The sequence below is a fragment of the Megascapheus bottae genome, chromosome 20 (genome assembly GCF_031878675.1).
Source record: "Megascapheus bottae isolate mThoBot1 chromosome 20, mThoBot2.hap1, whole genome shotgun sequence".
NCBI lineage: Eukaryota > Metazoa > Chordata > Mammalia > Rodentia > Geomyidae > Megascapheus > Megascapheus bottae.
In genome coordinates this window covers 14,725,440-15,013,797 of record NC_143528.1, presented here as the reverse complement: position 1 = coordinate 15,013,797, position 288,358 = coordinate 14,725,440, and the positions used below count along the sequence as shown (strand labels likewise).

Genomic DNA, 288,358 nt, shown 5'->3' with positions numbered 1-288,358 from the left:
CTGAAGGGATAATTAAATTCGGTCCAACATAGTCATATCCATATGCATCCATATATATTCATATATGTAGTCATGCAAACCTATATATATGTATATCTAGAAACATATACGCATAGGAGTGTACATACCATAGATTGTAATGATAATCAAATAATACAAACATGAATGGCTCATCTTTTTTGCATTTGTTTGTTCATTCTCCCCAGTTCTTACCCTTGTGTACATTCCTCTAATTTGCACTTACCAGTTCTGACATTTTTGTACTAAAGAAACAGAAATTGCAACCCAACAGGCATGATGGATAGGAGGGTTTTGAGGTGAATTGTCAGTTCTTGGTCCTGCAACATGGAGACTTACACCTGAGCTTTAGTGGTAAAGAGGAGGATCTGAAGATGCTGCAAAGCCCAAGGGAACTGACGAGGCAGCAAGTTCAAAGGAGCCATGCTTTAAGATGGCAGGGATTAAATTATTGTGACACTTTATCAATATAGAAATTACTGGAAATACGTAGCTATGTTAGCTCCCTCTTTGTCCCCTACTAAGCTCTCAACTAAATGCAAGGCTGCCAAAGAAGAGTTTCCACCCATGTTCTCCACTACTAGATATAGCACTTGCCATGTTCACATTCAAATCAAGATTCATCAAGGAAACTTTCTTTGCCAACACTGAGAATCACAAATTTACCTGAGGTAAGGGTTGCTTTTTCTATTCTATAGAGTGAGAAATTTTTTGGGGGGGGGCTTCAAGCCCCATAACCCACATATACCAAAAAAAGAAAAGAATAAAAGCATCATAATAGTAATATACAATATTGCCTTTAAAGTACTATCATTGACATTTTGAAATTGCTAAGCTTTTGGTACTTGCCAATGTCATCCTTGACCTCCAGAAGCTCACATGGGAAAATTGAGAATTCTATGCCAACATGAGCTACATAGAAAACTTGTCCAAAAAAAAAAAATCAGCTTGAAACATAATCTGAGAATCTGATTTTAAAAAAATCATTGGTGTCTAAAAATAACTGTTATTTTACAGAAACGTAAGAGGACAGGGAAAACTCTTACATGACACCATATATGTTAATGATCAATGTCCATTCATGTAGAAATATATACCCAATTTCTTCAGCTTATATATTTCAAGGAGCAAAATAGTTAAGGTAAAATTACTAAGAAGATTCTTTAAAATCCATCCCCAAAATATTCATGTGTAAAATATTTTAATAACCTATGGAACAATCTGAAGATGTCTACCGTATTTGAATATTAACTGGATAACTGAATTAGTAAGAATTGCTTTTAGCACTGTGGCCTGTGTTTCTGGCCTTCTTTCTCTTTCCCTGGCATTGTAATTTTTTTTCCATTGGGGCCACCCATGGTGCTTTCTTGATGCTGAGTCTCAATTCATTGTCTGTTCAAGGCTTCCTCGAAATGTTTTGTATCCTATTCTAATCAGTACTTAAAAAGTACCAGTGAAAATGAAAGTAAGACCCACAGAAAGAAGCATCAGCTGAGATCAAACAACCCAGGGCTTTGTTGTTACCTCGTGTAAAGGTAGCAAATGATTGGAGTCAGGTGTTTTATGATTTGCATGGGAGGCTTCCCTTCAACAGGATTTGCATATTCAATTTAGCTGCTCAGCCTTTGAGTCTTGACTTCAGTCTTCACTGGCAAGGGGGAAAGTCATTGGTCTCTAGTTTTCCTGGGAGTCAGAGTTCAGTAAGGCCCGAATGGCAATGTCATCTCCTGTTCTGCTCTCCACAGGCTTGGGGTGGCTCAAAGGACCCCCCTTCATCACCTCCTGAAGGCGTTAGCTGACTCAGACTTTGGAAGCCTACTTCTAACCTTCAGCAAGAGCACTGGAAGGTGAGTCTGACTCTACTGTTTATTTTCTAGAGTATAATAGGTTTTCTCAAACTTAAAAAAAATGAGAGTGATTTCATTCCATGTGTGCATATTTGATGAGGTTTTTGTCTGCTTGCTTGTTTTTTGTACCACTCATCCCACCCTGTTCTCTCCCTGTTGGCCCAAAAGAGAGCCAGTCTTGGATTTCATCTCTTCTAAAAGGTAATCGCCGTTTTCTGAGTTTCTGTCAAGAGTTATTTTGCCGTCTTAGATTTATATTTTTACAGAACTTTATAAGCTTAAATTACTTCTTTCAGAGAAGCACACTGGCTTAGAACTTAGTACATTCCTAGAGCAATGTCATGGAATTTTTGTCCTTTAGAACTACATGAACAAATGTAGATGAAATGATAATGGTGTCTAGAAATCTCATAACTCTGTGGCATGGATGGGACTTAGGGTGCATGTAGATAAAAAACGTGTGGTTGATGTTCACCTGGTCCAAATGCAAATAATAATGAAATCATTCTCTCTGCTTGGATACATCGTTAGATAGTTTTTGAGGTATCTAAAAATTGTTACCTGAAATAAAAATAATGTACCGTGCTATACACTTACATTAGACAAAAATCAGATTAATTGTGATGATTGAGCTTTCATTGGCTACAAGGCCATATAGCCAATCTATTACCACCTGGTAGGAAGCAAATCTAGCAAATTAAGTTTGCTAAACCTCACCTGCATGGAATCCTCAGCACTTGCCCTGACTCTGGAAGCAGTCCTATCTATGAATCATGTTTTCTTCCTCTTGGCTCAACATGTGCTCATCCCTACTGGCATAGGTGGTTCCCTTTACCTCTGGGTGCTAATCAAATATTGGGGATGGTGGGAGATGTAATAGTAAAAAGAACTTGGTCAGAGCATATCTTTTTAACGGAAACAATGATGAATTTCTTAAAAGTTTTATCATATCACCTTTAAATAGTAGATTACACTGCACGCAATTTTAAGTCAACACCTGACATAGGGGGCTCAAGCCTATAATCATAGTTAATCAGGAAGCGGAGATTTGAGGATCACAGTTCAAAGCCAGCCTGGGCAAGAAAGTACCTGAGATGCTTCACACAATCTATCAAAAATGCCAGAAGTAGAGCTATGGCTCAAGTAGTAAAGTTTTATCCTTGAGCAAAAAAAGCTCTGGGACAGCATGCAGATCAAGTTCAATCCCCAGAAACAACACACACACACACACGTAAATTGCAAAAATAATTTAATTGAGACCTTAAAATTTTGCTCAACTTATCCAGACTATCTGGAAAAAAATGCTACCTTTTGGTTTTTTAGAATGTTCTGTACATTTTCTTTTCTGTTTTGAGGACTTAATGAGAAATCTTAAGTTAGAATTTTAGTCTTCTCCATTATCTTCATCTTGGTTATCTTAAGACAACACAAGGATACAGAGTGAAAGTTTCTGTCACAGGGAAAAGGGAAGGGGGCTTCTGAGCCTTAACATGGCCTGTAGCTTCTATAATAATGTTACTTGTGTCTTCCACTTCCAGTTAGGATCACTTTTTTCTTGGAGAGTTAGGATGAGAGCTTTCAGGTCAGTCCTTTTATCTCCTCCTGGTTCTGTGACCCTGAAACTGAATACACTCTCCATGCTTCTTGGATTGATTGATTACTTTCATTCTGTTAGAGGTCTAGCTCCATGCTGAGAAAAGTATTGATTTAATTCTTAAGCATCTTTATGCCCTTCAAGGTACCCAGCACCTTTTGTGGAACTTTTTCCACCTGATTATGCTGAGCATCTATTGAAGATGAGTCTTTCTCAGGGTCTTTGCTTGGGGCTTTCTTTTTTGCAACTATTCTTGATAGTTTGAAGTGGTCCATGCATTTCAAGAACTATGTCAATTTTGCAAGAGGGTGGGAAGTCTTTTATTCTTTAATGTACACAGCCCTCACTATCTTTTCCTCCTCCTAGCCTCACTCTTCAAATTTAACTGGATAAATAAAAACTGGAATAAATCCTTTCAGATTCATTCTCTTACAAGTAATAATTTCTTGCAGGAAGGGTTTTCACTTTAATAACCTTTGCCTTAACTCATTTTCTGAATCATCTGTACTTTACAATTAACTGTTAAAATCAAGCATTCCAGTTAAAAATAAAGCATTCCAGTCTGCCAGGTGAGACAAGTCATTTGACACTTGGTTTAAATTTCCTAAATCTAAGAAATTGATATCCATACTCCATATTCGTATGTAATGGTAGACTTCTAAAATTACTTTTGGATTAGGAAACGATTACTTTTGCATTGGTCATTGTATTTTTTTTTCTCCTAGCATTATACTGTTGGTCCTTATACTTCGGTCTTTATTAAGCTAAAGAAAGGAAAGATAACAAATGCAAAGTTTAGAAAGGAATGATACTAACTTTCTAGACAGCACTACTAAACTTTTATATATGGCATTGCTATGCATGGAGAGAATGGCAAATGAAGTATTATCAATTTTGATACACGGTTGATATAAAAATAACCTGGATTTTTAAGAAATGAAAAAACCTTAAAAACATAAGATAATATTTAAAATATTCAATGTTTCAAATAATAAAACTAAAGGGTTGAGGTACATCTCCTCACAATATGAAATATTCAGAAAAATTGAAGAAAACCCTCTAGATGAATAGCCTATGTTCATGAATTAATCATATTTACTGAGGCCTTTAGTTTGTCAAATATTAGCATTACAAGAAAATTGAAAATATTCATGAAATTTGACAGTCTAATTGTAAAAATATAAATGGAAAATAATCATTTGGAAAAGAAAAAGAAATTCTTTTTCTATAAGCTATCATAAAATAGTTATAAGAATCACTGATAGATTACAGGCCAGTTTTATTGAGTATAAATACTCAACATGTGTGCATTTTTTTATAATGAAAGTAGCAAGATGGTAAGAGTGAATTTTTACTATTTTTTTGTGTTGGGCTAATACTAGGGTTTGAATTTGAAACCTATTATTTTCCACTCGTGATTATACTGTACACTTGAATTGCACCTTTAGTTACAGCTTTTGGATGGAAGAGTCTTTATCTTCCTATTCTAACTTTGAACCTTGATCTTCAGCTCTCAGGCCACCTGAAAGACAAGGATTATAGATATGAGTCAATGAGGCCTAGCTAAGTGTGAATTCTTAAATGATCCTAGATCAATCAATATTCATAAGGAGGAAACTTTGGAAAGAAAATTCTATCATACAACACAATCAAAATCAATTCCAGGTAGGTAACTGATCTAAATTAAAAAGCATAATTTTTCATAAGTGAGTGTTCCTTCCTCAAAAGAACATAAAAATCATAAGTAGGATTGTAGACATAAATACATCAAATTTCTGATTCATCAAAGTGAGAGATTACAGGTCACATTTCATAAAACTGACATATTAAGAATAAACTTCTGTAAAATATAAATGATGGAAAAGACAGACAACTGAAGTAATAAAAAAAGAGCCCAGACTGGTAAAATACCAAAAGTGGATTTCCAAAGAGTCGGTAAACACAAATAAGTCAATTTCTTTAGTCATTGTACAAGTGCATATTAAAGGTTCATGAGATTGTATTGAAGTCACATCCAGCACTTGGCATAAGTGAAATTAGAAGAATGGCGAACAAAATACTAACAAAAAAAACTTGAAGAAAGGGAATGCCTACAGTTTTATTTATTATAATGTTCTATATAAAATTGTTACTTTCTAAAAAGTATTTAGTATCTATAAAAGCTAAACATACATACAACTGATAGTCTAGCAATTCTGTTCGTACTCACTCTAGCAATTGCTTATACCTGAAAGGAAATGGAAACATTTTCATAAGATTATTAGCAGAAAGCATTGTCCTGGACCAATGACTAATGAGTTTGATTCTAGCTTCTTAGGAGGCTGAGATTGGAAGATTGTGATTCAAAGGCAGCCTGGTTAGAAAAGTCTGTGAAAATAATCTCTAGTCAATCACCAAAAAGCTGGAAATGGACCTGTGGCTCAAGTGGTAGAATGTGTCCCTTGAGTAAAAGAGTTCAGGGACAGCAACCAGGCCCTCAGCTCACATTGCAGTATTGACACCAAAAAAAGCCCCTAAACAATGGAATGGATCCATATTACTTTTTCAGCAGGACAGTTGGACAGGAATTAAATCCTGCTGCCACTATACTTAGTGTCATGAATAGATTCCATAATCACTGATTGAGAAAAGAAATTTACTATGAAAGATCATATGTTGTAGGATTCCACTTAAACTAAACACAATGCATGTTTGGGAAAAAAACTATTAAAAAAAGAAAAGTAATGTTAGAGGTATCTGTTTTGGGGGAAAGGTGAGTAGTGATTGTGAATGCACAGGAAGAAAACTTTTTAAAAATACATTTTCATTTAGTGGCATACTATATGGCTTATGCATCTAGGATTTGTTCTAGTGTAAATCTCTGCTAGGAGAGCACAAGGTTTCCACTGATTATGAAAAATGAGGGACACCATTGAGCCTATGTTCCTTTAAGTCTGGCTTACTTTACTTTACATGATTTTTTTCTAAGACTTTCCATTTCCTTACAAATGGGGCAATGTCATTCTTTATGACAGGAGCATAGAATTCCATTGTGTATAAATACCACATCTTGTTGATCTACTCCTCAACTGAGGGGCATCTGGGTTGGTTCCATATCTTTGCTGTGGTAAATAGTGCTGCAAGGAACATCGTTGTGCTAGTGGATTTAGTATGCCCTTGTTTTTGGATGAGGAACTGCCATACTGCTTTCCATAGTGGTTGAATGAGTTTGCACTCCCACAACAGTGTAGTAGTGATCCCTCCTGGCCACATCCCCTCCAGCATCTGTTGTTATTAGATTTCTTGACTCTAAAGGAAAGGACCTCCAGGATATAGAAACAAAAGCCATATGATGATTGATTGTTGTCCTTAATGTACTATGTTATCTCTCATCTCTTTTGCTGTCCTTTGGTTATCTCATATTATTTCAGTATTTCACTTTGCTATCTGATACATTGTATATATGCTTATTTGGTTATCTGAAATAGGATAGGGAATGGGGGAAAACAAGATGAGGGGTGGGGGTGGAGGAAAAGAAATGGGGACCAAGACATGAGAAAGGGTATCAATGTATGTGAAGTAATGCACCTTCTATCTGGTGAATATAATGTAATCCTTCTATTAATTACAATAAAAATATATGGAAGAAAATAATACATTTTTATATATAGTCTGTGTGTGTGTGTGTGTGTGTGTGTGTGTGTGTGTGTGTGTAAAATGTACCTATAGCTACAACACAGATACTTTTTCTTTGGTATACTAGTGAAATCTGCATTTTTATTTGTGAACCTTTATATTTGTGAGATTTAACACACACATGTGAATGTATATACATAACAGAAAAAAGTATGGCTGGATGCCTGTAGTATAATTCAGGATTTAGAAGTGGGAATAATGAGTTGAAAATAAGGCAACTAAATATAGGAAAGTATGTAGTCAATTAAGGGAAATATTAATGAAAATTTTACCATAGTAGGAATAATGAGTCTGGTTCAAGTATGAGCAAAGCAAATGTAGCATTTTGATCCTGATGAAGTACTATATACTAATGTAATTGATGTTATAAAAAAGCATACATTAAAAGGAAGGATGACTAGCATTTGAACTTGGTGAAGGAATTCCAGCATGCTTCTTACACTGAGGGCAGACATTTTAAGTAAGTGCCAACTGAGTCAAAGCATTATGCCTGAAAGCCAATGGAAATGTGAAGCATAAGTTGATTTCATTTATGGAAAAGCAAGGGCATAAAATAGTTATTGAAGGCAGTCAAATGAAACAGAAATGTTAAATTTGTTACATCTTACCTATAGGCTCACTTTGTTCAGTTTGAGGTTGACTCATAAAATATGGGAAACATGAAAGCAAGAAAAAAACATATATCAAGAACAGGTTTTTTTCAGGATTGTGGCTGGACAGTGAGAAAATCCCTACTTAGCATGCCTAAAGATGGTACAGTAGATCCCCAAGTGATATATATTACATATGCATATTTTATATAATATGGATATATATATGTATATGCTGTGGAGATACATGGTTTACCCAGCAAAGCATATTAAAAATATATTGCAATCTAGAAATTAAATATTAACAAGCTATTTGTGCTCTTTACAAAGCCTTGTGCTGTGTAATGACTAGAAGGAATGCTATTTGGATATACATGTACAATCCTTACGGAATCTAAAATTTACATTAACTGAAAGAAACAGTAAATTTGTTTGAAGTAGGGGAATTTTGGTTGAATCTTTGGGACAATAGAAAAAGTGGGAAAAAACAAACAAAACTGAATAGACATCTATGCCAGAATATATATTTGGGAGTTGGACACACAGCTCAGTTTATAGAGTGCTAGCCAATGAGCAAAAGTGTCAGGTGCAGAGTCCAAGTCCGGTCTCACACCTAAAACAAACCAACAAAAACAATATATATTTAGAAAGTCAAGAGTATTTGAGTGGCAATCGAGGAACTGCATGTCAAGTAAACAGTATTAACATTTCTTATGGGAGAACATTTTATTGTTTGATTACTCACAGGCCATTCATTGAATGTTAAAATGTTTAAAATTCTTTATCTCTTGTGAATAAATTTGCGTATAAAAAACTCTTTGCTATCCCACTTACAAGCTCTCAAAGAAATACTAAGACTAAATATTTTATTTGCTATAGAACCTAGCTCAAAGTCTGTCCATTTATGGCCTAGCATGGTATACTTGTGATTGACTTCAAATGGTTAAAAATCTAAACAAAGGGAAGCTATGAAGAAATTTGCTAAATTTCAGATGGAGATGATATTAGAATAAAAATGAATAAAAGCCGTCGTAAATATATTTAGTCAGTACCTGAATATATGTACCCTGAGATGAATCTTAAAAGGAAAAATATACAAGAATTGTTGTGCAGTTACCCTGGTTTTTCTCTTCTAGGAAAGAAAGACATATTGTATTAATAGCAGCTCCAAAAAATACTATAAATTAAAAGAATGTATCTATAGTGCCCCCAAATTCCTCTAGGGTGGTATTCAACAAATTGGTAATAAATAGAAGCTCCAGAAATTGACAATTATTAGATAACAAAATTGCTAAACTAGATATATGACATGACTTATATTACTCTAGACCAAAATTCAAATACCTATATTTCTTTCATCTTAGGAGTACTTTTCCTTAAAGACCTATATTTCTTTCATCTTAGGAGTATTTATTTTTCCTTAGGGAATTAAAGTCCATTTTTTCAGCCTACATTGAATGGTATTTTATGTAGCTGCTACTTAAAATATAATGGATATTTATAGTTAAACATAAGCCTTTAAATTTTATAAATAAGGAAAAACAAATGATGCAAAGTAATCTCTACTTATCCCAGAGTTTTGATAAAGTTAGCTCCCCATGGTCAAACATGATCTGAAATAAACAATCCATCACCTTAATTCATGAGTTTGTTTTTTGGCTTTTTGTTTTGTTTTCCTTTTTTCTTTTCTTTTTTTTGGGGGGGGGGGGAGTCAGTCCTGGGGCTTTGAATTTGGTACCTGGTCACTGTCCTTGAGCCCCTGAGCTCTTTTGCTCAAGTGCTCAAATCACTTTGAGCCACAGCTTCACTTTTAGTTTTTTGGTGGTTAATTGGAGACAAGAGTCTACCTGGGGATTTCTCTGCTTGGACTGTCTTCAAATGGTGATCCTTAGCTTTCAGCCTCCTGAGTAACAAGGATTACAGATATGAGCCATCAGTGAGTTTTAAATTGCTTCTTTTGAAGAGCACAATGAATTTCCATGAAGTGAGTCAGTTCTGGGTCAATTGGGTCCACATTGTGGACTACTTAGTGTTGATGTCTTAGTAGCCGTCTTGCTTATCAGATTAGTTGCTCTGCTATGTACTCAATCATCTTTTTTTGGTAATAGTAACAAAGTACTAGTATAGTGACACTGAAAACTTAACGAAAGCATCTGTATTACAATTGGTTCATTTTTTTCACTGTTGCTAATTTATAAATTTTATCATATATGTGTGTATATATATATATGTATATATATATATACATTGGAAGAACACAATGTGTCTTTGAATAACGCTGTACACATGTATTCCAGTCAAACTCCCATCCTGTTTCTTAACTTCCCTCCCCCTTGTATAATTCAAGGATGCACTGGACATAGAACCCTCAATTGAGTATTTTCCAGGACTTCGAATACATCAGACTACATCTTTTGCTCTCCATAGCTTCTATAAGCCATCAGAAAATGCTCTGTTTGGCCGTATTGGAGATATCTTTCTGTCCCTTTTATTCTCTGAGGCACTATTACGTAAAATGTTGGTATACTTGATGGTAACCTACAACTCTTAAGATTCGATTTATTTTTCTTCTGTTGATTGTGCATTTCAATTTCACAAACTGAATAATCTCAATTTAAGTTTGAATGAGCTGAATCTTGGTTCTATCTGCTTATATCAGCTGTTGAGTTTGTATTACCTTGCTAGATCTGCCGTTCCAAAGCTCCATAAGCTTAGGAGCTGAAGCAATGGAAATTGGTTATCTCACCATTCTAAAAGCTAGACATCTGCTACAATGGAAGATTCTTTCTGAAGGCTGTTCAAGTCAAATAGTTTGTGCTTTCCCAGAAATTTGAGAAAATAGTGGCAGATTGGCTTCTGGGGATGGAAAGGAAGTACGTGTAACTGTATTTTGTGATGCTTCAGGTTTTCAGGCACCATACTTTTACTACTGTTGACTTCTAAAGTCTCTTAGAGAATGTGGGATATAGAAATATGGACTAAGCAAGTTAAAATACTATTTTACTGCCTTTCAATTGCCTTTCCTGAATAAATTGTCCATGATTTTCAGACTTAGATTTTCAGAGTTCCTAGAATATGTTCATAATATTTACATCTGTTCTGTTTCCACGGACAGCTTTAAAAATTGTCTTCATTTGAAAAGTGCATAAGTTTTCTGTATCACAGTTCTAAATAATCATTGTTGTGCCATGTTGTGTGTTCATACATCTACATATGTATAATATGCTTTTGCTTTCTCTGTTCTCTAACGCCATCAGAAAAGTTCATAGGAATCATTTCCTATAAATGAGACATACTTGGATGGAAACACTTGCCTAAACTTGGAAAGTTTTTCTTTCAACTTCGGTTCTCTAAGCTTCCATTCACAATATAGAAACAGGATATGAACTCTGGGATTAATTGGGGTAAAATTGCATCCCAAGTCTCCTGTTTCCTAGTTTAAAAAGGTTCATATCTCAATTCTGTACACACCATTAACAAAATATCAGCTGGATTCCATTGTCTCTGGCCTTTAATCCTAGATGTTCAGGAGGCTGACATTTGAGGATTACAGTTCAACTCCAGCCTGGTAAGCAAACACTCTTTGTCTCTTACCTCCAATTAACCAACAAAAAGCTAAAGATATGGCTAGCTTAGTTGTGCTATTTTGAGGGGGGATAAAAAAGCCCAAGGACACTACTTAGTCCTGACTTCAAGCTCTAGGACCAGCACAAAAGCATTTTGCCTGCTACACATAATGGATGCCATTTTCTTTGGATGATATTTTTTTCCAGTGCAGACTTGAGCTCAGAGCTGAGCAGCGTCCTTGGGCTTTTTCGAGGCTAGCGCTTTACCAATTCTAGCTTTTCCTATGTATGTGGTGGCAAGGAATCAAACTTGGGTCTTCAAGAATGCTAGGCAAGCACTCTACCACTATGTGAAACTCCTGGCCCCAATTTTCTAAATGGCAATCATTTCATGCCTTTATTTCCCATTTTGTCACAAAACAACTTTATTTTTTCTGTTAGCATAAAGATAAACTTAAAAAATGCATTATGGCTGTTGTGACAAGCTACAACTCAGCTGTGGTTGTCAGATGGTTTACTCAAGTGTACAGCTATAAAACTTCAAGTCTCAGTTCACTAATCTAAAAAATGGAAGGCTTACTCAAGAGGATTTCAGACTGTTTATTCACTGAGAGTCTTTGTCATGGGTCTCTTGGTTGCATATCACAGAAAACCACATCAATCTAGCTTAAACAAAATTGTATCATATTGAAACCACACGTATGGTGCCATATGATGAAATAAAACAGAATGTTAAAAGAAATGGGAACCACTGAGTTCCAGAAACTTAGGGATATAAAATTACATTTTACTCTGTTATTAGTGTGACTGATTGTTCTCATTCTCTCTACCTCTCAATTCAGACTCCTGAATTTGATTCTTGATTTACTCATTGTGTCTCCAACCATTGTAATGAATATTATTGGAGAAATTATTGTTAAGATGGCATGGATATAATTAATATATGTTTCTGCTGGAGGCTAATTCTTCCAGAGAATAATTAAAAATTGAATAAACCCTAGAAAATTACCTACTGGAGATCACATATTATATATACAAAACAAATTTTTCTACATGTCATTCTTAACCAAGGATTTTAGAATTCCCTGTGAAAAATTTACTGGTGGTATAAAAGCACAGTCTTCCCTCCCCTGAAAAGTCATTTGTCTCGTACATCTATTACAGATGAAAATGGAAATTTTTTGGAGTGTATAATTTGCAGGTGTATGTGTTTTGTCCCACTGCTTTGTTGCCAGATGCTTCATTATTTTGTAATATATGCACTAAAGAACTTAGTAGCAACAGAGAAACTTGTTTGTGAAAAAATTTCCTTTTCTTCTATGGTAATAAACTTGTTAAAACTTGCAATATTAATCACACTCAGCTTCCAGAGGAATTTTTACAAGCAAGATATTCTTATGTTTAAGCTTATTTACCAACTTATCACAGAGTACTAAACACTATTATTAAGTATATTGGGAAATAAACTTGTTGCCTTAAAATGTTCCTTGACACAAAGGACTCATACCTAAAATATATAAACAGCTCAAAAAATTGAATCAATCCAAAACTAATCTCCAAAGTAACAACCATCCCATTAAAAGATGGGCCAAAGACTTAAAGAGAGTCTTCTCTGAAGAAGAAACAATAATGGTCTATAGACACATGAAGAAATAATCAACATCTCTGGTCATAAAAGAAATGCAAATCAAAACAACTCTGAGATTCCACCTCACTCCAGTTAGAATGGCCAGGATCAGGAAAACTAATAACAACAGATGCTGGAGAGATGTGGCCAGGAGGGATAACTACTACACTGTTGGTGGAAGTGCAAACTCGTTCAACGACTATGGAAAGCAGTATGGCAGTGCCTCAAAAGACTAAACATAGAGCTTCCCTATGACCCAGCAATTCCACTACTTGGCATTTACCCAACCACCCAGAAACAAGGACATACTAAATCCACTAGCACAACAATGTTCATTGCAGCACTATTCACCATAGCAAAGATGTGGAACCAACCTAGATGTCCCTCAGTTGATGAGTGGATCAACAAGTTGTGGTATTTGTACACAATGGAATTCTATGCTGCTGTCAGAAAGAACGACATCGCCCCATTTGTTAGGAAATGGAAAGACTTAGAAAAAAATCATGTTAAGTGAAGTAAGCCAGACTCAAAGGAACTTAGGCTCAATGGTTTCCCTTCATTTGTCATAATCAGTAGAAACCTTGGGCTCTACTAGCAAAGATCTGCAATAAAGCAAAATCTTGATACATAAGGCCATATAGTATGAAGCTAATTGAAAGGACCTCCAGGATATTGAAACAAAAGCCATATAACGAATGATTGTTATCCTTTATGTACTATGTTGTCTCTCATCTCCTTTGCTGTCCCTTGGGTATCTCATATTGTTACACTATCTCACTTTGTTATCTGATATATTGAATTTATTTGTATTTGGTTATTTGAAATTTGATAGGGAAGGGAGGAAAACCAAGACGGGTGTGGGGGGTTGGGGGGATGGTAATGGGTACCAAGATATGTGAAAGGGTATCAATGTATGTGAATTAATGCACTTTCTATCTGGCAAATATCATGTAACCCTCTTGTTATTTACAATAAAAAATAAAAAAAGAAATATATGCCAGAGTGCTAAGTTTCAGAGGAAAGAGACCTTATTCTCCATATGGGCATAGCATGTCAATATATTAAAACTAAAAGCTAACTTGTCATAGAAAGTAACAATGAAGATAAGCAAGGTTGATAGTTCTTGAGTATTAGATTTCTGTAGTCAGCAATATGTGTGTATTTTTTCCTTAAAACTTCCCACAGAAGGCCAATAACAGGAAAGCAAAATTCTTCAGGCTGAAAGTAAATGTTCCCAGATGAAACACTATATCTTCAGGAAAGAATAAAAAACATGAAAGCAGCAATATGCCAAGAAATGTGTTTTTTTTAATTCGGTTTCTTACAGAGGACTGTTAACTAAATAAACTAAAAATAAGATGCAATATTTACAATAGATGTTGAAGTTAAAATGTACCAACAATACAAATAAGTGGACATATATAGTTGTGAAGTTTTACAATAAAGTTTGAAAAACCGAAAAGACAGATTAACCTCCAAAGAAACCACCAAAATAGAAAGCTACAATGAGACAAAGCCATGAAACAAATCACATACTTAATTTCTTTTTTTTATAAAAAACCAAAAGAAGGAATCTGTAAACTTACAAAAGAAGGTAAGACAGGAGAATCAGAGTTCAAGAGCAACCTGAGCTATGAGTAACACTGTCTCCAAAAATTTAAAAAGGGAGAGGGGAGAAAGGGAAAAATGCAACAAGAAATAGTTCAGATAAGAAAAAAATGGAAAAAAGTAGCATAATAGATTTAAGTTGAACCATGATACTCTTTTGTTTTTCATTTTATTTTTCATTATTGAGGTAATATATAGAGGGATTACAGTTGCATTTGTCAGATTGTAGGTGAATTATTTCTCATTCATTATTACCCCTTCTTATATTTTGTCCCCATTTCCCTCCCTCTATCCCTTCCCAATCTTCTTATTTCCCCTCTTCCCTTTGCTATTTCAAATAAATAAATGTATATACAATATACCATACCAGGTAACAAAATCAGATACAGTTACAATATGAGATTAACCAATAGACAACAAAGGAGAAGAGAAATAACACAGTACATTAAGAACAACAATCACTCAAGATAAAGATCTTATTTCCATATCCTAAAGATTGTTTCATAAGGTCATCCTGTATGACCTTATGTATCTAGGATTTGAGCTATTGTAATTCTCTGCTAGGAGAGTCCCAGATGTATACTAATTATTACAAATGAGGGAAACAATTGAGCCTACGCTTCGTTAGGTCTGGCTTACTTCACTTAATATGATTATTTCCAAGTCTTTAATGGGGCAATGTTATTCTATCTGATGGCAGCATAGAATTAAATTTTGTATAAATACCACATCTTTTTGATCCAGTCAATTGACCATACAGTTCAAATTTGTATCAACTGAGATTTCTGCTGTGTGATAAATAATAAGTACACAGGCAGGGACCGGGTTCCAACTCAAAAGTCTGAAAGTCTAAAAATCTTGGATTCCAAGAAGTAGTTGAACAAGACATTGAGATTCCCCAGCCAGCCCATCAGCATTCAAGGACACTTGGTAGGAATGATTTCCCATGTTTACTGATGAACTAGTCTGTCAAGTAGAAGAATGTGATCTTCCTAGCACCTGGCTTTGCTCTGGCTTTCAGCCGCTTGGAACTTCTCGTCAAGTGGGAGCAAAGAAATAAATCTTGCACATAAATCAGTCTGGGGGCTTTTCTAAATGATTTTCCCCCTTTGAATTCTCACATCACATTAAGAAAATGGAAACAGTTCCGTAGATTCATTCCTTTCAAAATAATTCATATTGTAGCTGGATTCACAGAGGGTGTTTTTTTTTTGCACCATTTCAATTCACTGGGGTCTAAGAACCAGAGAATCCCAAATTGTCCTCTGCCTTAGACTACAACTGATGGAGGCAATGAAGAAATGAATCAAATTCACCCTGCTAGTAAATAACATTCTGTAGAAGCAACCTAAACTTGAAGTAGATCTAGAATACTTCTTATCTGTTTACTTCTGGATTCCTTCTTACCTGATTACTTACTAAGTGCTGCACATTTGTATTGTGTAAAACGAAGATGTACATAAGCTGCCCATGTATTAATCCTTAATGCTATCTACTTTCTTCTAAAGTGAGGCTTTTACAGTCCTCACATTATTATAATGGGGTGATTGCTTTAAATGAAGATCATGTACAGCAATACAAGGAAAAAAATGATTACATACACTAAATTTTTCCCTTTCTGTTCATTTGGAAATTGTGTGCTAAAGTTGTGCATGTCCATTTCTCTTTATAAAGATAACATAAATATGATCTATTACACTATTAATGAGGGACATTGTGTTCAGTAGACCTTCATTTCTTTTGCTTATGTAAATTCTGCTGTAATTTGATGTTTTCTAATTTTCATGGCTATATTTATGAAAATGCAATAATTCGTCTATGAATATGCATGAACAAAATTATTTCTTTGTAAAATAGGACTAGCTGCGTTTATTTCTTCTTACAAGGTCTTTTGTTTTATCTTTGTATTTTCTTACGGAAACATCTATTAGTTGGCAGTTAAATTGCTTGTTAACTGCTCGAGGAAAAGGCCATGAAAATATTTTAAATGAATTTATGTTTTAGTATCCAAAAATGGATATATAATTGTAATTGTTCTAGGAAGTGCATTTTATTTGCTGTTTTTCTGCTTCTCCTGTGCACTAAGTACAGTATTGGGGAAGGTAGGTATTCAACACAAGGTTAACATGGCTTCATGTAAATGGAGGCACAACCATAGCAGCATTTCCTGTGCAGCAAGTTTAGGGAAAATTGAGAATTTCAGTTTCCAGACATATACCTAGTAATGCTTCTCCTTATGAAAGAAGTTAGCCCCTCTCACAGTCCTTTGGTAAATGGTTTTATCTGTTTGAGAAATGGTGGCCAAGATTAAGGGAGAGTAAAGTAAATTATCTTGCAGAGGTATTTCTCTATGAAATAAGCACATCAAACAAACAAAGGTTATCTATATTTAGAGTCATGGAATGAAAGAAATGGAGGCATGTGGTCTTCACCTTCAATGGAAGGAGCCACCTTTCATTGATTTCTAAAACAAAAAGAACTTAGTTAATAAATTACCTGGAATAGATGGTAAACACAAAAATTAGCAGACATTCAACCTGTTAGGAGTCGTTGTTGTTGCTGTTGTTAGATCATAGAAATGAGATTCTCCATCTTGCCCTCTGGATCTCACAATGAATTTCATGGCTTAAAATGAAGACTCCAGCAGGGGAAGAAGAAAGAATGGTTCCCTTAAACAGGAAACGGGGAATGTTGGCGTGTGTTAGAAAACTACCTGGACAGCATTTCTTTCCTCTAAGTCTTCAGGGATCTATTTCACGTCCTTTCTACAGGCAATTGTAGGAAAGAGTCATAAAATAGAATAAGAGGACTGCCCTTGGAAGTAGATTTTGAGATTTTTATCCTGTTGCTCAATATTTATGATGTTGTGGGGTTAACATCTCAATTTCTCTGTTTTATCTGCTCAATCTTTATGCTAGGAGCAACAATATTGCCTTCTTCATTAGACTCCAGTGAATATAAAGTCAGCAATTGAGGAAACACCTGAAGCAATTTGACTTACTTTCATCTAGTATGGATCACCATCTTCCAACTTAGCCCTTTTGTCAGTGGCAAATGCCTTTATTCATCTGTTTAAGGCAACAGGAGCTACACGCAAGGCTATAAGGATTATTAATGATGAATTTACATCATACTTAGAAAACATTACAAAGAGGTTGTACAGAGGGGTTACAGTAGGATAATGAGTATATTTCTTTCTGAGCAGTTTCATCCTCTCCTTTTTCTCCTGCTCTTCTTTATCTGCTTGATAGAAAGGAAGAGGAATCACAGAAACTGTGAGACAAAGGGTGACCGAATACATTTTACTTCTGAAGATCAAAATAATGAGTTTTAGGTGAAAATACTGGCAAATTAGCTGTGGTTAAATCAGGACTGTGTTAACGCTACACTGAAAAGACAGAGTAGATAGTATCCAACTGAGGCTTGTTACTAGAAAGGGAAACACAATGGCATGTGCAGAAAAGGAAATTACTTGAGAAAGACATATGACTTGCCCTCTTATTTTTTTTTATCACATGTAATACAAAAGCACATCTTCCTTCAGTTAGTCCTTGGGTGAGATGAGAAAAAATGACAGCAGGTAGTGGGATTCAGTGCCAAGTAAGATCCCTTAAGTAGTCATAAAGTATTAAATGAAAGAGAGTTAAGTTTCAAAGAAACTAGTGAAAGGGCACTGTGCATAGAAATGATTTGGGTAAAGGACAGGGAAGCCTTATGGTCTTTATCCAGGTTGGCCTCATGTTCATGATAGTTGTACCTAAATCTGGCTTATCAAATCTCAGTATTTACAGCATAAGTGATAGATTACAAAATAAATCACATGTAAAACAAATTACCATGATAAACTTTGACTGTAACTGTCAGGATGAACCAGAATAGCCAGATTTCTTATAGGGATGGCATTTCAACTAGATTTCGAAGTTAAAAATTATACATATATGTATGAAAACAGACCAAAGAGGTAAGGTTTTCTTTGTTACTGTTGTTTGGTTATAGTGTCTAGAACAGAACTGAGAAGATGAATCATATGTGGTAACCTGAATATGGTATTGGGTTCAAGGTTTGGTTGATGTCAGAGAGATCTCTACCTTGAGTGAGATAAGATGAAGGCTCCAAAACATGATCAATAGAAAGCTGGTGACATTTGAAGGATATTTTGGGGGAGGCAATAAGGAGGTCTGAAGGTGTGACTCAAGTGGTAAAGCACCAGGTGAGCAAACAAGCAAAACAAATTCATGGATATGTGATTAAAGTGGAAGCAGGGAAAATATTCTTTCATGAAGAGAGAGAAGTCAAAATTGGAAACTATTCTGGAGGTCATGTTAAACAATTTTAGATCATGGCTGGGAGTTTGGCCTAGTGGTTAAAGTGCTTGCCTAGCATGCATGAAGACCCGGGTTCGATTCCTCGGTACCACATACATAGATAAAAGCCAGAAGTGGTGCTGAGGCTCAAGTGGTAGAGCTCTAGCCTTGACAAAGTCCAAGGACAGTGCTCAGGCCCTGAGCTCATGCCCAGGACTGGCAAAAAAAAAAAATGGGATCATGGCCACTGAGCCATCGTTAAGCATTACCTCCCAGCAAGTAGTCCACATCAACTTATATACATGCTACACATACTCACAAGAACAAACCTCCACTTAAAATAGGTTACAGATAACTATGTTTTTTCCCCTTCGTACTCAGGAAGGAAATGGCAGTATTGGATAGTAACAGGAACAGATCAGTAACTTCAAGGGATTATGAGTTGTAAAAGACAGATAGGGATGCATTATCTTCAGGAATAAATATAGAGCCTTTTTTGTTGCTTACAATGTAAAAAAATATCATTTTTTAATCTCCATACCATATCAAGTCTTAAAAACCCTTTGCATGCTTTGAAAATTAATTACTCCATTTCTTCCCAAATGGTTTCATTTTACTAAAGTGTAATGTTGGCTGACAGTTTATGCCAAGTAGAATTTCTAAAAGCCAACTATAATTCTCAACAATTGAATTGAAATAGTTCAACAGAGGTGATTAAAAAGCTTTTTATGCAGTGAGATAGGGCTGAGAAAATATACAAACAAGTCAGAGTATTATTATAATGTCCTCACTACAAAGCCTACACTATCTTAAATGTGGAAATGACCACCAATACAATTAAATAAGCAGGAAATAATTGTATACCATAAATGTCAGAAGGTAAAAATTTCTTACCAAATGAATAACATAATTAAATTGCAATTGCAAGAGGCATGAATCAACTTTGAGACTACAAACCTAAAATAGAAAGATTTACTGAGAAAGAATACTTTAAAGACAGTATTCCAATGCACAATATCAGATTTAATATCTAATAGTTTCAAGACTAAGCCTTACTAAGAGAAGTTGGTTAAAATGGAAAAATCAGATCATTTTTGTAAAACCAGATCATTTTTGTAAAACCAGGAATAGCCCATTCACCCCTCCCCCCAAAAGATGAACAAGACGCAATATTTTTGATAAATCACTGTCATGGCTGCAGTGGAGAAAGAACAAATGCAGAAATAGAGGCTCCGAGGAGACAGTTGAAGATGAATGGTATAAAATGTTACCTTTAATGGAAGACAACTTGGATAAAATGCTCTAAGCATTCAGTTTTCTTTATTATAGCTTCTATGAAATTCTTGCTTTGTTTTCTTCCATCACGTTGAAAAGTCTGTGCTCAGGGTCTCTGGACCTCAGCCCTGGGGTGAGCCACACAAAGTCTGTTACACTTGTTTATTTGAAATAGGGAAGTGAAGGGGGAAAACAAGATGACTGAGAAAGGAAGGGGGAGGGAAGGGGGACAAAAACATGAAAAGTGTATCAAGGTTTGAGAAGGAATGTACCCCCTACTGATGAATGTAGCTGTAACCCGTCATACATTATCCCAACAAAAAAAATACAATAAAAATGAAGTCTGTTTTCAGGATGCTTTGTTTTCCTTTTGTAGGCTCCAACCCATTTGGGAGAGGGCAGAAAGCCATAGCTTTGCTGCCAGATAACATACTGTGCTCTGCAAAGCTCTAATTCACTCCGTCACAACCTTCCACACCTAGAGGCTCTGTCAGAGCTTGCAGGTTGTAGGGAAGTCTGTACTTTCTGGGTGGATTTCTTTCATTTAAGCTTTATACTTCTTGTGTTTTGTTTTACTTCACCTTCCATGGAGTTGACCCGTTACCTCCCTAGAGCCAGTGTAGAAACTTTGGCAGCTGGTGGACTTTTATATCTCTTTTTTTTTACACCAGTCCTGAGTACCGTCCTTGGACTTTGTCAAGGCTAGAGCTCTACCACTTCTGGCTTTTTTCTGTGTATGTGGTACCAAAGAATCTAATCTGGGTCTTTGCGCATGCTAGGCAGACACTCTACCACTAGGCCAAACTCCCAGGCCCCCTTTATATATCTTTTCACAAAAGAATCCTATTAAGAAATAGGTATTTAATATATGATTGTAGGTATAAAATGATATAGTAAAATTAGCCACAAATAGTTTGATAGAGTAGAATATTGTCTATATTTAAATACTCAGACTGAATGTTTAACTTTGGACAAATGGAATGTCTTTTTTCTTCCTTTTGGTGGTTGTGGGTTCTGAGATTTGAACTTGGGATCTCCTGTTTTTGACCTTCCATGCTCAGCTAGTATTTAACCATTTGAGCCACACTTCCAGCCCAGCCTTCTTGCTGATTTACATTGGAGATAGTCTCATGGAGTTTTCTCTCTAAACTGGCTTTGAAAGGCAACACTCCAGATTTTAGCCTTCTGAGTAGATTGGAGTACAGGCATGAGCCATCATAACCCAGCTTCTTTCATGATTTTCCTTTAAAGACCTAGAATCTGTTCCACCAAGAAGAAATTGTCTATTTCTCTTCCTAATTAATGGACTTCAGCTCTTCATTAAGTGTTGTGAACATGTAAAATATGTAGGAAAATTTGGCATAATCTTTGAAAGCTTTCAATGTGTTATGTATATACATAGTTAAGAGTCCTGTGAGTCTGTGGGAGGGAACATGCTAAATTAATTCTTATGTGAAATAGGATGCATCCTAGAAATCAACTTGCCAACCATCTGTGTGTGTGTGTTTTGCCAGTCCTGTCACTTGAACTCAGGGCCTGAACACTATCCTTGGGCCAGCACTCTAACCCTTGAGCCACAGCACCACTTCTGGCTTATTTTTTTCAGTGTATGTGGTACCAAGGAATTGAACCCAGAGCTTTGTGTATGCTAGGTAAGCACTCGACCACTAGGTCATGCTCCCGGAACCCTACTTTTGTTTTTGATGGAAGCTAAAAGTCACAAAGTTTGTATAATATATATATATATATATATATATATATATATATATATATATATACACATATAGACCAGAGACCTGTTCAGTATACTGGAGGTCCAGTCTAGGATTACTTTAACTCTGCTCTTGCCACTATTGTAACTGCACAGATGACTGAAAGCCTCAGCCCAGACAACCCTGTGGAGACCAAGTCACATATAGGAGATTAATTGTCAGCAAGAGGACAAGCTAATCCTCTCAGAAAGGAACAGCACTGGTCATATGGCAAGGGGGCTGGAGGTAGAGAATTTCCCTTAGTGGCAGGGAGTACTTTCACTCCAGTTTGTGTTGACATGGAGTTTGTGAGGTATGTGACAGGAGATTTTTTTTATTGTAATTAGTAAAAGGGTTACATGATATTTGCCAGATAGAAGGTGCATTAATTCACATACATTGATACCCTTTCACATGTCTTGGTACCCATTACCCTCCCACCCCACACCCCACACCCATGACAGGAGATTTTATTGTTGCAGGGATAAGGTTTGTGGTTGGAGTTCCCTTTGTCACTGGATAAAGGCTGAGTCAGCTAATTTCAGAGAAAGGCCTATATCACCAGATTTGGGGAAGGGCCACGTTTGATATCAGGGCTTCAGGTAGCAGAGTGGCTCCTAAGGTGGAGGTTAGGGTAACAGTTGCCACTTCTCCCTGTGACAGTAGAAAAAAAAATCTTGTATACAAATAAATTTGTTACTGGCAGAAATGTACAGAGAGGTAATAGAAGCCCAGAATTCATTACTTCTCAGTCTTCAAGGCTTAAAAATGGAGCTTAGGGTGATGGAATCTCCCCTGTGCATGCTCTACATGCACAGTAGCTGAGAGACCCTAAAAATGACTTCCTGGATTGTGTAGACTAGGTTGATAATGACATCCTGAGTTTAATCATGTAAGAACATCCTATTTGTAGAGGCCCAAGGAAACACAGACTGAGATTTTCCAGCCAGCTCTCCTTTGAACTCAGAATCTTGTGTTCCCAGCATACTCTATCTTTGTTCATGGGAACTAAATAATTAGAAAAGGAGGAGTCCAAGGCTATCTTGCAATTAGTTCTGCATAGGCAAGGTGGAAACCTCCATCCATGACATGTATAGTAAGTTGGCCTTGCACATCACTTGGAATACTTGAAAAGGCAAATAGGTGATGGTACACTAGGTCAGAATTCATACTAGGAAAGGATAATGATGCCAGTACTTCTTTAAGTCAAGCAAACAAGAAAGGAAATTTTAAATTAATACCTTTTGTGTCTGCTAAGTCTTGACTACTGAGTTGCCATTTTTTAGGCAGCAGTAAATATTTGATTAAAACAATGGAACAGATTAATTTTCACAGTTGATCTTACAAAATAGTCTTCATAGAAAATTGAGGCCCATCTTCTCCATCAGCCAGTATTTACTTATAGTTTAGAAGGGTACCAAGGACTGTGTGAGACTCAGAGATACAAAGATGGATGCAGTAATTATTACTCTGAGAAAGTAGATACACAGTGGACTACACTCTACTATAATTTGTGTGCTCTGCCTATGGGCTGTGTTCTTACAAACTCTGAGAGATAATATAACATTTTCAAGGCACACAAAGCAAAAAAAATGGAAAAGATCATTTCCCAAATCACAGCATTTTAGAAATACTTGAACATCCCTTTTCATTATAACTGCTACCCTGACAGCTGAGAGGGCATCAAAGAAAATGATACCATCTAATAGAACTGATTTTCCCCCCTTTGGAAAACATACTCAAGAATAGAAGTTGGTATGGGTAGGAATACAGAGGAAAGAAAGTCTGGACTTTGAATGTGTCCATGACAAGGACACAGTAGAGACTGCTCAAGTGAGTTCAGATGACCTGAGATTTGCACCCAGAGATATGATTAGGAAGCTACTGAATTTAATAATGGAATTATTTACTGGTTGGCCAAAAGAAACTGAAGAGAAATCGACCTGATGCAAGCCAAGTTCTTTCTCTCTTTACTGAAGGATTTATATGATAACGCAGTCAGCTTGTGGGTCACCCCTCTTTTTCCTCACATTTCCACATACATGCCACAATCCAGTAATTCAAACTTTTCCTCTTTGCTTCTCATGTTGAGTCTATACCACTCCTATAGACTTCCCACAAGTGTCTCTGAACCCAGATGGGATGGAGGCAATGGAAATACATCTGTTTTCAAAACTCATGAGCTTTCTTCTTTGCATGGCTGTGGAACCAGGGCTTGTACTTGAAGTAACCCTGAGATTCCTCTTCTAGAACAGTTTCATTTGGGAGTGGGATTGGGCATGATATGTTTCCCTTTGGCTGGAATGTGTTTGTGAGCTTTCTACTGGTGATTACCATTCCTGAATGGGCCCTTGAAAGAACAGTCAGAAACTGGGTGCCAGTGGGTCCTAGCTCATCGGGAAGCTGAAACTTGAGGACTGTGATTTGAAGCCAGACTGTGCATGAAAATCCATGAGAATCTTTTTTTCATATATTATTATTGTAATTAATAGAAGGGTTACAATATATTCACCAGACAGAAGGTACATTAATTCACATACATTGATACCCTTTCTCATGTCTTGGTCTGATTTCCCTCCCCCCCCACCCCTCATCTTGTTTTCCCCCCTTCCCTATCCAATTTCAAATAACCAAATACAAATATATCCAATATATCAGATAACAAAGTGAGATACTGTAAAATATGAGATAACCAAGGGACAGCAAAAGAGATGAGAGATAATATAGTACATTAAGGACAACAATCACTCATTATATGGCTTTTGTTTCTATATCCTAGAGGTCCTTTCATTTAGCATCATACTATATGGCCTTATGTATCTAGGTTTTGCTCTATTGCAAATCTCTGCTATGAGAGCCCAAGGTTTCTACTTACTATGAATTAAAAGATGGGCCAAAGGCTTAAAGAGAGTTTTCTTGAAGGAGAAATAAAAATGGCCTATAGACACAGGAAGAAATGCTCAACATCTCTGGTCATAAAAGAAATGCAAATCAAAACAACTCTAAGATTCCACCTCACTCCAGTTAGAATGGCCAGGATCAAGAAAACTAATAACAACAGATGCTGGAGGGGATGTAGCCAGGAGGGATCACTACTACACTGCTGGTGGGAGTGCAAACTCATTCAACCACTATGGAAAGCAGTATGGCATTGCCTCAAAAGACTAAACATAGAACTCCCCTATAACCCAGCAATTCCACTACTTGGCATTTACCCAATTGTCCAGAAACAAGGACATACTAAATCCACTAGCACAATGATGTTCATTGCAGCACTATTTACCATAGCAAAGATATGGAACCACCCCAGATGTCCCTCAGTTGAAGAGTGGATCAACAAGATGTGGTATTTGTACACAATGGAATTCTATGCTGCTGTCAAAAAGAATGAGATTGCCCCATTACTTAGGAAATGGTTTCCATGGGAATCTTACTTCCACTTAAAAGTAGAAATGTGGCTCCAATGGTAGAGCTGGAGCCTGGAGCAAAGAAACCCTCAGGGACAGTACTGAGTTCAAACCTCAGAACCAACTCTCTGTCTGTCTCTCTCTCCCCCTCTCTCCCCCTCTTCTTTTCCCAGTCCTCCTCCCTCCCTCCTTCATCCCACCCTCTCCCTCTCTCCCTCTCTCCCTCTCTCCCTCTCTCTCTCTCTTTCTATCTTTCTATCTTTCTGTCTCTGTCTCTCTCCCTCTCTCCCCCTCCTCCCCCTCCCCCTCCTCTCCCCCTCTCCCCCCTCTCCCCTCTCCCCCCTCTCCCTCTCTCCCCCTCTCCCCCTCTCCCCTTCTTCCTCTTCCCCCCTTCTTCTTCCTCCTCTCCCCTTCTTCTTTTCCCAATCCTCCTTCTCCCTCCCTCCCTCCCTCTCCCTCTCCCTCTCTCTCTATTTCTATCTTTCTGTCTCCGTCTCTCTCTCTCTCCCTCTCTGTCTCTCTCTGTCTCGCTCTCTCCCCCATTCTCTCCCTCTCTCCCCCTCCTCCCCTCTCTTCCCTTCCTCCCCTCTTTCCCCCTCTTCCCCTTCTCCCTCCTCTCCCCCTCTCCCCTTCTCTCCCCCCTCTCCCCTTCTCTCCCCCTCTCCCCCTCTCCCCTTCTTCTTGTCCCTCCCCCCTCTCTCTCGCCCCCTCCCCCTCCCTCTCCGTCTCTCTCCCTGCCCCCACATCTCCATCTCTGTCTCTGACTCCATACATCCATTTTGGAAATTCAAGTTTTCTATTCTCAAGACTGTAATGATCCAGTCAAATTTTGAGATTCTCTAACAGATGAGCATGAGCAGTCCTAGTCACGAATGTGTTGATGCGCACATCAGTGTAGTGGAATGAGCTGAAAGGGAGTCCAGAGCTCCTGGCTACTATGTTCACTTTTCTGCATGCCCAGATCAAAATAAAATACTTCTCGTGGGGCTGGGAGTTTGGCCTAGTGGGAGAGTGCCTGCCTAGCATGCACCAATACCTGGGTTTGGTACCTTGGTAACACATACATGGAAAAAGTCCGAAGTGTTGCTGTGGCTCAAGTGGTAGAGCATGCTAGCCATGAGAAAACCCAATTCTAAGTCCCAAGACAGGAAATGAAAGACAAACTGCTCCCTTGCTAAATGACAATTGAGGACATCAAATATATCAGTTGTTTCAAGATACCTAATTTACTCCAAGTATTCCCTACATGGAGAAAATGTTACTAAAATATTACATTGTAAAATTTATAGGACCTTAAAATATGTTAATACTAAAAGGCAATGTTAAAGATCATTTAGTGAAGAGGTTGTTAACCTCTGGGAATGGAAAGTATCTAATATAATTTAAGGGTACTCTCACTGAAAAAAAATGCACAACACATGCATGTGAATACAATTTTGCTAATAATTTTAGGAGGCTCATGAATTTGCTCTTTCTCACAGGACTAAGAACTCCAGTAATTAAATCCCAAATTCAGAATGCTTCATTTCTCAGCATGCTCAAGTACCTCAACAGAGTCACATGGCTATTGTTGGAGCAAAGCAGGGACCAGGTATCCAATATTTAGCCCACATCTGATGATAGTTACCACGAAATCATAGAGATCATTTACACAAACTACTTAAATCACATACACAAGTCAACTAAGAGGGGTTTTAAGTTTTGGGGAGGATTTTTGTTGTTGTTGGTTGTGGCTTGCTGGTGCCAGTCTTAGGGCTTGAAGTCTGGGCCTGGATGCTGGACCGGAGCATTTTGTTCAAGGTGATTGCTTTACCAGTTGACCCAGAGCTCCACTTTCAGCTCTATGATGTTTTATGGGAGATAAGAGTCTCACTGCCCTGCCTGGGCTTGTGTCAAACCACAATCCTCAGATCTCAGGCTCCTGAGTAGTTAGGGTTAAAGGTGCAAACCACCATTGGTTGGCAAGTTGTTTTTTTCAAGTTGTAATTTGCAATTGTTCTATTCCCCACCACTAATAACTTTTCATGATTGGTTTAAAGATGTTCATAATTAGGATATACTAGTATTTAATTACATTTTCTGATCCATTTCCCTCCCATCTTTTAAAAGTATTTCCTATTTTGAAATTTCAGGGAAATATATCTCTTTAAGGATTTGTAGAAAAAAAAATCTTAAGACCTTCACAATCATCTTAAGGATAATTCTCACAGTATCAGATGCTCATGCTGTTCCATTAAATTGCTTTCAAGTAAAAGGAGATTCTAGCATAAATAGGCTTTAACCTATCTGAAGCATTATCATGTCTATTGAAATTCATAGGATGGTAATCTAAAGTAGGTGTTGTCAGGTTTTTCCAGGTAGACATGCTTATCTTAATACACAGATTTAAAGAATGATTTCCCTAGGACCAGTAGACAGCTGGAGGTTATACTATTGCTTATACTTCTGTGTATCTTTGCAGTAATGGAGATTATCTAGGTATTAATGTGTGCCTACAATCTTTTGTTAGCATCATGAATGGGCAGGAAGAGGTGACACAGTGCTAAGTTACCGACATGTGGATTTTTTCTAAACCCATTCCTCTAAGTCAGCAGAAGGGTTGCTGCTTCCTCTGTAATCCCATTTTACCTTGAAAATGTCCCCATCATTGGGTGACTAGACCACATTTCGTTTTATTCCTGTCTTCTCAAATGGGCTTTTAGCTAGTTAATGTCTGAGGCAATCTCATTTTATACTATGAAAACACAGTAACTAGCACTGCACCTAATATTAACTGTTCAGCAGATCTAGGGCTTAAATAAATAAACACATAAAAGCTTTAGTAAGAACTGAAATTCTAGATAATTTTTGACATGACTTCTTTAAAACAATTTGTCAAGGTGATTTCTGCTATAGCAGCAAAAATAAGAGGACTAGAATTATTTCTCTTCCACTCTTGGGAAGGTAATACATACATTTACTGGAATTGATTTTTTTTAAAGGAAAAGACACTTTAAAAAGGATAGCTACCAGCTACTCAAGAGGCTGAGATCTGAGGGTCACAGCTCAAAGCCAGCCCAAGCAGAAAAGTCCCCATGAAACTCTTATCTCCAATTAACCACTCAAAAACCACAAATGGCACTGTGGCTGAAGTGGTGGTGTACTCACTGTGAGCACAAAGCAGCTCAGGGACAGGGCCTAGGCCCTGAGTTCAATCCCCAAAATACATTGTTAAAACTCTAATGTATTGGATAGAAATTAGATTATTCTTCTGTCCTGAAATAAATTAAAGAAATTGATTTTTTTAAATAAATGGTATAAATAGAACTGAGAAAGTATTTTCCTGAGACTTAGCATTTATAGATTGATCCACTGGAATTTTCTAAGGCAAGGCAATCTTAAGATTCTTGTTTAATTCATGCTAAGTGTAATACCCGGCAAATAATAGGTCCTTACTAATAATAAGTCATATAATTATATGATCTATTTGATATATATTACATATCATAGATATTTGTTAATGTTGTTCTGCCTACCCCATACTTACATATTTATCTGAATTTTTAATTGGTCTTTATCAATGATAGGTGAGGTGAGCTATACAAGCCCTACTGACAAAAGTTCTGTTTTAACTGCCTCTTTTTTATTATAATGTATAAAGGGGTTGCAGTTATATTTGCCAGATAGTAGGTGCATTACTTCTCACACTTGATACCCCTTCTCATGTTTTTGTCCCCATTTCCCTCCACCCTCAACAATTTCTTACACTTGATTTTTTTTTTTTGCCAGTTCTGGGCCTTGAACTCAGGGCCTAAGCACTGCCCTTGGGCTTTCCCCTAGGAGTGCTGTACCAGTAGAGCCTCAGCACTAACTTCCAGCTTTTTCTCTGTGTGTGGTACCAAGGAATTGAACGCATGTCTTTGGGCATGCTAACCAAGCACTCTCCACTAAGCCAAACTCCTGGTCCTACACTTGGAATTTTTTTAAAGAAAGTTAAATAACATTCTTCAGAATTACTAAAAATGCAAACTGGTTTTGTATCTTGTGAGAATCTAAATGACTTGTCACAGCCTTGTCCAAGGTTTTTTTCACTCAGAAATATTTGCAATAGTTGCATTTATCAACTAGTGCTGCATAAAGTATACATGGTTAATGGATATCCATGACTAATTGATAGGAGTTAGTTTTCAATACTGTGTTACAGCTGACTCATCTTAGACAAGATTTAGGATTAGAGCCCAAGGCTCCTAATGTGTGAAGAAATCCCTGAGCAAGTATTTAATAATTCTGAATGAATTATTAAATGAACTGAATTATTATTGAAATGAATGCCATGTTTTGAAATGGATGCATCATTTACTTGAAGCCCTCACTCCCTTTCATTAAGAGATAAGAAAATGGCTATAAAAGAAATGCAAATCAAAACAACTCTGAGATTCCACCTCACTCTAGTTAGAATGGCCATTATCAAGAAATCTAAAAAAAGCAGATGCTGGCAGGGATGTGGCCAGGAGGAATCACTTCTTCACTGTTGGTGGGAGTGTAATTCATTCAACCACTATGAAAAGCAATATGGCTGTTCCTCAAAAGATTAAACATAGAGTTCCCCTTTGACCCAGCAATTCTACTAGTCATTAAACCAATGGTCCAGAAAAAGGACATACTAAACCCACTAGCACAACCATGCTCACTGCAGCACTATTTACCACAGCAAAGATATGGAACCAACCCAGATGTCCCTCAGTTGATGAGTGGATCAACAAGATGTGGTATTTATACACAGTGGAATTCTATGCTGCTGTCAGAAAGAATGGCATCGCCCCATTTGTAAGGAAATGGAAAGACTCAGAAATAATCATATTAAGTGAAGTAAGCCAGACCCAAAGGAACATAGGCTCAATGGTTTCCTTCATTTGTAATAATTAATACAAACCTTAGACTCTCCTAGTAGAGAATTAAGTAGCTCAAACCTTGGATACATAAGACCATATAGGATGAGGCCAAATTAATAGACTTCAAGGACATGGAAACAAGTGTTTATTTATGAGTGACCATTGTTATTAATGTACTAGGTTTTTATTTTTCTTCTTGTGTTGCCTTTTGGTTAATCTCATATTGTTACACTATCTGTCTTTGTTACCTGGTGTGTGTGTGTATGTAATTTTTTGTTTATAGGAGGGGAAAAAGATTAGGGGAGGAGGTGAAGGAAGGGAAGTAGGGATAAAACCATGAAACGGGTTATCAATGTGTGAAAAGTAATTCACCTTCTGTGTGGTGAATATAACTGTAACCCCTCTATATATTAAAATAAAATTTAAAAAAGAGATAAGAACATGGAAAGTATAACTGTTTACATGGTGCTGCACTTGCTGCTAATAACAGACATTAGTAGTAACTGAGCATTGCTTAAGAAGATGATTATTTTCATATTTCTGCATGCTCAATGTTTTCTGAACCCAAATGACTGCCTAATCTAGGAGAATAGTTGAAAGGTAAGAGACAGTAAAATATTGTCAAGAAATAAAAAGGAATTTGTTCCCCTTGATCTATTTGTTCACAGGGCTGTAAGCACCTAAGCACCTACCTTGTCTTCCTAGAGAAGACAGTTTGTCTTATCACAGTTTTCTTCTTTTCCTAGGAGGAAGGCAGGGCAGAAGTCTAGTTCTTATATGAGCTCTGAGATGCACAGTTGGAGGGCTTCTCTTCAGTGTACAAATCCCACTTGTAAGCACAGGCAGTAGCTGCTGTCATGATGCATTGTTGGTGATTGAAGACTGATAAACCATTGCTAAAATGGCTATAAATAGTACGTTTCTGATCCAGAAAGTTCTGTTAACAGTGAAAATACAAGTATTAAAAACATTTTGATGCCTGGTGCCTGTATCTCCTACCTATAATCCTAGCTTCTCAGGGGGCTGAAATTTGAGAATTGGGGTTCAATGCCAGTCAAGGAAGGAAAGTCCATTAGACTCTCATCTCTAATTAACCACTAAAAAGCAGAGATGAGGCACATGAACCAGCCTTGAGAACAAAATGCCTGAGATAGCACCTAGGCTCTGAATGCAAGCCCTAGGACCAGCTTAAATCTAACTTGGAATGATTTGTTAACATTTTAGTAGGATGTATTGTCGTTTTAGTAAAATATGTTGACTTATGAGCAAGTAGTTTTGTTCACATTTCCCGACTAAGGCTTTGCCCTTATATACTTAAAAAACAGTTATTGCATGTTACTATAATACTGTCTGGGTTTTAGATATGTGGGGAATATTTTTGTAGGCAAAATTCAGTAAGTCACTGACAAGGCCATCTTAAATTTATTTCGTTTTATAGTGCATTTTTATAGTTTTCAAAGAACATACAAGGGATCTATTTAGAAACTGAGACACAAGCAATAAATTTAGTATGTATGGCTTGTGTTTAAATGGAACTGATTCTAAATGGAATCAATGAGAAGCATTTGTAGCATTGTTGTCCCATAAGAGTGAAAATTAATTCTTTGAATCACAGTCACTTTAACAGTTTCTTAATAAGGTAATAAATGTAAAATAAACTTAAGTATACTAAGATTTTGTATTGAAAAATAGACTTGTCCTGATTTGCTGCATATTTCCATAAAATTCTATTAACTTCCTCAACAAATTGTGTTAAAATATATAATCCAATCCATAATGTATAGGGTATAAAGTTTGGAACTATATTCCTGGATATACCTAAAATAAAACATGGTATTCAGGTTATACCTCTGTTTCAGTAGTAAGCTATAACTTTGTGCAACCTTAAAATTTATAGCAACTACAAAGCAGATGTATGATAAATTTGGATAGTGGCTACATGACTGTGATAATTAATACAAAACTAGGGAACAACTTCAGCTAATGGAAAATATAAACAGAAGTTTTAATTGAACCAGAGGGAATCCTAGAGTTAATAATAGATTTTGAAGCATACAAAATAAATATCCTCTATCAGCTTCTTTTCAATAAAAAGGTAGACTAAAAAGATTTTTTTTGGCTTCATAGTTAATCCCTTGTGAGAAGTTGATTTGCCATAAAATTAGTGTCTTTGCTTCTTGCTTATTACATAATTAACTTAAGCTCAGAGACCTACATAAAGTTTTAATTTTTATTTTGGCATTGGCATCCAAGTGGGTAGTAATTCATTTGGAGAGGCAGAGTCATTAGTATTTCTTGTGAATAGTACAGTCTCAGACGTGATAGGGTTTTTGCTGAATGTTAAAACTATTTCTTCTGATTCTCTTGGAGCAGGAACTAGCTTTTCATACTGGATGTTTTAAAAGATTAATATTAAACCAGATTAGCTTTTATAAAGGTTTCAGAAATTAAGAGTCTATTCATCTCTTTTTCTTTATTATCTTTTTTTGTTTTCACTATACTTATTTACATTTTAAAATAATATCTATGGAATCCAAACTCTATTCTGAAGCCTAGACATTTCCTCTTACTATACCTCACTATGATTTTTCATTATTTGCTTCTGTTCTCAGTGTTCCTTAATGGTTTCCACTGAGAGAACAGCAACATCCAGAAACTGAAAATAGTTAAAATTTGGATCTGAAAATGGAGACTTTGTCAGTTAACAGCCTGGAAATAAGAAATACTGGAAGAAAGCTGGTCATATCTAGGATGGATGTCTAAGCTTATAATCTATATTGGTATAATAGTATAACATGATTAAAATCAAAACTATCTAATTCTCAGAACCTTGCAGTATTTGGAGTGAACCTCAAACATGACATTAGGTGTGAAATGACTTAGAGAAAGGATATACTGATTATGTTTCCATAAGCATGCAGATGTCTCAAATGTTGATGGCCCTTAAGGGTTTAAGCCAAAACTGCTCATTTACATTAACAAGAGCTATGGAAAGGCTAGTAAGACACTTTCAGGGAACACATACTTATGATTGAGGACAAGCCTCATTAGCAGAAGGTTTTTATTTTTCATTTTTTAAAAATTTATTGCGTTTTTTGTCAGGATAATGTGTAGAGGGATTACAGTTACATTCGTCAGGTAATAGGTACGTTACTTCTTGATCTTGTTACCTCTTCTAATGTTTTTGTCCCCCTTCCCCTCCCCCAAGCCCTTCCCAATCATCGTGTTTCCCCCCTTCCGTTCCCTATTTCAAATAAACAAAGCGTCCTTTACAAATGAGAATGAGTGAATAGATGAGTAAGACTGTCACTGTCCTCTATTCTTCCTTGGCCCTGGTTGTAATTTCTGGGAACTGGAACAAAAGCACCATTGAGGACACAGAGAATATCCATAGCATGTCCCTAGTTTTAGTTTTCTACTCCAATGAATATTAGTCTTCAATATTTAAAAGACTCAATTATGAAGTAGCTAATTATTTCTCAGATTCCTTGTTCGTACAGGGTTAAAGCAGGGTGGCTATGGCATTGTCATTAGATGTCACCAACAGATTGTGACACCTTTGTTTCACTTTGCAAGGCAGGAAAACTACAAAAACTGACAGATCAACTTGATTTTGTGATGAGAATGCTGTGATAATCACATGGAAAAAATAGGACAGTGACTACCACCAAAGATATTAAGCAATAGAATTACTGAAAGCAAAAAACGCTTTCAATGAATACTATTTGTTTGACCCTCATAGCTTGTTGATGGACTTATTTGCTTTAAGAAAACAATATTGCCCATGTGTCTTGTGTGAGCGTGTGTGTGTGTGTGTGTGTGTGTGTGTGTGTGTGTAAAGTACTGAGATAGCATCTCACTAGTTCAGGGTGGCCTGAAACTCTGATCTTCCTCTGCTTGTCAGAATTTGGAATTAGAGCTGTATATCACCCTACCTAGCTCTTGCTGGACCTTAAATAAGTCCAGTAGCCCTCCATATATAAACAGCTGTTCAAAAATATGATGGAGACAATAGAACAAGTGACACATTAGAAGACTACAGAAAAAGATACCTTCTACATGTGTGATTATGCTGTTATAGGAGCTCATAAAATGATTCTCAATTCAGCCCTGCCATGAATTAGGGCTGTCATGGAATGATAGGATCCTCTCCTCTTTCTAAATGGTGGGGAGGGTTGTTGAATGAATTTTGAAAAGATAAGCTGGGTGCTAGTGTCTCACATCTGTAAATCTGGCTACTCAGGAGTCTGGGATCTGAGGACTATGCTTCCAAGTCAGCCCAGGCAGAGAAGTCCATGAGATTCTTATCTCCAATAAATTCAGAAAAAGAGCAGAAAGTGGCCATGTGGCACAAGTGGTAGAGCACTAGCCTTGAACACTGAGAGGCGTAAGGCCAGCACCCAGGCCCAGAGTTCAAGCCCCAGGACTGACTAAAAATATCTTTTCTGTGATATGGAACATAAACTAATTTTTCCTTAATGCTTTAGTCAGTTCAGAAAACTTCAAGTCATCTTTTTCCTTAATGGAAATAGTAATAACAATGCTTTAAGGAGAAAATTACAGCACAAAGGACCTTATTTATTGCTTGTGTACCTGTAAAACACAGAGTAGTGATAGTTTAGCTGATATTTCCAGTTTCAATATGATTTGACTGCAAGATTAGGAACTCAATTTCTACTATTATTTTGGATCTACTTTTTACTTCTCACTAATAGAGGTATTATCCCAGGTCTGCAGTTACTTTACATTACTTTAGCAAAGAATGTGAAAGTGTATGTCTTTGTCCAAAAATTGTGTGAGTTTTTAGTTTTATAATACCAATATTTATGTATACTGTTGGGTATTTGGAAGAAACTAGGAGAAATCCATTTGTTTTATCTGAACATTGACTGCAGTCTGAAAAATATGGAAACTTGGGAATGTAAACTGTCTTAAAAAAATTAGGGAATTTTACTATAAAATTTAAGAAAATTTGCCAGGCACCAATGATTCATTCCTATAATCCTAGATATTCTATAATCCTAGTTACTCCTATAACTCTAGTTACTCTGTGAACTGCAGTTTCAAATCAGGCCAGAAAAGTTTGAGATGTTTAAATCTCGAATGGATCAGCAAAATCCAGAATTGAGATGTAGCTCAAATAGCACAGCACCAGCCTTAGATGAAAAAGCTATAGCTCTAGGCTCTGAAGTCAAATCCCAATACTGTCTGACACAGAGGAAAAAATAGCATAAAATCATAAAACTTAAATGAGGATGACATTTTAAAATGAACCCCAAATTCTTAGTTTCTAAGATGAAAGTCATCTTACAGCTACTTGAAGAGAGAAAAAGCTGGTACTGGTGGATCATAATCCTAGGTATGTGGGAAGCCAAGAATGGAACGGACGCAGTTGAAGGCCAACCAAGCAGAAAAATTCACAAGGTCAATCTCAAGAAGGAATCTACATGCATTAGCAAACACCTGTCATCCAAGCTATGGCTATGGTGGAATTATGGGTCAGATGTATGACAGCACTAGAAGTGAGCATTTATCTTGAAAATAGTCAGAACTTTACAAAACTAATACAGAGCCGTGACCAAGCGGTAGAAGTACCTAGCAAGTACAAGTTCAACCCTCCTCTCCTCTTCCATCCCCCCCCCCCCAAATAGATCTGGAGGTATAGTACCATGGTAAAGCTTCTGCCTAGGAAGTATGAGATCTTGAGTTCAAACCACAATACCAGCAAAATAAAACATTAAGATAAAATTAGCCTATATAGGAAAAAGAGGTCCTTGATAGAATCCATTCTTCAGTCTAAGGTTTAGAAGAGCTCCAGAAAACCCTTTTGAGTGTCAAAGTTAGAATGGACCAGGATGAGAGGAAAGGACATCAGTCAAACTAAAGGTTTGAGAGGTAAGACATCATAGGCAAAAAGCCAAGGTATTAATTTGAATTGAAGGTTCTTCACTGCAAATTAAACAAGAAAATCACATTTGCCAATCAGCTTACCTCTCTTCTGGAAATTTGCTGTGAATTATTGTTGAACATAACATACAAGCAAAGGACTTGGCAGTGTGTGATATCATTAAATTCAAGAGTGATAAATTGGTCCATGTCAATGGAATATGCCCTCAATTTTCTTAGTTTGAGGCATTTGAACTCAAATTCAAACAAAATTGTTACCAATTATCTCCATATTGGTTCAGTTCTTCGTCCTGATTTTCTTTGAACTGTTAACAAATAAACTGATAATCTCTTCTTTTCTTTGAAGCTACTCTCATTGGCACTGTTTTCCTAGTTTTCCTGTCCCTCAAGCTGATGTTGCCTGCTTTGCTGGTTCCTTAATCTTTTCTCTGATCTTGTAACATGTTTTCTTTAGTTCAGAGTCCTTGAACATCTCAGCTTCTGCATTCGCACCCTAGGGCAGCGATTCTCCCAGTTTAGTGCTTAGACCTGCCAGCATCAGCACAACCTGGAAACTTGTAAGAAATGCAAAATTGCAATCTCCAAAGACCTCATTAATCAAACTTTGGGAGTGGGGCCCAGCAATCTGAGTTTTAACAAGCCCTGCAGGTGATTGTCTTTATGAGTTTGGAAATTATTTCCCTAGGGACTTCAGTATGCCGAACTCATGGTGCCAATGGAAAGTGTGGACATTACTTCATCTTCACTTCAACTGTAGTGTTAAAGTCCACTCCCACCAAAATCTAGATTCATGTGTTCACTGCTAACTTGATTTTCTTTTTTATATGTGTTAAGGTTTTCAACTATGACTTCCTCAGGTTAGATCAACAACAGTTCAGTTCTTTTCTGCTTATAATATCCACGTTTGGTTAATGGCTAACTGTTCCTTCAGTTGAAGAATTTTTTTCTTGAGAGTCGATGGTATCTTCTCTCATATTATTTACAAGATAAAAAAGTATTCCAAAAATGACTAACTCTACTGCTAAGAGCTTTGTCAAGTCACTGTCCTTTAGCTACATATTTATAATATCTTGCCATGATCTTATCTGAACACAGCAGATAAAATGACCTTAGAAAATTTTGTAATTCATTTTCAATCTTATAATCCCAGTAAATCCAGTCCTTCAGCTAATTACAACAATGATTCCTGAGAAAAATAACAAGGCAAATACAAAAGACAAAAATGAAACTATCAGTACACCCTAAAAAACAAATAAAAGGCAAGATTGTGAAGTTCAAAGCCAAGAAAAAAATGCTGGCTTTAAGGTGTTTAATTTTCTTGTGTGATTTATTTTTAAATTATTAGAGTAGTTTGCATCACCGAAAAGACCATCACAGTAAAGAACAAGTAAATAACCATCTTTCCAGAGAATAAGTGGGAAATCTTGTAGGATGTAAAGAGAGGAAAGTCTGGGTTTGCATTATTCAGATTAAACGAATACTTGAAGGAAATATCTCCAATGATAGAAAAGATACAAATGAATAACTAAATCACAAATAGTACTAAATGAAATACTAGATAGAGATGCTAACTATGTAGACACTAAATATAAAAGGGAAATAACCTCAAATGCATCTAACAAAGACATTGCAAACAAGAGAATAAAGATTTAAATAACTAAATTTTCATAAAAATTATGGAGTAAACAACAAAACATTTTTTCAAATAAGGATTTATCTACCTATTTTGATATGTGTATTATAAATATCCTTTAGAGATGAAGGGAAAATAAAAGCATTTCTGAAATAAGAAAAACCCGAATTTATAATCTAGCAGATAAGGTCTACCAAAATGCTGAAGAGATTTGTTAGCATAAAAAGGAATACCATTTGTATTTGGTTATTTGAAATTGGATAGGGAAGGGGGGAAAACCAGGATGGGGGGTTGGAGGGGAGGGTTATGGGGACCAAGGCATGTGAAAGGGTATCAATGTATGTGAATTGATGCACCTTCTATCTGGCAAATATCATGTAACCCTTTTATTAATTACAATAAAAATGTTAAAAAATAAATAAATAAAATATTTTAAAAAAGGAATACCAAAGGATAAATCTTATTTTCCTAAGAAGAACAGAAGGTAAATGTCCAAATAGGTCTAAATGTCAGTATATCATCATTTATATGTGCTTTCTCGCTCTCTCTTGCTCTCTTCCTCTCTACCGCTCCCTCTCTGTGTATATATACATGTATATGTGTGTGTGTGTGTGCGCGCATGTATATATACATATATATGTAAACTAACTCCTATCAATTAGTCATGGAAATCCATTAACAATGTATACTTTATGCAACACTAGTTGATAAATGCAACTATTTTAAACTTGGCCATATGTTCATGATTTAAATAACTTGAAAAGACTGAAGTTTGTTAAATTAAAACTGTTTAGATGAAAATTCCAGATAAGAGTGTTCATATATTAAGTAAAACAGAGAAGAAATGGGACTAGTCTCAGACAAAATTTTGAGAATATAAAAGGACAAATCAGTGCTTATTTCTTACTGTAAAGTCAATATAACTCTTAACACTAAAAGCTACAGCGGATGCAATAAAACATTATTAGCCAAAATCTTTCATGTAATGGATGAAGCTCTTCTTAACCAAATTCAATTCAACTATTTAAGAAACATAATAAATCACAATTAAGTAAAACTCAAGGAATGTCTTTTATTCAAATATTCAACAATGTGATTTAGCCTGTTTTTAAGAGAGACATTATGTCACTATTTTAAAAAATGTATAAGACATAATATTTTAAAGCAATTCTCAGCAAACTGAAAAAGCAGAGAACTTTCTTAACCTGGTACTTAAAAAGTCCAAGAAAAACACGATCAAGGTACTACTTGGTAAAAGATTAAGTAGTTTTACCCTGAGATTTATAAACAAAGCAATCAATTCAGCTTCTATTTAAAATGACACCAGAGATCAAGTATTGATATATGAGGGGAAAAAAGCAAGTATGAGAAAAGATAAATGCTAAAAATTATACATTAGTTCATAGTTTTGGAGAAAATGAAATTCTAAAAATTATGCATTAATTAATTGTTTTAGAGAAAGTGAAAGATAATTGAAAAAGACAGTGAGATATAATTGAGCTGGTTATAGGACTCAAGATTATTTCTAAAAAAATTATAATCATTTATACTCACATAGGATGTAATATTATTTTTAAACAAGTATAAATATACTAGAATTATCACAGTAAAGAACAAGTCTTATTAAAAATTGTCCTTAAGTTGTCCTTAATTGTCCTTAAATTAATTTACATTCTAGAATATTCTAAAATTACCCTAATTATGAAATAGAGAAATGTACAAAACATAGCAGAGAGAAGGAAAATTTTTCAATAGTTGGGATGTAATATAACATAGAGCAATTTGAAAGTTTGATAAGACTTAAAGGTTAATCATGTATAGATCACAGACTGGAGCACCCAGAGAGAGCCATAATTTTTGGCCAATTGATTTTCAACAAACCTAGAAATGAAATTAAGTTTTTTCCATAAGTAAAGAGATGGGTACTGGTGACTCACCCCTGTCTTCTACTCAGGAGGCTGAAACATGAGGATGGAAGTTCAAAGCCAGCTTGAAAAGGAAAGTATGTGAAAGTCTCAGCTATTAACATGATTAATCATATAATTAGTTATTATTAATTACCAAAATGTCAGAAGTAAAGCTGTGGCTCAAATGTTTGAGCACTAGCCTTAATCACAAAAGGTCAGAGATAGTCTCTAGGCCAAGTTAAGGCCCTAGGACCAGCACACACACCAAAGAAGGAGTACCTATTGGACTAATAAGTCCATATGCTATGTATGCAAATTGATCCTTCTCTCACACCACACACACAAATTGATTGGAGTAGATGATGGCTGCAAATGTAGATTATAAAACACAAAGCCTGTAAGAACAAAACAGATACTTTCCACATCTGAGGTAATCAAAGATTTCTCAGGAAGCCACCATTACACACATGACCAAATAAAAATGAAAATTAGTTCTCATTCAATTAAGAACATTTGAGTGATAATAGATAATCTTTAAGAAAGTGATAAGGGCCAGGAGTTTGGCCTAGTGGTAGAGTGCTTGCCTAGCATGCACGAAGACCTGGGTTCGATTTCTCGGTACCACATACATAGAAAAAAAAAGCTGGAAATGGTGCTGATGCTTAAGGGGTAGGGCTCTAACTTTGACAAAGTCCAAGGACATTTCTTAGGCACTGAGCTCTAAGCCCAGGACTGGCAAAAAAAAAAAAGTGATAAGAAGGAGGGTGCCAGAGGCAAGAGAAGCCAGAAACCAGCCTCTGTAAAAGAATGAGAGCCTGAGGTGCAGGGGGACGAGTTTTGTTTTCCTGTGGCTTGCTTTGGTTTTTGTTTGTTGAAATGGCATCTCACTGTGTAGCACAGTCTGTTCTGGTGATTATCTTCCCACTACATTCTGAGTACTGAAGATACAGGTTGCTACATCACTCCAGGACTAATAGATGGAGTTTCTAACCAGTTTAACTTTCCAAAAATTTCATTTATAAAATGATAAAGGAGATTTCACTGAAGGATACCAGTGTATCCTAGAATGCTAAAGACAAAGTCCCTAAATTCACAGCCAGCTGATAACGAAGGTATGTCTTTGGGAATCAAGTTTCCCATAAAAATACCTCATTTGACAGAAGCCATAATTCATCCAGGACAGTCACAAATTGGTGACTATCAGCCACTACTTACACTTGTGGTTTAAAAGAACTTTACATATACATATTTTAAAATGTTTTAATATATATTAATAAATTACTATATAAATATAAACACAAATATATACAGATATATTACATATGTTTATATATTTAAATACATATTATATATGTTATTCATCATGCATATACTATTATATATATAATCCATACTCAGCAATCCATTTATTTTTTATTGTAGAGATGTATAGAGGGGTTACAGTTATATTCATAAGATAGTGGGTATATTACTTCTTACTACTTTCCATGTTTTTCTCCCACTTTCTGTCCTCCCACCACTCTCCAAGTTGTAGAGTTCATTTCCAACATACTGTCATGCCAAGATTACTTTTAGACTAGTTCATCCTTTGTCCTTTGACTGATCCTCTTGTATTCCCTCTTTCCTTCCCTGATTCAAATAAGCAAATAAATGTATATACAATGCACCAGGTACCCAAGTCAGATACAACAACTACAGATGATGAAACACAAGGGAAAGAAAAAAATAGCTATATAACAACCAGGACCGTAGAGAAAGTATAATATTGCCCATGTTAATCTTTCCTGGAACTATGGTAGGCTTGTGATAAACAAAATGAGTTCTGACTCGTGCTTTCAATAGTAGGACTATGCTGACAAGAATATTTTGAGAAGATTATCAGTGAAAACAATAGGGAGGAAGGCTGTCTTTTATGATCCCAAATATTAGTGAATTTCAACCTTTTTATATTGCCCACATGTAACTCCTTAATTGAGAAAAGTTCAAAAAGCTGCTTAGCAATTCCATATCATCTTTGGTTTTGTACTGCAGGGGATTGAATCCAGGGCTTTGCACATACAAGGCAAATTCTGTACTACATACTCAGTCTTTGACATATTTTTTAATTTTTAATTTTAATTTACTCATTATTGTAGAGGTGACAAATACAGAGGGATTAAATTACTCAAGTTAAGTATTGAGTTCAATTCCCTTTGAGCAATTGCTTCTCTTCCCTCATTCTCTCCCAGTTTTTCATTCCTGTCCCCACCAAAAATCTGTACAGTTCTTTTTCCATGTAGCATCTAGTGAGTATTTGTGTTGGATTAGTTCAGGCTTTGTTCCACCTTATCTGTGCCACCCTTACTCTCCCCAATACAAACAAGACAAAAAAATACAGAAACATATCAACTTTTTTTATTTTCTTGTAGTTCATATCATAAAGATATTATTTTATATATCATAAGTGAAAATATGCCTATAAATCTAAAGACACTGATACACACATAAACATAGTTGGACATAAATTATATAGGTCTCTAGATATTCACACATTCGCATATCCATTGAGGTCAAATGTGGATATACATAGGAACAGATGTCAAAGCTCAATACCTTGATATAATTATTAATAAATAAATGTTTATTACATTAGACTGTGGCTAGAGACACAGTGTGAACTTAGTTGACTTCAGTGAATCAAAGTTTTACTAATTTTTAATTCTGTGCACTGATACACACAAATGAAAAACTTCACTACTATCTTCAAAGTAAAGGAGTTGTTGAGATCATTAAACTATAATCAAAGAGACAATCAAAGGTCAGTGTAAAAAATGCAAACATTGACATGCAACCTTTATTATTAAGTAAATTCAAATATGTGATGGCTCCAAATTGGGACAACTTAACACTAGCATTTAACTCCTCAAAGAATAGTTTGGAATATATGCATCAGTATGTGTATATATCTATGCATATGTATCCATGTACATGCCCCATATATGCTTATGTGGCATACATATGCATAAATATGTTTGCGCATGCATGGCATATGTTTGAGTAGTTTCAATAGCATTTATTTCTTAAATTAGTGCTGACCTACAGAAGGGATAAAATGAGTATGTGTGACTTTCTTACTTGGCCATCTTAATGCTTTAAATGCTGTCAACATTTGTGTGGGGACATCTCACATGACTATCTCCAGTAGAAGTTACTGTAAGATCCATCTATATGTGGCAGCATTACTTAACCCTACTTTATCTATAACTTTTATGCCCATACTGTTTATGCCACATAACAGCACAGTTTTGGCATGTGTTAAAACAATTTCTTAGTGCAAAGTGAGGGAGGAGAATACAGTTGATGATGAAATACAGTATAGATCTGCTTGTGTTTTTTTAAGTAGGAGAAAATCTAATGTTTAGTAAATTTATATCACACCAATGAAACCACTTATGAAGACTTTACCAGAGGAAGGCTTAAAATTTTCCCAATTGTCTCTTAATTGTCCAACTTCACTGTCAGTTCTTTTATATTTAAGTATATGTTTTCATTTTCCTTCTGAAACTAAGTCTCAGTTCTAAGAACCTATCTCTGAAACTGTTACTTACACAGTCTTTAAATATTGATAATTTAGAATAATTTTATTATGCAAATTAATGATGACAGAGGGGGTAGTGAAATGCCAGTATAAAGCAGGCAGTCTTTAAAACTGTATGAAAATGATGTATAACTAATCAGGACAATAAAAAGATAAAGTCAAGTGTAACTTCAGGTAATTTTATACTTTTATTTAAAGTAAAGCTTTAGAAAATCTTTATACATTAACCTTTTACTTCTCCAGTCTCTTGATCTTTGAAGATAGCTTGAATCAGGTCATTAATTGTCATGTACCATTACTTAAAAGATCAAAAATTTCTCTGGGCTGCAGATTGAGGCTCAGGGGTGCATATCTAGATACACCACTGCAACCAGACCAGCTCTAAATAGTCTGATCTTTGGGCACAAATAATCACATGCATTTTTAGTTCACTTTGCCAACCTTCCTGAGACAGGTTATAAGCGGAAGAATTTGGGCTAAAAGTATTAAATGTTTGAGGCTCAGGGATGCATATTCACAAGGTGCTAGGCTTAGAAAAATCTCACGTCAGGAAGCAAAGATAGCACAGGAGATGGATTTAGAAGACAAGATACATCCTCCATGCCACACCTCTGTAATCAGTTGTCCTGAGATATTCTCTAGATGATAGATCCTATTGGGCTTAGAACTCCAAGTCCCAAATTACTTAAGAGTAACCTCAACATATTATCCTTCCACTTTAGATTTTATTCTTTAAAAGAAACAGAATCTTGGGGCGAGGAGTTCGGCCTAGTGGTAGAGTGCTTGTCTAGTTCAATTCCTTTGTACCACATACATAGAAAAAATCCAGAAGTGACACTGTGGCTCAAGTGGTAGAGCCTTGAGAAAACCCAAAGGTAGTGCTCAGGCCCTGAGCCCAAGCCCAGAACTAGCATTAAAAAGAAACAGGATATTTTGGAGTTACAGAAATTGAGATGAAGAATTCCCTTATGTGTAGTGATATCAGAGAGTTCTGCTATGGCTGGACACTACTTCTCCATTCTACTAAAAATAAAAACTCAGTCTGAATTAATAGTGTAAGTTTCTTACATTACATAGTTTGACTGATACTGAATTACATACTGAGTGTCAAAAACTCTAAATTCAGAAGCTCTAAATCCAAATCCTCGGAATCAAGTGAACTGTGAGTGTGTTGAGTTCCAGGTGCCAGGTTAAAAAAAAAAGTGTAAAAGTCTTGCTCTAGGAACTAATGAATGAACTTGTTAGATGGGAAGATGTCACATGTGGAATGTCACAATAGCATAGGTGGATTTGGTAAAGTGCCCAAATCTCCAGGATAGAAGATGCAGCCATTTGGTCATCATTGCTGGCCACCTATATAGATGCTTAGAAGATCTTTCTTGTCTTGTAGTAATGCCTATTCTAAGCTATTGCCTGATGTTTTATGGTTACATTTCTTAAAATTTTAAGTCTTTGGCCCATTGTTTAATGAGATAATTGTTTCTTTGGAGATTAGTTTTGGAGTGATTCAATTTTTTGAGCTGTTGATATAATTTAGATATGAGGCCTTTGTTGTATGGTTAGTGAAGATCTTCTTCCACTCTGTAAACTTATAGTCTTTTCTGAAGAAATAAGAATGACCTATAGATATATGAAGAAATGCTCGACATCTCTGGCCATAAAAGAAACACAAATCAAAATAACTCTAAGATTTCCTCAGTCCAGTTAGAATGGCCAGGATCAAAAAATCTAATAACAACAGATGCTGGAGGGGATGTGGCCAGGAGGGATCATTACTACACTGTTGGTGGGAGTGCAAACTCTTTCAACCACTATGGAAAGCAGTATGACAGTTCCTCAAAAGACTAAACATAGAGCTCCCCTATGACCCAGCAATTCCACTATTTGGCATTTGCCCAATTGTTCAGAAACAATGGCATACTAAATTTACTAGCATAATGATGCACTATTTACCATAGCAAAGATATGGAACCAACCCTGATGTCCCTCAGTTGATGAGTGGATCAACAAGATGTGGTATTTATCCACAATGGAATTCTATGCTGCCATCAGAAAGAACGACATCGCCCTATTTGTAAGGAAATGGAAAGATTCAGAAAAAAAATCATATTAAGTGAAGTAAGGCAGACTCAAAGGAACATAAGCTCAGTGGTTTCCCTCACTTGTCATAATCAGTAGAAACCTTGGGCTCTCCTAGCAGAGATTTACAACCCTAGAGTAAAACCTAGATACATAAGGCCCTCTAGTATGATGTTTAATGATAGGAACTCCAGGATATAGAAACAAAAGCCATATAATAAGTGATTGTTGTCATTCATGTACTATGTTATCTCTTATCTCTTTTGCTGTCCCTTGATTATCTCATATTTTTACAGTATTTACCTTGTTATCTTATATAGTGTATATATGTTTATTTGGTTATTTGAAATAGAATAAGGAAGGGGGAAAAGAAGATGAGAGGCAGGGCTCGGGGGAGGGAAATGGGGACCCAGACATGAGAAAGGGTATCAGTGTATGTGAAGTAATGCACCTTCTGATGAATGTAATGTAACCCTTCTATTAATTACAATAAAATATATGAAAAAATTTTTATAAGATGGCCTAACTTGGACATTTGGTCTCAGGAGAAAAATTAAAATATACAGACTGGCTTTCTTCCCTTATTTTTGTAACATTGGTATATTGTCAGTATAGGCCAACACAATAGATGTTTCCCTTCAAGAAAGTATAGACTCTAGTAAAAGGTGAAAGATTTATATGCTCTGAAGAGAAACCAGACAAAAACATGAGAAGGGGTATCAATGTGTGAGAAGTAATGCACCCACTATCTGGTGAATATAACTGTAATCTCTCCATACATTACAATAAAAATTTTAAAGAAATTATAGACTTTTGAATTTTCCTTCCTGAAACTCATTGTCAGTAGTTTAAATCTATTGATCTATTGGATATCAGACTCCAAATGCATACTAAATCCAAGATAGAGCCTTTGTAGACAATCGTAGATGTTCAAGTTACAGCTGCTAACTGGAGCAATGTAGTCATTCATCTTATCTGCCATTCATGTAGAAAATTCACCAGCTACGCTGCAAAATTGTCTCACTGAGATTTGTGCTCCACATCTATAGCTCCTCATCTTCCTTGTTTTGACAATCCTGCCAGGAAAAGGCAGTAAGGGTTGTCCCATGTTCTAGTATTTATTAGCCCATGTTGGCGCTTAAGGAGTACTTCTTTCATATTAACTACTCTGTAAGATAATCCATTCTAGAATTTTTCCTGGAAAGAATGTCTACTTTGCTCTTTCATAATTTGTAGCATTCACCTTTAGAAAAACATTTTATGGGAATGTCTGCAAGTACTTTTTATTAAGGAAATAAGGTATAATTTATCTGAATCAAGAGATTTGAACTTAGTGTTCAGAGAACAAGAAAAGTAGAGGCAGAATGTCATAAGCATTGAAATTTTTCATTTTTGTGGTTTCTGTTTGTCTTTGGAGTATAAGGGGAGGCACAGAGATGGAGGAACAAAGGATAATCCGGTATGGCTATGATAACTCACTGGATACCGTGTTGGAAATGAAGTATACATCTTGTGGGTAGGATGAGAGGGAAAACTTGAGCAAAAGTGAAGGAAGAGGTGATATTCTCCAAAGGGAAATGTACTCTTCTCCTGACTTATGTAACTGTAACCTTTCTGTTTAGTAAAGATTTCTTAATAAAATAATTGGTATTTGCTGAACACTAGAAACATACAATGCCTCATATTTGTCCTGGGACTGTGTAAAGATTAGCCTGCCTTACTGGCAGACACTTTTCTTCTCAATTCTAATCTAGGTATCTTCTTCCATTACCTGAATTTCTTCTACATATTTTTGCTGGTTTGAGCTTTAATGTATCTCTGGCACATTTCCAGAATTTACAATGACTTCCAATCCTTTTCAGTAAATACATCTATGTTAAGGGACTTTACATTTTAGTACTTTGATCTTTAATACTATGTTTTCTTTAATTCCATCTGATTTATGATCCTGCTATTCTTTCACCCTGTATCCTATCCCCAAAGCTCTTATATGATTTTGTCCATAGATTTACCCCTGCAGATTTTCTTAGGATTCCCATTCTGTCACCTCTCTGAGTATTTTCTACCTTCTTCATATACCACCACTTAAGTCTTTGTGAGCAATCTGTATATAACCTTCACACACCTGTCTCCTATTAAATTTCTACCGGGAAAGCTCACAGTCCCTCACCAGAGGTATTTTAGGCAGATAGTATTTATTAACAGTTTATATCCAACTAAAACATTATATTATCCCACATTGTCTCATTGCCTCTGCCATTTAGCCCTTTAGAGAGCCATGCCATTTGTATGTATCTCTGTGTAACTTGTTTTATGACATAATTTCCTAATCACTAAATGGTAGGCAATTTAGAATCCGGTCTTATACTTATCTAATAATTAGCAATTTCTAGGTAGAACAAAATTTATTCAGCAAAAGTAAAGAACGGAATCTTTATGTACTATAAGAGCCAGTCAAAATTATATGTGTGTGCGTGTGTGGGGGGGTGTGTATGTGTGTGTGTGTGTGTGTGTGTGTGTGTGTGTAGGTCCTAGGGCTTGACATCAGGGCCTGAGCTTTCGTGCTCAAGGCAAGAGCTCTTGGCATTTGAGCCATAGGTACAATTCTGGCTTTTTTTTTGCCAGTCCTGGGCTTGAGCTCAGGGCCTGAGCACTGTCCTTGGGCTTTCTCAAGGCTAGAGCTCTACCACTTGAGCCTCGGCACCACTTCCGGCTTTTTTTCTATATATGTGGTACCAAGGAATTGAACCCGAGTCTTCATGCATGCTAAGCAAGCACTTTAACCACTAGGCCAAACTCCCGGCCCCACAATTCTGGCTTTTGTTAATCAATTGAAGAGTCTCACGGACTTTTCTGCTCAGACCACTTTGAATTGTGGTCCTCAGTTCTCAGCCTCCTGAGTAACTAGGATTAGAGGAGTGAGCCACTAGTACTCAGACTAGTCCTCATATTTTTATACAATGACATGATAAAACTACTTTTTAAAAATATTTGAGGGACTAGCTGGAATCTTTGGATAAGTGAAAAATATACAAGGAATACAGCAACTCTTTAGATGATTTAAATAAATGCAAAGACACAGGGATTTGTGTTCGACATGGTTTTGTTTTGTTTAGGGGCAAATGAATATTTGTCAGTTTAAACAAATTGAATCATTTGCAATCTATCAGCACCAAAACTTACAGAAATTCATTAGCTTCTAAAATACATGTATCTTTATTAGCAAGGTACTGTATGAGAGCAGATAGATTGTGTACTTCATTTACATCTTATTAAAACCATTATCTTCATTTCTTCTTGTTGCCACTCATAATCAAATGCAGATTGTTTTTTCTTAAAAGTTACGCAGTCGCAGCATTTTATTGCAATAGGCTGTATTCGTCACCTTTCTAGAAAAACAAATCTCATTTTTATTATGGGACTTAATAGGAATACCTCACACAGTCTGTCAGAAAAAGCTAAATATAACTAATAAAAACTAAATTGAGTTTTTATCTCTTAATTTATAAGAAGTCTTATTCTACATTATATTAAATAATAATATATAATTATTTCAGGTGAATTAGGAAAGGTACAGATAAAATGTGCATCAAGTCTAATACAGGCCAACTAGGAAATGAAGACTTTATACATTCAGGCATGGTTGTAAGTACTGTAGGGGTGTGAGTTCACTTCGTTCTCAAAATTCCCCAATTCTTACTATAAAGCAACTGAGGCTCAGGAAGGTTAAGTAATTTTTTCAACATCCCAAATCTAGTAGTAGAGAAAATAAATATTAAACCTCAGCAAAATGGCTCATTCTCTCTCCTCTTCATTCCTTCATGGAGCATTCTATATTAAATTAGTTGATGGCACTAATATCAAATGATTTGTATGGCAGAAGAAAAACTGTCATCTCATGTGTAATAAGCTACCATGAGCTATTCCTAGAGCTTGTAATTAGTACGAGCTCAACTCAAATATATTAAGTTAAAGTTATTTCCCCTACCCTAGATTCCATTGATTAAGATACGACAATGATATGTAGACTCATTAACATTCTATATCCTGCTTTGAAATCATTCTTCAGAGTTATTGCATCTTCTTACTGCTGCCAGCAGGAGAGCAGTTATCGTAAGTTGTAAGGCAGCTCTCAGCACCTGCCACTTCTAGCAAGCTCCACAGAGAACTAGAGTCGGAACTTGCAGATGATCTCAGAAGCCCAGAAAAAAATCCCAGAGACAGAGGCGGCTTTTGCTTAGTAAAAATGCATCACTATCAGTGCTTTTAATGGAACAGAGAACTAGGTATGGTGAGTGGAAAGGCGATTTGGAATATTTCAACTCCTCTAATTCTAGTTACTTTTTTTTTGGTTTATTACATAGTATTGCAACCTAAAGAAACCATTCTAGCAAGCATGAGAAGTAAACTTCCTAAAAGGACAATGTCATTATGACCTAATTAAGTGAAGTACTTAAAATCATGGTCCATCCCACATGAGAGAATGGAGTAAGTGGAATAAGACTCAGTGCGCCTAAGGCATCGCCACTCAAATGCTGTCCCCAAGAGGTGAGAGTATTTCTTTAACAGGAAACTATATGCATCAGAAATTAACAATTTGTTAAAATTACATCACCATTATACCAAGGTGTACATTCTAATTTTCTTTGCATACCGACCCTAAAGATATAGAGCATAAAACATTCTCTTATTTTTTGCATATTGCCTAAAGGCTGCAGCTTGAGATTCTTCTGTAACTTTGTATTCAATCCTTTAGCTGAAAAAAAATACCAATAGTTTTACATTGAGTACATAATAGTGTATAAGGTTTATATTCATGTCAGTGCATACATCTCAGCTTAAGATGCCCTTTATTTCCTGCTGACAATAAAATTAAAACTTCTCATCTAAGTTGGATATCTTCAAAACTTTGACAAGAAAACCAATCAGAGAAGTTTCTCATCTTTCTCCTAGTTCTTTAGAAAATAAAAGGAATGCAAATTAAGTCAATGAGAAACCATGGGCAAAATATTTAATGGATCATCAGAGAGAAGACAAAACCCTCTGTTCTTCAAATACCTACTGCTATTTTTGTCCTATTAATCTGGCAGAAGTCAGTATCTAGAAAACTGGCTGGGCTGTTAGGCAGGTGTTTATTACTCACACAAGTTAAGAGCTCAATGAAAAGCAGAATGTACCCCAATGGTTTTCACCTTTTTTACTACATTATTATGTTCCTCTATCCTGGTCCTCACTTGGCTTCTTTTGCAGATGGAATTCAAAGGTCACTCATGATAGCAACCTGGGTACATGCACCTGAGCTCCCTTACCTTGTTCTTGTTCTTTTCATTCTACAAATCCCTCCATCCTGACAGTGCCCACATGGCATGAGGACATCACATCCTCTCCTCATCAGCTAGTTGAAGCTTCTGTCAGCGCAAGACAAATAGAAGTGGTGTACACCGTTTTGAGGTCTGACTACTGAATATTCGGGTGTGGTCTGTGTGCTTTCATTCTGTCATGAGTTCATGAAACAATGTCAGTGGAGGGTGTCAAAACGGGGAAGAAGGGAGCAGAGGACTATGCAACCACTGCAAAGAAGAGCCCTATTGTCCATATACCTCTGTGAAATGACATAAGGGAAATGAAAGCTACCTTTCAGTAGGGGATAGATTGTTTGCTGTTTAGCTTAGTATTATTACTATAGATGCATCTGATCATACAAAATAATGTTTGTTGAAACAAGAAGTATTTAATTGTTTTTTTTTTGTTCTGTTGGTTTGTTTATATGCCTTTGGGAATGGAGGGACAGAGAGTGAACAAATGCAGGAGTGGTACTCACTAGACATTGTGCTGAAAATGAACTACATCTTGTGGGTGAGGTCAGGAGGGAAAACAGGGAGAGCTAGGGAAGGGCTTACATTGTCCAAAAAGAAATGTCCTTTTTACCTGACTTATGTAACTCTAAATAATGCCAATTGGAAAAATACAACTATAAAGGCACTGGGTCCTTAAATACAACCAATGATGCTGTTTCCCAATTCTATTCCTGTTTCTCTCCAAACTTCCAATAATATCTTACTTCCAATCGGTCAAGTCCCTGCAGACATTCAAAGGAGAAAGTCTATACATTCACATGACCATATTGACCAGTCTACCAGCCTCTCTTCTTCTCTCTTTCATATGTGCTTTGGTCTAAGCATCCTCTCCAAGTGTCCCCTTTCTGGCTCAAGTACATGTCAATTCTCCCACCTCATTTACAAATTAATGTCTCAAATTACAACCAGCTGGCTCATATTTCTGTCATATCAACAAGAATACACAGAGAGAGAGAGAGAGAGAGAGAGAGAGAGAGAGAGAGAGAGAGAGAGAGAGAGAGAGAGAAATCTGTGCTTATTTCCTGCCATCTTCTTCCTTCCAGAGGTTCACAATGTCCATTGCCAGCATTCTCCTCCTTTGCTCTAGTGAGGCATCTTTTCTTTCTGATCTTATCTGCACTACTAACTCATTGTTATTTCTCAGCTTGATGTGGTTGGTCAACTCCAATGGTGGACTTCCTAGAGTCTCATGGTTTTCCTCATTATCTTCCTTTTCTGCCTCATCACTCTGACCTCTTTTTGTGTTTCACTTGAGGATTATTTTTGGTTTTCTTTTCTTCCCACACACTGTTGGTTTTAACATAGTCTGTAGCTTCAAATGCAATCCATATATCAATATATTTCATATAACATGTTCATGCTTCTCAGTTGTCTCTCAGGCAACTTATGTTCCTATATTCCTACTTGATAGGTTACTGACATGCTTTGGGCATTTAAAACTGTGTCCCCCAACCTGAATGTCCCTTCCTTCTTCCCACTAGCCCATTATCCACTTCCACGCCCACCAATAAATCAGTTTTTGTGGATGGAACCATTTTTATGCATAACTAAACCAAATTGTTTGCAGTTGTACTTCACTCTTCTTTTATCATACTTGCTAGCAAATCATATCCATCCTACTTTCTTTGAATTTGGCCATTATTCACATCTCCATCAATACCAGTTCCCTCACCCCAGGTAAAATCACATCTCACCCCAGCACAAGGGTCCCTGCTTCCTTTCCTGCTTTCCTGCCACCTAGGCTCCACTTAATAGGACAGTGAGCATGTGAATGAAAGAATTGAATCTTCAAATACCTGTGTTTAAAACCTTACAGTACTTCACAGTACTTCTACTTCTCCTCAGAATGAAAAAAGGACTTCGTACAGGACAGGCTCTCCTACATGCAACAGCTTAACTGTAGCCATTGGCCCAGAATATTTTTTGCCTATTCATTTCCCTTATTTTCTTACCCTGCTTCCAATTCAAGAACCAGCCAGAGAATGCCAAATATACCATACTACCAAGGAACCCAGCTTGGCAGTGCCAAAGCCCTCTCTTTGGATCACCTCTGAAGTCTTCTCAGTTTACCCCAACTATGAAGCTTTCTTCCTGCTCTGTCTGCTTTATAATTTCTATAAAATGCAAGTGATGAATATAGGCCAACAAAACAGGCTGTGAACAAATAGCTTCCACTTGATCTCAGTTTGTAGCCTGTGTTGTATCTCCAGTAGTTAAACCCCCAAATCCTTATGGCCTACAAGATTTACTTGAGTCAATTTTGGAGCTACCATTCTATCCTCCCACTAGCCACACTGGATTGGTGTTCTTTATTGGCCAAACACCACATGCTCCTGCCGGCAGCTTCTCATTTTGACTTTCAATTTGCCCTAAAATCATCTTTTACACCTACTATATTTACAGTTTATGCTCCTATTCTAGATTTTGCTATACAAAAAAAGACTTCCTACTTCCCTAACCACCACTTTTTAAGCTCGATGGCATGCAATTTGTCAATTTTCTCTCCTGTTGGAATTATGATGCTTCCAGCCCCACTGTTGGTTTTTGCACAGGAATGCTTCTACTGTTCTGGGTCTTTTGTAATTCTACATGAAATTTTTAGGTTATTTTCTTCATGTCGGTAGAGGATGACCTTGAGACTTCGATGTATATTGAATGTGTAAATTGTCTTTGTCAGTGTGGCCATTGTCCCTGTTAACTTTACCAAATCAGAAACATGGAAGATGTCCCCCATCCTGGTGCCTTCTTAGTTTTCTTCAGAATTTAGTAGTTTTCATTGTAAATTTCTTTCATTTCATTGGTTAAGTTTATTCTTACTGATGTTGTATGATAGAGCCAATCATGAGAGCAGAGAAACCACCACTGAAAAGGCAGAATTTGGAGCCTCCATTGGAAGGCAGTAATGGCAAGGATATTCCTGTCACAAAGTCCTACAGCCTGAGTACAACTAACACACCTTAGTTGTTAAACCAAAACCATATGAGGTGCATGAAATTAATCTTAACAAAGTAGAGAGCAAGTCAGATGTGGACACAATCAAAGTGAATCAAAATCCAGTGAACACTCAAATCTAAACAAGATGTTAAAAATAAGCCAACATAAGTCAAATGTGGACACAATTAAGGGAAATCAAGAACCAGTTATGTAAGGAGAGTAATACTTTTATGGAACTTAGCAACGTACAACATTTGTAAACTAAAGAATGTTTTCAATTAAGGTCTTCTGGTTAGACCTAGTCTCCTTACTTTGAATATTTTTGACGTTATTGAAAATGGAAGATCTTCCAAATTTCCTTCTCCATCTGTTCATTGTTGGTATATAGGAAACCTACTGATGTTTCTGTGTTGATTCTATATCCTTCTACTTTGCCAAAGGTATTTATCAACTCTTAAGAGTTTCGTAGAGTCTTTAGGGAGTTGTAGATACAAAATCATGGTATCTACAAATAAGGATTATTTGACTTTTTCCTAATTTGGATCTCTATTATAGCTTTCTCTTATTGCTCTAGCTTGGCTTTATGTTACTGTACTGTACAGGAGTGGGGAGAATGTACACCCTTGTAACTGATTTTAGAGGAAATTGTTTTAATTCTTTAGCATTTAGTAAAATGTTGCCTGAAGGCTTATCATAAACATATATATGTATAACTTTATTATGCTGTGGTATGAATTTTATTTTCCTAATATCCCCAGAAGCTTTAACATAAAAGAGTGTTATATTTTCTGAAACATTTTCTGCATAATGTGATTGTTCTTTTTGGTATATTACATTTATTTTGCATATATTGAACCAATTCTCCATCCATAGGATGAAACAAACATGATTGTGATGCATAACTTATGCAGTAATGATTTTATTTAGTTAGCAAGTATTCTGTTAAATTTTGCATCTGTGTTCATCAGAGATTGGCTTGTAGCTCTTTTAAGTCCCTGTCCAATTTCAAGATAAGTCTGATGTAGCTTTGTAGAATGAGCATTTGATGGTGATTTTGATCCCTCCTCTATTTTGTAGAACGTTTGAGGAGTATTGCTATTTTTCTCTAAACATTTTTAAGAAACTCAGCAGTAAATCCATCCATTTTTGAGCTTTTCTTTATGGAAGGTTCTTTATTGTCATTTCCAATTCATAAGTTGGTATAGTTTTCTTTAAATAGTTTATATTCCCTGGGCTCAGTTTTGGTAGATTGGAGTTATTTGGGAATTGTGACAGATGAGCAAAGTATTCCCTCATAATGTTTTGAATTTTATATTGTCAGTGATGATATTCCATTAATTTTATTTGGGTGACTTCTACTTTTGGTCAGATTGTTTAAGAATTTATCAAACCTGTTTATCAAAGAACCACCATTAGAAAATTCTTTGTTTATTATAGACACTATTTCATTAATTTCTGCCCTAATAAGATTAAAACCTGGCATAAAAGTATATTCTGATGTTACATTAGATTCTTCAACTCTTGTTGTTTAACAGGACATGTCTTTAATCAGAAATGTTTTGATTTCAGAAATCAAGAATAAGAAGAAATTTTTATAATTTATAAAATTGTTCTAATAAGACAGACTACAATGCTTTAGACTGCTTTGGATGTGTCCAATGAGAATAGTAATCACAAAGTTAATAAGACCTGAGAATTTTAGTACATTATTTCCTCTTTTGATTTTCCTTTCCTTGGAAATAAGGGTAAAAAAAAAAAAACTAGTAGAACTGCATATCCTGAAATAGTAGTTGTTATTTTTAAATTTTAAATTTTTTGTAGTTATGTTTGTGAAAACAGTCTGAGTAATTAGAAAGGACTCACAACAACTTGTATCTTTACTAAATTGACCAAGATTATGTAAAATTCCTTAAATTTCAGGTCAACATTGACCTTGTTCTTAAGTTAATTTGCCTATCTTCTACCCAGTATTTCTGTAAGTTGTTTTGTAAGACTCAACACATTTACTCACAAATACAATGAGTACTGGCTTTATCCAGAAATTGCTTCCAGGTGACAGTATTCACACAATAATTGCATATGCTTATTAGTTTCAGAAAACTTTAGTGCTGAGTGACCACTGAATATGACAGCAATTAGTATCTTTTCTGCTACATTTAGTCACATCCTGGCATTTCTTGGAAGAAGTTCTACTTGATTTGAGGTAACTATGAAATTCTGTTCAATGCTTAATGTTCCTCAAACTGACCCCACATAGATTATACAATCAGCAGGGAAATATTTATAGGGCCCAGAAAGAAACATTAATGCTGTATTTCTTTAATAGATGGCAATTGCAGCAATGGCTATGTAAAGCCAAGTTGGATTTTCTATGTAGAGTTGCATATGGTGGAAATACTGTTTGTAAATACATCCAATGTCTCTAATCACCTTGGAAGCTAAACTAGCTTAGTTTCCATGGCTGCAGCAAAACCAGCTTGTTTCCTTCCATGAGTCATTATCTTTCTTTGGTACTCAGTGTTTTCAGATCTCCTTTTTATCTACTTAAGGCTCCTGCTCTGTGAACTCCACTAGTTCCTTTACACAATCCAAGAACATTTAGAGTTTTCTTGTGCTATCCATTCAGCCTCAGATAAAGCTTTGGGCTTTTCTCCCCTTCTACACTTTATAAATTTCTTTAGCCTCTTCTCACTGGCTGATTCCGAAGTTCTTGATGCAGTTTTATGTATTTGGTTGCTCAATACACATCCCTCAAAAGGTGCCCAAATCTGTAGTTTCTTATTTTTGTTGGAAAAAATGACCTACTACCTTAAACCCAGAAAAATCTATTATCCTATTGTTTAGACATTAGAAAGCCTAAAATTCAGTGTCAGTGGGTATAATTGAGAAAGAGCAGACCAAAATTTCTTTCAGAGCTTATAGAAAGGGTTTTTTCTTTTTCACCTTTCCAGTTTTAAAAACCTACCTTAATTTCTTCCTTCCTTATTCCACATCAGCTCCCAACTATGTACATTACCACATCTCCATTTCTGACTCTTCCCCTCTGTCTCCTCTTACGTTGGCTCCCTTGGGACTACAGGTTAATCTCTCAAGGGTAGCTAGCACTCTACCACTTGAGCCACAGTAGCACTTCCAGCTTTTTCTGTGTATGTGGTACCAAGCTTTATGAATGCTAGGCAAGCACTCTACCACTAGGCCACGCTTCTGGCTAAATAACTTCTTTGGTACAAAAATATCTTACCAAAAAGAAACTCTTCCTCTCATTTCCAGAAGGCTCTCTGTATAATATCTCACTTTTTTTCTCTCATGAATCTTGAAACTGTTTGCAGCACTGCAAAGAAACACCTGTCATCCAAGTTCCCACAGCATTTTCACAGCCATTGTGGTGTTAAGTTCTTCTTTTCCTCTGGTTGTGTTTGCTTGTTTTGCAGTGCTGGGACTTTAATCCCAGTGCATTCTGAATGTTGGGCAAAAAACTCAACCACAGAGCTATACCCAGCATATCTCTCAGCATTATCACCAAGTGGCTATTTACTTAGTCATCCACAGACTTTGATCTGTGAAAATTGATAACACGTGCACACACACACACACACACACACACACACACACACACTATTCAAAAAGGTTAGATCATTTGGTTAATCCTCTCATAGATATTTCTTAAAAGAAAAATTTAAAATAGCAGAGTTCAATACCTTCTACTATATAATCTGCCGAGCTCTTTCATTATACAAAAAAAAACGCAACCCCAACAAACACATATATTCTTCCATTCTTCTTTACACTGTCTCCTTCTCTTCCTGCCTCTCTGGTCTACAACACCAGACATCCTAACTGTTTGGGACTTCACAGCCTAAGCAACATAGTATTAAATAATTATCCCTGATTTCCCTCATTTGTAATTATTAGTACAAATGCTAGGACTCTCCTAGCAGAGGATTGCAGTTGCTCAAAACCTAGACACGTAAGGCCATATAGGATGAGGCTAAATGGAAGGATCCTTGAGATAAGGAAACAAGAGCTTTGTATTATGTGATTGTTGTTCTGAAAGTGTTATTTGTCTTCTCTTTTGTTGCCCTTTGGTTAATCTTATATTGTTACAGTATGTGACTTTGTTACCTGGTATATTGTATATGCATTTGTTTGAAATAGGAAAGGGAAGAGGGAAAACAAGATGATTGGGAGGGGGTGGGGGTGAAATGGAGACAAAAACATGAGAGAGGGTGTCAGTGTGCGAGAAGAGATGTACCCTCTATCTGGTGAATGTAACTGTAACCCCTGTATTCATTACAATAAAAAAATTATCCCTGAGAAACTAAGGAACACAGCAAGCAACCGACAGACACACTATGAGGACTTTTAAGAGACAGTAAGGCAGCTTCAAACTCCTCACTAAATATCTCTCTTACTGGCAATCTAGGGGTTGATGGCTGTCTTGTGAACTATCAGAAATAATTGTAGTTACAATTTTATTAGACTCTGGAGGGTATAGCTATATTTTCTCTCATCTTCATTTTCAGGAAACTTTGTTGTGGACTCTCTGGCTCTAAATTGAGGAAATGAGCTCAGAGCACCTCGTAGCCATTATGCATTAATGAATACCCTGCAGTCAGCTAGATATTATTTACAGGAAATGCATGATACCCGTCTGTGCTTTCAGACTACCGGCAACATCCACAGGAGGCTGATACTTACACTTTTCAATGTGAATTCTTCTACTTATTTTTACTGTTTTGGGGTTTTTTTTTGGCCAGTTCTGGGGCTTGACCTCAGGGCGTGGGCACTGTCCTTCAGCTTTTTCAAGGCTAGGACTCTACCACTTGAGCCACTTCTTCATTTTTCATGTATGTGGTACTAAGGAATCAAACCCAGTGCTTCATGCATGCCAGGCAAGCACTCTACCTCTAGGCTACAGTCTTGGCCCCGGTAACGAAATTTTGAAAGTCCTCAATTCTTACTTAGATTGAATCCACAGGCATTTCAAACATGAACTTGGCAAGTATTTCTCAGTTTCTGCAGCAATATTCCTGTGTCTTGTCTCTTTCCTAAGCTGTGAGACTGTTTCACCATTTGGGGACGCTCCTGGTGAGATTCTGGATACCTGAGTAAAAGATCTTAGGAATTCCAAAGCATGAGTATTTTCAAAAGACACTGAAGCCGTAGATGGAAATAGAAGATTCTTATTTGGGGATTTTGCTTGGTTTCGGTGGGGGTATGTTAAATTGGGCCATGTCTTTATTAGCAGCAAGTAATTTATTAAAAGCAAGCAAATTATGAATTAGAACCAAGAAAAACACTCAGATATTCCATGGCCTATCTCTCAGTTGTTTGTCACAAAGTTTTGGGAAGGATTGGAAGTGTACTGATTATGTCCACATACACAGATTTTTGAGTCAGGATCTGAAAAAGAGTCTGCAATATTTATGACTTTGAGCTGTTAAAGCTTTCTCAGCCATTTTCTTCTCATTATATAGAATTGCAAAAAAACAAAAACAAAACCCACAATCCTATATTTACCTCATAAGTCTTTGAGGGGGGATTAAAGACAATAGACTGTACAGAGAACTTAGAACAGATTTGCTCATCCTCTTACCCAGAGGAAGTTGCACAGTAAAAGAGTATCATTTTAAGATAATCTCAATGAATAAATCTGGAAATCTCTTTACCATTAGAATTTGTTACATGAGTGGAAAATTTTTACTTCATAGTCTGAAAGAAACTTGACAAATTCAAAATCCACCATGTATGGGCCCTAAATTCAGCTCAATAAGTTTTCCTCTTACTCTTTCCTTCCTAACATTACCTGAGCCCTTTAAGCTGGAACAAGTCAGAACCACAAACAAGAAATTATTCTACTTTGCACCTGCAGCCAGGCAGCTAAGGTTGAATGATGAAGTGCATATAATGACCGTAAAACAGGGAAGGAGTTTTTTAGGACATATCATTGGCAAATAGGAATGTTTTCATTCTTCCTTATTGGAATCACTCTGTTTCTTTCTCATTTGTTATTCTTTGGCTAGTATTTCTAGTTCCCTGTTGAATGATAGTGATGACAGTAGATGTCCTTTTCATATTCCTGATTTTAGAGGAGATAGTTTTACTTTTTCACTATTTAGTATGGCAATGGTTATAGGTTTGTCATACATATCCTTTATGTCATACATATCCTTTATACATCTTACTCTGAGGTTCTACAGAACTATGATGATAAAAGGCTGTTTAATTTTACCAAAGTCCTTTTCTGCATCTATTGAAATGACCATATGACTCTTACTCTTGGTTCTGTCTGTGCATTTACATATTTCAAAATATGTTGGACTATCCTGGAATAAAATCAACCTGATGGTGGTGTGCAATTGATATTATTGCTGAATTTGATTAGAGTATGCTTGATGGAGGAATTTGTAACTGTGTTCACCAGAGTCTATAGTTAATTTTGTTATATCCATGTCTGGTATGTAGATAAAAAGAATAGCCTTACAAACCAAGATGGGGTGGGGGGTAGGGTAAAAGGTACCAAGACATGTGAAAGGGTATCAATGTATGTGAATTAATGCACCTTCTATATAGCAAATATCATGTAACCCTTTTATTAATTACAATAAAAAATGAAAAAAACACAGTAAAAAAAAGCAAAAAAAAAAGAATAGCCTTACAAAAGTTCAGTAGTGATTTCTCCTTTTCTCTTTCATAAAACCAAAATTGAATAGGGTAGATTTTAGTTCTTAAAAGTCCATGTAGATTTTTGGCAATGAATCCATTGGATCTTGGAGTTTTCTTTATTGGGAAATGTTGTATTGCTTTTCAGCCTCATTGCTTATTATACTTTTTAAATGACTTGTATGCTGTTGTTTTTGGTACATTTTGGTTATCTAGAATACACTCATTCTATCATATGTCCCAGTTTGAATAAAGGTTTGTATAGTATTCCTTCATGATATTCTGGGTTTCAATTCTATTTGTTGTGATATCTCATTTTCATTCTTAATTTATTTGTACAATTTTCCTTATACTTTTGGATAAACTGGCTAAGGGTTGATAGTTCTGTTTATATCTTCAAAGAACGAGCCCTTTTATTTTGTGGATTTATTGAATAGGTTTTTAGTCTCTATTTCATTGATTTCTGCCTTAATCTTGACTCCTTCTGTTTATTGGTTTGGGATTTGTCTTGTTATTATGAAGAATTTGATGTGATTAGTGTGTTCATTTGAGATATCTCTGTTTTATTGAGAACTCAGAGGTATAAAGTTTCCTATAAGAACTGTCTTTGCTATGTCCTAAAAGATCTTCAAGGTTATGTTTTTATTTTTATTGGATTCTAGAAAAATTAGAACTTCCACTCTTTTCAAAGACCCTCCCCCTGATCATTCAGCTATGATGTAAAGGCTTCATGACTTTGAAAATTTCTGTGACTTCATCATTTTCTGTTAATCTCCAATTCCATTAGGATCTGATAGGATATTGGTGTTACTTTTCTTTTATCTTTGTTGAAATTCACTTTATGTTCTAGAATGCCATAATTTAGAAAATGTTCAGAATTAATTTACTTATATATTTGTTGAAATTTATTTTATGTCCTAGAATGTTATAATTTGGGATATTTTCAGAAATCACTATTCTTATTAAAATGTCTACTCATATCATCTCTCTGTACACTCCTCTATTACTGACTTTTATTTTCCCTCAACCCTCAAAATGTTTAAATTAGCTTAAAGTTGTGATTGTATAGTATTCTATTAGGGGTCATGCTATGTTCTTGGCATTCCCATTATTGAATTTCTTACCATTCTACTGATTCCTCATTCTACTCCAGCTAAGCAAGCTTACTCAGGCCTAAGGCTTTTCATTTTCTGTTCTCTCTGTCTACGTTAAAAGTAATGTGTTAACTTTAATGCTATTCAGACATCAATTTATAGATTCCATAACCATTTTATAAAATAACAACAAACCATCAACTCAGCAGAGCTCATTTTTATCGATCAAGTTTAGTATTGCATTGATTATTAGCTTATTTAAGCTTCTTTCCTTACCATCCTAGAACATATCCTACCAGATACTGTTTTCAAAATTTTGTCCTCAGCAGCTAGAACCATGTTAGGTAATACAAGCACAACAACTAGTCCTTTTATGCATGATTACATTACTAAAGTAATTCCTTGTGTTATTGCTTGAGTTTTTAGACAAAGCAACTCAGAATTTTAGGGTATAGATGAAGACAAATAGAAACCAATAAAACCTGTATCAGATTAATAGTATATTTCATGTTATATTTTTTAAAAAAAGTTACTGTGGCTATGTCATGATTGTCTGTAAAAGAAACTGCAAAGGCACTGTCAAGTTTGTACATTCCACATTGCAGCTAGCATGTCAGCTGGTAATACAGACTCAAATAAGTATTTGTAAAACCAGCATGGCTCACATACAGGCTCAGCCCTGAAGAAAGCATTATCTCTGTAGTTCCTAAGTGGAATCAGGGGAGAGAGCAACAAAGAACTCATTTACTATGAGTCTCTTGTGTGTCACTGTGAGTCAAAAGGCACTAATTGCCTCTTGTCCTGGACTGTCTGTTCAAGGAGTAACCTGGGATACAGGGCTTCTCTTTTATAACAAAGGGCGAGTTTACTTACAGCTCTGGAAGATTGGAAGATATATCCCCCCATTTTTTTTCTTTGAATTTTAATGTCTTCTCCCATAAAAGTTACTGAATACAGAAGTATCATCTTGCCTTCTATATTTTCCTGTGGGAAATACAACCAAGGATAATGGTACACAAATGTACATAATTTGGTCAGCACTGTTGCGTAAAGTAATAAGTTGTCCTCTCTCATCTGTGATCTGGAGACTTAATGCTACCAGCATCCATAAACTTGTGACAGGCTAGTTTGTTACCTTATAAACAGGTAAGACCCTTCCCAATGTTTGAGAGTTCTCCTGATGAGGATAAATGCCCACAAAGACCTATCTTTTTACAAGATAAAAAATGAAGAGTTTGTAGACTAATAAACAAGGTTTAGAGAATTAATAGTGAATACATTGATCAAATGGAAGACGCAATGGGATCATGGGATCATCAATATTCTATCACCATTTGACATGAATGAGAAAAAACTAAGGAATAGTTCCAGGCTGCCAGAACTAGAAGCCATGTTCATTCAACTAAAGAATGTTTTGTTACTCTCTGTCCTCTGAACCCAGTTAAGAATGCAATGGTCAGATTAGCTCCACTGCATAGAGTAGTAACTAGTTTTTGTTGCTGTTGTCATTGTTATTGTTGTTTTGTTCGGTTGTGGGGCTTTAGCTTTGGGCCTGTACCCTGTCCCTGAGCTCCTCAACTCAAGGCTATTGCCCTACCGCTTGAGCCACAGCCCCATTTCCCATTTTAATTGAAGATAAGAGTTTCAAGGACTTTAGTGCCAGGCCTGGCTTTGAACCGTGATCCTTAGATCTTTGCCTCCTGAGTAGTTAGGATTACAGGTGTGAGCCACCATGCTTGGCCAGTAACTAGCTTTATATGTGATATGATGCTATTAAAAGTCTCTACCCTCTCAGACAAGAGTTAAGAGAGGTTTAGGCAAGATAAGTCAAAGGCATAACCAACTTGATGCTGGGAGATGATCAGATCAGTCCACACAGAGACTATGGTTAATTTGAATGATAAAATTATCTCATAGTAGGACTGGGAGTTTGGCTTAGTGGTAGAGTGCTTGCTTAGCATGCACAAAGACCCGGGTTCGATTCCTTAGTACCATATACATACAAAAAGCTGAAAGTTGTGCTGATGCTCCCGTGGTAGAGCTCTAGCCTTGATAAAGCCCAAGGATAGTGTTCAGGCCTTAAGTTCATGCCCCAGAACTGGCAAAAAAAATATGGACCAGAATCTGCTAGTTTTAATACATCTTCTGTCCTTGGATTAATGCCCTCAGCCAAGTAGAAAGGTCAGTACAAAAATGATTGTTTATGAGATTTGTTTAGCTAATTAGGGTTGGGTTTCCAGATTAAGGATATTACTTCTGTTTAGGGTGTTGTTGGTAATAGCCTCAATTAAATGTTATGTAGGACAAATTAAAAACATGACTTGCTAGCTTCTGTCAGTCAGATTAAATAGATTGGCTACTGGAGGGAAATAGTCAAGGCAAATTCTCAAGGTAGATATTGCTGGGTGTATCTCTTTACAAGGCTGTCATTTCTGCTATTCTTGTGAAGAGGACATGAACTTTGCTTAGTCTGGAAAGCAATCTAAGTTCATTCCTAGTACTGCTCACACGAAAGACCAACTATTTTCCCAGAGAAAAATAAGGTCAATGATCCACAAGGAGGAGGGTTTGAGTTAAGGCTTTCTGGATTGGTTGTATAATTGCTATCAAAATTTCTGATTGTTGCAAAAGTGAGATAACAAAAGGAAAAATCAGGACGAAGAGAAACATGGTTCCCAAGAGCCAACTTCAGGGTTAGGTCCTGAGTAGAATCTGTGTTATGTAAAAGAATGATTGGATTCTGAAAATGCCATAGCTGAGATGTACATTGTATTCAATAATTATTAACATGAGGTGCTAGGGAGCAGAGGAAGAAAGCTTCAGAACGCAGCAGTTGGGGACTAGCTGTGTCTTCAATCCATTTGACACATAGATAATGAATCCCTATATGTGTCAGCTTTTATTCTACAACCTTGTGATGAAGTAAAAATGAAAAGAAAGAATGCCCTCATGAAATTTGCATTCTAGTGGAATATTGGAACATCATATAAGTAGGTACATGAAACAAATGATGTTTCAAATAATGACATGCCATACAGAAAATTACCTGGCAGGAGTGATAGAAACAGAAAATTGAGAGAGTGTAAAATACATGAGTTTGGGGTACATTTGATAAGAAACACAACAAAAATATACAAAAGGCAAAAGAGTAAGAAGAATATCTGGATACAGATACCTAGATGACTCTAAGAAGTCATCTGAAAATGAAATATTCTATGTGCAAGAACCAGCAAAGAGGCCAGTGCACAGTGTTTTGGAAGTCAAGTAGAAAAGCTGCAGTCATGAAAGCCTGAGGCTGGATCCCAGTGAGCCTCAGGAGCCCTTGTCCTTACAGGGGTTTGGGTTGTCAGTTCACCTGATGAGTAGTAGTTTCTGAGCCTGGATGGATGAACAGACCAAGAAGAGAAGAGAAATTGGACAGACCTAACAGACAGAGGAGAGCAGAGTAGTAGCCCTGTCCTAGACACAGATGCAGCCACCTTATAGAGGAGTACTATTCTTCAGAGGAAGGGGAGACAAAGCAACCTAAATGGGTAGACTTAATAAGATTTCTTCTCACAGCTTCTTACATTGTTTGTCCAGTGAAAAAGGCAGATGGGGCCTCAGCACAGGAAGCAAAGAAGCTTTAAAGAACGTGTAGGTCCTTTGAACTAGAAAATTTTACATGGTGGCCTGCAGTGAGAAATCCTTGGGAGGCCTGTGACCCTGAATGGCAGATGAGATTCCTTATCATGGGTGTGCATTTTTTTTCCCTCTAGGGTAAATTCTATGGGCAGTGCAGGTGTAAGGTAACATAGCCATTTGATTGTATCTCAATATAACATTTTTCTTCCCCTGTCTAAAGGACACGGCCTACTTCAATTCTCTGCATAGCCTGCACCAAAAATGTACTATTTTCTCCCCTAAGATTCCTGAGTGGTTCTTTGTTACTTTTCTTCCTCATATGGGATTATGAGAGCAGGTGTATTTCTCCTTTACTCACAGCCCTGTCATCCAAACAGAAATTAGATTGGAGGATCTTTAGTTAATTAAATGCCTTATCCATTAGATCCTTAATATTTTACAAACAAATTTATGACCAGTCATTTTGGTAGGTAGACCTATACATTATATGCTAACATACTGCAAAAGAAAGCAAGGTGTAGCCAAGGCTCAGAGAGCTCACACTTGTTATTGGAACTAATTAGGTGGTTGAGATCTGTAGCCCAATTCTGAGATACTCCAGGGCAGGAAATCATATGAGACTCACCAGGGCACTCACTGTCTCTGAGCTCTTCAGCTCAAGGATATTACCCTGCCCTTTGAGTCAAAGCACCACTTCTGCTTTTCTGGTGATTAATTGCAGTTTAGAGTCTCACGGACTTTTTAGTGCCTGGGCTGGCTTTGACCCATGATCCTCAGTTCTCAGCCTCCTGAATAATTAGGATTACAGGCATGAGCCAGTATGATTGGCTCCCTGAGACTGTTTATCTTCAATCAGCCACCAAAAAGCCAGAAGTGGAGCTATGGCTCGAGTGGCAGAGCAACAGTCTTGAACAAAAATGCTCAGGGTAGCACCAGGCAGTAAGTTCAAATTTCAGGGTCCATTTATCTCCCAGGGTATTTTCTGCATAGATAATAGGATTATAAATACATGTATTTATATAAGTAATTTTATACTGAAAGACTGTGTGTGGGGAGCATCCAAATGCATGTAACTCTCTTGGGCCTGAGAAGTAGCTGGTCCGTCAGGTTGCAGGCTCTTTGCCTTTTACTGCAGCTTTTTAAACATGATTACATTAGCTTCTATATTAGATGACAAGCAAAGAATGGAGTCAAGGTGATTTCATATATTATTTCTCATCAAATTTTTTACTTGTAGCCCAAAAGATTTTATTTTTTATTTTTTTAAATAATTTTTATTGTGATTAATAGAAGGGTTACATTATATTCACCAGATAGAAGGTGCATTCCTTTGCCTACATTGATACCCTTTCTCATGACATGGTCCCCATTTTCCTCCCCCCTTTCCTCCCTCGCTTATCTTGATTTCACCCTTCCCTATTCAATTTCAAATAACCAATTAAGCACATACAAAATATATCAGAAAACAAGGTGAAAAATTGTAACAATATGAGATAACCAAGGGATGGCAAAAGAGATGAGAGATAACATAGTACACTAAGGACAACAATCACTCATTATATGGCTTTTCTTTCCTTACCCTGGAGGTCCTTACATTTACTGTTGTACTATTTGGCCTAATGTCTCTAGATTTTGTTCTATTGTAATGCTGGTTTAGTGTGCACTTATTCATAAAGCTTCTCTCTGGAGTGAAATATTCTTGTTTCTCCATCAAATGTAAATGCTAGTTTTGCTGGATATATCAGTCTGGGTTGGCAGTTGTTGGTCTTCAGGACATCAATGTTTTTCCAAGCTTTTCTTGCATTTAGGGTTTGCCTGGAGAGATCTGCTGTAATTCGAATTTTCTTCCCATTATAATATAGCTCCTTCTTTGTTTTTGCAGCATTTAAGATCAATTCCTTGGTATTCGGCTCTAGTGTCTTTACTATGATGTGTCTAGGTGAGTTCCTTCTAGGATCTTGCCTGTTTGGGGTCCTGAAACCTTCAATAATGTGAGTATTTTCCCTTTTGAAGTTGGGGAAGTTCTCTGCTATGATTTTGGTGAATAAAGGTTGCATACCTTTGTACTGAAATTCGACCCCCTCCTCAATCCCTATTATATGAAGATTAGACTTCTTTGCTACATCTGCCAGTTCCTGGAGCTCTCTCTGGTAGATTCTGACTGATTTTTCCAAGGTGGCGATTCTCTGTTCCAGCTCTTGTGTTTTATCTTCCGTTCCATTCTATTCTCCATCTCCATCAATCTGCTGCTTAATGCTTCCATTTTTGCTTGAAGTGTGGACATTGAGCTGATTATGTCTGCTCTGAGGGTATTAATCTTTTCTTCCATTTTCTTTTGAATTCGAGGAGCCTTTGGTGATTTCCTGCTTATGTTCCTGGAATTGTTTTTGGAGTTCTGTTTTAATCTCTTTAGTCATGTCCACAATCATCTCCTTGAATAGGGTCATGTTTCGTGTCTCTTCAGGTGTCATTTCTTGGGATGGTGACATCTCTCTCGTCCTTTCACTCTTGTTTCCTTTTGGGCTTTGCGTGGGACTTGATTATTTATGTATGTCGTAATTCATCTTTGCGCTCTCCTCGGCATTGAGAAATGTTGTTGTAGTTCACTCTGTGCAGTAGAGAGCGGTCTTTACTTGGATTGGGACCGGTGGTTCTGGGAATATGTGAATACCTGTGGTTCTCGGTCAAATTGATTCCTCTGCTGACTAGGTCAGAGTTTGCAGTTTTTGCAGGTGTTCAGCCTGTTCCCAGAGGCTGTGTGCTGCTGCACGACTAGCTCTCAGCCCTGGCAGTGGCCTCACAGTGGGCCATGGGATGGATCTGAGAGCTTCAGTCTCAGCGTGCTGGGCATATGGTTGGTTTTCCTGTGCTACTTCTAGGGGCGGCCCCCCCCCCCCCCCCCCGGCCAAGGGTCTGGAATTTGGGAGTTTCCAGGGGCTCTCAGCAGGACCAGCAGTTGTCCACTCTGTTCCCAGGGGCAGGGCCCAGCCAAGAGGCTGTGTGCTCCAAGGGCTGAGCCACGCCTTTCTGATTCTCAGAAGGCAAGTGTGGCTGCTGGTTAGCCCTTCAGTTCCCTGCTGCTTTGTCAGAGAGTCTGTGACTGTGGGGGGCCCCTCTGTGCTGTCTTGCTCAGGATTCCCAGCTGGAGGATGCCCAGCTCAAGATTTGAGGAGGACAGATGCTGGCTCCTATTTTCCCGCACACCCCACCCGCTGTTGTAAGGCAGGGCGTCCCCCACTCACCAGACCCAGTGGCCAGGGAGAGGAACCTGTTGGTCGGGTGGGAGCTGGGACACCTCTGCCTCCCTTGGTGGGGTTCTGGGTCTTAGTGTAGCCTGCCTGTCAGTCTCCAGTCAGAGTCCTGGGAGAGGAACCTGGTGGTCAGGTGGGGGCTGGGACACCTCCGCCTCAATAGCCCGCCTGTCAGTCGCCAGTCAATGGCCTGAGGGAGGGGACTGTTGAGGGAAGGGACAGGATTCTAAATTCCTTGGCCCCCTGCTCCTGCCAGTCTTTCTCAGGCGAGGTGGAGGGGTCTGAGTTAAGTTCTATTGCTTGGCACCAGCTCTGCTTTCCCGATGGGTTTGGGGACCTGCTGCACTACTCATGCTTCTGCGTCCGCCTGTGAGTGCTCCATGGTGTTGGTGAGTCTTTCACTCCCCTCGGATCTCAGCCACCGCCTGTGTTCCGCGTCTGGGATCTGCTGCTTGCTGTTCTGGTTCCGTGTCTGTGTTCCCCTGCTTCTGCGGCTCGCTGGCCCGGTCCTATGCTGGTTTCTGCGATAGTCAGGCTGCTTTTCATGGCTCAGAGCCAGTGGCGAGGGGTGGGGGAAGGGTCCTCGTGTTCCGAATTCTTTGAGAAAGTTGGATGTAAGCTTTATCTGGATTTCTTTTCCAGTTTGAGTCCTTCTCCATTGCTTTTTAAGTTTGTTGTTGTGGATTTCTTAAGGTAGTTGGCTCGTGGGACTCCCTGGTTCTCTCTTTTTGTGAGAGAGAGCTAGGCAGTGTCCCTATTGTCTCGGTGCCATCTTCTGCCCCCTAGATTTGGGTATTTTTACATTGTAATATTTCATGGTTTCATTTTCTTAATGGCCTTAATTAAACATCTGTATAAGATCCTGCAAAGCTTGTAAGCTGTCTCTTAAGACTCACAGATAAATCTAAATGAACCTAAAATTAAAGGATAAACAGCATGGTAGCTAGGTGGACTGAATTTAGGCAACCTGAGAGGCTATTCTTAGAAATGCTATTTCCTAGCAATTCTTGTACAGAGGCTACAGGCTTGGTTGCTTTTCCTCAATTGCTGTCAAAGCTTACTAGATTCAGGTTATAGTATGTTGTACACCACAAACCACTGGTGGGATCCACTCAATTTCTTTTTCTGAGCCAGTGACATGAGCCTCCAGTGGAATCCAATGTGATCGGTTATCACACACACACACACACACACACACACACACACACACATACATATGCATACACACACACACACACATATATACACATGCACATACTCCATCCCCCACTCTGCTGCTATACTCTGAGAGAATGTAAATGACAACATTTCTCATAGTACTGGGCATCATTGAGTGATTATACCAGTTTTCTTTTCTTGAAATGGCAAAGGACTTAAAAAACAAAAAACAAGCAAAAGAAAAACCTAGCATATGAGAAACTAAGCCTGAGGGCAGAAATTCCTGGCAGCAGAGGAAAGAGGAGGTGTACTTTGCCAACACCATCTGGTTAATTTTCCTAATCTAACACCTGACAATGAGACACGTCTTGATTGCTAAAATGGCTTAGACTTGTTCAAACATGAACAATAACTTCTCTCCAGCCCCTCACTCTCACTTCTGGGAGGGTGACTCTTCAACCTTATGTATGTACTCTGAAATGAGGCGTTTTCTAATACTTATTAGAGGCAACTTCAGTGCTACTAAGTCCTTTTTCCTGATAGTCTACAGCATTCTTGTCACACTATTTGAAATATGAGATTGATTAAGTAACAGGCCTTTGAGGGAAATAAACTTTTCAGCTGAAAGAACAACCATTGATGTATTTCCTGACAGGCTGTCTGCCTGAAGACCTATTTCCTTAGTTGTCCATTTCTTTTTACCCATTTTTAAAAGATAACTCTTAAGTATTTATACCACCTCTTCACAAGACTGAAGGAATGCATGGATTGTAACATAAAAGTGACTAAGAATGATGACCAAGGTTTATACATGGTCTTTCATCTCAGGATTTCCAACTAGGATTTTTTTTCTCTCAACAGATTCTTGGCTGGTTTTCAAACATTCTTCATGGCCACAATCTGTTATTGGCTCAATACTCCATGGAAATAAGCAAGACTGAAGGCAGAAGGTTTATGTCAGAGACTTCAGTAAATTTGATAATGTGCCCCTTAAAGGTACATGCCCCTTCTGAATTAGGGCACATTAATAGAGATTAGCATCACTTGAAGATCATGATTTCCTAAATATCCCCATCTCTCTCAATGGCAAAAGGTCATTTTGCTTAGCAAATATTAAGGGTTACAACTCAAGTACAATCTTGCTCATTCTTTGAAGCCAGAAGAAATGAGATGAACTGTGTGTTTTATGGATTTTACAATATTATCCATACCTGCTGCATATATACATTGTTCACACTAATGGGGTTTCAATACATGTATACATTGGCTAATGTTTAATCATCTTTACTTTTTGAAACAGTACATTGTTAATAGGCGTGGTATGAACTCTATTTTTGTATTAGGTCTGGGACAAATTCTAAAAGAGAATACGTTGTGTAAAAATAGCTATATTGTAGTCAAATTGAAGGGGGTGTCATTCGAGGGGCTTGAACTCTGGGCCTGGGCATTTTCCAGACTGAGTGGCATTGTTTATTAATATCTAATATGGGAAATGGCTTTTAAGAGGTAAAAGCATCAAAGTCTAGTTGTTCTTGTTAAGTAAGAATCACAGGAGTGAGAAGTACATGGCTGTAGTCCAAAAATAGTGATTTAATGCAGTCCCATGTGTTTAACCTTTCTCTGATTTGTTGCATTTCTGGGCCATTATTAACAAAGTTTCTACCTGTACTAAGGAGCCTTGTGTATCTCCTATTGCTTCTGTAAGATTTTCAGGGTATCTGCTTTTACCTCATGGTCTTTCATCCAGTTGGAATTGATTCTAGTGCAGGGTGACATATTTGAATTAGGGAAGAGAAAGGAAGCAAAAAGATGATGAGATAAAGGATGAACCAATGTAACAGCAATAGTGACAAAACAATAAGTTGAAAATGAACTTCAGAACTTGGGAGGGAGTGGAGGAGGGAAAGTGGGAGAGAAACATGGGAAGATGTACCAATGTTCAAGAAGAAATGTACTCACCACCTTAAGAGTCTCATCAACTTTTCCTGCTTAGGATGACTTTGAACTCTAATCCACATGAGTTCTCTGTGTGAGTAGGAATATAGATGTGTTCCACTAAAGCCGGCATTGCTAGTTTGTTTCTTTAAAACAAGACTAACTAAAACATTCCAATGAAGATTTGTAAAAAGTGATACATAATTTTGGGACAAATTTTTACATGTGGAAATCATTATGTAGTGTGAATTTCATGGAGATATTTCTTTATGCATCCTTGATGTAGGTCCTGTAATGAATATATTCTTCCCAAAACTTTCCTCCATGTAGGCATCTCCTTTTATTTTGGTTTTGTTTTTGCTTTTTCTCTTTTTATTATCTTTCAAGAACATATATTTGAATTTTCAAAGAAATCAAAGTTTTGCATTTTTATGGTTAATACCTTTATTCTATTTAATAAATGATTGGTGGCTGGGTGATGGTGGCTCAGGCCTAAAAGTCCAGCTAATTGAGAGGTAGAGGCAGGAGGATCCTGAGTTTAGACTGAGCAAAACTAGCAAAGCCCTGTCTCAAAACCAAATTATGGAACAGGTGAGTGGCAGAACAGTTGCCTAGGGTGAGACCTTGTAACAACAAGGCCTTTTGGGTCTACTCTGAGATTTACAAGTCAAGGTTTGAGTTTCAGTTTGTCATTCACTTGGGAGCTCAATTCTGTATAGTGTGAGGTGAGAAAATTCCAAGATTGACAGAGCTGTGTGAAAGTGCACTTCCTCAATCACTTTAAATTTTGTGGCAAGATTCTCAGGGAACACTTGAATCTTCTTCTCTGAAATGAAAAGTTTCTGAATTTCAAAGCCCAGTCTATTGATTCCTAGTTACTTGGATCCACATCAGATGTAAACCCTACAGGACTAGTCTTAGGAAACCCAAGTAGTCAGAACACTAGCAAGCAATGTTTCAAAGTTGGAGAGCCAACTTTATTAAGGAAAAGTGGGGCAATGTCATCTAAGCTAAGACTGTAAAGATGTCATTTTTGACTAGAAGTGAATGATTGCTATTCTTTATTATTGAGAAAATGAATAGTACTAGGCTTTGAAAGAAGCTTTGTTTAGACATTTTGTCATTTGAACACCGTCCTTGAGCATTGTCAAGGTTAGTACTCTACCACTTGAGCCACAGCAACTTTTTTATATATTTTTATTGTAATTAATAGAAGGGTTACATGATATTTGCCAGATAGAAGGTGCATTAATTCCCATACATTGATACCCTTTCATATGTCATGGTCCCCATTACTCTCCCCACCAACCCCCTACTTAGTTTTCCCCCTTCCCTATTCAATTTCAAGTAACCAAATACAAATATATCCCATATATCTGATAACAAAGTGAGATACTGTAACAATATGAGATAACCAAGGGACAGCAAAAGAGATGAGAGATAATATAGTACATTAAGGACAACAATCATTCATTATATGGCTTTTGTTTCAATATCCTAGACGTTCATTCAATTTGTTTTATACTATATGGCCTTATGTATCAAGGTTTTGCTCTATTGCAAATCTCTGTTAGTAAAGCCCAAGGTTTCTACTGATTATGATAAATGAGGGAAACCATTTCCTTTGAGTCTGACTTACTTCACTTAATAGGATTTTTTCTAAGTCTTTCCATTTCCTAACAAATGGGGCAATGTCATTCTGACAGTAGCATAGAATTCAATTGTGTACAAATCTACATCTTATTGATCCATTCATCAACTGAGGGACATCTAGTTTGGTTCCATATCTTTGCTATGGTGAATAATGCTGCAATGAACATTGTTGTGCTACTAGTTGTGTGCCCTAGTTTCTGGATGGTTGAGTAAATGCCAAGTAGTGGAAGTGCTGGGTCATAGGGAAGCTCTATGTTTAGCCTTTTGAGGCACTGCCACACTGCTTTCCATAGTAGTTGAACGAGTTTGCACTCCCACTAACAGTGTAGTAGTGATCCATCATGGCCACATCCCCTACAACATCTGTTGTTATTAGTTTTCCTGATCCTAGCCATTCTAACTGGAGTGAGGTGGAATCTTAGAGTTGTTTTGATTTGCATTTCTTTTATGACCAGAGATGTTGAGCATTTCTTCATGTGTCTATAGGTCATTTTTGTTTCTTCAGAGAAGACTCTCTTTCAGTCTTTGGCCCATCTTTTAATGGGATGGTTGTTACTTTGGAGATTAGTTTTGGAGTGATTCAATTTTTTGAGTTGTTGATATAGTTTAGATAGGAGGCCTTTGTCTGTTTAAGATCTTCTCCCACTCTGTAGGCTTCCTAACTAATTTACTAGCTATGTCCTTTGCCATACAAAAGGTCTGCAGTTTAATGCAGTCCCACTTATCCAGCCTTTCTCTGATTTCTTGTGATTCTTGGTCCTTATTAAGAAAGTTTCAACCTGTGCCAAGGAGGCCTAGTGTATCTCCTATTCCTTCCTGTAAAGTTTTCAGTGTGTCAGCTTTTACCTCCAGGTCTTTGATCCATTTGGAGTTAATTTTAGTGCACGGTGACAAAGAAGGATCCAACTTTAGTTTTCTGCAGGTGCTTAACCAGTTCTGCCAGCACCACTTGAACAGGCTATCTTTCTTCCATTCGATTTTTTTGGCTCCCTTGTCAAAGATTAGGTGGCCATAGGTCTGTGGTTTAATATCTGGGTCCTCAGTTCTATTCCATTGGTCTTCAGGCCTGTTCTTGTGCCAGTACCAAGCTGTTTTGATAATTACAGCCCTGTAATAGAGTCTAAAGTTTGGAATTGAAATTCCTCCTGCGCTGTTCTTTCCGCTAAGAAGTGTTCTTGCTATACGGGGCCTTTTATTATTCTATATGAAATTTTGGGTTGCCTCTTCTATTTCTTTAAAGAATGACATTTGGACATTCATGGGTATTGCGTTGAATTTGTAGATAGCCCTTGGCAAGATTGTCATTTTCACGATGTTGATCCTTCCAATGCAGGAGCATGGGAGGTTTTTCCATTTCCTTAGTTCTGCTTTAATTTCCTTTTTCAGGGTTTTAAAGTTTTCATCAAAAATGTTCTTTACATTCTTAGGTAAGCTAAGAAATTTTTGAGGCTATGGCGAAAGGAGTTGCTTTCCTGATTGTTGCCGCATTCTTCTCACTGTTGGCATAGAGGAATGCAGTTGATTTTTGAGGGTTAATTTTATAGCCTGCTACCCTTCCAAAGTTTTGAATCAGCTCAAGGAGCTTAGGAGTAGAGTCTATAGGATTCTTTAAATACAGGATCATGTCATCTGCAAAGAGGGATAGTTTTACTTCCTCTTTCCCTACTTGGATCCACTTTATGCCTGTTTCCTGCCTTATTGCACTGGCTAGGAATTCTAATACTATATTAAAGAGGAGTGGAGAGAGTTGGCATCCTTGTCTTTTTCCTGATTTTACAGGGAATGGCTTTAGCTTTTTGCCATTAAGTATACTAGCTGTGGGTATGTCATACACAGCCTTTATTATATTGAGGAATGTTCCATGGATTCCTAGTTTCTCCAGAGCTTTCAACATAAAGGGGTGTTGGATCTTGTCAAATGCCTTTTCCGCATCTATTGAGACAATCATGTGATTTTTGTCCTTGCTCCTGTTGATGTGTTGAATTACATTAATTGTTTTGTGTATGTTGAACCAGCTTTGCCTCCCTGTGATGAATCCTGTTTGATCATAGTGTATAATTTTTTTGATGAGTTGTTGTAGACAGTTGGCCAGTATTTTGTTGAGAAGTTTTGAATCGATATTCATCAAAGAAATAGGTCTATAGTTCTCTTTCTTTGATGAATCTCTGTGTGGTTTAGGGATGAGGGTTATACTGGCTTCATAGAATGAGTTTGGTAAAGAACCTTCATTTTCAATTTTGTTGAAGAGCTTGAGGAGTATTGGTGTGAGCTCTGCTTTGAAGACCTTATAGAATTCAGCTGTGAATCCATCTGGCCCTGGGCTTTTCTTAGGTGGAAGCTCTCTTATTGCCATTTCTATTTCAGAGCTTGAAATAGGCCTGTTTAGTTGGGTTAGTTCTTCTTGGTTCTTCTTGGTTGTTATGTTCATATTGGGTAGGAATTCGTCCATTTCTTCTAGATTCTCAAATTTGTTGGCATAAAGGTTTGAGAAGTATTCCCTCATGATACTCTGGATCTTGGTAATTTCTGTCATGTTATTACCATTTTCATCTGTGATTTTATTTCCGTATGCTCTCTTCTATTTTTGGTAAGATTTGCTAAGGGTTTGTCAATTTTGTTAATTCTTTCAAAGAACCAACACCTTCTTTTTTTGAACACCTTCGTTCTATAGTTTTTTTGGATTCCAAATCATTTAATTCTGCTTTGACTTTAATAATTTGCTTCCTTTTACTGGGATTAGGGTTGGTTTGTTGCTTTTTCCAGGAGGTTAAGGTGAGACATTAACTTGTTGGTTTTCGATTTTTCCAGCTTGTTGTTGTAGGCACTCAGAGCTATAAATTTTCCTCTGAGTACTGCCTTTGCCGTGTCCCAAAGGAGCTGGTATTTTGTGTGCTCCTTACTGTTAAATTTCATAAACTGTTGAATTTCTGTTCTGATCTCTTCGATGACCCATTGGTGATCCAACAATGTCTTGTTCAATCTCCATGAGATACAGGGTTTTCATTGGTGGAGATGTGTGTTCAGTTCCAGTTTGATGCCTTTGTGGTCTGATCTTGCTTTGTGGTCTGATCTTGCTTTGTGGTCTGATCTTGCTTTTGATCCAACTACACAGTCTATGCCATTTAATTTGAGTGTTAAGTCCATTGATATTGAGAGTTAGGATTGGAAGATATTTATTAGTTCCTACCATTTTTAAAATGTTTCATTAGGGCCTATGTTTTGACAATTCTGGTGGTACGTAGATGGTATGAGTTTTAGGTGCCATTTCTTTCTCTGTATTACATTTGTGTTGTTTTCTATGTGTAGAACATCTTTGAGAATTTTTTGTAATGTTGGTTTGGTTGCTACATAATGTTGCACCTTTTCCCTTGAATGGAATGTTTTTATTGTTCCCTCCGTTATGAATGAGAGCTTATCTGGGTACAGTATTCTTGGTTGGTAGTTATTTGACTTAAGGGCATGACATATATGCTTCCAGTCACTTCTTGCTTGCAAGGTCTCTGCTGAGAAATCTGGGGTTATTCTCATTGGTTTGCCTTTATAGGTGATTGATCCCTTCTCTCTGGCTGCCTTTAGTATCCTTTCTTTGGTCTCTATTTATCCAGTTCAGATTATAATGTGGCGGTGGGATGTCCTTTTCTGGTCAGGTCTGTTAGAGGTTCTAAAAGCTTCTTGTATCTGGATGGGCGTGCCCTTCTGGATATTTGGGAAGTTCTCTGAGATGATTCCCTGAAGGATATTTCCAATACCATTGACAACTTTCTCCAGACCCTCCTCAATACCAATTAGCCTTAAATTAGGTTTCCTAATTGTATCTTGGATCTCCTGAAGTGCTCTCTCATATTTCCTAGATTTGGATTGACTCATTTTCTGTTCTTTCTCTATAACAACTAAATTATCTTCAGCCTCGGAAATTCTCTCTTCTGCATTGTCTAACTTGATATCAAAGCTATCTACTTTATTCATCTCCATTGCTTCTAATTGCTCATTTTTGATACCTTGTATCTCTTCTTTTAGATCATGTTTATGGTTTCCTCTTGTTTAGCTATGACTTCCTCCCCTATCTCTTTCTTTATATTTTCACATTTTTCATTAATGATGTTTATCAATTGCATTTGTATAGCACTTGGAAGACTCTCCTCTAGGTTGGCCAGTGACTGTCCCATTGTCTGTTTATATTGAGTGGGGGATGTTATTCCTTGATTTGACATTTTTCTTGAGTTTCTTGTTCTGCCCTTTTGAAAATGGGAGCAAGATTAAAACTAAACATGATTTGATATAACCAACCTAGACCTGTTTAGCTGGCAGACACTAGATGTTCACAATTTTTGATTGGTATTATCACTCTTTCTTTTTGTGCACTTACAGACCAGTCTAATACAACCATTGGTAACCGATTTATGACCAAAACAATAAGTCTCTCAATCCAATCTCTATTGTATTTAAGTCCCTCTGGACCTAGACTATAATTGAACACCTAGATATACAGTATTGCTCAACAGCCATCAAGTGTAGATCCATGCATTATAAGGGTCAAAAAATGAACAGAGGCCTAGAGATAGAAAAATAGTATGAAAGAGAACAGGGGAGGTACAGGAGGAATAACGTAGGAGTGTAAGATTATAATAGTAATGAAGAAAAGGTATAGCGTAAGGATAACTGTCCTAAGTTCATGAGCAGGTAGCATATTTGAGTACAAAGTTTGGAAATTATTAGATAAAACTTATGAAAGTAAGAAGGATCATAAGAAGAATACATCGAGAAAAAAGGGAGGTATATATAGGAGATTTCAATGATGAAAAATTTTAGAAAGAAAGAAAAAAAAAGGAAAGTAAGACAAAAATAACAAGCACAAAAAACAAAAACAAAAACCCATACAGAACAAAAAACAGAGAAAGAAAAGACAAAAACAAAAAAGCAAAAACAGCAACAACCACAACAAGAAAAAAAATCAAAAAAAAAAAAGAAAAGAAAAAGGTCTGAGGAGATTCCTCACTATTGTGAGCTCTTGAGAAATACTAGGTTTGAGACTAGGAGATTAAAAAGCAAGTGACTGTATCAATATAGATATCGTTTGTATTTAGACTGTACCCAGAGCTGTCACTATGTTTCCAGGAACGACCACAGTGACAGAGGGATGCCGGAGAGAAAAGAGAGAGAAAAAAAGTGTAGGTAGGATGGTAAAGAGAAAATAAGAACACCTATAAATGCAAATAAAAAAAAGGTGTGGAAGAAAAAAAAAGAAGAAAAAAATCAAAAAGAGAGAAAAAGAACAAAAAAATTAAAGAAAAAAAAAGGGGTATTCTTCAGGATTTGTTTTTTTGGGGGGTGGGGCAGGATAGGAAACGTGTCTCCACTAAATTCGAATCTGAACAGTTCAGAAAGTCTTTTTCTCTTGTGATTTGGGTATGAAGTTTTTCGGATCAGATTGTTTGTTTGGGAAAACAAAGCTGAAAGATCCTCGGGCGGCTTTGTTTACCAGGTCTGAGGCGGGCGCAGGGGACGGACTTTAGCAGAGCTGGGGCCGGATTTCCGGCTAATGGATCTCTGGGAAATCCTTTGCCAATAAGATGGTGCTGCTCTCAGCTGGAGGGCGAGGGGCTCCCTCCCAATGCAGTTCCGCAAGCAGAAGTGGAAACTTCTCCTTGAGCTACTCACAAATTGCTGGATTCTCCGGTTCCGTGAAGCTGGCAGGTCCATGCACGGCCGGGTGTCAGCTCTGGGCTCCCGCCAGGCTCTGTGTGGCTGTCTGCAGGTGGCAGGTTGTGGCGCCAAGAAGCCCTGTTTCTGTGAATGTGGTACCTAGGAATCAAACCCAGCCATACTTCAGGCTCATCATAAATTCTTACATTGCTTTTGTTCCAAATTGTATGTGTGTGTGTGTATATATGTGACAGTCCTAGAGCTTGAACTCAGGCTGGGCACTGTTTCTGAGCTTTTTCTCTCAAAGCTCGTGTTCTGAGTCATGGCTCCCCTCCTAGGGTTTTGGTGGTTAACCAGAGATAAGAATCTTGTGGACTTCCGTGCCTGTGCTGGCAAATCTCAGCCTCCTGGGCATCACACATGAGAGATGCAGGTGCCTGGCTCACTAGAACTGCACAGTTTAAAAATTTTTAAAACATTTAAATATCCATCTTCCTTGAATGTCATTTTTAAAAAGACAGTGTTTTATGTTAACATCTTCCGTAAATGACTATATCCAACATTCAAATATGTTTTCAAACTTTTTGGAGATCAATAGAGGGTAAGGCCATTTTCTTTAAAAATCCTGTATTTCTTTTGTTTATTGCAGCAGAATGTTTTCATGGGTTACGTGACATTTTTTTTCTCATAAAATATTAGACTTCTAATTGAATAATTGAAACCAAAACTTATTAACAGAGTACATTTTCTAATTTAGAGTTTCTTGAGAATTGTTAATCCAGTTCACCGCTGACTTCACATCCTAGTTTTGTAGCTTCTCTTCGAGGCCTTAATTGTCTTTGTTGGAGGTAACTGGTGTTTCTTCTGATCCTATGGAGCACAAACTCACTCCTCCCCACACACAGTCTAAAGCAGTTTGTCCGAAGTGGCAAAGTCAAAGGGTAAATTCTCACTAGGATGAGTGAGTGTATATATAATGGAGACAAGAGCAATTCCAGACTTAATGCTTTTCTATTGAAGTTAAGCTAAGTAAATGTGATAGTGAACTAAAGAGTCTTTTGGGTTTAGTATCCCATCTGCACTGCATTGTTCTGAGGCTAACTACTCAGCTTGGTAGTGTTTATTTGTGGAGACAACTACTTTTGCAGCCAGTTGCAGGCTTTCAAGCCAAAAGTTTATTTGGAAATATGCTTTTACAGATCTGGTATAAAATCTGAGAAAATGATTGTAAGTGATGGAAGAAGGCATCTAGAATGTTGACCCTATGTAACTGGAATAGAAAAGAATGAGATAAGGTATAGTATTAATGCTATTACTTTGACTCTTGTATTGTGCTGAACATGGTGATGATGAATGTTGGAAGTGTCTTTATGAAAAGATGCTATATTCACAAAATCATTACTTATGTGTTGTTCCCTCAGTCAGGCTAGAATGTAACATACTACATGATTAATCTAATATAGATATGTAGTATCCAATACTAAAGGATTTCTGCCTTCTTCTTTATTAAACAATCTTTAAAGAAAATCAGGTGTGAAAGACAGCTATGGTACCTGAGAAGCCATAACTAATTGCCTGAGAGAAAGAAATGAAGGCAGCCAGTTTTTCTGCCTCAGATTCTAGGGTTTCTGGTGTGGTGTCTGAAGTAAAAGCATGTTGGGGATGGCGGAGGGTCATCAAGGCTCAGTCTTCTTTCTTCCTTGCTCCTATATCCCTTTCTTTTCTGCCTTTCACTAATGTTGCTGGAGATTAAACTTAGAGTTTTGGTTATGTTAGACAGGGTCTGAGTGGCATCTCTAGCCCTTTTCAGGCCTTTATATTTTCAAGATATAATTAAGTCCTTTGTTGACATTTTCAATCTGACCAATGTGTACTGAAGCTGTATTTCTCCAAGAGACTGACAATGGGACATTGATAGTCTTCATTGTTAAGAACTTTTATAAATTTATGTTTTATATTTGTGTATGTAGATTGAAGAATAATTGATGATAAAAATGCTATGTGATTTTTTAAGTAGCTCTTTAACAATAATAGACTCTAGGGATAAATAAAAATCATTACTATCTCTCCCTCCCCCTTGAAAGTAAAAATTGATTTGATTGTATAGCATAATACTACCAGATTTTAACATTCGTTAAAACTAAATAATGGTAAGAAAATGAAAAAAAAAGAAAATGAGGATTTTAAAAGTGAGCTGGGTAGAACATAACATTTCAATAAGGATACATGGATAAATAAGAAATCCAACACATACATTTTTAGATAGGATTTTAATTCGGAAACCATCTACTGATAAATTAATATTCAAAGATACTTCAAAAATGGTATCGCCACAATATGTTACAAATCAATTTCACAACTTGAGAGTGGGTGTGAGGAGGGAAAGTGGGAGAAAAACGTGAGTAACAATTTTCAAGAAGTAATGTACTCACTACCTTAGGATTGTAACCTGTCCTATGACTGTAACCCCTCTCTATACATCACCCTGACTATAATTTTTTTAATTTATATTTTATTATAATGATGTATAGAGGGGTTACAGTTACATTCATCAGAAAGTGGGTATATTACTTTTTTATTACTTTAAAATTTTTTATTGTAATGTATAAAGGGGTTACAGTTATATTCGCCAGACAGTAGGTATATTAATTCTCACAATAAAATTTTTTTTTAAATGGGAGTTTGGTCTAGTTGTGCCTAGCATGCACAAAGACCTGGGTTAAATTCCTCATTATCACATATGTAGAAAAATGCAGGAAATGATGCTGTGGCTCCAATGGTAGAGCTCTAGCCTTGAGAAATCCCAAGGACAGTGCTTAGGCCCCAAGTTCAAGGGCCAGGATTGTAAAAAAAAAGGTATTACCTACACACCAAACATCATAAGTACCCAAAGGAATGGAAGGCCATATATACTGGTTTTCACTCTCGCAACCCTTCCTTCCCTCACTTTGTAATATTTCACCACTGCATAAAGGAATCTCTGTGTGTGTGTGTGTGTGTGTGTGTGTGTGTGTGTGTGTGTGTGTATGTGTGTATGTATGTATATATGTATGTACCTCACTTCTGCAGGAAAAAGGAATAAGGCTTATTTTTCTTAAAGTATCAAAGTGATTTTTTCTCCATTATAGACCTCACATACACCTTTATGTCTACATTGTTTGTTATGATGAAACTAGTTTACATTCTAGTACCTAGATAATACTCTGGAATAGTGGTGGACTTGCATATAGCGCAAACCTGAATGGAAATGGTATGAGTGGTCATCCTTATATTCCCAATTCTGGAGCAAATGTTTCATCAGTGAACATGGTGTTAGCTGCAAGTTTTAATGAATGCACAGGTTCAGGATGATAAAAATCATTCTCTAGTTTGTTTGAGGTGGTTTCTGCATCATGGACTAGTACAAGATTTAGTCAAATGCTTTTGTTCCATCCATTCTAATATTCAATATATTGAAGTATTCTTGTTACTCTGGAGTAATTGCAAGTGGCAATCCTATATAAAACTGCCAATGAACTGCTGGATTAGGTTTGCATGTTGTTGAATTTTGCATGAATAGTCTCAAAGTAATATTAGTTTGTCACTTTTTAGTTCCTTGTCTAGCTTTGATATCAGGACAATGCTGGTCTCAAAGGACTGGTTAGGAAAAGGAGTCACCTATTGAGGATGGTTTTAGATGGCTCACATTTGTTTTCCTTTAACATTGGATATAACTTACCAGTTATGCTACCTGGACTTGGGATCTCATACTTTGTATGTGAACCAATTTATTTAGCTGCAAGTCTACTCAGATATTTTCTAATTGAGTTGTGGAACTTTGGGTGATTATAGTAATTTTCCCAGATTATCCAATTATACTATCCTCCTACTTTTATTCTTTGTGTTTATGTTTCCTTGTCGCTCTTCCTGCACTATACTTTAGTCTAGTTAAAAGCTTCCCAATCTCGTCTTTTCAATGACAAAGTTTTGGCTTCAAGGATACTTGTAAATTTCCCCTCTGCTATACTCTTTAAAATTTGTGTAGTACTCTGGTTTGAACTCTGAGCTTCATGCTCACTTCTGTTTGTCTACTCAGCTGGCACTCTTATCACTTTAGCCAAACAACTGGCTTAGCTGTTTGCTGGTTATTTTGGTGACAGACTCATAGACTTTCCTATCTGGACTGGACTTTTGAACTGTAATTCTCTGGATCTCAGTGTCTTGAGTAGCCTGAAACTGAGGCATGAGTCACTACTGACTGGCTCTCATCTCTCATCCATATTCATCTGTTAGGCTATTTTTCTCCTAATTCCTTAAGATATTGCAATGTACTCAGGGCATAAAAATTTACAGCTAAAATATTGTGTATTTTTCTAATTCCCCTTAGAATGTCCTCTATAACACATTATCATGTGTTTCCCAGCTTTTGTGCTGTTACAGATTTTTAGTTTCATTCTATTATTTTGGGGGAAGACTAACTCAAAATTCTGCAAATGGTCTAGACTTTGGTCTATACAGAGTGTCTAATATGGAATCAGAAGGACATGAAGTATGTGGGCAGGGTAGGGCTGGGGACACTGGTAGGTTTTAGTAACATAGCATTTCCATATCTGATTATACACTATTTTTTTTTTTTTGCTTTCAATGTTTTTACATTCATACTGGTGACTGATAGCCTGTAACTTGTTCTCTGTTATATACTTTCTGTTATACTCCATTCTTCCATTAATACTTTAGTTGATTTCTGTGGGAGATGTTCTTTTTTCATTTCACTTTAAATGTACTTAATGGTTCCTGTGAAAATTACAATTAAGACCTATGTACTGACAATAGTGTAGCATTTGCATGAATATCAACTCAATGGCATAAAGTTTCTGAATAAATCCATCCGTTCCACAGTCATTACTGTCACAAAGAACATGGGCACACTGTGCTTTCAGAGATCTGTAATTGTAATATGCATTTGCTTCTAAACCAGGTAGACTCTAATACAGCTTGGTAACTGTAGTAACTTATTGCTGGCTAATGTCTTTCAGCTGCAAGGGCTCCCGTTAGCATTTTGGCAAAATGGAACTTTGAGTAACAGGTATCTTTAGTTTCATTCTGGGGGATGTTAATTTGTTCTTCACTTTTAAAGTGTAGCTCTTTACCAGGTACAGAACTATTGAGAATTTTCTCCAGTACTTCAAAATGTTAAAACATCTTCCCTCCTCAATGATTACCAAAGACCCAAAAGTTGTTACAAATGCACATAGTGTGCTTTTAGTCTTTTTCCTTGGGGATGTGTACTTGCTACCAAAGCATTTACAACTTGAGTCATCCCCTCAGCCCTTTTTGCTCTGTCTTCTTTTGAGACTATCTTGCTTTTTTGCCCCTAGCCAGCCTGGATCATGATTCCCCGATTTAAGCTCCTTCTGCAGCTAGGTCATCGGTGCACCCCTGCTCCTGTTTTTTTTTTTTTTTTTTTTCTGAGATGGTATCTGATGTTTTGTTGTCTGTGGGGGTTTACAGCAGTGATCCCAGCTTCCTGCATAGTGAGGATGTCATACTGAATCTTGCAAACTTCTCTATTGGTTGACATTAACCCATAGTCTTCCTAATGTGTCTTCTGGGTAGCTAAGATTGCAAGCATGGAACACCAACACTATTTACTTTCAAGATGATCCTATCTTTTGTTAAAAAAAAAAAGGTGGATTTTTTTTTTTTTTTTGCCAGTCCTGGGCTTGGGCTCAGGGTGTGAGCTCTGTCCTTGGTCTTACTCATGGCTGAAGCTCTACCCACTTGAGCCTCAACACCATTTCTGGCTTTTTTCCCTATGTATGTGGTACTGAGGAATTGAACCCGGGTCTTCATGCATGTTAGGCAAGCACTCTACCACTAGGCCAAACTCCCAGCCCCCTTTTTTTTTGTTTCTAATAATGGCAATTTGCTGAGATTCTTAGAATGTTAGAAGTGTATCTTCAAATTTGGGAAGTATTTATATTTTGAAATATGGCAAAATTTTCAGTATATATTGGTATGCCAGTGGTATATGATAGATTACTGTTTATTCTTTTCCCTTGGATGAAATTATTTCTACTGCTCTTGTTTCTCAGAAATCAAAGAATTGCAGATTGGTGGCGTAGGGAGGCATTCCTCCATCATGGTCTACAGAGAATCTTCCACACAGATTTAGACTTCACTTTGCCTCATTAATGATGACAGTAGTACAGTGCAAACACTTGGCTTCTCTTTAGTACATTTGTACAGCCTGTTCTGGGTGTGTGTATATATATTCTCTGTTGTAGAATCCCTGATAGATACAGGCACTTTTAAATCTTTGTTACTACAAAGCATGCCCCACTTATTTTCTTTTCCTGGCCTTTTAGCTCTCTGCATTCTTAGCCTCAGGTTGCAGAGGCTTGTTCACTTACCTTTCGGCGCTTTTAAGAGATCTTGTTTCATGTGGACACTTTTTTACATCTGAGGAAAGGAAAGGCAAGCTCCTAGACTGTGTATAGGAACAAGGTTTGCTCTGCTCCTTACAGAACTGACATCAGAAGTGAAGGCTGTTGTGGGCAAAACCATGGCTGACTGGGTAGTAAAAGTAGGTAGATACTGTAAATGTAGCAAACCACCTTCCAGCTGCCTTTCTTTTTTTTTCATATATTTTTTATTGTAATTAATAGAAGGGTTACATGGTATTTGCCAGAAACTTGTGCTTTTCAAACTTACTGCTAAGTGTTTTTCCATCTTTCTAGATTCTCATGGTGTACTGTACTAGAGTAGTGTTTGTTTCAGGTTTCCCACTTAGATTTTTTTTTTTGACATGTAGGTGGGAAAGAATATACCAATGCTTAAGTGATTGTGATAGGACTTTCCCAAAGTATTATATGGTTAAAGTATTATTCTTTCGCTCTATGTGTATTTGTTTCCAAAGTATAGATATGGTAAAAGAAATTGAAAAATGAATAACAGGTCCTCATGAATTGCACAAGTCAAATTTGGGACAAATGGACACATAGCCTTTAAGCTGTTCATGTATTAATTGCCTGACCCAGCAAAACTTCATACTGGAGTATGAAAATAACATTATGTTAAAGTTAATGACCTATGTAAACTTTGAAAACATTAGATCTCAAACAGTCTGTTGAAATATCGTGCCCTTAGAGGCTGTAGCTCAATTTTGTGCCATAGTACCAATCCTTAAAACACATGCTTACTAATATTTACCATTACGATCTGAAAATGATGTAGCATGTCTTAGAATAAATGCTCCCTTGGCATGGATGTGTGGTACTAACAAGGGAATAGTTGTCAAGTTACAGAAAGAATGACTTTCTTCAAACTGCCATGTCTGCTAAAGTGTAATTGAAAATTATGGTAAGCTCAAATTTGTTACTGAGCCTGAAAACTCCTTCAGATGGAATTTTGTGTCAGGATTTTTCTAAGCACAGAACTAATTTTTGTTTATGAATTCTAACAAGATTTTAAAACAAACTCAATGTCCACTGGGAAGCTTCTAATCCTAGAGGGAAAGGGGATATTTTTTTTTACCTCAGATCACAACAATATGTAGTATGTAAAAATTGGCCTCAAACTTGCATTTGTATTCTCCAAACTTCTGAATGAACTTCTGGATTAAATATTATGAATTCTAGTATTACTCAGGCATGAGCATCCAACACTTTGCGTTCACCTCCTATTTTTCCATCAGTGTCATTCCAATAGTGGATTTAGTAAACTGTGAAATGAGAATTTTCAATAGTGGGTTTGGCAGTATATAATGTTAGCACAGTTCCAAATTACTATGTAACTCTCAATGAGTACTATGTTTTCAAATGAGCTCTCATTTGAGCACACACACAACCACAATAGAGCATGACAAAAATACCTTAGTAAGGTAGGCTTTTATATTTCCCATTGTTCATTAAAATAAGTCAATGTGTGTACACCTGGCTCCTATCTGGGTGCAATTCTCAGAAGTCACAATGTTCCATAATCTATCTGGTTCTTAATAGAAATTACACAACAAACCTAATTGGATCTAATAAGAAATGATTTTTACCTACATCCATCTCTGAATTTGCAAGCTTGCTTATAGCTTAGCCTTTTATTTCTGGCATCTATTAATAAGGCAGACAACATTTACATTTCCAGTCTAGTAATCCTGTCTAAAAGATGTTGTAAGAACCAGACGTTCTGTATAAAACTACAACAGGATAGAAAGGTACGCATGGGTACATCCTTGTTTGTGGTTTTCAGGAAGGCTTCAGTATATCATTCCCTACTCCTAGGAACACTAACCTTTCCTATAGATTCTGAAAATGAGATTTTGATAGCAAACTTCTCCATAAAACACAGAAGGAAAACAGTCATAGTGGGTTAGTTTTTGCTATTATAAATCTGGATTCCTAGCAGACACTTCAAGATTTGTGTGTGTGTGAAATGTTACTTCACTGTCTGAAGGCTGATTCAGTGCATATTTGTTTGCTTTAGAATTGATTTTGGGAAGAAAGGTTCTTTCCTGGTTAGACATCATCAACATCATAGTACCATCCATCCAGATCTCTGTCCATCTAGTTAAGACTAATAAGAACAAGACACTATAACAGTGCACATCCTTTATAACTGAAACTGTAACAATTTTCCATACATGACACGTTTTCATGCATATGCTTTATCCCTAACACAATACTAAATTTAACATACATGCCATAGGTTTCCTTTATTACTATTGTGGTTTCCTTTATTTTCCGGCTGCTTACTCGTATTGTCATTTATTTCAATCCTGTGGCATATACTGACTATAATATACTTTAAAAACACTTCCATGTTTCTTTTATGGATTGTTACCATTTCTGAAATTAAATTTACTAGGAAAAACCACTTATACTAGGAAAAACCACTTTCAAAAAAGTATACAAGAATGAGCTAGCTTATCACAATTAACAAAGAAATGACTTCAAGAATTTGAAATAGTACGTCAGGAACAGGTTTATCTTCATGGCAAACATTTATATTATGCAGATTCCACTTGGCTTCATTTAATTAAAAAGCTGAAAAAGAAAGAAAATTCTTATGTACTGAACATAATATGTACAATAGGCTTTTTTCCATTTGAAATCAGTACATGCAAATATAAAAGATGTCATAATTATATTTTTTCGCTAACATATTTATTAGGGCAGGGTTTTTTTTGAAACTGAGGTCTTTCTGTAATGAGGTCATGTCTGAGGTGAGCTAACACAAATTGTGTTGTTTATATAAACACACCTACCTGTCATTGCTACCACTTAACATGGTAATACTGGCAAAATGAAGGGAATGCAGTAGATATTTGAATGCTAAAAATATTGAATGCCTAAAAATAGTTTCTCATTGAAATTACAATGCATTTACTTGGAACAATATTTTTTGTTAATGTAATCTATGATTACATTCTTTTGGCTATTTAATTTAAAGCAAACATACATTAAAATCTATTGGTAGTTTTATTTATCAACACAAATATATGAAGTGCCTTAAGGAAAGCTTTATGAACAAGAATGGGAATTCAGCTTGGTGAAAAGGTCAATTTAACTTTTACTACACTTTTGTTTGATATTTGTGCCTTCCTAGGCACATTTTTCAAGACATTTGTATTCTCATAGAGAATACAAATATTAGTACAAAAGTGAAACTGAGTATTACTGCAGCTGAAAAACCCTATTATTGGAAAATTTCAAATTAGCAACTTTAATAGGTGACTGTTGTAGGCATACACAGTTTGTCTTCCTCAGTGATGGGATTCTCACCACTGCATATGATTGCCCAGGCTCTTTCCAGTGCTTATACTTGGTGATTCTGACAATCCTGGTTGCTTTTACATTAAATGTAAAATAATTCTGTGAAGGTACATTACATTGCTAATGTATTCATGATAACTACAGTATAAATAACATGCAATACATGCAGAATCTATTTTAAGAAATTATTTAAAAGATAGGCACAATCAGATACTGATTATATTTCAAGGGTAGCTTTCTCACAAAGACAACTTTCATTAATTAGAAAGCCCTGCAGAACAAACTGGAGTTCCTGCCCAGTGACATCCCATATACCATGGAGGGAAAGCAGATAAATTGCTGGCATTTTTTTAAAGTATAAGGTAAATCAAAAATAAAGGAAAACACTTTTTATACTTTTAAGTATCTTGGCTACTAGATTCTTACTAAAGATTGGGAAATGCTAAGAAACCTAACTACTACAGGGGTTCCAAACTCAAATACTTAGTACTTGTTTATACTTCATTATGAAGCAATGCATTATGATTGAAGTTATTTATTTTTTGGTCAATCACGGGGCTTAAAATGTGGGGTCTGGGCATTTGCCTTGAGCTCTTCAGCTCAAGACTAGCATTTTACCAGTTGAGCCACAGCACCACTTCCAAAAACAAAGTTTAAAGCTGATGATCCTACAAATCAGATCTGGTACTCTGTTTCACTTACCTTTACTTTTAGTGGGTGTGGAACGCAAAGAATTAAAAGAAATGTACCTCCAGCTCATGGGATTAGTGGTGGGCCTCAGATAAAGGTAAATGGTAAATCTTTTCTATGATAGGTCTATGCAGAAACATTTCCTCACATCCAGTGTCTTTGGGAGAAGAGGTGCTTAGTTGAGAGTTTTTATTTTCTATGAACATATTGCCACTACCTCAGCAATAATTATCTTCAAGATCTGATCAGGAAAATGAGCTTTTTTTAAACCTTCATTAGGAAAATGAAAGAGCTTAAACTGTAACAAATACACCCTCTGGCACATTTACTGTAGGGTGCTTTAGGGAAAGTGTGTAGTTTGGAGTTGAGTTTTTAGCATCTATCATCCATTCCAATTTTGACAAAACAGAGCTAAAATTCCTATAATACAGTGACAAACTTAATCTTTTCCTTTCAAGTTGATATAGTTCATAAGATGTTTTATATTGTTACAACATTATATTTTCTAAAATCAAACTGCCTCATTTGCAAACAGGAACTATGCAGCATGTCATATTTGTTTGATATTTGTCTGCTATACTAAGTATTCAACATGGTAGGTGTTTAAAAAGTTCTTTTTGACATAAAAGAGCAAATAAGTTACCTATACTTTATATTAATCTTAGGTCATACACATTACGTTCTGCTTATACTTTTACTGAAAAATGAGAATGCATTAGTATATATTACCTGTATGGATAGCCATGGTACTTGGAACGAAATATTGAAAGTAGAAAACTGAAGAAGAAGACCACCAGGCCTAATCCCACCAGGCAAATTACTACAGAAAGAAAATAAAAGACTCAGCAAAACAATTTGTTACATGATTGTACACAGTGGGACACAATATGTGATTGCTTGCAGTTGAGAGCAAGGGCTGAGGAAAGCGAAGGCTCACACCTGCAGCATACTGAGGCCCTGGAAGTGAGTACAGTGTGGTTATACAGTGTCACAAATCACATTGGAACACCCCAAAAGAATTCCAAACTTACTTTTCAGTTCTCAGTATGCACTTGTGCTCTGCACACAAAATTACAATAAATGAGAAACTTAAAAGGAGTGAATTTTTTTAAAACAAATATAGATATTACTATTAATCTGTCAACATAACACTGATTATTCAAGGATGCATTGCTTAAAGCAAGGTAATGCATTTGTTTTTTTCTGTGGTTTCATTACAATACAATACCATATAGATAAGCATCATGGAAAAGCAGGGAGGATAGTCCTGCTTTTACTTTACCTCTAAGCAATTTTAAGTACATGGAAATCACTATGATTCATAAACATGCTTGGATTCTAATTTCAAGTACCCTGGTAAGTTTTTTATTGTCTAACCTGTATGCTTTACAGGTACCATTTTTAGGGTTGAAAAATAGGTAAGAATTAAGAGAAGTTATAGATATAGGTTTGTGATGTTACAAAATCATAGGGACTTGATAGCAATAAAAGGACTGCAGAAAAGGTTTTTCCAGGAATGCAGTCAAGAATCCAAAGTATACCTTTAAGAGGTGGGCCTCACTCCAGTTAGAATGGCCAGGATCAAGAAATCTAATAACAGATGCTGGAGGGGATGTGGCCAGGAGGGAACACTAGTACACTGTTGGTGGGAGTGCAAACTTGTTCAACCACTGTGGAAAGCAGTATAGCAGTTCCTCAAAAGACTAAACATAGAACTCCCCTATGACCCAGCAATTCCACTACTTGGCATTTACCCACTATCCCAGAAACAAGGACATACTAAATCCACTAGCACAACAATGTTCATTGCAGCACTATTTACCATAGCAAAGATATGGAACCAACCAGATGCCCCTGAGGTGATGAGTGGATCAAAAAGATGTGGTATTTATACACAATGGAATTCTATGCTACTGTCAGAAAGAATGACATCCCCCCATTTGTAAGGAAATGGAAAGACTTAGAACATATGCTCAATGGTTTACCTCATTTGTCATAATCAGTAGAAACCTTGGGCTCTCCGAACAGAGATTTACAATTGAGCAAAATCTAGATACATAAGGCCATATAGTATGACGCTAAATAAAATTACCTCCAGGATATAGGAAAAAAAAGCCACATAATGAGTGATTATTGTCCTTAATGTACTATGTTATCTTTCATCTCTTTTGCTGTCCCTTGGTTATCTCATCTGTTTACAGTATTTTACCTTCTTATCTGATATATTTGGTTATTTGAAACAGGATAGGGAAAGGGGGAAAAAAAGATGAGGGGCGGGGATGGGGACCAAGACATGAGAAAGGGCATCAATGTTTGTGAGGTAGAGTTTTGGTTATACTAATATACACTAGTCATTAGGTTCATGGCATCTGGTTTTACAAATTTTTACACAGATACGTTCTTTCATTTTTGTTATGAAATTCCCTTCATTTTCCTGACCCAGTAGAAATAGAAATATCCATTTAATTGTCTTATTTTATCCTGAGTGATTTCAGTACATGCATGATATAGCATGTACCACATATTTTCATTGCACTATAGTACTCTTCTGTATTTATATTTCCATCATCTGTTGGAAATTTGGAGAGCATCTTCTTTTATGAAAAAAGCTGTTACAAATACATACAAAGACTTTGTTTGTATGTGTCATGAATCGATTGATAAAGTTGCCCAACTGTGAACCAAAGCTAGTAACATGGTTAACATGAGAAAATGATATATACATCTCTAGCCTCGTCGCGATCTTTGTATCGTTAGGGATGAAAAAAGGTACAGAAAAGTGAATATTCCATTTAAATGCTGTCATTTTTGCAGAAAAGGAACATAGTTGATACCATGTATGCAACGTATTGTTATTCAAATAGAAGCAGAAAAATGTCACACTGAAATAGGAATTGGGAAAGGAATTCCATAACTTCTTAATGTACTATGTTATTTCTCATCTCTTTTGTTGTTCCTTAGTTATTCTCATATTGTTACCTGGTATGCTGTATATATGTTTATTTATTTATTTGAAATAGGGAAGGGGGAAAACAAGGTGGGGGTGGGGTAGGGAAATGGGACAAAAACATGAGAAGGGATATCAATGTGTGTGAAGTAATGCACCCTCTATCTGGTGAATATAACTAACCCTTCTATTAATTACAATAAAATAATTTGGCCTAATGAAAAATTAAGAGGTGGAGCCCAGGAGAGTGAACTAGTGGTAGAGTGCTTGCCTAGCATGCATGAAGCCATGGATTCAATTCCTGGCTACCACATACATAGAAAAAGCCAGAAGTGGTGCTATGGCTCAAGTGGTAGAAGTGTAGCCTTGAGGAAAGTCCAAAGACAATGCTCAGCCCTAAGTCCAAGCCTCAGGACTGGCAAAAAAAAAAATAAGGGGCAGGGATGGAACTGCTTTACAAAAGGCAACTCCTTTGTACACAAACAAAATAGAAGGGACTACATATAAAAACAAATTTTTAATTTAAAAAAATTACAAAAAAGAGGGGATGGTGTGGTTATGGCTCAACTAGTGAAACAAATTTGAGGTTCCAGTATTAGTTCCCCCCAAAATTGAATGAAAGTACTTAGAAGTACAACCTCCTAAAAAGGATACTCCCATCAAAGGACAAAACAATTTGGGCCAAGTGCAGTGTCTCTCCCACCGGTAATCCTAGTTACTTGGGAAGCAGAGACCAAAAAGAATAAAATCTGAAGGGTAGTGCAAGCTAGAGGTAAGGGTCCATCTCAGTAAACAAGGTAGGCAATCTGAAATACATGGGAAGTTATGTAGGTCTCAGTTTGGTTACAGGAAAGAACACAAGACTCTACCTGAAAAACAGCTAAAAATGAACAGGGGATATGTCTCAAATAGTAAATAAAGCATCTGCCTAACAAAAGGGAGGTCATGGGGGGGCACCTCCCACCAACAATGCTGAAACTGGAGGTGAGTTTTAAGTATTGTGTAGCAGAATAGATAACGCCTTTGTAATGACAGTATCAAGATGACCTCCTCAAAAGATGTAGATATAAGGTTTTGAAGGTAATAAAATATTTGCAGAGGAGACTATACAGCTACGCTTTTTCATACTAGTCATGCTTCAAGTATATACTTGATTTCCCAGATTTTGCTCAACACTAAGTATGGGGCAGGGCATTCCTGAGAAGAGCTATGCCATCTCAATCCAGTATTATACAACATTCCACAGGGATGAAATATATTTTCAAGGATATTCATATACATTGGAGAGACCTTAAATTTCTTGGAAGTAGACCACATCTTAAGTTAACAAAGCTTGTCTATACATTTGCTCGAAATAAATGTTAAAATAACAAAAGTGCAATACAGAAACTTACTCCGTCGTTTCCCCACATCTCCTTTGGAAGTTGCGGCTTCATTTAAAAGAACCATCCCCATGGTGATGGCAGCATCAGTAGTAGTTGTCAAGGAAGCATTAGAAACAGAAGTGCACAAAGCCTATTGAATTTATGGACTGAAAACAGTATTTCAGAATGGCTAAATTACACAATCAGATATATAAAACTAGTGATTGTTACGTTACATAACTGGAATCATTCTTTGTGCCTTCATTTTTTTTTCTTTTGCCAGTTCTGGGTCTGGAACTCAGGGCTTGAGGCTGTCCTTGGACAATTTTTGTTCAAGGCTAGTGCTTTGCCACGTGGGCAACAGTGCCATTTCCTGCTTCTCTGTGTATGTGGTACTGAGGAATTGAACCCAGGGCTTCATGTATGCTAGGCAAGCACTCTATCACTAGGCTATGCTCCTGGCTGTTGAGCCTTCATTTTTAACTTTTATAACCTGAAACTTTAATTTTCCAGACTGGGGAAATCAATTCTAAATGCTCTTAAATTTAAAAATTTTCATAGCACATAAGGATCACATAAAATTTCAAAAGCTTTCTAAACATTTCACATATTATATAAAAATGTTACAGTCACAGTTAATTTCATTGGCAATCCTGGAAGTCCTGTTTAAAAAAAGAAAAAAAAGAAAAAGCAAAAGGCTGGCTCTCCATTATTTGAACCAACGTCCCATTTCTGGCTTTTAGGTGGTTAACTGAAGAAGAGTCTCAAGGATTTTTCCTGCTGGAGCTGGCTTTAAACTGTGATGCTTAGATCTCATACTCCATAGTATTGAGGATTATAAGCATGAGCCCACTGGAAACCAGCTTAGTTTCCATTTTTCTACATTTCACTAAACAGAATGGTGACAGATGGTCGACACTGATTAAAAGTTAAACGTGGAGCAATACTAACAATGTTCCACCTGAGCCTAGGAAATCCGTTAAGATTTTCCCTTTGTTCAGTCTTCTGTGCATTATATATCTTTTTCCAATTGAAACATACTTTTTCTTAATGGTAGGGTATCTTTAATAGAAACTGACTGAACTTTCTATGCTATTTCTCTCAACCCATTATGTTATAAAGAAGGCTTTTACTTTAATGTGTTCAAATTCAGTTATCTTTTTCTTGATAAATTTTGCTTGCTGTTTCTGTGTTATGAAGTTATGAAATTAATTCCTACCCCTAGATCTTAAAAAAATTCATTGGCCTTTTCTAATAACTGTGAAGGAAGCTAGGTAATGCATTCATATTTTACTAGCTTTCTTACTCCAAGTAAAACGTAAAGACCTTAAAGCTACATCATTTGTTCCTCACCCCAATAACACCATACACTCCCTTGTTCTTGTTTGTACTACTTTCAGTATTCTTCCAACAAGCCAGATATTCCTGTACACAGGGTCTATTAACTTGCTGTTCTAAATTGCCTGAAATGCATTGCCTCACAATTCATGTCCTGTATAACTTGGTTCTATTCTGATCGGAGATCTGCTAAAAGGAAGTAGTTTTCTTTACTATCTTTAACCAATAGCAATGAATACTTGATATAGATATTATCAGTTTATAAATAGGAAAATTGAAGCCCAAGGAGGTGTGGTCTGAATAACTTTTTCCATGTTACAAAGATATTGAATGCAAGTTAGAAACCAACAATATGACAAGAGTATGAAAGAAATACCCCAGAGTGGTATTATAGTTAATAGATGAAATGAGGGTGAATAAAGAAAGGAAACTTCCAGGTCAATATGACCATAGAACTTTATCCTTAAAAATCATAAAGATATTAAAATATGAGTATATTTTGAAAGTAACATGTTTTTAAATTTTATAAATAAATGTACAAATTATTCACAAAATTCTATTTGAAACATATCTAAATTCTTTCTATCTTCATATAATTTCTATTTTATATTTGCTTTTAATCATATTCCTAGTGCACTATTACTGGGAACAAATAAAGAAAAAGTAGCATTTGTCAAATTAGTTTGAGTTCACATAATCACTACTAATGAGGCAAAAAGGGAATTGAAGCATCAAAACTAACAAAAACTTGAAAGTTTCAGCATGTCAAAAATTTCTACAGAACTCAAGAATCACTGGGAATAGAGTCATATTCCAAGAACATGCTTGATAATACCACTTCTATAAGGCCATTCCTAAATACGACAAAATATAAGATATACAAAATATGTTTCTGTGCAAATTGAAAAAGGATAACACAGGAGTGAAGTCACCTATTTGTGCCCCTCATGTGAGGGGAAACAGTGACCTCATGAAAAAAACCATCCCCCCTGGGACTGTCCTACTGGAAGGACAGGTTTCTATGGTTCCCCAATACTATAAAACTGCGGTAAAAAGCTTCTTCAACCTATTAATATGCAATTCTGTCCCCAGACCAACAACCTGTGACATTTTCCCCCTAGTGTAACTATCAACCATTCTGAAGCACTTACGCAGAGAATTAGAAATACCTGTCTCATGAGCACCCTTACACTGGCTCCGATACACTGTCCTTACATTTGGATAAACAAAATATTATGTTAAAAGATATCCTTAGGCATTTTAAGAACATAAATGTTAACTATAATGCATAGTACTATATGTGATAAATTAGTTGTATAAAGCTGACATTAGGAGGAAGTTTTTGTGCATTTGTTTGGCTTTCTTACTCAAGGCTAGCAGTCTAATATTTAAGCCATGCATCTGCTTACAGACTTTTGCTCGCTTTGAACCTCAATCCTCAGATCTAACCTCCTGAGTAGGTAGGATTATAGATATGAGCCAAGAGAACCCAGCCCAAAATTATCTCTTAAAAATGACCTCAGGAAGAGAAATATAAGCTAATAGCCTCAAACCTGAGTGTAGTAAATAAATTGTGGAAAACGAATTTACAACCTATGACACTAAACAACTCCATTTGCTTTCTCAAGTTTTCCTTACAAAACATTACATGTAGCAACTGCACTGTATAATGTGGCTTCCTAAATTAGGAAGAGAGCCAAAAAGATAAACAAAAAGTAGCCCTCTGGGATTTATTTATTGTGAATCAGGGGAAAACAAAATAATTTAAAAATATAGAAGTTCAAAAATGTAAGCAGGCTGTCAAGAAAATTTATAATGAAAATTATAAACTGGCAGTTAACACTTTATTGTTAATATGTATTTAAAATGTTTAAAAATAATTTCCCAAATGGGTACTTATAGGAGCCAGATTGCCTGGTTCCAAGGCAGACCTGGCAAAATATTTCATGGGACCTTGTCTTGGTCTATATAAAAAGCTGGATGTGGTAGTTCATGTCTATCACCCAAGTTATACAGACAGTGTAGGCATTATACGTAGAAAGATCATAGTCCAGGCCTGTCAAAGCAGAAAAGTGAGACCAGATCTTAAAAATATCTAAAGCAAAAAGGATTGGAATGTGTGGTTTTAATAGCAAGTTCAAGTGTCTGCGTTCCAATATTAGTATCACAAAAAGGAAATACAATTTTACTCTCTTGGTGAAGAAGCAAATAATTACTGAGAGCATAAAGGGAACTGAAACTTTAAACTTGATTAAATGTTACTGCTAGGATTTCTATAGACGACTTTTCATAAGCAGTATGAAGTCATTTCTTCTAAATCACAACTAACTTGATGTCAATGATCCGATGTCAATGATCCATGAAATAAAACACTGGAAAGTTCCTACAATAGAAAGGAATGATGATCTCAGCACAGGTTTTCACTGCTAGGTATTCCATGCGTGTGTGTGTGTAGTTTTGTGAGGATTACTTACCTTTGCTGGTCCTGGGACTGGGCACTGTCCCTTGAATATTTCCTGTGCTCAAGGCTAACATTCTATCACTTGAGCCACACTACCACTTCTGGCTTTTTCTGAGTAGTTTACCGGAGATAAGGATCTCATGGACTTTCCCGCCCAGGCTGGCTTCAAATGGTGATCCTGAAATCTCAGCCTCCTGATTAGGATTACAGGTATGATACTGCCTTGTGAGGCTGTTTTTGTGTGTGTGATATTAGGTCTAACCTCGAGGCCCTCCACCACTTCAGCCACACACAGAGTATTGTTTTACGTTACTGTCTTTTTTTGTTGAGATGCATCCTCAGAACCTTTTCTTTCTGGGTTAGCATGAAACCATTATCCTTTAGACCTAGGCCTGCTGATTAGCTAGGATTACAGCCATGGCCTTGATCAGTTTGGTTTGTATTCTGACTACAATATATTGCAAAAATGCTACTGATTGGAAAAAATGAGGAAAGAAAATTTCTCTTGAGTAAACAAATAGTGCTAAAACAGCTTATCTGCGACAAACAATTTATATTTCTTGCTATAAGAACAAAGCCATCTTTTTTTAAATGTTTGTGAAGGAAAATGAATTTATATTTTTATTGAGCTGTTCTTTTATCATCTCAAATATCTTATTTGTCACCTAAGGTCTTACTGATGTGCAGTGTTAATGACTTATTGTATTGAAGTTGGGGTATAGAAACCTAGTAGCTACTTAAGTATGTGACAGAATTTGAAAATGTGTTTATTCACAGATACTTTTGGTCCTGTGCTCTACAGAGTTTGGTCTTTTCTATGCATATGGTACCAAGGTATTGAACCTGGATCATGGTGCATGCTACACAAGCACTTTTTCACTAGGTCAAACTTATGGCCCCTAAAACACTAGTTTTAACATCACTTTCCCAAAATCAAATCTTTAAACACTATCATCTATTTTGTAAATTACATGATTGGAAGGTTGCAACAAATTTATTCTGAAAAAACTTCATTTCACTATATACCACTAATAACCACGAAAAAATTATTTTTGTCGAATAATAAAGATGTCAAACATGTTATATAAAATTCTGAGATAGGAAAATGAGAAAAATAAATGATATATTACAATACATACCACTTTGAGAGGTTGACATTTTATATAACCCATTTCATACAAAAGATACAAGTTCTTTTGCATGCTTTATATTATATATTATAAAGACTTTTTTCCTCCACAGTAAGATGCTAATGAGAAAAATACTATAAACTACATCAAAAAACTAGCTAAGGCAATCAGTGCAGAGTACATGTCAGTTTTCATACCAACTTTGAAATTCAGTAGTAACAAAAAATAAAAAAAATAGTTTATCAGTGATTCAGACGAGATCGGGCGCGTTCAGGGTGGTATGGCCGTAGACTTATCAGTGATTCAGAATAACAAAATTATACTGTAGATGGGAACTATTAACATAAAAATGACAAAATGAATTATTTAAAGTTTAGAACTTCATGCCTTTAAGAAACTTTGATAGGAACACAACGAATTTATCTGCTTCTAGCTTTGTTCTACCCTTCCCGCTTTTCACTTGTCTAAAAGGATACTCAGTACCAGGATAATGTGCGACTCTGCCACAAACTGGGCCTGACTGCTCCCATGAATGTAGCTCTGCAAGAGAAGACAGATACACCAAGTTTACAACCACATACAATAAAAACTACTTCATGTTCTGTTCGGCAAATGACAAATAATGTTAGGAGCTCAGGTTCTGTTCCAGAGACCTAAGTTTAAATCCTATAGCTTACATATATTAAATCTGCAATGAAGGGAAACTTCATCCTTAAGGCTCTGTTGAATTCACACTTAAGTTACTGCACACATAAAATGACTACTGCAAAAATTCTTATCTGATCTGGCTATTCGAATTTGATAGGCTTTACAGGTTTCATATGTGTTCTCATTGTATTTTTTTTAGAAAAATTATGAAAGTTACTCCCTGTCATTTTCCCTATGAAAACTGAGACTTGGAGAGATTTAATCTCCTGTTCAGGACTGCAGAATTATTAACTGATGAAATCTGGACTGGAAAGTCAGTCTGTTGACATAGGCCACTCCTTTTTTTTTTTTTAACCAGATAACAAAATTATCAAAGATTGAAAATATATCAAATAAAAAAAAGTTAAAAGCTACACGACAGTCAAATTAAACATTAGCACAATGACAAAATAAGTGAATATAATAGTACAAGAAAGTTTTCACAGATTCATTTAACAGAGTTACAAGGTCCTTTGTCTACATTAGAATCGAGGAGGATGGGCAGGGAGGAAAGAGATGCTTCTTTGTAGATTGGAGATGGGACTGCAGATGGGAAAGAGCACTAGGATATTCTGATTAAAATGTGTGTGTACAACATACCACAGTGAATTTGCTTGGCATGACTAATATACAATAACAAATGACTATAAAGTAAGAAGATTCTGTTGAGAAAGGGGATGCAGAGATTGAAGGAGACTGAAGTGCTTCATATATGCATACATGAAAACAGGCAATAAAAACTGTTGAAATTTTGAAAAGGCGAAGGTAGATACATAGAAACATATCACAATAAAACCTCTTGTATTGGGACCAGGAGTTTGGCTTAGTAGTAGAATGCTTGCCTAGCATGCACAAAGACCAGGGTTCAATGCCTCGGTACCACAGACATAGAAAAGAGGCAGAAGTGGTGCTAAGGCTCAAGTGGTAGAGTCCAAGGACAGTGCTCAGGACTGGCAAAAACAAAAACAACAAAAAACGCAACCTCTTGTACAACCACTGTATGCTAATAAGTGCCTATTTAAAAAGTTCTTAGGGTTTAGATGTAGCTCCATGGCAGTGCTTGCCTAGCAAGTGTAATGTCCTGGGTTTGATCTCCAGTACCAAATTTTTTTTTAAAAAAGGGTTTTAATAGAATTTTCTCAATATTGAGCTTTTTGCTGCCAAATCCTACGCCCATCTCTTCTTTTGCAAGATGTTTTATACCGAAATGACATTCTTTATTGTATTACTTCACTGGTATTACTTCACTGGTTTCTCCTCTGAAGATTTTCTAGTATTTAATTCTACTTTTAGCATCTAGAGTTCTATATATTTAAGTCTGTCGTTTTCTCATCCTTCCTTCATTCCATGACATGGCTTTAATGAGCAAGTCTGTATTGATGATCTTCATATTTACAAGGGTGAGATACATCCATTTCCACATGTTAGTCGGCACTAGCAGACTCCATCTGGCAGACTAAAACCTAAAATGGTTGAATACAAATTGAAAGGATAAACCTTCCTTTCTATCCAAGAATGTACTTAAGTCTTCTCAGAAAACACAACTTGATTATTATAGTTGCTTATTCCAAAACTTTATAACCGTGCTTGTTTCTCTACTCTCTCCTTTTCTCCTTATCCATTCAACTTCAGAAAGTATTTGTCCTTGCTTCTAGGAAGAAATGAAAAGTGAGTGTCCCAAGAAGTAAGGATCAAGATGTGCCTGGCACTCATCTACTGGCCTAGGCAGTTGCAAACTCTCTTTCATTCTTTCTGCTTTGACCCTAAATTCCATCAGTTTGGTAAAAATTGATCAGATTTTATCACTACCTTGCCCTTTAATGCTTCTTCAAATGTGTAAGAGAATATCATTTCAAAGAATGCATTTCGTCTTTCCAATCACAATAGCCCAGAAATGGGAATTTCTCTCACACTGCACCTTAACTGATCACTTCATGGTAACTGGTCTGTAATTTTGGTAGCTTGATGCTTAAAAGGCAGAAGAGAAGAATGCCTTTGGAGACAATCCTGATTTTGCAACTGAGTTGAACAATTACTTAACCATGTTATCTCCTCTTTAGGAAGAGTATTCCTCAAAATACTCTAATATCAAATGAGGTATTACTGTATTAGGTTGGTTGCACAGTATATGGCCGTGTGGTAAATAATGAAATAGTTTTTAGACAAACTTTACATTCTGAACATTTTAAACTGTTTAAATAGTATTCCAAAATTTACCTTTCACAAGTGAATTTTAAGTGTTCAACTAATTGTTTTTAAAGGATATTTAGAAACACATTCACTTCAGACCATCTTTTTACTCTTCAAAAGTCTTTAGGACTTAAACTAGAATTCGTTTGATAATTCTTACTACCTTTTTATCTATTTGTTTAGGCATAATATTTTTTTAAGAACCAGAAAAATTTATTCTCTTTCCTTTCAAAGAAATTCTTATCATGAGTTATATCCATGTCTATTAATCCACACAGAATAATTTTTAGGCATAATTTTTTTGGTATTTTCCTTTCATGCATGTTACTATGATTATAACGTGATGTATAGGGGAGCTAGTTGTATAAGTCACATAAAGTATAGATTGCTTCTTGAACACTCTTACCCTTTTGCTCAACCTAACAATAGAGTATAGTTGAAATATGTTGTACGTTCTCTTACAGTTCCATAGAGGCAAAAGATCTGCTTTCTTTTAAGTAAACTAGAGGTATCTGAGCTGTTTAAGATTTTTTTTTATTGTAATTAGTAAAAGGGTTACATGATATTTGCCAGATAGAAGGTGCATTAATTCACATACATTGATACCCTTTCACATGTCTTGGTACCCATTTCCCTCCCCCCCAAGATTTCCTATTATAACTGCCACAGCTTTTCTGATTAAATCTTCCATAAATGAGAGATCTGCATTTCTGTGTAGAACAGATTCAGTTCTGTTTATTGTGTTTTTTAAATATGCATAACTGGTAATTCCAAGATCAAGGAATATTGAGAGCTCTCCCCTGGGTTGAAGAAGCAACTTACTGTGTACTCATGTGATCTCTTTGTGAACTAGGATTGGTGGACAGATATGCAACACTCAGATTATAAGGTGTAAAAAGTCATTCTTAATCAAGTTATTTAAATCTACTTCCTAGAATTGGACTGATGTTCAAATATAGTAACATTGGGTGTAAAGCTTTAGTGTATGAATTTTGTGGAAAGTATACTTAACATATCTCAACCCAGGTAAGTATAAGATTTCTAAATAGCTAGTACAAACATGGTCTAATACTCTAGACATGTATTTTTTTATATTCAGATGCTGAGAATATTAAAATGAAGTAACTTTTATTTCTTTTTCAATTTTCTTCTTAGTCTAACCTACATGAATTGAGAGTTAAAAGGTATTCTTTCCTGAATGTTAGTAGTCTTAGTGTAACCATTAGTTTTTTAAGGGTATCCTAAAACTTTGCCATTATATCATACTATAATCCTGTCTAAGGTAGAAAAATTAGTTGAGCCTTTAGTAAAAATATGTAAAGAGACAAATATGAGATAAGGGAGGGAGGAGGAAAGGAACTTAGAGGACTGAAAGAAGGCAAGCAAGTACATACGCTTCTACAGAGCTAATGAGAAAAGGAAAACTCCCAGGTCATCACTGTCACTGGACAAAATAGGCTAAGGTCCTTTCACTTTAAAAGATTGTTTGAAAACAGATTCCTAATTTTTTGGTACCTCCATTTTTCTAGTCTCATCCCTAGAGTCTTTGTATTCATCCAGCCATGTCAACGTTTTTTGAGGCAGGATTAATTCTTACGAGGTTACTACACCAAAAGCAAGATGAGATATAGGTCAAGTCCCTCAGGATTTGCTTGAAAAGAGGGATAAATACACATTACCTACATTCACAGGGATAAATACACATTAGCTATATTCACATAACAAATTCCCTATGTTTGACTTCCTTAGAAGGTGTACCTATCATGCTTGAAATTTCTGCACATTTCAAACAACTGGCCTGAACTAGAAATAGTAATGAAATATCAAGTAAAACAGTTCACAAAAACAATGATAGACCTTATGGATTTGCCATTTGGAGTATTTTGTCCCTAGCTAGCAATTGTTAGCAGAAAATACTCATTCTTCTTACCTTAGAATTAGCGACATTTTTGTCTTGTTCCAGCAGAACTGCATGACCTAGAATGTAATGTCAAACTCTTTCGTGGGCATGCTATACTCCCAAAAGAAGTTATCCTATGTGTAGGTTAGACATTTTTATCAATAAACCTGAATTGGTGATTCTCAAAAGAATTCCCAAAATTGCATGCATATGAAGTATTACATCATATACTTGTATAATGAACAACTCTTGGCACAGCAATGTGTATTGCTGATAAGCTACTAACTGTAAATATATGATATTTTGCAGGAGGCCATATGGGAAAGAAAAGGTTTTAATCTAAAAATCTTAAGGAAAAGCTGTACTCTCAGTATAGTTTTATTCACAAAATATAACTATGACAGGCATGGGTGCAAACTGAGCTCAAACAACAGAATGATCTGTATCTCATTCAGTAAAGAGGATACACACAGATAACCCCACAGCAAATGCAAAAATTTTTATTTTAACCATACTGTCCAGTATTCTAAGGGACATGCTAATTCACAAGGACATCTGGATTAAGCCTAATAGAAATGGATAAATAAATGATAACTTACTAGTTCCTAATCAGGGTTTGGGAGTATTTCAAAGTTTTGTGGAATTATGGCCCTAGGCCAGAACGTATGTGAGGAAGACAGGTATTTATGTACAGAAGTAAAACATAAACTAAAATAAAAACCCATTAGTATTCTCACTTCATCATTATAAACTGAAGTCTTAATCTCTATCAAAAAAGAAAAACAATGAATATAACCTGAAATGTATCATTTAATTTAGTATTTTCACTTGTGATTACTCTAAGGAATACATTGGGGGTACTCTCTGAGCCCCAATCTAGAATGGAAATCTAGCTGAAATTTTTGTAATATATTTTTGTAGCACAAAGGTTTTCCATTTGTGAGACAACTAAAGAATAAAAATTGTAGTGTAAAACTAAATATATAAGGTCATATAGGATAAGACTAAATGAAAAGATCTGTAGGATATGGAAACAAGACCTTTATCTTGTGTGATTGTTGTTTTTAATGTACTATGTTATTTCTTCTCCTTTGTTGCCCTTTGATTAATCTCATATTGTTACTGTGTCTGACTTTGTTACCTAGTATACTGTATATACGTTTATTTGAAATAGGAAACAGAAGGGGGGATAAGATGATTGGGAGGGGGTGGGAAGAGAGAAATGGGGACAAAAACATGAGAGGGGGTATCAATATGTGAGAATAATGCACCTACTACCTGGCAAATGTGACTGTAACCCCTCTATATATTACCTCGACAATAAAAAATTTAAAAGAATAAAAATGTCATAATCAAATGTTTAAGAACTACTGTTCATTCTGAAGCAGAATGTCGCTCTTACATTTCCTTCTTTTATGTACCTCTGAATACACATGCCCACCATTCATTCTTAAACTCACATGGTAGTGTTGTGATAATTCTCTCTACATAAACGTACTCAGGTTGATGATGAGTTACATGAATGAACAGGTAATTCTCATTCTTGAATAGCAAACCTTTTACAATATTTGATATTTTGTGCTCATCATATCTAGTCTGAGAACATTATTCTCCCCAAAAGTTCACCTATTGTCAATTGCATTTCAAGACTAGACACTATAACCTGATAAATACATCTAAGAAACTACAGTTGCTAAATCTTTGCCATCACAGACTATCTTAACATGACATGTGAAATATAGTTTATAGCATTGTGATAAATGAAACTTGCCTGGGAAATGAAAATGGCACTGAGAAGGACTCAAGTATTAGTCCCACAACATGGTTGACAGTACCATGCCCTTGTAGGCCTTCGGAATGAGTTTAACTAGTAATGGTGCTAATGACTGTGTTTATCTGGACATTAAATTTTTGGTGTGCTATTATCTTTTTTTAAGCTTACTATGTGAGGGTTACCAATGCACAAAGCATCATATTCCTAGACTCATGGGTGTAGATTTAGGATGCACATACTTATGTGTTGGTCCTGGAATGAGATAAAAACCAAAACAAAGTAGTGAGTATATAAATATGTGTGTTTGTGCATAAGGTAAAATACTGCCTACTATATTTCTGCAGAGTTTTATATGAACAGAAAGTAGAAAAAGGGGCGGGGTGAAATATTGAAAATGAAGATCAAGTTAATGAAGGGACATCAGCATAAACACCACAGACAATGCATTTGCAATTTGAGCAAGGGACTTCAAGAAAGGGTAGTGATACTGTTTGGGGAGAATGTGCATGGAAGGGAGATGGAATAATGCTCACTGCTAAGGTACTAAGGTAGGAATAATGCTCACTGCTAAGGTACTAAGGTAGTAAAGTGTCCAGGGAACAGTAAGTAGTTAATGCACTGCTGAGGATTTTTTTTTTTAAAGGTCTGATACTGAGTTTTTTTTAACTTGGTACCTGATGCATCCACTCATTGGCTAGCATCCTGCCACTTAAATAACCAACCATGGCTTTTCTTTTATCTGATGAGGCTTTTAAGATTTTATTCAGAGCCACAGGAGGAGTATTAAGTGGGTAGATGTTGAAAACAGATTATAATGGAGTAAAGAGAGAAGAGATTCCTGGAGCAATAGCAGGAGGCAAAGACTGATCTGATCCTTAGATACATTCTGAAGGAAGAACAAGAGCTTTTCTTTATCACTGTGTTTTTATGCAAGACTTTTATATGCAGGATTATAATTGATAGAATATGTAGTCAAAATTTAAAGTTTAAGTTCATAGAAACATATAGGGCACTGAAATCTAAATGAGAATACCCAAATTTAACATTCTTAATAACCTCAGAGGTACATAGGGGCCAGGAAAGCGGAAGAAAAACAGGGGAGGGGTATCAATGGTCAAGAAGTAATGTACCTAGTACCTGATGAATATAACTCCTCTATCACCCGTCAATAAAAGACAATACATTTGTCGTTATATAAATAGGTTTAAGGTTGAAGTGGCTACTACAAAGGGTAAAGTTGGAAAACAGATAAATGTATTTTGAAATAATTTCAACATAACAGTTCCTTAAATCCTGAAGATCTTTGTATTTACTTTACGGAATTCCTGAGAGAGCATTTGTTCAAAATTTTGTAATTACATTTTATTCCTCAAAGCTAATGCTGAGTTCCTCACAATAAAAGAAAAATTTAATCTTAGAGAAAATGAATGATGAATAAAGTAAGACTGTCAAAGTAGTATTTCTTTTCAGATTTGTTCTAAGCTCATTGCATGTATTTCTTATTCGGCAAGCAATTTTTGCCTAAGTTTCCTAGCAAAAATATTGACATCTGGTGGTTATTGTGTACTATAAGCATACAATTAAAATCTTGTATTTCCTCTGATAATTACATTGCATATTTCATAATGGGTTTATGTATGTTGAAGCCTTAGTGTATAAGGAAACAATTTTATTCCTTATTAATAGTCTTATATTTGTTTTAAAAAATAAACAGGCCAGGCACTGATGGCTTACATCTGTGTGGTGTGAAGCCAACCTGGGCGGAAAAGTATGAAACTCTTCTGGCTTTTTATAAGTAGTCTATTATAGAGAAGTGGCACAAAGTGGCTCAGGGACACCACCCAAGCTCGGCAAAAATAATGTGAAAGTTCTGGTTTTTATTACAGTATTTAATATTTGTAAATAAAAATATATAGCTATTAAAATATATCTCTAATAACTAAGAAACTTCTGTTTATACTGAGGCTTAAATAAAATCTGGTGAATTTACATGAAATCACTAATATATATTCCTGATGAAAGCCAAATCTTTGAGGGGAGAAAGGGTTAATCACAGTATTCTTCAGAATTTAAATATGAGGGCCTGGGAAGGTGTAAGGATCAGGCTAGGGCACAGGGCAGGGTGGGCATAATCAATGCAGCACGTACTCATCCCATTAGTCTGTATAATATCTATTTAAAAAAAAGTCTCAGTGCTGACAGAGAAAAATACCAAAATCTTTTCTGTTTTTTCAAAAGCTAATTTGTATACAGAAGAAAATTAAAAGTATGGTTTCAAATTAAATATTTGGAAAAATAAAGCCAAAACTTATCCAAAAATACTTACATTGATAAAATACAATTATTTTTACAATATTTTTAAATTTTAATCAGAAAACACTTTTCATGAACCACACATATATGTTTTGGGGTTTTATATATGTTATATATGTGTAATTATAATTAAATACTAGATATTAAACACACATGTATGTATATAAATGTAGAGAGAAATACAAAGACATGATTTCAAGCCAGCATGGGCAGAAAGAGGGGGTGAGGGGAAGGAAGGGGACAAAAACATGAGAAAGGATAGTAGCAATGTTTGTGAAGTAATGCACCTTCCATCTGGTGAATATAATGTAGCCCTTCTATTAATTGTTTACTATATATACATATATATAAATAAAAGTTCTGTGAGACTATCTGCAATTACCTACTCAAATATCTACTCAAAAGTGGTGGTGTGGCTGAAAGTGGTAAAGTACTAGCTTTAAGCAAAACAACAACTCAGGAAACACATACAAACCACCTCAAACACAGTATGTATATGTATGTGGTATGTATATGTGACTATATGGCCTATATACAAACACATATTCTTCCTTCAGATATTTAATTAGTTTGCTGGTTTTCAAAACCAAATTATGTATTGTCATATTACTGCCTACATAAATTTGCTTTATATGTAAATTACCCAAATCCTTTATAAATTTGTTTGAAGTAAAGGGCAACAAATACAATCCTATCCCAATAATTAAAAAGAAGCATTTTGAGAAAAACCAACAGGTACAACAGAATATACAAACAATATCTTATCAATAAGTTATCTCAGGCTAAGGACTCTGTTTAAAGTTACTCATAATTTTAACAACTTACTGTAGCTTCAATGTGCATTTCACTAAAAGAAAATTTAATGAGTAAACCATATACATGTTCATTTGAGTATATTTTAAAGCTTAAGAAAAAAGTAATCAACTTATTGTGAGCAGTACTTTCAATAAAGGTTTTCAGTACATATACTCTATTATGGGATAAATTGTGTCCAATACCTCAATTCATATTAAGTCCAAACTCAAGTACTGCACAATATGTCTGTACATACATAGTCTTTGAAGAGGTACTTCTGTTAGAATGGGGGCATATGGTAAGCTATCCACCAATATTATGACTATTACCTTTAGAGAGTTGGGGATAGAGCTCAATAGTAGTGCTAGCTCAGTATGCACAGGGGTCCAAAATGTTAGCAGGGGGAGAGGTAGAGAAGTGCAGGGAAATGCAGGACAGGGATGGCCAGTGACTTGTGATACCTTCAACAAATGAGCAAATCCTTCCCTTCCAGGTTAAGCTCTGGTAGTTACATGACTACAGATGATAATGTAAGTATCTTGGAATGATAATGAGTACTGCTGGGGTAATCCTGTGAAAATGGATTAGAGCAAATCCCAAATCTCTCAGTCACTCTTCATGCCTTATGCTTTATGTTCTTTTTACCTCTTTATTACCTAGCTCAGTACTGTGGTTTGAGTAATAGCTCAACCCTTAATTCATGGCTACATAGAAACTGACTATTTAGAAGTAGTTGCAGTTAAACATCAGATATCTTCATGATAACACACAGAGAAACAGAGAGGAGCTCATGTGAAGGTAAAGGCAGAAATAGAAGTGGGGTAGCCAAAAGGCCAGAAACTGCACATATTTATCAGAAATTGGGACAGACAGAGAGGGGATTTTCTTCCTGACAACTTTTTGAAGGAACCAACACTGATAGTTCCGCTTTATTTTAGACCTCTATCATCCTCAATTATGAGAGGAAATATTTCTGTTGGTTCAAGCTACTTAGTGTGTAGCATTTTGGTAATGGCTCCAGAAAATTAATATGTCTGTTATCCCTTTCCTATTTGCAACTGTAAAATTAGAAGACTTCCTTCTATTACATTTTTTCCAAGTAGGCTATATCTCCATTTATCTTCTCATAGAAATTTTTATATATAAGTGGTATGGCTGTGGTAAACTTAGATATCTTTTTTTGCCTACAGTTTCAGAACATATCAAGACAGAAAAAAATCATTCTTTCATTTCCAATATTAACGTGTGGTAGATTTAACAGATGATCAAGAACTAATGATGAAATGTACAGTTATAGGTTTAATATAAGCCATAACATTTTCATGTTGTTATACTCATTCACTGAAAAGGTAAACTAATAATACAGTGCTTATCACATCATCACAAAAGCTCAGGACAGGAAAGAAACGCCAAACAATTTCAACCTCATACTCAAAAAATTTCTTTTTGTCAGTCATGGGGACTAAACTAAGGGCATGAGCATGTCCTTGGGTTTCTCAAGACCAGAACTCTACGACTTGAGCCACATCACCACTTCCTCAGTATGTGGTACCGAGGAATCGGAAACCAGGCTTTCATGCATGCTAAGCAAGCACTCTTTCCCAGCCCTCATACTCAACTATTTTAATAAGCTTTTAAATTTAGACTTTAAAAATGTAAGTATTTTTCAATTATGTATATACATTTATATTACCTTATTACATATCTCATTGTTTACAGAGAATTATAAAAGTGGCTGAATCTCAGATAGTATCATCTGTTACAAGCAAGTTAATTTGAAAGCCATTTAATATACTAAAGATTTGAGTAATAACTCAGAAAGATGAAAAAAGGCACAGATATTAAATCCTACAAAATACCTGCTATATAGTGATTACATAATTCATATGATTAACTAAAGGAACTTAGCTTTGCTATTTAATTTTGCCCTGAACATCCAAATAATGTTTCTCAATGACCTAACTTCCCAAATTAAAAAGTATAAAATGGAAGAACTGACACAAGTTTCTCACAATGCTGAGGCTACAATAAGAGTATATTCAGGACATATAAATTTCCTTCATTCACATCAATTCCCACCCTTCAAAAGCCTACTGAAACCCATTTAAGCCCAGTTCCAAAGCCCTATAAAGAGGCCATTACTAGAACTGTCTCAAACACTGAAGGTCCTCTGTACTTAGTAAATTTATAGATCATCAGATGTGGGAACTGGGACTTCTCCATGAACCCACTCTGAACCATCAAGAGCATGTACCCTAGAAAAGCACGTACTCTATTGCTCCCTATAGTTTTATGAGCACAATACTTTCTGGTTAATGTCACCGCTTCCTTCATTCTTCCCCTTTGTCTGACTTTCCCCTCAAGTTACATAGTTCAGTTGGCGCCGTATAATTTTGAATAGGTAAAAACAAACTATACGGAGCCAACTACTGTATAACTAAACTGTTGTATGTATCACAGAGCAGAGAACTCCTGTGATGCTCTCAAAAAATGAGACAGGCATTCCTGAACGTTTACAGTTTACACTTTGATTTCAATCTGTAACATTTTAATAAGTTCATAAACAGCATATTGAATTTCAAATATAATGCTGCTACTTTTTAAAATAATGCTCTTGTATTATTACAAGATTTGATAGGAGAGTATAATATTTTTCACTGGAATGCAGGTTTATGAGAGAATTGAAGTATCTTTACAGTATTTGGAGCTCTGCTATTATACTATTAAAATTTATTTTGACAAATCCATACAGGTAGGATTAACATATGTAATAAATAGTAACTGGCATTAGGGAAATTAAATATAATGAACAAGCATTTTTTTAAGACTGGAAATATCATAATAATCAGTGGTCACGTGGTTAAAACAAAATTAAGCACTTTAAATTTGTTTCTCAGACTGCCCCAGAAACAAGCAAACACAAACCACTCCTATTTTGTAAGTATGTAAGGTGATACAGGCAGTATCTAAATGAGAATTAAATAGAAGTCATTAATGTGCACATTTGTTCATTTGACACATGTGTGATGTACTGTCAAAAAACATAATACAATTAAGATTATAAATAAGAGAAACTAATACTATAGATATTCAGAAGAGAATTTTGTATTTACACAAGCAGATAATTGCTACAGAATAGAGAGGAGGAACATCATTTCAACATTATATATACAATAAAAGTACTATTCATTTCTATTTTACAGAAGTAAAATAACACTCATTCTTCTGCCTGCATCCCACTTGACTGAATTTTATCATTTAACTAAAGCTGACCTTAATAGATTAATAGAATGAAGGAAAAAGAAAAACAGAAGTTGGGGAGAGACAGACACTCTATGAGAATTTATGAGAATTTAAAATACTCTGCATGAAGAGATGGTAGTAACCACATATGACAAATTGCTAGCCTAGACTGGAAAATGACATGTTTCCACCATTATACAAATTGCCTTACATAATCTAATATATATGTATATGCATATTATATAATAGGTGTATGTATTAAGATGAAATCATTTGAAATAATCATGTTAATTTAAAAAAATACTCTGTATGACCTAGGCAAAGAATGGAAAATTTTCTCCAGTTCCATCTATGTCATCCCTTTAGTATTATTACTCTGAAATTTGTAACTCATTTATAATGCCATAAAGTAAAAAAAAAATCCTCGGACATATAAAATCACTTAAATTTTCACAATAAAGCAAACAACAAGAAATATCAATGGTATGTAAGATTTGACAGGTAGTTTATGTACTTATTAAAATTTGATGAATTTAGCCAGGCACCAGAGGCTCACACTTGTAATCCTAGCTCCTCAGAGGCTGAGAATCTCACAATTGGAGGATCATGATTCATAGCCAGCCTGGGCATGAAAGTAACTAAGACTCTTATGTCCAATTAACCATCAGAAAATTGGAAGTTGTGACTCAAAGTAGTACAACACTAGCTTTGAGATAAAGAGCTCAGGGACAGAACCTAGGCCCAGAGTTCAAGCCCCACAAAGACAAAAACTCACGACCAACAACAAAAAGTAAATTTGAAACCAAAGTGCAAATAGCAAATCTTGAAGAATTCATTCAACTTATAACTAGAAACAGGGTTACAGTAACTTTAATATGTACCTCAAAGATCTAGCTTGTGCAAAACTCAAGGCATGACTATGTTGCAAACTGGAGAAATTTAAGATGAGGGTGCCTCATTAATGATGAGTCCAATATGAAATCAGCAGCATATCATTTTGCAGTAAGTGCTTTTGCACATTCATGAAAAACAAAACACTTTTTTTATTCACATCTGAACTACCATGCAGTAAAAAATTGTGGGTTATGTATGCCACGCTCAACGTACTATTCAAACAAAACCTTTTATAGTGAAATTTAAAACAAATACAAGCTTTATTCCAGTTTACGTACTTTAAGTAAGACAACTTTTTCTAACAGAAAAGGTCTTTTATGTCCTGTGCACCAATGCAGTTATACAGCTTACCTTGAGCTACACAGTAATGATTGCTATACTGTTAAGTGGACACAAACTTGCAAATCAGCACAGTGCCACATTGTCTGCACTATTAATTTTCTTTATATTCTCTATCATTTATATTTTGTTCAATGAAGTGAAAATTTGTTAAAACAAGCTTAGAAAACCCTAAAAATATTATTTCACGATAGATGAAAATGTGAACATAAACACCAAACTTACAGATAATTCTCGTTTTTTTTAAACCTAGGCACAAAATGAAGATCCGAAAACATAACCCTACGTTCCTTTTATCTTGTCCAGTTAGCTCAGTCCAATTCAACAAACCATTTCAGATAAAGAAGCTCAGATATCAATTATACATACATGCCACAAATGATGTGCTCTTCTGATGAGTATGCTTTCGGGGTGCACCGATAGTAAGATTAATGGAAGTAGGGATGGATGGCTCAGAGGACTGCAATGGATGCTGCTTTTGAAAAATAATTTAATATACAGGCCTGACTGACAAAGTAATAACAAACCTTCCCTAAAGGAACAAATTATCCCTCCATGTGAGACAGAAGAACTGTTAACATGTATAATAAAGATAAAGTAACCTGAAAAAAAGAGACAGATGTTGTTAAAGCTGTGTATATTTTTTATACTTCTCTGTAGAATTGCTTGTTAACTCTACTTGCAATTTTAAATATTATTTTTGACCCTTTGTTCGAGCAAAGTATTTTGAAAATGGAAAAGCCACACACTATTTTCCTTTACTTTAGAATCTACAAAGAAAGGGAAAGAAAACTGCTGTAACATTGGAAACTGAAATAAGCAGTGTCTGTGAATGCCTGATCTTATCTACTCGACGTTAGCATCATAGTCTGGATTCCATGTCTAGGGCCTGCTTGGTTGGCTTTGATAGTTGATGTTCCCCAGTGTCCAGAAAGTAGTACTGCTGGGAACTGGCATTCAACAAATGATGGATGACTACTAGTATGAAAATTCCTCTTTGCTTTTAAATGAGAAAAAGCTGGAGTATGTGCTCTGCATGAGCTTTCAGAGATCTCCCTGCAGTGAGATGATATAGCTGCTGTAGAATTAAGCTCTGGAGGTGCATAATGTTAAATGATTAGATAACAAATTGCTGGGTTATTCTATCTTCCTATCACAATTGCTTAATTGTGCACTCCAATCCCATCGAAGATATGTTACTTGTCTTTGTGTCAGTCTTTGAAGAAACCAACTTTTACAAATGCAAGTAGACTTCCTGTCCTCTTAGGCAACCTGCGCTCGGTGTAATCCAGCTCCACTCACTTCCTCATCATCCCTGGATGAGTCTCTTGCTGGCCCTGTTCTGGCAGCCATCTTGACAAAGGGCTATCTGTCTTAGGATTTTATCTCATAAGAAACACTGTACAGTAAAAAAAATGTTAAGGCTCATTTTACAGAATAAATACATGAAGTAGTAGCCTCCAAATGATATTAAGACCACAAGCTGAACAGAAGCCTAGCCCTATTGTTTTTCTTTCTCTATAGTTTCAGTACAAAGGCACAGAAATGTCTTTGTGGGCTAAAGTCTTCTGAAATTTCTCTTGTCACATCTTTTAATTAGGAATACATATCAGAGTTTAAATTAGATCTATGTGAATGTATATTAAATTACCATAGAAAACCCATTTACAAATTAATCATATTTACTGAGAGTATTCAAGGCATAAAACTATTCTAAGCAATAACTGAGTAAACACGGTTCTAAATACCACCTATGTCACTTTTATAAAAAATTTTTTTTAGAAAAAACAAAGTCAACTTTTGGGTATATATGCTAAATGAGAGGAAGGCTAAAATATCTAAAAAGGCAAAAATCACTTTGAAGGTTCTTCCTTTGCTATTTGTTTTCAGCTTTACGTTTTCAAGAATCACTACTTTAGGAAATAAAAGCAGCAGGTAACAAAGTCAGATACAGTAACAATATGAGATTAACCAAAGGGAAACAAAAGAGAAGATAAATAACATAGTACATAAAGAACAATAATCACACTCGATAAAGCTTTTGTTTCTATATCCTGGAGATCCTTTCATTTAGTCTCATCCTATATAATCTTATGTATCTAGGTTTTGAACTACTGTAATCCTCTGCTAGGGGAGTTCTAGGTTTGTACAAATTAGGGAAACCATTGAGCCTTTGGGTCTGGGCTTACTTAGTATGCTTTTTTCCAAGTCTTTCCATTTCCTTACAAATAGGACAATGTCATTCTTTCAGATGGCAGCATGCCTGGCATATTGTATATCCGTTTATTTTTTAGTTGTAATAGGAAAGGGAAGGGGGAAAACAAGATGATTGGGAGAGGGTGGGGAGGGAAATGAGGACTAAAACATGAGAGGGGGTATCAATGTGTGAGAAGTAATGCACCTACTATAACTCTAATCCCACTATAAATTACAATAAAAAATATGGAAAGAAGGCAGGAGGAAAAAAGGAAAATAAAAGCAACAGTCTGTCACCATCCTAATCCTGAACATCTTTTTGTTTGGTGTACTTTTTAGAACTTATATAGACCTAGAGCCTTGGTGAAACATTGTAAATGCAGGGGAGAGGGAAAGTAGAAGATAAATGAGGAATGTTCAACAAGAAATGTATACATTACCTTATTATTTAACTGTAACCCAACTGTACATTGCCTTTACAATAAAATTAAATTTAACAGTGTTTTAAAAGTTACTCATTACCTTACTTATATAACTGTAACCCCCCAGTTCATTACCTTTTACAAAAAAAATTCTTAGAGATGAATTAAAGGATGAAAACTGAGTTCAGAGGGTACATCCTATAAATAAAACTTCAAGACTCTATAGATAAAATTGCAAGTCAATTACATCTGGAAGATATGCAGCATAACTTATTTTTTGTTAGCAATATTTATTATATACTTAAAATTAGAGAAAAAAATTCATGAAAGCTTGTAAAATCTGATTGTGAAAATCTAAAGTATTTACAAAAGTCAGTATACTTGCTAATGACACTAAAAGAAGTAACTCATTAATAATTTTAACATAAAATTTTTGCCCAAGTAAAATGAAGATGTAAATCTCATGTAGTTATTACTGTATTCTGAATTTGTGACTTGGTATATTATATATACATTTATTAGTATATTTGAAAAAGGGAAGAAGGACAAAAACCTGAGAAGGGGTATCAAGGTTTCAGAAGTAGTGTACCATTACCTGACAAACTGTAACCTCTTTAAACATTATCCTGACAATAAAATAAAAAATGTATTTGTATCAATTATCTTGAGGAAAAAAAAATGTCAATGGTGGGGCTTCAACTTTGGGCCTGAGTTCTGCGTCTGAACACTTCACTTCAAAGCTAGTGCTCTACCACTTGAGCCACAGTGCCACTTCCAGTTTTCTGGTAGTTAATTGGAGATAAGAGTTTCATGCCAGGGGTGGATTTAGTCAACAATCCTCAGATCTCAACTTCCTGGGTAGCTAGGATTATAGACATGAGCCACTGGCACTTGGCCATAAAAAACAAATTTTAAGTATAATACTATGCTCTGATTATCTGTTCCCTCTTGAACTCCCATCTAAGCCTAATTGCTATTAAAACTGTATTAAACTGGCTGGGAGTTTGGCCTAATGGTAGAGTGCTTGCCTAGCATGAACCAAGACCCGGGTTTGATTCCTCAGTACCACATACGTAGAAAGAAGTCAGAAGTGGTGCTGTGGCTCAAGTGTGGTAGAGCTCTAGCCTAGAGAAAGCCCAAGGACAGTGCTCATGACCTGAGCCCAAGTGTAGGACTGGCAAAAATGTAAAGAACTTTTAGAGGCAGACAGACCATGCGGAACTTTAATCTCTCAATGGATTAACAATGTTTTCATGGGAGTAGGTTTCTCATGATCCATCAGCATAGGCAGATTATATTGCATTGGACCTTTTGTCTTTTCATCAGCAACAAAGCTCTTGACAGATGCTGATGTGTTCCAACTTCCTAGCCTTCAGAATTGTGAGAAATAAATTTCATAAATTAGCCTCATCCCTCTTATTCTTTTAAGATAATGTAAAATATACTGTGACAAATGGTTATATAATTGTTATAAATATGAAAACATAATATTAAGCTAATAAAGAGAAAGAAGTAAGATGCATATGGTCAAAGTAGATTATCTGCTTAAAGACAGAACAATGAGTTTGTTAAAATTGTTTTCAGAATGAGAAGACAGTAAGGAAAAGGGATGGAAATGTCAAAATAAGCCTAACTCCCCATTATTATTAATATAAGCTAAGAAAAAGAAATGTCCCAACCATTTTAAGTTGCTTTATGAAATATACCTATTAAAAAGGAAACATTTACTATTCTCACTTTAACAGAAAATTACTGTTTCAAGTGAAAATTCTTTAGCAGCATGTATTTCATTTCATAAAGCAACATTAATCTTCTAGTTTGTTCCCACAGTATGAAAGCACATTATTATGCAAATCATTTCATTAGAGTGAAACTTAAACCACATTTTGCCAGGATATGATGACCTAGTATATATAAAAAGTTGAAAGGAAAATTTCCTACAATGCAGTGAGAGCTGCATACTACTGCGCAATTTTCTCCCATCTCTGCATGATACTATAGATGTTTTTAAAGACTTTCTTTACCTTATGTAGTAACTAATATCTTCATCTAATAACTGACTCAATTGTAACAAAGTAATGATCACTGTGGGATGAAATTGAGCTTTAAAATATTTTGCCTAGAGATAAGTTTCATTATTGCTACAATTCTTCCTAAAGTTTTATTAAATGGCACATCATTGTATTTATGGCCTATACTAATACACGAATACATGTGTATACTATATAATAATCAAATAAGAATATTAAGCATATCTTCCATCAGAAACACAATTTACTTTTGGTAAGACTATTCAAAAACCTTCCCTTCTGGTTACTGCAAAATAATCAGTATTGTCAATTATCTCCATCTTATGGTACAACAAAGAATGTCAGAACTTAGAGCTTTTGTCATTTTGTAGCCACTATCCTATACAGCACTTTCATGATTTCAGCTTCTCTTTTTTGAGGTTATGAAAAACATAGTTGCAAAATGTATCAGACAAAATATTTTCCTTAACTGAGATTATTAGCAGCAAACATTAATTGCACACAGCTGAGTTTAATTGTGGCATTTCAATACATATATACAATATATCCTATCAACGTCACTCTATCATTCTTATTCCTTTCCTCCTTTGCAAACCAATTACAACAGTTTTCATCATTTATCATTCTATTTTCACATAAAGTACTTTGCTCATAATCATCTTCCTTAATCCTGTACATTCACCTTTCTTACTTCTGATATACACCCCCAACAGAGCCTGCTTTACATTCCTGTCATGCTACATTTAGTGACTATTAATTGTTGTAAGGGGTTTCTCCATGGTATTTCTCATGTGCATATTTTACATGAAATTAAAGGACAGAATCTAACTACAAATTCCATATACTAGTATGTTGTAAAAGCATCTTTCCCATGAACCATATGAATATAATTGCACATACAAAAAAACAGATTAAATAAACCAGTTTAAATATTTGAGCAACAGGATATGAAATGTCAACTATTACATTTAAAAAAGGCTTATAATACACGACAGATGAACCCTTGAATTTACAAAAAAGGAAAGGAGAAAGGATGCATAAGCAGTAGTTCTTTTCAGAGGAATGGCAGATTAGATGGTTTGTGAAGGTGATGATCCAGTACAAGTAGAGCATTTATTTCTAAGACAGAAGCAGAAGGATAAATACATATTTAAGAAACAACAATGTATGTGAATTAATGCACCTTCTATCTGGCAAATATCATGTAACCATTCTATTAATTACAATAAAAATATATGAAAAAAAGAAACAATGAGCGGAGGATACAGGCTAAAAAGCAGCACAGGAAAAGGTTGAAAATGAAATTAAGTAGAACAGAAACGTAGTTTCTTTTTAGAATTTTCAACTAAAATGTAACTGAATGCTACCACTGGAAGTGTTACAGCTATAATCAAAGCATGCTTTAAAGGATATTCACCTACCGATCCTCACTTCATGCAAGATGGGTAGACAAGGATCAGTCCATGAATTTTGGAGTGGAGGTTATTATTATCAGAATAAACATCACCAAAGCTTTCTCTACTATAATGAATATATGGAGCCAGTTTCAAAACCAAAGTACTGAGTAAAATTGTAAGAAAACAGATTACTGTGGCATGTTAAAATATTTAATGAGAATATTAATCTATTTTCCTTGCACTTTAATAAAGTACAAATGATGATATACCTATTTTTTTAACCTAAAGAACACTGACATAGAATAGGAATTAATCAGCAAGAAAATGTATGAGAGCTCCTAAACATTACTTTTTGAAAGTATCAACACAAAGTGATCAAATCTTCGGCGTTGGTTCCTTCTCTATATAACAGAAACTTATCTATGTTCACATTAGAAAAGTCTTATCACAGGAGCTTTTATATTACTACGTTCATGGTAAAGAATACATGAAAATAACACAGCATACATAAATTATACCATGTTGTAAGATTATGAGTGTTACGGGTATAGAATGGGGCCTTGACGAGAAACATTAAGGAGGAGATTTACCTTGCAAACAGGGAGGTCACTGAGAAGGCAGAATTTATGTGAAAACTTACAGCAAAAAAGCAATTTATTTTCTAATTACTTTTAATTTTTTTCTTTAAAAATAACTTGATTTATGGGTCCGGGAGTTTGGCCTAGTGGTTAAAGTGCTTGCCTAGCATGCATGAAGACCCGGGTTCGATTCCTCGGTACCACATACATAGAAAAAAGCCGGAAGTGGTGCTGAGGCTCAAGTGGTAGAGCTCTAGCCTTGAGAAAGTCCAAGGACAGTGCTCAGGCCCTGAGCTCAAGCCCAAGACTGGCAAAAAAAAATAAAATAAAATAACTTGATTTAGAATAATGAAGGTCCTCAGAAATTATTCTTCCCTATAGATAATGACACTTCAAAAAACATCTGAAAAATTAGGTCTCATTTACTATGGCAGCTGATTATCCTGAATTAAACATTGACTCCATATTCTTACCATCTACCAAGATCTGAAAATGTTCTAAAAATACAAGACCAAATTTATTTCGAAGTAGTGTGAATATTTATGGTAATATGGAATTAGTCTCTAAAGCATGACAGTTATCATGGAACTTTAATAGGAACAGGTAGATTTATGCATTAAGAGATGATGAACCTGTCTTTTGAATGAACACAACAGAAGGTAAAAGGAAGAGGATGCAAGAATCAATGAAATAAAGTTAGTTATGAAGTAATTATTGGCAACAGTGTGGTGATATATATTCAAATTTTTTCCTATTCTCTCTACATCAATAAAGTAGAAAAAGTTAAAGCAAAGCACATTATAAACTTCATCTATCTCAGTATTTTTCACCTACCCAAAGGAAAGGGAAGACAACTTAAGTGAGGTGAATTAAGAACTATTGTATTTTTATATTAGTAGCAGAATTTACATCATTTTCATTTTAATTTTATAACACATTAATAATATTCAAAAGCAATGAAGTACCTATATCTCTTAATGATGTTTTAACACTTGAAATATGTTAAATTTACCACTAATGGGACGCTAGCTATAAACTGTTTCTATTTTCTCTTGTAGAATTACATATTATGCCACAACAATTATAAAGGTGAAAGAGGTATTACTTGTTTTTTGCAGGGCTTGAGCTCAGGGTTTGGGTGCTGTCCTTGCACTCTTCTGCTCAGGACTACTTTGAGCCACAGCTCCGCTTCTACTTTTTCAGTGGTTAGAGATAGAGTCTAGAAGAGACTTTTCTGTCTGGGCTGGCTTCTATGCACAATCCTCAGCCTCCTAGATAGCTAGGATTATAGTCATGAGCCACCAGCACCCAGTGGAAAGATAGATTTTTGCATGTATACTTGTTAGTAGTACATAACTGTTAAAAGATTGATATTAAACCATTCAATGCCATATCAAACAAGATACTGTTTTGTGCTTGTGTATACATGACAGAGGCAGTAAATTATATACATGATACTTCATTATGAACATAATCCTTTCTTACCAAATGATATTTATGCTTAGGAAATGCACTTACCACTTGTCCATTGTGTGGGTTCTTATGAGCATACGGAGGTCCACGAATATGATTCCACATCTGTCCAGACGTCATAGCAAAGACTATACACTGAAAACCAGGGCACAATGTTTCAATATGTAAGAGAAAAACAGGAACATGCATTTAAAGAAATAAATGGGGGCCAGGTGCCAGTAGCTCATAACTACAATTCTAGTAGCTCATAACTACAATTCTAGCTAATCAGGAGGGTGGGATGTGAGGATCATAATTCAAAGCCAATTCAGGCAGGTAAGCCTGTGAGACAATTATCTCCAATTAACTACAAAAATGCTGGAAGTGGAGCTGTGACTTAATTGGTAGAGTACTACCCTTGAACACAGAAGCTCAGAGAAATTGCTCAGGCCTCGAGTTCAAGTATCAAGACTGGCCTACAATCAAGCACACACACACAAAAACAACAACCATGTTAATCACAAAGCTTTAAAACAATGTATCATCTCTCTTAGTAAAAAAACTAGGACACCTACTCTGCTGAGTAGAAATTCCAATGACTAAACTGGATAACATATGTGAAATGTCTGGTAGGGAGACAAATGGGATGTCATGTATATGTCTTACGGTGCAAGAGATAGAGCACCAGCCTAGCATACAAGAGACTCATTCAAAATCCAATACTGCCCCTTGCCAAAACAAAGGACAGATGAAAATAAAATAATTATCTAGATCCTTTAAACTTCAAACAGTATCATGCATTGAAATGTTTTCAGCAAAGCATGTAACAGTTAAGTCAGATGTTTAGAGATCAAAGAAACCATAGCAAGATGTTAACCACCATTTGGGATCATTAAGGAAAAAAAAAGTGTATTATGAAACTAATCTTGAAGACTCAAGGTATTAGCAAAGACGATTGTAAAGTGTTTAAATAAACGTCAAAATTCAATCATTGTAACTTAGCCACAATCCTCAGATCTCAGCCTCCCAATTAACTTGGATTACAGGTATGAGCCACTGTAACTAGTTCTTATTTCTACTTTTTGAGGCAAGACTTGCTATGTATATACTAGAGGCTGACTTCGAATTCACCAAGTAGCATATGTGGTCCAAAGCCTCCCAATCAGAGGTATGCATTAGCATAGCTTGCTAAGTTTCTAGCTTGTGTTTTGAGCAACAAGGTAGCTTTTGAATACAACCAATGTAATACAGAAATGAGAGGCATATAAAGGGGAAAAGGAAGCTAATAATAAGGTCTGGGTGTAGTTTTAAAGAGAATGATTATGTGCTTTCAAAAAAATCTTCCCTGCTAAGACTTCTAAGAGACATTTCTATATCTTATAAAATGACAAAAACTCAAGGAAAAAAAAATCAACCAATTTGGCAATTGAAAATAAATTTCTGATTATTGTCATTAAGAAAACAGATACGATTATTCCAGCACAATAGGTAGGATGTGAAGAATGCCTAGGAATAAACTATGAAGGGACTCCATAAGCGGTTGACTCTTATCCAATATTCAGAAAAAGCCCAAAGTGGCTCTGTGTGTCAAGTAATAGAGCACTAGCCTTGAGCAAAAGAAGCTCAGGGATAATGCCCACGATCCTAAGTTCAAGTCCCAGGGCTACAAAAAAAAAAAAAAAAAGACATGCACAGAGGACATGGTGGACAGCTACTACCAAAGCTGAAGAATGATGACACACAAAGCAACCTGAGAAATCTCAATTCCTGTAGGGTAAACAGGGCATACACATAGTACTAAAATATGTAGTATATTAAAATACTTCATTAGTGTCTGTCTGCACCCAAGAACATTCTACAATCTCAATACCTGTAGCTGGCATACTTTCTGCTCCAAGAAGCCTATCACAGAAATTAAACAGAGGCATTTTAGCTAAAATACTTGAGTTTAGGCCTACTTTCGGTACTTAAGACACAGGGCAAATACATTACCCTAAGCTTCAATTTTCGTTGTATAATATTAGTATTTGAATCTATCTTTTTAAGCTATTGGTTTTCAAGTAAATGGGTATTTTAGCACTAAGTACAAGTACTCACATAGTCAATTAGATAAGTAATATACCCTTAATATTGCTAATTCAGTTTTTCCCATACCTTTAAAAAGCAACAGAGTACAGGTGGCCAAGAATGACTAATTTTTTTTTAACTTATAGAACTGAAAACAACAAAAATTACAAACACCAGCCCTGCCCACTCTCTCCCAAAGAGAAATTTTAGTAAATGACCCTAAGAAAACCAGGTCAGGGATATAAAATCTGGAATTTTGTTTGGTTTTGTTTTTTTTTTTCTTTCCTATTGATTATAAAGTACGGTGATGGATGTATATGTTGAAATATCACTAGTTCACAATTATCATTCTAAGTTTAGGAACATCTGACTTCAACAGAAAGTATATAAACCCTTAAAGTACATGAGCTCTCCCAACAAGTAAATATAGAGAAATGAAACTGCAACATTCCAAGATGAGAGGCATAGTATACAAATACATTCAAAATAGATTAGGAAGTAGCTAAAGCAGAAAATGTCAAAGGTGTGGCTACTGAGAAGGTAAATGAAGAAAAATGCAAGATGAAGATATCAGTTGTGTAAATATACAAGAGGAAATCAATTCATTTAGAATTAACACTGGCTTTAGTTTGCTTGAAAACAGTTGGACCTTGGACAAAAGCATTCTCAATGAAATAACAGAGCTTTAGGAGTAAAGAATAAAACTACTTCAAAGAGCTGTGCCAAAAAAGTGATCAAATAAGTAAGAAAACTGTTGAATTCTTTTATTTCTATTGCTCATATTAACCAAAATTTTAAGGTAAAGCTCTTTATGGTAACATTGAAAGAGTGAAGAAAACACTGGAGCCCTGGAATTAAGTAGAAGGGATAAAATAATCTACTACACAAGTGGGAAGAATTATCATAGAGGAAAGTAGTATTATCATACAAGAAAGTAGTAAGGATCCACCATTCAAATACAAAAATGGTAGGACAAAGGGTGTACTATCTCAGCAGTGATACTCACTAGACACTGTGTTGGAAATGAGCTATACAACTTGTGGGTAAGGAGGATCGGGAGGGAAAAACTAGGAGATAACAAGGAAGAAGTAACACTCTTTAAAAAGAAATGTACTCGAGAAACCTTAGAACTGAACAACTATATAGACCAACAAGATCTAACAGACATCTGCAGAATATTCCACCCAGCAACAACACAATATACGTTTTTCTCAGCAGCACATGGAACATTTTCCAAAATAGACCACATCTTAGGCCATAAAACAAACCTGGACAGATTCAGAAACACTGAAATTATTCCCTGCACGCTCTCAGACCACAAAGGCATCAAATTGGAACCGAACACACATCTCCACCAACCCTGTAACTCATGGAGAATGAACAACACATTGTTGAATCACCAATGGGTCATCGAAGAGATCAGAACAGAAATCCAACAGTTTATGAAATTTAACAAAAAGGAGCAAACAAAATACCAACTCCTTTGGGACACGGCAAAGGCGGTACTCAGAGGAAAATTTATAGCTCTGAGTGCCTACAACAACAAGTTGGAAAAATCGCAAACCAACAAGTTAATGTCTCATTTTAAGCTCCTGGAAAAAGAGCAACAAACCAACCCTAACCCCAGTAGAAGGAAGCAAATTATTAAAATCAAAGCAAAATTAAATGATTTGGAATCCAAAAAAAACTATAGAAAGAATCAACAAAACAAGGAGTTGGTTCTTTGAAAGAATTAACAAAATTGACAAGCCCTTAGCAAATCTTACCAAAAAAAGAAGAGAGCATATGGAAATAAAATTGCAGACGAAAATGGTAATATCATGACAGAAATTACCAAGATCCAGAGTATCATGAGGGAATACTTCTCAAACCTTTACGCCAACAAATTTGAGAATCTGTAAGGAATGGATGAATTCCTAGCCAATATAAACATACCCACACTGAACCAAGAAGAACTAACCCAACTAAACAGGCCTATTTCAAGCTCTGAAATAGAAATGGCAATTAGAGACCTTCCACCTAAGAAAAGCCCAGGGCCAGATGGATTCACAGCTGAATTCTATAAAGTCTTCAAAACAGAGCTCACACCAATACTCCTCAAGCTCTTCAACGAAATTGAAAGTGAAGGTTCTTTACCAAACTCATTCTATGAAGCCAGTATAACCCTCATCCTCAAACCAGACAGAGATTCATCAAAGAAAGAGAACTATAGACCTATTTCTTTGATGAACATCAATGCAATACTTCTCAACAAAATACTGGCCAACCGTCTACAACAACTCATCAAAAAAATTATACACTATGATCAAACTGGATTCATCACAGGGAGGCAAAGCTGGTTCAACATATGCAAATCAATTAATATAATTCAACACATCAACAGGAGCAAGGACAAAAATCACATGATTGTCTCAATAGATGCAGAAAAGGCATTTGACAAGATCCAACACCCGTTTATGTTAAAAAGCTTGGGAGAAACTAGGAATCCATGGAACATTCCTCAATATAATAAAGGCTGTGTATGACAAACCCACAGCTAGTATTATACTTAATGGCGAAAAGCTAAAGCCATTCCTTGTAAAATCAGGAAAAAGACAAGGATGCCCACTCTCTCCACTCCTCTTTAACATAGTATTAGAATTCCTAGCCAGTGCAATAAGGCAAGAAACAAGCATAAAGGGGATCCAAGTAGGGAAAGAGGAAATAAAACTATCCCTCTTTGCAGATGACATGATTCTATATTGAAAGAATCCTATAGACTCTACTCGCAAGCTCCTTTAGCTGATTCAAAACTTTGGAAGGGTACCAGGCTATAAAATTAACCCTCAAAAATCAACTGCCTTCCTTCTACGCTAGGAATGAGGCAATAATCAGGAAAGCAACTCCTTTCACAATAGCCTCCAAGAAAATGAAGTACCTAGGAATTAGCTTAACTAAGAATGTAAAGGACCTTTTTGATGAAAACTTTAAAACCCTAAAAAAGAAAATTAAAGCAGAACTAAGGAAATGGAAAAACCTCCCATGCTCCTGGATTGGAAGAATCAACATTGTGAAAATGACAATCTTGCAAGGGCTAGGTACAAATTCAACGCAATACCCATCAATATCCCAATGTCATTCTAAGAAAAAGAAGAGGCAATTCAAAATTTCATATGGAATAATAAAAGACCCCGTATAGCAAAAACACTTCTTAGCAGAAAGAACAGCGCAGGAAGAATTTCATTTCCAAATTTTAGACTCTATTACAGAGCAATAATTATCAAAACAGCTTGGTACTGGCACAAGAACAAGCCTGAAGACCCATGGAATAGAACTGAGGACCCAGATATTAAACCACAGACCTATGGCCACCTAATCTTTGACAAGGGAGCCAAAAAAAAAATACACTGGAAGAAAGCCTCTTCAACAAGTGGTTCTGGCAGCTGCAGAAAACTAAAGTTGGATCCTTCTTTGTCACCCTGCACCAAGATTAACTCCAAATAGATCAAAGACTTTGAGATAAAAGCAGATACTCTGAAAACTTTACAAGAAGGAATAATAGATACACTAGGTCTCCTTGGCACAGGTTGAAACTTTCTTAATAAGGACCCAGAAACACAATAAATCAGAGAAAGTCTGGATAATTGGGACTGCAACGCTTCTGTATGGCAAAGGACATAGGTAGCAAATTTACTAGAAATCTACAGAGTGGGAGAAGATCTTCAGTAACCATACAATGGACAAAGGCCCCATAACTAAAATATATCAATAGCTCAAAAAATTGAATTACTCCAAAACTAATCTCCAAAGAAACAACCATCCCCATTAAAAGATAGGCCAAAGACTTAGAGCTGAAGAAGAAATAAGAATGGCCTATGGACACAGAAGAAATGCTCAACATCTCTGGCCATAAAAGAAATGCAAATCAAAACAACTCTAAGATTCCACCTCACTCCAGTTAGAATGGACATGATCAAGAAATCTAATAACAGATGCTGGAGGGGATGTCGCCAGAAGGGATCACTACTACACTGGTGGCGGTAGTGCAAACTAGTTCAACTACTGTGGAAAGCAGTATGGCAGTTCCTCAAAAGACTAAACATAGAGCTTCCCTAGGACCCAGAAATTCCACTACTTGGCATTTACCCAATCATCCAGAAACAAGGACATACTAAATCCACTAGCACAATGATGTTCACTGTAGCACTATTTACCATAGCAAAGATACGGAACCAACCTAGATGTCCCTCAGTTGATGAGTGGATCAACAAGATGTGGTATTTATACACAATGGAATTCTATGCTGCTGTCAGAAAGAACGTCATTGCCTCATGTGTAAGGAAATGGAAATACTTAGAAAAAATCATATTAAGTGAAGTAAGCCAGACTCAAAGGAACATAGGCTCAATAGTTTTCCTCATTTATCATAATCAGTAGAAACCTTGGGCTCTCCTACCAGAGGTTTACAATAAAGCAAAACCTAGATACATAATACCATATAGTAGGACGCTAAATGAAGGACCTCCAGGATATAGAAACAAAAGCCATATAATGAGTGATTGTTGTCCTTAATGTACTATGTTATCTCTCCTCTTTTGCGGTTCCTTTGGTTATCTCATATGATTACAGTATTTCACCTTGTTATCTAATATATTGTATATATGCATATTTGGTTATTTGAAATCAAATAGGAAAGGGGGAAAAACAAATGAGGGGTAGGGGTTGGGGGAGGAAAATGGGGACCAAGAAATGAGAAAGGCTATCAGTGTATGTGAAGTAATGCACCTTCTCTCTGATGAATGTAATGTATCCCTTCTATTAATTACATTAAAAAATATATGAAAATAAAGGCAAAAAAGAAATGTACTCAATACCTGACTTATCAAACTATTACACCTCTGTACATCATTCTTAAATTAAAAATATAACTGTATCCACTCTGTACATCACTATTAAAATAAAAATAAACACTAATGGAAAAATTATACAATAAAAATTCAGTATGTATCTGACATACAAACCCTCAGCCTAATTTTAATTATGTTCTAAAATCTAAGTGCCAGTGACTATATAAATTCCCTTCTTGAATACTTGTTTGTCATTTGAAATATGATGTAAAAATCAATGTTAATAAATTCTTTAATAAAAAATAAATAAAATTATAGAAAAAAAATTTACTCTTTACTTGACTTATATAATAACTTTAACCCTTCTGTACATCACCTTTATAATAGCAATAAAAATTACAACAATAGGGCTGGGAATTTCACCCAATTGTAGAGTGCTTGCCTAGCATGCATGAAGATCTAGGCTCACTTCCTTGGTACCACATACATAGAAAAAGCCAGAAATGGTGCTGTGGCTCAAGTGGTAGAGCTCTGTCCTTGAGAAAGCCTTAGGATAGTGCTCAGGCCCGAGTTCAAGCCTCAGAACTGACCAAAAAAAAAAAAAAAGAAAGAAAAGAAAAAAATACAATAATAATTCTAATACAGCAGGTATCAAAGCCCAAGAGATTCATGTTTCAAATGCAGTGGTGGGAGAAAATCTGAATCTACATAGGATGAAAGCAAATCTTTATTTTCAATTACTTAGAATGAAAAAATATAATGTATTTCAACTATGCATATAGCTAATAAATCCCAATAGTTTTTGAAATACTTGAAATTCTGTCCATGAGACAAACGCAGGTAATTTCTGATCAGAAGACATTACAAAATTGGTATTTCAAAAACTCCCTTGTGTATCAAATAAGAGCCTCATGAGTCTCAAACTACCGTGTGTGTGCAAGCACACACGCACATTCTTTTGCACTGTTCTTGAAGCTAAAACTTGGGGCCTGGGTACTGTCCTTTAGTTTTTGTGCTGAAGTCTGGTACTCTACCATTAAAGCCACACTGCCACTTCTGGTTTTCCATGTTTTAGAAACCTTTCTGCTCAGACTGGCTTCCACTGTGATCCTCAGGTATCAGCTAACCTGGGCCATCAAACTGTAATTTTTAATTCACAAGAAAGAAAAATATGTACACTATGTTTTAAGTTTTCCATGTATGTTTTTCAAACACACCTCTTCCCTGAATGTCCTAATACTAATACAAAGGTCCCTTAGAAGATATTTTGGTTTGTACATTTACATTTTCCTTGAGACACATATGAATAGCTTCGTTGATATAATGGTTTGCTGTTTTGGAAAACATGATTTTAAGGAGAACATCAGTATCTATTGTTGCACACATCTGGTTTTTTCATCCTCAGCACACAGTTAAGGTCCCTGACAGGGAAAGGCTCATGGCCTTTTCCTTTTATTGTGTCCTACTTTACATCTTCACATGGTGTCTCACAGTTCTGAGTACAGAAGCTGTTTTCAAACTAACAACTGTTATTCTAAAATTCATCAAAACGTAATGGCATAAGTTGAGATTTCTTAGAAAAATAAAAGTGAAAATAAGCACCTTATTTAAAAAAAATTCCTTAAACCTAATTGTAGTTATCTTTTAAAGTTAGTCATTCAACAAATACATAGTTAGCTCATTCTACCAGTCAGACACAATTCTACACATTAGGGAAAAACACACAAAAACTCGATAGAAATCTCTTCCTCATGATAGAAAACACATATATACTAATAGTATATAGGTTAGCATTTAACAAACTATGAAATGAAGACAGGACCTCTTGGTATCTCCATTTCTAGGTTACAATAGTCCTTTGGTGAACTATGCCAACTACTGGCCTGAAGATGCTTCCCTTCTCCAAGTATCATTTCTCTAAACATCCTCAGTTACTACATACATCTCACCAGCAAGTATGTGCATTATCTATCTTCTTCAATTACAACTATGCTTTTAACAATGGGCTAGCATGAGAACAATATTTAGTTTGGGAAAAGGTTTCACGTTTTATCTACAAAAGAAAGAAAATTAAAAAATAAAAGAGCAATAGGAGAGATCAGGAGAAATAGTAAAGGAGGGAGGGAAAGGAGATGTGAGATAAAGTATATATTATATAACAACCCTAAATAATTTTTGGGTAATGACCAAAAATTCATATGAAAAAAATCACTGCATTCCATTATTTTTATTATTTGTTGCTCATAGATCTTGAATTTTCCTTGCAGACAATTATATAAAAAGCAGATCATGTCATAGATTAAAAATAATGTTTATTCCTTATTTTTTAGTCCCTAAACTTTTTTCAAATACCTTAATTCTATGAGGTGACGAACAGTGAAAAGTATTATCAACCTACACTATCAATAGTAGAATATCTTGTATTTTAATATCTACTTTGCCTAATGGTCACTTAAATTTCTTTGCTAAACAGTATAAAACTTTAAGAATCATGATGAAGAATAGCTAATTATCACCTCTAAGTATTTTTCATAATCACATTTTCCTTGTACACATCTAATACACTGACTTACAATTTATATTTTCCCTAATACTTAACCTCCCCTACAATCAAAAAGTTGGCATTTTGCATATTACTGAATTTACCTAACAATTTTTTAAATATTTTAATTTTTTATTGTAATTAATACAATATTTTTTGTGTTTTTGTTTTTTAGAATTTCTGCTCCTGTATTCATCAGATGGCTATAGGCCATATTATATACACCTGGATGTTGGCCTTCTCTTCTACATATTGTACTATCTGCATCATTGCTTATCTAGAAAGGCCTCAAGGGAACTTAGAAAACCAATTCTCTTAAGTGGAGGTGGCAGCAGTGCCAGTGCCACTTCCATGTTCTGGAAGACAGCCCACTCCCCCCCCCCAATACGTGCACAAGCTCATTAAGTGCTCCATGCTGTAGTGGTGATGGTAAAGTTTTCTTTGCAATTGTCTCACACATGGACCTGCTGGAATCTGGTTCCATAGTAACAAAAAGGCACCATCTAAAAACTATGTTCTCAAACAGCACTGAGCAGAGGAAGGAATCTAAGCGCCTTGGGTAAAATTTCCCATGTGCTTGGCCTACAGAAGCCTAGGCTGTGCTGAGGTGGTCTTTATTCCAGAACTCACAGCTGCCTGTGCGTCCTTCTAAATCTTAGCCCCTATCTTTGAAAGCTGGGCCAATACTAGGCCAGCTATGTTCACTGTAGCAGTTGGAACGGCTGCCACTCCATGATTGCAGGGGATTCTGGTACAACTAAATAAAGTAGAAAGCGATTTACATATGGCCATACAGGATTGAGGCTACATGAAATGAAGTCCAGGATATGTTCACTGTAGCAATTGGAACGGCTGCCACTCCATGATTGCAAGGAATTCTGGTACAACTAAATAAAGTAGAAAGCGATTTACATATGGCCATACAGGATTGAGGCTACATGAAATGAACTCCAGGATATGTAAATAACAGGTTTATCTTTGTGGTTGATGTTATTAATGTACTTCACAAAGTTATTTCTTTAACTTTTTTCTCTCCTTATGGCTTATCCCCTGTTTATGTATCTAACTTTTGATACTTAGTATATTGAATACACATTTATTTGCTTATTTGAATTAGGGACGGAAGGGGGAAAAAACAAGATGATGACTCAGACAAAGGGTGTCCAATGTAACTGTGACATTCACAAGACAATATGTTGGAAATGAACTTTACAATCAGAGAGGGGTTGTGGGAAGGCAAACAGGAGAAAAACATGGGAAGGGGTAACAATGCTCAAGAAGCAATGGACTATTTTACAAATATAACTGTAACCTCTCTATAAGTCACCCCGCACCCCGAGCAAAAGAAAAACAAGCAAAAAAAAAAAAAGTAGCAAAGATCTGAATTAGCGAACACTAATCTGCTCTTCAGTCAATGTACATACTTCCTCAGCACAAGGAAGACTAATTACCAAACCATAGATAGTATCTACTGTTTTGAACATGATTTTAATGTTCACACCTGACTAGTGTAAACCTATGTCATACAAATATGTATATAAACTTGTGGATTCAGTAACTGTATTTAATTTTCAGCTTTACACTTAGGAATCTTTCACAATCATTGAAAAGAAAAATGTCATGTATTATATCTTTCAAAATAGTTAAAAAGTGAAAAATAACATCTAGAAAACTTCACTGTCATCTGAGTAATATAAATTACATATAAACATAAAGCACTAATATTTTAATTAATATATGAGGCTGCTATACAGTCTGAATGCATTTATTCATATGACTATACTTCATTGTGTTAAATTCAAATAATTAGTATAATCATAAATCATTTAGAAGAAAAATATTTTTGCAGAAACCAAATTAGATCATATTCACCTGGATAACATCTTAGGCTTCCATCAGCTCAAATTACCCAGTTTCAATCAACTACTCATGGCTACTAGAGTGATTTTTACACATAGAGTGATTTTTACACATAAATTTAATGATCCTTTCATCCCTAAGGAATATTTTGATGACTTCCTTGTGGGGTAAAAGCCCCTTGGCACTACTTCTTTTCTCTCCAGCATCATTACATATTTCCTTCTTATCTGTAACAACTACAGAATTTCATTTTCTCTTTCCAAATTCGCCGCTGTCACACTCTGGACAGCATCTTCTACATTCTTGAAGCTCTCCCCACTTTCCTCCATCTCAGCCTGTACACACACATTTGTCTGTTGCTGAACTGGTGAATTTATACATTCAAAGGAATTGATTTCACATCCTCAGAACCTAACAAACACCAGGTACACAAGCCACAAGACTTGGTGAAAAGAAATACTATATGAGTCCATTTCTAAATCTGTACACTTAAAAAAAACTCCATAAACTACTAGTTCCTGTATCTCTTACCACAATTCTACATATATGCAGCATAAATGGCACATTACAAATGGTAAATACAAGAACTAAAGGTCATTTCTTTTTTAACTTTTTGTTATTTTCTCTCTTTTTGTGTGTGCCAGTCATGTGCTTGAACTTTGGGCTTGGGCACTGTCCCTAGAGCTCTACAACTTGAGCCATACCGCCACTTCTGGGTTTTTCTGTGATTAAATTGGACAGAAGAGTCTCAGGGACTTTCTTGCTCAGGTTGTTTTGGACTGTGATCCTCAGATCTGTCTCCTGAACAGCTAGGCATACACCAGGCAAGGTTTTATTTTTTTGGGGGGGTAAGTACGAGGCTTGGGTTCTTGAGCATGTTTGCTCAAAGCCAGCACTATCTCGTGGGCCACACCTCTACTTCTAGGGTTGCTTCCCAGACTTCAAACCACAATCCTCTAACGCCTTAGCATCTAAGATTTGATGTGTAAGTCACTAGCACCTAGCTCATATTTCTAAATATATGAACATAAATTTATTTACCATTTGTAATGTGCCAAGAATGGAAAGACAGTATACACACACATACACACATATACACATATACACACAAAACAATTTCTTTTTTTTGGTGGGGGGGCAGCCGTGGGGACTCTGGGCCTAAGTATTGTCTTTGAGTTCTTCAGTTCAAGGCTACTGCTTTACCCCTTGAGCCACAGTACCATTTCTGGTTTTTTGGCAGTTAAATTTGAGATAACAATCTCACAGACTTTCGTACCTGGACTGGCTTTGAACCGTGATGCTCAGATCTCAGCCTCCTGAGTAGTTAGCATTACAGATCTGAGCCACCAGTACCCAGCTAAGGACATTATAGTTTAATAGTGAGAAAAAAGATGTCATAATTGCAACTGACAGAATTTTCATCAGCCCAGCTATGAAAAGTTGGTTCTTATCATGTAGTCTGATTTCTACTATGATAATGATCTGGCTCCTTCAGTTAATATTAAAACCTCCACAATAAAGTAAAGAAAGCAAAAAGAAGGACATTTAAATAACATACCAGTGACACCATGGCCCACCCAGTCTTGTTGTAGATGAACTCCAAGTTATTTCTTCTCAAATAGAGTAAACCACCAACAAGGGACACCAACAGTGCCAAAGCAATGGTGCCAGAATAATTGGGCGGTCTGAAAACACGAATCTGCAAAAATGCCATGGAAATTTACATCATAAAAGACAAATACTTCCCCCCCCCCTCTTTTTATTTTTGTATATTTGAATTCAGAGCCTTGTGTTTTATTTAACTTGGCTTGCTTGCTCCTTGAGGCATGCGTTCAGCTTAGTTTTTGGTTGAGTAATTGAAGATGGAATATCCTGGACTTTTCTGAACAGACTGACCTTGAACTGTAACACTTGATCTCAGCCTCTTACATTGCTAGGATTATAGGCAAAGCGACCCTAGTAACCCAGCTTCTTATTTTTTTCCTTTTGACTGTATTTTAGATCTTCCAGTCTTTAGCAAAGAAAGTTCAGAGGCATATCACCTCACTTTTGACACCTGGCATTGATACTTTTAAAATTTTATTAAATATAAACCATATGTCATAAGCCAAAGTGAACAAATGTTGTTATTTAGTTTATGTGTGCTTTTGTTTTTATGTTCGGTTTTTGTTTTTGTTTTTGGGTGATAGCAGTACGAAAATGTGTACTCAGGGTATTACATGAACTCAGCTTGCTTGTTCAGTTGGTACTCTATCATTTCAATCAGGACTCTAGTCCTGCTTTTTGTTAGTTATTCTGGACATAAGCCTCATATAATTTTCTTCCCTACACACATACAACCATCTGCATTTTTGTTTTTTACCTTCTAGAATACACAGTTTCTTTCAACTTATAATCAAATTCATGTTTTAAATAAAAATATTCAATTAGTAAAAATATTCAATAGAATTAATTTTATTTTAATTTCGAATCTATTTTTGTTAGATTTTGAGCTTAATTCTATGTGAGGCTTTTATGTTAAACATTGAATTATTTCTATCAAAATGATTTTTTCTATCAAACTGAATACTGTTTTAAAAATTCAATAACTAAGAATTTGAAACCCCTAATAGCTATATCCATTCACAGCACTTGTGAACTTAGATTACATCAAAGAGAAACAGGACCAAGTCTATGAGGAACATTATACTAACTTATAGTTTACAGACTATCACATGGCTCTGAATCCTTTACTTCCATTGAAAGAAGAATCAGATTTTAGTATCTTGCTTTTAAACATTTTTGTTAATTTACTAAATATATTGAACCTTTTAATATATTTTACCATGAAATTACTTTTTGTCTAACACATATTTTTAAAGTAACTGAATTATCATTCAACAAACTATCTGAATTAACCTGGTTACTCAAAGTTGAATACATGATAACTATCAAGCACAGTTTCTCAGGACAGAGACGTAGGTAAGTGGCAGGACATCTGTTTAGCATGTGCAAAGTTCTAGGTTTAATGTCAGCACTACAAAATAAAAACACGAAAGGAACTCATAGTACTTCCTATGCAAGAAGAATTAGCCATACAGAAAAAAAAATAAGTCCGTTAGGCTAATTACAGTACACTATAAGTCAAGCTATACCATTAAAACTTAAGAGAATAATAGCATACATGAACATCCGTTCTATCAGCAATCCACTTTGCTAGTTGTTCTGCTGCAAATCCAATTCTTTGAAGGTCAAAGGTATCAGCTCTCTTGGGTCTGCCTTTTGAAGGAAAATGCATGAATGTAGGTGCAGAGTTCATGTTGAGCTGAAAAACATAGGATAAAAAATACTAATTATAATATTCTAATATTCTTTATCACTTATATAAAAGATTACATTACAAAATTTAAATATTTAAATTACCCAATTTAATGTCATTGCCTAACTTTTAATTTTTTTAATTAAAGAATTTATTAACATTGATTTTTACATCGTATTTCAAATGACATATTTAACAAGAAGGGAATCTCTATATACAATAACTGGCACTTAGGTTCTAGAACATAACTGAAATTAGGCTGAGGGTTTGTATGTCATACTTACTAATCTATGTATTAAAACATTATGTCTATATAGTCACAAATTTTTTTCATATATTTTTATTGTCATTAATAGAAGGGTTACATGATATTTGACAGATAGATGGTGCATTAATTCTCATACATTGATACCCTTTCACATGTCTTGGCCCCCATTTCCCTCCCCCCACCCCCACCCCTCATCTTGTTTTCCCCCGTTCCCTGTCCAATTTCAAATAACCAAATACAAATATATCTGATATATCAAGTAACAAAGTGAGATATTGTAACAGTCACAAATTTTTATGTCTATGTAGTTGTGTTTATATTTCCAATACCATGTCCATAGCACTGGGTATGCAAATACTGAGTCCTCGCTCTTGTACTGTTTGGATCTAACAGCCACATATTAAGGATATCCTGTGCCTTTTGTTCCTTTTGTCTTGACTTGTCTCACTCATCGTGATTCGCTCTAGATTCATCCACTTCCCTGTGAATGTCATTATTTTATCTTGTCTATAACACATTTTCTGTATCCATTCATTCCCAGTAGGGCATCTGGATTGTTTCCATCACTTGGCTATTGTGAATAGTGCAGAGGTGAACATAGTTGAGCAGGTGTCCTTATCATATCCTGGGTTATGATGTTCAGGATAGACACCCGGGAGTGGTATGGTGGAATCGTAGGGAAGGTCAATTTTCAGTTCTTTAAGAAACCTCCACACTGCTTTCCAGAGTGGCTGAACTTGCTTCCCACCAGCAGTGCAAAAGGGTTCCTTTTTCTCCACAACCCCGCCAGCATCTGTCATTGTCTGAGTTCAAAATCTTGGCCATTCTTATTGGGGTAAGGTGGTATCTTAGGGTTGTTTTTATTTGCATTTCCTTTCTGACCATGGATGATGAACATTTTCTCATATGCTTTTCTGCCATTTTAACCTCTTCTTTTGATAAGTCTCTCCTTAGTTCCCTTGTCCGTTTAGTGATTGGTTTCTTGGGCTTGGGGGGGGGGATTAGTTTCTTTAGTTCCCTGTAGATACTGGGTATTAAGCATTTGTCTGATGTATTATTGGTAAATATCTTTTTACTTTAGTGCTATGCTTTTTTTCATATATTTTATTGTAATTAATAGAAGGGTTACATGATATTTGCCAGATAGAAGGTGCATTAATTCACATACATTGATACCCTTTCACATGTCTTGATCCCCATTTTCCTCCCCCTACCCTTCATCTTGTTTCCTAATATGTTTTTAATCACCAATGCATTATTGGATGAAACAGAACTGGTAAGTTTGCCTAAATTCTCTAAATTGTCTCATTTAATATTAATGATACATATTTTGAGGTGTATCCTCCATAGTAACATCTTTTTTATTCCATGTCTGTAAATTTTTGCAATTTAGATGAAAGAAAAAGTTCAAAGTAGAAACACCATAAATTGGCAGTACATGGGTTATTCAACTTGAGAAGTTACTGGAATTTGAAAATATAAGCATATTATGGAATTAGTTACAAACACATTAAATTGTATATGAAGACTGAATTTTCTAGTAAAGTTTTTAATGTCTTACCTTTTTATAATGATAATCACTAAGCAACAGAAACCAGTGTTTATGCTCTAAAGAATCTGAGTTAACAGAAACACAAAATCCCCAATACCATATTTTCTGCTCAACTTTTCTATTGATTTAGTATTTTTTTTTTGCCAGTTCTGGGCTTGAGTTGAGGGCCTGAGCACTGTCCTTGGACTTTCTCAAAGCTAGAGCTCTACCACATGAGCCTCAGCACCACTTCCAGCTTTTTTCTATGTATTTGGTACCAAGGAATCGAACCCGAGTTTTCGTGCATGCTAGGCAAGCACTCAACCACTAGGCCAAACTCCCGGCCCGTGATTTAGTATTCTTAAATTGGCTGTCTTGCAGAATTGTTTCCTATAGGTAATTTCCATTCAAAAAGCATATAAATAGAAACAAATAAATGATGTTTATTAACAATATAATCTCTAGAAACATGTGTATGGTTAATCTGCATTGCAGAACAAACTGTGAATATATACATTCAGGTATATGTATATGTGTGCACACATAAGCACACACGTATACATGTATATCAATGTGGGCTACTTAGAAATTATAAAAAAAACTTAAAAGGTTATTTTGCCCTTCATTTGCAATATAATTTTTAAATAACAAGAAATCAAATAAATTGTATTATACAACAGCAATTATCAAGATTAGGATATAGCTATAAAAGCATAGCTACCTATAATAAAGTGTACAGATCTTGTCATACAGATAAACTCTCACTGTAACTATATATTTACAAAATAGCTCGAAATCAATGTTTAGACCTTCAAACAGCTTAGCATAAAGGAGCTGAATTCTCAAAAGAAATATATTTGTATAAAGTAGTGTTCATTTTCAGTACTGAGAATACAGTGAGAGTTTCATTATTTACCTTCCTTTTAGCCACATTAGTATTCTAGTACTAAAGTAAAATATTTGGTAATCTCATGTTCACTGAGATTTCAGTGTTCATCAGCTCCAAAACTAACGTTCAAGATTAGCAGCTATTACAATTGTATTAAGAGATGAGAACTTTATGAGATGACAGCCATAAGGACTCCACCAGCATCAGTGGGAAGGATTGCCATTGTAAAAGGGTGAGTTTGCCCCTTCTGAGTTAAGCTTCCCTCCGGCTTCCTCTATTTTCTAACACGTGATGATACACAGGCCCTGTCAGACACTTGATATTAGACTTCATATCCTCTAAAAGTGGAGGCTTACCTATTGTTAATTACAACTATCCAACCTTATGTATTTTATTACTGTAACACTAAGACAATATTTAAATAAATATTTTTCCTCAAGAGATACTAACAGACTACCATTCTGTCCTATTTATTTTCTTGCTCTTTTTTAACCTCAAATTGACATTTTTTTTACAAAAATTTGTTTAAACAACTTCTGGAAAAGTAAGATAGTATTGGAAGATTGAAGCCTGTACTTTGATGTTATTGCTAATGTTGCATTGCTATAATTATTTCCTAAGCATTTACATATCAGGCACGGAGATAAGCAGAAACATATATTAGCATCTAATTTTAATCATATAAATAATCCTATGAGAAAGGCACCAATATTTTCCTTCTCTCACAGAAGAAATAGATGTGATCTTTATAAATTAAGTAGTATTCTTAAACAACAGCTATAAATAAGCAGTTCTGTAATGTTACCTCTGGGGTAAGTTTATCTAGGGTGAATACAATATATTTTTAATAAATATTTTTTGGGGAAGTCCTGGGGCTTGAACTCAGGGCCTAACACTGTTCTTGGGCTAGAGCTCTACCACTTGAACCACAGCACCACTTCCTAAGAACAATTTTTATAATAATTCTGAACATGTTTATTCTAAGACTAAAATATGGAAGCTCCTATATTCGAAAAACATGACAGATTATACTATGCAGCATTATGTACATAGTATATGTCACATATCCACATTTATGTATCTCTGAATGACATCAGAGATCCATGCTTTATTCCATTCCATTTCCCCAAAGTAGGCCTGCCTGTAACAGACACTTCCCTGTGCTTACCCTACATTACTCTCACATTATTCTTTCACATTACTCTAATGGATGCACAAAAGTTTTTGGTCAACATGTAAATGTTAAGACTACAAAAGAAGAAAAGTCTCTCTTATTTCCTAAATCACACCAATCAGAAGTACATATGAAAACTGAGCATGCTATACTTCTGAAGTTTAAAAAAAGTCACGTAATTCAAAGACTTTTTAATTAAAATGTCCTAACTCCCCATGGCTGTATAAACAGGGCACAACACAGATCTGTTCTGTATTCCAGAAGTCCTTCCAACACACCATTGTCATTAACTCACTGACCTATTATCAGACCCTTAGCCTCAGTAATTCCCATGGGAATATAATTTACTTTCCTAGCAAGCCCCCAAAGAAGTTAGAAATTAAATTTACTGACATTTTTTTATTAATTCTATCTTCAGATACCACATTACTGCTGACAGTGACTTAAAATGTAAATTTTAGAGGCAATATTTTAACAAAATATAACTCAGTGTGAAACAAAATATAAGTATGAAAAATCTTTTAGTAGTTAAGTGTAGAAAAATATGTAATTCACCACTTTTTCATCTTAATTACTTGAACAAATCATTGTTTTAACTTTTATGAATTTTGCAATTTTAAGATAAAAAATTAATGTTAAGGAAGGTGCTAGGTTTTAGAAAAGACAAAGCAGATGTGTGTATTAGGAAGTACGCTCAATTAAAATAGTTCTGAACAAAATTTCAATTGAAATCAATCTGACTTTAAAATTCATCACCATGATGAATTTTCCAATGTCTACATAGGTGAAATAATGAAATAACTATAGCCAACCAGATACCAACGAAGTTACAAACTAGAAGCCCATTGGCAGCACAAATTCAGGATGAAAATTTTTGTTTAGTACCTCATGTTAATACTTCGAGCTTTTATTGGTAAGCTGATACGGTCACATATGACCTTTGTTTCTTCGTAAAACTGAAACTCTGGTGTTTCTCTCCACCTCATCTAAGCACATTCTCTTCATGTGGTGGTAGACCTCTTTCATACTACACTATCCTCTAACAATAGGATCACAGGCCAGGTGCTGTTCCTTAAAAGTAGTTAGAAGTGAAATGTGATTTTTGTATTAAGGATCTACTTCAAGAAAAGACAAAGACTGTTTTAATGGAAACAGTGTGCTTATAAGTATCAATACATTTATCATAGTTAGTACAGACAAATTAAAGATGACAAAAACTACAGTAATCCCAACCACTTTTGTTATCATTCATAATCTGGGTGAACAGAAACATTTGATCTAAAAGTCTCTGTTCTAACCAGATTGGAAACAAATCAGTATTCGCTAATGTAGAAAAAACTCAAGTACATATCAATTCTCCCAAAAGTGTATAAAAAGAGTATGTAAAGTACACAACAAAATAATGTTTTATATATATATATTTCCCTTTAAGTTGATTTGAAATTACATTTGTATATGATTTTATTCCTTTACAGTAATGATAATAACCAACTTCCTAATCTATAAGCTGCTTAGAAGAAATGTTACTATATATTTTAATTTATTCCAGATAGAGTTAGGGACAAGATATTACATCACATATGTAACATGTATGTAATACATACATATATTCATACACATACACACACACAGAAACAAGGAATCTCTTTTTTTTTTTTTTTTGCCAGTGATGGGGTTGAACTGAGAGCCTGGGCACTATCTCTGAGTCTCTCTGTGCTCAATCACTTGAGCATTCTATCACTTGAGCCACAGCTCCACTTCCAGATTTTTCTGTTTATGTGGTACCAAGGAATCGAACTTAGGGCTTTGTGCATGCTAGGCAAGCACTCTAGCACTATGCTACATTTCTGGTCCAAGAGATTTCTCTCTCTTTTATGATTCTGTCTTCTTTATGAATGTTATTCACATGTATACCTCTGGGGGGAACACAGAACTTAAAGGAAGAATGTGAAGAAGTGCAGCAGTAGAGCTTACTGGATACTGATGAAAGTGAACTATGTAACCCCTAGAAGATGGTGACAGGAAGGAGGGACTGGGAGTGAATGAAAGAACAGAAGACACTGTATGAAAGGAAATACTCATTACCTAACTCATGTCATTGTAGTCCCTCTGTATATCACATTATAACAGTAAATTAATTTTTAAGAACCTATTTTGTGGTTATATGTTTTCCTACAAATTTACTGCTTTTACAGAATAATATACCATTATATTTATTGAGTATGAGTAAGGATACAGAAGAAATTCTAAACACAAACACTCTACTATTTATTTTGGGTAAAACATCCAAAATAAAACCCAAATGAACTAAAGGGATAAAATATAAATGAAATCTACTAAGATGATAGTGAAGACACAAAAAGAAAAGTATTTTATGCAAGTAGAAATTAGTAACAAGGAGCTACTCTGTAAGAAATAACCCCCAAAATACTCACTATTGGTATATTTTCTATTCACAGTAAGAATAAATCAAGAGCATTAAGCCAAATGCACCATGTGAAAGAAAGAAAATATGTTAAGACAACCAAAGCAAATGCTGGGAATTGCAATACATTTTGTATTTGGAAGACTCATCAAGTCATAAAAATAAAAAAGTCATGAATGAAACTTTAATTTTGACTCTTACTTTAGAAACTGTTAAGGGCATAATTAAGAACTTGAGAGATGAAAGCATCATATCTACGTTCAAATTCTACCTTGAACAATACATTAATGCTACGATTTTGGGTAAGGGATCATCTCTGTACATTCGTCTGCTGTGAAATGGAGATAGTAACTGTCTTTCACTGGATCACTACGAAGCTAAATCAAAGGCAACTAGGAAGCACTCAGGACAGTGAGAGCAATGTAGCCACTCAGCACTAGCAAATATTATGACATAATGACATCAATAATAACTGGCAGTTTCATGCTAAAATTCAAAGATGCTAACATTCAAAGCTTTCTCTATTAGAGAAGACTGTGCATAAGAGTATTTCAGTGATCCTGGCTTGCCACAGTAGACTGGGTAGCTTAAACAACAGAAGTTTATTGCTCCACATTTCTAGAGATGAGAAATTCAAGGTCAAGGTGCTGTGAAGCTTTTCTTCTGAAGATTGAAATAGCTCTTTCCTCACATGTTTTCACATGGCTTTTGTGACCATGCACTCCTAGTGTTTCTTCTTCTTATGTGGCTATCAGTTCCATGGGAGCATGGACTCATCCTGGTGACCTCATGTTCCCTTAAATATCTCGAGAGGCCCCATAGCTACAAATAGACTCACAATGTGATTTAGAGCTGAAACACTGGAATTTGAAGGTGAAGGGTGGTATAACTTTTAAATATATATATATATATATATTTATACACACACACACACATATATATATGTAACATTTTGCATGCTAAATTTATGTATCTGTGACACACATTGGAGAAACAAATGTCAAGCAGCAAAACTCACTGAATTTTATACAAAATGTCATAACTTAGTGCAAAATAGTGCCTAAACTCTATGTAAATATCAAAATAACACTGATGCACGTAAACTGCTAATTTGCTGAAAATAATTTCCCCTATAAATACAGAAGTGAAATATTTTCACTGTAGTTGCTACTTGCTAACAGCCAATGTTGTTTTACAAAACAACATATAATATTAACTACAATTTTAATCAGATCACAGAATTTGCTACTTATATTAATGTATTAACTCACGCTATGAATTGCATCTTATGCAGAACAAAAAGGTATAAAAGTCATAAGCAACTCTGTAATATATTGCAAATTAAATACAACCTATTTACCTGTTGAAAAACATCTGTTCCCTCATCATAGTCGACCATACCGAAAAACAGTTTGTTACAAAATGCAGAGGAATAGCGCCAGGAATTTGCCAGTATTTGATACTCTTCATTAGCTTGTCTGGAAAGGATAATGAGGCAAAACAGAAAACACATCAGTATTCAAATTAAAACAAGTAACTCTAAGGCAAAAATTGACCATTATTTATAGAAACTGCAAGCTAGATGGATATAAACAATAAAAAGAGGAAACAGTTCAAACATGAAAATTACATTAAGATTACTCAAAATTTTGCTGTTCCACAATGGTTTTCACTAAATACAGACTCATAGATTCATGCATGTATCTTTCATGACATCTGCTGTAAGAGCCAAGTAAAGTTGCTCGTACTATTACCTAAAATGGGGCCACAGCCTAGCCTGGCTCTTTAAATGTTTACCTATTTTTACTTTATGAAGAAAACATTTGATGGCATTTTTTAATAATATATATCAAATTTTCCAATACATTGTAGTAAAAGGCATAAGTCAACTTTTTAACAATTTAGCTTAATGAAACAACAAAATGATAACATACACAGTTGAAAGTTGAGAAGTTATCCTTTTTCATTATGCATTCCTTTCATCTAAACATACATTTACATATAAACTTGGAAGTAAGCAAAATTTTCTGAGTATCTATACCAGATGCAACAAATAAACCTTCCCTTTATATAGTATTTATTTGTATACTGATTCGATTTTATTGAGTATTTTGCACATTTTCCAGATGACAATGTTTTATATAGAGAAAATAGAAATAGAGAAACAACTTTGCTGGAAAAATATAAACCCTAACAGAAACAAGAGGCAACAAGTTATTGTTCAAACATTTGGAGGGGAGTGATAGTGCTTTCAATATCACTATATTCAAGAGTTTATTTGATCTTCTCCAAAAAGGTAAGTAAGGAAACAAAATGGATTGCTCCTACATAAACAGAATCTGTAGCAGATAAAAACTTTCCAGAAGTATTTGAAAAACAGCTCATGGAAGAGTTTGATAAAGACAACTGAAATTTTAGGGTCAATTGTAGCTATAATTCAGAATAGTTTAGTCTTCAGGTAAGAAACTATGATCAAACAGAATAGTTGAGTCTTCAGATAAAAAATTAAGATAAAACACAGTTCATAATTAAATTTATATTTTAAAATAATAAAACCCAAACTTGAATATTACCTCACCAATGACGCACAAAATTTACCTTTGTATTGCTTAACACTGAGCTCTAAAAGCTCACCATAAATAAGAAAAACAGCATATAAGCAAAAAGAAATAATTCCCAAAGGCTAATCATTCCAGAACATGCAAATATTAAAAACTTAATTGATATAGCTAGAAAAAATATTAAAGATAATGTACTTGTGAAGAACACAGGACCAAAACTATATCATATAATATGCACAAAACAGTAACAATTATCTCTGGACTACATATCTATAAATAGAGAAGTTCTAAGCCAGAATCATCACGTTCATTTTAGGTTGACTTTTTAAAATTGTTTTATTCTTTACATTATTTGTGTGACTGTGATTAAGAAGATGAAATATGAATAGTTTTAAAATCTGAAATTTAGCATGAATATCTTTAAGACCATTATTTCACCAAAGCATTGAGCACAAACTAATCATTGCAATCAATACTGCCTGACGGCTGTTGTGTTTAGTGGCTAGAACACTATACAGAATTGTTTTTAGAATATTTTCACTCAAATTAATTACAAACTTTGGAAAGTTTTGTTGTTAAATAAAAGTTAATTCACTGTTAATTCATGCAAGAACTAGTTACAGTGTATCCAAAACCAGTAAATAATCCAGTCTCCAAGGTCTCTTATGTCACTGAGCTTATGTTTGAGTCCGAAGACAGCAGAAAACTAAAAGAATATATAAAATAATTAAAGTCTAAGGCATGTGCTGAAAAAATGTATACAATAACATTACAGTAAATTTTGGTAGGTGTACTTAGATGAAATGCCACCAGAACTTTTCATAAATGACAGGAAACATCAACTACCAAGAATGAGAGAGAGTCATCACTGAGCAGAGTTAGAGTATGAACATTTCAGCCATCAGAAAAGCGAGGAAGAAGTTTCACAAAGTGAACAATGTAAGGTATTGGTAATAAGACTTCATATCAAAAAGAGGATGCTCTATTTTCTAGAGAAACATGGTAAATACAACTGTGTCCTCCATTAATGCAGAAATTCATATCAGAATAGTCATAAAACTAGAAAAGTCATAAAACTTAAGAGACTAATACTGTTAAAACAAAAACTGGAAGGATGATCTAAGAAAAAAACAGAAATAAAATTGAATTAATGAATGATTTTATTAAAAACCATCACAACAGAAAACCATCAGCATTGTTGAATAAGTGACATTCCATAATATAAAAATTAAGTCTTTTAAAGAAATACTTCAGATTTTCCAGCATCTGTATGCAATATCTTATGAAATAGCCTAAGGCAGATATGTTAGACTTCTTTTCCTCATGTTGTTATAAACTATCCTAACCCAAGTAGCACCAAGAATATGAATACATTCATATAATCCTTAAATTATTCCAAAAACACAGATATTACATATTACATATGCATAAAAGCTCAATTTACCACATTAGATTTATGTTGCTCTACTTAGTCTTTGAGGAACAAAAGAAAAACATTTTTACATATATAATCACATGTATGCTTTTTGGTCAAGTGACTAATGTTTATGACTACAAGGTTATAATACCTAAAACCATGTCATATGTTAATTTACATTTTATATGTAAATGTGAAATTCAGAGTTTAATTATAGTGGTACTCATACTGAGCATTTAACATATGCTGAAACAACAATGACAAGAAGGAATACTTCATAATCCTTATAATTAAGAGGCTTGTTACAAGAAGAAGTGGGTATGTCAAATACATAAATAAGAAACTCATTAAAAGAATGTAGATTGTAGATGCCACACAGCATACTAAGGAAATTGGTATCCTAGTGGAATGAGCTATGGAAAATAACCAGTTCATCCGAAAGGACTAATAACACATTAAGAAAGAAGACGGGGAAAGCAATGAAGAAATGGGAATGTAAGATTCATCTTAGAAAATAGGGAACAGAGAAATTAAAAGACAGCTCTTTAAATAATGGCAAAATTCGGGTGTTTTTGAAAGAATGAGATTAGGCAAAACATTATTTAAAAATATTGTCCCTGGCAAACGTGTACAATATATTGAAGGAAAGAAAATAAGTTATGGGTTCCATTCAAAATGCCTCTTTGGAAAGCGTAAGATTATTCAAATGGTATATAAAGCTATCACCTATTTTATATAGTCTCTTTTAAGATGCAGAGAAAGGGTATCAATGTATGTGAAGTAATGCACCCTCCATTTGGCAAATGTAATGTAACCCTTCTACTAATTACAATAAAAATTATATGGAAAAATATGCAGAGAGACAACACATCCACTACAATTTTCTAAATAATGTACACTGAAATATCTCTACCTTGCATAAATGAAGCCTGAATAATTTCCAAATTCTTACCTCAAATATGTCCAATACTTAAAAGACAAATGTAATACTGACAAAATAAGGTATTTCTTCTGATAGGTATAATTTAGAAACAGAATCAATGAACAAATCTGTGTCCTTATGATTTTTTTTAAAAAACAAGTCAACAGGGGCAAGAGCATGCAGGAATGCTTGTCTAACATGCATCCTGGGTTTTATTCCTGAGTAACACATACACAGAAAAATCTGGAAGTGTTGCTGTGGCTCAAATGATAGAGTACTGGCATTGAGAAAGCTCAAGACCAGTGCTCAACCCCTGATTTCAAGCCCCAAGCAAAAAAGTATTAAAAATTAAAAATAAGTCAATGAGATTGAGAAAAGCATAATAATGGTATCTGTTTTGAGTATAAAAGATTCATGAGCAAGAAAAGTAACCTTATAGCAAAGACTCTACTCTATATTCTTATCCTATTGTCTTGTATGCCCCTAATTTTCTAACTTCTTTACACTTAGTAGGGGATAGAAGAAATCAAACAGAAAAAATTAGTGGATTTTTGTCTAAGTTTATATCAATTTGAACTAATGAGTAAAAGCAAACATTACTCATGCTTACTCAGACCTTATTGCCATGTTATACTAGAAATTAAAAATTACATTAAATCAAATACCTAATTTACAACATAAATGCCCCAGCATATCAATAAAATTATCTACATTTAGTATATTTACAAACTAAAACACTATTTTTGTTGTAGTTTATAGGAGCACTAAAGCCTAACTGAAGAATTGATGGAACAGTATAAATTGTTCTAAAAGATTCAAAAGCAGCCTGAAGAGGGCAGTCAAGCTGCACAAGACAAATTCAGGAATGCTTTGGCTGCTAACTCCATGGGCAGTGGTTACATTGAATTTGGCATAGTAAAATCTCCAGTTTTTCTTATGCATTAAGAGAAAAACCTCACCTAGCCTAAATACAATAATCTTTACAAAATAATCATTCTAAGAGATTAATTAAAACTGAAATAGAGTAACTCATCCATGGTCTATAGATAATCCATATACTTCCCATGATGAGTATAATTTTTAATTCTACTTCTCTTGAAAGGATAGCTTACAACACAAAGTATGGTTTATGTTACTGCAACTTCCTTTCAGGTAACAGATTCTTATTAAAATACTAGTACTTATTCACTATTTAGCTATGTATGTGATAAATCTGACACACATGAACCATAAAAATACCAAATTAACAATTCTTAGATAGTGATCTTAAGTGATCAGATTTGCCTATATACACTGACTTCTACGAAACTGCAGCATCAAATTTTTCAATTAGTTTTATACTAACATGAAAATACTCTCATTAAATAAGATTACAGAAAGGGCCAAACTTGGAATTTCAGGTGATTTTAAATCAACATATCATCATCATTATAGCAATAATATTAGTATATCAGTTTATAGGTCCTCTTTACAGGTCCTTCCTGCTTGTGTTTCAATTACAAGTTCACCTACTAAGCTTAATACTATAGGCAGAAAATCACCAGGTTCCTATAGAATGACGAAACCCAACAATTCGTTAAAAAAAAAATCTAGCTCTACAAATAGAACAAACAAAACCAAACTATAGCAAGCATGAAGAGAACCCTACAGAAATCACACATTTTTTTCTTGAAAGTTGGCAGACGAGCCAAGATGTGGGACAAGAAGCAAGCATTATGCTGCAGCTCAAACTCAAAACAATCTGGAAGCATCTTGTTCCCAGCAAGTTGAGTAAAGTTAAACATGGAACAGTGAAGAAACCAGATTCCAATGCTCAGAACAGAGAGAGGAAGAACACATCAGCAATAAGCCCACCACAATTTCACAACATGGCAGAGAGGAAGACTAAGGGAAAATGAGATAAGCAGTGGGGAAAGTAGCATAAAAATACATGAAGAGAGGTAGCTTCAACTTAGCTGATCTGGGTGCTGAAAAGTGGGCTGACATTTGTAACTATTTTGTGATTCTTAGTGTATAAGTGTGGTGTTATAAAAGGGACATGTCCTGAGATATACCCAAGGTTGTGGCTTTGCCAAACACTGTCTTTACATAGAATTACGATTAGTGGCTCAGGCAGCCAGGTAAGCGGTTAATATTATTTCTACCTCGAGTGGGATACAAAGCTTGAGTGTCATTCTTGTATCTGGTTCATTGTTACTTGTGGCTATTCCTATCTTGTTTGCCTTTCTACATGGTGCTGGGTATGGAACCCTACACTTAAAGAACTTTGGGTGGTGGTAGGTGAGCTGCTCTCCCAGCCCATCGGTGCACTTTACTATTCATCCAACACACCCTGGATTGAACTTCAATGGATGTCAGAAAATTAGACAATTTGGGAAACTAAAGAGCAAACCAAACAGAAACAAAAAGTAGCCAATGACCAGTATTCAAACATTGCTGGAAAGTGTGTTACCCAAACTATGGAAACAGATATTTTTTTAAATATATGAATTTCAACAGTTTTCTATTCTGAGAAAGACGTTAAAATACCTGTTTAAATCACCAGGCAAATTAGAGAAAATTGTAAGAAATAGCAAGGACATTAGTTCAAAACCATTTACAAAGTAAGTGTAATTACAGGTATGTTAGGTGCAGGATGATTTTTATCTACACATGGCTTTCGCCTTATATGTTAACTACATAATTCAATCCTATGTTACATCACTTGTAATAAAAATGGGCTGCCTAGCACTCTTCCACATGCTTTTGGATGTGTAAACCGAACATCCATTGCAAGATGCTACCTTGAATAAGTTTTCATGATCCTATATTTACAAAATAATGGCTGATGAATTCTTGCTCTAAAAGCCCAATAACTTTAGCTGGGAATGCAAGCAAGATACAAATACAGTTCACAGGTCAGGGACAACGATGCATTCATGCACTTCAGTATTTAAACTCTAGTAGCTCTGGAGTACTTTTTCAGTTTTAATAATATATCATTTACTGGATTTTTCTAGTTTACCTTCAGATTAATAGTATACAACAGTGTACATATATAAACACAAATAAATATATGCATATGTTCATATAAATATAGATAACATATAGTACCAGTTAGCATTTAATGGTATTATAATATATTATACAGTTTATATGGTACTATAATACATTATTCAGTTTATATTATAATTTACTAATTTTTATTTATATGGAAGCCAATAATATTTTAATCTTTAACAGAAAACCAAAATTTTCTCTATACAAGTACTGTATTTAGTTGTGTCAGTCAAAAAGTCAGGCTTACTTTTTGTAAATATTATTTCTATTGTTATAATAAAAGTGATATGCAGAAGGATGACAGTTACATAAGCCAGGTAATTGGTATTTACATTTTTGGGGGGAGGGGGCAATGTCACTCCTTCCCTCACACTTCCCAATTTTCCCTTTGGTTCCCAGCCACAAGTTGTATAGTTCATTTTCAACATAGTCTCTAGAGAGTACCACTTCTGGACTTGTTCACCTTTTGTCTCTCCAGTTCTATGCTCCACCTTACTCTCTCCAAGACAGCAAACTGAACCACCCAAAAAAATTTATATAGATATAGATATAGATAGATAGAGAAAACAAAAACAATAAAAAAAACTCATTTTCATTTTCTGCAGATCATTTCAATAAATCTTATATAATCAGAGACACATAAGCATTTCAGCTTCGTATTCCTCCCCTAAGAATATCCTCCTTTGCTCTTACTGTGCATGGATGACTAAAGTTATGGATAATTTATCATGTCCTGATGTATTTTAGATCCAGCTTCCAAACATGAGAGAAAAATTCTCTGTTTATCTGAGCTTATCTTACTTCATTTAACGATTTGTTAAAATGTTTAAAATTTTTTATTCAACTAGATTTCTTCCCTTAGTTTTTTTGAAACAGAAGTAACTTTAAACACTAATATTTCACAGTATGTACTAAATTCTAGAGGAAATAAGTAATTTGGTGAGAGAATAGGTCTATAAATTTTAGCAATTATAGAAATATTCCCTATAGTATAATTTGATGGAAAAAGTTTGGAGTTAACACTTAAAGGAAGTGAGAATTGTACTGAGTAGTAATAATTAGCAACTTTATTTGGCCAAGGAGTTTCATACTAGTACTAAGGAGGTGAAAATTGAATTCACAAATTTGTGAATAAACTGTGTGATGGAAGAGCAAAATGCATTGCTAAATGGAAATACAAGAAAACCAAAGGCTCATTTACCAATCTTACAGCAGAAAGAAACAACTAGAGAATTTAAGTATGAATGCTAGAAGAAAATTTCATTGCTTTTCAAGAAAAGCAAAATAATCAGAAAAGCCTCACAAAGCAAACTTTATTATAGCCATTAACTTTTCACAAATTTTATAAAATTATAAAACATTATAACTGTATGATAAAAGTAGTAGCAGCTTGCTTACAGACACACTTTGTATCACTGTAAGTCAAAATTAAAATCTAAATTCATTATCATCACTATTTTATCTATTATTTTTAAATAGTTGTATGAAAGACTTAAATCAATACTTACGTGCACAGGGTATCTTGATCAATGCCTCATCTTCCATCATTCTCTATCTTCTTACATTGACATTCTTTTCTCTTTAAATTTTTCATTCCTCTTACCTCCAAAACCATTCTACATTAGTAATTAAACTTCCTCCTCCTTTATTAAATTTCCTATCCCATTGAAGTCCCCAACAAGTCCACCCTTTTCCACCTTTTTTTTTTTTCCAGTCCTGGGCTTAAGCTCAGGGCCTGAGCACTGTCCTTGGATTTTTCTCAAGGCTACAGCTTTACCACTTGAGCCTCAGCACCACTTCTGGCTTTTTCTAAGTATGTGGTACCAAAGAATCGAACCCGGGTCTTCGTGCATGCTAAGCAAGCACTCTACCACTAGGCCAAACTCCTGGCTCCTTTTCCACCTTTTTTAACCAGAGATTAGAACTCCAGGAACATAAATGAATGGATCAAGAAAATGTGGTATTTATATACAACAGGAGTCTATGCTGCCATAAGAATGACATTATCCCATACCCAAGGAAAAAAATATTAAATGAAGCCAGACCCCCCAAAAATAGGCCTCAGGGTTTCTCTCATTTATAATCATTAGCATAGGTCTAAGATTTTCCTAGCAGAGGAATTAGCTCAAAAACTATGTGCATATGGCTATATAGGATGAGGCTAAGCAAAATGAACTCCAAGATATGGAAACAAGTTTATCTTTGTAGTTGTTTTTAATGTTGTTTGTAAAGTTATTTCTTTACTCTTTTTTTAATCTCTTATACTTTATACCATTTTTGGTCTCTCTGACTTTGGTACCTGGTACTTGAATTAGGGAAAGGAAGGGGGCAAACAAGAGGAGATAAACGACAAAAGTGTGAACCAATGTAACAGTGATATTCACAAGACAGTATGTTGGAAATCAACTTTACAATTTAGGAGGGGTGGAAGGAAGGGAAAGAGGGAGAAAATGATGGAAAGGGATGACAATGTGCAAGAAGTACTACACTCACTACTTTACAAATGTAATTGTAACCCTTCTATACATAACTGACAAAAATATTAAATTAAAAAAATCTCAAGGAGACTCTTCTGCTGGGCTATCTACAATGGTGATCCTCAGATTTCACCCTCCTGAGTAGCTAGGATTGCAAATGCTAGGATTGCAAATGCCAGGATTGCAAACTAGGGTTGCACTTGTGCCAGGGATTGCTATGTAATTTTTCATATCCATCACAATATAAGATATATTTAAAGAAACCTTGAAAATAAAGAGAGCGTGTTTTGCTATATTTAAAATGCTATAAGACAGGAACTGGTGACCCATAGATCTAATCATAACTACTCAGGATCATGGTTTGTAAGTGGCCCATACAGAAAAGGCCTTGAGACTTTTAACTCTAGTTAACAAAAAGGTAGAAGTAGAGGTATAGCTCAAATGGTAGAGAGTCTTGAGCAAAAAGATCAAGTGACAGTTTAATCTGCTACATCAGAAATCAAACATCTATCATGCTATCGTTCATAGCAGAAATCAATCCTTTATAACAGGATAATAAAAACGTAGCAATAACTTAAATAACCAAATGAAACACCTCATGATTCTAGAAAAATAGAAATAACCCTAACAAATCAGATATAGTATGAAATAATAAAGATTAGGGTAACTCTGGAGGCTGAGATCTGAAGATTTTGGTTCAAAGCTAGCCCAGACAAGAAAGTCTGTAAGATTCGTACCTCTATTCATCGAAAAGCTAGAACTGCAGCTTTGGCTTCAGTGGTAGAGCATTAGCCTTGAATGAAAAGCGGATGTACAGTACACATATCCTAAGCTCAAGCCCCAAGATCAGCACACACAAAAAAAATAGACTAGTGTAGAAATGAATATAATAAAAACTGAAATGCCTAAACAGAGAATTAATGAAACAAATAGCTGGTTCTCTGAAAACAAATATATCCCAAATTAGGGGAGAATGGGGACAATAAATATTAAGGAAATAAAGATGACCATGAAGAAATACTCTGAAAGTCAAACTGGAAAACCTATATAGATATTCTTCTAGGTGTACCTATGAAAATAGGACATAAACTGCTTAAACAGATATATAGCAAGTAATGAGATTGACACAGTCAAAAGGAAGAAAAGTCCAAGCCAGGCAAGATGGCTTGCACCTGTAATCCGAGCTAAGGAAGCTGAGATTTGAGGATCTTGGTTCAAAGCTAGCCCAGGCACTAAAGTCAGTGAGATTCTTATCTTCAATCACTAGAAAACCTGAAGCAGAGCTGTGGCTCCAGAAGTAGGGTGTTAGCCTTGAGCTGAAGAGCTCAGGGACAGCATCCAGGCCCAGAGTTCAAGCCCCAACAACACCACCAACAACAAAATGAATAAAAGAAAAAGAAAGAAAAAGTCCAGAACCTGACAGGTTAACTGTTTAATTTTACCAGATTTTTAAAGAACACACTTCAGACCTCCCTATGAGATATAAAGAGAAGGAACTACCAAATTCACTCCATGAAACAGGGTTTTTGCATTCTAAAACATGAGGAGATAACACAAAAAAATAAGAGATAAGAGAATTATAAACTCATCACTGATGAAAATGAGACAAAAATTCTCAAAAAAATACTTGCAAATTGAATTTTCCAACACAATAAAAAGACCATCTACCATGATCAAACTGGATTCAATTAGGGGTCAAAGATTGCTTCAATATTTGTTAACTGATAAATGCAATGTAGTTCATAAACATTATCGAGCATAAAAATTATATCCTCTCTTCTGTATGTAAAATAAGTTATCTTGGGAAAATTGAACTGAAGTCTATATATGACATTCCTTTATGTTTCATATGTACCTTTTTACATAGAATAAATGCAATTTTACAAAACATTTTTGGTGCCTGACCATGTCCTAACACAGGCTCAGGTTTGAAATTTTCCTGAATCATGTCAATGCTTACTGTCAAATACTGTAGCATTTTAGATTTCATTTTATCAGGTTAGGATGCTCAACCTAAAACAGTCCAAAACTAGAAGCCAGTTAAGTCATTTTAATGAACTGCATGCAGTTCAATATTCATAGGATATTGTTCAGTAATAAAAAGAATAAAAATGAATTGCTTATAAATGAAATAACTTGTAAAGATTTTGAGGGAATTATTGCTTAGTTTATACAGACAAAAATCAGATACAGTGCCCCGTTGATTACTTAGAATGTGAAAAGGCTTTAGTTATATTCAGGAATTTTATGAAACCAAAGCTAGAAAATCAAACATTGTGTGATTGTATTTACAGTCTTTCAATAGGAAAATTAAAGAAATGGAGGCCTGGATTGTAGCCTAGTGGTAGAATGCTTGCTGGTATGTTCAAAGCCCTGGGTTCAACATACACAGAAAAAGCTGGAAGTGGCGTAGTGGCTCAAGTGGAAGAACACTAGCCTTGAGAAAACCCAAGGACAGTGCCCAGGTCCTGAGTTCAGTCTCCAGGACTAGCAAAAAAAAAAAAAAGAAATGTAAAATAAATGAGAAGACAAATTCAAGGTAAGCAGTGGAATATAGGATAAGTGTAGCCATAAATGGTACAAAGTATTAGTGTGGGATGTAACAGCTTTATCAATATTACCATTATCATTGACTTAATGTCAACTCCTGCTGGAAATATTGCACATAGATTTGTACAATACAACTCACAGAAGAAATAGGAAATGGTACAAACATGTAGTCTGGCTACAAATGTCCAAAAAGGCTCCCATGTTCAAGGTTTGGTACCTAGATGGTGATATTATTTCAAAATAATTGTATCCAAAAGGTGCTAGATTTCTCAATGGACTTATACAAGAATATGTAAGTTTGAATGGGCTATTGGGAGGTGGGGCTTAGTTGGGTAGAGCATACGGGACAGATCCTTTAGGGGTCTCTCTTGTCTCTATCTGGCTTCCAGGAGAAAGCACATTTTTCTTTTTTTTTAACTTTATATAATTATTGTTATTGAAGAGAGGATGTACATGTAGAGGGGTTACAATATGTAAGTCAGGTAAAAAGTACATTTCTTTTTGAACAGTGCCAACTCTTCCATCCTTTTCTCCCAGTTTCTCCACCTCAACCAACTCTCCCCCAAACTTTATAGTTCATTTTCAAGACAGCACATTTTTCTATCATGCTCTTCTACCATGATTTTCTGGAGACCCAGAAAAAGGAAGCCAGAAAATCATGGACAGAAATGTCTGAAGCTGTGAGCCAAAGTAAATCTTTTTTCCTTGAAGCTGATTTTCTCAAATATTTTGTCATAGTAATAGAAAAATGACTAACATATAAAAAGCTCTACCATGTTTTACATATGTACTGTTTTTTTTTTTTCCCAGTCTTGAGACTTGGACTCAGGGCCTGAGCATTGTCATTGGGCTTTCTCAAGGTGAGCACTCTACCACTTGAACCACAGCACCACTTCCAGCTTTTTTCTATGTATGTGATACCAAGGAATCGTACCCGGGTGTTTATGCATGCTAGGCAAGCACTCCCAGCCCCCATATGTACCTTTATTATTTCATAATAAAAACAAGAAGTATTGGTTGCACATGCATTACCTTTGTTCTTGCCTGACTTTAAACAAAGTCCTTTGATTTCCTCAGGTATGTTTTCAAAAAGACCACCATGAAGAAAGACCATGAATGAGTAAGATGTGTAGGACTTTAAACACACTAACAATAAATGAAGATGATTGGGGGATTCTTATCAACTGAGCTTCATTAACATACAGGAAAAATTATTTCTACCTGGCCTAATCAAAAACATCACACTGATATTCATTGATTTTAAATTGCTTAATTCTACACCTTAGCAAAAGTTTCTAATCATTGGAGGTATTAAAAACTAAATGAGCTCTATTATCTATTTAAAAAGAGCATATTCTATGGAGCAGCTAATTTGATCACAGAAAAAAAATGTAGGACATGAAAATGACAAAACAATGTATCTAACTTTGTTACTGGTATATTGTATATATTTTTATTCATTTGAAATTGGGAAGGGAAGGGAAAAAACAAGATGATTAGGAGGGTGTTGGGGAAGGGAAACGGGAACACAAAACATGAGAAGGGGTATCAATGTGTGAGAAATAATGCACCTACTACCTGACAAATCTAATTGTAAACCCTCTCTCTATACATTATCCAGACAATAAAATTAAAAAAAATATTTAAGGCAAAAAATACAAAAGAAAAGGACAAAATATTCTTAATGGGTTTTTTGGTGGAATTAATCAATATATACTTATATGACTGCAATTTAAAAAAAACTAGTCTATAAAGAATAAGCTGATTTTGAGCTTACTCTGTAATATACATAGTTGTATTCCACATTTAGCATCTTAATATATATATATCAGGATCAACATATAGACATTAGATAACATTTTTTGAAACTTCAAACACAACTCACCTGCAAACAGAGCACTGCCGCTGAGGTTGCAGAGCAGTGAACATAACAATCATGGAGTAGTTTCGAGGTGGTGCCTTTACAAACTTTCGGAATTTATCACCATTCATTCGGAAGATTGAGCGCCTTGAACTCCATTCCATCAGCTGTTCTACTTTTTCAGCCAGAAGATTCTTGAATTAAACACAAAAATTTTAACTTACAAAGGGATAAACTTTTTAGTTCTTAGTAAATAGAAGTACATTAAAACTGAGGTTTTACAGCAAAATAATTTGTTTATGGTTAATTACCAGCTGTGCATAACGTATTTCACTCTTTCTAACAATTCTGAAAACTATAAAATACATTTTAAATTCAGATTTCTACTTCCTGGATGATGAAATCTACACACAATTTTCTAATCTTCCCACTAAATCCATAGTTATGTAAAAATTTGGCTATATAAAGTAACTTTTAAAGATAAAAAGAAAGCAGACTAACACACACACACACACACAAAATAGCCTGAAAAATGAAAAAGCATTGGTTCCCTGGATTTTCACCTTATATCTAAAGGACTTGCCATAGAAATCCACAATGCAAATGAATACTTAACTGTGTCTACTCAAAAGATAAGGAAAAGGGCAGGCTGCTAAACTAAATCTTCTGCTCCAATCAAACATCATAGCACAACTGTGGTCTCATTATCACTGTCAGGATGAATGGGAAAATCTGCTTGACTAATTTTAAGGATTTATGTAATTCTAACTATTCAGAAGGCTGTGATACAACAAAGTCAACCAGCGCAGAAAGAACAAAAGTCTGTCTCCAATAAAGCAAGTGGTACAGACAGGCTATCAGCAGAAAACTGAACCTGAGTAAGAATGAAAGGCCCTAGGTTTAAGCCCTGACACTGTTAACACACATACATAGACACACAGACACACCCGCAGGCAACAACACAGGGAAATTTAAATCAATCTACCATGATGAAATGAGGATGGTGACATGGTGACTAATGTAGAACAGGCAGGGCAGTGTAAATACCCAATGAAGAGTAGATGGCCTGAGGGGATGTAGGATGCTAGTACTTTCTAGAGGGTGGAGAGGACACACTGTAGATAAACCTTTAGGTCATTCATACTACCTAAAAATCCCTGAAAAAGAACTCTACGGGACTGCATGTATATGTAAGTAAAAGAAATTCTCTGCCCTTACAAAATCAATAGTCTATAGTCAAGGAAGATGATTGAACAGGCAAGCCCTATTCTAGAATTTAGAAAGAAATGCATCTCTTTCCCTCCCCTCCCAATAGAAAAGAAGTAGAGGCTCTCCATAAATTTCAGAGAGCAAGAAAACAGGCATTCTAAATCTGCTTTAAATTTAAAGACTTGAAGTGCTGTACACCCACCTAAGAAAAAAGGACAAACTGAAAGACACAGAAAAGAGGAAAGGAGAAATAGTAACTAGTTCAACATATAGAATCTTGAATTAGTTATTCAAGCTCAACATTCAGTTGTGGTATGCTAACTACATGAGAAAAAAAAAGACTGTGGCTCATTATTGAGATTACTGTTAGTATTAAAAATCTGAACCTGGGTGTAGTTCCTCAAGCCTATAATCCTAGTTACTTAGGAGGCAGAAGTCAGTTCAAAGTCATCCTGGCTAGGAAAATTCATGGAAGTCTTATCTACAATTAACCCCCAGAAAACTGAAAGTGGAGCTGTGCTTCAAAGGGCTATAGAACTAGTCTTGAGTACAAGAGTTCAGGGACAGTACCCAGGCCCTAAGTTCAAGTGTAAGACATAAACAAAAACAAACAACAACAACAAAAAAAACATCCGACACAATTTTGCTGTAACAAAAAGGCAAGTGCTCAAGTGTTAGTCTTAACTTTAAAACAAATTAATTAGATCTAGTGTTATATTAGTGAATAATGCATCAGCTTTATCTACAAGTATGAATGTTACTACAAATAAAGTAATAATCTTACCAAACTAAAACTAAAAAAAAGCTTATTTTAGAAAATATTCTGTCTCATCCTTATTCCTCTAACACTTGGAAGTTACATAGTACTTTTACTATCTGGTCTTTGAATTTAATTCTGAGAAAGTGATGGTATTTTCCATGTTAAGCACAATTTACTAGTGTTAGTGTTACAGAATATTGTTACATATTTAGTAGAACTTCAGTGACATTATTCAAGTCTTCACTATAACCTTTGGCAAAACAACATAGTATCTATACATCTTTTCTGCCAGGGAAAAACATTAATTATATACCCTATATAAAGCATTTATATTTTAAACATGAAGAAATTGTGACCCTCCATGAAAAAAAATCATCAAGATCAAAATTAAGCAGGGTAATACACTAATGATAACAAGAGGAAAATGGCCGTAAAAACTAGTTACCTGAAGCTGGACATGGTATCTCACACCTGTAATCCTAGCTACTGAGGAGGCTGTGATCTGAGGATCCCAGCTCAAAGCCAGCCTGGGTACTAAAGACCATGAGACCCTTATCTCCAATTAAACAGTAGAAAACTGGAAGTGGCATTGTGGGCTCAAGGAGTAGAACAGTATAGCCTTGAGCTGAAGAGCTCAGAGACAGCATCTACACCCAGAGTTCAAGTCCCACACCCAGCAAAAGAAAAAAAAAAAACCTATGAATCCCTAGAATATTTTAGTATAGCTTTCTCATTAAATACAACATATAAATTACCACATACACAATTCTATTGTTCCGTTAACTTCAACAATATTATTCTTTCAGGATTTGATTTGTTTTTGGTTTGGACAATACTGGAGTTTGAACTCTGGCAGTGAACCTTGCTAGGAATGTGCTCTAGTTGAGCCACTTTGAAAGGCCACCAGTCCCCTTGTGCCTGCTACTCTCCTTTGCTCTAAGTCCTGGATATCATAGACTTTGATCCTCATGCTTCCCTTTGCTATTGAGATGACAGGCACATGCCACTATACTTTCCCTGAGACTCAGGGTAACAATCACTAATTATGCTCATGTTGGTCTCATCTTTACCTCTCAAGTAGGGACAACTACAGTCTTGAGCCACCATGCTTACTTTTCTTCTTATCTTTAAAAACCTTACATAATTTTATCAATATGTATCTACTAAAATACAAAGTAACTGCAAAGGATCTAAATGTTTACTCTACTTACAAGAACTTGAAGGAACCCACAGAGGCTCCACATGTGAATTCTCTATGAAAGATATTCCTTATGCCACAAGAGTCGGAATAAGCTTCCTGCTTTCATTCACATCCTAACAAATCCCTGAGAAACGACTGCATAACCCAACTCCCAGAAGACCCTGATCTTTTAAAGGAAATTCTAGAAAACCTGCAAATTTTTTTTCCTATATTCCTTCACAAGGAACAAATAAATGTGTTAACTTCCAAGACATCTGTGTAACAATACCATTGAGGAGAAAATTATACTAAAATTGTTTACACTTGTACAGGTGTGCATCAAGATGAGAACCAAGGAAGTATATGTCTTAATACCATACAGTATGTACTTTATTACAATGCAGAATGTACAGACACATCAATGTATTTCAGAAATTAAATATATAGATATGCCTTCTCAATATAACTCAGTATTTTAGTTCTGCTATGAATGCTTAAAAGGCAGTAGAGCTACTGGCAACAAACTTGAAAATAGCCTTTTAATGGTAAAGCTGTACAATTTTTGAAGTCCATATAAAAATAAAACTTTTAAAAATTCATGTCTTGGAAAAGATAGAACACAATTAACTATATGCAGTGTTCTCACTATGGATAATCTATTAAATATTTCTTTAAAGGAAATGACCATCAAGTGGTTATTATCTGACAGAAGTATTATTGATATTTTTTTAATTACTATGACCATCCTGATAAAAACAACAAGTTAGTGTGAAATTCCAGTACTAGGAGCAATGAACAAATTTGCTAGAATGTAAGTCACTACTGCTTTACCAGATTTGTAGGTTCATTTTTCATTCTCATTCTCTGTCTTTTTCTCTCTATACCAGATTCCTATATTCATTCTCACCAGCAGATTTTTATGTTCATCTCATTTCCATACATGTACATACAACTATCCTTAATGGGTGAAAATGAGATCTCATTGTTTTAATCTACATTCTAATTTTCTGAAAAAATTAAGCACTTTCCATAATTCTTTATATAATCTGTCTTATCTGCCTCATGTCCATTACATTTGCTCTATTCACATATACAAATTTGTAGTACAAAGCATATGAAAATTTGTTCAGTACTGTTTCCAGAGTATTGATACCTGATATTTCTTTTGTCTTTTTTCCATATATTTATTATTGTAATTAATGGAAGGGTTACATGATATTTGCCAGATAGATGGTACATTAATTCCCATACATTGATACCCTTTCACACGTCTTGGTCCCCATTTCCCTCCCTCCCACCCCCACCCCTCACCTTGTTTTCCCCCCTTCCCTATCCAATTTCAAATAACCAAATACAAATATATCCGATATACTGGGGCCGGGAGTTTGGCCTAGTGGTTAAAGTGTTTGCCTAGCATGCATGAAGACCTGGGTTCGATTCTTCGGTACCACATACATAGAAAAAAGCCGGAAGTGGTGCTGAGGCTCAAGTGGTAGAGCTCTAGCCTTGAGAAAAGTCCAAGGACAGTGCTCAGGCCCTGAGCTCAAGCCCAGGACTGGCAAAAAAAATATGAAAAACAAATATATCCGATATATCATGATACCTGATATTTCTATATTACCTTCTCTATATACATGGTGGAAAAGTAGCTATAAAAAAGTAGTTATATGTGTAAAAAGTACTTTTTTAACGTATATAATTTCTGAAATACTTTTATTTAAAGAGCTTCAATATATTCTATGAAAAAATCCATTTCTTTAATCTGAAAAGAAAAAGTCCATGCTCTAACACGATGATGAATACCAGTAAAAAGTGATGTTTGCTAGGCACCATAGGCTCATGCCTATAATCCTAGCTACTAATGAGGCTGAGATCTTGAAAACAGAAGCTCATCTCAGGAACAGCACCCAGGATCTTAAGTTCAAGAGTTCAAGCCCCAGGACTGGGGAGGGGGAAGGGAAGAGAGAGAAAGAGAGAGAGAGGGAGAGAGATGCTCTTTGTATATCTCATTTACTATCCTAGTTGCTTGACTATTAAAATAAGCTTCACTCAATTTCATTACTCAATCTAGATTAGGATATCAGAAAAATGTTCATGAATTTTTTTTTTTTTTTGCCAGTCCTGGGCTTGAGCTCAGGGCCTGAGCACTGTCCTTGGACTTTCTCAAGGCTAGAGCTCTACCACTTGAGCCTCAGCACCATTTCCGGCTTTTTTCTATGTACATGGTACCAAGGAATCGAACCCGGGTCTTCGTGCATGCTAGGCAAGCACTTTAACCACTAGGCCAAACTCCTGGCCCATGAAACTTTTTTTTTTTTTTTTGCCAGTCCTTGGCTTGAGCTCAGGGCCTGAGCACTGTCCTTGGGTTTTCTCAAGGCTAGAGCTCTACCACTTGAGCCTCAGCACCAGTTCCGGCTTTTTTTTTCTATGTATGTGGTACCGAGGAATTGAACCCGGGTCTTCATGCATGCTAGGCAAGCATTTTAACCACTAGGCCAAACTCCCGGCCCGCCCATGAAATTTTTTATATAAATTTTAAGTAAAAGATTTTTTCCCAAAACATAGCAGTGATGGAAGTGTTCTCTCTTATGAATTAGTGTTAAAGAAATAACGGCATTTTTTCAAAAAAATAGAAATATACAAATCACAAATCATATTGTACAGTTCTTACATATCAATCTGAAACAGCAAGGAATTACCAAAATTAAATGCAAGCCCTCATTAATGATCTTAACTATATTACATGTCTATAATAAAAGCCTAACTTTGAAAATAGTATTTGAGCATAATATGTTATCACTACTGATTGCACACATTAAGATTATAGAGTTAAGCAAATAAGCAGGTATATATTGTAAAGACTGTCAGATTAATCACTGTCAAAAAATACAAATAAAGCAGAAAGCAAGTCCTGTGATTTGGGATAGATGTGGGTAGCTTATAAAAAAAGAAATATATAGCCAGGCACCAGTGGCGCAAGCCTGTAATTCTAGCTATTCAGTAGGCAGAAATCTGAGAATCAAGGTTCAAAGCCTGCCTGGGCATGAAAGTCCATGAAGACCCTTACCTCCAATTAAGTACCAGAGTACTAGCCTTGAGTTGATGAGCTCAGGGACAGTACCTAGGCCCAGAGTTCAAACCCCATGACTGACACACACACAAAAAAAAAACAGGAAGGAAGGAAGTGAAGGGAAGGAAGGGAAGAAAGGAAACGAAGGAAGAAGAGAAAGAAAGAAAGAAAGAAAGAAAGAAAGAAAGGAAGGAAGGAAGGAAGGAAGGAAGGAAGGAAGGAAGGAAGGAAGGAAGAAAGAAAGAAAGAAAGAAAGAAAGAAAGAAAGAAAGAAAGAAAGAAAGAAAGAAAGAAAGAAAGGCGGGCAACTATTAACCTGCATAGGCAAATGGAGGGGGGGAGAGAAAAAAAAGGAGATGGGGGGAGGGAAGGGGGAGATCGTGGGGGGAGGGAGGGAGGGAGGGAGGGAGAAAGAGAGGGAGAAAGAGAGAGAAAGAGAGAGAGAGAGAGAGAGAGAGAGAGAGAGAGAGAGAGAGAGAGAGAGAGAATCTGCACATATGTGCACGTTTGTATGTGTTTCTAAGTTTTGCTGAGTTGTCTAAGAAACTTTGGTATGCCCATAGCAATAAATCTTGGTTTCTTAATATCAGCAGCACTAGAAGGAATTAGGGTTTATTAAAGAAGTGATTGATTAAAAGGATAAAGGAGAAAAAAAGGTACATGAATTGTAAACTTATGATACTTTCCTATAATGCCAGATAGTGAGTTCCTACTCTAGTCACTGGGGACAAAAATGTGAGAGCCTAGTGAAGATTGAAATAGTTGAGCACATGAGAAATGGTAATAGAATTGATTTCTAAATCACAGAATAAATTACTTAATGAATAATGATTAGAGAAAAATTCACAATGCATATTTAGAAGCCACAAAGGAAATTTAACATAAAAAGTATCACTAAAATACCAGATTAGGACAGTAAAGTTGACTACTCTAGGTGTGTTTTTAAAGGACAAATTGCATAGTTTTACAACCTCTTCAAGATGTTTATTAATCATCATAGTGAAAACTTTAGTATGACAGTAGAGAATGTCACCTTACCCAAACAATAATTCTCAACAATATGAGTGAAAAGACTTACTGGCATTAAATAGTTCGTGACACAGTCCACTGAAGATAGATCACTTTTGTACTATATTCTCATCATGAGAAAACATTAGAGACACTCAAAACAATGTAGGTATGAAATCCATGATAGACATAGAAAGGAGAAGGCTTATGAGACAGGACAAGGAAATTTGGACAGGACAGTTTCAAACAGTGAACTGATTTGACTGGTTCCTGAAACAGGAAACTGATCTTAATGGAAGGCTGATGAAAACTGAGTAATAGACTATAGGTTAGCTGGTAATATTGAACTCTGTTTTATTTTTAGTAATTCTATTTGCCTTGGAGACTATGAGAAAGACATATGAACTCTACAATTTTACAACTTAAGTCTTAAATTATTTCAAAATGGAAAAAGTTGAATAATACAATATAAAAACCAGCTTTTTCAAATTTTTAACATACAAAGTTTTCAATACTAGTCAAAATTAGTATGATAATTTCTGAACTATAAATTCAGATGGAGGATTCCACTTAATGTTATTTTATACTGGTAAATTTTCAAGCTAATTTTCAGTTTTCCTATTTCATAATGATGACTATAAAAGGTGCACAAAATGAAAACATTAAGACTGCACATTCCATATTTTCATCTATTTCTTAGAAAATTATCAGGATAATACTTAAACCATGCCCTCAAGAAACAGAAGTCAGCCATGTATGGTAGTTCATGCCTGTAATCCTAGCTACTCAGGAGGCTGAGATCTGAGGATCAAGGTTCAAAGCCAGCCCAGGCACAAAAGGACCTGAGACTCTTACCTCCAAAAAACCCCTAGAAAATGGTAAATGAGGCTTGGCTCAAGGGTAGGGCGGTAGCCTTGAGCTCAGGGCCAATGCCCAGGCCCAGAGTACAAGTCCCACAACAAAGAAAAAAAAAACAAAAACACAGAAGTATACCCAAAAGCACATGCATTTCTTAATATAGGAGAAATAGAAAGCATATTCTATAAACTGAAAACTACTGGGTAGAAGGCACAGAATTATAGCTTAAGAATACAAGAACTCATAATTACTTACTCTTCTAAATTACTTACGTTTCTCACTTAAGTGCATATACTAACTACATATTGAATATTGAAAAACATAAAATTTTTCTTGAAGGAAAAGCTTAATGTCCTCTTATAACCATGAAATTTAAGATTTTTGTTTTGTTTTTCTGTTTTCCAGTCCGGTGCTTGAATGAAGGAAGTACTTGTTATCCTTGAAATGTACTCAAGACAAGCACTCTACAATGTAAGCCATAGCAATATTGCTGGCTTTTTGGTGGTTAATTAGACTTATCTGCCCAGACTAGCTTCAAACTAGATCCTCAGATCTCAGTCTCCTGAGTAGCTAGGATTACAGGTATGTGCCACCTATAACCAACCAGATTTAACAATTTAATAGAATTGCTATAGATCTATATCTGTATCTATACACACAGGTATAGATAGATACCTACATACCTGTATATATATATATAGATAGATAGATAGATATATACTTGTATATATATACACATATACACACAGATAGAGATACATACCTATACATATATATATAAAATCAGAGAAAACAATAACTTGAAATATTTTATTTGATAATAGCAATAATAACAAAACTAGATCAATGAATTCAGAATTGTGTATATCATGAAAAAACTCCTCATACATTAAGTGTAAGTCGATACACTAATCATATTTTCAAAATAGAGCCAACAAAATATTTTTAAACATCAAAATACTTACATAATAGACTACATGTTAAAATAGCTCAAATTAGCTAGAATAAAGTATGTTAATATAAGACTAGAAATCAAAAAGGCACATGTAGTCTGTGACTCATGAATGAAAATGAAGAAAACTATCATAACAGTTAAGTTAGAAGATAGATGGTAATAAGTTTACAATAGTTACACCTACAGAAATCTGTGGCAAAAAGGTCGTAAGAATCATCTTGTGTAGTTAAAAATGGACTCACGGTATTCGGACTTTCTTATTTTTACTATAATATGAAAACAGGCTTTTAAAAAATTTATGTGAGTTGACTTATGGCTACTGTAACATGCTAAAGTATAAATCAATTCCCTCTCCTCCTGTCAAGAGAATGTATTCTACAAGGAATGCAATGACATTTCTCTCAAGAATCAAATATGAAGTAATTTTTATAAGGGATAGTCACAAAATGGGCTCCATTCACATCTCTATTTTATTCTACCAGTGCGTTAGCATCTGTCATGATCTTTCTAGTACTCTTTTATGTCCTTCTGTTGGATATTTAGTATTGTATAAATAAATGTTCCATTTTGAAACAAGTACCAGACACTAAGAATCACAGCAGCTGTAAAAGCAGGGAGAAAATTCTACCTGCAGCTGTACACAGCCATCTGTTCCTTACTCTCCTGGGACACAGATCCAGGCAAGATCGCCATTGCCAATGTAAATGAGTATAGCATGTAACCTATTATAATAATATAGTATGATAAAATAGACTGTACTACTTTAGAAGTGACAGTATGCAACTCTTCACTGTTAATGGCAACACATGTGTTAGAGCTGAAGTTTTAGTATTACAATGTGGAAAAAAATTTAAGCATTTTATACATGATTTTCTCAGTAAATGTATTCTTGAATTACTCAGGGAAATCTATCAAGATTAAATTACTAAAAATAAATAACAGAAAATAAAATAAAAGCAAAATTTTAAGTGCACAATAAATTTTTCTTAACATTTTTTTTCAACTTAAATAGAATTTTGTATACATCAAATTACCTCCAAAGGGCAATGAAGAAAGCCAAGTTTGGGGGATACATTAATATATTTGCTTTTTATTCTCTGTAAAAGGTATGATATCAAAAAGTGCTGCAGTTACCTGCTAACTCCCAATGGATTGTTCCCAGAAGCACTAAAATATCCCAAACAATTTCTTGAATGAGACTTTCTGTAAAAGGCATTATACTAGAGGAATAATTCCAACTCATGCTGTCCCATGAGAGACCAAAATGTTCCTACTCCCATTCTCTTTATCCCTTTATATAAATAACCATTTCTGCTTGGAATTTAGTACTGATACAAACTATAAAAATGTCAGATAATAGAACAAGCAATAACTTCTGGATTCAGTACCATTAGCCCTCTATGGAGGTAGAACCACTTTAATATGCAACCGAGCCAAAAGATGAACCAAAATGAAGAACCCAAGAAGAGAGAATTGATGGTAAAACAGTACGCTTTAAGCACATTGTTTATTAAATTGTTGATTAAGTGCAAGAACATTTAGATATCTTTTTTAAAAAAAGGATCAAGAACTCTGGCAATGGAAGTTATGGCAGTTACAGAGAGTGTACCCTTGTGTGTCTTAGAAGCTCCACTGCACTTGCCATCCCTGTGCAGCTACCGATGCCATTCCTGACTCCCCAAAAGGTTGTAACAACTGTAAATTCCATGGTCTCTTAAATTTTATGACCCACTGTGTTCCATAATTAGATGAGTAATTCATCAAATACAAAGTAGGGAAGAGACTAGAGAAGAAATTTAGAATTCAAAATTTCCAAATCTGTAACATATACTCATTACAAACATTAAAAAAACTGTTATTTAAAAGAATAATAAATAAACTGCAGATTTTATTACCTTAGTTATTTGTTGGTTGTCTTGCATTTTTTGTCTAGAGTGGGCCTCAGAACATAATCTTCCTAGTATCCCTTTATCAAGGACAGGATTACAATTGCACACCACCAAATTCATTTGTTGACTAAGATTAAGTCATAGTAACTTTTGTCTGAGCTGGCCTGGATTACAATCCTCCCAATTTGTCTTCCAAATTACAGTGATTACAGACATGGCTACTTACATTCTATAATATTCTATGTATCTAGCAAACAGTCTAATGAATTACCTACAACTAAGTATTTGTATTACTAAGTGACAAAAAATAGTTTGAAAATGCAAAAGGAAAATACAGCTATCTGATGGGTAACAATTAGGGCAGAGACACCTCTCCTAACCATTTGTGGCTGAAGAGCTATGCCTCTGAAAATTTATTAGAAGCAGAGATAACAACCAGGGTGAAAGTTGATTATTAAAAATGGAAGCAGTCTAACTCTATAGACATGATGTATTTCAAAAATTAATATGTATCTATGATATACAATTTTGATTAAGTTCTAAAAACTAAGTGCCAGTGATTGTATATAGAGATTCCCTTCTTGAACACCTGTCTGTTAAACATGTCATTTGAAATATGTAAAAATCACTGTTAATAAATTCTTTAATAAAAAATGCAAAGTCTTTACATATGATAATGTACAGTTCTAGTATTCAGTAGGTAAAAACATTATAAATACTGTACTTTATTAACTATGCTTTATTAAAATTTATTAAAATGTATAACAGCTAAATCTAATGCTACAATAGATATACATTAATAAATAACATACACTGATATTATATAGGTAATTTAAATGTATGTATTTTTTTTCCCCAATCTGGGCTTAAGCTCAGGGCTTGAGCACTGTCCTTGGACTTTCTCAAGGTCAGAGTTCTACCACTTGAGCCTAAGCACTACTTCCAGCTTTTTTTCTACGTATGTGGTGCTGAGGAACCGAACCCAGGTCTTTGCACATGCTAGGCAAGCACCCTACCACTAGGCCAAACTCCCAGCCCTAAATGTATGTATTCTTTAGTGTGTTATATGTAGGAATGTATCCTAAAGAAATCATCAAGACAACAAATACATAGCTGGAACTTGGTACAAGTTTAGTGTGATTAGAAAATGGTGTTATTTAACAAAATGAAACACTTATGTAAGAAGGACCTTGCATATGAGGGCACACACAATGTAAGTTTAAATCAATACTTAAATATTTAAAGTATTTAATTGAAAAATGTATAATTACATTAAGTTACTACTTTGTAGCTTTAAAATGTGTGCCTATTCATTAAAATTTCCATATACGTGCTAAGTAGTTGAAAAGGATAAATAAATTGATAATGGTTTATTTCCAGAGAAGACTTTGGGGATATATTCATTTATCAATTTCTATATAACTGAAATTTTTACTCATTGTCAACTGATAAACTGACCTGTAATTGTTGATCAGAAATGAACAACATAAGAGATATTAAAAACACAATTTGGGGCTAGGAATTTGGCCAGTATCACATACATAGAAAAAGCCAGAAGTGGTGCTGTGGTTCAAGAGATAGAGCTTTAGCCTTGAGAAAGCCCAAGGACAGTGCTCAGGCCCTGAGTTCAAGTCCAGGACTGAGCAAAAAAAAAATACCATTTAGCTATGAGTCAAGAAATTTTGATGATTCAGAAAAGCATATTATCTCTGTGCTGCTACTCTGCTTATCTTCCCATCTGTTGATCCATTCTGCTCTCCTGTCTCCTGGAAGTCATATTCACTTCACTGTAATCTAATCCTTACTTGTACTTCAGGTTGCCATTTGAGATCAAATGGATGCTTCATTATATTGCAGCTTACACAGCTACTTCTACATCTATTTATGCTGACTACCATTTTAGTGATGTTCAGTAAAAATAACTAGAAAATGTATCAGAATTTTCTAAGAAACCAGAAAATGTATCAGAATTTTCTAAGAAACCAGAGATTTTTGTATCTCTTTACTAAGAAACAAAGTAAATCAATCCCGGTATTTCAAGTCATGTTTAGTGAAGCATTAGAGAAGCAAGCAATGAACATTAAATAAATAAAACATTTCTCTAAGTTTACTTGAATAATGTTGAGATTTTTGAATGAAGATGCCAAAGATGGCATAAATTACAAAGTTATAGCAAAGTACCTCAACTACCTTCAGAGTTTACATTCTGCTATCCTAAATAACTCATTGAAAGATTTACTTTCATATTCCAAATGGAAAATGAAGAAAATAAGAACTTGCATCTATTTCAAAAGATGAATTTTGTAATTCTGTGAGTAACCAATATGTACCAATAGTATACTACAAAGTCATTTTTGTTTTTTGTTTTGATTTTCTGTTGGTCCTGGGGCTTAAATTCAAGGTTTTGTCTAAGCCCTAAGATCTTTGTTCCTTTAGTGCTCTACCACTTAAGACACAGCTCCATCATCAGATTTTTTTTTAAGTTATTTGGAGATAAGACTCTCATGGACTTCACTACCTAGGCTGGCTTCAAACTGTAATTTTCATCTCTCATTAAACCAACCAAAGGATATGTTTCCTGCCTCTTCTGAAAGCCTAGTCACAGAACCATTAACCTGGTAAATTATTTCTGGCTATTGGAAAAATGGAAAATCCATAATCTAATGGAAAAAAAAAAATGAAGCCAGGTGCCAGTGGCTCAAGACTGTAATCCTAGCTACTCAGGATTACAGTCTGCCTAAGCATCAAAGTATCTGAGGCTCTTATCTCCAATTAACCACCAGAAAATTGGAAATGGAGCTGTGGCTCAAAACTGGTGGAGTGCTCGTCTTGAATTGAAGAGGTCAGGGGCAGGGCCCAAGCCCTGAGTTCAAGCTTCACAACCAACAAAAAAAAGAGAGGGAGGAAAAGAGACAGAGAGGGATGGGAAGAGAGAAAAAGAGAGAGCGTAATCATAACAACCTAAACATGACAGATGTTAAAAATACTGCATTAGGAATTAAAAACACTCATGATCAATGTACTAGGGCATATTAATGAGAGAACAATCAAGTATGGGTAAGCAATACAGAAATCCTAGGAAACAAGCCCAAATGGTAAGAAATCAAAACCACTGCAATAAAAACAAAGACTACTTGCTGTTGATGAGCTGAATAGTAGAGTACAGCTAAAGTCCCAGAAGTGGAAGTTAGTTTAATAAAAACCTCAAAATTGGAGAGCTATAAAATGAACAACAACAAAAAAAAAAACCCTGAAGATCCAGGTACTGTGGGAAAACAACATAAATGTGACATTTCCAGAATGGGAATATGAGAATAAAAGGAGGAAAAGATATAGAAGAAATGTTTGACCACCAATAAGGATCAAGACCAAAAACCAAAAAGCCATGCCATCATTTTATTTTTATATAATGAAAAACATCTGAAAAAGAAAAGTCAGAGGAAAAAGAAAATACATTATTGAAAAAGGACTTATCTGAAACCATTCAAGAAAGAAAGAAAGTAGAATATTTAACACACCGAAAAAAGACCAAATTTTGTGCCTTGAGAATATATTTTCCAACATGAGAATAAAAAACTTTTTCTGACAAATTAAAAGGCATGGGATTTTAGGCTAGTAACCTTAATCTGTAATTAACGCTAAAGATAGGAAAATTAATACAGGAGCTAAGTTCAATCTACACAAAGAAGAGTACCAAAGAAAAGTAAATCTAAACCTTACAAAGAGAATGCCATGTGAACTTAAAAATTTAAAAGAGAACTTCTAATTCTCTAGCCAAAAATGGAAGTTGTATGCCAATACATACACAAATGCCAAGAAATAAAACCTGACTACACACTATTACTAAAAAAAAGAATTCATATGTTAAAGTTTTTTTCCCCCTAATGTTACCAATGTAGACTTTCAACTGCCTTAAACATCTAGGCCATACTTATTTGACAAGTGACAAAGTATTGAACAGTCAGAGGTCAATGGGTTAAGCCAGCCATATGCTGTCCTTAATTTCAATGTCAGATAACTAATCATTTTCCAAGAGCAAACTCATGAAGGTTTTTCTAAACAGCATGAAACTAAATTCAATATGCATACACATATTCCCTCTCTCCATATATATATATATGCACACATATATGATAGTATTCCCTTATGCAACGAATATTTTCAATATCAGACTTTAATATTTTTGTACTTACCCATTTAAGAATGATTTGCAAACCAATTTATGCCAGTCATGCCAAAAAGAACAATTTGAAGGAAAAGGAAAACCTATGAATCTCTTTACATTACCTCAGCCAAACTGACAACTTGAAACTGAAATATAAATAAATCAGTACCTCACATATTTCACTTTTCACCCCTTTTTGTAATTCTATGATATTTGACTTTTTTTTTTTTGGCCAGTAATGGGGCTTGAGCTCAGGGCCTGAGCACTGTCCTTGAGCTTTCCTCAAGGCTAGAGCTAGAGCTCTACCACTTGAGCCACATCACCACTTTCAGCTTTTCTATGTATGTGGTACTGAGGAATCGAACCTGGGTCTTTGTGCATGCTAGGCAAGCACTCTACCTTTAAGCCAAATCCTGGCCCGAAATTTGAGATTTTTTTTTAAAGAAAAACCTTATTATTATTCCTTTCCTCAGCTCTTTGTTTCCAGTTCTTTCTTTTTATACGTTCATATTTTACTGTCGGTGTGATATATAGTGGGGTTACAGTTACATTTATTAGGTAGTGGGTACATTACTTCTTCAACAGTGATACCCCTTCCCAGGTTTTTTTTTAAAAGGAAAAATAGAATCATAATTGGTATGAGGATGTTAACATAGCTGTGTGAAAAAGAAGGCTGCAGCTAACAGTATGCCCCACAATTACATGTTAATTATACAATTATAAGACATAGTGACTGACGCTCCAAGTAATTTCTTAGCAAAACTCTCCAAAGATATGACATTCTTTCTATGAACAATGATTAAAGTAAAATAAACTTTAAAAATGGCATCTGCTTTAAAATTTTTACTTTATTGTTTAAGACAGATATATACACTGAAGTGGAACATGTTATTACAAAAATGGAAAAAATAGTTTCATTTGGAGAAAATGGTTTTTGTATTCTAGATGAGAGACTAGAAGACTTTCAAATTACATCTAGAGGATCTGTATTACGATTATTCAACTGGTCAACGTAGCTGCTCATGACAACCCTCCTCTCTTATAACACAAAATAAACTTACTGAACATACTAAGTAGCAATTTCTTCTGCAATGCCAGATGAAAATCAACTTGTTTTAACTTAGGCTTCTATAAAACTAGATTGAGCATCACAATGCATTATACTGGACTTCCCTTAAGAATTTGGTAATGGGGACCAAGACATGTGAAAGGGTATCAAAATATGTGAGTTAACGCACCTTCTATCTGGCAAATATCATGTAGCCCTTTTATTAATTACAATAAAATATATATATATATAAAAAGAATTTGTCTCATATTACTTTTGAAAAAAGTGTAACACAAATATGTTTCTATTTGTGACCAGTTAGAGCAACAGGGACCACCTAACAGAAACAAATACAGGAAAAGGCAAGGAATATACAAAACAACTTTCAGGACATTAGGTATTTAAAAAGAAAGATACAAATGTTGAGGGCACAGGAAAGAATCCAGTGGAGCCCTATGGCTGCTCTAGCTCACTGCATAGAGAAGGGTTTCAGGAGAGGTAACAAAGAAATAGCATCAAAAGCAAAGCCAGGTTAAGTCAAGCACAGAGGATCACTGGCACATATAAAAAGGAGAGAATTATATTCAGACATGTTGAACACTCCGTGTATGCACATCATATCCTGTGATATGAGGAAAGTACCTGAGCCAGATAATAAAAAAGAGATCCATGACTAGTAAATCTCTCCTGTTAGGAAAAGAATGTCTGGCCCTCAGTGCACTAGCCCAGAGTTGCGCTGCCCCTAAGTGATGGAGTTCGGGGAGGAGTGTTCTCCAGTCCCTCAGCTGTAGGACAAGAGACCTTGCCCCAAGCAGGTTTTCTTAGCATGGAGGAGAGGTAGATGAAATAAATTCTAGACTTAGGTTGTCCCTTATAACATACATATAGCAGTTTCAAGTAATATGTACTTGAGTATATTCTCATCAGTCATAACAAGTCGATTCAGAGCATACATGTATCTCTCACAGAATGAAGAACAGTGGCTGTTTCCACCAGCCAGGCAGCAAAACATTCCAAATCAGATCCTCTGCAGAGAGAACTTAGAGAAGCCTGCTTCAGGCAGAAAGAACAGGACACCACTCTGGGTCTGACTAAGCAATCTACAGAAACATCTAAAATAGAAATGCTTCTATCTCAGCCAGAATAAACCAGTAACACCGACAGGAATTCAAACATACCCAGACTCTTAGGTAATCAACATAATGTCTGACTTCTAATCAAGAACTTCCAGGCACATAGAAACACAGAAAAACACATTTCCTAGTATGGAGAAAACTTAACCATTTTTTATTGGAACTTGGACAATTCTAATCCACACAGATTTTAAAAATAGCAGAAAAGTACATTAAACTGCATTCTACATGTTCAAGAAATTGGACACAATCTGTGATGAGAAAAATTTAACTTCAAAGTAGGGAAACAGCAAACCTGAAATACAAGTACAATGGGTAAGATACATAGAAAAAAATAGTAAACTGGAAGATATTTCAGTGAAAGCCATATTTAAATAGATCACTGATTCTCGAGTTTATGTGATAACTTCAGTTTCATAAATGTTTTATAGCAATATACCCATTGGTAAAAACAGTTTAAAATATCTCATATATGGTATTAATTGGATATGCCAAAATTATTGAAGATAATATTGGTGTGATAATCAGGAATATCTTTGTTTTCAGTAAACGTTTATGCTTTCAATACATCTTCAAAATATGTGACATTCTGACTGTTGAATAAGTGAAAAGACAGAAACAGCAGTGAGAAGGCAAGGAAGATGAAAAAGTGGAGACTGGCATTGGTAACCATCAATAACCAGAACTTCAAAGAATAAAACAAGCCAAGCACTCATGCTCATAAACAGTTTATAACTAAAAGGTGTAATTCTAGCAACTTGGGAGGATGAGATTTGAGAATCATGGCTTTGAGTCAGCCTTGTCACTATAAGAAGACTAGATCTGTGTCAAGAAATGGGTTACTGAGAAAAATCTAGCCATTTGAATCAGTAATTCCAAGGTTTAATCTTTGGAAATAAAATGGCAAATCTTAATTCAAATGATTTCAACTGTAAATTTAAAAGTAAACTAAGGAGGAAAGATCGTATATTATATACATAACTACATAACAACTGATCTGTATATCTCTATTAAAGCATATAACAGTGCTTTATGTTACTGAATGGTGAAAATGTATTTCATGCCATTTAAATAAGTGATAGTCTTTAAAAGGGCACTGATAGACCAGGTTGATCTGCCGGGTTCTGTGTTCCCTTGTGTAGGGTCTACACATGGTGGGAGGCCTGGGTGAGAGGTTCCCAGCTAGCCCTGCTCAGGCCAGGCACTAGCTGACAGAGGACTCCTGGTGTTTCCTGGCCTGTCCCACACCTGGCCACTCAACTCAAATCAAGGCCCTGGTACTAGGCAGGCCCTGGTATTAGGCAGCCTCTGCTCGCTGGCTTGCTTGCTCCCTTGCTTCAGAGATATGTGCCAACCTGCTCAGTATCCTGTGGGCTTCTGGATGCACCGAAACAAGGACATCAGTATGGTCTCTGGAACAAGGTACCTGAAACCCTGCTTCTCTGCCTCACTTTCATTGCCATTGTTATTTGGTTCCTGGAAGCCTGGGATATTCCAGAACTTCAGCTGGAGGCAGCAGTTTTCCTGTTATTATTTGTTGAAAAAAAAAATTGCCCCCTCTGTGGTTAGGCTCAAGACCAGCTACCTTGTTAGTCAAGAGACTGGGAAGTCATTGCCAGCCTGAGTCACACATGTATTTCACAGAGGCTTTCTGGAGACAATGCCTTAATCCAAAGAACTGACTTGAGTAGAGGACATAAGGTATGCACCACCAAAACCAGCAGGCTTTTTTAATGGAAAGAAAAGCTGGCCACACACAATAAACTCAACAATTACTTTAGCCAGAATCTGGAGGGCAGCCATCAATTCTCTGCTGAAATACATGTCCAAGAGAACTGGAGTGGTAGAGGGCTTCCCCAGAATCTGACTTCTGGACACAACATGCTTTGGATGTGGCTAGTATTTGACCATTTGGCTAGCCAATTAATTTTCAGTCATGCACAATTTATTCTTTTTGTGGATCTCACAAAGTCCCACGCAGCAGCAGCAGCATGGACTTCTACCTTCTCCCATGATTGTCATTTTGATGCCCCTGAAATCCCCAGACAACATGTATAACACAGGTGCTACGCTAGTCATGGCCGAGAGGAGCAGCACGGCCAATACTCATGGAGAGGAGCCCTGGATCTGTGATATCCCTGAACCCTCTAGTCCCTCTGGGCCTGAAGAGCAGTTTATATCAGGAACATTATGAACCTCAGTGACTCCCTGATCAGAATACAAGTGTCAGTTCTGGTGACAACCATTGTGTAAGGGAAACCAGCAAAGGAGCATGTAAAACTGTGTACCTATCCAGCTAAAGCAGGTCCCACTCTTGCCTCCAACCAAACTACATAGAGTTAGATAAGCATGGGACTGCAGGATCAACTGTCATCATTACCCCACTCACTCCCCCCTGGATCACAAGATTCCAGCCACACCCCCTACTATATCATGTTTCTCTCTGACCAATGGGTTGGAGGAATTGGGGCCACATCCACATTCCATGTTTCCTAGTAGCATAGGTATCCTTCTGTTGGCTTACACTACTACCAGCGTGAGGCTAAATGGTGAGCAAGGGAATCAAGGTGATTTTGGAAATATAGTAGGAAATAGACATAGCTGCTAGTGAGTGTGAAAATTCAGGCGATCTCAAAGAGCCTGGGAATGTGCCCCCCTCTATCTTTCCCATTCCAGCCATGGGATGTTTGAAAAAAAAAAGAAAAAGAAAAAAGAGATGCACGGAAGAAAACTCTTGCAAATATACCAGCAGAAAGAAGTGTCCTGATGAACCTGCAAAATTCAAGAAAAAGAAAATTAAAAAAGGGAGGTAACCCTAAGAGAAACACCACTGGGGACTATAATTCCACTGAGGGTATAGCCAAACATCACGCTGACCCAGGGCCTCCCCTGCCTTTGGACACAGACAGGGGTGACAGGGTCAAGAGTGTCACAGATCCCAATAACACCAAGGATCTGGGGAGGTGCTACCAATACCTGGTGCATGCTCTGGACTTAAGTAATGTAAGCTCTGCAGGGAGCTTGAACAACTGAAGCCGGAAAAGACCTGCAGAATCAATGTGAGAAAGAGAATGAGAAGATAGGCCATGTGCAAGATGCAATGAAAACAGAGCTGGAAATCCACAAGCTATCAATACAGATGTTGGCTTCAGAAGGTGAATTATAATCTGCCCTGGCCCAGATGCAACAGGTAGTCAATGAAAAAGAAATGGAACATGAAGCTCTTGGCAGCCACCTGCAGGCTTCACAGCAGCGAGTCACAGAGCTAGAGATGACATTGTCTGCAGTCACCATCATACAGAACGAGGCTGAAAAGAAAAACCTACAGCTCACCAAAAAACCTGAATAATGTGAAGCTTGAACTCCAGGAAAAGACCAGAAGCTATGAAGACCTGGAAGAAGTGAACACCAAGTTGCAAAAGAAGCTAGAAGTACTCTGGACACCAAAGATGAACATCAATAACAGAATTCCCAAGTTTCAACAAGCACTAGTAGAGCAGGCAGTGCTGAAAACACAACTAGACAACATGAACAGTCTGGTGACCACATTAAAGTTGGGAGGAAGATAACTTTCAAGAGGACCTGGGAGTGGAGAAGTCCACATGGATGCAGAAAGTCCAGCAGCTCTCAGAGCAGATTGAAGCAACTGAGTTGGAGAAAGAGCAAGGGATGAGGAAGATGCTAGACATAGAAACCAACTTGATGGAATTTAGAGAGAAGCAGAGCTGTCTCAGGCTGAGCAGCAGCCCAGGCCTACCAAATGCAGGAGTTAAAGAAACTGGAGCAACAACTTTGCATTCAGGTACAGGAAAACCAAGGCCTTAGTCTCCAGAACCTGGGAGCAGCTAAAGATCCTGGGGATGAAGGCAGAGGAATGGGATTAACATGCTGAGGAACAGCACAAGATCCTTGAGTCCACGAGATGTATACATGTGCACAACAGAGAGCTGAAAAATCAGCTAGCCCAGCTGCAGGCTTCCTACAGGCTGAGCAGTGAGAAGGAGGAGCTCACCAGCATTCTGACCTCAGAGCAATTGGTGAAGAAACATCTGCAGGATGACCTGTAGCAGCAAGAGGAATTAAAAGAGTGGAAAAAGGTGGCTAAGAAAGCCCTGCATGACCAGTGCCTGGCCCTGCCACAGGAGCTCGGAGCCACCTGTAATTAGCAGCTGACCTCAGAGAAGGCGGCCCTGGAGCAGCACCAGCAGACCCAGCTGCTGGAGCAGCTGAAGCAAGTGCAGGAGCTGACCAAGTTGGAGGACCAGAGGGTGCCTCAAAAGGACACTCTGAAGTCCCTGGAAAGAACTAGACAACAGGAGGAGAACTGCAGGCCCAGATGAGCTTCCTGGCTTTCCCTAGGGAAGGTAAAGAAGTAAAACAGATGAGGAGGCAACTCCACCTGACATGACCAGAGGATGACAACCCACAAACCATGAGGGATTTTTACCTGAAAGTGCTCTCAGATACTGAATCAAAAAAAGTAAAACTCAGCAAGCAGCTGCCAGAGCAGGAGGCCCGCTGCAGATGCCTGGCCAACCAGGCAGCACAGTGCCAGACAAAGCCGGAGCACCAGGGCCTCTTAGCTGAAACCATGGCCTGTCTGGGGATAGGAAGCAGGACATGCAGGACTGAGTCTGGACTTCCAGACACAAATGGATGACCTCCAACATGGAAGCATCCAGCTGTAAGTGCACATCAGTGCCATCGAAGCACCCACAGCTATGTGTAAAGAAGGGATGGAAGTTCTGGATGAGCTGTACCAGGAAAAAGACAGATGTGTCAGCAAGCTGTCCCTGGAGAAGATGGGGAAGAAGAGAGAGCTACAGTTCCTTGTTGGTGGAAGAATGGAGTTTCAGGGCAAGATGTCAGCAGACACCGAGACCCTGCTACTGATGCCGCCTCAGACTTATCAGGCCCCATGAAGACTGAATTTAGGGAGGAGCAGAGTAGTTTTTCAGAAGTGCAACTCACAGGCAATGTGGAACCCGCCCATGTACAGGCTGGAGTGCCTACCTGCTAGAAGCCACACCAGGGCATATCGTGCTGCTGATGCCCTATATTCAGCACCCCCCCAGGGGATGCCAGGGCCAGGGCCCATGTTACAGTTGTTATAAAGAATAAATTCTTTACAAAGGAAAATGCAGTGATGATGCAATTTTGTATCAGAATATTGCATTAGTGATATTTTATAAACAAATTCCATATTAATATTCTCATTGTTATTTTCTGACATATTTTCATGCAGATTTATAGAGTACTCATAATTTAGATTTAAGGAAAAGATTTATTTCCACAAATGAGTTATTAGCTTTATAGGTTGATACATTTGTGATTTTTAAAATGGTAGTCTGTACCAGCAACACTTAGTTTGCTCATTTGTATTTTAACATACTATAGTGGTAGCACACTGAGGTGAAAAAGCAGTACAAACTGAAAAAGAAAAGGTTATTAAACCTGACAGTTTGAGAAAAAAGGAAATAGAACAAATAGAGGTACCAATTAGTGGAAAAATAGACACCAATGAAATGCAGAAATGCAATTCAAAACATCTATAGTGAGAACATCAGGTATCTCCATTATTCAATTATGAATTTTTCAAGTGATAATTGTGACATACTGTTCACTGAATCTAATAAAATATTAAAAATTTTTCAATGGGCTAACGAATCTTCAAACTCAACTTTTCCTCAAACTCCAAATCTACTGGCATGTGTTCTAATGGTTAAGAACACAGGTTCTAGGGCCAAAAAACATGACTCCATCCTACTGACACCACTGCTGCATAGGTAAGTTGTATAAAATGACATCTCTCCTCTTGGTTTCCTTATTTTTAAAAAGATTCATGGGAGTACCTGTACAAGATAGAGCCTGTGACATTTAAGAGTTAATGCAGAACAGGAAGAGAGAACATGGTCACTGGCATGGGAAAAAACTGAATCTACATTTAGCTGTTAATACAATTGTAATATACAGCCATTTGCCAGGAAGGCTGCACTGCATAAGGATGTTTTGGTCAATGACAAGTAGCATACAATACTCTCAGGGTTTACAGAGCTGCAGAACTGCAGCATCATAGCAGTTACTATTGCTGTAATGTAAGGCATAATTCATGTTGGTGATGAGCTTTGCAACTTGGCAAGGGAGGGGGGAGCATGGGGGATCAGGAGAGTGGGAGAAAAAGGTGGGCAGGAGTAACAACGTTCAACAAGAAATGTACTCACGACCTTACATACATAACTGTGACTCCTCTGTACATCACCCTGACAATAAAATTGAATTTTACACAAAGGGGGTATCAATGCACAAGAAGTAATGCACCTAGTACCTGAAGAATGTACCTATAATCCCTCTATACATCATCCCAACAATAAAACATGTTCATAAATGAACAAGTCCTTTATGATAGCCTTCACACCTGTAACTCCAACCCCAAAAGAGGCAAAGAGGAAGATTTTGGTCTAAGCTGAGCCCAGTCAAAAAAAAAAAAAAAAAAAAAAAAAAAGGAAGTTATTTGAAAAAAGGCAAAGGGGGCTAGACAGTGGATGGGAGGGAAAGAGAACTACTTTCACAAGTCTTAAGATTTTTTTTCTCTTGTTTTTCCTAGCTTTTCTCATGTTCAGCCCAATAGTGACTATATTTCTTCAATTCTTCAAGAATATCTGTTTTAGATGATACCAAGAAACATGCAATAAAGTCAATTATTTATTTTAAAGGTGTATATGTTTTCAAAACCATATTATATTTATTTTTTTATTGTAATTAGTAAAAGGGTTACATGATATTTGCCAGATAGGAGGTGCATTAATTCACATACATTGATACCCTTTCACATGTCTTGGTACCCATTACCCTCCCCCCCCACACCCCCCACCCGTCTTGGTTTTCCCCCCTTCCCTATCAAATTTCAAATATCCAAATACAAATAAATTCAATATATCAGATAACAAAGTGAGATACTATATCAATATGAGATAACCAAGGGACAGCAAAGGAGATGAGAGACAACATAGTACATTAAGGACAACAATCATTCGTTGTATTCAAAACCATATTATAAAAAGTAATTTAATCTTCAATCCGAAATCAGTTTAAAATCACATATACTGTTGACTTAATCTGAGGCTTGAGAGTTTGGATTATATATAGGATTTTAATAAGGATCTAATTAGTGTAGACTATAACAACATTCGACCTAGCACTCTTCTTATAAATAATGTGCTCTCAAAGTTATTATTCTAACAAGGTTAATTTTGTAAATTTTAATTACTCACTATTGACCTAATATTACAAGCCTCACTCATAGTATGTATCTTCTTTCTATGCTTCATCTTACTTTCTATTTTACCAATTTACCAAAATTAATCCACATTCCAATTTTACTTTGGAGGTAAAGCAGGACTTCTTAAACTTTAGCATATATATATGATCACCTCAGGATCTTGTTAAGACGCAGACTCAGATTTAAAATGGAAGGCAGTCTGAACCCCCAGGTAATCCTTGAATCACACTTTCAGTGGCAACAATCTAGCAAACTCAATCACTTGGCAAAGAAAAAGTGGGATTTGGGAGGAAAAACAGTAGCTGTGTTAATTTAAAACTAATGAAGCCAACTCTAAGTTTTGAATACCTCAAAACACATTTTTGAATTCTGAATTTTGAATTCATAATTCAGGATACTTTTAAATAATGATGTAAAAAATAGCATTTACTTAGAAATATGCCATGATTCAGTTGTAGTTGGACACTAGTAAAAGTTCCATACATGTTCATCAAACACAGAAGTATTACTTCAGATGAAATGGTAGAAACATTCCTTAAATATCATAGAGACATGTGAAAGGGTATCATCAATGTATGTGAATTAATGCACCTTCTATCTGGCAAATATCATGTAACCCTTTTACTAATTACAATAAAAAAATGGTAATAAAAAAATAAAAAATATTAAAAAAATATTTAAAAAATATTAAAAAAATAAAAATTAAAAAATTAAAAAATTAAAAAATTTAAAAAATTTAAAAAAAGAAGTAATGTACCCACTACCTGATAAATGTAACTATTACCCCGATAATAAAATACAATAAATAATAAAAGAGAGAAAACACGGAAGTTGAAAAAAAAATATCATAGAGACAAACCAAAAAAGGTTACAGTAACATATTAACTAGAAAAGATAATATTTCTAATACAACCAGAAAAAAAGCTTTAAATAAGTCCAAGAACAGATGCAATGAACCCATCAGCAATTCATTAGCTTTAGTTTTGTGGCCTATTAGGAAGTAAGCCAACATACAAGTATCCCACATACAGAAATCTCAAAGACCAAGTATTTCAAAACCCCCACAACATTAACTGAAGGTTGCAGGTGGGAAATTTCATGCCTGAAAGTCCCCATGAAAAAGCAGACAAACTAAATACTAAATTAAAAAAAAGAAAAAAGTATAAAATACCTTTGAGGCTATGTATAGAAGCTGTACAGTAATGGAAAGCAAATTCTTATTCAGATATAGGTCCTATTCCCAAAATGGTATATGCCATACAAGCAAATAACCTATCTGAGGAAAAATGAATCGGTAAATCTCAACTCGGTAAGGGACACATATCATACAATATTTTCCATTATCCAATATCTCTTTTTAACAAAGGACAAAGGGAAAACGAGCTATTAACAGATTAAGAATAGCATTTTCAACAGGCAGTTCTCAAACTTTACCATATGTCATAAACATTCATATTTTCAAAAGAAAATTGTTCAAAAATCAGGTTAGGAAAGCCTGAGAATTTTCATTCTAATAATTAGTTTCCAACAATGCTGATCGTGCTGATCTAAAATCTATAAGGAAAACTAAGATGTGAAACTAATGCTTCTATCCGTTAAATATTTGCATTGCCCAGCCATGGATTCATTCAACCTTAAGTAATCTAGAAGTCAGATGCCATATACAAAAAAAAGTGAAGTAGTGTGCATAAAACCTCTCACTTCAAATGATTACCAATACTGCCTACCCTCCTGATCTGGATTGTACATGGTCTGCATGAGTCTGAGGAAGGGTAATTTTTGAAATGTATTGCAGAAATCCAGGCCTTATCAATTTTGTAGCCCTCTACTAGACCACCCTTTTGTATCTTCTGTTGTTGTTCTTTGTGAAGTCATTCAATGACTCTCCACCTCACTCCACCCTACAAAAATACTCTTGTTTTGAATCTGCATTCACTTCTAGTTGTGTTATTCTGCACCCCACTGCTTACCATAAGCATCCTTAAATCGCTACCTATCCATTTGGTTTAATATTAAATTTACATTAGCCCAAACACCCAGCCCTCTAGTACTACTACTCATTGGAAATCTGCAAACTAAATATAACCTCTTAATGCCAGACATTAATACCTATATTAAGGAGTCTTTTTTCATTTTTCTGAAATGACACAAAAAATATACACAAACTATCCTTCCGGATCAATTTGCATCGTGTTCTGCTGAGACTGGTAATTTTAAAAGTACACACCTGTAAACATGTCCTCTTTCTCACTTATGTTCACTGAAACAGTACTTTCAGGTTCACAATTGAGAATGTTATGTATTAAATAAACTAAGTATCAATTGAGCATTTCAGCATTTTAGTGATGATAGAAATATTAACATAATTAAGCCACGGTGTTGGTGAGTCAAACTATTTTAGATTGGGTAATGGTGGCTCAGACTTGTAATCTTAGTTACTCGTGAGGCTGATCTAAGGATCACAGTTCAAACTCAGCCCAGAAAAGAAACTCCATGAGATGGTTATCTCCAATTAACCACTGAAAAACCAGAAGTAGACCTGTGACTCAAGGAGGTAGAGCAGTAGCCTTAAACAAAAGGAGCTCAAGGACAGTACCCAAGCCCTGAGTTCAAGCCCCACAAAAAATAAAAAAATAAACAAATTATATTTCAAAATATTTCCCTTATGATGGAAGAGCAAAGTAGCTACACTACATGCTAAGGGAGTTGATTCAATGCTATAAACTTACAGAGATGATATGCCCCCTTCTATCCTCATTACTGATATTTCCATCCTATACCTTATCCTCAAGTGTTTCTCTGGATTAACACTTGTGCTTCTAATCATGCAGTTCCTTAAGAATTGACAGAGAAACAATCTAAAAATGTGTCTTCAATAATCATTATAATTTCCCTCCACAAGAATATAACAGCCAAAAGAATGGAAATAATTTACTTAAACCTCCCACACAATACGGCCCATATAATTTCCAGACATTGATCACTTCTTGCTCTTCCACTAAAAAACAAACTCCAGTTTTTAGAGATGGTAACATTTCAAATTTTTTCTATGAATATACATACACATACACACACACACACACACACACACACACACACACAATGTACACTGACTGATCCTAGTTATAAAGTCAAAGAGAATAACTATTCTATCATTATCTAAGCTGAACATACTAATTATATTCCCTATGTAACCATTCTTACCATCATTCCACTTTGCTCTGAACTGGCCATGGCATTCAGACTTAAGCTGAAATCTACTTGCAGTCTGTATTTTAAAATTAAGAATTTATTTAAACAAAAAAGGCTAGGAAAATTCTATGTATACTAAATTCTATTATTTTGTTACTGAATATTAAATGTTTAATGCCCCACATTGGCAAGAAGTCAGAGGACTACTTAAGTGTTTATAATACTTAAACATTGTGTCTAAGTGCCTAACAATAGTGTCTAAAACAGAAAAAGAGGAGAACATTATCAATCTGATCTTAGATTAACCCTAGAATACTGTCAAGAGAAAGATTTCACAACTGTATTAATCACACTTCAGCTAGCTTGACTTCAATGCCTGTCACAAGATCGAGCTTAATATCAATATAGTATTAAATCCCATACATTTGTGAAAGTGGACATACATTTGTGGAAAGAGAACAAAGGTCATCACCAACTACTTCATGGAATTAAGCTATTTAAATATGCACATTAACTTCATCTATTAAATGTGTAATGATTCTCTAGGATGCTTTAGGAGTTGGAATTTAAAGGATAGTATTAAATGAAGCTTAGAGTACCTCAGCAAAACAAAATAAAATGTTATAAATTTTAAATAGTCATTTAATATCTCTGGAAAATGTCCTAAGGCATTCAGCTAATTAAAAAGAATTTATTTAATCTTCAAATCTTGGTTAAGAACGTAAAATGTTCATCCCATTTGAGGCTTAAACTGTGCCCAGTCCCTTACTTTTTGTTACTGTAGACCTATTCTGGGCAAATGAAGCTAAACCACCTCCTATCCCTTGTCCAAGCCCTGACCATGAAGCTATGTAGACTCTACACAGGAGGAGGAGGGCAGCCTCAGAAGAACCGGAGTTACCATTCCTCAGGAACAGAGGCTTGTCCCACATCTCACAGGAATGGAGGTGTTACTAAAACTGTGTGAGGTTATTAAATCACAAGGGTCTAGTGCTTATAAAAATGAATTCATGCTGTCACTATGACAGTGGGTCAGTTATAACCATTGTGTCTAGATGAAAAGAGTAAGTTCAGTGTGACTTCCTGAGTTCCCCACATGGGGGGAGCTGCTTGTCCTGTCATGTGATGATGATCAGGAAGGTACTGTTCATAACGATGTCATGCTCTTTATATTTCTAACGCCAGAAATGTGATCTAAGTGAACTCTGATTTTTAACTACTCGGCCAAAAGAATTCTGTTATACCAGTTATAACAGAGGAAGACATTAACCCAATGAAATTACAGACTCTAGCAAGGTAAGAAAATCTCTCATTCTAACTAGGGAAGAGGTTAAGATTCGGGGATCACAGCTCAAGGAAGCCCAGACAGAAAAGACTACCATATTCCATCTCCAAAATAATCCACAAAACTCAGAGAGGAGTGGCTTGAATAGTTGAGTGCCAGTCATGAGCAAGCAAGGCAAGCCAAGTGCAAAGCCGAGTCCAAACTCTTGTTACAGACAACTAAAAAAAAAAACAAACAACTTCTTAAAAAGGTAATTTTTACCTCAAAACTTCTAAAGAGGGGCAACCTGTCCTGGAATGATTAGCATTAAAGTATTGATATTATACTCCACTGCATAAAGTGGCAAGTTTTAAACCAAAGAATATGATTTACTTTTGTCTTTACAAAATAATGCCTCAGCTTGTTTGCTTAAAACTGTTATAGTGTATTACTCCTTCTATGTACTATTTCTGGAATTTCCTTTTCTTCCCAAATACATTTGAACTTTACTGATCAATTATATAGGTACCTAGCTGTATGTTACCTTTATATGCTATTCATAGCATTTTAAAGTTTTATTCTCTAATCTTTAAGTTCTTGTCTTTAAAATGCTAGTATGAACTTTTATAAACTTAAGATACATGTGTTCATATTTGAAGTGGTTGAGTGGTTTACAAGTTCAAATGCATAAGTTTGACCAAAAATGGCAAGAATTATATTTACAAGACAGTACAGTAGGCCAGGAGTTTGGCCTAGTGGTTAAAGTGCTTGCCTAGCATGCACGAAGGCCCGGGTTCGATTCCTCAGTACCACATACATAGAAAAAACAAAAAAGCCAGAAGTGGTGCTGAGGCTCAAGTGGTAGAGCTCTAGCCTTGAGAAAGTCCAAGGACAGGCTCAGGCCCTGAGCTCAAGCCCACGACAGTACAGTAACCCACACTGAATACCAGATAAGCTTGCAGATTTCCAGTGAATATCTAAAATCATCAAGAGTAATGAACTTCATACTTCTTGCTATATATACATACCTACAGTAAAGTTTAATAAATTAATCAGTGTGAGATTAGCAATAACTAATAGTACAATAACAATTATAACAATACACCATCCTAATAACATTATGTGAATGCCCTCCCTCTTCTATCTTTCCTTCTCTCTTTCTCCTTTTCCCTCTCTACTTATCCTATAATTTGTTCATATCATAGGATGAAAGGAGCAGGACCATAACAGTGTGAGAACAGGACATATGAAAACATTATTTTTGAAAATTTCCACTTAATATTTTTGGACTGTGATTGACATCAGATACAATGCATAGTGTACCATTAATAATAAGTGAGCTCAGCTGGGCACTGATGGCTCATGCCTGAAATCCTAGCTACTCAAAGGCTGAGATTTGATGATCACAGTTCAAAGCCAGCCCAAGCATAAAAGTCTGTGAGACTCTTATCTCCAATTAACTACTAGAAAACTGAAGTGGCATTGTGACTCAAGTGGTAGAGCTCAGGGACAGCACTGAGGCCCAGAGTTCAAACCCCACTCCCAACAACAACAACCAAAAAAGTGAGCTCAAGTGACTGCACAGTATAAAAGCATTTTTTAATTTAAAAACATATGATCACCTTAGGATGAGTAACATGTATGGTACTCATACATATTATGCAGGTATGTACATGTAGGTTTGTATATGCAGAGAAGCGTATAGAGGATGTAGATACAGATATTTAACTTCTTCCCATGAAGCTTTTTTCTGAATTGAAATTTTTAAACGTTGAATTATCACAGCAAAATAACAACATTTATAATTTAGACATATTTTAATACAAATTGAGCCACTTAAAAAAGCAATCATTAAAGAAATTATTAAGAACACATGGCTGAGATGTAGCTCAGTGATAGAACATTTGCTGAAGCTTGTAAAAGGTTCTGACATTCTATCTTTAGTACTAAAAACAGTAAACAAATAATATACCTATAAATATGTATGTACATGTATGTGTATATATGAGTGAAATGCCTCTTTAGATGTACATTCGACATGACAATATATTTTTAAAGTCACTTTTGATGAACAAGTTTATGACAAAAACAAAAATTTCCAAAACAATAAATTTAAGAAATTTTAAATAAAAAAAACACTCTGAAGGAAAACACTAACGTTAAACTGTTTTCTCTGTCAAACTTAAAATGTAAAAGAAGACGGCAGTTTCCCAGCAGGAGACATCTTTATAACTGACAGTATAAAGATGAACATATTTACTAGGTTCTAATTGGAGGATCCATCTAAATGTTTGCCAAGTGATTTATGCCCAGATAAAACTAAAATTGGACAGAAAGCATTAACGGCTACCATAAAATAATGTTTGATTTGTTCTCTAGAAGTAACATAAACTGACTCAATTTCTCAAAAGGAATGAGGTGATGTTAGCTACAAAATGAAAGCTAGCTCTTATACAAAACAACCATGGGTCAAAATCATAAATGCTGGCTTTGGGAGGCAGAATTACCAAAATTACCAGAATTACCAAAAATATAAGTTATTCCTATATAGCTCATAGGCAACTGAAAAATATTTTATGCCATAAATCATAATTATAGAGAAATAAATGGCAGGGCCAGGAATTTGGCCTAGTGGTAAAGTGTTTTCCTAGCATGCATGAAGACCTGGGCTCAATCCCTTGGTACCACATACATAGAAAAAGCCAGAAGTGGTGCTGTGGCTCAAGTGGTAGAGCTCTAGCCTTGAGAAAGCCCAAGGACGGTGCTCAGGCCATGAGTTCAAGCCCCAAGAAGGAAAGAAGGAGAGGAGGGAGGGAGGGGGAGAGGGAGGGGGAGGGGGAGAGGGAGAGGGAGAGGGAGAGAGGGAAATGGCAACTGAATGCCTTAATCCAGACCATTCTAACAGCTAAAAGCAAGAAATAATCATCCAGTAACAGGAAAGAGCCAGTTCAAGCAGAAAGTTCCAATTCAATTTCTACCAATGGGACCAGGTGGTATAGGCCTATTATTCCATGTACATAAAGAAGCACAATGAGCTAGGTATAGGAGAACCCCATTGTCAAACCCTCAAGAAGAGCAAAGCCCAGGTTGTCCCGGCATAATAAATAACCATGGAAGTGGGATACATGTGACTCACGTCTATAACTCTAACTACTCAGGAGACTAAAATCTGAGGATTGGAGTTTGAAGTCAGTCCAGGCAGGAAAGTCTGTGAAATTCTTTATCACCAATTAACCATGAAAAAGCCAAAAATAGAGCAATGGTTCATATGACAGAGAGCTAACCATGAGCAAAACAGCTCAGGGACAGTACCCAGGTGCCAAGTTCAAGCCCCAAGATCAGCATAAAAAATTAAATAGCCAGGGAAAAAGGGACAGGTGGTATGGATCAAGTGATGGAGTGCTTGTCTAACAAGCACAATGTTGCAAGCTAAAACCCAAGTACAGTCAGAAAATTAAAAAGTCCTCTTGAAAATTATACAAATTGTGCATTTTTCCCAACCGCAGTTACAACTGCATACATTTGGAAGCACCAATGACTCATGTATTATGCTAAGAATCTCCATAAAGCTAGAGAGGAGAGAAAGGGAGTGAAAGGAAGAGAGAAATACAGTAAGAGTAGGAGGAGAAAAGGTGGGAGATTTTGCACCTTAGTAGTTGTATAGCAGTGGAGAAAACAACAGGCAACTTAAACATATTAACAACTGGAATATCAATGAGGCTCCCTTAAATTGTCTTTAGTAAGCCTACCTAAGATAATCATAGAACTTAAACAAAACAAGAACAAAGAAACTACCAACAAGGCACAGATGTGCCTAGAATTATATAGGGGGCTAGCTTAATTAGCTTCTTCTTTGATCCCTACATTCCACTGTGAAAAAAAGTATCTTCCCCCTTCCACCTGAAAAATACAAGTTTTAAGATTAGGGGTTCTGGGAAAATCTCCACACCATTTCTGCTCGTGTTGGGACATTTCCCCCCCCCCAAATATATTTCAATAACATTTGCATACAAGCAGCCTTAGAAGCACAGTTTTGTGGGCAGGGACAAAGAGGAATACTGGGGAAAATCAAGTGACATAATCCCAAAGAATAAATGTACTGGCCCTGGTGCTGGTGTCTCATGACTATAATCCTAGCTACTTAGAAGAGTAAACTGAGGATCACATCTCAGAGCCTGCCCAATAAACTACTCAAGAAAGACAGTAGTGGTTTTTTGGCTCATGTGGTAGAGCACTATATTTGAGCACAAAGAGGCTCAAGGCCAAGCTGAGTTCAAGCCCAGGACTGGCCCAAAAAAAAAAAAAAAAAAAAAAAGATACTCATTACCTGACTTATGAACTGGTAATTCTTTACAACACCTTAATAATTACACACACACACACAAAGAGTTTTCTCTCAGACAAGAGGACAGATTTGTTTCCCTGGCCAGCTTGATAAGGTTAGACAATTTTACAGTAGTCTTGTTAGAAGTGTGAGGGTTCCTAAACAGAGGATTTCTCAGCTGTGACACCAATCCACTGAGTGGTAGGCTCCCAGAACTTCTGTTGCTATGGAGTCTAGCAGCCTACTTGGGTTTAGGGCAGTGAAGTCTGGAAGTGCAACAAGAGAACCTATAGGTCCTACACAAAAGGAGTGGTGCTCTAATGGACACACACAGTCCTCTAAGGGACTAAGTGTAGTACATGTCTGGCATGTCTATGTCTGTCACTCTGTGTGTGTGTGTGTGTGTGTGTGTGTGTGTGTCTGTGTGTGTCTGTCTCTGTGTGTTTACATCTCTGTCTGTGTGTCTCTCTCTCCCCCTCTCCCTCTCTGTCTTCCCCCCGCCCCGTTCTCTCTCTTTCTGATGTGAGACCACCATGAGGAATAATGCAAAAGTACAGCTCTGAAGTCCACTCTGCACTTGAACTGGGAGTTACCACATGCATCCTAACAAAACACTTTCATCTACCAACAGTGACATTTTCATTGATAAAATCATTCTAGGGCTATAGCACTCAATGAGATATATATACAAAATAGAGAACATAATGCTGTCAGCAATTATTAAGTGGTAGTTATCATTAGTTCAACTATTCTGGAAAACACAAATATTAGTGCTTGTTTTCATTAAATCAAAACAATTTAAGTAGTAAAATCATTTCCACATTTCTTCTAAGTTCTTTAAACACAAGAAGAAAAAAAAATAGGTCTCTGTAAATTTCAGTCTTATAGGCTAATTATAGTTACAACATATTCAAACCAACACAATCTTGCAGTCAATTTCCATTAAGCATCATTAAAAAAACTAGGCAATATCCATTTGATTTGTGTCTACATACATTAAACACAAATAATACATTATATGATAATATTTTAATACTAGGAAAAACTAGACCATCTTTTAAGGTGTTCTATGAAATAGATTACATTACAAAGAAGATATACAATGTGCAAAATCAGAGTTCTATTAAATTGAGGAGGTAACTAAGCATTTTAAAGCTGTAGGACAAGATAAAAGATAATGTGATAATGTCACTTTCTCTTTAAAATGTATATATTCTCTCTGAGCAGAATTTTCCAGCAATGGAGATATATATATATACTTACATATAGATATGATATATATATATTCAAAATTTGAACATAAGTAAAAGTCTTTCAATGAAATAAAATATTCCTTAATTAAGAATATAAAGTTAGAAAAAAAAAAAGAATATAAAGTTAGGGGCCGGGAGTTTGGCCTACTGGTAGAGTGCTTGCTAGCATGCACGAAGACCCAGGTTCGATTCCTTGGTACCACATATGTAACAAAAAGCCAGAAGTGATGCTGTGGCTCAAGTGGTAGAGCCCTATCCTTGAGAAAATCTAGGGACAGTGCTCAGACCCTGAGCTCAAGCCCAGGACTGGCAAAAAAAAAAAGAATATAAAGTTAAAAAGCTGAGATTAAATACTGCATATATAAGCAGCACTGAGCAATGGAAGTAGAGTATTAAAATCCAGGCAAGTGCTAAATAACCCATCATACCCATTATATATACTATGTAATGTTGAGTGTTAACACAAGATAATTTCTGTCGAGAATCTTATAAAACTGCTCTTAGCAACAAATAAATATTAGTGTATCCATTTACAACCTTCCTATCCTCCGACTATGGTGACCAGATGTCCCACGCAGCCCAGGATCAATCCCACCCTACTCCTGTGATCGCAGTAAAATTATTATTGTAATTTCTCTAACTCCCAAGTGTCTTGATTCAGACAATCTCAATCATTCTAAATAGCTGGCTCCTTCTGGCTATAACCTATTATCTTTGCCCTGATCCAAATATCAAGATAATTATACGGATGATTTGGGGACAGGTAAAATAAACATTATGTGTGGGAAACATAGTTTTATTATCATTACACGATAATTTGTTATCTCAGATTTATAAAGGAAAATTTCCTTTGACTTTCACCTCAGTCTAAATTTAAGGAGCATATATTTTTATGGAAATAAATTTTCCATGTATTATCCAGTAGATACTAAGAAACCCTATATAAATGGAGGTAGAACAGTATAACAAGTAAATGAAGGAAGTTGCTTATCAATCTTATATTACTTCCTATGCAAACACAAAAGCATTTCAAAGATATTTCAACAATTTAACTGTGTGAAAATATTTTATATATTTGCAGCTCCATTCATACTAGTTTTATAAAAAAAATTAAGCCACTGAAGTTTTACAACTCCTGAAAATTCCTCATTTCAGTATGTGAGTCATCGCAAAGTAATGATTTACTAAACTGAAAACTAAAAAAATTAAGGAAAAGATCACTTCCACTTCCATTAAAAAATGGGTGAAAATGTAATTTATCAATCAGAATTCATATACTTTTTAAAATTTAATTATTTAGTGTGAACAAAGAGCTTTGTGTTTGTTTGGCTGGTGCTCTGCCATTTGAGCCTCCAGTCCTCCACTCCTGCTTTACAATTTTAAGGAGAGCTGATAAGATATAAATATTATGGAATTATAAATGGTATGAGCCTAATTCAATCTAGCTTAGGAATTACCCCTAACTATGGAAGTTTCAAGAGAACAATTTTTGTGTATGCTATTTCTGTACTGGTGAGATCTATAACAAGGACCTGACAATCAGTGTTAAATATATACTGAGTGAGCATCCCCTCTTTGATTCTGCCTAACTTCTATATACCAGGTTTTTTTGTGTGTGCCAGAAGTGACACAGGACCCATAAGCACATTTTTACAATTTTATAAACCACTTATCAAGGCAAACTTCCTGCTATTTTTATCTAGAAAAGTCCCAGGAATGGACGGGAGTTTGGCCTAGTGGTAGAGTGCTTGCCTAGCGGTAGAGTGCTTGCCTAGCATGCAGGAAGACCCAGGTTCAATTCCTCGGTACCACATACATAGAAAAGAGCCAGAAGTGGTGCTGAGGCTCAAGTGGTAGAGTTTTAGCCTTGAGAAAGTCCAAGGACAGTGTTCAGGCCCTGAGCTCAAGCCCAGGACTGGCAAAAAAAAAAAAAAAAAAAAAAAAAAAAAAAAAAGTCCCAGGAAATGGCTGTCACTACCCAACCTTATTCTAATCACTAGGAACAAACAAATATGCCTTTCCTAGCCTGTAGTAGTAATAAGCATAACTATTGTGATCCTGGAGAAGGTAAAATTAAACAATGTATCAAACACTTAAAAATACTGCCTAGCACTGGTGGCTCACCTCTGTAATCGTAGCTACTCAAGAGGCTGAGATCTGAGGATCAAGGTTCAAAGCCAGTCAATGCACAAAAGGACCTGAGACTCTTATCTCCAATTAACCTCTAGAAAATGGGAATGTTTACTTACCTGAAGTAGAAGGGGAAAAATTAGGGGAGGGGCTGGGGGGAGGGAAATGGGGACAAAATATGAGAAGAGGTATTAATGTGTGAGAAGTAGTGCACCTTCTATCTGGCAAATTTAACTGTAACCCCTCTATACATTAAAATTAAAAATTAAAAAAATACTAAAGATTAGTATGCTTAAAAAAAAAGAAAGAAAATGGGAAGTGGGGCTAGGCTCAAAGATAGGGTGGTAGCCTGGAGCTGAACAGCTCAGGAATTACGCCCAGGCACAGGGGTAGGGAGGTAGTCAGTCAGAATTATATCAGAACTGTGTAACAAAAATAACAGACTTAATACAATTCACCTAAGAACAGGTCAACAAAGACATGAAAGAAGTCTGGGGAAAAAAAACTGTAAAACCTTAAGTACTTCAGAAATAATCCCTAGATTTTAGATTTCAGGCCCAGAAAGTCAAACCTTAACTTAAAAATACTCTATCAATGCTATCTACCATGTGCTATTATTGAAAGAAAAAATCATCACATCAATAACTACCAGCACTTAGTTTCATTGTTCATTCTAATAAATCATAACTACTTATAATAAAAAACTAATCTTCAATAATATTAAACAATTTCTATAATTTTGATTTTATTTTATATAGAAAACTCCAAATTTTTTTCCCACTACTATGAAATATTATTCAACATTTAATCTAGAGCCATAAGCTATTCCTTTTCAGAGTATTATTTATTTTTTAAAAAATCCTGTGTAACTGAGAAGTATTTGCTAGAATTTTCAGCATAAAATGATTACTTGAATAAGCACCTATGTTTGGACATAATAACGAGGAAGGCTCCATGCAAGACTTAAAGGCTAATACTATAAAGCAATCTTCTATTAATAATTGACAGAATATTAGTTTGATATGGGAACAGAAGGAAAAATTAATGCTTAATGTCTAAGTAAACACGGTAAGGGGAATATTTTAAATTAAAAAAATGTTAACTTCAGTGTTCCCTTGAACATGAAATTTAAAATAAAGCTTTCTTTACTATATTTTCAGTTATTCCACTAAAAGATGGAAGGACTTAAAGCGATCAATGGCTCCTTCTAGTTTTGAACTGATAAAACGTAATGACTCAGAGAGACATGCATGTAAGATTCTGCACTCATATGGCTAGATTCCCAATTTAACACACTATTGTCATAGAAACACATTCATGGAGCCAGGAGTTTGACCTAGTAGTAAAGTGCTTGCCTAGCATGCACGAGGACTGGGGCTCAATTACTCAGTACCACATACATAGAAAAAAAGTCGAGGCTCAGGTGGCAGAGCTCTAGCCTTGAGAAAGTCCAATGACAGTGCTTAGGCCCTGAGCTCAAGCCCCAGACTGGCACAAAAAAAAAAAAAAAAAGGAAAAAAATCATACATTCATTTAAAAAACTTAACTGGTCTATTACAGAGGGCAGAATATACACAACACAAAGTAAAGCAAAATGTGATTCATGTTATAGTTTTCTACATCTTCTGCAAAGCACGGTATACAGGAAAAATGTCTCATGTGAGTTATATACTTTGAGCCAGAATCAGTGTTTAAGGCCCAGGTCTTCCCTTACCAACTATGATACCTAGGGAACAAAATCTTTGAACTTAAGTTCTCTCATCTTACAACAGTAACAATATCAACTGCTAAAAAGAATCATGTGAAATATAAATAAGATGATGCTAAAAAAGGTATGTTCTTCAAAACACAAGCCAGTAAGGTTTGCTTCTAGGCTCACAACCATTTAAGTCTAATGGGGAAAATACACTTACACTGGCAGTAAAATTGCTGTATCGCACATGAGGCACATACAATTAAAGAATAGCACTTGAAGCTCAAGTTTTGGTCCAGTCACAACAAAAAGTCTATTATATGAGCTTACTGCTATAAACATGCAAATAATCCTATATCCTGATAATGTAGTCCTGAGAGGACAGTGAGACTACATTCCAGTAAGTTCACTTGAAGGCTGAGTGAAATTTTAATAAGCAGTTGGCACAACTGTAATATGAATGTTTACCTAGTATATTATATTCACAGATATAAAGATATAAACATACCATTCTAAGTCCAGTGTATTTACATACAGAAAGGAGATGAGATTTTGAGTATTTAAATTTTAATCAATCAAGTCTATTAGTAAGAACAGAGATTCTCCCCCTCAGAAGTTTCAAAGGGATCCAACAACACTCTAGATAACCTAGGTTTCAGGCCAGTGAGGCTGATTTTGGACATCTCTCTGAAACTTTAAATAAATACATTTTTAAGTCACAAAATTTGTGATAATCTGTTATACTCACAATAGGAAATGAAAAAAAAAAGATTAGCATGGACTTTCTGGACAATGCTTCAAACTCCATCTGGCCATGACTCAGCCTGGGTTGTTGTAAAGAACAGGGCTTCTCTCCTTCCTATCTACCTTCCATGTCTCAGGGACACAATACAGAGAACCTGGCCTGCAACATGATGGAGATGAGTGCTGGGCACAGTGGTAGTGGGAAATCTAACCAGAGGCAGCAGGCAAAGCTAAAGGTAACATGTTTGTCCATACTTTATTGCCTAGAACCCTACAACTCTGTCACCTCGCTCTACTTAAATATGAGGGAGTAAAAAAGACCACCTAGCTTGGGCACATGGAAAAGAGAAAATGGATAATGATGAATACCATAAAAATAATTTAGAACAAATTCAGTACAATCTGAGTAAAGCACAGAAGCCACCCTAGAAAAACATGAAAAGTAGCTCTTTAAAAACTGTTTATGACACTCTTGAGGTATACGGTGAGATGACAAAAGTTCTAAGCTGGCTGTGGCAAAAAGTACTCAATACACAAACCACAACAAACTGGGTATGATGGTGTACACCTGCAATCCTAGCTATGCAAGAGATCCCAGGAAAAAGCACAAAACCCTGTTGGAAAATAACTAAAATAAAAATGGATTGGGAAATGACTCAAGTGGGCAGATGTCTTGCCCTAGCAAGTCTGAGGTCAACCCCAGAAGAAGGAAGAAAAGAGGAGGAAGAGCATGAGAAGGGAAGGAGGGAGGGAAAGACTAGGGAGAGAGGAAAAAAAGAAAAGGAGAAAAAGAAAGAAAAAGGAAGGATGGAGGGAAGGAAGCAAAGAAGGAAAGGAGGGAGGGAGGGAGGGAGGGAACAACAAAGGGAGGAAGAGAAAAAGAGGGAGGGGGAAAAGAGAAAAAACTTTTAATGAATATACTAATCAATCTACATGCACAAACAAAAGTATTTTTAATGCGTCAATCTTTCAAAGCAGTAGAGAATGATAACATATAAACTGTCCATTTTATTGAGGCATTATCTTTAAATTCTGCATTATTCAGTAATAGGAATGTAGATAGATTTTGAAATTGCTTCCTTAATAATTGCAAGTTTTTGGCAGCTGAGTGAAGGTAAGACGCTTATACACAAACTTCAAATGAAACCACTGGCTGTTATATTATTAGTTTACTCGATAGAACTGTTAATTTAAAAATATGGCTGTCCAGACTTGGGTATCTAATATTCTCTATAAAACTAGTAAGCTGCTTTGGAAAGTATACTATGCATTTGTAACCAGGCTTAAAAGAACTAGAACTTGATATTCAAAACAGCACTGTTCTGATAGAAGAGGGCTTTACCCTGCCTTGCAATGGGAAGAAAATCATTTTACAAATTAATCGTTTTATTTCTTCTTTTTGGCAGTACTAAGGTTTGTACTCAGGGTTTCACACTTGGCATTCTGTACCTTAAGCCATGCCTCCAGCCCTGATTTTTTTTCCCCACTACTAGAGTTTGAACTCGAGAGCCTGTGGTTCTTGAGGTTAGTGCTCTACCACTTAAACTATCTTTTTGCTGGATAATTGGAGACAAGAGTCTCTAAGGTTTGTCTGTCCAGACTGGCTCCAAAATGAGATTTTCTGACATCAGTGTTGAATAGTTAGAATTATAGGCATAATACACTAGTGCCTTGCTTCAGCCCTTATATAAAACTTTAATGTAAGGAAATGTATCTCAAAATTTATTGCTGGCACCAATGTCTCTCTCCTGCAATCCTAATCAGCCTATACACAAAAGTCCTCAAAACTCCACCTTCAAAACAACCAGCAAACAAGTAGGCTACTGGCATGACTCAAGCTGTATAGTACAAGAAAGTTTAAGGCCTTAAGCTCAAACTCCAAGTAAATAAATTGCATGAGTGAATCATGACAAGCATCAACTATGTTTTTCCAAATAATTGTTATAGACACCAAACAATATGTTCACTTCAACAGTTCATTTCTCCCATAGAAAAGGGAATGTCTATTATTCTTCTAAATGTCTAGATTTGTTTAATGGGTATACTGACACTGCAAGATACGTGAGCTATTTAAAATTGTGATCATTTGCAGTTACTTATTTTTGCAAAAAGCTATCTTCTCAGTACTACTGAATTAAATAAGTATGAGCTCAGAAACCACTGAGGGTTCAGTCCATCCTCCTGGGTTCCTATTTGTTCTTCTTCTACCAACCTCACATTTCCCTTCCCTTCCCAGCTGCCTACCTGGGATCATCAGCTCCATTACCATCCATTACCATGTAGCATACAAGAGGCTTTCGGGGACTATTAACTACTGCATAGAATCAAGTCACTGGAACATATACAGATGGAAAGATACTCTTCTTGTGAGCTCACTTCCCTAAAGCCTTAATTGATACAAATGTTATTTTAATTTTATAATCATTGCTAAATGAATTAAAGATGCACAAATACATTATCATACCTACTTATCTTGAGCTTGTATACTATTATTTAAAATATATCAATATCTAAAAATGCCAGCTTGTCTATTTTGGAAGACAAAACATCCCATGTATTATAGATCTGTTTTATAATGTAATGAAATAAATTACTAATCTAACTTATTGGCAAACAAAATCCTTAAAAGTTCACTGAGTTTTCTCAAAATGGAGATAATTCTTGTAGGCTTGATCTAATCAACTGAGAATCTTAACTATACTGTGAAGCCATCCTTTAGGAAGAAAGCCAACAGCTATGCTGAGAACTGTGTGCAGAGAGGGCTAGCATAGAAGAACTGAGCAACACAGCCATCAAGAAAACAAACCTGTAACGATGAGGAACTGAATTCTGCAACAAGCCCTGAGATCCAAATTAGAATGCAGTGACATCAAACCTTAATATACCAAGAGAATATCTCCCTATACCCTGCCAACTTTTAAGAAGCAGAAATTAAGAGCTAGAAACATTCTATTATGTAGCAATGCCACCCTCATATTTAGGTCTTGGTTTGGTTTTGTTTATGCTGGTATGGGGACTTGCATTCACTCAACTTTTTTGCTGACAGCTGAAACAAGACCACCAATGTGGCATTTAGCTGGCTAATTAGAGAAGTCTTGAGGTTCTTTCTGACTGGGCCTCAAACCCAGAGCCTCAGAGCCTGGTGAATAATTAGGATTTCAGGAATGGGGCACCACCAGCACCCTGCATATTTACAGCCTGATAGTGCTGGGGGTTGAAAGCAGGGTCTTACCATCGCAAGGCCAATAGCTTACCCACCTAAGTGATCACCTTTTCTCTCTTTGTTATTTTTCAAAATAGTAACCTAGGCTCTCCTGGGCTGTAGCAATACTCGAACATGTACTTGCCTATGTTGCTGAGGATGATAGAACCCAAGCATTTGTGCTTCCTCTCTTGCTGGTATTAACAGACACCACCAACATGAAGCCTACAGAACTTCTATGGCTTCACAGGCTGAGCCTCGAACCAAGACCCCTGAATCTTTGCCTATCAAGTAGGTAGGATTGCAGGACTGCACCCATCTCTGTCATCTTTCTTAATGCTCATAGCAACTATTCATCTTAAAGAGGTAGAGATCAGTATAATAAAACATCGTTACTATTCCATTTTCTGAGAAGACAATTTTAGAACAAGGCATTTTATATATAATGTACAAACATCATAGAAAAAAATATGAGAATGAATTAATTGGGCTGTAATCTAGTGATATCACAGAATGTAATAAATAAGGTACTTTCTCCAAAAATCTTTGAAAACAGGTGTTATTATTCCTGTGCTGTTAAGATTCCTATTCCTCCTGCTATTTTTACTTTCCTATTTTATGAAGTCTAATTTAGATTAATTCTTAATATTCTTAATTATTTTTTAATAATTTGTATCTAGAAATCATACATTATTGGTGTATTTTTACCAAGAGACTAAAAGTTATTATAGACTCGTATCTGCTGACCTATCATAAACTGTCTCAAAGCAGAATCTGTAAGAAATTCAGCTAACATGAATAGTTCCATACAAAAGGATAATTAGAACATATAATCAAATGTCAAATTTCTGTAAGAATATGCAGACAGAAATAAGATTACATGTGGTCACAAACTACTGCAAACACAAAGGAGTTATTTAATTCACAAAAATGCTGTGGCAACAGGAATTGGTTTGAGACTTGGAAGTAAAATCTGAGAGAAATGAAAGTTACAGTTAACTGCCTAACAATTCTCATTTAAAACTGCACTATTACCTAACCAAGGAAAATCTTACATAACATTCAGAATTAGCTTTTAAAAGCTTGCATCTTTTATATCAATAATATGTGTTCCCTTAATCTCTTTGCTGCAACTTTAAATGGTTTAACAATGTTTCATTGTATTCTATGACAAATGATGTATTCTTCACAAGTAGCTATTTAAAATTGTATTAAAAAGTAAAAGAGGCCATTAGTCCTTGACACAATCGATATAGGTTATAGTGTGCTAACAACTCTAAATCTTAGCAATTAAAAAAGGTACACTTCTCTATCATGGGTTGGCAAGGAAACTGTTCATCCTACTCATTCTACATGTCAACCTGATAAACCACTCTATCTCTCAAACATTCTGAGTCACTGTAACAGAGACAAAAGAGCATGACAAGGAATATAAAGACACTTCAAATGTTGACCTACAAGTGACATGTAAGGCATTTGCTCACATGTTTCTAAAAGTCAAAGCATGTGTCTACTCCAAAAGAATAGGAAATTACAATTCTACATACCATGATCCACTCAGCCAATATTATGTAGAAAATTTAGCTATACAACTTGTGGATGGGGACAAGGAAACTGGGAAAGAATGAAGGGGTGACATTGTCCAAAAATAAATTAACTCATTACCTGACTTATGAAACAGTAACTCATCTGTATATCACCTATGTAATAATGGAAAACTGTTTAAATTCATACATTAAAACTTAATCCCCAGCATAATGATAACTAAATCATGAGTATGGAGCCTTCATGAATGAGGATTAACACTATTTTCACAATAGGTCCAGGTAAGGTTATTCATCTATTCTACAGTAATGACATTGAAAGTGATTTTCCTAAAATCAAATGACTCTTCAGGTACGAATATCAGTAGGTAGGTAAAAGGAGGATAAAGGCCGAGAGTTTGGCCTAGTGGTAGAGTGCTTGCCTAGCAAACATGAAGACCCGGGTTTGATTCCTAGGTACCACATACACAGAAAAAAGCCAGAAATGGTGCTGAGACAAGTGGTAGAGCTCTAGCCTTAAGAAAGTCGAAGGACAGTGCTCAGACCCTGAGCTCAAGACCAGGACTGGCAAAAGAAAAAAAAAAAAAAAAAAAAAAGCCTGGCATATATACCTTCATTCTGTATCTGTCTGACTTCAAAACTTAAGGTCACATTTCTGTTTAATGCTTGCAGGTGGCATATTAACCATTTAAGGAGCGTTAATCTAAAGCTTTAATCTGCTTTTTTAAGGCTGAAAGTATGGGCATGAGTTACCTATAGTGTTAGCACAGCCAACAGATTATCAACTGTCAGCTTTTTTTTTTTTTCAACTGTCAGCTTTTAAAACAAAGTTCTATCACTGGAATGGGAGACAGAAGTCTTGCAGACAGATTGCCCCACTTGAGCCTATGTGGCTTAGGAGTAATTATCTCAACAGGGTAACCAAATCACCTCCTCAAGTAAGCAGTGACAAGTCTCCAGGAGTTTTGCAGAATTAGTCCTGAGAAAAAAGGAACAAAGGCCAAGCATATCCAAGATCAGTTAGTTATCAAACTTCTTGCCTCAATTCCCTGAAAACAAGGCTTGGCTATAAATGCTTTTCCTGATCTTCACCAACTGGAAATTACATTTTTCCATTTTGTCTCTGAACTGAGAAATAAAATGGTAGCCAGCCCTGGTAGAACTACTGTAATTCGGGCCCCAGCTGTTTTAGAACTCCAAAATACCTGCCATGTGCAGAGAGGGTTAAACTGCACTTCCTATGAGAACTAAGGACTTACTAGACACCAAAGCCATTAATACTTTGTCTTTGGAGAAGCCCTCAGGACTGAGAAGAATGAATTTATTATTCAGAAATCTGAGTGTACTAGCAGGCCTTAAGACATTATCACATACAAAAAAGAAAAGTATTTGTGAACAGCCCCTCAAAGCCCTACATTCACTCATATAGTTAACTGCACTTTTCCAATGTCTAGTCCTTACTCTACTTACTCAGTAACCTGGCTATAGCAGTACTCTTTTTTTTTGTTTTAACTTCTCTACTATTTACTAAATTTTTCTCCCATTCATAACAAAATTGTTTGATAAAATGAAGTGACTATTCTTTCTCACAGCCCATATGCTTAACTGTCTATACAGTTCCCTTTACAGCAAAACTATCCTCACTACATTCAAAACAGTTTATACAGTTTTTTCTTGTTTGTTAACCCTTTCCCAACACTACTGGGATTTAAAGTCAGAGCCTCCACTTGAAAAATCCTCCAGCCTAATTTTTTTTTCTGATAATTTCAGAGATGGAGGCTTAAGACTATTCTTTCTGGACTGGCTTCAAACCTCAGTTCTCTAGATCACATCTTCCAGCGGTTAGGATTTTACAGTTATTTAACCCCTTGGAAGCAATCACTTTTAACGTCGAACCTCTCCCTGAATTGTTCTGCTCATATATACAAAATATGCCATTGTTTTTATTACTTTTAGCACTGCAGACATGGTATCATTTTGTACGTATACCAGCTGTAGGAAATCAAAACATCAGAACCATTTGTATGTGTGTATAATGAATATAATGACTTCAGTCTGTACTCCCATTTATGCTTATGATTTCTAAGTTCATTTTATCTTCAGCCTAGATCATAACTCCACATCCATTGTACTGCCTCAAAAAATCTCAATTCTAACTTCTAAAGATCATTTCACACATTCTCAAAAGTGAACATAATATTTTTTCCAAACTTCTTTCTTCAATTTTCTAGTCCAGTAAATAGATTTTCCTTTTAACAACAATAATAAAAAGTCATCACTTCTGTCATCTTTTCCCTCATCCCACATGCAATCAATTACAATTACTGCCTAGCCTGACTTCAAAACAACTATGACACCTAGTTTTCTTTATTCTCACTACCACAATCAAATGCAAGTCATCATCAACTCTTACATTAACTATTACAATCACTTCTTGAGCAAACTGGTTATTTTTCTACAACCTGGAATTCCCACCAAAGCTGTTCTTCACAACAGAACCTGAGAAGTCCCTCTAAACGTAAGTTGCATTTTGCCACCTCCAGAATAAAGCCCTTCACTTATGCTCACAGGTAACAGGATCAAGTCTACATACTTTGACAAGGTCTATAAGGTTCTTTATGACTTACCCCATAGCTTCCATCCCAGGCTCAACATATGACTCATCCACCCCATGTGGCCCCACTGAACTACTTTATGTTCTTTGAATTTGCTTTTTCATTTTTAGCCTTTATCAATGTTGTTGTCCTCTGCATGGAGCACTGTCCCTCTTTATTACCTATTTCCTTTGGGTACCAATTCCATTTTCAGCTTAGCCCTATATGCTACTACAGTAACCCTCACACATTTTTCACACTGTAATTGCTTTCCTAGCTGGTAGCTGTCTTATTAATCATTTCAAATTTTACCTGTGACTAATAAAAGTTTAGCCAATAAAGATTTACAAGAAAAACAATATCATACTTAACCGTTATTTGGCTCCCTTTTCACTAACATGAGCCATATTTTAGGGAAATCTTTTAGTGCCAGTCTTGGGGCTTAAACTCACATCCTGGGCACTGTCCTTAGACACTTCTTGCTCAAGGCTAGCACTCTACCACTTGAGCCACAGCACCACTTCAGACTTTTTCTGTGTATATAGTACCAAAAAAAAATATCAAACCCAGGGCTTTTTGCTAGATTACTAGCACTTATATATACTTCTATTGCTTAAATAGTATTGCTACTTTATTGATTAAAAAGTATTGCTATTTAAAATCATTTAAAGGTATATGGCATGAAAAACATTTACAACAGTTAATTCAGAGCCAGGAAAGCAGTAATAAAACTAAAAGGAATATCTACTCTGGGCTTCAAATATTATAACTACCCAGACAACAAGCAAAGACATTTCCATATGCTCAGAGTTCATATTTTATTAACAACCAGCAAAAACACAGCTTGGTGGACACTGTGCCTTTTGTGTCATGATGAAATCCTCTGAAAATGCAAAAACGAAATGGTGGTACTCTATTTAGAGGGAAAATATAGGATGGGTCCCAAATCATAAAAGATATAGAGAAAATAGAAAAATATGTATTCTCTACCTCTAATCTTTCTGGTTGTAAACTGTCTTCTATTTCTACACTTACACAAGAATACTTTGAATGCAAGGGATATCTGTAAAGGTTTAAATCAGGCCAATGAAAAGAGAACATCACAAGGTCTTCAAGCAAGAAACAAAAGAGTTTTATACTAAACAGGGCCCCACCATGTTTGGTGGAAACAAAGCGGAAGGGGTCCACAGAGCTGCTTGCCAGCAACTTATGTAGGGAAGGGATGGGGAGAAGATATGGCCACATGAGAGAAGACGTGGCCATACTGGATGGTGATGTGACCTCAGAACTTGGGACCCACCCATGGTCTGATGCAAGATGACCAGGGCATTCTAGGAGGGCTGAGCCAGTTACCTAGGTAACTCAGGTACTGGGAGGAGACTTAGCCAAGAGCCCTCCAAAACCACCTTTTTGGGGTGGACCTTACAATATACAGTAGTACACAAATTATAACTTCATTAAGTTTTCTTATCCATCCTTGAGTTATGATGCCTATATGAACTCTGAAATACTTTGAAAACTATAGTAATATGCAAAAGGAGCTTACTGTTTTGACTTGTGGCTTTGCATATCAGTATCTAAAACAAGCAAAACCAAGGTGTAAATTTCATTGCCACTTGATAATCAAATGAACTTAAATAACTCTTCCTTATTAGTTTTCAGTATTCATTAAGGTTCATACAATATTGCTATTTAGATTTATTTATGTGAAGAAGTTCTGATCAAAGCAGAACTATTCACACGTAAGGCATAAATTAGCTTTTACATATAAATTACTATAAATCAAATGTTTACTCTAAAAATTCTTATTGCCTTATTGCAATACTAATACTATGTTAAAGAGGAGTGGAGAGAGTGGGCATCCTTGTCTCATTTCTGATTTTAGAGGGAATGGCTTTAGCTTTTTACCATTAAGTATAATACTACCTGTGGGTTTGTCATACACAGCCTTTATTATATTGAGGAATGTTCCATGGATTCCTACTTTCTCCAGAGCTTTTAACATAAAGGGGTGTTGGATCTTGTCAAATGCCTTTTCTGCATCTATTGAGACAATCATGTGATTTTTGTCCTTGCTCCTGTTGATGCATTGAATTATATTAATTGATTTGCGTATATTGAACCACCTTTGCCTCCCTGTGATGAATTCTGTTTGATCATAGTGTACAATTTTTTTGATGAGTTGTTGTAGATGGTTGGCCAGTATTTTGTTGAGAAGTTTTGCATCGGTGTTCATCAAAGAAATAGGTCTATAGTTCTCTTTCTTTCATGAATCTCTGTCTGGTTTGGGGATGAGGGTTATACTGGCTACATAGAATGAGTTTGGTAAAGAACCTTCATTTTCAATTTCGTTGAAGAGCTTGAGGAGTATTGGTGTGAGCTCTGCTTTGAAGACCTTAGAGAATTCAGCTGTGAATCCATCTGGCCCTGGGCTTTTCTTAGGTGGAAGGACTCTTATTGCCATTTCTATTTCAGAGCTTGAAAGAGGCCTGTTTAGTTGGGTTAGTTCTTCTTGGTTCAGTGTGGGTATGTTAATATTGGCTAGAAATTCGTCCATTTCTTCTGGATTCTCAAGATTGTTGGCGTAAAGGTTTGAGAAGTATTCCCTCATGATACTCTGGATCTTGGTAATTTCTGTCGTGATAGTACCATTTTCATCTGTGATTTTGTTTATTTCGATATGCTCCCTTCTTTTTTTGGTAAAATTTGCTAAGGGTTTGTCAATTTCGTTAATTCTTTCAAAGAACCAACTCCTTGTTTTGTTGATTCTTTCCATAGTTTTTTAGGATTCCAATTCGTTTAATTCTGCTTTAATTTTAATATTTGCTTCCTTCTACTAGGATTAGGGTTGGTTTGTTGCTCTTAAACCACAGACCTATGGTCACCTAATCTGTGACAAGGGAGCCAAATAAATAGAATGGAGAAAGACATCCTCTCTTCAACAAGTTGTGCTGGCAGAACTGGTTAAGCACATGCAGAAAACTAAAGGTGGATGCTTCTTTGTCACCCTGCACTAGAATTAACTCCAAATGGATCAAAGACCTGGAGGTAAAAGCTGACACACTGAAAACTTTACAAGAAGGAATAGGAGATACACTAGGCCTCCTTGGCACAGGTCAAAATTTTCTTAATAAGGACCAAGAATCACAACAAATCAGAGAAAGGCTGGATAAGTGGGACTGCATTAAACTGCAGAGCTTTTCTATGGCAAAGGACATAGCTAGTTAACTAATTAGGAAGCCTACAGAGTGGGAGAAGATCTTCACCAACCATACAACAGACAAGGGCCTCATATGTAAAATATATCAACAGCTCAAAAACTTGAATCACTTCAAAACTAATCGCCAAAGTAACAACCATTCCATTAAAAGATGGGCCAAAGATTTGAAGAGAGTCATCTCTGAAGAAGAAACAAAAATGGCCTATAGACACATGAAGAAATGCTCAACATCTCTGGTCATAAAAGAAATGCAAATCAAAACAACTCTTCAGATTCCACCTCACTCTAGTTAGAATGGCCAGTATCAAGAAAACTAATAACAACAGATCCTGGAGGGGATGTGGCCAAGAGGGATCACTACTACACTGTTGGTGGGAGTGCAAACTCGTTCAACCACTATGGGAAGCAGTATGGCAGTTCCTCAAAAGACTAAACATAGAGCTCCCTTATGACCCAGCAATTCCACTACTAGGCATTTACCCAATCATCCAGAAACAAGGATATACTAAACCCACCAGCACAACAATGTTCATTGCAGCACTATTTACCATAGCAAAGATATGGAACCAACCTAGATGTCCCTCAGTTGATGAGTGGATCAACGAGTTGTGGTATTTGTACACAATGGAATTCTATGCTGCTGTCAGAAAGAATGATATTGCCCCATTTGTAAGGAAATGGAAAGACTTAGAAAAGATCATATTAAGTGAAGTAAGCCAGACTCAAAGGAACTTAGGCTCAAAGGTTTCCCTCATTTGTCATAATCAGTAGAAACCTTGGGCTCTCCTAGCAGAAATTTGCAATAGAGCAAAACCTTAATACAAAAGGCCATATAGTAGGACGCTAAATGAAAGGATCTCTAGGATATAGAAACATAAGCCATATAATGAATGATTGTTGTTGTTGAGGTAGTATGTTATCTCTCATCACTTTTGCTGTCTCTTGGTTATCTCATATTGTTACAGTATCTCACTTTGTTACCTAATATATGGGATATATTTGTATTTGCTTATTTGAAATTGGATAGGGAACAGGGGAAAACAAGATGAGGGGTGGGGGGGGAGGGAAATGGGGACCAAGACACGTGAAAGGGTATCAATGTATGGGAATTAATGCGCCATCTATCTGGCAAATATCATGTAACCCTTCTATTAATTACAATAAAAAATATATGAAAAATAAATAAAATTTATCAACAGCTCAAAAAATAGAGTCACTCCAAAACTAATCTCCAAAGTAACAACCATCCCATTAAAAAATGGGCCAAAGACTTAAAGAGAGTCATCTCTGAAGAAGAAACAAATATGGCCTATAGACACATGAAGAAATAATCAACATCTCTGGTCATAAAAGAAATGCAAATCAAAACAACTCTAAGATTCCACCTCACTCCAGTTAGAATGGCCAGGATCAAGAAAACTAATAACAACAGATGCTGGAGTGGTGTGGCCAGGAGGGATCACTACTACACTGTTGGTGGGAGTACAAACTCGTTCAACCATTATGGAAAGCAGTATGGAAGTTCCTCAAAAGACTAAACATAGAGCTGCCCTATGACCCAGCAATTCCACTACTTGGCATTTACCCAACATCCAGAAACTAGGGCATACTAAATCCACTAGCACAACAATGTTCATTGCAGCATTATTCACCATAGCAAAGATATGGAACCAACCTAGATGTTCCTCAGTTGATGAGTGGATCAACAAGATGTGGTATTTGTACACAATGGAATTCTATGCTGCTGTCAGAAAGAATGACATCGCCCCATTTGTTAGGAAATGGAAAGACTTAGAAAAAAATCTTATTAAGTGAAGTAAGCCAGACTCAAAGGAACTTAGGCTCAATGGTTTCCCTCATTTGTCAAAATCAGTAGAAACCTTGGGCTCTACAGGCAGAGATTTGCAATAGAGCAAAATCTTGATACATAAGGCCATATAGTATGAAGCTAATTGAAACGACCTCTAGGATATTGAAACAAAATCCATATAATGAATGACTGTTGTCCTTAATGTACTATGTTATCTCTCATCTCTTCTGCTGTCCCTTGGTTATCTCATATTGTTACACTATCTCACTTTGTTATCTGATATATTGGATATATTTGTATTTGGTTATTTGAAATTGGATAGGGAAGGGGGAAAAACCAAGTTGGGGGGGTTGGGGGGAGGGTAATGGGGACCAAGACATGTGAAAGGGTATCAATGTATGTGAATTAATGCACCTTCTATCTGGCAAATATCATGTAACCCTTTTATTAATTACAATAAAAATATTAGAAAAATGGAAACAAAAAAATTGTCTTGATGGATTTACAATGTAGAAAACAAAAATTTAATAAAAACCCTCATGTCTCAAAAGATTGTGACTTGTTCAAGTTTATATTCAAGAGACTAGGGCCCACACTTCATTTTCTCGAGTTTATATAAAACTTTAAAGTTTTATAAGTTGTGCTTCACTTCACCTTCAAAACAAACATTTCCAAATACCATTATTTCTAAAGAAGGAAATTAAACTGACAAAGAAATTTGCAAACATAAACAGAGGGAAGGATAGCATTTCACCAGCTTTTCTTACTCTAATTCCATCTACCACACTACACACATTAAAATGAATGAAAAACAAAGACAAACCCAAATTATATTAAGAGTAATGAAACAGGGTGCAGATGGCTCACACTGTAATCCTAGCTACTCAAGAGGCTGAGATCTGAGGTTCAAAGCCAGCCTAGGCATGAGAAGTCCATGAGACTCTCATCTCCAATTAACCACGAGAAAACCAGAAGTGGTGTTGTGGGTCAGACTACTAGTCTTGAGCTGAAGAACTAAGGGACAACGCCCAGGCCCTGAGTTCAAGCCCCACGACCACAACCGATAAAAAATAAAGTATAATAGGCTTTAACTAGAAAAAATACCAATTAAGAAATAAAAAGGCACTGTAACAATATGAGATAACCATGGGACAACAAAAGAGATGAAAAATAACATAGTACATTAACAATCACACAATATATGGCTCTTGTTTCTATATCCTGGAGGTCCTTTCATTTAGCCTCATCCTATAGGGCCTTATATATCTAGGTTTTTCCCTATTGTAAACCTCTGCTAGGAGAGTCCAAGTTTTATACTAATTGTTATAGTATCTTACCTTGTTATCTGAGATACTGTATATATGTTTATTTGTTCATCTCAAAAAGGACAGGGAAATAGAATAAAGGGGATGGGGGAGGGAAATGGGGACAAAAACATGAGAAAGGGTAGCAATGTTTGCAAAGTAATGCACCTTCTATCTGGGGACTATAACATAACTTCTATTACTAAAAATAAAAATATATTAAAAAAACAATAAAGGCTATATATAAGAGACCAACAGCCATGGGGAAAAACTAAAACCATTTTCACTAAATCCAGGATGTCCACTTTCTGCAGTCTTCTTCACTATAGTTCTGGAATAACTAGGCAGAAAAATGAGGCAAGAAAAAGACATAAAGATAATTCACACAGGGAAAGAATAAATTAAACTATCCCTACCTGCAGATAACATGATCTTATATCTAAAGGGCCCCAAAATTCCATCCCAAGCTCTTAGAGCTGATCAACTTCTTTGTCAAAGAGGTAGAATATAAAATTAACCCATCTCCTATGACCCAGCAATTCCACTCCTTGGCATTTACCCAAATGTCCAGAAACAAGGACATACTAAAGCCACTAGTTCATTGCAACCCAATTTACCATAGCAAAGATATGGAACCAACCCAGATGCCCCTCAGTAGATGATCGGATCAAGAAAATGTGGTATTTATACACAATGGAATTCTATGCTGCCATCAGAAAGAATGGGGTGATGCCATGTGTAAGGAAATGGAAAGGCTTGGAAAAAATCCTATTAAGTGAAGTCAGTAAGACCCAAAGGAACACAGGCTCAATGGTTTAGCTCATTTATAATAATTAGTACACACCTAGGACTCTCCTAGCAGAGGATTACAATAGCTCAAACCCTAGGTACAAAAGGTCATACAGGATGAGACTAAATAAAAGAAACTCTAGGATATGGAAACAAGAGGTTTCTCTTGCATGATTGCTGTTCTTAATGTACTATTTATCTTCTCTTTTGTTGCCTTTGGTTAATCTCATAGTTATTACAATATGAGATTGTTACCTGGCATACTGTATATATGTTTGTTTTTTTGAAAAAGGAAAGGCGAAAACAAGATGATTAGGAGGAGGGAGGGGGAAGAAAATGGGACAAAAACATGAGAGGGGGTATCAATATGTGAGAAGTAATGCACCTACTATCTGGCAAATGTAACTGTAACCGCTCTATACATTACCTCGATAATAAAAAATTAAATAAAATAAATAAAAAAGAAATAATGATATTCCAATACATATTACCCATACATGGTATACAAAGTCATGTGAAGGGTGTGCCATTAAAGCCTTTCAGAAACAAGAAAACTACCTCTTAGTTCAGGCATGAGGAAATCGAGAGGGAGTGTCCCCCAAACCATGGTTTCCCTCATTTGCCATAATCAGTAGAAACTTTGGACTCTTCTAGCAGAGATTTGCAATAGAGCAAAACCTAGATACATAAGGCCATACAGTATGACGCTAAATAAAAGGACCTCTAGGATATAGAAACAAAAGCCATATAATGAGTGATTGTTGTCCTTAATGAGGGTGAGGTGGGGGGTAGGTAAATGGGGATCATATCAATGTATGTGAAGTAATGCACCTTCCATCTGGTGAATGTCATGTAACCCTTCTATTAATTACAATAAAAAATATATGAGAAAAACAACTAAAAAATCCCCAAAATGACAACACACCCTACATCCTGAGAATTTATTGACAAATACCAGAACAAAAACTGGAGGGTAGGAAAAAGGGTAGATAAATGAGCAATAGTTAATCAATGGGTTGATACAATGTTGGAAATGTCTTGGGATATTGGGTTACATAAATAAAAGAATTCAACTCAAAAGGAACTTGACAAGGCAAAGTTTACCTCTGTTGAAGGGTGTGCTACCAATGAGAAAATAAGGATACAAACACTGGGAAGGCAATCTATCTGTCCAGACTTAATCACACAAGCCTTGGACAAGCAGTCCATCTTTCCTGGTTTTATCCCTAAGGCATTACTGTCCTTTTTAATTGATCAGGGTAAGATTAACAATCTCATATGCTTGCCTTGTTTGAAAGGGGTTTGAAGTTCATCTGAGTGATCAAAACCAAAACACCTGGTCAAGACTTATCAGAAAAACAATTTTTACTCAGTTGGCATTCCACTACTAAATAATGACTAGATTCCCCAGGATATCAATTCTTATAACAGAATGTGGTTAACAGTATGAAACCTTTATATTTGCACCACTTATTGATCATGATTTATGTACTAGGCACTGCACTAAACCCTTTATATTTGGACAGTAATTGTTAGTAGTTCATGGATTTATCTGCATGTTGGTCCATGTATGTTAACATATACATTTCACTAGGACATTTTCATTCACTACAATTTGTTAAGTTTTCTACTTAAGAACATACTGTCCAGGTACTTGGGGCTCATGCCTGTAATCCTAGCTACTAAGGAGGCTGAGATCTGATGATCATGGTTCAAAGCAAGCTGGGTCAGAAAAGTCAGTGGGATTTCTATCTCCAGTAAACTACACAGGAAAAAAAAAGTCACCAGTTAGAGGAAAGAGCAAGAGCTCTTTGGGTTCCTTGGGTGAGGACACTGAGCCTATTCATAAAGTGTTCACAACTAATCACTTCCCAACAGCTTCACCTCCAATCATCAATAACACAAGAAGAAACTGAAGTACAGATTCCAAATGTAGCCTAGTGGTAGAATGCTTGCCTAGCATTCACGAAGTCCTGGGTTCAATTCCTAGGTTCCACCTATACAGAAAAGGCCGGAAGTGGAGTTGTGATTCAAGTGGTAGAGTGTCAGCCTTGAGAAAGCCCAAGGACAGTGCCCAGGCCCTGAGTTCAAGCCCCAGGACTGGCCAAAAAGAAAGAAAAAAAAAAGTAACTGAAGTGTAGTATTTCATTAAAGAAAATAGTTTACCACTCTAAGGAAATATCTGGGTAGCACAATTTTTATGTTGAAAGTTCATTATGTACATATCATAGCCTATTAACTAATCACATTATTTTACAAAGAGCAAGGAAGAAAGAAATCAAATATGGTCAACAGAATCCTGGACAACCCTGAGCAGAGCACCACATTGCAACCAACCACCTTCCATTTCCAACACAGCATGTTTTTAAACTGGGAGGAATCAGTTTGTAAACTCAGCACCAAGAATAGAGTAGACCCATTTTCACTGATGTGCACGGTTATTATAAAATTTTCAACTTTTTAAGTTATTACCTTGCTCTTCCTTTTCCTTTGATAACATATATCGAGTATGTACCACACCACCACATTATTGTAATGTTCTCCTGTTTATAAGAAAAATAATCTTCAACAGTACCTCATTTTTCTTTTTTAAAATAGCTGTATTAAAGTATCTTTTGGAGCCGGGCGTGGTGGCTCATGGCTGTAATCCTAGCTACTCAAGAGGCTGAGATCTGAGAATTGCGATTCAAAGCCAGCCCAGGCACTAAAGTCTTTGAGACTCTTGTCTACAAATAACCAATAGAAACCTGGAAGTGGTGCTGTCGCTCCAGGAGTAGGGAGGTAGCCTTGAGCTGAAGAGCTCAGGGAAAAAGCCATGGCTAAGAGTTTAAGCCCCATGAACAACAAAAAGAAAAAAAAAACATTTTTGGGGGGGCGGAGGGAGTTACTGTAAAGTAATGTACAGAGAGGTTACAGTTACATAAGAAGTGAGTACAATTCTTGTCAAACATTGTTTACTCACTCTCTCACTTCTCCTCTCTTCATCCCCCAAGTTACAAAGTTCATTTCCAACATGGTATCTTGTGAGTATCACTATTGCACTGATTTACCCTTTGTCCAACAACTGCTACTTCAACATTTATTGTACCAAATTACCAAATAATAATAAAAGCTGACAACTGGAGATAAGATGCTATGAACATGTGCATCTTTCCCTATTTGTTCCATTCAACTGAATATTGGAATGATTATCTTCCTAGGAGATAAAACACTGGACTGTCTACAATGTTTGTCATTTATTTTTACTGACCCCCATACTAGATCACCAAAAAACAAATAGTTGCCTACTCCTTAACCTCCTTCCTTTTTAACGTACAATTCTAAAATGTAAAAGATTCTAGAATCTAAAATGTTTTCTAAATGTAATTCTAAAATATAAAGAGCTAGAAAAAACAGGTTTAATTTACATTTGTAAATTCAAATTTACAGCAGTACTTTTCTAAATCCCTTTTCAAAATTCACCAAGAATTTTGTGTGGGTGATTTGCATGATAAAATTGGAAAACACATACACAGTTTTTTAAGCGTGAAGAGAATGAGAATTCTCATGTGAAGCTTTTTCACTCTTCATCCAGCTGTTAAAAGAACTTCCACTTGTATCTTGAATTTTAGCCTATAAGTCACCTGTAGGTATCATTTTGCCAGGAAAAAAATCTTCAATTGTATTCAGTACTCTCCCCACAATTTTTTCTCATGTTCCCACATCAGCTATCCATTGCAGTCACCTGTAACTAATCCTGTAACTCCTTTAAATAAGGGTCAGTTGATTCAAATCTCAACAACCCCCCCCCAGTTTAATGATGATGTAAGATAGCAATCAGATGGCCTGAACCTCCAAAATAAAGTTATAGATTAGGGTGCAGTGATCTAGTACTAGATGCTCAATCACCAGCCAGGTTTCAGATTTTCCCTAGAAATCCAGTATGGCTGTGAGTTTCCACAGCTGCATATCACTTTAGTTGCAGTAATGCTAAAAGTGATAGAACATTCTGGCCAACAACAAGTCCTTTGAAATGCCAATTCCACAGTTTCAGAATCTGTGCAGGCCGTTAAGAGGAAATCGCTGCTGTTACCTCAACTGCTTGGCACGCACAATCCTATCAGCATTTGAAAATGATGGACTCAACTTTCTGCAGAAGAACTACAGCAGGATCGACCGATATGCATCAGTGAAGAAACGTACTTTCCTTTTGTAATTAAAAACAAAAAAATCAGATCAAGATGTGAGGTTCTCATCACCATGGACACATCAAATTTAACATAAAAACAGAAGCGGTTTAAAAGTGTGCAATTAAGAACGCAGAATAACTTTGACAGGCCCTGCGGAGTCTTACCATGGACAAGGAAGAGAGCCATGAGCACAAGTCGACAAAATAAGGGGGCAAGTGGTTTTGTTTCTGTGGTGGAACACACACTTGGATGGGCTGCTTTCCCACTCGTCACCCTTTTAGTGACACAGGTGTGCAGAGCTCGGCTGCAGCTGAGCTTCGACCAGACCAGCGTGCCTGCCCTACTGTTTGTGGTGATTAAGGACAAGCTCCGTGGTTCCCAGTAACGACCCCAGTCCCCCCACATTCCAGACAGAGGCGACCTGGCTGGCCCAGGCACCGCCCACCAGCGCCAGCTCCAGCTTAAGGCCTCCAAAGCCCAAGCCGCGTTGCCTAGCAACGCGTTGGCGTTGCCTAGCAACACGGCCTAGCCCGCTGGAGAGAACCGAGAGGGTGGCGGGGAGGGCGGGGGGGGGGGGGTAGGGGAAGGAAAAAACCAAAGCCAATTCGCTCTCACCTCTTTTTTCTTCTGTCCTCCCCCAAGCTGGATGCACAGCAGCAACAGCAGGAGGAGGAAGGGAAAGCTCCCGGTGGACAGGTAACGCAGCCTCCGCCCCGCCTGTCTCCGGCGTGAAGGAGCGGCCCGGGCACCCATCGCCGCAGGGCTGTGTCTCCTCCACGCGCGGTAGCCGTGCGCGCCCAGCTCCTACCGCGCACCACACCGGCCAGGCCGGCTGCCAGGAGCCTCCTGGTTGGGCCCTCGGGGTTGGCAGGAGCAGCGACTTCTCCCGGGGAGCTGGGTGGAAACCGAGGATGCGGAGGAGAAGACTGGCTGCGCATCCGGTTCACAGGATGAAGGACCTGGGACGCGCGGGATTGGGGCAGGAAGTGGGCGTGGCCAGGACCGCGGCTCCGGGCACGCAACGCCGCACCCTCGCCAGGTCGGTTCCGCTGGACCACCCCCCCTCCAGGGCCTGGGGGCGTGCCCGGGTCAGAGACAGGTGATGGGCCTGAGACACAGCTGATGGAGGGGCTCTTTGGAGAACAACCACGGCCCCAACGCCCCAGCCACAGCGGACTGTCTTCTTAGCTAACAGAGTAGTGGAAGGAAAAACACCACACCCCCACCCACACCAGCCAAGAGCAGTCTCCATTAGCTTGGACCCACACAGCTGAGCCTCCCTCCGAGCCCTCTGAAGCATTCAATATACTTCATTCACATCCCCATGAATGCACTGAAGCCTCCCCACCGCCTTACAGTGGCTTCCCCAGCCAAGGGGCCTGATGTGCCAACCTGGACTCCATGTATTTCCTGTTCATCTTGTACCAATGTACAGAAGACTGTTCCAGCTGCTTGAAATATAAGAATGAATAACACTTCATCGGTTGTTTACAAATAAAGGCACAATGTGTTAAACTTCGCTGGTAGCTAGTTATTTTGATGCATATTATGTACCTATTTTATTATTACTTTATTATGTACCTATTTTTTACTTCCATGTATACATGAACACCTTCAATAATCTAATGAAACCCATAGATCTGGACTTTAAGTAGTCCCCCTCAAACACAATGCATCAGATTAAATGTATAAGATTCCTGGGGAATTATAAAATATTGTCAAAATTAAAATATTCATCTTTTCACATTGGTTAACAAATAGTTGTATTTGGGGACACAGGGCAGAAGTTAGATGTGAGAAACAAGGTGTCACTCAGTGAGATTAAAATTGACAAAGAGGATCAGAACTGATAAATAGGCAGAACAGCATGCAGAACAAGTCCTGCAATCACATGCAGTGTAGCAACAATTCTTTTTTTTTAAGATAGACACTTTAATCCAGAGAAATTTAATCTTAATTTAGGAATCTAGAGATGAGATTTATAAAGAAACCTGTTAAAAAATTTATACATTGAGGATCCAATATGTTAACACAGCTTCAGAGAGGATTACATTTTCATTGAATGCCACAAAAGCAAAGTACACGAAGCCTTCCAGTAGATTCCATTTAAACAAGTTTAAAAGCAATACTCATTCCTTCATTCATTTACAAATTATATATTTTTAGCATGTTTGAGTCATTAGCAAAGGAGATACAATTCAACAAATCATTTTATAAGTACAATGCATTTTGATCCTTATCATCATTGTCCCCCATTCTTTCCATCCCAAATCAACTTTATTTCATAGGATATTCATTGACTATTATGCTTACAACTCCCTAATACCACTCTTTATTCACCTACATCCCTTCACTTGGCTCCTATCCCTCACTGTTCCAGTGTCATTTTCCTGGTATCCATTTTGTTGAATTGTGTTATTTATTCTAAACATATCGTTCAACTTTTCCCCTGCAAATTCCATAGTTTGGTTAATACATTTCTGCATAATTTCTAGCAAAAATTCTTATAAACTTAGTAATTTTTGAAGCAGTAAGGTTCTAAGTTCATGATATCAGTCACTGTACTGTTATGTAGATGGCTAATTTGATCTACAAGTACTATTAATGCATATTGTGGCTTGTAGTCTATCTTTGAAATTATAGGAAACTAATATTTTTCAATGTACACTTCACAGATGTTCTGAAATTGCATGGACTCCAGAATCAGAATGCTTGCTTCATAACTTACTGGGTATGTTTCAGCATAATAATTCTTAAGCAAATAACACTCAGAAGAGCTAACTTTGAGTTAGGCAGCATAAAGTGTAACAGAAACATTAATGATGTAGCATAAACTAAGTATGGCATAACAATATATAAAAAAGCAATTTAGCTCTATAAACTAGGCTTATGTTGCACCACCTGTTAGAAAGTGATTTACACATCCATTTTATTATACCTCAGGCTTTTGATTTCTTGCTGTTATGTGCATATTTTGTTCATATTAGTTATCAATCCTGTTAAAATAAAAGGTTAAGCTAGTTAAATTTAGCAGATTTACTGAAGCAAAAAAACAATTAATAAATGTGACAGCATTCAGAAGAGATTCAATAAGCTCGGCTCCAATAGTATGAGCATCCAGCTCCATGAGGCTTAACAGAAAAACAAAGTGAGGAAATTATCTGAATGCCCACACCTATACGAATCTGAGGCATTTTCCTTATGTGTTTATGGTCTGATGGGAGGTCTCTGGTTGTATAAACATCAGATAGATGTCTGTTTATTGTGATTGCCTGTAGTTTCTTTGTTTTTTTCTTTTATTTTTTCCTCCAAAACAGTTAAAAAAATCTTTCCAGCTCAACTTAGGATGCAGTTACATTATATTTCCTGGTAAGAAGCTCAGGATAACTGCTTTCTGCTTATTTTGATATAGATAATTGTTTTTTCTTGGGGATCTGTGAAATAGCCAAGGCTGCCTGGAGGAACAATAATTCATGACATCTCACAATTCATTATTTACATCTAAATATGAAATCAGAATTTTAAGGCCTATGTCCAATTTGTAGGATTCTACATGTCAACTTTAGCTACTCACCCCTGTGTGACAAATAAAAAGATATGTGGCGACTGCATTGAAAGGAATTTGACCAAGTGGCAGACATAGAAGACATCTCAGTACATCTTCTACCATTGCTAGGTGTCTTCTAAACTACAGACATTTGCTTTATGATAAATAAGGAATGGAAGCAATATATATATATATGTATTTGCCTATGTATATGTATATACAATACTTACTAAATATATTTCATATATTTAATCATATATGCATATATGATTAAACTTCCCCACTCAAATATGTGGCTTGGTAGACCATTATCTCAGGCTTTGTCTCTGGAGGGATTCTGGAGAAATTGTTACCATTTAATCACTGAAGAACATTAAGAACAAGTTGGCAGGCAAGTTTTCCATCCTGAGGTTTTGTTCTCTTTCTTTGAGCAGTTTTGCCACAAGATCATAGGGGAAAAAAAGCCTTGTGTGTTTAAGAGGCGGTTTATTTTTTGTTACAACTTACTAATGGGTAAACCCCTCCTTTCCTTCCTGGAGCTCAGGGTGATTGCAAAGTGACAGAGTGACACATGTCACAACTCTAGAATGATGTGTCTGAGACTCATGGTCCTTCATGGTAGTTCCCTGGCCCTCTTCTTATAGCCATAGCTCACAGTTTCCTGTCTTCAGAACTTCACAGCTTTCATTGTCTGGGTAACTTCTGCTCCAAAAATCTCTTCTGCCCTAATGGCTTTCCAGAACTCTTCATTCAGAACTGTTCACTGCTACTTGCTACGCAGTGTTCATGTATATCTAGAAAGGGATTGCTGTAGGGGTATTTGTACCAATCATGGAAGACCTTTATGCAAATGAAGGTGTTGCTTATGTAAATCACAGGCTTTCTCCTGGTCAACCATGGCAAGTGGTTCCCACATAGCCTGGCTGAAGATGTTGGCAGGGTCATTTAGAATTCATCAAGGCTTGTGAAGACTAAAAGACTGTGTCACAAGCTGTTTTTGAAATAGGTCTGGAAAAATGCCTTCTGCAGCCCTAGTTGAACTTTTAACAGGCAACAGCTGTGGTCCCCAAGTCTCTTCCTCAAGGTATTCATGGAGTGTTCAGAGCAGCTGGGCTGAAATGAAGGTAATCTGGCTGGCTGCTTGCCTGAGTATCCTTTGCTCAAGACAATCAGGCCTTGAAAGCAAGGTCTAACAACTGTCAAGCGAGGCCCCAACATTTCAGACTATTTAGAGGAAAAAGCAACAATAAAATAGATGTTTACAATAACAGCTAATTAGTGACATTAAAAGTGATTTAATTACATCTAACAGAACTTAGAGTAAGGAATAATTTGTACTTTTTCACATTAGGGGAAATTTTCTTGTTTTGTTTGTTGGTGGTGGTCTTGTTTTATATGCAAACCTGGGACTCAAAATTGGTACCAAATGCTTTCACTTATTGGCTAGCACTTTATTAACTGAGCTACTCTCCAACCCTAAATTTATTTATTATTTTTTTGTGGGTTATGGGGCTTGAACTCTGGGCCTGGCCACTGTTTCTGAGCTCTTCAGCTCAACGCTACAGCCATACCCCTGGGTCTGGGCATTTTCCTAAGCTTTTCAGCTCAAGGCTACCACCCAACCCCTGGAGCTACAGTACCACTTCCTGTTTTCTAGTAGTTCATTGGAGATAAGAGTCTCACAGACTTTAGTGCCCTGACTGGCTTTGAACCTTGATCATCAGATCTCAGCCTCCTGAGTAGCTAGGATTACAGGTGTGAGCCACCAACCAGGCTTAAGTATATTTTTAAGCAAAACTTATAAAATTAAACTACATATAAAGGGATGATTAATACATTAAAAATAAATACATGTCATAAATACTTGTTAATCTCATTATTACTAGTGTTTACCATTACATTGAAGGTATGATTCTGTTTCACTACATTTTTCACATTTTGAAGACAAGGACTGTTTTATAGATCTTTGTTCCCCCTACACTCAACACAGTAGAGGATTTTGGGAACATGGGCTCAGTTAATGGACTTCTATCTCTTGCTGTCAGTATAACCTTAGGCAGACTGCTTCCTCTCCATGTACCTTGATTTCTTTCTTTTTTATTTTTATTGTAAAATGAGAACAATATTGCATCAGGAAGATGAAAGAACTGAGCACATGAAAATGTCTGAAGCAGAGTCTAATACCCTACCACTATTCCATATTAGTCTTCATTGGAATGGTAGGTGCTAAGAAGTGTTAAGGTTAACCCCTTCACTGTTCCAGATGTGAGAAAAACATGCACAGACCTTCTAGATGCTTCAGTTAGAAGAGTGTGGGGATCTGTGACAGTGTCCCCTTATTGCTGTGTGGATAATTGAATAGCTGGGGACAAGAAATTGAACATAATTTAGCCCCATACCCTTGTTACTGCATGTCACATAGAAATATAAACACTTTTGTACTCAGAAATATTACATAAATGACAACATTATACACAAGTTAGCATAAGTATAATTTCCAAAAAGCAATAAAGAGCAATGTTTTGTAATACTGAATAGTTAGAAATGCTTAGTCTTGGGCCAGAAATTTGGCCTATTGGTAGAGTGTTTGCCTAGCATGCAAAAAGACCTGAGTTCAATTCTTTAGTACAGAAAAACGCTAGAAGTGGTGCTGTGGCTCAAGTGATAGAACTCTAGCCTTGAGAAAACCTAAGTCCATTGCTCAGACCCTAAGCCCAACAACAACAAAAATAAATAATGCTTAATCTTACCTGTTTTTTCTAATTTCCCAAACCATAATTATAACATATATAAGTAGGGTTTATAGTCCACAAATAGGTGGCTATCCTTTAAAATGAATTGTCTATGATAAGGTCTTTAAAGGTATTTTAAAGTAAAGGTGACTTAATGTTGTGATACATTTCACTCGATTATTATTTTTTTCCAGGACTGGGGCTTGAACTCAAGGCTTAGGCACTGTCCTTGGACAATTATTTCTCAAGGCTAGTGCTCTGCCACTTGAGCCATAGGGCCACTTCTGGCTTTTTTTTTAAGTATGTGGTACTGAGGAATCAAACACAAGGTTTCATGCATGCTAGGCAAGCACTCCACCACTAGTCAACACTCCCAGCCCAACTCTTCGTAATTTTTAAATACCTCATTCAATACCTTCTTGACCTCATTCAATTATTTTTAAAGTGCAAGCTAAATACCTAAAATTGTAAAGTGTAATGTCTAAGCAAATAGAAACAATTGAATCACTTTCAATGATATTGTTAAACCACATCTTATAACATTAAATTATTTTTTCACATTAATTTAGTAGCGCTTACAAAAATTTTTGCACTCAATATATTCATTGTTCTTTGATTATGCCTTAGGGTATTTATCAAGACTAATATAAATTCATAATTTTTGCCAGTCCTGGGACTTGAGCTCAGGGCTAGGGCACTTGGGCTTTTTCAAGGCTAGAGATCTACCCCTTGAGCACAGCATCACTTCCAGCTTTTTCTATGTATGTGGTATCAAAGAATCTAACTCAGGTCTTTGAGTATGCTAGGAAAGCATTCTCTCACCAAGCCATGCTCCCAGCCCTATAAATTCATATTTTAAATACAGTATTGTAGTTAAAATTTGGTAAAAGATTTAAAAAATGGAATTATACTGCTAAAGAGCATGTACCTGCACAATTGGATTTTAACCTGTGTTTGTGTTAGGGATGTTTTTAGAAACAACCCCTGCATATTATTTGATTATATTGAATATTTGGTTATCTCAAACTAACAGTATTTTCTTTATTTATTCAGAATGTCTATGTATCTGGAGAGGCCAGTTCAGCATATGTTACAGCTAATATTATTTCAAGAACTTCTCATTGGTCAATAACTAAGGAATGAAAAGAGTACTAAGGAAAAAAACTGAAGAGAGGACTTGTTTTCTTAAATTCAACTCTATTCCATGACCTTAAGCCAAAGCCCATTCTCTGGCTACTCTTTGGAAAAAAGTTTACCTAGTCTCCAAAGGAAATTTTACCTTATCTTGATGAAATTATATAGAAGGGCGGTAAGGATATGAACAAATGATTGATGGCATTTAATACAAACAATCTAATAATATTTGAAAAAGAGAAAGGAATCCAAGAGGGACGTTGGAGTGTATAAAAACATCTCTGAGATTTTGGAAATAATGTAAGAGGGTCCCACAGAGCCAGCAAAATGTTGGAAAGGAACCTGAGAAGCCAGGTGAGAAGCAGAGATAATTTTTGCAATCTTTAGTATGGCAAACAAATTCTCTGGGCTTGGATAGATGTGAGCTTGCTGCAGAATGCTTAACAATGTATTTAGATTTGTGGTTCTTTGGGTTTAAAATTTCTGTAATTTGTGAGCATACAAATGACTATTCCAACATTGTCTGATTTATATTCAATTACTTCTTATTTTGAATCATATATAAAAAGTATGATTTGAACTTCCAAACTTAATAAACTGTGTGCAGAATTTCCAAGTTTAATGTTTTCTTCTCAATCTGTTTCCTACACTCATCAAATGAGGTAATAACTGACATGTCAGTAAGTTTATTGCATGAGTAAGTATTCATTTTAACCTTGTCATTTTTAAAAGTTTTATTGTAGGGACAATGTATAAAGGGGTTACAGTTATATTCATTAGATAATAGGTGCATTACTTCTCACACATTGATACCCCTTCTCATGTTTTTGTCCCCATTTCCCTCCACCCACCCCTCCCAGTCCTCTTTTTTTCCTCCTTCCCTACTTCAAATAAACATACATACAATATAACAGGTAACAAAGTCAGATAAACTAACAATATGAGATTAAACATAAGGGCAGAAAAAAAGAGAGAAGAGAAATAACAGTACATTAAGAACAACAATCACAAAAGCTAAACTGATTGTTTCCATATCCTAGAGAAATGTTCTTTTGAGTCTGGCTTACTTCACTTAATATGATTTTTTCCAAGTCTTTCCATTTTCTTATGAATGGGGCAATGTCAATCTTTCTGATGGCAGCACAGAATTCCATTGTGGATGAGTACCATATCTGCTTGATCCATTCATCTACTGAGGGGCATCTGGGTTGGTTCCATATCTTCTCTATAATAAATAATGCTGCAATGAACATTGTGCTAGTGGATTTAGTATGTCCTTCTTTCTGGATGATTGGGTAAATGCCAAGGAGTAGGATTGCTGGATCATAGGTGGGGAGCTCTATGTTTTGTCTTTGGAAGAATCACCATTCTGCTTCCCATAGTGGTAGATTGAGTTGACTCTCCCACCAACAGTATTGTAGCAATCCCTCCTGGCCACAGCCCTACCAGCATCTATTGTTATTAGATTTCTTGATCATGGTCATTCTAACCAGAGTGAGGTGGAATCTCAAAGTTGTTTTGATTTACATTTCTTTTATGGCCAGAGATGTCGAGCATTTCTTCATGTGTCTATAGACCATTCTTATTTCCTCTTCAAAGAAGTCTCTAAGTCCTTAGCCAACCTTTCAATGGGATGGTTGTTTCTTTGAGGATTTGTTTTGGAGAGATTGAATTTGTTGAGATGTAGGTATATTTTCGATATGAAGCCTTTGTCTGTTGTATAGTTAGTGAAGATCTTCTCCCACTCTGTGAGCTTTCTGGTTAACTTGCTAGCTATGTCACTTGCCATACAGATGCTCTGCAGTTCAGTGCAGTCCCATTAGTCCAAACTTTCTTTAATTTATTGTGGTTCTGGGAGATCTAGTGTATCTCCTATTCCTTCTTGTAAAGTTTTCAGGGTATCTGCTTTTATCTCAAGGTTTTTGATCTACTTTGAATTAATTCTGATACAAGGTGACATAGAAGGGTACAACTTTAGTTTTTACAGGTGCTTAACCAATTCTGCCAGCATCATTTGTTGAAGAGGCTGTCTTTATTTAATCCTATCTTTTAGCTCCCTTATCAAAGATTAGGTGGCCATAGGTCTTCAGGTTGATTTCTGGGTCTTCAGTTCTGTTCCATTGTTCCTCAGGCCTGTTCTTGTGCCAATGCCAAGCTGTTTTGGTTGTTATAGCTCTGTAATAGTGTATAAAGTTTGGTATTGATATTCTTCCAGTATTCTTCTTTCTGCTAAGGATTGTTTTTGCTATACAGGGTCTTTTATTATTCCATATGAATGTTTTGGATTGCCTCTTTTATTTCCTTAAAGTATGACACTGGGATATTGATGGGTATTTCATTGTTGAGGCACCTAGAAAGGAAATAATGAGATATCATGGAGACCGTCTCAAGAAATCAAAGCAGGGAATCCAGGGTACATGTCATCCTACAAAAAACCTCTGGTTCACCTCCTGGGATACATTTTAATTATTATTATTAGGTAGGAGAGCCATGGGATTTTGTAAATAATTTGTGAAGTATAGCGAATTCCTCTTCTAATAAAAAAACAGACATCATTGTAATAGAAGAACAATCTCAAGCAGATCATAACATTCTTAAGCAAATATCCCCAAGTTTTAAACTAGCTCTGCCCTTATCTTGAACTGTGCTAAATACCAGGGCCACTGTGCTTTCCTGTGCATGCCTCTCTATTCCCCTATGTGGCATTCTTGGCATTGTGCCTATGCATTCAGTCCAGTGCGCCTTTAAACCTTGCTTCAGGAGTGCAATGGTCATGAACAAGGTTGTTGGAGACATTGCTTTCAGCCTCCTGAGGAAGTAAGATTATAACTTGGCACCTGGCAGCTCACTAATGAGTCAGTACTTGTTGACCAGGAAATTTCTTTGCATTCATTAATTTGTTTTTTCCGTGCTTGTGAATAGAGTGGATTGCTAGATTTCTTCCAGGTTTGTTTGCTGCTTTGCAGATGACCTTTACTGTGATTGGCTGCTTAAGGATATAGATAGTGTGGGGTTTGCCGGGAGGAAACGAGAGGACAGAAGAAGACAAAGAGGAGAGAAGAAGACGAAGAAGGGAGAAAAGATGGAGAAGAGAGAGGAGAAAGGAGAGAGGCAGAGGAGAAAGGAGAGAGAAATAAACGACCTCTGCTTGCAGCGATTTGAGTCTGTGATCATTCCCAGTACTACTCCGAAGTGACGTGTCATTGCCGGGGGCAGCGACACATGGTGGCTTATATTTACAACTTAGCTATTTCAGAAATCAAGATCTGAAGGACCCACAGTGTTTGGACAGAAAAGGCAAAACTTTAGCAAGATACCATATCATAAACAAGTTTGATAGATGGCTTCACACCTTTAATCATAGCTACAAAAGAGGCCATAGAAAGAAGGATCATGATCAGAGGCTAGTCCTGGGTTGAAGGGTGAGTTGGGAACAAGGAACCAAGACATTCTGAAAGTAACTAATTAAAGATGAAGTGGGATAAAACTGAGAGCATGGATCATTGTAATGTGTGCCATGACATGGTAATACATTAGGAGATGGAGGCGTGAAGATCTAGAGCTGGTGGACAATCTAAGCTACATAGCAAGTCCATGTCTGTCAACAAGCAAACAAATGAAAATGACAATAGTAAAAACAGAGCCAAGTGCCAGTGGTTCACACTTGTAATCCAAGCTATTGAGGAGGCTGAGACCTGAGGATTGAGTTTGAAACCAGTCCAGGAAGGATGTCCATGAGACTGTCCAATTAATTCCTTCCCCACAACTAAAAAAAAAAGCTAGAAGAAGATCCATGATTTAAGTATTAGAGCAATAGCCTTGAGCATAAAATCTTAGGGACAGGCCCCCAGTTTGAGCCCCTGGACTAGCACACACACATGCACGCACAAATGAAAAGTAAAATATTCATCTGCTTGTCTCTGAGAGTAGACGTAGACCTTTCTACAATTAAATGGGTTCTTAGTCTATTTGAGTAATTAGCTTGAAATTCCTATAATTTATGATTAATTAGGTAGCTGAAAGTCTATAGAGCTGTAACAAAAAAGAGGTATTAAAATGCTGGTTAATGAAATAGACTTTGAGGATTAATATCAAAAGATATTAATGATTTTGCAATCTTTAGTAAGTTTAATTAGAATTTCTGTGCCCAAGTTTTCTTTAAAATGATCTTAAAATTAACCAACTAGGAGAATAAAACACAATCATTATTCTCAAAATCATGACTCTTCCATTATGCTTCAACAATTTAATTAAAAGATGAGTGATAAATCTTATGTCAGCAGATGTGTATATTAGAGCAAGCCGGAAACCAAATCAATGAGCCAAATACAGGACCACACAACACTGTTGTAATAATGTTTTGTTGTATAAGCAAAAGCTATTTTGTGAATTATTTGCATACAAAGATTTTGTTTGATGATTCAATTTTAGGATAGAGTTGTAATGTCATGGGCATAGTTCACTAAAACATTTTCAAACAGTATAATTTAGATGGATTCCATTTTAATGGAATTATATCAGCATTTACATGGAAATTTGAACATAAAGCTTATGCTTAATTTCATTAAAAATGAGAGATTGTTAGAATTTCTATATTTTGATATTCTAGCTGTATGCTAAAATGTCCCCTGCATTAATCTCTAGTGATGAAAAATCTGATTTAAACCCTGTATTTTCTGTTTTTTAAAAAATTTTAATGTATAGAGGGGTTACAGTTATAGTCACCAGATAGAGGGTGCATTGCTTCTCACACATTGATACCCCTTCTTATGTTTTTGTCCCCATTTCTGTCCATCCACCCCCTCCTCTCATCTGTTTTCCCCTCCTATTTCAAATAAACAAATAAACATATATGTAACATACAAGGTATGTTACAAGTCAGATACTGTTACAATATGAAATTAACCAAAGAGTAATACAAGAGAAGAAAATAAAACATTGTACATTAAGAACAACAGTCACACATAATTAAGCTCTTGTTTCCATGTCCTGGAGGTCCATTAATTTGGCCTCATCCTATATGGCCTTATGCATCTAGGGTTTGAGCTATTGTAATCCTCTGCTAGGAGAGTTCTAGGTTTGTACTAATTATTACAAATGAGGGAAACCATTGAGCCTATGTCCCTTTGGGTCTGGCTTACTTCACTTAATATGACTCTTTCCAAGTCTTTCAATTTCCTTACACACTGGGTGATACTCTTTCTGATGGCAGCATAGAATTCCATTGTATATAAATGCACATTTTTGTGACCCAGTTATCTACTGAGGGGCATCTGGTAAACATTGTATTTTCCTCTAAAAGTCCAAGTTTGCTACTAAATTCAGGTAACCATCCTTATAAATATATAGCCTATTTAATGTTTCTTTATCATTCTAGAAATAAAGAAAATGACATGCACATCATGGAAACAAGAGAATTATTTCATACCTCAAACAACCTGATACACCAAAGTTTCCAAAATGGTCATGGTGGCATGTAGGTGTAGGCCATTCTATTGTGGAAGTTAAGATGAGTGAACTACTCGAGCCGAGATGTACAAAGACAGCCTGGAAGGTGCAGGGGGTAGAAAGGATGGTGAAACGTTGGTAAATGGGTAATACTTTAAAGTTAGAGAAAGTTCTGTGTTCTTTTGTTAGAGTATAGATGATAGTGCATTGTGTATTTTTTGAAACCACAGAGAAGGATTTTGAATTTGTACACCTAAAAGTAATAGTATTTGAAGAGATGTTTCACTTGAACACTCCACAATGTATATATGTATCAGAATATCACATGGTACTCCATGTGCACGTAGAATTTAATGTATCCATTAACATTTTTTTAGCAAGGAAGCAAATTTTATACTTTTTTCTGAAATTAAATTAAATGAACACTCCAAATTTATAAACTATAATTTCAAACCATAGGCTCATTTTGAAGTGTAAGTGTTGAATAAATCTCAGTTTTACATAATGTCTGATAGTCAGTTGCTCATAATTTTCATTGTTCCACAAACACTGGAAGATTAGTGAATGACCTTTTTATATTATTTTTGCAAGTCCTGGGCTTGGGCTCAGGGCCTGAGCACTGTCCTTAGACTTTCTCAAGGCTAGAGCTCTACCACTTGAGCCTCAGTACCACTTCTGGCTTTTTTTCTATACATTTGGTACCTAGGAATCGAACCCAGGTCTTCGTGCATGCTAGGCAAGCACTCTACCTCTAGGCCAAACTCCCGGCCCCATGACCTTTTCATATTTCATGAGATTAATATGTTTAAATATAGCCTGCTAAATCAAAGGCGTTTCTGTCCCTTGGTGAACAAGTAGTGTAGATGTGAAAGAGAACACTTCAAGTAATGAATGGGGAAACAGAGTTTCAAGGAGGAGCCAAATGCTTTCAGCTCCAATTTATAAACCTACACACTTTAATTAAGAAAAGTAATCTGTATGGTAATAGAAAAGAGAGGAAAAATCACCTGACATAGTATAAAGAAGCTCTGTATGTATGGAGAGAAATATGTAGAACCCAAGTGTAATGTATTACAAATGAATAATGTTCTGAAGTAATCAAAGTGAGAAGTGAGCTGTCACAAAAGAAGTTAGTAAACAAAATGGACCATCAGTAATTAAGGTCAGGTGAAAATATTAGAAACATTTTGATCATTTGCTTAGAAAAGGTCAACTAAACTGTGAGTACTACTTATCAATCTGTCAATGCATTCTTCTCTAATTTTTAAATGCCCCCTTCATGCTGAATATAGCAAAGAACTAAGTATAGGAAATAATTGTCAATTTTAAGATGAGTGAAGCACAAGGGTGGGTGAAATTCAGTTATGTGAACCGTGAATCATTAACAAAGACTAACTACAAATCTAGTCTAGTGACTTCTTTACACAGGATTCCAAAGTTGCCAAAAATTTGTTTAGAATCATTTCCCATAAGAAATTTCAGGAAAGCACTGTGGATATAGTAAATAATTTTTAAAGTAGAGATTTTCTTGAATATTATAAAATAGAATTTTTCTATTTGTCAATGTTTAACATTAACCCATTTGTTATTGCTTTTAGATTGTTTTGATACAAAAGCTTCTAAAATTTGTTTTAAATCTATACCCTAATAATGCAGCAAAGGAAATGTATTAATGGATTGCTAGTGTCAGGAAGATGCTGAATGACTGTTGATATTATAAATAAAGGGGAAGAATTAGAGCAAATATACAGCTAGACTATCAAGTGATCACTCTAAAAAAATTTTTATAGTTATTTTAAAGGTAATATACAGAGGAGTTACAGTTACATAAGTCAGGTAATGACTATATTTTCTTTTGGATAATGTCCACTCTTCCCTCAATCTTTTGCAATTTTTCCTTCCAGTCCCTACTTATGTGATGGTTCTTAATTCCATCATCTCATACTCTAATATTCATTCCTCAGTAGATCAATTTGGTATAAACTCTTTGATTTTAACTTCAGAATATTGATGGATCACTGAAGACTGGCAGCTGAGCTGAAAGAATTGGATTTTTTAATTTACTATTTGGAAAACACTAAAGTAGAAATTGACTTAAAATAGCTAACTTTAAAATCCACGTGAAAGTGTTATTCCCCAAAATAACTTTAAATAATAAATTCTTATTTTCAAACATTTTTCAACAAAGTACAGTTATCAAAACAGTAAGATCTTTCCCATTAGATAATATGTTTAATGGGAAAAAGGATACAGTCCAGAATAAACCTACAGGTTTTTAGTCAAAATGGAATACTAACATTGCATTTTGACTATATTTATTTGGCCAAATATTTATTATGGCCAACGATTGAATATTTTAATGGTACTATTTTTAACACACACAAAAACACACGATTTTAAAGATAGCTTAAGAATAAAAGTTTAATAAACAAACGTAACAGGCTATTCCATAAAAAATACTTCAAAAATAAAGCATCATGATTCTTTACCTATAAAATATAGAAGATATAATATTCTGAACTTTGGAGAAATGATTCACTTCCTGTTTTCTAGAAATGAATTGGAGATAAGAGTCTCTAAGCTTTGTTGTGTCCAGGCTTGCTTTGAACCGTCAGATCTCAGGCTCTTGAGTAGCTAGAATTACAGTCATGAGCTGCCAAGACCAGCTAAGCTTTCAACTTTTGAGTTTATAGTCACTATATTTAAAAATATCGCAGCATTCTCAGGAATACATTCCATTTACCCCCCTTTGTAATAATGAAGATATTTTGTATTCTTGTTATATTAACTTTCATGCTCAACTTTACTCTTGGTACAACATTTTAAGAAAATGCCTAGCAGAAAAAAACAGGTTACAGCCCTCGGCCTAATTTTAATTATGTTCTAAAAATCTAAATGCCAATGATTTTATATAGAGATTCCCTTCTTGAATATTTGTTTGTTAAATATATCATTTGAAATATGATGTAAAAATCAATGTTAATAAATTCTTTAATAAAAGTACCTACCTAAAAAAAAAACCCAACAGGTTACTGCTGAAATTTTGTTTGAGTATAATTTGAAAGAAGATGTTTTGTTATCACCCACCTAATTTTTCATTCCTCACAACATGCAAAAAAGAGAGTCTGAGTAGTGGCATAATTATAAGAATACCATACTCCTTTATTTCAAACTACTTAATGTAAAACATCTGAATAACAACATTGCATTCAGTCCATTATTCACTCCAATTATAAATGCCAACAGAAAGCAACTTTTGTTGTTACTTCCTATAAAGGAAGTAACATGTATATATATACTATTAAGAATGAATTGTTCTTATCATGTGTGCTGTTAGTGGCTTGATAAGGAAGAGGAAGAGGAAGCTGCAGTACCCAGGAGAAACAGATGGCAATGAGGAAAAAGAGGAAGAGCATGTGCTGGGGTTTGGGGTTAGGTTGGAATTGTACAAATGACACTCAAATTCCAAGAGGACAGGAGCTTGATGCCAAATTTGATTCAAAATCTAAGAGTTAGTAATTATTATAAATTCTATCTTTTCTTTTAGAGCAGTGGTTTAAGTGTGATATTTTAAGTAAGAGAGCCATTGAATGAGGCAGTATTTTTCTCGGCTATGACATTATATAATGCAGAAGTGTTATAGACAGGAATATACATTGCAGGTATTCAGAGATAAGTAAAAAGATACTTTAAGAAAATAAATACTCCAAAATGTGCCCATCAGTGATTTGAAATTCTGTATAATTGTGAACTATAGGCTGAGCCTTATAAATGCAAAAATTATAACACAAATGTGAATGTTGACTTTTCCTATCAACTGGTAACTGGCTTATCATATGGCAAACAGTAATCCAAGATATGTAAACAATTTTTTTGGTAAATACTGTGGAGCCATTGAAAATGTAAGGAACGATGAGTTTCATGGTTCAAAGCCCACATTAGGAAGAATCAGTCATTTACACATATTGATCTAAATTGGAATCTGAGAGATGATACATGGTGAAATAATTTTGAGAACCTTGGGACATGACATGAAATTAACAGTCTCGTTCACAGAGATAGATTGTCTAGAATTGGAAAAAAACCTGGTTTGGTTTTATTTTCAATGAACTAACATGTAAAAATTAAATCCAAACCACCATGGTAAAATAATGTAATCATGTTACTCCATGATTCTTTATCACACATTTGCTTCTTTGAGGCAACTATGTATAGATCTTTCTGCTAGGGATTTTTAAAACATATTTTTAAATACACACAACACATACAAATATAAGGAGCATATTTAAAGTGTGCGGTATGCAAATTCTATATATGTACACATTCATGAAGATGTAATTATGATAATGAGCATCTCACTCCCAACAGATCACTGATATGATTTTAGAAACCTCTTCTCATGTTCCATCCTATAATAGTATTTCAGTGAGACTTTATGTTGTTTGATGTCACTAATGAAAAACAATGTTGAGAATGGTTGTCATATACACTTAACTGTAACTCACTCCCCATCTTTTACGAAGCCCTATTAAAAATCTGTTGTTTACTTTTCATTGAATATAATTTTGAGAGTTCTTTACATATTATGGAAACAGCTTATTCCTCATACATATGGATTATAGTTATTTTCTCTATGATTGGGACTTATCTCTTCATTCTTTCTGACATTTTTCAAAAAGCAGTAGTTCTCAATTTGGTGAACTTGAATTTGCTAAGCATTTTTGGGTCATGTACTTGTAGTGTTGCTTCTTAAATCTAATATTTTAGGCTGGGAGCATACTGCAAGTAGTTGACTGCTACAAATTAAATTAAATCTTAAAAAGTACTCTTTTAGCTATACATCAGGTCATGTGTCTGTCATTTCAACAGCTAAGGGGAATGAAGCAAGGCAACTGATGGGAAATGTGAGACCAGCTTGGATAACTTAGCTAGATTTCATCTCAAAAAAATAAATGAATAATAAAGTTAAAATAAAAAGGCTTTTTCTATAGCTCAATGGAACAGCACTTCCCTAGTGTGTGCAAATCTTGAATGGGAGGGGAGTACTTTCCCAACACATGTTCAAATTGTTTTTTTCATATATTTTTATTGTAATTGATAGAGGGGTTACAGTTATATTCGCCAGATAGGAGCATTACTTCACACACATTGATGCCCTTTCTCATGTTTTGTCCCCCATTTACCTCCCCTTAACCCCTCCTCTCATCTTGTTTCCCCCATTTCCTTTCCTATTTCAAGTAAACAAATAATTGTATATACAATATACCAGATTACAAGGTAAGATACTGTAACAATATGAGAATAACCAAGGGACAACAAAAGAGGTGAGAAATAACATAATACATTAAGAACAATATTCACTCATTATATGGCTCTTGTCTCCATATTCTGGAGGTTCTTTCATTTAGCCTCAAATTGTTTATTCTAGTTTTGTTGTCTTAAATTTAGGTGTTTGATCCATTTTGTGTCAACTTCTATACATTGTATAAAGTATGAATTAAAGTTCACTTTTTAACATATGAGATCCAAGTTTTCCATCACCAGTTGGTTGAACAGAATTTCCTTTTAAAGTTTTATAACCTTTTTGCACCTGTGTAAAAAATCAATTGATTAAATATTGGTTAGTCTATTTCTAGAATCTCTTCTGTTTCATTAAACGTTTTCTCCTGTATTTCTACAAATATATGTCTGGGATGAGCTGTAAGCTTACAATCCTTTTGCTTCCTTCTCTGAAGTCCTGGAGATTATAGGTATGTAACAAAACTCACAGGCTAGAATTAGGACAAATTTTGGATTAATTAATATCTTAAAAATATTGCAGTTTTTGTATGTGTGTGCATGTGTGGGGGCATGTGTGTATGTGTACATGTGGTGCTATTGAAGTTTGAACTCTGGACATATGCTCCTGATTCATCCCCTTAGACTTACGTTATTGTAGCATGTTTTTCTGTTAGGCTTTTACCTTATTTTTTTTTACAAAGAGTTAATATGATTATTCTTTATTGCTGAAATTAAAACAGGTTATGAGTACTATATATCTAATTAATGTATTATACATTCATCCATCCACATAGGCTTCCACTTTTGCCAAAAGCTGACCTCATATGAAAATCTTCCAACTTCCATCTTCACATATCTAGAATTGTAAGTAAGACATGTATGTGCATGTACATTTAGTCCTTTATTCGTGTTAAGATCATTGGTTGCCGTGTGAATTGCCATTTATTTATTAATTATTTAATTGCTCTCAATGCTATAGTGTCCACAAAAACAGATTTTTAACTTTATCTACCAGTATCTAATATTTTTATAATTCTTATAATTATCAATGTCGAGTTAAAACTTAGTTTCTCATTTTTCATTGCTATAGAAACAACAAAATTGTGTGTGTGTTTGTTTGTGTGTGTGTGTGTGTGTGTGTGTGTGTGTGTGTGTGTGCCATTACTGGTACTTAAAATCAGGACCTTCCATTATCTCTGGGATTTTTTTTTATTGTCTGGCTAATGTATAGAGAGATTACAGTTACATTTGCCAGATAGTAGGTGCCTTACTTCTCACACATTGATAGCCCTGCTCATGCTTTTGTCCCCATTTCCCTCCACCCCCCCAATCATCTTGTTTCCCCATTTCCCTTTCCAATTTCTAATAAACATATATACAATATACCAGGTAACAAACTCAGACACCATAAAAATATGAGATTAGCCAAAGGGCAAAAAAGAGAAGAGAAATAACATCGTCAATTAAGAACAACAATCACTCAAAAGAAAGCTTTTGTTTCCATATCCTAGAGATTCTTTCATTTACTTTCATCCTATATGACCTTATGTATCTAGGTTTTTGAGCTATTTTAATCCCCCGCTAGGAGAGTGTACTAATTATTACAAATGAGGGAAACCATTGAGCCTATGTTCCTTTGGGTCTGGCCTACTTCACTTAATGTGATTTTTTCCAAGTCTTTCCATTTCCTTACAAATGGGGCAATGCCATTCTTTCTGACAGCAGCATAGAATTCCATTTTGTGTAAATACCACATCTTCTTGATCCATTCATCTTCTGAGGGGCTTCTGGGTTGGTTCCATATCTTTGCTATGGTAAATTCTCCCTGGGATTATTTTGCTCACATGGTACTCTATCCCTGAAGCCAGAGCTCTATGTCCTGATCAACCCTGACCCTAGGACCTGGTCAGTAGCTATTTTTCATTTCTATCAAATCAGGAACATAAAGAGTATTAAATTAGGACAAAGAAGTGGACCAATAAGAAAGGCTGTCTAATGTCAACTGGCAGAGTCATTTTTGCAAAGTCAGTACTCTTTCCTAATGGATACTCTAGTGGAGATTAACAGATTATAAAGGGATTTACCCTTTGTGCCTTTCCTTTGCCTATTAGCTGAGATACAACATTAACCTTTAACCCTTAACCTCAATTTTTCTTTTTTTGTGCATTTTTTTATTGTAATTAGTAAAAGGGTTACATGATATTTGCCAGATAGAAGGTGCATTAATTCACATACATTGATACCCTTTCACATGTCTTGGTACCCATTTCCCTCCCCCCCACACACCCCCCACCTGTCTTGGTTTTCCCCCCTTCCCTATCAAATTTCAAATAACCAAATACAAATAAATTCAATATATCAGATAACAAAGTGAGATACTATAACAATATGAGATAACCAAGGGACAGCAAAGGAGATGAGAGACAACATAGTACATTAAGGACAACAATCATTCGTTATATTAACCTCAATTTTTCTTTTTTTTTCTTTTTTTTCTTTTTTACCAGTCCTGGGTTTGAGCTCAGGGCCTGAGCACTGCCCTTGGACTTTCTCAAGGCTAGAGCTCTACCACTTGAGCCTCAGCACCACTTCCGGCTTTTTTGTATGTATGTGGTGCCGAGGAATCGAACCTGGGTCTTCATGCATGCTAGGCAAGCACTTTAACCACTAGGCCAAACTCCCGGCCCCTAACCTCAATTTTTCTATGCTTATTTTTACTTCTTATTCACCCTTTCTCAAGCACCTCTCAATACTCATCTTGCATTCTAAGAGCCACCTCCTGCTCTTTGCTTGCAGTGCCACTTATTTTTTTCTTTCCTGCTTAAGGAATTGGTGTCTTCTCATATCTCTGATGTTTAGGTTACTCTCAGAGTTTGCTTTCCAGATGTACTATCTTTAATAGATATGTTTAAATGCCACGGAACAAAAATATTAAGAAGCTATCTGTATAAATTCTGCGTTCATTTGAAGAAGTTTATGTTTTACGTTTTCTCAGTATACATCATGCAAACATTTGGATAAAATTTTCATGAATTGTCACTTAGTCTATGTATTGAATATGAATTTGAGAGTTGTTCCTACTAACTCTTTAGACCAATAGTGAGATACTGCCTATTGTTTTTAAACCTTTGGATTAGAGGTGACTTATTGTTATCTAGCGTTCATATATATCGAGGACACTTAATTTTATTAGTATTTAGTAAAACATTTCTGCATGTTACTATAATTTGTATAATAGGTACATAGGGTACTCCGTGTACTATGAAGGAATCCAGAGTCAAATTTCAATGTCTTTGTAAACAACTGAAAGACAGCTTGAAACCACTTGAATCCACACAGCCTAGAAGAAACAGAGAACAAGAACAACAGCAGACAGCAGAGCAGTCTTTCAGTACTCTACAAATCATATTAAGTCAATCAATAAACCTTCCTGTATGCCTTTTTCCAGTCTCCCCTCAACCCCACCCCACCCAAAATCAATAGCTAGTACTGGATCTTTGATTCATGAAGTAGAGCACTAACCTTGAGCAAAGGTTCAGGGACAGCACCCATGCCTTAAATACAAGACCTAGGACCTGTGTATACATGCATGCATGCATGAGAGAGAGAGTGCACGTGCACACACACACACACACACACACACACATACACACACACACACTACCTACAATTACTACTTCTACTACTTTAAAAATGTGACTAATTTGACAAAGGATATCAATATAGGATTTGGAAAGCACACGATCATTGAGTATATACCACTATTATAGTGGCAGAAGCATTTGAGACATAAATGTACATATTCAAAGTTGATGGTAGAGAGAAACTAAGTGATTCAAGAAAGAAAAATATGAATCAGGATAAGAGGCAGCATTAAAGAAGTATAGACATCATCTGTGTTAAAACTCACTTTCCTTTCTGCCTATCATTTTTCAAATTATAAGAGTGATGCTCAGAAAAATTGGTCTTCAAGAGGACACATGACTAGAGTTCAGAGTAGAACTCAGATCTGAATTTCATGTTTATTCAGTTATTTCACACTGCTACTCTTCTCAACAGTGGGAAAAGTAGTTTGTCATGGCACTGATTATTTCAATGGGGAAAAATGATAAACCAAGAGTGGATAATAAATACCATAGAGTTTACATTGCAATTTTAAGGAAATCATATCAAAAATAGATTCTTTGAGGTAGAATTTAGAAAAAAATAAAAAGAACAAATTTGGAATTTTTTTTTGTTGGAAAATAGAGGGAGGAAGACTTTTTTTTTGGTCAGTCCTGGAGCTTAAACTCAGGGCCTAGCCACTGTCCTTGGAGACTTTTTGCCCAAAGCTAGTACTCCGCCACTTGAGGCACAGCCCCACTTCCAGCCTTTTCTGTGTATGTAGTACCAAGGAATTGAACCCAGGGCTTCAAGCTTATTAGGCGAGCACTCTACCACTAGGCTACACTCCTGGCCTAAGAAGACTATTTATTTATTTATTTTTTGGCCAGTCCTGAGCCAAACTCCTGGCCAAGACTTATTTTTTAAAGATTTTTTTGGCTGATTTATAGTGTGTGATTGTTGTTCTTAATGTGCTAAGTCATTTCTCTTCTCTTTTGTTGCCCTTTGGTTAATCTCGTATTGTTACTGTATCTGACTGTGTTACCTGGCATATTGTATATATGTTTATTTGTTTATTTGAAATAGGAAAGGGAAGGGGGAAAACAAGATGATTGCGAATGGGTGGGTGGGGGAAAACAAGATGATTGCGAATGGGTGGGTGGAGGGAAATGGGGACAAAAACATGAGAAGGGGTATCAATGTGGAAGAAGTAATGCACCTACTATCTGGTGAATGTAACTGTAACCCCTCTATACATTACAATAAAAATGCTCTTATAAAAAAAGATGTTTTGGCTGATTAATAAGGTTGTGATGATACAGAAATAACAGATTAAGTGGAATGATACTTCTATTCTTAAGTACTGAATTAATACAGTGAAAAATAAAAATATGTTGGTATTTATTCCACATATAAAATTTCTTTAAATAGTTAGCATCACAGTAGAAAAACATAACCCATCCAGACTCTGCTCAGTGTCAGCAAGTAAATAATGACCAGAACAGATTCAAGAGAAGACATTGATTTTAAAACAATCAGAGATGTTCAGACTTAAATATGTATACTCACTAATATATTAAAAAGAGAAGTCAAATAGCAGGAAGAATCATTTGGTTCTAAAGAGTTTTAGAAATCAAGTATGATTTCTCAGAATAGAAGAAAATAATAGCATAAAATATTCATTATCATCATTTTTCTCTTGTTTGCTGAAAAAATATTAGAAGTTCGGTCAGATCATTGAAGCAAAAAAGAGATGAAACAATATAATAACATAAAAACAAAATTAAACAGGAATATATCCTTCAAATATAGTAGAAATTAATAAAATAGCACAGTATTTTGTGATATATATTATATATCTATGCACATAGATGTATATATACATTATATACCTTTGAATAACATTACATACTAGATGATTGGTGAATCACGATCCAGTTATTGTCAAAAGATGCAAATTTTATGTTTTTAGAAGAATACATATTAACTGATGGAAAAAGCTGAAACCCTCCCCAGGGGGCCTGATCAATATTCTGAAAAGTCTCCAGGGCCCAATTATCAGTTCTGGAAGTTTATCCATCCTCCACCTAACCAGGCATTTTGGGAACCCCATTGAAAAACTCCTAATTACATATCCACCTTCCTATAGATATACCTCTTATTACATGCCTAATGAGGCACTCTGAAAAACTGACCTGTCCCTACCTTGTCCCCTGTTCCTCAGAGGAGGGGATAAAAGGAGTCCCCAGGGCAGCTTAAACAGATTACCAATTTCCTGGTCTCCTTCCTTCTTCTGGGTGATCTTACTCTTTCACTTTGCAAGATGTTTTTTAATTCTGCTCAGGTTTTCCCATTGTTGGCTTTCCCAATATTCCAGAGACCCTTCACTCGTGTCTTGGGAGGTATTGAAAATATATTTATTGAACTATTCTCTTCAATTTTTGAAAAGAAAAGAAATACAGACTAAGTCTTAGAAATCAGCATGAAAGAACAAGATATTTATCTTAGCTTAGAAGAGGAAGAGAGAATTATTTGGGACTTATAAATGGATTAGTCTAGAAAAATTCTAAAGCAAGTATAGGCAGTCCTCACTTTATTATTTCCCTTATTGCTTTTTCTGTTATCTATCTGTTGTTGATCTATCATCTAGCTGATGAACCTATTAATATGAGTAGAAAGTAAAAAATGAAATATAAACTTAGCTACTAGCCCTTTGCTCCACAAATTGCCATGTAAAAAACATACACACATCAGGATCAGTGTCTGACTGCATCATTTCTTTGGAGATCTATGAGTGATTAATCACTGTGCATGTGGCTTTCTGCCTCTATGTCCATGTGATACATTAACTGGGAAATTGAAATAGGAAGCTTGGTACCAAAAATGTAAGCGAAGCCAAGACAGGAAGAGTGATAACATGGGAAGTGAAATCTTAATCAAACACAAGTAGTAACTGCTAATGAGAATGTTAGCTGTTCCCTCTAGGCAAAGAATCTAGGTAAATATACCTTACCAATGCACAGATAATTGTTATAACAAAAAAGAGTAAGATGCTTAAAGAAAGCAATACTGGGAAAACCTTCACTTTTAAGGAACTTTTAATAATATATTCTGACACTCAGAGTACAAATCATAAATAAATGAGGTCATCCAAAGAGAATGGGGTATGACAGTTCACTCTGGTGTAGAAAAGATGTATGTTCCACATCACACACCATTCTGTGAGAAGCAGAAGTGAATCTGGACTTTTTTATATATAGAAATTAAATTTCAATTCTTCCTAAGATTTTAAATCATGATGTACAAAATACACATTCAAAATTTCTTTTTTTATCCCTTTCCCTACATATTTACTACCAATAGAAATTACTTTCTTTAGTATTTTGACAGTCACTGAAGAATCATAAATTTCCTCACTGATTATTAAGATTTCACTGCATGGTTGCTGTTCATAGTCAGTTTTATGACTCTTAACTTCTGTGCAAGGCAAACATTGTTTGTGGAAAGCACCTGGTTTGTATGTTACCAGAATAACATAGTGTATTGCCAAATTATTTTTGGTAAGAGCGAGGTTCTCAGGATTAATTTTACTTTACATGTATCCTATATAGGAATGATATCTAATTTTATTGAACATTTAAATGTAACACAAATATATAGAGGTATTTATGAATATGAATATGATGCAAAATTTATAACACAATAAAATATATAATAAATTCACAAATCTAAGCAAAGTGAAAGAATAACTAAGTACTGAAAATTTTCCATTTTTGATAAAAAGAGATTAATATGACTATACAATTTCTTGGAAAATTTGGCAGAGTAAGGCTTTAAATTAATGCTTCAATCACAAGAAAGATTGGGGGAAAATACATTTGGGTAGTATAACCACATGTAAATATTTAAAATTCCTGACAACTTTTGTTGTTGTTATTGTTGTTTATTTATGTTTAATATTTCATTTTAATGTTAATATAAAGGTGATGTACAAAGGGGCTATAGTTACATATGTCAGGTAAAGAGTACATTTTTTGGACTATTTGGCATTTACCCAATCATCCAGAAACAAGGACATACTAAATCCACTAGCACAACGATGTTCATTGCAGCACTATTTACCATAGCAAAGATATGGAACCAACTCAGATGCCCCTCAGTTGATGAGTGGATCAACAAGATATGGTATTTATACACAATGGAATCCTATGCTGCTGTCAGAAAGAATGACATCTCCCCATTTGTAAGGAAACGGAAAGACTCAGAAAAAAATCATGTTAAGTGAAGTAAGCCAGACTCAAAGAACATAGGCTCAATGGTTTCCCTCATTTGTCATTCTCAGTAGAAACCTTGAGCAGAGATTTACAATAGAACAAAATCTAGATACATAAGGCCATATAGTATGATGCTAAATGAGAGGACCTCCAGTATATAGAAACAAAAGCCATATAATGAGTAATTGTTGTCCTTAATATACTGTTATCTCTCATCTCTTTTGCTGTCCCTTGTTATCTCATATTGTTACAGTATTTCACCTCGTTATCTGATATATTGTATATATGCGTATTTGGTTATTTGAAGTTGGATAGGGAAGGGAGGTAAACAAAATGAGGGGTGGGAGTGGGGGGAGGAAAATGGGGACCAAGACATGAGAAAGGGTATCAATGTCTGTGAAGTAATGCACCTTCTGTCTGGTGAATATAATGTAGCCCTACTATTAATTATAATAAAAGTATATTTAAAAAAGAGTACATTTTTGGATGATGTCACCTCTCTGTTAATTTTTTTTGGTCAGTTGTGGGGCTTAAACTCAGGTCCTGGGCACTGTCCTTGGACTTTCTCAAGGCTAGTACTCTATCAATTGAGCCTCAGCATCACTTCCAGCTTTTTTCTATGTATGTGGTATCGAGGAATCAAACCTGGGTCTTTGTGCATGCTAGGCAAGCACTCTACCACTAGGCCAAACTCCTGGAGCTGTTGTTAATCTTTAAAGGAACTAATAGCTCATATTATTTAAAATATCTGCCTGAAAATCAGAGATGTATTACTGCTTATTCTGATTTTTTTAATTTTAAGAAATACAGTAAGCAATAATCTTAATATAATTTTAATTTAAAAGAACCCTACTCCTTGTTTTTGCTTTTTTGTGATGTTGGTGTTAGTGCTGAAGAACAAACTGCGGTTGTTGTGTGTATTAACAAAGCCTTAGCATTTGTGTCTGATGCCATTATGACCAGTAAAAAATTTTGAGGTTTGCCTATTTCATTTTCTTTTTATCAATTAACATAAACTAATTGCTTAAAGGGTTTCAAATTAGCCCCCTTTATTTTTATTTTTAAATCCCTTCTATTACTTGTAGCAGTTAGTAGGTTTTATTATGTTTTTATATGTAAATAATTGACATATTAGCGCCAATTTCTTTCGCTTTTACCCTCACCACTTCTTTTGCTTCCTTTCCCCAAGCAGATTATTTTTTTAAATCACATTATAGTAATGCTGTTTTTAATTGTTGTAATGCCTAAATCCCACACATGAGAAAAACCATGCAGCATTTGTGCTTTTGAGCTTGGATTATATTGTCTAACATAATTTCCAGTGGGGCTGAGAAGTTAAGGATGTGAGTTACACATAGTTATGTACCAGGGTGGCTACTTGTAAGCCAAAAGGACAGAGGCATCCAGTCTGTGAAGTTGTATTATGGCACTCCCAGTAAACTAAGAAATATCTACTACAATATTTCTTCATGAAATGTTCAATTGATATTTTATTGATTTCTGAAGCATAATGGTGCCTAATTGGAAAATAGGCCAAAAAAGAAGACAAGGAGAAAAAAGTACACGAGGAAGAATATAGTTACATCATCACATATAGAATTACTTGTTAATTTATATAAAACATTATATACAAGTACATAAATATATTTTTATCATGTGAAAAACAGATTTATTTTTCCAAGTTAGTAAACTAAATGCAAGTAATTACTTGCAGAAGTAAACTTTCCCTACAGTACAAGCCAGTACAAGCCAGTACAAGCTTGATATGAAGTTAAACATAGTATTTCTTGTCTCCATTCTAGGAAATTGTGTGTGTGTGTGTGTGTGTGTGTGTGTGTGTGTGTGTGTGTGTGTGTGTGTGAGAGAGAGAGAGAGAGAGAGAGAGAGAGAGAGAGAGAGAGAGACAGAGAGAGAGAGAGACAGAGAGACAGAGAGAGAGAGACAGAGAGAGACAGAGAGAGAGAGAGAGAGAGAGAGAGAGAGAGAGAGAGAGAGAGAGAGAGAGAGAGAGAGAGAGAGAGAGAGAGAGAGAGAGGAAGAAAGGAAGAGATGCAGAGAGAAATTGGGTATACAGTCATGGATACCTAAATGGAGGCATATTTACTCTTTGATCAATGGAATTGAAAAATTCCTGTTTGTGCACAGTATATGTTGCTTTGTGAATGACATTTAAAACTATAAGTGAATTATTTCTTAGACCTCAGAATTTGAGCCTTGTTCCTATAGCTAACATGTTTCTTTGAAACAAAATTGTGTTAATTAACAAATGAAAGTATAATAATTTATTCAAGTCAGTACCCTTTCTTTCTTTCTTTCTTTTTTCTTTCTTTTTTTTTTGCCAGTCCTGGACTTTGAGCTCAGGGCCTGAGCACTGCCCTTGGGCTTTCTCAAGAATAAAACTCTACCACCTGAGTCACAGCTCCACTCTGGCTTTTTCCTATGTATGTGGTACCAAGGAACCAAACCCAGGTCTTTGTGCATGCTAGGCAAGCACTCTACCACTAGGCCAAACCCCGAGCCCTCAAGTCAGTATCCTTTCTAAACTCCTGAACTGTGCAAGAAGATAAGGTGTAACAGAACACAAAGGAGCACTATACATTAAGAGGTAATCCACATGCTGAGTGATTAGACTTATTTTACAGAATTTATTGTAGGCCTTTTATTCTATTTCACATTCATGCTGAATTAGATGTTGCTATTTTTTTCTGCAAAAATTTCTGTATAGATGGATTATTTTCTTGGTTAAGTGCATCAGACCTATTTGAAAAAACTTGCATAATTATGTAGTCATCTCTTGGGTACAGGCTGCATCTTTGTATGTTAAGAAAATATACTTTCTTCACAATAAAATTTCTAAGTAGGAAGAAAATAAATATTGTAAGAATAATTTTACTATGTCCTTGTGCACTATTCACCATAGCAAAGATATGGAACCAACCTAGATGTCCCTCAGTTGATGAGTGGATCAACAAGTTGTGGTATTTGTACACAATGGAATTCTATGCTGCTGTCAGAAAGAATGACATCGACCCATTTATTAGGAAATGGAAAGACTTAGAAAAAATCATATTAAGTGAAGTAAGCCAGACTCAAAGGAACTTAGGCTCAATGGTTTCCCTCGTTCGTCATAATCAGTAGAAACCTTGGGCCCTACTAGCAGAGATTTGCAATAGAGCAAAATCTTGATACATAAGGACATATAATGTGAAGCTAATTGAAAGGACCTCCAGGATAGTGAAACAAAAGCCATATAATGAATGATTATTGTCCTTAATGTACTATGTTGTCTCTCATCTCCTTTGCTGTCCCTTGGTTATCTCATATTGGTATAGTATCTCACTTTGTTATCATCTGATATTTTGAATTTATTTGTATTTGGATATCTGAAATTTGATAGGGAAGGGGGGAAAACCAAGACGGGTGGGAGGTGGGGGGGGGGGGAGGGAAACGGGTACCAAGACATGTGAAAGGGTATCAATGTATGTGAATTAATGCACCTTCTATCTGGCAAATATCATGTAACCCTTTTACTAATTACAATAAAAAAATTAAAAAAAGAATAATTCTAGATGTATTTTTGAAAGGCTGACATATGAAAAGTGAAGAAAAATAAAAAGAAATCTCACTGTGTTATTAATTTCCGGAAGTCTTCTATTGAGCTCTAAGTTCATATTCTTGTTAGAACAGTCTAATTAGAAATAAATATATCCTGAATTACTTAAATCTATCCAAGGAAAATAATTAATGCAACTATGTCATCTGAACTATCATAGTGCATACATTCTATTAATAATAATTACAATTAAAACTGCAAATGAGTTACATCTTTTGCTGTGTGTATTTATGTTAACATGCACAACTTAAACTGAAACAGAAATTGAAGCTGATAATCTTCATATAAACTCAAAATAATTTATTTTTATAAATTGCTGTGGTAAATGTATATGGCTCAAAAATATTCTAACATTCCAGTTTTCAAGTTTATCTATACATTTTCTTTCATCTCCCCCAAATTGAAACTATACAAGGTTAAACAGTTTCTGATCTGACCATTTATCTTTGGAAATTAAAAAAAATCTCTTGAAATTTAACTAAGAGGCTGAAAGATAAACAGATGGGAAGAATAATATTAGTAATAATTAAATGAAGTACAATATGACATATCTTCAAAATTATCTCAAATGCTGTCTTAGCTCTGTACAAAACAAAGGGCATAGGGGAAGATACAGATAACAGCTCAATTTCTGAGGAAGGCTGATTTGTTTTCTGGTGTTAGCTCTTTCTTTTATCAGTTCAGTAACCTTGGGCTAGTTTCTCATCATCTCTAGACTCTTCTCTGAAGTACATTTAATAGCCATATATATCTCTCCTAGGTTTTTCTGTGAAGACTAAATAGGATGATTTAAACCTTCAGGCTTAGCACAGTGCTTGATAATTACTCATCAAAGTGAGCTATTATTTTCTTCTATGTATTGAGTAGATGTTGCTCCCAGCAAAATTCATGTTGAGGTTGTTGATATGTGAAACCCAAGATGATGGGAGATATTTACATCCTGTAGATGAACCCTTTATTCATAGATTATTACTTTTTTCTGTTAGTGAGTGCTTTCTTTTACAGGATTGGGCTAGTAAGCAAGAGTGGGGATCTCAACAAGTCTGGATACACTCAACTTTTAGCCATTTTATTTTTACCGTAAGTTGGAGAACTACAAGCATTTCACCCAAAACTGATGAGATTCCAGCCCCTTGCTCCATGTTTTCTAGCTTCTGGAAAACAATTCTTTCTTTATAAATTACTTAGGCACAGGGATTCCATGATAGCAGTAGAAAACAGACTAGACTAAAATCTGATAATTATTCATTGGTGTAAACAGAGATTCCAAAGCTGCAGCAAATCACAAAGAAAAACATACCTGCTAAGACAATAGTTGGATCCCAGCAGTTGGTGTTTCTTACAACATTCCAGTGCTTCCGAAAAAATACATGAAGCTCTGAAGGAAGGGTGTGGGCTAAAAAGAGATGAAAAAACTATGTTGTTGGCTGAGTAACTTGAATACTATAAGGATTGTTGTTGAGAGGTTGTAGGTCTCGGTGGATTCAGTTGAGAGTTGGGTGGATGGTGTGTGAATACGAAGAAAAATGCAATAAGGAAAATTATAATGTTAATACAGAGTTATAAGCTGTCAATATTTTCTGGCTATTTTGCTTCATTTTTAGGTGCATTTTTGTGTTTCTTTAGACAATCAAATTGATGTTTGTTTTCTACTGTGGCAAAAACTTACTAGAACCTAGATGTAATAACAAAATTCCTATCCTATGACCTAATTTTAGCTAATAATGGCCACAAAAGAAAAGTCTTACATATTCAGCTATAAAATGACACATTTTATTTCCTCATTTTTAGAATTCCTATATGGAAACAGCCTTTTTCTATCCCTGGTCTATTTGTTACTAAATACAGTGTTACCAAAATTAGATTATTTTGTGAAGTAAAATTTCAGTTTGTCACTTGCTTGATGACCTTATAATTCCAAATCAATGGTTTGAGTGACAACCCAAGACTTTAACTTGACAAGCCAGTTTAGGTGACGACTGCTCTTCTCTCTTTTATGTGAAAATGACATTTATTTACTAGTAAATCTCCTCCAGCTTGAGACTAGAGTCTGCAGCTACATTTTTGTATTTTTTATTATATTCTAGGCATATTGTGAAGTAGGCTTTTTGTATAGTGGCATTTTTTTCTTTTTTTTAAAAATTATCTTCAAGTAGTTGTAAATGATTTTACAGATAACAAAGCAGTTTGTGCATACAATATATCTTAATAAATGTCATTCCCTTTGCTTCCCTGTGATAGTCCATGCGGAAGCCAAACCTCACGCCTGGCAAGTACTTAAATTTAGATGACAGAAGAAGTTTGGAGTCATTGAGTCATGCCTTTACCTCAAACGTAGGAATGGCCAGACCAAAATTTCACATCCTTAAATGGTCACTTGTAAAATAATTGATATATAAGAGCAGCATAAATTACCTAAGTGCAGCATACAAATTTTTGCTAAACCACACAAATGTAAAAACTCTTCATTTTTGTGATAATTTGTCCTTTTCTATGTGGAAAATCCTTGATCACATCTTAGACTTATAAGTTAAAGAAATTATTTGAGTTGAATATTTTGGAAAAAATCAACATAGAAAGCTACATTTAACAGGTAATAGGTAAAAGCTAACTTTCTATGTTGCTTGTTCTATGTGGTATTTCAAGTAAACTGAATGTATTCAAGATGAATTTTTTCCTCAGAAATTATATTTTAATCTTTAGCTTTGAGATATATGTATCACATATATTATTGGAAAAGTTATTTCCTGTGATCAAGCCTTTTCTGACTAGTTAACCTATTTTAAGAAATATTTCTATTTTACGTGTCTCCCAAAGCACCGATACTCATGAATTATGTGATTCAATTATGACACTAAGTCAGTGGAAACTGGAAATAAAAGTTACTCATAAATAAATGTATAATGTTACAATATTATTTATGTAAATATTCACTTCTTCCCTAAAAGTTTAACTAAATTTAACATATTCAAGATCAGAGGGGAACTGAAGGCTAAGCTTCCATAGGAATGTGAGAGAAAGTTTCTTATTCCAAAAGAAGAGCAGTTTTGTGAATGGAGAAAAAAAGCAAGAAAAAATAAATGAAGAAAGGAAAATTAAATTTTTATTCTTTCCCAGGTAATAAATAAATGATTCCTTTAAAAAAACAGACTTTTATACGAATGATTTTTATTTTTGTAGGAGAGAGAAGCAAACAGTACAGAATTCAAATTTACCTAACACCCTGCTACATATCATCAGTACATTTGTCACTGTTCATATACTTACAATGACCCAACTTTGTCCATTGTCATGAGTTTACATTAGGTATCATTCACAATGTTAGATATTATATTTGTTTTGACAGACATGCAATGATGTGTTCCTGCCACCGTACTGTCATACTGTCATGTCACTATTCTAAATATCTTCTAGGTTCTGCCTGTTCATCTCTCCTTCCCTGCTACCACTTGGCAATGACTGGTCACTTCACGGTCTACATAGGGTTGACTTTTATGAGAAACTGCCAAAGTGTTTTCTATACTATTTTGCATTCCCATCTGCATTGAAAGAGAACTCATACTGTCCCATATTGTTCATTTGAATTGTTCTTTAATTTTCATTTCTGAGATGGACAATATGATGCTGAGTGTATTTACACAAATGTATTTGTGATCTGTATATTTTCAGGAGAAATGTGTTTTATCAGATTTTTTGTCTATTTTTAAAATCAAGGTGTTGGAATTTTTATTGGTGGATTTTTGGAGTTTTGTGTTAATTTTGATACATTATTAATTATGTTTTGTAAGTATTTTCTTCTAGACTTTGGATTGTTTTCTCATTTTCTCAATAGTGATTTTTTTTAATTTTTATTGTCATTAGTAAAAGGGTTACATGATATTTGCCAGATAGAAGGTGCATTAATTCACATACATTGATACCCTTTCACATGTCTTGGTACCCATTACCCTCCCCCCCCACCCGTCTTGGTTTTCCCCCCTTCCCTATCAAATTTCAAATAACCAAATACAAATAAATTCAATATATCAGATAACCAAGTGAGATACTATACCAATATGAGATAACCAAGAGACAGCAAAGGAGATGAGAGACAACATAGTACATTAAGGACAACAATCATTCATTATATGGCTTTTGTTTCACTATCCTGGAGGTCCTTTCAATTAGCTTCACATTATATGTCCTTATGTATCAAGATTTTGCTCTATTGCAAATCTCTGCTAGTAGAGCCCAAGGTTTCTACTGATTATGACGAACGAGGGAAACCATTGAGCCTAAGTTCCTTTGAGTCTGGCTTACTTCACTTAATATGATTTTTTCTAAGTCTTTCCATTTCCTAACAAATGGGGCGATGTCATTCTTTCTGACAGCAGCATAGAATTCCATTGTGTACAAATACCACAACTTGTTGATCCACTCATCAACTGAGGGACATCTAGTTCAATAGCGATTTTAATAAAACTAACGGACCCAATTTGATGAACCACAGCTCTTAAATGGTTCTTCCATGGGTCATACCTTGTCCAATCCAGTTACCTCAATATCTGTTTTTTTTTAACATCTATTACTTGTAAAATAGAGTCTCATTCTGGCATATATAAATATTTACTTCTGGTATATCCTATAGATTTACATCCTGAACTCTAGCCTTAGTCTTCCCGCTACATTTTTTCAAACCACTTAAACATATTTTATTACCTTATTTTCCTGTTTTTATATAAAGTACTTTGTTCAACATTCCTGCCCTCTTCTACCTTCTCTCTTTACACTCTCTTCTCTCATTGGTGTAGACCTCTCCTCCATATAAGACTTTGATTACATTATTTGTTCAAAAGGTTTCACTGTGATATTTTACTCATGCATCTATTACGTTCATCATATTAACTCTGTTAGGTTACTCTTTCTGCTTCAGTCACACTTCTCATTAGTCAAATTTTACTTTCAGTGACACTCAAGGCCAAGTATTCCTTATAGAGCCAGTCTAATCTGAGTTGTAGGGGAGAATGTGTCTAGTAGTACATCCTAGAAGGTGTCCTTACAGACAAGGCCATAGCTATATTGGTCTTCTTGATTTTGAAGCTATCTAGCCTCGTGCATCTTCTCCAATGCTCTTGTCCACAGTGGAGGATACTGCACAGTGAATCTGAGACCTTTCATTCGCTCTTAACGCGTTGTGGGTTCCCATATTTTAGAACAACACATTTTTTTCCATTCACATGAAGGAGCTGTTTGTGAAACTCTGCCAAGACCTTTGTCTTTTTTTTTTTTGCCAGTTTTGGGGCTTGAACTTGCTGTCCTTGTGCTTTTCTCAAGGCTAGTAGTCTACCACTTGAGCCCACAGCAACACTTCTGGCGTTTTCTGTGTATGTGGTACCAAGGAATCGAACCCAGGGCTTTGTGCATGCTAGGCAAGCACTCTGTCACTAGGCCACACTCCCGGCATTTTGTCTTCTTCTTTACAGAGAAAATCAACCAAAAACAAACCATATTTTTTCCAGAATGGTAATTATACAATAACCATCTGTTTGCATTCCAGTACAATCCCATCATGAATATAATTAGCAGAACTCTCTAATATGTCCCTGATATCCATTCCCCTTTTAATTACTAATGCATACTTTACCTGCATAAAACATTTTTTGTTTTGTTCTACTTACCTTTCCTGACACCTTCATCTTTATGATGAAATACTTAGACCATTTTTAATTCTTTTAAAAAGTGGTGTTACAAGCTTATTCCATGCTAAAGACAGCAACAATATTGTTATATTTTTGGATTGTAAATAGAACAAAAGAGGGATTGTAGATATGTTGTTCAAAATGAGATACAGTGTCTGAGGGAAAAAGCAGAGGTCTGAAAAGGAGAGCAAAAAACAGATGATTTTTCAGACACTCATAAACTTGAGAGGGCTGAAAATTTGAGATAGAATCAAAGGCATAGAACTGTTTGCTGATTTTGGTTTAAGAGTTTATACTATGAGCAACAGTTTCTTTATGTGAAGTACGCCAGACCCAAAGGAACAGAGGCTCAACAGTTTCTCTCATTTGCAATAATTAGTACAAACCTTGGACTCTCCTAGCAGAGGATTACAATAGTTCAAAACCTAGATACATAAGGCCATATAGAATGAGGCTAAATGAAAGGACCTCCAGGATATGGAAACAAGAGCTATATAATGTGTGATTGTTGTTCTTAATGTGCGATGTTATTTCTCATCTCTTTTGTTGTCCCTTGGTTATTCTCATATTATTGCAGTATCTTACCTTGTTATCTGGCATATTGAATATATGTTTATTTGTTCATTTTAAGTAGGAAAGGGAAGGGCAGAAAACAAGATGATTGGGAGGAGTGGGAAATGGGGACAAAAATATGAGAAGGGGTATCAATGTGTGTGAAATAATGCTCTTTCTATATGGTGAATGTAACTGTAAACCCTCTATTAATTACAATAAAAATATATGAAAAAAAGCAACCAGTAGGATCCTGAGGCCTAAATGAGAACAGACTTTACTTTTTCAGGAATAACATCAGCATGTTCCAAAGAAACCTAGAGGTGAAAGGTAGATAAATTTGTTTAGGCAACAACGGTCATTAAGATGTGAGAATTAGGAAAGTGCTCTGGCCTAACAGAGGTATTTTTAATTTATTGCAATTGATTCTGCTCAAATTTTGTTCATTCAAATCCCTTCACGTTGCTTTTGATTTTAACTTTTGAATTTAGAAAGTTTATGGTAATAGAGGGTTATCGTGAGAGAAGATGAATGGAGAAAATCCCACACTTACTTTTTCAAGTAAAGAACTTTCCTATTTAATACCTTTGAATGACAGTAGATAAGAATGAATTCCAAACAGAATGTCAGAGTATGCATAAACTCTGTGATGGCCCTTAAAATAAAAATAAAAAAACCCTATTAAATGTTGCCTTGAATCATTCTCTATTGATTTTATTGCATTACTTTTTAATCAAATGTATGCCTCTTTTCTGAGTCCTTTCCAAACATGCCAAGCTCTTAATCTGTGTAGCCAGGACTGTGCACATTTCCTGCTTTGTTCTTTGCTGCATGTAATGGGAAGATTACTTCTCAAATGTTAATGAAAATGACCATCAAAAGGAGGGCAAACTCCTGGTGTTGAATACTTAGAAGTCAATTTCTTTCTACTAAAAGAAAGTTGTCATTTATATAACAGGGAAGAGAAATAATGTTGAATTACTAAGTGGAAGAAATAGGACTTGCTCTCTAACATGGACAGAGACATGTTCATGAAAAAAAGAGCTGTGGAAAACTAGTGGGGGGAAAAAGGAAAGCAAAGTAGAAACAAGACTTAAAGAAAACAGCCAGAATGTGACATAGCTATAGAGGGCTTTATGAGAACCTGGTTCAAAACCCAGTAAATGTTCTCTTGAAATTTTTTTTTTGCCAGTCCTGGGCTTGAGCTCAGGGCTTGAGCCCTGTCCTTGGACTTTCTCAAGGTTAGAGCTCTACCACTTGAGCCTCAGCACCACTTCCGGCTTTTTTTCTATGTATGTGGTAGCAAGGAATCAAACCCGGGTCTTCATGCATGCTAGGCAAGCACTTTAACCAATAGGCCAAACCCCTGGCCCTCTTGACAAATTTTTAAAGAAAGAAGTAAAGAAAAGCCTGAATAAACTTACATAATATTTTGTCTTCATTCACTATTTAGACAAATGAATAGGAATATTTGAGAAATACCCTGATTAATTTTAATAGCTAATATGTGAGTTATGAGTGGATTGAAAGTATTTTCACTCACATGTTAAGGATAAAAACTCTTTTGAGTTTCTTCCTGACATAAATTATGAATTTGATATTGAAGTTTAGCTTTAATGTAAACTAAAAACCATTTGTGATGTTATATAAATCATTTTCATCCATTAGACAAACTGCTTTGATTCTCAAATTTGGTTTTTACAATGTCAAAACACGAGATTAATTTATATAAAGTTCTAGGGTATAAAAGTCCATCCAATTTGTTTAGAACAATAAGATTCTGTGCACTTCAAAGAAAACTTGTTATATTTTCAAAGAAATTCACTGGGGTAAAGTAATTTTAAAATGATTTCCTCTTGATGTGCCATCCTTAAGATGTATTGAAATTATTCCAACGGAATATGTCTACCCTGGTAGAAAAATGTTGCTGTTAAGAGAAAAATAGCTTAAAAATGTTATCTTTCAAAGTGATAGTGATTTCATTACAGTTCATTTCAGCAAAGTAATGTAATAATATTTGACTTTATTTTACAGTGAACCATATTTTCTAGGAAGTAAAAGAATATACTAATTTTACAAACTCCAAAGTTCCTTCAGACAAGAAATTTTGAATTCTATTGTCTAATAATTTTAGAGGTACATGATAAGACTGAATATTACAATGCGCTTGGATTAAATTCATTTCTCTATTTACTGGATGCCTCTGGAGTATTCTGGGCTGAAGGAGAAGGAAGTGACTGCACTGTTGTGGAAAATGATGTTGATTCTAATTCTATTAATTAAAATGGGCTCGCAAGAAAAGCATAAAAGACAGTGTAGACGTTGCAAGAGAAATGAACTGAGGATGCACTGTAGAGAAGTAACCAATTCATGAAATTCCTTTATGTTTCATCTTTAACTCCATGCTGTGGGATAGTTTAAGCATGCTGGATGAAAGATGTTTGCATTGAAATCTATATGTGAACTTGGCTTTCTATTTTAAGACATAATCCTTTTATAATTCCATATCAAAATAAGAAACATAACTTTATTTAATAGAACTTTTCATGGTCTGTAGAATATAGGGTGTCTTTTCAAAAGTCTAATTAATTTGCACTCTTGGACCAATAATTTTTTTTCTGCTTTGGAGTTTGAATCTCCAGTTTTGTACTTGCGAGGCTGCTCTACTGCTTTAATTACGCGCCTTGACTTTTTTGCTGCAGGTATTTTTATTATTGGGTTTCTTTTTCTGCCCAGGCCTGATTCTTTAATATAAGCTTCCCATAATAGTTGGGATGACAGGTACACACCACCCGGCCCTACTTTTTCTATTGAGATCTTCTCCTGATCTTGTTGCTCAGAATGTTCTGGAACCTTGATACTCATGATCTCAGCATCCCTTGTAGCAGAAATGACAAGTATGTGTGACTGCTCCCAGCTATTGGTTGCAATGAGGTCTCTAGATCATTTTGCTTCCCTGGCCCCAAATCTTGATCTTCCAGAGACCTGACTTGCAAGTGGCCGGTTCTATATTTTTCACATTGTTGGGTTGAAATGATGCTATGTTAAATGAAATTTTTATTGCGATTTTTTTAAAGATCGCATGGTCGTGTAACTTCATAGCATACTTCTCCTTGTGGCTAAATTCCGTCAAGGAATCTGGTTATATTTGTATCCCAACTGTTCCAGAAGTTGAAACTGGAGGATGATGTGAGCCTAGAAGTTCAAGGATAGACTGGAAAAGGTAGTGAGAGCTAGTCTGAAAAAACAACATCAACAGCATGCAAAATCTACATGGAAATAGTGTGATTTTTCCCCCTCTCAATCCTTTGCCAAGATTAAGTCACTAATTAATTAAATAAGTAGCCATTTTTCAAGATATTGGCTTTATTTTTTATAAGAATGAAGCCTTATTATAGTGTCCCACCTTCAGCCCTTAGCTTTTATAGTACTACACAAAATCATTCCATATTTGGCAAAGGAAAGTTTCCTAGAGTCAATAGAAGGCAAAGATATGATTTCGAGTCCTAGAATGTGCCACTTAGAAATCATTCTGGACTAAGTAAAGGTTCATCATGTGCCTCATAAAGGTGTGATCTCTGGAAATGTAAACAAGATGGGTTATTATAAATGCATATAGTTTGTAGATTATAAAAATAAACTTTGTACTATAATATTTATACTCTGGTTACATCTGGAAATCCCATCTCTCCCAATAAAAAAAATTATACCTGATGGGCGGGGAGTTTAGCCTAGTGGTAGAGTGCTTGCCTAGCATGAAGGAAGACCTGGGTTTGATTCCTTGGTACCAAATACATAGAAAAGAGACAGAAGTGGTGCTGAGGCTCAAGTGGTAGAGCTCTAGCCTTGAGAAAGTCCAAGGACAGTGCTCAGGGCCTGAGCTCAAGCCCAGGACTGGCAAAAAGAAAAAGAAAAAGAAAAACAATCATACCTGATTAGTAAACTGAAATATATGGTGTTCCTTAAAAAATGAATGTGCTAATAACTATACAATAGTACATATAAATAATAAAGATTTTCATATGCTCTTTTTATAGTGCAGAATTATCTCTAGATAGGAAGCACCATAAACATGCTTTTTTCCTTCGTGTTCTCTTTACTGTAAATGAATAGTCCTAGCACAATACTTAACATGGAACAAATGCTCAAGAAATGATTGTTGAATGAATGGGTCAGGCTGATGTGGAACTACATGTAAAATGGCATCCTACCTTCTCTGGTAAATCACTGACTAAGGCTTAGACCCATTTGTCTTTAATTCTTGGAGCAACTCAATGAAACTACACATCAGGAAACAGAGACATCATGTAAAATGGCATCCTACCTTCTCTAGTGAATCATTGACTAAGGCTTAGACCCATTTGTCTTTAATTCTTGGAGCAACTCAATGAGCCTACACTCAGGAAGTAGAGACATCTACTCAAAGACATTAACTCTTCCATATTGCTATACTGTATTGAGATACTTTAAAGCAGACTTTCATTCTTATCTTTAAAAATCAGTTTTCATGGCAACCAAGTTGAAATTTGGACCAAATTTGCCATCCTTTAAATGGTTATATATACTTATGGCTTGATTATGAACTTTTAGAGGACAGTGTGACAAATTCTTACTAAATAACATCTAAGAATAACTTTACATTCTTTTTTTTTTTGTCTGTCATGAGGTTTGCACTCTGGGCCTGGGTGCTGTCCCTGAGCTCTTCAGCTCAAGGCTACCACCCTACCCCCTGAGACATGGTGCCGCTTCCCATTTTCTAGTGGTTAATTGGAGATGAGTCTCACAGACTTTAGTATCTGGGCTGGAAACTTCACGTTCTTTTTCATAAACCCCAAAGGCTCTTCATCTGTAAAACTATACGTAAGGAATGACACTTAAGCAAACTGATTATCAGAAGTTCAAGTAGAACCTGATGAGAAGAGAACTTTATTTGCATGTTTTTTAAAAGAGGTGATGCCATATTTTCTGTGGTGTTCAGAATTAAGGATAAGTAACCATTAATCGCACAAAAGGATGTTAACCAGCTCCCTCACTGTAATATAGTAGCATACTAGTCTTGGTTTGGGCAAAACTATAAACTGATAATCATCTGATATTTGAAAATAAGCCAAGTTATATGATAATTCTTATTTTCTCTTTAATGCAAATGTGTGAGAAATATAACTTAATGGAGCTTTATAGCACTAATTATTTGGTAATAGTCAAAAGGCTTCATGACCTGAAGAAGTTGTTTCTGTACAGCCCATTAAACAACGGGGAGAACTGTTGTTCTACTTTCTACTTTTATGCCACTCAGGTGTTCATTTACCAGATGCTTTCTAATTAAGAGCATATAAAATGAGAATAACATGAATTGCACAATTGGATGAGTTTATCAAGTTTAATTATGGTGCCAATACTAAGATTATTTTTGAAAAGTACCTTTTGCCAAGATATAACTATTTTTCCAGAGCTTATATTGAAAATATTGTATGCCACTGTAAAATATTTTATGCATGCAATGTTACATGTGAATCATAAGATACATGATTCTCTCATCTATAGGCTACCTAAAAGGATATATTTTAATTCTTAGGAATATGTATTAAGTAATTTAAAATTCATGCTAAACAGTTTGTAGTAAATCAGTCTCCTGATGGAAAATCTTATTTCAGAGATGCTTAGTGACAAACTTACTTTTTTGGATCAAAACAAAAATGGGGGTGAGGAGTAAAGAAGGAGGAGGGAGGAGAAGGAGGAAATGAAGGAGCAGAAGGAGAAGGAGGCAGAGGAGAAAGAAAAGAGAGAAAAAAGAGAAGACAAAAAATAATTGAAGTTGTTGCCAATGACTTTCTACTTTTCTCCCTTTACTCTCCTTATACAATTGATGGATTGGTTTTGGACTTGTTCCACACATAACAGAAGAAAGTAAATTCTTTTTCACTTGGCTTCTCTGACCCAGAGAGTTGGTGACTCAGAGTTATTGCTAAGAGAATAGTAGCCTGCCTACTGATTGTTGGAATGTATTTCTTAAACAGAACTTTAAAAGCTTAGTGCAGGTACAAAGGTACGTTTTCATGCAAGGAAATAGATGCAGTATGCTCATGCTACAGTGTGAGTGATTGAGTTTCCAGAATTCAATGCCTGTAGACCAGTTTTTTCCATTTCTATACAAAACGTATTCTCTCAGTTTAAACTTATAGTTGGTTCCCATCCAAAGCAATTAAGCTCATTAAAAAAGTAACAGTTCCCTTTTCCTATCATAACACCTTGGTTTTTGAAGACTGATTTGCTATCTTAAGGGAGAGAACATCAGGAAGTCTTACCACATTGATCCAGTCCATGTAGAATCAAAACCCAAATGCTACTAGGCAGGTAGAAGATCAAAGCAGCAGTTTATTATTCCTATGTTTTTGAAGCATTAATTTTTTAGAATCGTATTTATTATATTCACACTAGTCAACTGAGAGAAGACTGTGAAACTGAACCAATCTGAGCAGAGGGGCGGGGCATACTGCATTTAGAGATAATAGTGGTTTCAGCTTATCTGCTTTGTGTGCTTGCTTATCAGAGTTTGGGCTAATGGAATATCCTTCTTCAGAAGTAAGTTTTGCTCCCTGAGACAAATTTTAATTTCACTTCTATGATTATGACTCCAATAGTACTTGGAGAGAGTATTTATAGCAATTATACAAATTGATCGAAATAAATTTAAGAAATTAAGAAAGTAATTACAGCTTAAGATGGGATTCCTATTTCATCTTTGGAAGTAGCATAAAATCATACATCAATCATTTATCATTTCCTTCTTTCTATTCCTTCCTTCTTTCCTTCCTTCCTTCCTTCCTTCCTTCCTTCCTTCCTTCCTTCCTTCTTTCTTTGTTTAGGACTGAACTCAGAGCCTTGTGCTGGTTAGGCAAACTCTCTACCACTTGAGACATCCCCAGAAATCACTTTGATTTTTTAGTTTCATTTCAGATGAGTCTCATGGTTTTGCCAAAGCTAGCTGGAATCACCCTTCTTTACCCTCTTCCTCACCAGTATACCATATACAAGTGATTCATGGGTACAGGCTTGAGTCACCTGTCCTTCCCTCCATTCATTCATTCATACTTCACCCAGTGATTCACTCAGCCATTTGTTTACTGCATTAATTCATATTCCACTTCTATAACTTGAATATAATTGTATTCTCACTTAACTTTTCTTTGTAATAGGTAATTTCAATACAATATATATTTATCATACACCCCAGTCTATGGTTTTGTCATTGTGAAATTGACACAGATACAATGCCTACATGACTTGGTTATTAAGAAATCTTCAACAACACAAATATCCAAAGGTTTCCATTGTCATTTTAGAACAGATTTTCTGAAATGGCAACATTATTACCAGAGGAAATGTAATGACTGTTCATCCAGAAGTTATTAATATCTGAAGGCTAAACACAGAAAAGATCATTATGATGAAAATGTTGTCACATTAGGGATATTTTCAGTATTTGCTTTATGTGAATTTGGAAATTCATTACAAAGCTCATATTTAGCAGAGAAATAATACAATGTAATTGATATGCTTATAAATTATTGATTAAGTGATATTTTTGCCTGTCCTGGGGCTTGAGTTCAGGCCCTGGACATTGTCCTTGGCCTTTCTCAAGGCAGCAATTTACCACTTGAGCCACAGCACCACATCTGGCATTTTCTTTTTCTTTTCTTTTTTTCCAGTCCTGGAGCTTGAGCTCAGTCCTTGAGCTCAAGGACTTGAGCATTGTCCTGGGGCTTTTTTCCCCTCAAGTTTAGAGCTCTGCCACTTGAGCCACAGCACTACTTCTGGTTTTTTTCTTCTATCTATGTGGTACCTAGGAATCAAACCTGGGTCTTTGTGCTTGCCGAAGAAGTACTCTACCACTAGATCATGCTCCTCTTCCCTAATTAAGTAATATTTTAGTAGATTTAGATTATGAGCTTCTAAAACTACTCTCCCTACTTAGTTCAAAGAAATGGGCATGCTCAACAACACCTTGATGTTTCAGTTATGTAATACATACACAAGTCAGTATCATCTGAATTAGAGGAACAGTTGATTAGTAGAATAAGGACTCTAAAAGAAGAAAACAGACAACCAGCTAGAAAAAGTCTGTTCTTAATCAGGAACAAAACTGAAACCTATCTGAAAGCTACTTCAAGCATTCATCTGTGACAGAAAATTAAGTATGGTAAAACAGATTTCTTTAGTTACATATTATCTATCTATCTATCAATCAATCAATCGATCTATCTATCTATCCATCTCCTATAGTCTAACTCGGAGAATCAGAGAACTAGCTCCCTGTGTAGTTTTATGAAGTCCCAAGTGATTTGCCTTTGTAGAATACTCCTTGAATATATTTTAGTCCTGTGTGTCTCTTTCTTGACTAGTCACAAAATTCATGCATATATGCATGCTTGAAAATGTGGCACTGAGAGTTAAGGAAAGTGGTTCATTCAATGCTTTGCAGCAGTTGTGTCAAGTCCATTTATGCAAGTTGAAAAGAGTCAAAAGTCTGGTGAACAATTCCACATTTTCCTGGTAGCGGCTCACAGGAAAGGAACCATAAGCTACTTGCTATTTTAGTGCTGCTGTAAGATTAAGTGTGCAATAACACTTATGTTTATGGTTTAGAGACATAATAAAAATTAGAGAGGACGAGAAATGATAATCATTTCTATACTACTGGTAAGAGACATGGACAGATATTCTTTAAAAACATTGTACCAATGGGCAATTTTTGTATGAATTCTATACTTTGGTTTACAGAAAAGCAACATGAAGAATTTATCAACATTGAAAACACAAATCTTCAACATATCTATTATGCCTTGTTCTGAACACTGATTCTCTGCCTCATTGGTGCACTACAGTACTTGAAAAGGAGTAATAGTAACATATTTCACCTTCCTCAAAGTTCAAGAAAGTTGTAAGATAGACCCTATTCTATATCTGACACTACTGTTACTTTAGAGGGAAAAAAAGGTAATTTCCACTTGCTTAAAGGACTTAGCAATCTAATTTTCTTTGCTTTTGCTAATAGATATCCCCTGATAATTTACTAATTTATCTATATTTCATTTTTAATTTTTTTTGCCAGTCCTGGGATTTAGTTTAGGACCTGACGACTGTCCTTGGACTTTCTCAAGGCTAGAGTTCTACCACTTGAGCCGCAGCACCACTTCCAGCTTTTTTCTGTTTGTGGTACCAAGGAATCAAACCCGGGTCTTTGTGCATCCTAGGCAAGCACTCTACTACTAGGCCAAACTCCTAGCCCCCATATTTCATTTTACCCTTGAAAAATATGGCACTGAGAGTGAAAACTAAAACATTAAAAAAATTTGAAAGAGTTGTAGTGGGAAGAAAATTAGCAAAGGAAATGTTTCTTCATTGACAAATACATTTTTCTTGTGAAATTACCAGTCTACATATTATAGCCTCTTTTCAAAAATATATTTTTATTGTACTTAATAGAAGGGTTACATTATATTTACCAGATAGAAGGTGCATTACTTAACAAACATTGTTACTCATATTGTTACAGTACCTTACCTTGTATATATGTTTATTTGTTTATTTGAAATAGGATAGAGAAGGGCGAAAAGAAGATTAGGGGAGAGAAATGGGGACAAAAACATAAGAAGGGGTAGCAATGTTTATTATAGACTCTTGATGGGAGAGAGAGAAAGGAGAAAGAGAGAGAGAAGAGAGAGAGAAGAGAAGAGAAGAGGAGAGAGAGAGAGAGAGAGAGAGAGAGAGAGAGAGAGAGAGAGAGAGAGAGAGAGAGAGAGAGAGAGAGAGAGATTCAAACAACCCAAAACATACCCAAATCCACAAATAAAATGGTGACCAATCACGGAATGCTAGATTACTTTTCTTACTTCACTATTGGTAGGGAAAGTTATTTTAAGACACACAGTACTATAAAACACCAATTGTATGTGAACTTGGATTTCCTATGTTAAAATTCTACAGTACTATTTGCTCATTAGCTTTGTGACACTAGTCAATGTGTTTAGTTTGGTTTTATTTATTTATTTTTGTTTATATCTTTAAGTGATTATAAAAAGTCTTTAAATTAATGAGTACAATGCATTCGTATCATCATCTTATTCTTCTATCTATCCCATGTGTACTCATCCCTTCAAGTTTCCTGGTTCTGTTCTTACATATGTACATTAATTTTGACAACTTCTCTGTGGCTATATTTTTAAAAACATTATATATGCTGTTGAAGTTAAAGCATGTGAAAAAGCATGTCTCATATGCAGTGTAACCATGTGAGAATCTTGTTGATTGCTTCATGGGAAGCACTGATACAGTGTACTACAGTGGTGAGAGAACTGGAAGGAGCAGGAGTGATTTTGCCAAGAGCTTTAGCAATTTTCCTTCCATCCACTTGTGCAGTTGCACCACTCCTTCCATTGCCTGTTATCTGAAAACCAACAACTTCACTATTTTATGAAAGTCAGAAATGCAACCTTATTTCTACATCCTTACAGTAACATTTGTGGTGCTCTGGATAGAATTTTTCTTTCTTTATACCAAGAAACTCTCCACTTCTGAGCAGAAGCCAGCAGGGTTTTGTACCATCCAGCTGAGCTCCGATGTTGTCATCCAGCACTATAAGGCCTCAGTCACTCCAGATTCAGGTGTCAATCACAAGTCCAGCTTAAACCGGGTTTGGGACTGCCAGCTGTAACTCAGAGATTCCCTCATCCTCCTCCACTGTGATAGAGTAGCCCACAATGATTAGGAGAATTCACAGCTTACAACTGCCTGTTTCTTGTACAATAAGCCAATTCAGGTATAGTACTGGGGGAAAGAATATGAGAAGTGCAGCTTGTCTGCTCTGTGCTTCTTTCCCACACCATTTACCAATGTAGCAGTTCTAAAACCTGACCTTTAAGGGATTTTATGGTGGTTTCCTTACATGGTTAGGAGGGAATGTGTTCTTAGCCTTGATGATACACTTAACCATTAACCCTTTACTCTCTGAAATCAGCGGCTACCAATATGTGGCTACTGATCACTGAATTACTGGGATGTTCAACTATCTTAACTTCTAATTTTCATTAACTATAAAACATCTTCAAGTGTACGGGTGTCAGCTGCTATGTTGAGCAATCAAACTTTGTTTTCTTTATGATAGCGTCCCTCCTCTCCTTTCCCTCTTCTCCCATCACATTGTTTCCCTCTACTGTTCTCTCTCTTCCTTTCTTCTCTTCCTTGTTTATTTTGGTCATATATTGTCTGATATAAGGATGATAATATAGGCTCTGTTTTTATGCAGTCTTCTATAATCTGAAAAAATATATAAATGTATTTAAATTTTAAAGAGTTTATTTGTGCATCAGAAGCTCAAAAATTATGATATAGCCAGACTGCTTGGTAGAACAAAAGGGGAAACTATAGCATATATATATACATATAAATGTATATATATTTACACATATATAGCATATAGATAGAATTTATTTTGCACATTTATATATACATATAAATAGTTAAATATATATGTGCCTATATCTATGTATATATAGGTGTAGACATACATGTATATATGTGTGTACATATGTGCACATACATCTATACATAACTACACATGTATGTGTATATACACATGTGTACATATACCTATATACTCATTTATACATATATGCATATATTATTATGTAAGATAAAAATGATTTTGGTTGGGTAAGAGTGGAAAGTTCCTAGCCACTGATGGTTTGGAGAGGGAGGTTGGTGCCTGTTTTACTACTATTGGGGGTATTGGTTTAATTATAGAGAAATATTATGTTCCAGAGTCATTCTATCTTAATGGACCTTAATTAAAATTCTATTTAAAATATTTCCCTTTCTACTTTTTCTTAAAATTCATAATAGTTTTCTGACATTAGAAATCATGCAGATTTGATTTCCTCTAGAGAATTAGGGATAACTTCTAAATTCAAAAGGAAAGCAAAGGGAAAACTGAAAAAATTACATAATTATCTTTACATTTTAAAGCCACAATCATTATCCTCTAGTTCTAAGTCATTAAAAAATATTAAAAGAGTAAAAAATGGTAGAATCTTCAACTGAAATTTACCATAAGCAACTTGTCTAGTGAAGTTCATTATCTATGATTGTTGCTTCCTAGCCACCAAATCTTGGTCTTTCAGTATTCCACTCTAGAAATATTTTATTACATATTTAAGTTAAAGTTTCTTCCCAGAAAGCCTTTTAGCATTCATTTTTGGTTTATCATGAAGTGTACAATGACAGGAATGGAGATTGAAGAATCTCCATTAATGTTTGAGCTTCCACATCCACGGGCCTTCATTTATTTTTAATTTTTGTCTTTGTTTTTCTGATGGCTGAAGTGCTTTCATGCATATGAATTTATTCAGTTATAAATTTTCCCTTCAAAGCTCATTAGATCTTTCTTCACCATCTTCTGGATGTTAAGGTCATATACTTGAGATGTGATTATTTGGGTTATTTTAAATTTCTTTTTTTCCCTGAATTAATGTTTTTGAGATTCTTCTGTATACTTTATCTATAAATAGACTTGGAAACATTTATTATGCACATGAACATTATTTTAGTCTCAATTTTCTCTTTCAAATTTAAGAAACAGAATTGAAGTTGTACCACATATCAAGATTTTCCCAATCTTCAGATTTGTCATTCCTTTCTCCAGTAAAGTTTTAGTTTAGCATTGAGTTTTTATTTGAAATAATTAAAAAATTATTTGAAGTAAAATAAATACATAAAATCTTTATTTCCTTTACTTATCTCTCCTTTGTCCTGCTTACTCCTCCATACTTTCAAGCTTGTTCCTTTTCTCCAAAGAGCTCTATTGGCTGGGAGCCTGTGGTTCAAGCCTATAATCCTAGTTCTTCAGTAGGCTGCCATCTAAGGATTGAGCTTCCGAGCCAGACTGGTCAGCAGAGTTTACGAGATTCTTATTTCCAATTAACCACCCAAAAGCCCAAGTGCAGTTGTGCTTTAAGTGGTAGATCACTTTAGCTTTGAGGAAAAAATTTAAGTTCAGGGACATCACCTAGCTCCTGACTTCAAGTCCCAGGATCAAAACACACACACACACACACACACACACACACACACACACACACACACACACACACACACAGAGCCATATTTGTAGAACTATTTTCTTTTTAAAATGTTTTGTAATGGATACATTTTAGAGTTCTGCTCTTCCTCTCAATCCCCAAAGAAATTGTGTTGTGCAATTATCTTAATGACTATACTTAACTATAATTCTTATTTATCCTTAGCTCAAGAATAATAGTTAGAAACAAGTTACTTCCTTTTTTTTTCTAGTCTTGGGGCTTGAACTCAGGGTTTAGGCAATGTTCTTGAGTTGAGCTTTCACAAGGCTAGTGCTCTACCAATTTAGCCACAATTCTGGCTTTTTTGTGTATTTAGTACCAAGGAATTGAACCCAAGGCTTTTGCATGCTAGGTGAGCACCCTCCCACTAGGCCACACTCCCAGACAGACAAGCAGGTTACTTCCTTAACTGTCTTCATTGTTCCTATTTTTGCCAACACTTGTTTAGAGATGATTCTTACATCTTCAGTAAGAATTATCTCCAGTGTGAAGGCTGTTGATGTTCATAGCTTCCTGTTTCTAGTAAGTTTTTATCATAACTTATCTGCTTCTTTCCTTTATTATCCATTTCTCTGATACTTAAACTAACATGTATTAGGTGTAACATCCATTTTCTAGCTTCTATATTTGAAGTTTCCAGGAAACACTGTACCTGATTTCGCTTCTTCTTTTCCAGGACTTCTAAGCATGCTGTGCCATGAAGCTGCTCCCACACTCTTTCTAGCAGTTTGCAGAGATTTTAAAATTTTCTCCCATGGGATGAAAACTAACAAATAGGGAAATAAGAGAAAGAAGAAAGATTATCTACTTAATCACTGTAAATCATTTTAAAGGGGCAAAGTAGCTTTTTTCCTGTTGTACTTATAATAAATAATCGATTTTTGAGTAGAGAATAGAAAACTTAGAAAATGATAACAAAGATTCTCTCGTTTATCAAATGGGAGGGTTTTCTAACCTCATGTTTTAACTAGGCCCTTACCATTGGACTCTATGTTTTATTTTGGAAGTAGTACTTGAGACTTACGTTTGGCCCTCAAGATCTCATCTGGATCTTCCTCCTCTACTGTAGTACATTTACTGTCAGATCAACTTGGCCTATCTATAGCCAAATTCTGTTAAGTCACTTTAGGCAGAATACTTCCTCTACTTTGATGTTTCCTCTTAGTACTATACCACCCAGAAGCCACCATGCTCCAGCTTTTTGACTCTAAATTCCCATTTATTTTCTTTTCACATTGATAGATGGGCCCAATCTCCTCTGTTATGAAATCTCCATTGTGATACTCCCTAATTTTTTCCTGATGTTTTTCCTGATGAATAAGCCTATTTTACTGCTCTTTAACTAGTGTCATGAGTAATTCAATCTTCAAGAGTGTGAAGCCTCTGCGTACTTTTTAGGCAGTATATGTTGGGTATCAAAGGTACAATGTGACATAATTTACAACCTGCGTTGTGTATGTGTGTGTAGTGTGTGCGTGGGGGGGGGAGAGGCAGAGACAGAGATAGAGACAGAGACAGAGACAGAGAGCAGAAAGCAGAGAAAGAGACAGAGAGAGTATTGGGTCACATTGATGAATTGCTTACTTAGAAATCTACTGAAAGTTATCTAAAATTAGTCATGCCATTCCCTGCTTTTAAATCTTCAAATTCTATCCAATGTTTCCTGAAAAAAACCCAAAATCTTAACTATATAGAACCTCAGGGCATTGTGTACATGCTTTCCTTTTCTGACATGTCTTTTAGCAGTTTTACTACTATTTTTGTACCTCTTCCACATATTTTATTGTATAGACTTTATTTTATTCGATAGAACACTTATTCCTTAGAACCACAGGGACTTAGCATGTATTATTTCCATTCTGTTCCCACCTCTTTTGTTCATCTCTGAGGCTTCAGGTGCAGCACAGCTACCTCAGGAAGAAAATCCCTTGCATCTCTGATCAAAATAATGGTAAATCTTCTTTTGTTTAAGAGTATTTAGTAAAAAAAAAAGAGTATTTAGTTATTTCAGACATGATTGTAACTGTCTTAGTGTGGTCAGGCGATGAAAGCCTCGTTCTCATGAGAACTGTTCTCATGAATCTGTGAGAGCAGGACCTTTGGGTACCTCAGGTTCAGTAGACACTCATTATATAGTTATAACTAATGAATGAGTAAAATAGTTAATACCTCTTACATTATTTCTAATGAGAAAATGGGATAATTATTCAAAAGAAAGCACCTGTCTCCTAATGAACAGACAGGCTAATCAGAATTCTTAAGAGTTAGTAAATACATATAGGGCCACAAGTGATCAAAGCAGATATGAATAGGGAGCAAACCCATGAGGGAAATACATTTTAAGATAATAGAGATAACATGACAAAGTGAAAAAATTTGAAAGAGCTAGTCTACTGTCAAAAGTCCCCAGGATCTATCCCTTACTCTCAAATTTGTATACTTTTAGCCAAAATCATTGACTTGATTGAATCAGTATGTGTATAACTTCCATTTACTCTTTCAGATCGCTTTTTTTCCAGTCATCTACTCTATAATTTAGTCGGTTGATTACCATGTATTACACTATTAAATTTCCTTGACCAATGAGTTGGTTTATGAAAGTAAAAGCAATAAGCAGAAGTTCATAAGGCTATTCTGGTTCCATTTCTGCTGAAGTTGCTTGGATGCATTCCTGGGCTAGAGTCACAGTTTAATCACTGAGCTCACTCAATTTGAGGGAGCTCAAAAAGTACCAGTTCTGTCTTTTGATACATCAGTAATTGCACTAGGATCTGGAAATATCTCTTAAAGTTTCCCTGTTTATAAAGCCATATTCTGTGTCCCTGTTAAATGCTCCTCACATTAGTGAAACAAAATGTGTTATGTATTTCCTAGCAGAAATATGGCTGCCATACTTAATTTTTAAAACTTCTTATAAACAATGTATTTTAAGTATATAACAAGAATGATAATTTTATTTTGAATTTATTTACATTAAAATATCAACATTTAACTGATTAATTTACAGACATATTGATTGAATCTAACCACTCTACATGAATGTAATATATTAATTTTATATATTTAAAATGAGGATAATAATGCTGGCTTTGCCTAAATCCTAATATTTTCTAGGTACATTTACATAATACAATTCTTTTAAAAATAATACCTTTTCCTCTATCCTTTCTATTATTTTTAAATGGTAAATTGTTTAATAGTATCAAAAATGCTACAAATTCCAAAATAGACCAGAAAATCAATGGAACAGAATAGAAGATCCAGAAATAAAACCACATACCTTATAGTCAACTTGTATTTGACAAAGGAGCCAAAGATATACAGTGGGACAAACACAGCCTATTCAATTATTGGTACTGGCAAAATTGGGCAGCCATATGCAGAAAACTAAGAATTGACCCTAGCTTTTGGCCTTTCACAAGCATTAACTCAAAATGGATCAAAGACCTCAATTTCAGAGCAGAAACCTTGAAACTGCTACATGATAGAGTTGGAGAGACACTGGAACTCAGGCACAGGCAAAAGATTCCTGAACAGAATCCCAGAGTCATAACAGATTGGAGAGAGACTCGATAAATGTGACTACCTAAAATTAAAAAGTTTCTTCACAGATAAAAGCAGAGCCACAAAATTAGAGAGACAGCCAACCAACTGGGAAAATATATTTACCAATAATACATCAGATAACTGCTTAATATCCAGTATCTACAGGGAACTCAAGAAACTAATCCCCCTCAAACCCAACAAACCATTCACTAAATGGGCAAGGGAACTAAAGAGAGACATCAAAAGAAGAGATTAAAATGGCAGAAAAGCATATGAGAAAATTCTCATCATTCATGGTCATAAAGGAAATGCAAATAAAAACAACCCTAAGATACCACTTTACCCCAAGAAGAATGGCTGATTTTGAACTCAGACAATGACAGATGCTAACAGGGCTGTGGAGAAAAAGGATCCCTATTGCCCTGCTGGTGGGATTGTAAGCTAGATCAGCCACTCTGGAAAGCAGTGTGGAGGTTTCTTAAAGAACTGAAAATTGGATTCCTAGTTTCTCCAGAGCTTTTAACATAAACGGGTGTTGGATCTTGTCAAATGCCTTTTCTGCATCTATTGAGACAATCATGTGATTTTTGTCCTTGCTCCTGTTGATGTGTTGAATTATATTAATTGATTTGCGTATGTTGAACCAGCTTTGCCTCCCTGTGATGAAACCTGTTTGATCATAGTGTATAATTTTTTTGATGAGTTGTTGTAGATGGTTGGCCAGTATTTTATTGAGAAGTTTTGCATCGATGTTCATCAAAGAAATAGGTCTATAGTTCTCTATCTTTGATGAATCTCTGGTTTGAGGATGAGGGTTATACTGGCTTCATAGAATGAGTTTGGTAAAGAACCTTCATTTTCAATTTTGTTGAAGAGCTTGAGGAGTATTGGTGTGAGCTCTGCTTTGAAAACCTTATAGAATTCAGCTGTGAATCCATCTGGCCCTGGCTTTTCTTAGGTGGAAGTTCTCTTATTGCCATTTCTATTTCAGAGCTTGAAATAGGCCTGTTGAGTTGGGTTAGTTCTTCTTGGTTCAGTGTTGGTATGTTAATACTACACTGTTGGTGGGATTGCAAACTCACTCAACCACTATGGAAAGCAATATGGCAGTGCCTCAAAAGGCTAAACATAGAACTCCCCTATGACCCAGAAATTCCACTACTTGGCATTTACCCAACCATCCAGAATCTAGGGCATACTAAATCCACTAGCACAACAATGTTCATTGCAGCACTATTTACCATAGCAAAGATATGGAACCAACCTAGATGTCCCTCAGTTGATGAGTGGATCAACAAGTTGTGGTATTTGTACACAATGGAATTCTATGCTGCTGTCAGAAAAAACGACATCGATCCGTTTGTTAGGAAATGGAAAGACTTAGAAAAGATCGTATTAAGTGAAGTAAGCCAGACTCAAAGGAACTTAGGCTCAATGGTTTCCCTCAGTTGTCATAATCAGTAGAAACCTTGTGCTGTACTAGCAGAGATCTGCAACAGAGCAAAACCTTGATACATAAGGCCATATAGTAGGATGCTAAATGAAAGGATCTCTAGGATATAGAAACATAAGCCATTTAATGAATGATTGTTGTTGTTAAGGTAATATGTTATCTCTCATCTCTTTTGATGTACCTTGGTTATCTCATATTGTTACAGTATCTCACTTTGTTACGTGATATATCAGATATATTTGTATGTGGTTATTTGAAATTGGATAGGGAAGGGGGGAAAACAAGATGAGGGGTGGGCGTGGGAGAGGAGGGAAATGGGGACCAAGACATGTGAAAGGGTATCAATGTATGGGAATTAATGCACCATCTATCTGGCAAATATCATGTAACCCTTCTATTAATTACAATAAAAATATATGAAAAAAATATGTAATCCTACATGTCAGATGTGCTGGTGGAGTATACTTTTTTCCCATATATTTCTTATTGTAATTAATAGAAGGGTTACATTATATTCACCAGATAGAAGGTGCATTACTTTATAGACAGTGATACCCTTTCTCTTGTCTTGGTCCAATTTTCCTCCCCCCACCCCCACCCCTCGTATTGTTTTCCCCCCTTCTCTATCTGATTTCAAATAACCAAATATGCATATATATAATATATCAGATAACAAGGAGGTGAAATACTGTAACAATATGAGATAGCCAAGGGGCAGCAAAAGAGATGAGAGATAAGGACATTAAGGACAACAATCACTCATTATTTGGCTTTTGTTTCTATATCCTGGAGGTCCTTTCATTTAGCATCGTCCTATATGGCCTTATGTATCTAGGATTTGTTCTATCATAAATCTCTACTAGGAGAGCCCAAGGTTTCTACTAATTATTACAAATGAGGGAAACCATTGAGCCTATGTTCCTTTGAGTCTGGCTTACTTCACTTAATATGAATCTTTCTAAGTCTTTCCATTTCCTTACAAATGGTGCGATGTCATTCTTTCTGACAGCAGCATAGAGTTCCATTGTGTACAAATGCTGGTGGGTTATTCTTCACATACACTGCACCTCTTCCTACACAGTCATGTCACTGAATCTCACTGAGTTTTTTGCGTTTTGTTTTCAAGACAATGTCAGTGTTGTGAATGATTCTTCTTAGAAAAAGAACTTGACAAATTTTTTAGCTCTACACCTCAGTTCCTGCTACATGAAAAATAGTATCTAATTTAGAAAATTGTTTTGAAAGTGAATGTAGTCTAAAGTAAAACCTGGGCCATTGTGGATGGATGTACATTGTCGGTTGAATCTAAAACTCACGGAAATGGTGCTGTGCTCAGCGTGGTAAAAAGCTAGCCTTAAATTCAAATGCTCGGAGACAGAGCCCAAGCCCAGAGTTCATGCCCCATGATCAACAAAGAAAAGAAAAGAATTCATGTGAAACTTTGGAAGTAATGTGGTGGCTCAATTGGTAGATTGAGCCTTGAGCTGAAGAGCTCAGGGACAGCCTCCAGGCCCTGAGTTCAAGTCTCACAACCTGCCAAACAAACAAACTTAGAATTCTTTTTTTTTTTTTTGCCAGACCTGGGCTTGAGCTCAGGGCCTGAGCCTTGTCCTTGGACTTTCTCAAGGCTAGAGCTCTACCACTTGAGCCTCAGCACCACTTCTGGCTTTTTTTTAATGTATGTGGTACCGAGGAAGCGAACCTGGGTCTTCGTGCATGCTAGGCAAGCACTCAACCACTAGGCCAAATTCCTGGCCCCAAACTCAGAATTCTGAGAGATTTTACTGAACCAATAGACATTCCATAACCACTGACAGTGACACAATTCCATCTGGTAGCTATATATGTTCTTTTCCTTTTGTAATAATAACCAACAGTAGATATGTGGCCAAGGTTGCTTCTATGACAGGATCATGAGTAGAAGCAAGGCTTTATCCAAGTACCCTCTGTCTCTGATCACTTGTGCTGGGGAAGCCAGGTTTGAAAATTGAGGCCCCAATGTATAGCCAACTTCAAATTGCAATCCAAATGAATGAACTATATTGAAAATGGGTTTAACAGTCTCCATCAAGCCTCAAAGGAGTGAGACCCCTGCCAGCCTCTGTCAGTTACTAGGGAAGAGTCTCTGCTGGAGGGAGGGCTTTAAAATCTTCACTAGTAGATACCATGTACAATAAATGCTTGGCTACTATTTTTAGCCTCTATATTTCAGGATAATCTGTTACAAATAGTGAAAATATAGCAAAAACCAAGAATTATTATTCAAGTCATTAGCTAATTAACCTCTATGCAAAATTTCATTTATATCAATCCCGATTCCAAGAGCAATATAAAGCAAATTAAATTTCCTAAAATCCTTAATTTCTATATGCTCAAACATAAGGTAACAATTTTAATCCTTATAAATTAACTTTATGAAAAGCAGCAAATATCATTAAGATATTATTGTATCTTATTTTTATGTATTGAAATATGAAGACTTTTGAACAGTTTCAGTAAAATTGTTTCATGACACTGGAAAGCAAAAATACATCCACATTACTATCTTATTTTGTTCAGTATGCCATTTTAATGGTGCATTTATATTCAATATTAATGAAGTATATGTTTTACATAGACATGTGGCTTAATAGAGACTGATTTACTTAGTAAGTTCATAGACTCGAGTGTTCAAAAATAATTTCAGAGGTCATTTCATTAATACAGATAAAATGACTTTATATATTGAGCATATAGGATATTCAGGTCAATGAATAAGCTAATCAATCTCATTAAAAATACTTTATGAGCCAAGCACTGGGGGCTTACCCCTGTAATCCTAACTACTCAGAATCATGAGATCTGAAACTTGTGATTCTAAGTCAGAGCAGAAAAGTCCATGAGAATCTTAGGACCTTTTAACCACCAAAAATCTAGAAAAGTAGCTGTGACTCAAATGGTTAAGCACTAGCCTTAAGCTAGCATGCTCAGGGACAGTGCCTAGACTGGATTTGAATCCCCAACCTGGCACATACAAAAATACTTTTTGACATGGCATAGTGGTTCTTTGTTGCAATTATACCTACTCGGAATACAGAGATAAGGAAGATCATCGTTTAAGGTTAGACTAGGCAAGAATGAGTGACACTTTATCTCAAACAATAAAGCTGTGTGAAATGATGGGAGTTTGTCATCCTAGTTACACTGGAAGTGTTAAGAGAAGGGTTATCAGGTTCCCATGGTTCACACCTGTTATCCTACTTCCTTAGAAGGCTAAGATGTGAATTCATAGCCAGCTCAGGCAGAAAGCTCCATGAGACTCTTATCTCCAATTAACAGAAAAAATGTCAAAAGTAGAGCAGGAGCTCAACTGGTGGGGTACTATGTTTGAGCAAAAAAAAGTTGAGGGACAGCACTTATGTCCTGAGTTCAAGCCCCAGGTCTGACACAAAAGAAGAAAAGGTAGTAGGGTCATATTTCAAGATTGCCCAGGCAAAAATGCTAGACCCTATTAGAAAAACACAAAAGCAAACAGCCAATATATACTGAAGACATTGCTCAAGTAGTAGGATGCTTGCCAAGCAAGGACAAAACTTAGAGCTAATACCTCACATATGTGAAAGGAAGGAAGAAAGGAAGGAAGGAAGGAAGGAAGGAAGGAAGGAAGGAAGGAAGGAAGGAAAGAAGGAAATGACAAATGATTGATGTAAGATTTTGATAAAGCATGATTTAACATTGGAAGAAAATATCACAATACATATATCTGTTAATTGTAAAAATGTCTTAGCTGACTCTTCCCTAAAGGGTCATGTATATAAATGGCCAATAAATATGAGAAGATTATAATAACCATTAGTAACTAGAACACAAAGTAAAACAATGAGATATCCTTACATACCCAGAAGAATCACTAATTAAACAAATGTGACACTAACAAAGGTTAACAAAAGTATGAGACACTGTAATTCTCAAAATCTACTATTGATGGGACCAGGAGCATGGCGTAGTGGTAGAGTGCTTGCATAGCATGCATGAAGACCCAGGTTTGATTCCTCAGTACCACATACACAGAAAAAGCTAGATGTGGTGCTCTGATTCAAGTGGTAGAGTGCTAGCCTTGAGGAATGCCTAAGGACAGTACTCAGGCCTTGAGTTCAAGCCCCAGGACTGGCAAAAAAATCTATTATTGAAAGTATAGAACAGAATGACTTTGGAAAATTGATAGTTTCTCATATAAAGTCATCATAACATATAGTGGTTCCACTTCTAGCTATTTGCCCGAAGGAAATAAGAATAAATATCAAAAAATGGCTTATATGAAATATTCATAGCAACTGTATTTCTAATATCCCTAAGGAAAAAAATCGCTTTCATACCATAGATAAGTACATAGAAACGATTCCATATAATAGATATTGTAAATAAACAATGAAAACCTGAAGATTAAAACAAAAGAAATGAATGTCAAAAAACATTTTGTAAGCAAACATAGCCAGACAAAATGAGTATTCATGTACAATTCTATATTGTGGAATGCTAGAACTGGCAAAATCCATCTACAGCGACAATGTAGATGAGATGATTGTCCATGCCCTGGCATCCGTGGCTCTGTGAATACAGTGAGATGTGTATGAGCAATGTGTGAGGTGATTTTGAGGGAGAAATTTAATAACGAGACCCTAAGGAGATGATAGAACCATGCTTTATTTTAGATGTTATGTTAATTATCCATGCCATACATTTGTCAATTCTCAGACAAAAATGTCTGTGCTCTGTTCTCTATAAATTAACTTCAATCAAGAAGTTTCAAAAAAGAAGAGAAACTAAGATATATACATATACATATACATATATATATATTATATATATGAGCAGTCAGTGGCAACAAACTTGACTTCATTGATGTGGCCTTAACTCAGTCATATTTCAGTCCTCACAGAAACTATATGGTTTTTGAAATTGTATGGGAAAAAATTTCAAGATGGAATAAAACTGTATTACAATGATATAAATCACTTTAAAACCAAAGTGTCATTTTTGTTGAAGTTTATAATAAAAATTTTGTGCTATAAAAATGCAAAAAGGAACCCTTCTATTAATTACAATAAAAATATATGAAAAAAAGAAAAATATTTTCAGTAGTCAAGTAAAAGATTAAGGACCAAGTAAAATTGATTTAGTTTAGAAACTAGGTCATGAGACTTGATTTACTCTATTCTCCAGTGAATTGCAAGAAAAATCCCTTCTCAGTGTGGGCAGGGAATGGGGGAAATAAACCATTTTGAAACCTACTACTCTATCCTTTCAGTAAGTTTTTTCTCTGAAGAATTATTCACCAGAGCTAAAGCTGCTCTCAGAGTATTAGTGGTGTCTAAATGACATGTGGGAAAAGAAATTTCAAACAGCAGCCAGGCTTCTATAAGTCCAGTCCACTCTAGCTATTATCCCTCACCTCTGTGTGTGTGTGTGTGTGTGTGTGTGTGTGTGTGTGTGTGTGTCTGTGTGTGTGTGTCTGTGTGTGTGTGTGTGTACATGTTGGTGGATATAGTGAGATATATGCTCACAAATGTGTAGAACCTAAGCATGGAACTATGTGAGCATTCTCATGCATCTTACCAACACAATTACAGAGCCTTATCTAAAGCAACTCCTTTCAGCTGCTATAAGGTGTCAGACATCATTGAAAAATTAGAAGACATAATGAAGGGGAAGAATAGCAAAGTTCAAAGACATACATAACACATCGGAAATGGATGGAACAGAGATTTCATAAAAAACTGTTAACACTAATAAATTCAGTAAAATTTCACATTAAATAGTCACCTTTCAAAACTCAAGTACATTTGTATATGCTAATAAGAAATCATATAAAAGGAAAGTATTCAAATCATCTCTTTTTATACAGCATAAAAGAGATACAGAAATGTTCAGCTACTCAGGAAACTGAAGTTGAAGAATTCAGGTTTGAAGCCAACTCAAGGAGAAAAGTCCTTGAGAATTCATCTTCATTAACCAGCAAAACCTCAGGCTGAAGGCATGCCTCAAGAGGTAGAGCACCACTGTTCAGCAAGCAAGCCAATCAATCTCCATAACTGAGTTCAATTCCAGATATGGAACTAAAAGATTAGAAATACATTTAATGAAGAATAAAATAGTTATGTACTGAAGATGTAGCGTATATTAACAAAATTGAAGATGCGAATCAATGGAAAGGTATCATGTTTTCATAGATGGGAAGAATTAGTACATTCTTAAAGGTTCTTAATACTCAATGTAATTGTATCTCCATTAATGTTCCAATGTCACTGTTAAAGCAGAGATAGCAAACCCAATTCTGAAATGTAGATGGAACCATGAAAGACCTAGCATTTCCAAAACAAGGAAATATAAACAAATAAACAAATATTGAGACATAACACTTTCCAATTTTAAAATATTTCACAAAGTTTCTGTAATTAAAGAAGACTAAAACTGTCATAAAAACATCACTCAATGGAACAGAAGAGAGGCACTGGAAATAAACTTGGACATATAAACTACAGTTTTGACAAAGGAATCAAGAAATCACAATGAGGAAAGGGGGAAAATAAATAACCAAATGGGGAAAGAATAAAACTGGATTCTTAGTAATATAGACTATATATAAATGTCACATCACAGTGAATTAAAGACATAAATAGAGTGTTTGAAACAATAACACTCCTTGGGGAAAACACTTTTGAAAATATTGAAATTATTCACAGTAGTGGCATTTCCAACTCAGCTTTACTAATAGAGTTCTAAAGGACAAGAAAGGCCCAAAAGCTCAGAAATTACCTCTGGTCTCTGACAAAAATCCCAAAGAGGGGGTCAAGATGGCTACCCTTTCACTTAGAGTTTCTCTCCCCATCTCCCACAGAGGGCCAACAGTAGACACCAGGTTAAAAGGATGAGAGATATCATGACTGAAGTGGTAAAGCAGTAGCCTAATAGGCGGGAATCCTGGGATTCAATCCCCAGGACCCCCCACACCCAAAAAACAAATAGAAATGAATATTCTTTTTAATATCTGCCCAAACGGTTGAGTTTTGGAGCAACTTGTTTTTCTAGTAGTGATGGATATTCAAGACCAATTCTTCAGCTGAAGATAATAGAAAATCTGAAGTTTTATAAGCATTGGGAGCTTAGCAAGGGTTTAAAAATTCAATTAAAAATCCACAATATGGAAATGAACAGAAACAAACTTGGCTTTAAAAGATGACCATTGCTCATGGTATATTTCCTTATTTCTGAAGACGCTGAACTGAAGAAGGACTTAGAACTAGAACAGGTAGGAAAAACTTAGCAAATTTCTCCCTAAAAATAAGACTGACCTGAAATAGAACAAGCAGGTATTTGATCTGACTTACTTTAAAGAGACCAAACCAGGCTGGGAGTTTGGCCTATTGGTAGGGTGCTTCCCTTGCATGCATGGAGACCCAGGTTTGATTCCTTGTTACCACATAAGTAGAAAAAAGCTGGAAGTGGTGCTGAGGCTCAAGTGGTAAAGCCTCTAGCCTTGAGAAAGTCCAAGGACGGTGATCAGGCCCTGAGCTCAAGCCCAGGACTGGCAAAAGAAAAAAAAATCAAACCAAACCAAATTCTTCAATGACATTCCAAGAAAAAGCATGTTCAGAATAATCTTTCTTATGATCTCAGATGTGGAAACATTAGCAAACTGAAGACACACACACACACACACACACACACACACACACACACACGCACACAGAGGCTAGTGTTACTATGTCTGATTGCAAAATGTAACAGAAATACAAAAGCTCAATATTATAAAAAGATATTCTTTTATTTTGATGAATATTTTATTTGTATATTTAACACTAAAACTCTATGTATAAAATGTTGAATTGAAAGCTAATACATTGCTCGAACTAACATATACATTACTTTACATATGTATTCTCTTGTAATGATAGCAGTCAAAATGCTATCACTTTAGCAATTTGAAGAAATATAATACAATATTAACTATTGTGACTACATACTAGATCTCTTGTTTTCATATTTGAAATGTATCATTTTGGACAACTTCCCCAACCTCCGGAGATCCTCTTGTAGAATAAATGAATAGTTAATATCATTGTCATAAAGCAATAGGAACCGAGAGTGTAGTATTGAGTCAAAGGGAAAAAAATAGGATAATACAGTGAAACCATGATAGAATAAAAGAGGATAAAATAGAATAGACCAAAAGAATCATTGAGGATTTAATTCATTACTTAGAACTCACATGAGAACAGCAATGGTAATATAAGATTAAGACAAATAGCCCATTGGTTATATATTATATCCACTAAACAAGGAAAGAGAAATTTGAAAAGATGTATTTTAGCAAAATTTAGAAAAGAGATATTTTTTGGTGGAGGGAGATTAAAGGACAAGAAAATATTAGAAGAATGAATAATGAAAAAACTCCAGAAACAGGAAAAGTGTCATGTAGTTTGGGTCATAAGAAATAATTATTAGATCAGGATGATTATAGGAAAGAGTTAAAATAACTTTCATAAAGAAAACATGTTTTTGAAGTTTTTTTTCATAAAGAAACACACAGTCTGATGAAGCGAAGTTAGATTGGACTTTACTTTTTGATATGCCGTGTGTTACCCTATGCTATGTATAACACACTCCGCCCCAAGGTGTCATATAAAGAGCATACCACATTTTCTTTTCCTGCCTTTCAATTTTGTTTACTTTATTGACTCAAGGTATTAATAATACACACACACACTTCTGTAGTCTTTCATGGGGCAGGAAAAGCACTGAATTCCAAAGGTGGTTAGGGCAAGATGGCTTCATAGGATAAGTTGAGAGTAGTAGATATTTAATGAAATAATGAATAAAAAGTCAAATGTGTTAGGAGTTTGTAAGCCATCGTGGAGACATTGGCTTTTACTTTGAGTGACGTGGGGGCAGGGATTGGAATGGGGGTATCCCAATAGCTGAAGAGTGCCAACATGTAGTTTTGCCAGATGGCTCATGTGAACAGTACATTTAGTAGTCAGTTTTGGAAGCAGGAAGAGCCCATTAAACTCATTGTGATAATACACCTGAATGATGAAAATAACCCTAACTATAAGGGTAGTTGTGGGAATGGTGATAAGAAGTAAGACTCTATTTAATTGAAAAGCCATTGAGATTTTGTGATAACAAATGTGTGAAAAAAACCAAAGCAAAACAACACAGGATGACTCCAAGAATTTTGACTTTCTCTACTATCAACCAACAGAAAAAAGATAAGAAAAGGAAGGCATGGGAAAAGGATTGTGTAAAACATAGGTCCATGGTGGACATACATTAAGTCAGGCGCAGGTTCTGCTGCTCTGTTGCAGTGATTTCTCAAGTAGGCAGATGGATGCACATGTTTACAGTTCATTGCAGAAATCTTGGTAAGTGCAAAAACTTAACTCCATTCTTTCATGTAACTAAAAAAGGTATTAAATCAATGAAAGTAGGTAAAATCACAGTTTCAGCTTTATGATATTCCAACAGCAGCAGTAACAACAACATAAACAAAACCCTAAGATGATTGAATTGACAGGGAAAAGATGTATTTTTCCTCATAAGCTCAGAGACTTCACTCCATGGTATGCCACTTTGCAAAGGCCCAGGGCAGCCTACTGTACCATGATAGGAACAATTGGGAAATAGGGGACGTCTAGTGTTACCACCCAAGATCATATATGCTTGGTCTTGATTCTTATATTCTCAGTTAAATTTGAAGTGTAAGGGATGAATGCCTTTGACCTTTATGTTCACATTATTTTACTGAATCCACTGTGTTAGACTTAAGGCATTGTATTGCTTTTTTTTCTTTTTTCTATTTTATATATTCATCCTACTAACTAAGGAAGCCTATGACTTTAGTATTTATTAAATGGATGGATATATACTCTACACTTTATTGTGATTTCTAAAAGAGGCAGAGACTAAAGATGATAAGTACCTTATGTGATAATGCATCTAGAATGCCTCCATCTCTCTAGATGTTTGATAGATCACAGGTTATGAGGTAGCTAAGATCATGTAGTCTTCCCTAAAGACTGCTTTTCTCTCTATAATGGAGACACTGTGACACTTGACAGTGGTTAAATGGTTTTAATTTTTTCATGTCTTATCTTTTATCATGATCTTAAAGCTCTTTATTTGCCTTTCTCACAGTGATTTCTGTCTCATTATTCACTGGAATAGACAAAATGGACGTTGCATGATAAAGGCAAAATGATTATTTAGAAAAAAGAGATAGTCAGATAAAATTTAGCTGCTCGGTACACAGAATTCTTCAATTCTCAGGCCTATTAACTTTCATTCACTACCCCATTACTTGTTATTTTACATTCACCTTATTGTTTCTTTTTCTGCTGACTTTTATTGTATTTTTAACTTTCTGCTGTAACATATTCCTCTCCTAATTTTTCCCCTTCCTATTTATAGTGTTTCTTGACAGCTCTGGGGAATTAATGACAGCTTTGTAAAATAAACGTTTCACACAGAGCAGTTGGAGAAATATTTATTGAATATTTTGAAGGACTTAGATCTTTTAGGACTTCTGGCAGATGAAAATGATTTTGCTTGAAAAGCCACAAAATTGATGTTAGAAAAAAATAGAGGCCCCTGAAGCCGTTGTCTTTATATTACTCATTCTGTCCAAATATGAATTCTACCTATGTTCGTAACATGGAAGGCAAGCTAAGTGCCAGATTACTGGTGGGACAGTGGTACAAATTTACCCAATTGGTTAATGATGAGTTTCCTAGCAGGTACTTAATCATTGATATTGATTATGTAGTTTCTTAGTTTCATTTTTCTCAACAGAAAATAGTTCATTGCTTCCTCCCTTTTTATTGAGTATGAAGCTCTCATAAATGCCTATCTAGCAAAATTGATTCCTGAAGTCTTTTGTTTTTCAAATACTATAAAATGTCACAGCTTCCCAAGCATATAAAGTTTTAATAATTGTATTTGTAATGTTGTTAAGAACTTTCCCATAGCTCATTAATAGCTGGCAGGCTCTTTTTTCCTTTCTTTGAATTAATTAAGATTGCTCCATACTGAGAGTAGAAGAGAGGCCACATCTTTTTAAATAGAGCAACAACTTAACCACAATCCAATACTAATCAGGAACATTAAAGTGTTACAGCTAGATGTCCCACAGACTACCTGTCCAACTGTGTGCATCCATCCCTCGTGAGATGAGGCACCACCCTATAGGAGTGGTACTTAGCATTTCCAAATGGGATTCTGTAGCAGCATTTTCTCTACCGTGTAAAGCTACTCTAATTTATATTCTTTATAATGCTCCCTGGGAGAAAACTGTAACATCTGAATTAAATTAAATTTCCAGGTAGGTCAGAATCCAACTTTACATTCCAGCCTCCTCTCCAAAATCATGACGTCATTTAGTCCTTGCCTCATCTGACTGAGATACACTTATCACTTTCGTAATTTAGTTTTTAAATGTGTTCCTATGCCATGGTTTGAACCCAAAAGTTCATGCATTGGAAACTCAATTCTCCTCAAGAATGGAAATAAAATCTATTCGTTTCTAGCCTCCATGCATCAATACTTCATAAATGTATGATTCTTGTTAGTACTCTTCCATATGTACTATTTGATTAAAACAACTACTTATTTGTGCATTGAAAAAAATCACAAATCACTCTTCTTTTAAATAAGTATTTGAAGTTGCTAGATAACCATATGATTTTAAAAAAGAAAAGATGAGGAACAATATTAGACTGTGGATTAATTGTGACAGTGGATGATATATATAATTATAACCTGTAATATATTATATGTTTTAGTTTTCTACAGAAGCAACACAATATTCTTAAGTACTATTTAGGAATCTTTAAGTCATGAGATTCCCTTAGGAGCCAAATGAAGTCTTCTTTAATGAAGTTTAATTTGGTTTCTTCATTCATTCCTCAAAGGTAATTGGTAGTAGCTCAGTTTCATTAATCAATTAACAAATAAACAATTGCTATTTATTAAATCCTAACCACATGGTCAGCACTGTAATTATGAAACTGGAAGACATAAAAAATGTAAGGCACCATCAGCGCCCTTTTGTAATTTTTGTTTTCTTTTTGACATGCTTCATGGGAAAATCATTCAGGCAGTAATATAAAATTATTGAGAAGTTGATTTACTTCAGGCGTGGAGCAGTAAGTATAGAGGTTGAAGATTTGATCATTGAAGGAAATGCAGAAATGTATCCTATCCTCTCAAAAATGGTCTTGAATTTTGTTTGAATCTGGTCCTTTCGGGAGTTTTAGTCAATGTCATAGGTGGTAGAGTGGCCTGGATTGTTACATGTTGCTATACCTGTATTATAAGAAACATCTTCCAAATTCAGTAGTTTAGAGAAAAAAGAATTTATCATATCTCTTAAATATGTAGATACCTTGACTCCAAGTGTGTTGTGAGGCATAATCCTTGTCTGTACTGAGCTGTGATGTAGAAAGTGGCTTTGTTTTGGTTGGGTTACTCATCTGTCTAGGGATTCATGTAAGACAACCAATACCACAGCCATTCCTTTATATATTCCACACTTCAGTACTCCAGCCTGGGAATATTTCATTTTCTTAAAACAAAGAATGAGGAACAAAATCAAGAAAGACCAAAAATATACAAGGACTTTTGTAACCATCTGCTTGAATTTCATTTGTTTAAAAAAATATTCTCTTTGCCAAAAGAGATGATTTGGCCCAGCCCAGAATCAGAATAAATACAACCAGTATAAATACTCAAATAAATGAAATATCCTGTCCATTAAAGTAATTGGTCAATATCATGAGGGAATACTCCTCAAACCTTTACACCAACAAATTTGAGAATCTAGAAGAAATGGATGAATTCCTAGCCAATATTAACATACCCACACTGAACCAAGAAGAACTAACCCAACTCAACAGGCCTATTTCAAGCTCTGAAATAGAAATGGCAATAAGAGAACTTCCACCTAAGAAAAGCCCAGGGCCAGATGGATTCACAGCTGAATTCTATAAGGTTTTCAAAGCAGAGCTCACACCAATACTCCTCAAGCTCTTCAACAAAATTGAAAATGAAGGTTCTTTACTAAACTCATTCTATGTAGCCAGTATAACCCTCATCCCCAAACCAGACAGAGATTCATCAAAGATAGAGAACTATAGACCCATTTCTTTGATGAACATCGATGCAAAACTTCTCAACAAAATACTGGCCAACCGTCTACAACAACTCATCAAAAAAATTATACACTATGATCAAACTGGATTCATCACAGGGAGGCAAAGCTGGTTCAAAATACGCAAATCAATTAATATAATTCAACACATCAACAGGAGCAAGGACAAAAATCCCATGATTGTCTCAATAGATGCAGAAAAGGCATTTGACAAGATCCAACACCCGTTTATGTTAAAAGCTCTGGAGAAACTAGGAATCCATGGAACATTCCTCAATATAATAAAGGCTGTGTATGACAAACCCACTGCTAGTATGACACTTAATGGTGAAAATCTAAAGCCATTCCCTCTAAAATCAGGAATGAGACAAGGATGCCCACTCTCTCCACTCCTCTTTAAACCTAGTATTAGAATTCCTAGCCAGTGCAATAAGGCAAGAAGCAAGCATAAAGGGGATTCAAGTAGGGAAAGAGGAAGTAAAACTATCCCTCTTTGCAGATGACATGATTTTGTATTTAAAGAATCTTATAGACTACTCCCAAGCTCCTTGAGCTGATTCAAAATTTTGGAAGGGTGGCAGGGTATAAAATTAACCCTCAAAAATCAACTGCCTTGCTTTACGCCAACAATGAGAGGAACAAGGCAATAATCAGGAAAGCAACTCCTTTCGCAAAGAAAATAAAGTACCTAGGAATTACGTTAACTAAGAATGTAAAGGACCTTTTTGATAAAAACTTTAAAACCCTAAAAAAGGAAATTAAAGCAGAACTAAGGAAATGGAAAAACCTCCCATGCTCCTAGATTGGAAGAATCAACATTGTGAAAATGACAATCTTGCCAAGGGCTATCTACAAATTCAACACAATACCCATCACTATCCCAATGGTATTCTTTAAAGAAATAGAAGAGGCAATTCAAAATTTCATATGGAATAATAAAAGACCCCGTATAGCAAAAACACTTCTTAGCAGAAAAAAGAGCACTGGAGGAATTTCAATTCCAAACTTTAGTCTCTATTACAGGGCTATAATCATCAAAACAGCTTGGTACTGGCACAAGAACAGGCCTGAAGACCAATGGAATAGAACTGAGGACCCAGATATTAAACCACAGACCTATGGCCACCTAATCTTTGACAAGGGAGTCAAAAAAATAGAATGGAAGAAAGACAGCCTCTTCAACAATTTGTGTTGGCAGAACTGGTTAAGCACATGCAGAAAACTAAAGTTGGATCCTTCTTTATCACCCTGCACTAGAATCAACTCCAAATGGATCAAAGACCTGGAGGTAAAAGCTGACACACTGAAAACTGTACAAGAAGGAATAGGAGACACACTAGGCCTCCTTGGCACAGGTTGAAACTTTCTTAATAAGGACCAAGAATCACAACAAATCAGAGAAAGGCTGGATAAGTGGGACTGCGTTAAACTTCAGAGCTTTTGTATGGCAAAGGACATAGCTAGTAAATTAATTAGGAAGCCTACAGAGTGGGAGAAGAACTTCACCAACCATACAATGGACAAAGGCCTCATATCTAAAATATATCAACAACTCAAAAAATTGAATCACTCCAAAACTAAACTCCAAAGTAACAACAATCTCATTAAAAAATGGGCCAAAGACTTAAAGAGAGTCTTCTCTGAAGAAGAAACAAAAATGGCCTATAGACACATGAAGAAATGCTCCACATCTCTGGTCATAAAAAAAAATGCAAATCAAAACAACTCTAAGATTCCACCTCACTCCAGTTAGAATGGCCAGGATCAGGAAAACGAGTAATAACAGATGCTGGAGGGGATGTGGCCAGGAGGGATCACTACTACACTGTTGGTGGGAGTGCAAACTCGTTCAACCATTATGGAAAGCAGTATGGCAGTGCCTTAAAAGGCTAAACATAGAACTCCCCTATGACCCAGCAATTCCACTACTTGGCATTTACCCAACCATCCAGAAACAAGGATATACTAAACCCACTAGCACAACAATGTTCATTGCAGCACTATTTACCATAGCAAAGATATGGAACCAACCTAGATGTCCCTTAGTTGATGAGCAAGTTGTGGTATTTGTACACAATGAAATTCTATGTTGCTGTCAGAAAAAATGACATTGCCCCATTTGTTAGGAAATGGAAAGACTTATAAAAAATCATATTAAGTGAAGTAAGCCAGACTCAAAGGAAATTAGGCTCAATGGTTTCCCTCATATGCCATAATCAGTAGAAACCTTGGGCTCTCCTAGCAGAGATTTGCAATAGAGCAAAACCTTGATACATAAGGCCATATAGCATGAAGCTAATTGAAAGGACCTCCAGGATATTGAAACAAAAGCCATAAAACGAATGATTGTTGTCCTTAATGTACTATGTTATCTCTCATCTCCTTTGCTGTCCCTTGGGTATCTCATATTGTTACAGTATCTCACTTTGTTATCTGATATATTGAATTTATTTGTCTTTGGTTATTTGAAATTTGATAGGGAAGGGGGGAAAACCAAGATGTGTGGGTGGGTTGGGGGGGAGGGAAGTGGGGACCAAGACATGTGAAAGTGTATCAATGTATGTGAATTAATGCACCTTCTATCTGGAAAATATCATGTAACCCTTTTATTAATTACAATAAAAAATAGAACAAAAAAAGTAATTGGTCATGCTGAAGTAACTTGTGCATGATGGATACTGTTCCAGCTAGTGAAAGCAACTCTGTGAGACTGCCTATGATGAGGATAATAGTGATCTGGTAGATATAACTAGTTGATCTTTAATCACACATGCACATTCCTGTCATAGATGGGGCCTCTGAGAAAATATGGAGGCTAAGCATACGAAAGGTCTCTCCCTGGGCACAACAAAGATTTCCTTAAATGTTCGTGTTTGATTTCTTGTGATGAAGACATTTCCCCGCTTCAACTGCTATTTAAGGATAGTTAATTTTGGAAGTCTGATTGCCTACTGCTCTGCTTAAGGGGTCAATATGCGTACAAGGCCCATATTATTGGCATTTTACAAGGATATTGTTGCAAGTTAGACTGATTTTATCCAAAGATATGTTTAAGTCCTGGCCTTCTATACTTTCAAAATTTGATTTTAATACGGAAACTAGGTTGCAAGTAAAATTAGTAAAGATAATGCCATAATGGAGTGGGTGGATCTTTGATTCAGTGTAAGTAGCGTCCTTATAGAATGAAGAGAGAGACAAAGAGACAGATGGACGGATAGATAGACAGATAGACAGACACAGAGAGAGCCAGACAGAGACAAAGAGGGAAGAATGTTTTGTGCAAGCAGAGCTCTGTAATGAGAATTTGTGACCAGTGCTACAAGATGAGCTTTGTGTTCTTTATTCATCTATTGATGCTCAACTCTACCCATAGCTCTGTTCTATCGAATGTGATAGTGTGGAGCACGGGATGAATTAGGTCAAGATGGGGATCCTCAGAAATGAGCTAATCTTGTAGGAAGAGTTACTAGAGAGCTCGTGGCAGGTGAAATTAGAGGGATAATCTGGACATCTGTGAACCAGTAAGGGCTTTCATAAAAAGCCAACCACAGTGACATCCTGATTTTGGACTATCCGTCTTTAGAATTAAAGATTGTATTTAAGCCACCACATTGCTAGGATTTTGTTGTTGTAGTAGTAGTAGTAGTAGTAGTAGTAGGTAGATTGAATAATTGCATGAAGAGGTGTCCATAAAGTAAAGCAAGGCATTTTAGAGAAAGCACTGGTAGGAAACAGTCAAACAGGGAGAAGACAGGCAGGAGATGCTGTAAGCAGAGACAGGACTGATGTATCTATAAGCCAAGCAATGCTAAAGGGTTCCAGTAATGGCTAGAAGCCTGGAATACTTTCCTTCGGCTACCTCAGATGGAACAAACTATGAACATATATTTTGGTTTCTCAACTCCAATACTATGAGAGAATACATTTCAATTTTTACTTTTTTTGTTTTTAAAGTCACCCAGTTCTGAACATGGCTTTGAATTTTTTTTGATGGGCAGTATAACCCCTGGTGATGTATTCTAGTCCATGATACTAAGGTCTGAAGCCTGTGTTTCTAGGTCAGTGTTTACCTCAGTGATTTTCAGAGTGGTTGGCTCTCATTTTTCTTTTACTTTGACATATATTTCTTTTGCTATTTATTTGCCTTAAAACTGAGACACCCATGCACACCCTCAAGCATGTGCCTAAAATCTCCTGTTCACCTTTCTGGTTAGGTCACTAACTGACTACTCAGCCAAATATATATCTCAGCTTTGGAGACTTTATCCAAATTCTACCACCTCCTACATTTTTTTTTGCATTCTATAGCATTTATACCTCTGGTACACAGCTTCTTCCTTCTTGAACTCCTTCAGGACATATGTCAGTGAGCCACAGGGGAAACCTGTTGTTTTATGTTATTCTCTTTCTATCTTTAGGGATTAGATTTTTTCCTTAAAATTACTGTAAACTCCCATTGGGAGGAGTTAAGTACAAGGAAGGAAACCATTGCACAGAATGGGTGAGGAAGCTGTATGGTGCAAGCGCAAGTAGACATGTGTTGACTGCAAAGCCTGATAGTTACCATTAGGGTCTCCTAATATTCCTGAGAGGACCAAAATTACATGTGATAAATGGGTAGGTGTTTTACCACCCTGGAAAAGAAGCACAGGAGACATACACTAAGTATTAATTCATTGTTCTGATTACAGAAGCATAGAACCCACAGAATGTAGCAGTTAAGCAAGTGGAATTTCTCACTCTTGGAGAAATTATGTGGTGTGAAGAATCATCTATTTTTTTCAGTTTTATTGTCTGGGTGATGTATAGAGAGGTTACAGTTACATTTGTCAGATAGTATCTACATTACTTCTTAAACATTGACACCCCTTTCCCATGTTTTCTTCCCACTTTCCCTCCCTCCACCTTCATCTTTTTTTCTAGTTAGGAAGAAGTTTATGAGTCTTCAGGGAAAAGAGAGTTGCCCACAGTAAAACAGTGACAGACAAAATGTAAAATGAGAAGGTAAAATTGTGGGAGAATTAATTTTTCCAGTTTCCTGAGGTTTATCCATTGTGGAATAATTGGGGTCTTAGATAAGGACCACATGAATGTCTGAGTGTAGCTCCCTATAGTTCTGACAAGTGAGCATACACATCTGGATTCCTACCTTCTTCTACTTCTACATTGAAAAAGTAGATGATGAATATATTTGTATATGACTATATTTGTAACAGGCCAGGGAGCTTTTGCATGGAAGTAATTAAATGCACCTTAAGCTTTGGGTTCACTCCTTTGCAATATTTTAGTTTTAAATTAGACACCTGAGTCTTCTGTGAGAATAGCAAATTTTATAAATAAGAATATAATGTAAACTCTAAATATCTTCAAACTATTCTTAAGGTAAGTCAAGATTAGCTTACAAACATAAGTTTATCAATTATGGATATATTTTGATGTGAAATTATTAAATTATTTTAAGGCAAATCAATGTGTTTTGCTACCAACATGAAACTATTAAATAAAGTACTTTTTGGTGCCAATATTTTTCCTTTAAGTTCAACTATGAAGGAAAACTATATCTTAGAAATAGTAGGTAACTTCTGAAATACTAACACACTCCCAACAAAAATATCCAGTCATTTCAGAAATAGTCTCAAGAGATGAAGGACTCTGGAATTGAAGGCCTCTGACCTCAAAAGATTTTGTTGTTTCCTCAGATCTCTTTGATTTATGAAAACTCTAGTTTGAAACAAAAGTATGATAAGCAAGATAAGCAGATAAAGAAAGCTGAAATTTATAAAACCATGTAGATAAGATTCCACTAAATCCTTGGAATAACACTGGTGACTAACAGGCCTTTTGATATTCAATCATTTTTTTCTACTGATGCTCTGTTCCTGGTAACTATCTTTGTTGAATGAAACAAGAAATTGGAAAATAACATTGTTGTTTATCATACTATTCAACCTTCAGCAAAGACACCAAAGAAATGTTATTTGAAGATCTATAACTGAAATCTCTTTAATGGTCTAAGTGATCTCTACGAGGCTATGGTACCAGTGTCTAAAGCCTGTCATCTGAAGAGGCATCGTTTGTTCTTTCTCCATGGAGACTCACTTTTTATGAAAACCAACAAATTATCTAGACAATTCTCCAAGGATTGTTAGAGTGCTTCACCATGCACCTGTGTTTCTAGGGAAGTGTCCACCTCAGTTATATCAGAAGTTAGCTTGCATCTTTCCTTTATTGTGACTTTCTTTTTTAAATTTTGCTACTCATTTGGCTTAAAATAAATACTCACCACATGAGGTGAGTATTTAGTAGGCAGAGACAAGTTCTTCAATAACTGTAGCCCCTTAGCTGATGTGGATAGAAGGGTTGATGCTAAGTAAGCTTGCCATTTCACTAGTAGCAAAGGCACTCAGCTCACAAGAAGAATCCCTCCTGGCTATTTTGTAGACTTAATACAATTCTCTCTGTTTTCTTGACATTTGCTTTTGACACCCCAACCAGTTTCTTGTCTTGTTTAGGATCCCTATGGAGCCAATCTAATGGCAGAACTAGGGGAGAAAAGAGTTCAATTGTTAGGCAGTGGCCAATCACAATGACCTACATTTCTGCTCCCGGTTGTTAGGACTATAAACCTAGACTGAGTCTGTGTTAGTACTTGCATTGTCAGAATATTCAAAAGGCTTTGAGAATTACTAATCTTTTACTGAGAAAATGAAGTCATTTTTAATGGGGGAGAGGAAGAGAGACAGAGACAGAGACAGAAAAGGGAGTGAGGGAGATTATAGATAAAGGATGAACTCTCTCCTGTATATTTAGACTGTAAAGTCTGCAGGTAAACAAGACAGCAAGGAGCATTTCCACACAGGATGAGGAGAGAGGCAAGCAGGGGGAGAGTACCACTTGTTACAGCCCTTGACATTAATTAAACCTGTTTTAAATAAAGAAGGTGTTAGAATATTTTTTCTGTTGCATGCAATATTTATATTAATTATGCCAAATGCTGAAACTGTTTTCTATAACCAAGTTGTCTGTACTCGCATGCATTTAGGAGACCAACAGAGGTTTCTAGCATGTCTTTACATGGTGCATGTAAAATTAAAATCCCCTGCTGAAAACAGCTAGTCCTTCTTTTCCACATCACATACTGCTCCTGTTTCTTTTGTCCCCTGTGGAATCATTAGTGAGCAAGACTCCTCTATTGCACACTGGGGCAGGAGTCATCTTTTCTGTTCTCTCAGCTTGTGGCCTACACTGT

The 288,358-nt window shown here is 35.8% G+C and overlaps 1 protein-coding gene across 2 annotated transcripts; it reads right to left on the bottom strand.

Annotated features, from left to right (window-relative positions):
- Nucleotides 1-87,118: 87,118 nt before the first annotated feature.
- Tusc3 (tumor suppressor candidate 3) lies at nt 87,119-214,880 on the bottom strand. 2 transcript variants are annotated; one of them, XM_090353989.1, is made up of 10 exons: nt 214,543-214,876; nt 156,166-156,335; nt 142,675-142,792; nt 134,893-135,033; nt 133,288-133,428; nt 120,501-120,590; nt 98,701-98,764; nt 93,326-93,400; nt 89,714-89,804; nt 87,119-87,565 (listed from the first exon to the last, which is right to left on the bottom strand). In XM_090353989.1, the coding sequence occupies exons 1-10, from the start codon at nt 214,678-214,680 to the stop codon at nt 87,550-87,552; spliced, it is 1,044 nt and encodes a 347-aa protein (XP_090210115.1). In that variant the 5' UTR covers nt 214,681-214,876; the 3' UTR covers nt 87,119-87,549. The 2 variants fall into 2 exon arrangements, with proteins under 2 accessions (XP_090210115.1, XP_090210116.1); XM_090353990.1 differs by lacking the exons at nt 120,501-120,590; nt 133,288-133,428 and having other exon boundaries at nt 214,543-214,880.
- Nucleotides 214,881-288,358: the final 73,478 nt, after the last annotated feature.

Coding starts and splice junctions, on each gene's coding strand:
- Tusc3 (XM_090353989.1), bottom strand. CDS start 214,680: ATGGGTGCCCGGGCCGCTCCTTCACGCCGGAGACAGGCGGGGCGGAGG. Junction 135,034..142,674: donor GAACAGATGTTTTTCAACAG/GTAAATAGGTTG, acceptor TATGTTTTTCAG/CTCAACATGAACTCTGCACC. Junction 93,401..98,700: donor GCACATTATCCTGGTACTGA/GTATCCTTTTAG, acceptor CAACTACTACTG/ATGCTGCCATCACCATGGGG.